A 224,970-nucleotide genomic window follows, 5' to 3' on the forward strand; every position below is an offset into this window, starting at 1 on the left:
ACATACATACATACATACATACATACGCTGAATGATCCGTGAGCAAGAGCATACGGTGTGCATACCTCTTTCGGCTGAGCCACTGGTTCGTTCGTGTGCTAGAATTTCGAACAGACATGACATTTCGTAGTGGATGCAAGTTGGCACATCCTCTGAACGCGTCGCTGCCTGTTTCGTACACAGGGTGCAAATTGCGCGTCAATCTGTCACGTTCCGTACACGCAAAGCCTACAGTTCTTCTATATAGTGTCGCCTTTGCCGCACACAACACCGTATACTTCTGATGTATTCCTAACTAAGCTGCACGGTAATATAATCGCGAAGACTGCCGAGCCGACACACGTCGCGGGAACTCGCGATCGCGACACTGAATTTCAGTGGGCTTCCAGTCATACCGACCCAGTTGGCAATGACCGAGTTGACGGATTTGCAAAACGTGCGTGCGAACACGGAGAAGCAAGCGCCATTTTGCTGTCTGGCAACGAGTTTAGTAACAGATTACGAAAAGTCTCAGAGGATTATCTGCAGCATGGTTCGGTGAAGGGTCCAAAAGATGAACTTCGTATGCAGGAGACCCTGCATGGCCTGAAATTCAGTGTATACGTGAAGGTACCGCGAAACGTGGAAACCTTGTTTCACTGCGCTTTCACCTTGGTGTGGCCTTACACAAAGCACTTTTTCTTTAAAACTCATCGTGCAAGATGGATGGATGGATGCTATGAGCGTTCCCTTTGAAACGGGGTGGTGGGTGGCGCCACCAAGCCCTTGTTATTATTTTGCCTAATGTCCTACCTATACCTAGGTGGTAAGCATCTAGAATACCTATACGTTTTACACGTGAAAGCGCGGTACAGCGGCGTTGCTTGCACTTCACGTTCGCAGTATCTTTCTTTCTTCCTCGCTCTCTCTTTTTCTTTCTTTCTCCTGCGCGTTTAATTCGCGGTCGTCCAGGCGCGCGTTCGTCCCCGATAAAACGTTTTCTGTGTTCCCGCAACTTTTACTCGATTGCTTTGCGCCCCCTTGACACTTCCCTATATTGCCTTTGACCCGCGTCTGCGATGGAGTGTCGATTCCACCGTAGACGTGTATTATTTAGCTTCGTCGCCGCGACAGCACGTTTTCGCTCCATTTGGTTCGTTCTGTTTTGGGGCCACGGGATACCAATCCAATAAACACCTCGCCTTTCTTTCTTTCTTTCTTCCTCTCTGTTGAGGCTGTCATCGGGGACCCCGCGCACAACGTTATATTTGTCAGCTGCGTATAATAGCCGTGTGCGGAAACCGACGAGGTGACAATGGCGCCACCCCTCTGAGCGCGATATCGATTACGCTGCCAGGGTCGCCTTTCACGCTGGAAGTTTTATGATACGGCCTATACTTGGGCGCTTTGCTCGGTCACGTGACCTTCCTGCATGCGTTTCGATCATTCGCTCTCGAAGAAATAAACCCTTTCGAATCTTCCCGAAACTTAAAATTTACACCCCAATATCACAGGCAGCTCGAGAGTATTGTGGACCTTTAAAACACGCAATGATTGACGACCTTAGCGGGCAAAATGTAAGAGTAGGTTTGAAAAGAAATGAGAGGAAGACTAAGGTAGGGTAAGAATAAAGAAGAAGATGCGGAAATGCATTTTAACTTGGAGCCCATGCTTGACTTGATCGTAATGACGCCTAGCGTTAACGTGTCTATAAGGCGCTTCCTTCGATGCGCTCACGATATGCGTCATTTAGATTATGTCAAAACTTCAAGTTAAGACGCATTTCTGAATACTAGTGTAGGCATCTAGAATCTGTACGAGTACCTAGCATAATTACTTAGTCACAGAAGTTCAGGATCATATATGAGAATGAAATCTACAGAAAAATAGCGAAAGATAAAAAAGTATCGCTTATGTATGCGATTCTGAGTAACTCGTATGCATCAAAGACAGCGAAGTTGTGTAAGTGTCGAGTTCTCACATCCTGCGGGAGTGTCAGGGGTCTGTTTCGCCACCGCACGAGATCTGTCCCAATTTTTGCAAACGCTGCACTATATATATCCGGTGTCCTTTCTACGCTATACCGCAGCTTAATTCCATCGTCCTTCGTTATATCCGACATACATTCGTATACATTTTGCGTCACATCTACCGACTCCGGCGTCTGGCTACGCGTTCTAACGGCCTAGTAGAGGGCTGCGTTGCTAGCTCTTCTTAGTGATGGCAGTATTCGGCAGCTGTCACCGCCGCCTGCGTTCTGCTGCTCGTTCTCGCCAAAGAGGTTTAAAAAAGAATACTTTTTTTTAAAAAAAACCTCCTTGGTTCTCGCAGACGTCCTGGTTGCCCTGGCTCCCATGCGAGCTGCGTTGTTGGCAAGGAAAACTTGTTTTGTCTTGCACAATTTATCGCAAAAAAGGGGGCAAACATGGCATGCATGTCAAGAGAATTTATTTCGACATAGGGGCGACAACACGGCGAGATAGTCGTTACAGAAGACTGGCTTGAACTCGCCAAAACGCCTCCTAAATGCATACTTAGTGCGTTATAACGTAAAATGATTCCAAACTCTTTTGATTCCAAACTCCTGACGTCAAATTTATGTAACCACCGACGCAAGCATCGGGCGGTGACCCGCAGCGTTGTTTGAACAACCAAATCAAACACTCTCCTCGTTTATATAGGAGGTCACCTTTGTTCGCTGTCAAAACCAATAACATTGTCTACACTCAGCGGTTTTTCTTATCTAACTGGCTGACAAGAGGCGAGGAGCACGCTCTAGTGGAGAGGGTTTTGATGGGGCCGAGCCAGCCACGGAGCCAGCACAGTAAAAATAGATAACCACGTGAAGAGGGTTTTGCCGGCTTCTCCGATTCGTCCGCTTCGCCTTACTTAGCTTGCGGTGGCTGGTCGAAAATCGCGGCGGCGTGCAACGGAAGGATACCGCTAAAACGGATCCTCAGCAAGGAAGAGTTGGCAGAGCGATGTCGTATGCGTGCCGAAAGGGCTCGATAACGTTTTGCTGCCACGCAAAAAGGTTTACCATGCGCAAATAAATACATGCTCACCGGCAGGTGCGAGTAGCGAGGGCCGGAGCGATCGGCGGGCAGCCATCTTCTATTCCTTTCGGAACGGGGCAGTCTGTAGCTATTCAGAAAATTTTTCAGTGTTGTTCGGCATATTAATGCATTTTTTTTCGCGTACATGTGACTTTGATGTGGTGAGTTTTCGCGGTTTTGTGAGGTCACGTGACAGACATGCGAAGTGGGCGTAGCCAGAAAACATTGGACCAATAGCAGAGGGCTAATGGTGAAAAGGCGAAAAGGCGCCAGGGGGTGGCGCACCAGGCATGTGTAATACCCCCCCCCCCCCCCCCCCCTGGAAAACAACTTAGGAGACGCTTAAGCTTCGCCTTTAAGAGTAGAACGCGATAGCATCCAAAGGTCCCCTTAACTGCTTTTCACGCTTCCTGGCAAATGCAGCTTAATTATGCAACCGTAATCTTTACCTGGTAACGCTTGCAGTTCTTTTTTGTTCTTTGCGCGGAGGTGAGTGTCATTTGGTGGTGGTGCAAGGAACCCAGCAGCGCGCGCAGCTCTGTGATTGGTAGAAATGCGGTGCGCGCCGTGCTGTAATTGGTCGAAAATTTTCGCTGACCGTAAACGCCGGATTTCGGCGTAACGGGGCCCTTAACGCTATTGCTTTAAAAATTCTGGCTACGCCACTGGTAGCATTAAAGGCAGTCAATCGATTTGAGTCGACTTTAATGCTCACTTTTACAATTGTTCGTCTTTAAACGTATTTCCGAAGGATAATTTCCGCGTCTGGCCTTCGTACGTCATTTGGTCCATACACTTCGTTATCGACCCGGGCAAGATGCTAACGTTCACGACGTCACATGTTAGTCTCGCATTCGTGGAGCTGTATACGTGCAGTTATAAATGCGTTAGCTTTAGGAGTGTCAAAGTGGGCAAAGTGTATGTGTGTGAAGTGTGGGAACCCGGTCACGTGGTAGAGAGGGGATGGGATAGATGAGAAGGGCGTATATATATATATATATATATATATATATATATATATATATATATATATATATATATATATATATATATATATTGTGAGACAAGGTTTAGGCAGTCAGACTCTCATTTATTCTCTCGAGCGAGAGCCCCATCACCAGGCCCCAAAGCAGTTATGATGAGAATGCACAGACGAGAATGTGAAGCGTATGAATAATGCTCACACTAATTTCCCCGCGCGCGCAAGCGACCAGCCAGGCCGCGACTTAGCCAGGAGGGAGGCGCCGAACGAATCGTTTAAGACGCGAAACGCAAACGATCTCCGAACCACGATAACGATGGTCGGAAGAAACCGCGACGGAAGTAACGTGATAGTTCACTGGAGATGTTTGTTCATTGTTAATGTAGCGGCCAAGGAAGCGTGATTCAAACTTCTCACACAAACCGGGTGTACGAATGGGCGTCCAAAAGAGCACTTCATCTCCAGGACGAAAGGAGAGGTCTCGACGAGAGATGTCGTAACGTTGTTTGCGGTCTAGTTGACTGACTTCTGTGTTGAAGCGAGCACGGCCACGACATTCGTCAAGTCGCGAGACGAACTGTTCTGGTATACTGGCCAAGGTGTTGGTTGAGGCAGTTAATTAAGAAAGCGGCGTCGATGGTGAATGTCGGCGAACGGCCGTAAACGGGGTAGAAAGGTGAGTACCCTGTAGTTCGTTGGATAGCAGTGTTGTGAGCAAACGTCACAAACGGTAAAAGTCCGTCCCAATTGGCGTGGCTTGGCCCGATATAGATTGATATCATATCTGTTAGCGTGCGATGAAATCGCTCTGTTAAGCCATTTGTTTGAGGGTGGTATGCGGATGTCGTCTTATGAACTGTGCCACAAGCTCTGAGTACTCCTTCGATCATTTGCGACATGAAAGTCTTGCCGCGATCACTCAACAGTACATGACGTACACCATGACGCAGCACAATGGCATCCAGAAAGAAGCCGGCAACGTATGAGGCCGAACTAGAGCGTAGAGGTGCGGTCTCTGCGTACCGTGTGAGGTGGTCGACAGCTGTCACGATCCATCGATGACCTGCTGGCGTTATAGGCAGAGGTCCGACCAGGTCGATTCCAACGATGGCAAAAGGTGTCTCGGCACATGGGATGGGCTGTAAAAGGCCAGCAGGAGGCGAAGTCGGTCGTTTCCGCCGTTGACACTGGACGCAAGAAGCAATTAACGTACTTGGCCACAAAGGTAGACGTGCCCGGCCAAAAGAAACGGCTCCTAATGCGGTGGTATGTTTTGTAGAAACCCAAGTGGCCAGAAGATGGGTCGTCGTGAAAGGCTTCAAGGATTTGTTTGCGCATCGAACGTGGAAGGACAGGTACCCAGCGGTGGCCGTCGGTGTTGTAAATGTAGCGGAGCAGTACATCGTTGTCGAGCTTAAATAGTCGCAGTTGTCGACGTAATCGGGCATTCGGTGCAGAAATAGTACCGCACAGGCGTTGGATGGGGCTGCTGCAGTAGGGATCAAAACGTCGACACGAGGCGAACTGAGTTCCGCGATTAGAAGAAGGCGTGTCAGTAACCGCTAGAGGTAATAACGTAAGTGGAGACTTAGTCGCATTATCAAGTGGCGAGCAGTGGAGAGACGTGTTCGAGGATAATAGTGGCAGGGGGCAGCGAGACAGAGAGTCGGCATCTTTATGCTTTTTCCCACACTTGTAGACAACGTCAAAATCGTACTCTTGTAATCGGACCACCCAGCGACCAAGGCGTCCAGACAAATTTTTCATTGACGACAACCAGCATAGGGCTGGCGTCCATAAAGATATGGTCGAAACTTTTGTATGGCCCAAACTACTGCGAGGCATTCCTGCTCTGTTATCGAGTAGTTCTTTTCGGCAGCCGTTAATGCGCGACTGGCATAAGCAACGACTCGCTCTTCGTGTAGTGGTATCACGCTGTAGAAGGACAGCACCGATCCCATGGCCACTAGCGTCGGTGTGCAAACAAGTTGGTGCATTCTCATCGAAGTGACACAGGACGGGGTCGGATGTCAAGGCTTGCTTGAGGGCTTGGAAAGAAAGTTCGCAGTCGTCTGTCCAAGTGAGAGCAGTGCCCGACGTCGGCGACTTGTGCAGCGGCGACGCCATATCAGCAAAATGACTGATGAAGAGGCGGAAGTAGGATGCCAGGCCCAAGAAGCTTCTTAATTGTTTTTGATTTTCGGGGCGAGGGAATCGAAGCACGGCAGCAACCTTGTCGGGATCTGATCGCACGCCATATGTACTGATAAGGTGGCCCAACACTTTGATGTTCTTTCGGACAAAATGGCATTTCTTTGTGTTGAGTTGGAGTCCAGCGTTGGAAATGCATGTGAAAACTTCGTCCAAACGCTCAAGGGGCTGACGAAAAGTTGTAGAAAAAATAACGATGTCATATAAATAACACAGACAGGTCTTCCACTTAAGGCCGCGTAAAACTGTATCGATCATGCGTTCAAATGTTGCAGGAGCATTACATAAACCGAAGGGCATGACGTTGAATTCGTAAAGTCCATCTGGCGTTGCAAAGGCTGTCTTGTCCTTGTCCGCTTCGTCCATGGGTATTTGCCAGTACCCGGATTGGAGGTCTAGACTTCAAAAATATTCAGCGCCCTGGAGGGAGTCAATGACATCGTCGATTCTTGGCATCGGATATACGTCTTTGCGCGTGATCTTTTAAGTGCTCGATAATCGACGCAAAATCGTACAGAGCCGTCTTTCTTGCGGACCAACACAACAGGAGACGACCAAGAACTGGACGATGGTCGAATGATGTCTCTTTTAAGCATGTCGTCAACGTCGTCCGCAATGATTTTCCGTTCTGCGGAAGACACGCGATACGGGCGGCGGCCTACAATAGAACTGCCTTCGGTTTCAATGCGATGCACTGCGACGTAAGTGCGCCCCAGAAGTTTGGAGTTAACGTCAAATAAGGCGCTGTGTTTTTGCAGTAGGGCCAAAAAGTCTTCTTTCTGCGCAGCAGTGAGATCGGGATTTATCGCTTCCTTTAAAGCAGTGGCAGCAGCATGATCATCAGTTGTGGTAGACAAAGGCGGTGATTCGGTGTGAAGGGGTACCAGCGAAAGAGGTTCGGTGTCAGTAAAGCAAGTCACAGTGGTGCCCTGGGAGAACACAACTGGCGAATAAGTGGTGTTATGAACAGCGACGAACGCTCTACCGTCCTGAAAACGCACCAGGCTAGGAGTAATGCTAAGCCCACCAGAAATGCAGCGACTGCTCAGTGCAAGGAACACATCACCATTAACAATAGTGTAGGAAGTCAGCGTTAAAATAAGCTCATTGCCCGCGGGAATGAAACAGTCGGCAGACGTCACGAAACGTAGGCTGTGAGCATCGACAGCGGACGAAGATTCGTACCGCCAGACTCCGCATCGGTGATTCCAGCTTTGTTGCCACGTTCGTTATTCTCCCCGAATGCTGCAAAGAACTCATCTTGGGGATGGATTTTGTGCGGGATTATGGAGCTATTATGAACAGCCCGGAGCGTTTGGTCACATTTTCAGCGAACCCAGATGTAGACTGCAACTATGATAGACAGCACGGGCGTTTGCGACTAGCCGAGGACGTGACGATGCCGCCGCGTACCTACTGCCTTGTTTCTGTTTCTACCGAGAGGCCTTACCACGGTGATGTGATAGCGGAACAAATCAACGTATTATTGCTCACACAAGGCGTTTCGATTGCACGGGGCATTCTGGCTTTAAATCGTGGGCATGCAGCAGTGCTCCTTACGAACTTTAGCAACGAACGCCGCCACGTCCCGAAAGGCACTGCAGTTGCGTTCTGTGATGACATAGTACAAGTAAAGGACTGCTTCGCTGTGCACGACCAAGGAACGAGTGACAAGACCTTTCCGGCCCCGACAACATTGTCCGTAGACGTTTGCTCGGCCCTGTTGCCCGCTGAGAGGCAGCGCCTACTGGAACTAATACAGCAGTTTGAGGATTGCTTTTCGTGTACGTCCAAGGTCAAGCAAACACCACTGACCAAACATCGGATAATTACGGACGATGCCACTAGACCGATTCGACAGAACCCCTACTGTGTGGCCCCGAAGGAACGCGAATAAATACAAAAGCACGTGAAGAAAATGCTCGAGGATGATGTTATACAGCCTTCGAAGAGTCCTTGGGCGTCCCCTGTGGTGTTGGTCAAGAAAAAAGACGGCAGCTTACGTTTCTGTATTGACTACCGCAAGTTAAGTCAGGTAACAAAGAAAGACGTCTATCCGTTACCACGCATCGACGATTCACTCGACAGGTTGCGCCACGCACGCTATTTTTCCTCCATGGACCTACGCAGCGGGTATTGGCAAATAGAAGTCGATGAGCGAGATCGGGAGAAAACTGCTTTCGTGACGGCCGACGGTCTCTACGAATTTAAGGTGCTACCTTTTGGTTTGTGTACAGCGCCAGCCACTTTTCAGCGTCTAATGGACACCGTACTTTCAGGTCTAAAGTGGCAAACGTGCTTAGTATACCTCGACGATGTGATCGTTTTTTCGGCTACATTTGAAGAGCATCTAATCCGGCTACAGGCTGTTCTCCAAGCCGTACGCTCTGCAGGCCTCACGTTAAAGCCTTAAAAAGTGTCATTTTGGCTTTAACGAACTCCAATTCCTGGGCCACGTCGTCAGTAGCGAAGGTGTCTGGCCTGACCCAGACAAAATAGACGCGGTTACAAAATTCCCCACACCATCTAACAGGAAGGCAGTGAGACGCTTCTTCGGCCTGTGCGCCTATTATCGCCGGTTTATTGCGGACTTTTCGCGTATTGCCTCACCGTTGACGCGACTAACCCGAGAAGATGTTCCCTTTGTTTGGGGCGAACGCGAGCAAATGGCATTTCACGAATTACGTCAGCGTCTACAAATGCCCCCAGTTCTGGCACACTTTGACCAGGACGCCTCGACAGCACTTCATACTGACGCGAGCAATGTAGGTCTGGGTGCCGTGCTGGTGCAATGGCAAGACGGCTCCGAGAAAGTGATAGCCTACGCCAGCAGAACTCTTTCGCGCTCAGAAGAAAACTATTCAACTATGGAGAAAGAATGCCTCGCCGTTGTGTGGGCTGTTATTAAATTTCGCCCTTATTTATACGGTCGCTAATTCACCGTCGTCAGTGACCACCATTCTCTGTGTTGGCTGACTAATTTAAAAGACCCCTGCGGTCGATTGGCGCGCTGGAGCCTCAGGCTTCAGGAGTTCAACATGTCCGTCGTATACAGGTCAGGGAAAAAGCATACCGACGCCGACTGCCTCTCTCGGTCACCTATACAGCCTTCTGTCACCGAGGATCCGGACACAGACGGTGCATTCTTGGGAGTCGTCGATACATTTACCATTTCCCAGCAGCAGCGCGACGACCCAGAACTGCTTCCGCTTATTGATTTCTTGGAAGGCCGGGACAAAGACGTGCCTCGCCTGTTTGGACGCAGTCTTGCGTCATTTTGTTTGAAGGACAATGTTCTCTATAAGAAGAACTTTTCTCCGACGGGCAGCACCTACTTACTGGTCGTGCCTGCTTCGCTTCGCAATGAAGTTCTCACAGCGTGTCATGATGAGGCCACCTCAGGTCATCTGGGCTCGACACGAACATTGTCCCGACTGCGGCGGAAGTATTATTGGCCGAAGCTCCCAGCCGATGTTAAACATCATGTGCGCACTTGTCCTGACTGCCAAAGACGCAAAGCACCACCCGACAAGCCAGCTGGTCTCCTACATCCTGTAGAGGTACCGGGAACGCCCTTTGCCAAAATTGGCATGGATTTTCTTGGACCATTTCCAACTTCAACTACAGGGAACAGGTGGATTATTGTCGCCACTGACTACCTCACCCGTTATGCGGAGACAAAAGCTACCCAGCGCGGAACAGCAGCTGAAGCAGCTCGATCTTTCGTCGAAAACGTCGTGCTATAGGCACGGTGCCCCAGCGGTTGTAATTACTGACAGAGGCCCCGCGTTCACGGCCGAACATTTAGAAGCGGTTCTCAAACTCAGCGGCACAGCCCACCGGAAAACGACAGCCTATCATCCCCAGACGTATGGACTAACGGAGCGTTTGAACAAGACACTCGCAGACATGCTTTGCATGTATGTCGACGTGGACCATAAGAACTGGGACGAGATTTTGCCTTATGTAACCTTCGCATATAACACCGCTCAACAGGAAACGACTCGCATGACACCATTCAGCTTGGTACACGGTCGCGAAGCCACGACAACTTTGGATGCAATGCTGCCCCATGAGTGCGACGATATCCATGCAGATGCTGAAGAATTTGGCCAACGTGCCGAAGAAGCCAGACAGCTTGCACGTGTACGCATCGACCACCAGCAAGACCAGGACGCAATGCGGTACAATCGTCAGCACAAATTCGTCGCCTACACACCCGGCGAGAGAGTGTGGGTTTGGATACCCATTCGGCGTAGGGGACTTTCTGAAAAACTACTAAGGCGATATTTTGGCCCATACATAGTTATCCGACGACTGAAAGACGTGAATTACGAGATCATGCCCGATGGTGAATCTTGTTCGCGGCGCCGCCAGCAACCCCCCGAAGTGGTGCATGTGGTGCGCATGAAGACGTACTTTTCCAAGTGACTCGCGTTTTAGTGTCTCGTACATGCATACAGTCAAGTTGCGCATCGGGACGATGCTTCCCTAGGGAGGGAGGCAAATACCACGTGTCTAGCGCGGCGATGACGACGACATAAGACACATCGGCACTTATGAAAAACATAGCAAGAAGAAGAAGAAGCAGTGACTAGCGCGCGGTATTTTTAAAACCGTCCGTTCTTGTTACTGCCTCTGCCGACAAGTGCGGTTCGTTTGTCCCTCGAGCTTTCGCCGTCGTGACACTGGTGGAGGTGCTGGGTATCGATCCCAGTACCTCTCGACAATATGAATAGTGCGCTGACGACAAGATATGAAAGCTGAAGCCGAGAACAGGAAGTCCCATCCCAAGATCATCGCGTATGTGCACGCAAGATAGCACCACAAACTGAATGTGGTGAAGGATGCCATCAATGAAAACACGCGCAGTGCAAACACCGGAGGGCTGAACAAGAACTTCATTAGCACAAGGAAGGGGAAGGCCATTATATGGTGTCTTCACATTTCGCAATCGAGAACACAAGTCAGTACTAATAATGGAAAGCGTTGCACCCGTGTCAACCAAGGCTTCAGTCCGTATACCTTCAACAAACACCAAAAGTACATTTGACGGGTGCGCCGGAGGAGTTTCACGTTGTCCACTGGATGCAGCTTTCCCTCCTGAAGCTGCACAATTTAGTTTTTGATCGGAGGACGAAGTAGCCGGTCGAAGAGGGGAGAAGGAGCGCCGCATCGGTGATGGAGAGCGACGACATGGGAAACGCAATGAACCGGCAGCGTTGAATTCCTGCGGTGATGGGGAAGGTCGTGGATAGTAATCGTAGTAAGAACGCATTCGTTGTGGTATAGGGTCAGAAAACTCATCCCTCTCAAACCCGTCATAGCCACGTCTTTCAACTTGCTGACGGCGTCGGCAAAACCTTGAAATGTGGCCACGGATGCCGCAATAGTAGCAAACAGGTCGAGGTGGGCTCCATGCGTTGTAAGACGGAAGAGCTGGTGGTCTTGTAGTGATAGGATTCAGAGACCCGTGCGGTGCAGATGCCTGCTGTGGTGGCTGCTGGGAGGGTGGCACTATAGAGGCAACCTGGGCGTAAGTGGGCGTAGGGATGGGGTGCGGGCTCGGGACTTGGGGACAGGTGGCTAGCTATCTCTTCCCTCACGATATGGCGGAGGCCGCCACCAGTAGGGGTCATATGGGCTTCAGGAGGGGTAGACGATGCATGGGCGTGCAGTTCCTCACGGATGATGGAGCGAATCAGGGCACGTAGCTCGCTGTCGGCGGACGCCTTGAAATCAGATGTGTCAGGGTGTAAGCGAAGCATATTAAGGTCATCGAGGCGCTGACACGTACTGATAATGTCTGCGACCGTAGTGGGGTTCAGCATTACAAGAGCATTGAATGCCAGAGTCCCAATACCCTTGAGCAGGTGGCATACACGGTCACAATCTGGCATCGAGGTGTTCACGCGGCGGCAGAGGGCAAGGACGTCCTCTATGTACAAATTGTACGATTCGCCCGAGTGCTGAACATGCTCAGCAAGCTTCTTCTTGGCGATATCTGAGCGGACAGAAGATTTCGCGAAAATCTGGCGTAGGTGGTGTTTAAACGTGCTCCAGTTGATGAAATCGAGCTCATGGTTATAAAACCAAGTTTTTGCGACGCCGGTGAGGTAGAAAGCGACGTGCCCAGGTTTTGCAGATTCGTTCCAGTGGTTAGTCACTCACGCGCTCGTATAGCTCCAACCAGGGATCAACGTCTTCACCGGGAAGTCCAGCAAACACCGGTGGATCCTTCTGAGGGGTGGTGACCGTCAAAGCAGGGGTTCCCGCCGGAGCAGGCAAGGTGAATGTCGCGGTAGTGGCCTGCTGGTCTTGAGACATGGTCGAGTGCAGATGGTGGGAGGCGGCGACCCGAGCGGAGCTCCAGGGATGTAGCGTAGGTGAAGCTGGAGAGAGACCGACAGCGAGAGGACGAAGGAACCGGACAGCACACTCCACCACTTGTGAGACAAGGTTTAGGCAGTCAGACTCTCATTTATTCTCTCGTGCGAGAGCCCCACCACCAGGCCCCAAAACGGTAATGATGAGAATGTACAGATGAGAATATGAAGCGTATGAATAATGCTCATCGCATATATATATATATATATATATATATATATATATATAGTGTGTGTGTGTGTGTGTGTGTGTGTGTGTGTGTGTGTGTGTGTGTGTGTGTGTGTGTGTGTGTGTGTGTGTGTGTGTGTGTGTGTGTGTGTGTGTGTGTGTGTGTGTGTGTGTGTGTGTGTGTGTGTGTGTGTGTGTGTGTGTGTGTGTGTGTGTGTGTGTGTGTGTGTGTGTGTGTGTGTGTGTGTGTGTGTGTGTCCACGTCCACTGCAGGACGAAGGCCTCTCCATGCGATCTACAATTACCCCTGTATTGCGCTAGCTGATTCCAACTTGCGCCTACAAATTTCCTAACTTCATCACCCCACCTAGTTTTCTGCCGTCCTTGCCCCATGTGACATGGGAGTGCCAATCACGACCCCAAAATTCAAGTTCACCCCGTTTAGCACAAAATTCCTTTAGGGAGCCTTGGGCAGCCATCCTCGCCCGGACTGACCTGGAGACTCAATTGAGCCTCCTCGACCAGGCACGGCGCGTGGCGGTGGCCTCTGGAGTCCTGGACTAAGGACCCACCCTCCGGCCCCCTTAACCCTATTTTTCCTAAATAAAGTTATTTCTCTCTCTCTCTCTCTCTCGACTGCACTTCCCTTCCCTTGGTATCCATTCTGTCCACCGGTTATCCATCCTACGCATTACATGGCCTGCCCAGCTCCATCTTTTTTTTCTCTTAACGGCAAATAAAACATCGGCTATCTCCGTTTGCTCTCTGATCCACGCTGCTTTTTTTCCTGTCTCTTAACGTTAGGCCTAACATTTTTCGTCCCATTGCTCTTAGTGCGGTCTTTAACTTGTCGGGCTAGTTTCTGCCCCATATGTTAGCACCGGTAGAATGCAATGATTGTACACTTTTCTTTTCAACGACAGTTGTAAACCGTATGCACTCCAACCCAATTTTATTCTTCTGTAAATTTCATTCTCATGATCAGGGTCCCCGGTGAGTAATTGACCTAGATAGACGTACTCCTTCACAGACTCTATAGAGGCTGGCTGGCGATCCAGAATTCGTGTTCCCTTGCCAGGCTATTGAGCATTATCTTTGTTTTCGGTATATTAATCTTCAACCCCACTCTTACACTTTCTTGGTTAAAGTCCTCAATCATTTGTTGTAATTCGTCCCCATTGGTGCTGAATAGGACAACGTAATCTGCAAACCGAAGGTTGCTGAGATATTCGCCGTTGATCCTCACTCCTAAGCCTTCCCAGTCTAAGAGCTTGAATATTCCTCTAAGCATGCAGTGAATAGCATCGGAGAGTCACTATATATATATATATATATATATATATATATATATATATATATATATATATATATATATATAGTGGTCTGCCCCGGACCACCGCGTCCGTTGTACTCCGCTCCTAGTCCTCGTAGTAGTAGTACTTGGTTGTTTATTTTAAATAGCTAGATAAATAAAGGAAAGGGGAGGGACGCGAAGAGGCAGGATGTGTGTCGACTGAGCTCCTGAATAACACTATTCAATGTGGTGTACGCGGTTTAAATCATATGGGTCCAGAACCTCAAAGAGGATGCGACGTAATTCTAATGCATTTCTCTCGCATTTGCCGCTAAATCTCCTCTGAATCGTTTTTTTTTTAAGTTACTTTGGTACACTCAGTAAAGGCTTTAAGTTTCAAGTTACGATGAACTTCACAAATTAAAGGCCACTCAACCTGACGTATTAGTTTCCCGTTCGCTTTGTCGTGCAAGGACTTATCGCGATTGCGAGCGGCTCCAATGAAAAACGCGCATAGGAATTACATGTACGCCGAATTCCTGAATGCAGAGGCAGTTTCGGATTGAGTCTCGGTCGTGGACAAAGAGCAACGTGATGGTGTGGAAAGAGAGAAGAAACATAGCGCACACGCGCCAACGGAAATAATATTTTTCAATCAAGCCGAGGTCACCTTTCCGCGGCCGTCATTACTTTCCAATCTATTTCTCCAAATTGATAAATTTGGTGCGAGATTTAACGTCCCGAATCAACCATGGGGCTATGAGCTGAGTATATTGGAGGGCTACGGATTAATTTCGGCCACCCTGGGGTTCCCTTTAACGTGCACCTGAATCTAAACACACTAGCGTGTTCGCCACCGCGACTGGTCATTTATCCAACTTCTAAGGCAAAAGACGAACGAACGAAAGGAATATGAGGAATGGAAGAAAGAAACACGTACGGCAGTCTATACGTATACGCTCACATCTACGAAACGCGAATCTTCCAGTTCCTGACTCGTCGTTAATGGCAACTGCTTCGAAACCCCGTCGTTTTACTCCCCAAAAAATGCGAATAAGAATGATACGCCCCCTTAATATTTTTTTTACCGCCATAAAAGAAATCTTTTAATTGGTATCGTACGTTATACTGATCTGCATCAGCCAGAAGGCCCGGTGCAATGCTGTCATCGGATCGTTTTTCACATCGGCTTCGTCCTTTTCGAAAAACAACAATAATAATAACGGCCACCTAAAGCCATGGTCTCACCTCAGACGACGAATATCACCTCTCCCGTCGTGATTAAAGCTACTAACGCAAATATGCATTGTTACGCGTACTATATATACAGGGTGTTTCATATTAGCTGCACCAAATTTTTAAAAATTACCTGTGGCAGATAGCACGATTCCAATCCTTGATCTAAACTACTCGATGAGGCGGCCATTACTTCCACGAGAAATCAAAATGCCTAATTGAATAATTAACATAATTATGCTAATTAACTTTTAATGAATTACATTACAGCACATATTTCAATCTGCGAGCTATAGCCGGTGAGTTCGCAAGGAACGAATTCTCAGGGACTGAACCAGTTTCGAGATATTAATTTTCAAAGTGTCCGACGAAATTCATGGGCGTTCCAGTTAACTTTTTGAGGAAAACGTTGTTTTATGCATAGAAGCACAAAAGTTACTGGAACACCAATGCATTTCGTCGGACACTTTGAAAATTAATATCTCGAAACTAGCGCAGCCGAGAAAATTCGTTTGAAGTGGATACACCTTGGAAAGTCACAAGCTATGGTTTGTAGATCAAAGTATGTGCCACAAAATAATTATTTAAAAAGTTAATTCGCGTAATTATGTTAAGTATTCAATTAGGCATTTGGATTTCTTGTGGAAGTAATGGCCGCCTCATCGAGTAGCTTAGATCATAGATTAGAATTGTGCTATCTGCCACAGGCAATTTTTAAAAATTAGGTGCAGCTAAAATAAAACATATATCAACCTGTATATATCGAGCAACCAGTATATTCACGCCCTTCGAGCGGACGGGCACCTGAAAGGCTGGTGCATTGTCACCGCACAACACACAAGACGCGTTATCAATCTTATTATACTGTATTGAACGGGGGGATGGTAAATGTCGATACCGCGATGCTTGCAAACAATGGAATGGATCGCCGTGCGTATGCAGAGGGTGGCGTCCGCACTTTGGTCACGAGAATCTGTGCCCCATTTTGGGGTAAGATTAATCGTACAATGCATTCGCACCGCCTGGTATGAAAGCGTACGTACGACGCTGAAACCAACGATAAGCATATATAACGATAAAGGGGGAAGAAATTTCATTCAACGTATTTATTTATGTGCTAATCGCCATAAATATGTTCTTCTCCAGCGGATAAGCTTGCATAATGACTATGATAAAAATTAAACATATTCACTCGCTGGCAAGAAACCCGCATGCGAATCGGAAAGCAAGTGTAATTATACGTTTATCAACCATATTATATATCAGGAACGTACGTACGTATCTCGATATAACTATTAAATTGGAGCTACATTAGAGAACATGAAGTCGCAGCTATATATTATTATTTGTACTTTTATTATACAGGAAGACGCAAGCCACTGCTACGTGCCCCTGACTATAACCAGAATGTACGAATATAGTTAACACCATAACAACGCTGCAAAAACCGTCCGCGCCAACCGTCATTTCCCAGCGCTTTGTGTAAAGATTGGTGAGGTGCCAATAAATATTCAATTGTATTTTAAGCATTCGTAACCTCGCGAGTAGCTGCAGTTAGACTCTCAGATCTGTTCTAATATGCTGAGTTCAATTCGCGCGTGCATTACAGAGGCAGTTGTATTCGTTAGCCCACATATATACTTCGTATTTTAATGCGACGAAAACACGCGTCGCCGCTGACAACCTAACCTAATAAAATTCAGCGTCGACGGGTTTTAAGTGCGTGAAAATGCGCGCAGCTATTATATTTTACAGATCGTAAATGCAAACGCAAGAGCTGTCGGATAATTGTAGGTTGGGCTTACCTGCACACCAGTCGAGTAATGCGTGCGGCCTACCCCGTCTGGTTTCCCGAAAGCGCCGTTCCGGTTTTCACTCGTGATTCGAAGGCAATGAGGACACTTTGCACACTCTAGGTGGACAACTTGTGACTGATCGTTTTTTTCGGCACTGGAAATGCGTTTTGGAAAACAAAGAACCGCGCACACACACCGCTACCAACATCCTCGGAAAGGAGTTTTGTGGTGAAGAGTACCCGAAGGCGACAACGAAAGGCAGACTGTGTCGCCATCTATGTTTCGGAAGCACGGCACTCAAATGTAAATAAAAAGATTAGTTGAAATCACGGTGGTTGAAATGTATGTGTTGATGCGCTTCGGAATTACCTTTGTATTATCGTTCGCGTGATCTTACGAATGTTTTTTGATACTATTGTGAAACGTACACAACGTATTTACTCAAAGAGCGCATGAATTATTATTTTATTTGTTGCTCTGTAAACCTATTTTATTTCATAATATTATGTCTATTTGGTTTGTTCTAGTCGCAGACATTAACGGCTGCGAGTGACCAAAAATTGTAGACGCTGCCGGCTGACAAAATATATATATTTTTTTTTCGTTCCCTGCAAGATTGTGTCGATGCTGGCGACGTACTACGACGGTTTGTCGAAGCTTCGTCGGCGTCTCTCGCAAGGGTTTCTGGGAATGTCAACAAGCCTGTGCGTGCGTGCGTGAGTCATTGCGTGAACACGTTATTTTGTCAGCGCCGCATTTTTGTCACTTTTTTCGCCTCGACGCTCCAGTGATCGACCTTGTTCCGTTGTGCTGTGACCGAACGAGCCATATGGAGGTGCCGCTGAGACCACGTTGACTGACGGCGCCCGGCGAGGCATCGTGACCGCGTCCGCGTCGACCCCTCTCAACGAAAAAAGAAAAGAGCGTAAGCGATCCATTAGCATCATACCGTCTATTTAAAAATGTCCGCTGCCGCAGCGTGCTGTGCACGCACGCTTTGTTGTCTCAAATGAGCGCGCTCGCTATGTCGTCACGTGCGCAGCAACGTCATTTGACGAAGCCGCGCAATCTTATCGAAAGGGATTGCTGGGCGGAGCATTCCTCGCGCGTGGTATCTTATCTGCGAGCGTCGCCGAGCTAGGCGCCAGGCTGCTTTGCACACTGCACGGCGCTTCGTCTAACGTGCTATGCCCGCAGCCGATAAAATTTCTCGGCCGCGAATGCGACCCATGGAACTAAGTTAAACTAACCATCATCTGGTCCGTTGTCACTTGTGTATTGTGAATTTCTTGAACCTGCGGCTTTTGCTAGAACATTTACACTTGCTCGAATGTTGGTCATTGCGTGTTAGTAGGGTGCATCACTGCCTCAATGGCTGTTCCGATCCAGTGTTCAAACATCCGGGCTAGCGGAACATGCTTGCAGAACGGACTCTGCACTCTTATGTACTACCTGCGAAGTCGAAAGCTTGAAATATGTTGCCCGAGGAAACGTGTTTTGTCGTACGCAGAAGTGAAATCTATGCTTTCGCGTGCCCGGTAGTAGGTTGGAGTTGGTCGTCGCATCGTGCGCTCGTTGAACTGGCTTCACCTTACATGGTGACACCGGGATCTCTGTGCCACAAAAAACATGACGTCTTTTGTTCGCAGCATCCGCCGTGCCAAATGTGCCAACCACACGGCGTCGGTAGTTCCCACGGTTTGCCGTTCCGCTACGGTTGCTACGTACGCTACGCACCTGTAGCGCGTAACCGTGAGACCCGGATGTCCGCATGATCTCGGCTACTCTTTTTTAGACGCTCGCCCCATAACTCACCGGCCGCCAACTCGGAGCGCGCGTAGTTAGCGTCGTTTGTTTGCCTGCTCGTTTCTTTTTGTTGTTTGAAATCGCTTACATCGGCCGCCGAGGTGTGCCTCGAGTGGCTTTGCACGTGGGCGTGTAGCCGGTGGTTTGCCGCGTGCTTTTTTGAGCGATGCGAGAGATTGCGGCGTGAAAAAGTGGCGGGGTGGAGCTCGCTTGTCGGCTGCGATTGGTGCGCAGCTGCACTGGCCGGCTTTCGTCTTGAGCGCGCACTCGAAACTAAATGTACGGGGCGTTTGCGGTCGGTCCCGTTTTTCGTTGAGTATTCTTTTCAGCGTCACGAAGTCGTTCTAATAATAGTCTGTGTAACCTACAATGTCGTATACATTCGCAAATTTTACCAGGAGCATTCTACAGGGTTACAAGAAAACGCTGTGCAAGCTAAGCGGATGTTACTTTTGCAGGTGCTTTATGCTTCTTTATGGGCATTACGCTCCCTGACCGTATTTCAACTAAAATTCACTAATAAACTTTATTAATTGCGAACTTTAGCACGCATGTTGTCTAATTATCGAACTGAAGCTAGTATATTCTTTAACATGTAGCAAGGAATGCCCAGGCAGTGCACTTTCAAGGAATGCTTACCTGAAAGACAGTGCAAGCACATTGGTCTTTGTTTTCCAACAGAGCTTTCCATGCACATTGGTGTACAAAACTGCATGTAATACTTAGGTCGCATATTTTGGGGGCATGTGATAGCCTAAGGATTCCCGTTGATTGTGGATTCCTTGAGCGCTCATTGGCTTCAATTCCACAATCGCTTGTCGTGAAGGTCCATGGCTAACAATGTAAATCATGATTTTTAGTCGATTTCATGTTTCATAAGTGCAAGGTGTTTGCAAATAATAGCTGCCAAAGAGCATTACCTGTCTTTAAAAGCATCATTTGTGTAGCTCACAAAGCGTGCTTAGTGTGATTGCTGTAACATTAAAAGAGCATGTTGCTGGGCTAGTTGGTTTGTACTTGCAGGCTGTAGCAAGCGCACAGCTTGTCGCAGGATGAAAGAAAACATACACAGGGCAACCGTTTGACCCATGTCCGTTTTCTTTTGCACTATCTCAAGCTGAGCGCTTCTTGGAACCTGCAATTAAGAGAGAGGAAGGCATCAGTACAGATAGGAAAACAAACACAGGTAGCTGATCCACTTGAGATTAACCACTTCAGGCTCAGTTAAGAAATGCACTAGAGAAAATTTTCATTTCCTTTAAATATGTAAAACGTGGCCTAAATCAAAACAAACACACACAAAAAAATGTGTATTCATCATAAGAACATCTTTAGTGGCACACACTACCTTGCGCTACACTACAATACTTGCGACTGCAGTGGCTCGATGTGCTGGAAAATAGGCTTTTTAATGTTTCTTTTCTACATTTTACATTGTGAAGGTATTATTTCACATGCTTAGAGCGGGCAGTGCTATACATTTTGTAACAAAAATCAGAGTAGTAGTATGTGCTGGCAATGAATGTGCAGGAAAATGTCGCACTTTCGGCAATGAATGTGCATACTGGACTCGCATCGGGTTTTCAGCCACTCTGTGTGAACTTAAGAGAATCCACAGGAATTTATCAGTGATTGGTGTCATCAAACTTCTGGAGTTTGTTGGCATTGGTCTTGAGTTGTGCATGCCTCAGCGATAAATGGATGGATGGATAATAAGAGCTTCCCAATTGAAACAGCGTTGTGGCAGATGCCACCAAGATGATCACTTTTACCTTTCTTCTGCACCTAGTTTTGGTCTTTAAGACTGAAACAAAGATTAGTTTTGGTCTTAAAGACCGAAACAAAGATTAACAAATCATTAATCCTGAAAGAAATTAATTGCCCTAAATTATATTCTTTATGTTCCCTACTTTTTTACCACCAGTCATTTTTTTTTTTTTTTTTTACTGTTCTCCACTGCAGATTAATGAAGTTTTCCTTTACTATCCGTAAAATCCCAGTGCCTAGCCCAAGGTTACTACATCCTCATTGACCTCTGGATGGATGCTGCAACACACTAACAAAACATATGGTTTCCACACTATTTCCACGCACTATGCGTGGTATTGTCATCATTAGCAAATTTTCTCCTATAACACCTTCATAGGTGTGATTGCTACTCCTGTGTGCCTTTCCTGTCTTCGTCGGTTCCGCGCTGTAGCCTCTACGATGTTCAACCAACAAGCCCACCTGGTTACTCGGCTACTCTAGTTTTTCGAAACTGCTCCAAAAGGCAAACATTGCCACATCCTGCTGCATTTTCGTTAATGTGCTTTAAAGCAGCACCAAAATTTGTTTTCTGCTACTTTCTAAAAGGATATCAATCTCTTGAGGTCGAGGTGCTTTGCTATCACAAGCGACATCATTCTTTCATCATCTGCTTCATCCAGCAGGAAGCAGAAACTGCGAATGCTGAGCACCTCATTATGCACGGTTTAAGGACCCAACAGCCTCAGTGACATTGAAAGTGGGCAGGCTTTGCTTGCCGGACAAAATCTCTGCTGCTCTGGACAAAATGTTATGCAAGGAGGTGAAAAAAATTGAAGAACATTTTGAGCGAAATAATTGAAGATATACGCAAGCACTGTCACACACAGAAAGGGCACGGGAAGTCCCCTGCTTCATGACAGGCCAGCAGGCCGAGAATTGTTCTAGTCACTCACTCCATGTTTATTATTTGCGTACGCATTTAGTGCATGATTGGTGGTTTTATCTTAGTGTTTTTCTTTTTAACAAGCTAGGCATTATTTGCACGCCTAGTCATTTTGAAATGAAGTAAGTTCCACACAGACTTGATTGTTGTGCAATGAAAAAGTGTATTCATACAGTGGTTTGTAAGCTCAAGTACAGCACTCATTTGCACTTAGCAACATATAAAACAATATATTGTGCAAGTTTTCAAATTTCTTTATTTAGGGCAATATCTGATGTGGGTTACCAATCGCCACTAACACCCATTTTTGGGCACAGCTATTTTTTTTTTTTTTTAATTGATGAGGGGCTTCCTCCTTTCGTTAGCTGTCGCGATTCTCTCGAAGCCAAATTTCTTTCATTCTTAAATATGCCTTTGGATGCTCCAAGGGCGTGTTTTTCTACTCCAAAACACACTTTTGGCTGCTCCAAAAGTTCCTCCAAAGTAACCTTGGCAAATTGCATCACTGTACCTTGTTCTCAGACATCCTGATCTGGCTCCAAACAGGAGTGGTGGAACTAACATGCCCCCCCTTCTGAGTAGCTCAGGCTTGTTACTTGCATTGTCAGACTAAATAGCTATGGCATCTTTTATCTTACTATTTTTTGCTTAGGAGTTGGTGTCGCGAATGTATTCGATCCAGCTGTTGCAAACCACAAAATAAATGCAGTGGGTGATGACTTTCACTTTTTTCCTTGTGGACAAGAGTTTTGTAAAAGACCTCAATGCCTAGTTTGTAAGCACTTCCCATGAACTGGTTCTAGAGGACTGTGACCTGCTGGAAGTCTGTTTCAGTGCCTGGCTTTAGGAACTCGCTCCATCTTTGCACATTTTTTTTTTTTCTTTGGCTTTCATGAAGCTTATCATAGAGAAATCAACCGCTGAAGCATTGCCATCACCAGCTAATTCTTGTCAGCAGTGCATCTGCAAAGGATACGAAAGCCATGAACATCAAACCCCACAAATTTGGACTTTGATGCACTTCCTACCCTGGGGGGGGGGGAGGAAGGAAATGGTAGGAGAAGAAAAGACGACAGGGCAGGAAAAAGCGCTGACCTCTCCTGACCTGTTGTCGTTCCTGTTCTGTCTCCTAGTATTTCCTAAGAGAAATGCATAAAGTGATAAAATTCCAACTAGCCAGCTGTCTGCCATAAGTTCCACAAATTTGATGTATTAGAACACTGCGTGCACCTAATGCATACTAATAGTACCGCTGGGACTGCTGTCCGAGCTGCCATTTACACAACTTTGTGCGTGAAAGTTCGGCAACTCAAGGTACGACGTTCGCAAGCATGTTACAGTTAAATATTACAGTAGGAAAGAGCTTAGGACATGCCCTTTAGTGGCATATAATATTTTTACTGTAATAAACATCGCACTGACACTAAATTAACAAGAATACAAGAAGCCACTTTTGCACTTTTCCATATAATGTGAAAAGTGGACATCTTGATTGAATGTTTACATGTGAAATTCGTGCTGCTGGCAAGAGGGTGCGAGCATTTCATTCAGAAAACATGCAAAAAATGTGCACCGTGCACCTCGGAGAAATTGAAATGGATGAAAATGCGGCTTGCACCTTCAATTTTTGTGTGCACAATTGCGTACGCGGCCAGTGAAGGGAATAGGAAGAATGAATAGAGTTTGACAAGTAATTTAATGTGTGGAGCAGATAATAGAACCTTTGCATAATTGTAAAGCTAGTTTTTGTGTGACACAGTTAGCCCGGCTAATGGCGGCAGGGTCATTTTTGCAAACAGCGTGTGCAAGCGAGGTTTGCTTGTGTTATGACATGGAAAATGCAGATGTGGTTCTCGTGCTGAAACCATGCGCACGAAACGAGACCCAGCATGGGCAGCTAGCACTTCATTTGAAAGGTGACCGGTGTTGCTATTATTAGCTGGGCAAACACACGGTGCAGGGAAGCGCAGTTGCAAATTGGGAAAAGAGTCTATTGGTGTTTTATCAAAGTAACAGTGTGTGCAAAGTCGGAAAACGGAGGTAAAAACGTTCGAGGAGGGTAGATGCTTGGGGGTGGTGTGATAAAATCAGGAAATTTGCAGGTATACGATAAAGTCAGTTGATGTGGGACAAGTGTAACTGTATATTACTGAGAGAAGCATTTGTCCTGCAGTGGACTGGAGTTAAGTAGGTTGGGGGCGAGATAGGCCAGGCACCGGGGCAGAATCACAATTTCACCATACAAGGCCTGAAACTAAGTCTTATGTGACTTAATTGAATAAAAACTGTGACTGTCATTTAAATAATTTTACTACATACTACAGGGAGTGCCAATGACAGCCTTTTGTATCACGGATTTTCAGAAGTGTCGAAGGATTCTGATAGCACATTGGATAAATTTTTTTTTAAATAGAATTGGCCACAGGTGCTGTTTTCTTGCACATCTAGTCAGGTAACATCAGGTAGCATTAATGTTGTGGCAAAATTGGTTATATGAATGCTGCTTTATTAGTACTAAGTGACACATTTTAAAAAGTAGCTAATAAGAAATTTGCCGGCACATTTTTTTCTCTCGGTCTTCTTTATTTGGTCATGACATGGAATACAGCACGAAGACCTTTGTCATTTGTTTTGGCTGTAAGCTGTTAATTCTGCATCGGGCTTTTTCGTGGTGTGGTTTTGTGTGCGTAAGGCTGTTCTGGACAATCGCATTGACGTGGGCTCATTGCAGGTAGCTGCTGTTCCGCCAGCACCAACAGCGGCGCGTCTCCTGCCAGTCGCCGTGTCCTCAATTCCCCGTGGTGGTGGTGCACGTGGAGGCACCCGGTGGTGATGGAGCATGGGGGGATGCCTCAGTCTTGACGATGAGGAGAGGAAGGCGCGCCTGCGCAGTGCCCAGATCGACCGGCAGATCGCCGAGCTTGCACGCCAGGAGTGCAATGTCATCAAGATCCTGCTGCTCGGTGGGTGCACTGTCCTCCTTCCTTCTTCTCTGCCTTTCCCCCTCGGTACCCACCATGGTGGCTTAGTCGCTGCGGCGTTGCACCGCTAAGTACGAGGTCGCGCGATCAAATCCCAGCCACAGCGGCCACATTTCTTTGGGGGCTAAATGCATAAAGCGCTTGTGTACCTGGCATTGTGTGCACATTATAAAACTTCAGTTAGTGAAAATTAACCCAGAGTCCCCTACTGCGCCATGCCTCATAATCAGATTGTGGTTTTGGCATGTAAAACACCGTATTTTTTTTTTTCCTGCACGATGTACTGATTGTTGTGTAAATGGCAGGGTGACATATACATGACGCGTCCATCTAATTGCACTGGCTCTCTCGTGCTCCCACTTCACGCAGGGGAGGCAGTGCATGCAACCACATGTGGGTGCTGCATTCCTTGCGTCTTTCATTCAGAATGAATTGGAAATGTATGTCATGTGCAGCATTGCCAAATAAAAACACAATTCAGCGTACACAGGAACAGGACGATATACAGTCGAACGCACTTATAACGACATCAGCTGTGACGATATATTGGGTACAACATGAGCAGCCGATGCACCATCAACTTTTGTATATGTGTTCTGTGGTAAAAGAAACCGCTTACTACAATGCCATCTCTGTGGAAAATTTGAACGCAAGTGACCCAAAATAATTGTGTTCACACAATATATATCCAGTGCACGCACATTTGTTACTTTGGTACTGCACACTAAACGTTCATAATGTGCACCTGTCAAAGAATGGAAGAGAAAGCCCACAAGATGGCAAGCATGGACTGCAAATGGTGAATTGTGACCAGACAGCTTGCATGGGACGATGAAGGATAGAGAAATCAGTGCCAAAAGGCTAAAGTGGTGTCACTGAGGGTAGTTTGTCTAATTTTCCCCCCTAAAAAATGTATAGTCACACTGGCTGGAAAACTTGTGCCACAATGTCTGGTGAGCGGCAGCATTTTTCCGGTGTGATGCGGTGCACGGTGCAACAAAGAGTTGATTGTACGTAGTTGCAGGTTAGGTTGCAGCTCATCGAGGGGTGTTCTCATAGTTTCTGCTCAGTGGGGATCCATCGTGAAAGCATTTATATGCGGAAAAGCCTAGCTTGCATCTCACTTTGTGCACTAAATCCCATTGACAGTGCATCTACAGACTCAGCTAGCCTTCTATGGTACCATATTAAGAGGACCTACTTGTTTTCATCCACTGATCTTTGCTTGAGATCACACTTATCACTTAGCCCTTGAAAGGTGGTTTTTTATTTATTTTATTGCAGGTTTAATAAGTTCAGAATGATGTGTTTCAAGAAAAGTTCTGCAAATGTTTTTTTTTTTTTTTTAAGTGACGTTTGAGTGACAAAAAAGATAGCATACCGTCGACACGGTTTATTCCTTAATGTAAGAATGTGCAGTAGTAAGTATTTAAGTATATATTAAAATTCCCGCAACTAGTTTGCATTTCCAAAATGACTGGAACAACGAGCATAATATGCAGCCATAGTAAAAGTCAGGTGCATATGTGAGCACACACATGTAATTTTGTCAGAAGAACCAGGCAAATGAGAAATATCCAGTAGTTGCATGTCGTATCACTAAATTGGATACAGTCAGTTCTCTCATGTCAGGAGAAAAGAAAGACATGCATGGCAGTATCATCTGTCTGTGAACACTTGCCTGTCAACAAAGGAATTGCAGGCCTATGAGAGAACCATCTAGGCAAGCATCTCGCAGAAATGACATGAAATTGGATAAAAATCAGTTTTTGCAGCAGCTTCCATAACCAGAAACTGTGTGTGCAGGTGTGAGCACACAGTAGTAAAAAAAAAGTGAAGCATGTAGCCACCATGCTGGTGGCCGCCAAAGTGGGAGATGATGAATGTTTCTCACGGGGGGTCCATGCAGCAAATGTGCATTAAATAATTTTTCGGGTGGTGCATTGGTTCCAAAAACCACATCTTTCAGATATGTAGTCCTCATGATGTTTTAGTATTTATTTATTTATCTATCTAATCTATCTATCCATCTATCTATCTATCTATCTATCTATCTATCTATCTATTTATCTATTTGTTTGTTTCTTAGTTTGCTTGTTTACAGACTATCTATCTATCTATCTATCTATCTATCTATTTGTTTGTTTCTTAGTTTGCTTGTTTACAGATACTGCAACCTCAATTGGGGGGGGGGGGGGGGGTTGTAGGGTGGATTTACATATGCTAGGTCTTTAAAGAGTGGCAAAGAAAAAAAAAAGATGTACGCCTTGCCATTTGCAGCTTGTTTTCAATGCCATACATATGGGCTGGTGACTCCGAAAGCGTTAATGATGGCCTAACCATTAAGTTCGTTATGATAACGGGAGTCTTGACGGTGACTGTTTCTGTGGCCAACCAGGTGCTGGGGAGAGCGGCAAGAGCACCATCGTGAAGCAGATGAAAATCATCCACAGCGAAGGCTTCTCTGATGAAGAGCTGCGCAGCTTCAGGGTGAGCGTCCAGGTCTCTCGGCGACAGACCACTGTTTACTTGCCCCCATTGGTGTCATAGTTGTGCGCTTGCTTGTGTAGTGTGATGCCCTCGTAGCAGGGGTTTGCAGTAAACAACAGAATGAAAAGTAATAATACAGTGGAACCCCAATTATACGACTTTCTCGTAATCCGGGCATCGTATATTCCGACTAACCAAAATTACGTCTATAATATACGACTTTGTGCAACAGAGTTGCTAGGAGCTTCACATTAGACTGTTTGTTACTACTCTGCAGGACTCGGAAACCAAAACTGCCAGAAAAGTACATATACACGAAAAAGATACTGTAGGGCAGGTGCCAATCACATTTTATTGGAGGGATTTAGCATACCGTGTACCACGATCCTCCCCACGAGCATGCTAAAAACATTTTTTTCTAACCTACACACTTTTAAAAAATTGGTCAGTTTCACATAGACTTTCTTTGAACCACACAGCAAGAGCATTCTTTTGAGTGAGCAACATCAGCTAGGAGGCCATGTACGGCACCACCTGCACCAATGAACTTTCGAATGTTGTCAATGCTAGGTAGCACATCCGCGAACATAGGCACAGGCATGGCAGCATCCGTGGCGTAAATCTCATGATGAAAAATGAAACACCCTCGATTGCAATGCACAGCCCTGATCTTCATACTTCAAGAAAATGCAAAATCCTTCATTGGCCTCTCATCATATCTTTATTGCAGGAGAGAAAGGAATCGTAATTTGTTTCCCTTGGAAACAAAAGGCAAAATTGTAAGCTCTGAGGTCACTGGAGATGTGATTTGGACACATCCAATGATGTCAAACTTCCAGCTCTTAGACTATGGCAAAGCACTGCCTTTGAGATTGGAAGGTGAGGTTCGAGGTTTGGGTGGGTGGGGGATTTGGGCATTCCCCATTGCATTCATAATCGATTCTGAAGAGCACATCATATTTCAGTAAATATTTCCAGAAAAGATTCTGGCTGTTAGAATCGAGTAAATACGGCGTGTAGATGAGCCAGACAGCTGCATTAGCCCGTTACTGTGATGTCACAGCAGGAATGGACTTCTTTCAGTATCGGCATTTCTCGGGAGTTATGTTTTGAAGATGCGTTTCTGTGGGTAGAACTTTTACTGAATACCCGGATTGTGACTGAGTACAGTGTGTGTTAGCAGCCACTCGATTACATTTTGTTAAATGGTGTCTGTGCCGTGCAGCCAACGGTGTTGGACAACCTGCTGGGCTCTATGAAGTACGTCCTGACTGGCATGGGCATCTTGCGCATCAACCTCGAGAATCCCAAGAACAAGGTGAGCACACAAGATGCTTTGATTCAAACATAGCCTCCTGCAATATTACAGTGCCTACTGAGTCACGCATATGCACGTACGGTCGAACCCACTTATAACAATATTGAAGTGCCAGGAAAATGCCATTATAGCTGGTGATTGTTGTAACTGGGCTATACAAAAAAAGCCAGAGGGGACAAACATTGAAATATTTTAATTAGGCAGAAGTACAGTCCAATCCACTTACAGCATTGCTGGTTTTAACAATACACGGAAGTAACAAGGAGCTCCTGCTGCGCTGTGAACTTTTGTGTGCATTTTATGGTAAAATGGTAAAATAAACTGCTTACTACAGTTAAACCTGGATATAACGAAATTGACAAATTCCCGAAAAACTTCGTTATAAAGAGGATTTCGTTATATGCAGGTTCGGCACGAAAATTCGAAAAAGAAACGCTTACCGTATTTACTTGATTCTAACGCGCCCTCAATTGTAACGCGCACCCGTTTTCCGTTTTTGTCGAAGCACTCATCCTTGGAATGTCACACCAGGTACCGGATGCGTGGACGCGTGTTGTTTCGCACAAGCGCGAGGCATCGGAAACAAAGAGCGAGCGTCACGATGGTGTCGTAGTGTCGTATAGTGTTACAGTAGAACCCCGCTGTTACGTTCCCGGGGGCTGCGTTTTCACGGCTATTACGTCGTTTTCGGCCGGTCCCGGCACAGCTCCCATAGAACCCAATGCATTGGTAACCCCGCTGTTGCTTCGCAACTGTGGGACTGTTCCCGCATCATACGTTGCGAAACTGCCACCCCGCGCCGGCTCGAGCGGCTATTTTGACTTTTCATATCGCTTGGCTTGGTGGCTTGACGATGGCATTGGCCGCCCAAAGTGCCGGGGGCGACAACTATGGCTTATTTTCGGTTTCCGCCAGCAAAAGTATGGCCCTTAAGATCCGTATTTGCTATATAAAGATGGTGTCTATGACGTGTTGTGGCCCTAAAATGGGTTTTAGCTCATAGATATTCCGTGTAAAGTCCAAGCGCGATAACGCAGTCTCCGCGCGCCGTACGCTGTATGTGCGAGTGAAAACGTGCGAGGGGAGCCGACGACCGCGTCTAAATCTCGCGCGTGCAAGAAAAGCAGGAAGGAAGCGCGCCTTCTTCCGTTGCGCTCGAGGCACCGGCAAGGGAGTGAGGGGGGAGGGGATACCGGGGCGGCGTTGTACTGTACTCTGGCATCAACTGCAAACTGCGTGGCGGCGCGCGGTCGCGCGGGCCGTATCTTGAAAGCGATCTGCGTTGGGGCAGAGTCTAGCAGTGTAGGTGCGTCGGCGGCTCGTAGCTTTGTGCGTGCTGTGTGTTCTCGGCGCTCAGTTTGCGTTGAAGCAATAGACAACAGCACGAAGGTCACTTCGCTCGCTTCTCCTGCGGCGCTTCCACACGCCTCCAGCGTTTGACAGCACGTGTCCACGCTCATCGAGTGTGATGTGTCGCAGCGTGTACCAGCGCGTCGGCAACATCAACTGGAAAAGGAGAGAGTGCCGGCTTGGCGGGCTAGGCCAGCTGTAGCAAGCGGCAGGATCAGGTTTGAATGAAGGGAGGGGGAAAGGTCACGCCCGCTGCGGCAAGATCGCCGGGTCAAGGGATGCAGGCCCACCTTGCACACGCACGCACACACTCGTGCGCTTGCTTCGCATTCCGTCACGGCAGAGAAGGTGCTTCCGGTTTCTGCTCGCGTAAAAATGACAAAATTTGGGGCGAAATCTCCAGGTTGTCGGAGGGGAAAATTCGTTATATCGAGGGGGTCTCCCGCTGCCACTTCGTTACGTAGAGGTCTCAAATGCATGTGCTACTATGGAGTAATGGCGGGGAATAGACAAACTTTGTTATATCCAGGAATTCGTTATATGGAGGTTCGTTATAAGCAGGTTTAACTGTACAATGTTCCCATGCTGCACTATTGGTTATGACAAATAAATGTGGCTACTAGGTGTCTGCACTGAAAAGTGAAGAAACACGAAAGACGGGGAAAGAAAAAAGAATGTAAGCCGCTTCGCCACAATGCTTTCGTGGCGCGTACCCCCGCATGGCACGCCTTCATCGCCCCTCTTCCGTCTCCCTTCCACTCCTTCATCATTCGGCAAGAAGGGCGTACGAGTCCTGCAATGCGATGCGACGAAGGCGTGCTGTCGCATCACATTGGCCAGAAATGGCATTTCTGGTCAGTGCGAAATGGCCAGACATTTGTTCCTGGCCATTTATATGGCCAACGGATAACGCGGCATGAGATCATTGTAGCAAGTGGTTTTTCACATAGAACACATGTTGACGATGCATCGGCTGCTCATTGTTATATCCGATATATTGTTAAATCTGGTAATGTTATGAGTGAGTTCGACTGTACTTGGCCAGATACCAGCATCATCATGAGCCCATTTCATGTCCACAGTAGGATGAAGGCCCTGTCTTGCGCCAGCTGTACCCCATCTTGTGCCTGCAAATGTCCTAAATTTCATTGCATCACCTACCTCTCGGCCATCCTTGACTGCGCTTCCCTTCCTGTATCTCCACTTGAAAATTAGTTACCTGCACTACGAACCCCATTTCTTCCTCTTGATGTCAACTTGAATATTGGCTACCCTCGTCTGCCCTCTAATCTTCATTTCTTTCTAACATTCCTTTAATGTTGTCAAGATGTTTTGAGACATGTTACTTTCTCTTGATGAATGTACGCCTTATGCGAGTGTTTATGTACTTTATTTCTCCTTATTGCACTGGTGATTGTCTGAGCCTAACCTTAAGCTGATTTATTTTGCTGCAGATGTATGCGCAGACGGTGCTGAGCTGTCAGTGCTGCTTTGACGAGAGCATGACCATGCTGCCATTTGTGGCGTCCGCCCTGAAGAACCTATGGAACGACAAGGGTGTCCGGTTGGCTGTCGCACGGGGCTTCGAGTACGAGCTCAACGACTCTGCGCTGTAGTGAGTGACTTCCTTGAAGACTTTAGGGTTCTGTGCACAGCTGACAGAACTGGCTCAGTTTCGGGCTGCAGATGGCCGCATTTTAAAAGGGGCAAAACGCAAAAAAACTTGTTTACTTCAATTCAGGTGCACGTCAAAGAACTACAGGCAATAAAAATTAATCTGCAGCTCTATGCTATAGTGTCTCTCAAAGCCCCAGCGTTACTTTAGAATGTTAAACCTCCATGAATCAATCAATCAACCCTAGTTTTGCATAGTGTCCAGGAAGAAAAGTCTGTTTGTTATGCTAGTAAATGTGCTGATAATGCTTCTCTGTGTGTGCACGCATGTGTTTATATTTGATAGCCTGAGATTTCACATTGCATTATATTCGGAACCATGCTCAGAATATTATGTGAGATTGTAATTGTAACATGCAAAACAACAAAAAGCTGCGGGAGTTTGCATCCTAATTTTAAGAATCGGGCAAAAAAACAAACTGTTTGTTGTCCTTTTCATTTCTCTTGAGTTCATGTTTTCTTACGCCTGCTTATCAAATCATGTTTGAGATGCTTTTGTGAGTCAAGGTGTGATGTGTGCGTTCCAAATAGCCTACGGATGGCAAGGTGACATAAGGCTGCTTTATTTTGACAAAGCTACAAGCAGAATAATATGGGGAAATGGATGACCTTGCCCGCCTCTTTTGCAGCCTGTTTGAGAACATGGACCGCATCTGCACGGAGAAGTACATGCCGACGCCACGGGACGTACTCAGGGCCCGAGTGCGCACCAACGGCATCATCGAGACCCACTTCAAGATCGACGACATTGTCTTCAGGTGGGGATCAGAGCATACCTCAGTGATTGGTTCCGCATGAGGTGGATTTGTCTCAGTAGCATGTACCGTATTTACTCGATTGTAACGCGAGTTTTTTTCCCAGATTTTTGCTACCTGAAGTCGATCCTCGCGTTACAATCGAATACCGAAATTCAAGTTGTCTAAAAAGTGCAATGATGCACCCAATTCTAATCAACAAGTGAAATGTGCGAGTGAAAGCGTGCGAGGGACGCGCTTTCATGGAGAGCGAATGCACAGCGGAGAGCAAACGCGACATCTCCATCGCGCGAAAGGCCGTGGGGGAATGGGGGGGAGGGAGTGGAGGCAAAATTTAACTGCGGCACCAAATGCGTATCTTGCAACTGGGCGTAAGGGGAACTGGCGACTCAATCTCCCACACGAAAGGAGGAAAGCAGGAAGGCAGCGCTGGAGAGAGGGGGTGCGGCTTCTACTCTGCGTACTTGTACTTTGCGTGGCTGCGGGATGTGGCGCGCTCCGTATCTTGAAAGCGATCTCCACACGGCTTTGACCTTTGTATGCGCTGTGCTTTTGCCGCTCAGTTTCTGTTGAAGCGATAGACCGCACGAACCTTCGCTCGCTGCTGTCACCATGCTTGCTCATGCCAGCGTTTTGACAGTCGTCGTCTGCAGTCATCGAGTGTGATCTATTCATGTTATGCTTGTGCACGCTGACACCATGCTTGTTAATTCAGTTAGTAAGCGAATGTGTCCAAGTTCATGCAGCTGATAAAACTACTATCTTTACTCCGTATAGCTCTCTACTAATTTACTATGGCAATTGATGCTTCGCCTTTCGGGCTAAACTGCGATTTCTTTCATGCATCCAGTGGTCTCGCGTTACTTTAGCGGTTTTCTTCTTCTTTTTTTTTTTTTTTTTTTGCTGGATGGAGGGAAAAGTCACCTCTTGCATTACACCCGTTGTCACGTTACAATCGAGTAAATACGGTATGTAGTGAGCAGCATGTTTGCTTCAACTTCGTTGATTTTATGTAAAGCTTCAGCTGATATCATCCCTGTGTGCCACTACCGAGTGTTTTGAATGCCTCTCGAAGGGGCTGTTCCAACGTTACCCTGATCTTGGCTTCTTGGCAACGAGCACCATAAGTAATTTTGATTGCAGAACACCTTTAAGTGCATCTGAACTGGATGGAAGAGCTGCAACATATCGCTAGTGTTAATTGCAGATCGGACTCAGTGATCTCTATCTTGTGCTTGGTATGCTTTCAGTAAGCTGACTTGCATGCAACCTTGTGGCCAGTGACTCACGAGCAAGAGTTCCTGCCCTTCAGAACAAAAGAAAACCTGAGCAGTCAAATAATGTGACCAAGAAGCAGTTTCGTTGGCAACATTTCGTTGCCCTGCATGTTGATTGCCTCCACTTGATTGCGCCTTGTCCACTTGCACTTCCTTTCGCTGTGTCATCCACTGCATTGAAGATTGCTCACTTTTTGAATGAAAAAACATCAAGATTCTCAGGAATAGAAGGCTAGTGCCTTCGAAATGTACACTGTGGTATATTAATAGAAGGAGCACTGAAGTGTCAAACATGTGCGAATTTTCCCCTCTAGCACGTGGACATTCGTCCAGCTTTGCAGCAGATTTCTTGTGGTTTGTGGTGCCGGCACCTGTCTAGACACCTGTGCACTGCACTCACATATTCACAGCTGGCACTTGCAACCAGAGCGGCAGCAAAGTGAGCACTGCATGTTCCCTTTGACTGTGGACTGCACTGAACTAGCACATCTTTCTTTAAAGGATGAGACTAACGGAATTCTAGTTTACTGGAACAGGGTGACAGGAGTAGTCCACATCTCTACAAATTTCACTCGACTGCTCGTCGAAACAGCACCTTTTATAGGTTCAATAAATAAATCCTTCAGTGTCTCTCGTATTAGGATACAAAAATGAGAATCAAATTTTCGAGCATCATATGTGCATCTTACACAAATGTTTTGGTGTGCGGGTGTTGCATGCAGGTCCTTTAAAGTAGGTCGGGCCCCATTAACATGTCTGGTCACCACCATGTCAGTTGAGACTGTGCTGTGCTTGTACTGTAGTGTTGCACTCTCTCTTTGGGTCCTGCAGGATGTTTGACGTGGGTGGCCAGCGGTCAGAACGGCGCAAGTGGATCCAGTGCTTTGACGACGTCAAGGCCGTCCTCTACGTTGTGGCTCTGAGCGGCTACGACATGACCCTCCAGGAGGACCCCTCTGTGGTAAGTGGGCGGTGCTGAGACTCTGTCAAGTTTCCTGCAGTGAGCACTTACTCATGCAGCACCGCCGCAGTAGCCCATTGGCTATGGCATTGCTCTTCTGAGCTCATGGTCGCGGGTTTGGTCCTGGCTGAAGCGGCTGCATGTTGAGGGGGGCAAAATGCGAAAACGCTCATATACTTAAAATAGGTGCACGTTAAAGAATCCTAGGTGGTCAAAATTAATCCGGAGTCCCCCACTACAGTGTGCCTTGTAATTGGAAGGGGGGGTTTTGGCACATCAAACCCCAGAATTTTTTTCTTACTCGGACAGCAATGGCTGAGCATCTGCTTTACAATGGCTTGATTTATCTGCTGCTTGCATCTCCGGTTTTATTTCTGATAGCGCTGCTACAATTCAGTGCGCAAACAAGCAGCTTTTGAGAAATTCTAGGCAAAATAGTTCAAGCCTAACTTCATGCATTCGAGTTGAGCAGAAAAAGAATGGAAAGAAAGCAGCAGCTACAGTAGAACCCTTCTGATGCATTTTCCTCGGAACCGCCAAAAATGAATATGTAATACCCGGGAAATGTGTTGCATGAATACGCCATTAAAATCATGTGAGCATGCTGTTAAATGTTAAAACAGACACTGCACTGCTCAGCCTCCAAAGAATTTATAGTTGCCGACTGACAGTGTGGTTCATTTTTTCTTGCGCTAAGTATTGTGGGGTCTCACATGTGCTCTTGGGACAAAGGAACAACAACGCAGTAGTGCAGACAATCAAAAGGGCATTTATTGCACCTTTCATACACTAATACATACCAGCCAAATTGCTACCAATAGAACATTCACACGGGCGCGCGACAAATCAAGGAAGTCCGACTCACCGCGACCCGATAGCGAGCGAATATGTTCGCCCCATGCTATGACACCATCGCCTAGTCGTTCACGTGTACAGTCACGCTAACGATGGCGCGCTCGAACGATCCGTGTTCGTCCATACCGGTGTCCTGCTCTAAGCCTCGCGCGACGGTCGCGCGAAGCGGGCCGGCGCACGCGCGAAGCGTTCGTGCGTGTTGGTCGCCGATCTCCAGCCAAAAAGAGAGCGCCTCCGACCTTTTTCTCCCAAGTGACCCCGGCGTTTCGGTGGCGTTAGCATCGCGACACTAGCGCCATCTCTCGCAACCACCGCCGGTAGCCACGCAGAGAAGCCGGACTACAGGAGACATGCGGGGAAAACAACATCAGGGAACGCGTGAGAGTCGCGGATCCCCACATCCCCCCAACCTTAAATCACTACACATACGCCGGCGAAACATGTCACAAGGCCTATCAACGCGCGCGTCGCGAACAAAAGTTAGTACATGCGACAGTGGCGCCGCCGAGTAAATGTCCACGCGTTATCCACAACGTGCGAGCCGACATTGACTCTGGGGTTCACCGCTGGCGTCCGTTGGTCACAGCACCACGTCTGCAGATTCGATGGCACGACTCCAGCCCAGGACTCCGGAAACGGCGACGCAGAAGTCGGCACGAGCAAGCGTCGCTCGCGCCCTGCTGACGAGAGCCGCAGTAGCCGTTGGTGACTGCCGGCTCTTTTCCCAGCCGCCGAGGGTTGCGAGCCGGACATTGGCGGCCGCCGAAGTCGCTGCGCCGAATTGACCACAGGCATCTCCAAAGCCTGGGGTAGCTCGATTGTAGTCCGGGGCAGCAGCACTGACGATGTGCAGGTGACAGCAAACCAGGGGTGACTCCGCTCACCCTGCGTACACTCAACGCACTCGACAAACACTAAAGTAGTGCAAGGGAGAGGAATTCGGCATACGCATCGCCCACGTGGTACGATGTTCAATTCGGCTAGCAAAATTTCGGACGGCATTTCAGATGCTAAGTTCACGTGAACAAAGCTTGCTTTCTTGAGTCGAACGAGTAATTTCAATTCGTGCGAGGCGAACTAATGAGGGAAGCCATGTGCGACATCTCAACACCACGGTCCACCAGGTTGTGTCCCTCAACGTGCGACAGGCGGCTTTGTTAAGCCTTAGGCCTAATGCGTCGCTACTTTGACAACCGGCATCCAAAAAAAAACAACAACACCCAAAATGGGCAGAAGAACAGGCAGCCGCGAGGAGACGTTAGCTCTGTGAGGTGGTCCTACTCCGCTCGGTGCACACAGCATCCGAGTTGACGGCGCCCACCGTCCCAGACGGTGTCGGAGCGCCCGGTGCCAGGCCGCAATACCAGTCAGCCCGTAGCGGCACCCGTGGCCCGCGGCCACCCGGCTCCCTGAGCCTCGACTTCCGAAGTCAAAGATATAGAAGAAGCTATTTACATAAGAAATTCGGACCACCCACGAGGCTGCCGTACTCACTCGCTTCAGGCTTGCCAATGCTCCGCGGGCGCTAGGCCTCGCTCTCCCAGGATGCAGACCACGTGGCTCTCGTACCGACGAGTGTACTTCAAAACACTCGCGAAAAGGCTTAGCATGTCGAAAAGTTCAAACACGCTACAGCAACCGTCGCCTCGCTCAAGAAAGCACACCGCCGCCACTAGCGATCAAAATCCACGCTAGGACTACGCTTCGGTTAAAACATTTCGAACCGAGCAAAGCTGTTAAAATTATCGTCCGATGCCCCAAGAGCCCCACGTTGGGCAGCCAGATGTGGGGTCTCACATGTGCTCTTGGGACAAAGGAACAACAACGCAGTAGTGCAGACAATCAAAAGGGCATTTATTGCACCTTTCATACACTAATACATACCAGCCAAATTGCTACCAATAGAACATTCACACGGGCGCGCGACAAATCAAGGAAGTCCGACTCACCGCGACCCGATAGCGAGCGAATATGTTCGCCCCATGCTATGACACCATCGCCTAGTCGTTCACGTGTACAGTCACGCTAACGATGGCGCGCTCGAACGATCCGTGTTCGTCCATACCGGTGTCCTGCTCTAAGCCTCGCGCGACGGTCGCGCGAAGCGGGCCGGCGCACGCGCGAAGCGTTCGTGCGTGTTGGTCGCCGATCTCCAGCCAAAGAGAGAGCGCCTCCGACCTTTTTCTCCCAAGTGACCCCGGCGTTTCGGTGGCGTTAGCATCGCGACACTAGCGCCATCTCTCGCAACCACCGCCGGTAGCCACGCAGAGAAGCCGGACTACAGGAGACATGCGGGGAAAACAACATCAGGGAACGCGTGAGAGTCGCGGATCCCCACAGTATAGTAGGACGCCACAGGGATGGAACAGACACTGAAATGAAGCGGACAGGAAGTGACACACGGGAGCGCAACCGTGTGTGACACACGTTGCGCTCCCGTGTGTCACTTCCTGTCCGCTTCATTTCAGTGTCTGTTCCATCCCTGTGGCATCCTACTATACTTAGCGCAAGAAAAAAATTAATGCACACCAACTAGCCCAATTCATACCTCTTCTAGACAGTGTGGTCTTGATGTCGAAGTAAGAAATATTGGATGCGGCAGAGAATGAGTGACTTACTCCAAAAGTGGCTAAGCGCATTGGCGTCTACGAGCGACGGCTTTCGTGGCACAATGCCAAGCAAGTTGTTTTATCAGAGTGTCAGGATCACCGATACGTCCTGTATCATGAAACTGATAGTAGTATCTTCGAAAGTAATCGTCTGAGAATACGGCCCAGGTTTGTCAAAGCGTTGCTGTGTACACATGTGCTTGCCTGTGACCCAGTCAGTCGGTATGTCGACCATTGTCATGCTGTCAGTACAGATAGATGAAAGTACAGTCAATGCAAGCAACAAATCCCCTGGCAACATAACCGAAGTCGACTGAGTTGCGATAATCGAATGATCGTGGGTTTCTTCCAGTAGTCATTGTCCAGCTCTTCCCTCACATAATCACCACCCTCATCCGTGCTGACATCGAGGGTGGAGCTGGCGCCACTTGAAACTGCTTGAAGAAGTCGCCCGAGATCGTGTGACTATTTAACGTGCAAATTAAAAACGCCGGACACGTGGAACGCACACAACAAACAGTAAATGCAGCTTCTGAACACTTAGTGGCTTGGCTCGTCTAGCAGTTTTGGTGCGTTCTGCGACTGCTAGATCGACTAAACTTTGCTAGTTTCGGTTTTAAGGAGGAGCCGGCGGCATCACTGACTTGTTCAGCAGGTGCATAATTTTTACTTGTGTTGCGAGTGCTTGGGATTGTGTCGATGATGTGGATGTCTCGCTGCTTGCTTTTCTTATGAGCCTGTAGCCGAGTGATAGTATGTGTTTCATGCGTGCCTTGTTACAGAACCGGCTGCACGAGAGCCTGAAGCTGTTCTCTTCCATCTGCAACAACATGTTCTTCACCGACACGTCCATGGTCAGTAACTTCCTTCCACTCTTGTGTCTGCTCTCGATAATGAAGTCGCGATAATGTTCATGATGATACCCCACATATCTAAAACTCGTGGATAAATATGTGTATATCACATATCTCTAACTGCTTTAGGAATGTGTACTATAGATAATGGACACCTTTTCTAAAGAGGACAGTGAAAAATCTTACAGTACGATTTCCATTCTCATGAAGAGAAAAGTCATAGGCACGTTCCCGATTATATTAAGCCGGTTTTCTGTGCCGGCTAGAAACAGCAGAGACGTCTCTAATGGCAAACTTAATTTGTTCATTTGTCGTAATGTACCTATATTGTTACGTTGTGGTGACAGTGCTCAGGCAGGGACACAGTGAGGCAAAGTTCAGCGATAAACTGTAATTGTTTGTTGCTACAACTGTAACAGTTTATTGCTTACGCACAAATGTGCTGAAAGGTTTTTGTGGGACTTTGTAGGTTTAAGGTTCTGGAACACCCTTCCAATTGAAATGAAACTTGTCATAAATTTCAAGTTTAGCCACAAACTTTTCCTGCCTACTCATCAAATCTCAGATAAACACTCTGCCAAAATCTTGTTTGGGTTGTATTTTCATTTCAATTTGCTCTCAATTACTTTTTATTTGCTGTATTTCTTTCTCTTTCCTTATGTCATCCTGCAGCTGATCTGTACAATCCTTCTTGTTCATTACAGCATTTTTCAAGTGCGATCCATAACACTTCATTTTATTTTATTTTTGTTATAATTTGTCCTCGTATAAATACTTACGAGCCACAGCAGTTCAGATGTTTTGAGGTCTTTTTACCGTTGTTTATTCTTGATGCCAGAGAGAATAACGAGCAGCTAATTGCTGATGGGAGTTTCAGCGTGTCAGCCGATGTATCTGAACACCAACATGAACTTCATTGCAGATCTTGTTTCTGAACAAGCTGGACCTGTTCCGAGAAAAGATCCTCTACTCGGACCGACATCTGCGCTATTACATGCCGGACTACAAAGGTAGGCAAACTCATGCTCTTGTTCAGTCTTTTTTTTTTTCTTCTTTTTTTGCGTTGAGTGTGGTGGACTCATCTTGCATGTTATGCTAGTAAATCAGATAGTTTCCATAAATACTGTATCTCCTTATGTACAAACCACACCCAAAATATACAGTTGAACCACGTTATAATGCACTCAAATTTGCAAAATAGTTTCTTATAGCTAAAATTCACTGTATAAAATTGCATGGGAAATCTCCCAGCACTAGCGCAAATCAGTCTGCAGCTAGCCTATAATTGATGAGACACTTACTTGTACAAAAGCAACCATTTACTGAGGCAAAAAAAAACATTAGCAGTGTTGCTCGTTCTTTTACATTGATGGCATGCCGTATAATGCCTTGCTCCCCACTGTCAAGGCATTCCATGTACTTCAGCTCAGTGCCTTCCATTGCGCTGCAATAGCACTGCGCCAAAGCCAAGGCATTCACCGCCGTGCCAGAAATTGGTGGCAGGGTGTTTTCGAGCTCTGCAGTTTCAGCCTCCACAACTTTGTTCGCAGGTTGCTAACACGTCACCTCGGTGTTAATTTCAAGATCTATCAGCCTGGCAACCACCTCCGACACGTCGTTGTCGCCAGTGAAGTCATCCGCCATCATCGTGTCAGAATTGCTCCACGTTTGAGCTCGTAGATTTCTTCACACTCGTCAGCAGCTCCATCTCCAGTAGGCTTTTCAAACCCTTCGGCACCAACGATGAGGCCAGTGTGTTGAAAGCAGTTGGCAACCGTTTCTTGCTTGACGCTCTCCCAAGCTTCAAGCTACTTTCTGCATTTGTATTGTGCATAACAGGTCCCTATTTAGCTTTTCATTCATTCAAAGGTAAATGAGCACCCTCCCAATTAGCCTTCGCTTGTAGAGCACCTTGAAGACACAAATGATACCTTGATCTAGTGGCTGGAGCTGGGACGTGGTACAGTGGAATCTCGTTGATACGATTCTGCATAATACGTTTTTCGGGATAATACATTTTTTTTCCGGTAATGCGATTAGGTTGGATAATACGCGGATAATACGATTTTCGGATGATACGCTTTATTTTCCGGTTCCCATGAAGATCTTAACAAGATTCCACTGTATTTGGCAGCAGAAGCTTGAACTCTATGTTACTCTACGGCACATCTGCGTAGTGTGCCGAGCAATTGTCGACGAGGAATCACATTTTTCAGCGCTAATCTGGAAGCTCTCCATCCCAATCCCTCAACCATTTCCCGAACAGTTCACATATCATCCACGATTTTCTGTTCCGAGCATAAGTGACTGGGAGGTAGTGGTATTTTTTCATGCAGTTCAATGTCTTGAACTTTCCAATCACAAATGGATGAAGCCTTGTTGTGCCATCCATGTTTGCGGCAAGCAGGACCGTGATCCGGGTTTTCTTTTGCCTGCCACCATGAATTTTCGGCCCACAGATGCCATCTGCCAGAAGAGGCCCGTTTTGTCTGCATAAAATGTCCCTCGGTTGGTGCTTGGCGAGAATCTAAGGCCACTCTTCTCGCAGCCACATATTCATTGCTTTGGTGTTGGCGTAGTCGCTTTCTCCCAAGACGGTTTTTCAAATAATGTAGTAGTGGATCTTGAAGCACTGTCACCACCCTGCACTGGCATTGAAATATTTTGCATCAAGAATGAATGTGAAGTCTTTCGCTTTGTGCTGGAGCATTGCTGGAGCATTGGCCCAAACACCAGAATATTACGAACCCCGACGTCGACAAACCACTTGTGCAAGAATTGTTCCACATCTTCGAATGTGGTGGGCCGAACACGCCGTGTGTTGGAAGGCTTGCCTCCATCCTTCTCCTCAACTGCCTCTAATGAAGTTGTACAGTACTCACGGATTGAAACGGGACAGGTAAATTGTTGGTAGATCACTCCTTATGTGCAGTTACTCGAGAGTACCATGTCATGTTGCTTCGAATCTGGTCACAAAAGGTGACGCGGACTGTGATCTAAGCGTACGAGTCGAGATTACGCCGATGTCACACGAACTACCGACAGTGGAAACAAAAGCATGCGCATTAGTAAGGCCTAAATTGTCTCGTTTCAATCCGTGAGCACTGTACATACTTGCAGCAAAAAAACTTTGTTAAATCGTGAATTTTGTTAATTCGAGGTTTCGAAGTTTGAGCAGTAAAAATAATTTCACAATTTCCCAGAATATTTGTGATGGATAGTATATTGTCAGTGAGCACTTTTAAACAAATCAAAAGAAGGTCTGGCTTTAGTGCTGTTATGAGTGCCACGCGTATGGTGTAAATCGCACCGAGAGCAATGCATCGGCACGGCTCATGGCATTCGAGATTTGCACGTGCTGCGTCGCATGGCAGCGTAAATCTGGGATGCCATGTCTGACTACGCTTAGTGCCCGTAGCTGTCATCAGATGGCACCCACAAACTAAAGACAAAAGTGTAAGAAGATACGGATATTCATCCTAAGAAAAACAATATGTCGAAGTTTTGCCAGAAAAGTGGAGCATTAATGGCGATAGCAGATACAACTACACGAAGTAAGTTTCGTAGTTTTATCGATGTCACATGCACTCAAGCAAACATGAACAGATCTCACTCGATGGCCGCAAACACTCGCTGTCACAACGCAAGCGAACGTCACGCCATGTCTCGGAAACTATGCGACCACTAACACTAGATGCAAGAGAACACAGTGCGTATCAAGGCACCAACCTATCTCTGCTCAGCCTTTGCACTTGCCACGGTGTACCTCCAAGATGCACCGTGTGGCCAGCATATGGGCGTGTGGACAGCCATGTGCACCCTCGGCCATGGTAGAGGAGACGCTCGCGCTGGTGGGAGAGGGCAAATAGGTGCGCATCTCCTGTACGTCAGTCCGTAGCGCATGCTTGATGATGTTACCACGCGTTCACTCCCTCCCCACCCACCTTGCACTGGAAGAATCGTCATCTTTCGGGTTTCTCAGAGCTGCCACGTGCCTCGTGGCCTCCGCAAGTTGTTTACCAATGCAACAAAGAGCGCAGCGAGTGTTTGCTGCGTACCGTGTCCGAGCGTGCTCGCTTTGACGCGTTTTTGCTGCTCAAACTTGTCATGCGGAAGGACGCTTGCAATGAAGTTTTGCCTCGGCTGACAGTTTTGTAGTTCTTTACTAGATTTACCTGCCGTACAGGCTCCAAGTACATGTTTGAAATGGCCGAAAACTTCTTTAGGTCGAAACCGTGTCATGGAGTTACTTCATTAAATCACGAAAAGAAATACACAGTTTTCAATGGAACTAAGGTCGGGAAATTAAAATAGTTTGTTACATTGCAAATTTCATGAAATCGAGATTCGTTATATCGAGGTTTGACTGTGTGTGCTCCAAACGTCATTACTTGTAGTCGTGCGGTAGTGTCAGTGTATCGGGAAAAAAGTGCTGCAGCAATAGACTGTGTACTTCTGACCTGTTGCTCTGTTCTGTCACCTCTTTCCTTCCTTGTGAATTGTGCACAAGATAGTTCTTTTTCAATGAAAGGACTGTGCACCTTCGTGGTGCACATATCCACTACGACATTAACATAGGGTGCCCTCCTGAAAGCTCCTATAGTGACCTCACAAGATGTCAGAACTTGCAGTAGAGCTCTTGCAGAACTTATTGTGGATGTCTCCCAGAACCCTTGCAGAAATCTTGTGGTTGCGAGGCTCATGCATTGAATTCAGTGGACACTGGTGCATCCAAGACAGTTTACTCAATCGAAGTTGCATTCCTGAATGCACTTCTGCACGCAGGTGCCGACTACGACGTGGACAGCGGTGCACTCTTCATCCAGCACAAGTTCCAGAGCCGCAACCGGGACCCTAACAAGGTGGTGTACCCTCACTTCACCACGGCCACTGACACCAGCAACGTCCAGGTGGTGTTCCAGGTTGCCATGGACACCGTCCTGAGAGGAAACCTGCGCACTGCCACCCTCCTTTAGGTTCCCGGCACAGTCACTCCACGGTCAGTTCGTGGTCGGCCTGGCAATGATCGGTGCTACTTGGCTTGCGAACAAAAGGCAGCATGTCAGAGATCTCGGGACAAGCACAGTTTCTCATATGCTTTGCGGAGTGTAGCAGGTGTCTGTACATGTGTACACTTGCTATGCAACTGTCCAGTCAGCATGCGGGCAACGAATGCACGCTGCAGTTAGTCGAGTTCATTGTGTTTTTCTTTGTACATTTGCCCATGATTTGGATCTGTGGACGCTGGAGACATCTGTGCCGCTTGTGGTCCCGTGTCGTGACCAGCTGTCAGACAGGTTCCGTGCTGACGACTAAAGAGAGGGTCTCCCGCTCTCGCTGGAGCCTTCGTGCTCTAATCTTGTATCGACACTGCTGCGTAGCAGGCAGAAGGAAATTGGGAGTTTTAATTGGTCTGTAAACATATTTCCCTTAGGTATCGATGACGTAAATGTGGGTGGCCATTATGGTGGTGCCATCTGGTGACGTGGAGTTTAACCAGAGAAGACACAGAGCTACTATTGGCATTGATTAAGTTTGTTCTACTTAGCTGATGTTAATTTTTGGGCTACCACGTAGTCATTAACGTACGGCTTTTCTTCATTTTTGTTCAACAAGAACACCCACGTAAACACGAAAACCTGTCTACTGTGTTGTGGTTACCCAAAGCGTCACAAGATGTCGCCACCAGTGTTCTTTCTGCAGTTCACGTCCCCTGTATCCCAGTGTTACATAAAGGTTGATGTGTTTACGGACAAACTAAAACTCTTTTACAGGCGGGAAAGTCGTTTGAAGATGTGTCCGCTATAGTAGGAGGACAGCTCCTTCTTGTTTAAAGGCAGTGCTTCTATTTGAAACTGCAAGTTACGGCAATCTGGTTACCTTGCTGCTCGGGGTAATGTAGATCCCTGTCGAGAATCTCCCCCTCACTCGTACTCTGTTCATCTCTGGTAATGATCACTTTTGCCACAGGGTTATTGACTCTGATGTGAGTTCGTCCTTATGTACACATGAGCTGTGGGAGAAAGAAAGAATCAGTGGATGGCTTCCTTGGGGAACAAGCTGCAGCTCGCGTGCAATATGCGTCCACTCCACCTTTTGGCGTGTTCATGTGTGAGCGGCATCTGTAATTGCCGCCTCTGCATTTCTTTCGATTGGTTTGGTAGTGGATCTTCAGCCCTCGGGTGTGGTCCTGGCTTTGCCTATCTGTAACTTATAATTTTTTTTCAACCATGTGGTGAAATTGTGCAATATTATGTTCAAACTGCTCGCCCCCGTGAAAATACGGCTGTAAGTTCCGGTGAAACTCAAACGTGGCTGTAGGTTCCAGTGAAACTGAAACGTAAATTCTTGTCAGTACATCAGTCGCATCCTGGGAACCTTGCTGCACGTCTCTTGGAAGCGTATCTTTAGCTCGTCACTCTGCAGTGCTTCGAAGTACAGCTACGTATTTATTTGGTTTGTCGAAATGGAGCATTCATTTGGCCAGTTTTGTTCAGGCAGTTGGCACCAACGGAAAGCGCTCTGATATTTTTTCGCCATTTTCTGAGCGCCTTTTCGGTCAAAGGAGCTGTGAGGTCTGGCTGGTGCATGGCCACGTGACAGTGTGGTCACCCCTCACTCAGAGGCAAGCTCCGAGGTGCAAAAGTTGTCCATCTCCGTTTTTCCGGTGTTCTTGTTCCTACGAAAACCTGACAAGTATTCAGCTCGGGCGCCCTGACTCCGGCTTAAAAGTCTGAGAACGACCAGCTGAGGATACCGTTGCCAAGTACAACCACTTCTTTATAGAGCGGCGAGGCTTGAGGGCTGCAGTCGAATCAAAAATGGAAAATTATGCATTGTTTATTTTTCGGAACAGTATATACAATATTTTGGTTGTGGTTCCTATGTAACGGACATGTCCATAAAGAGCAGCCTTTCGGCTACCTACCCTGCTCATGATTAGTATACCGGTTGGTGTGGTTGTTAGTGCAGCCGATGTAAAGCCCACGCGGGATGCAAAGTGCCTTCTAGGGACGAGAGGTCCTTATACAGACTCGGATATCGTAGAATATGGCTTCTGTTTACCAGTCGTGTTTGTTTTTACGCACTGAAGCAGTTGGCATGCTCGCTACCAAAATTTCCTTGTAGCCCTATTCCTGACTCGCCATTTGGTCACCAGTAACGACTTCATTCCGAAATAATTTGATGGTCACCTAAAGTAAGCGTCAGCATGACTACTGCATGATGAACGTGCTGGGATACCAACCGCAATGGTGGTGCCACGCACTCTAATTGCACCGGTGTTAGTCCATTTGTTGTTCCACTATGCCGATCTGACTGTAAATGGTGGGAAATAGTTTGAAGCGCAAATACACAGACACAAAAGAGCACACGAGACACAGACGGGCGCGCTCGTCTGTGTCTCGTGTGCTCTTTTGTGTCTGTGTATTTGCGCTTCAAACTATTTCCGATGTACAACCAACAGGCCCAAATCGCTACAATTCTGTAAATGGTGCTTGTATGAAAGCTCAACACATAGCTGCAAGCTTGCAAGCTAATCCAAAACTAATCACAAACTAATCCAAAACTTGCTGAGCTGTCAAGGATTTCACCAGTGTGCCTGGGTGTCAGTTGACTGTCACCACGTAGTGAAAGAATGGTGTTGTAGTCGCGTCATCATCTTTGGTTGTCGTCTCGGTTGTGAGCATGTTTCTCTCTTTTATCATTTCCGTGTCAGCTGTTTGGAGATGCCGTATTCATCGTCACAAGGTTCACAGGGTAGTGTGTGTCACACTAGCGAGGGATCTCTGGTGCACGACACGAACAAAGACCGGTGACGTGGCTGTTGAAACGCCAAGTGCGTCACTTCAATACACTTCCCCCTTTTTATACAGTTTTTTTTTTGTAGCATGGCTTTGCTTGAGCTCTCCTTCGAATAATCTCCATTCCAGAAATAAGCTGACAGGTCAAGCTGAACCAGAACAGTGCCTTTTATTTCTTTACGTACTATGTACTTTTTGCTGGTCAATGTGGTGGCTTTGTCTCAAGCTTTCTCGCAGCTTTTTGCAAGTCTCTTATTTTTTGGATGTTTTTGGGTGTTTATGTTTTCTGTACTTATCACAGTGTTCGACTCAGCACTGAGCTTGTCCGCATCCTCTGCTCAACAGTGTTTCATCAAAAACTGGCCAGTGCAAACCGTTGAAGTGTCCATGTTTTCTACTTGGCAAGGTTGCGCCATTTGTCATTTGCCAGGATGCCAATATATACCGGGTGTTCTTTTTTTAAACCATAGAGAATTTTATCAAATCGCCTGTGGCAGGTAGCACAATTATAATCCTTGAACTGGATTACTCAAAGAAGTGGACATTACTTCCACAAGAAATCGAAATTTGTAATCGACTAATTGGAAAAAATTTTACAAATTAAGTTTTTTTACTATAGTTACTTTATGGCACATAATTCAATTTACAAATTGGAGCCGGCATGTTTGCATGGCATATGGACTTGGAACGAATTACGATGATAGCACCGGTTTCGAGATCTGCATCATCAAACTTGCGGCAAAAATGCACCATTCTCCCTCTTACGTTTTCAACAAAACATTGTTTTATGCATTGAAGCATGAAAGTAAATAGATTGCCAGTATATTTCATCGCCTGCTCTGGGAATGAGTGTCTTGCTTGAAACCCATGCCATCCTCAGAATTCGTTCCAAGTGGATACGCCTTGCGAACTCACCGGCTACAGTTTCTAAGTTGCAATATGTGTCGTAAAGGTAACTTAAAGAAAAAAAAAAACTAAGTAGCGAATTTTTTTGTGATTAATTCATTGTGCATTTCAATTTCTCTTGTAAGTGATGTCCACCTCTTCAAGTATTCTAGCTCAGGGACCAGAGTTGTGCTATCTGCCAGAAGTGGTCCTGAAAAATTACGTATGGTCTGCAAAAAAACATCCCGTACATTGTTGTTACCTGCAGACTTGTTCAGAGTAAACCCTCAGTCACCATTTGATTCTTCGCTTTACTTTGCCACGTCTAGTTTCGTTCACGTTTATATTGTTATTGCATTTGTCATTCTCAAACCTGCTTGGAGTCTTCCAGAGCATCCGTCCATTAGCGCATTCTGTTTCCCCCTCACATTCTCTTAATTTATTGGTCATACATAGAATCACTTGTGTACAAAACAATGCCGTGATTTTTTTTTTTTTTTTGGCATGAAACATGGTCTTGCTGTATGGTTGTGAAGCACATATTTGCATATTTATTATCAATTTCTTCTTTCTTTTGTGCTTGGTGTTTGCTTTCAGTTTGGAAGCCCCAAAGCTTTTTTTTTTTGTTTCCTCCTCATTATTATACCTATGATTAGTCACTTCATTTTTTAGAGCTAAATTCAGCAGCTGGAGATTTCACTGAGCTGGGAATTTTTCGGTGCACCATGGCGAAGGTATATATGACACAAAAGGAAATGGCGCCAAAGATTGAAGACAAAAATCACTCGGAATCCACCTTCCAGAGCTGTTTCGTTTTGAGCTGATAACAGTGTGTTCGGTAACGGTGGTTAAGGCCTAGAATTATCCATTATTTTAAATCACATTTAATTTCCTCTCTTTAACCTCCTGTCAGCCCATCACCTTCGGGCTTCTAATTACGTGCAACTGCAGAAGCAAGTTGGCATGGCATTTCCTGTTTTTTTTTTTTTCCCGATGCTTTGGTTGGGGATGTTTCGCGCTTTTGTTTCCATAACTGTAATAATGTTAATTACTTGTACGGTTATGCTCCTAAAGGGACACCCAGAGGAAAATATTAAGCCGAGTTAGATCGATAGGTTATTGATCTAGAAGTCTATCGTCATTTTCCGAGTGCCAGTATATGACTTTGCTGCGTAGAAAATTGCCACCGACGGTCCCTCTGCTCTTCCTCAATTTGAATCGCCTGTGCCGTGTTGTGTCAGTCAGCCAGTGCCAATGTCTCATCTGAGGTACCAATAGTCTAGAATAGGTGGCGCCACTCCAGATTTTTATCTTTGTCATTTTCTTGCTTACATAGGCTTTGTCCTCACTAGGAACAATGGATTTGTTATTACAGAAGCCTAATCTTTCAACCTAGCCCAACTTTATATTTTCCTCTAGTGTCTCTTTAAGCTATTGCTTAAGTGCGTTTCTATTAGGAGATGGTTTTAATTGCTTGGTGGTCATTGCGAATGGACTTTCCTGTTTATACTCTTTTTTTTATTGTTGTTGTTGTCGTCACTGCCGTGTGTGCCTTAAGTATAGTTGAACTCTGTTGTGGGTGGTATCTTTGTTGATGTCATGGTAGTTCTTTGGACTTTGGGTGGGACTGCCAGGTGATCTCGAGGTTGTGTTATTGTGCACTGTCTCTTGTTGACGTCGAATTGGTGCACATTTGAGAAAGACGTGCGGGTGTCTGTTTTGGCTGCAACCTGTCTCTGGCAAGGCAAAAGCGCTGTTTGCAAGACACGCGTACAGTTGGCCACGCAAGTTCACGGGCGCAGGTTCCACGATAAATGCAAATCCCTGATCTGTGAAGGTGCAACACCTTTAATTCAATAGATCACTGTGTGGGTCGCAAAAGCTACTACAGATTGAAACTTTGAAGCTAAGACTGCATGCACAGGTTTCGTGGGAATTGAGCACTTTTCCAAATCCTGTGTCTCGTAAACTTTTGTGGCTGACTATACATAGTACTTTTTATGCTGATGGGCTTGCACATTTGACAAGTTTTTAATTAGACTTTCACTTTGAAATTGATTTTGGATTCAGAGTGTGAGTTTGCTAGATCTTGGCTTCTAACAATGCTCACTGCTGTCATGTGGCTAGGAGCTCTTTTGTTTCATCAGCCTTTTGATTATTGAAGACTTGTGTGTAGTACTTAGTGGTGCATCTATTGCATTCCAGTTGCATTTTTTTGTTGCGAGCATATCGCTGTTTGCTGCATGTAGTAGGTAAGGATGCCGAGACCATTAAAAGCATCCCAGAAGTGCTGGTTAATGTTGCTCTTTGCCTACAGAGGCAGCAGCAGTGGCAAAAAAGAAATGCGTTGATGCATGTTTTTCAATTACCCATGTGTTCTACCACTCCATGTAGCATCACGCCAGAATGAAACTCGCAGGACAAATGAAGAACACCTTTTACACCAGATTACTTGAAAGTGATATGTGTAAACTCGGGTGTAGTCGAGTGTTAAGTGCATTCTAGCCCAAACACTAAGCTTCTTTGAATTAATCCTTCGAGGTTCAAATATTTTTCACATAACAATGTGCCCTCTTAATCAATTTTTTAAATTGCAGCTTTCAGTATTGGGAAATGATTGAAAATTCAAAATATAGTAAAAATTTATTGGAAACAATATTTTGTATCAGAAATGTTTTACACACACCATCAGTATATTGGGACAAGCACTCTATACACCAAGAGATCAAGACAAATGTCTACAGCAAAATTTATGGCTAAAAATATATTAGAGATACATAAATCACTTGAGCAGTCACCGCTAAAGGAAGCACCACGCACGGCCATACCGATACCATGACTGCGCATAGGCCAATATATGGCAATGCGCAAGCTGGAACCTAAGGGGGAACCACAACCAAAGGCAAAGAAAAAGGAAACTTATCGGTATCTCCGTACTTCTGTCGCACAGGGCTAGTCTAAGCTACCGGAAACACAGTAGCAGCAGCCATAAAGGACAATAGCATTGCTTCCACGCACAGCTTGTAGGTAGCTGACAATGCGTGCATGACCATGTGAGCGCTCGCCCGGAAGTAAACAAGTCGAGCTGTGCATCCCAGTGAGTGGAAATGCAATTTCAAATGACTTTGGGCGACTCCATAGAGAGGGCAGCACCTCTCAACAACCAGTAGTCCCGAACACGTGCGAAATGTCAAACGAAAGATTGGTACGTGTATGGCAAAAACCCTCAAAGGGTTAATCACCCTTTCAAAGGTTAATCACCCCAGTGTCGCACACAGTGGCCAATGTGGAAAAGGAAATTCGTCTTCTAGTTAACTTTCTCACGTTTGTGTTTCATTCTGGCGTGACGGTACTTGGCATGCGAGGGAAGCTTTTGGAATATTTTTCACGGTGCTGAGCTTTGTGCCAGTGTGGCTCCATTGAGAATCTCAGCGGAATCGGACCGAGCTCCTTTCAAAAAGACGGGGACATCCTTTAGCCGCTAAGAAACAAATGTTTGCTATGCTAGGTATTCCGTGGGTCACTCGGTAATTGTCGGGCGCCTTTTTCTCGCGGATAAGTAAAAAGTCTCAAGCTCATACTTTCTTTAGTGTCATGAAGGAGCAGGCAATCGCCAAAGCCATCCATACCTGTACTATTACTCAAGAATTTATCAGATTCACTTTTCAACAGTATTCAGTTAGTATTACGAAACTCTGCAAGCACAGTATTGAATAGACCCTTTTTGTAATTGCGAAGCTAGATTTCCTGCGGTTTGCCCAACTGATGGCAGTGCAATCATTTTTTGCAACCAGCGTGTACAAGCAGAGTTTGCGTGTCTTGTGACGTGGAAAGTGCATAGGTGGCTCTTAATTATTATGAAAGCATGCGCAAGATACAAGCCTCGCGCATGTGCAGCTAGCATTTTGTCTTCATATGAATGATGACCAGTGCCTGCATTAGTTGGTCATATGTGCAGTGCAGAGAAGTGCCCTGACAAATCTGGAAAAGGGTCCAAGTCAACAAAAGCGCATGCAATGCTGGCCTCATGCCATAAGCAACTCAAGGTGCATTTCTGAACAGGTGAACTTCAGAAGTTGCAAGCAAAGCCTGCACAGGGATCACCAAGACCCGTCAAAGTGGTCTCAGTTGCTATGGTGTTCTGCCTGTAGCCACAAGATTGCAGGTGTGATTCCCAGCCATTGGTAGGTGCATTCCAAAGAGGTGGAATCCAAAAAATATCCGTGTACCATGATTTGGGTGCACATTAAAGAAACCCAAGTGGCCAAAATTAATCGGGAGCTTTCTGCTATGGCATCTTTCTTAGCCCCTGCTTTGCCTTGGTGTGTTGCGCCCCCGTGATTTGATTAATTTTGTTCTCTCTTTTGTCGTTAGTTATGGTAATGCTGGCACCAAGCTCAGCATCTTTATTAGTGAGTTTTAATCACAGTTACACTATTGGGCATCCAGGTCCGAAGACCTCATTTTGCGTGGTTGTGATGCAGCGTTTTTTTGCTGGGGTTGGTTTATGCGTGTGTAAATTGCTCACTGTTAGCAGACTACACTTGATGCCTGTACCAACAGGGTTTTTGCAGCCCTGTTTCATGTTTGTGCTGACGCGACGGTTGGCACGAGAGTGAAAAGAATGCATTTACGCAGCCTTCTTGGTTTGTACTCGAACAAGGTTTTTGGTGTTGTGAGACCATTGATGTCTGCATATGTGCAGACATGTGTGCGCTGGTATTTTTTTTTTTTTTCCTGTCGCCATTGCATGTAAGTATTTGATGATGAACCAGAAGCTGAAGCAGTGTTTTTCATGCTTAGCGGCTTGGGACCAATTTACACAGATGTATACATGCCTCAAGTGCCATTCTTTTTACAAGTGTCCGCATTCATTTTGTGCTGCCTGAAGATTGTTTTCCTTTTTTGCTTGTAAGGAGCTGGTGGAGCTTAAATATTGATCTCTTTTATGTGGATTTTGTGTCCGTGTGTCGTTCTTTTCTCGTTATCACGCACGTGTGTCACAATTCCTATCATTGCAATACAACAGACACTTAAGAGACCTGCCAAGCACGAGACCAGCACAAGAGACAATGAAGACGGGCATCTGTGCTTGGAATGCGCTAGTTCCCCTCTTGGTCTCTGTCTGCCACTCTTCTAAATATCGCATCAACATTGTGCAACATCCCAAGTCACCCTTATCGGTCACCATAGCTCATCAAAGCAGGGATAGCGATTATGTCCCTTTAGTCGCCAGTTCTGCCCATTGAAAATTCACTTTCACCAGATTTCTTGCATCTTAGAGCCGTGAAAAGCGTTCAGAACAGATTAAGAATGTCCACTTCTCTAGTGAGTCTTGTCAGGTTTACTGAATGTAGACTCCATGCGAGAACTCCTCTACAAGAACGTCAGATATAAGAACATCTATTATTTCATGTCTAGTGTACTGGAAACCACTTTTCCAGCCACATGAAAAAAAAAAAAATTCCAACCGAAAATATTGTGAGAAACAATGAAAGAATTGGACCCATGGCATGATGTCATTCCGACACCGTCTGCCTTCCAGCTCGTTTTCATATAACACTTTACACATATTATAACTTAAAGCGCAGGTCCGATCGGAAGTGTTTCAAGGTGTATGCGACATGTTTTAAGAAGTAATTGTTTTCATCAGTGGTTTCACTTTTGATGCAACATCTTGGCGAATGCAGTGCCTAAAGGGGATATGGACATTCTAGCCACACATGGGACACTGCCATCACATCCCCGATGTAATATGTGGGTAAAGTCTAAGCCACATGTAAAGGCGAGAGCCTTTTCGAAAGAACGAGCAGGCTTCGTCGTCAGGGGCGGACAAGCCTCGATAAAAAGAAACAATGCGTCAGCTCGTCTTCAGGGTTTCCTACTTTCTTCTTTTTTCTCATGCCCATGCACTGTATTTCGCATGCCACGCACACTCCTCCAAACCTTTTTCTTGTTGGCTTCTATGCGCCGCACAGTGTAGCAGACGACGCTACCACTATACTTGAAACGGGCGTTTCAACACCACATGGCAGGCTGCTTCAAGTGCCGAAAGTGTTGAACTGGACTTGCATGTACACGCACACACACACAGTGCCCCTCCGTTGAACACGGTGCTATGCGAGAGCACTGGCATATGTGAATGCAGGATAAAGAAAAAAACACTTAGTAGCACGAGCAGTGCGCTTCACGATGCATTGGCCACTGCATATCTGGTGGTATATCCTCATGTGCAAGTGAAATGAATACATCTCTCGGGTCATTGCATAGTGAGGTTGATGACTACCTGCCGAGTAACAAACAACATAACAACACCCACATGCCCATAGCATTAACCGGTAGAGGTAATCATTAAGTTTCCCAATAGCATATCTCTGCAGATCTACTGGGAAGTAATTGTGTTACTTTGATGATCAGCCATTAAGAATTCCTGCTTTTATTTTTTTATTTTTTTGCGTTTTACTGTTATGCATATTTAGCCCTGCACACCTTTTACGAAAGCACCTTGCAGTATTTTTGGAATAGTGGTCCAAATATAATGCAATCTTCTTTTTTTTCCTTTCTCTCCAATTTTTTGCTACAATATGTGGCAAGCTCCTCATGGCGACGGGACTGTGTGGGGAAGCAGACTTCTGAGGCTTTAAGGAGAAGAGAAAATAGGGTGTAGTACAGATGGCATGTGTCTGCCTGAAAACAAACGAAGTTCACTGGAATGAAAGAGCAAGGCTACAGAGTGCTCCAGCTACATTCGATCTAACCCCATCTCTCTTTAAGAAGCCTTGTCTAGATATTTTAACGGGACACTAAAAGGAAATAGTCACTTTAGACTGATAAAGTATTCTTTTGAAACTCCCAATTCCGTTTACTTCCCAATAAAAGACATGCATTAATGTGCACGCATTCCTACACACCTTGCAGCAATTCATTTGCTATTCTCTCGACTATGACCGAATGCATTTTAAAAATTTTCGCTGCAGAACGCTTCCTGGATGGTGTTTTACAACTTCCAGTGTATAACCAGAATTTCGGATGAGCCCTGTTGAGGGGCTGTTTAACAGCAGTAACTAACTAGTGTGTGACAACTTAACAATGACAGGGATAGCTAACATACCAAGATATAGTTACAAGGCACAGCACTGCCAGCCACAGTGCTCAACTGAAACTACGCTGAACCCGAAAAAAGGAAAACATTACTTTTGCACAGGTCAAAACTAAACCGGATTTTTTTTTCTTGCTGCGAAAAAAATAATAAAAATAACGGCTTCCATTCAGGTTGGCTACTTTCTCCGGAGCTTTTCATTCATGCATTGCCTGCAATTGTAGTTTAACCATGCTGCCTCATTTTTAAATGCAAATGAGCTTGCTGTGACAAGTGACAGCTCCATTAGTGCAGTTTTCAGTGCGTCGCAACTGGGAGGCAGGCCCGTCACCAATGTACAGTCATGAGTGTTTGAAGTTGGTCACCATGAAGTAAGTCATCTGCTGGTGGAAGACCAGTGGATAACTAACAGTGGATGAATATTGAAGTGAAGAAGTTTCTAGCTGTGCAGTCACTTTTTGTCACACTATTGGGTAAACTTATGTAGGTGTGATAAAAATGATGTATTGCTTCCGAGGTGTGCGTCCGTAATGTGTGTTCTTTTTCAGCTACTTGCAGCTTGAAGAACAACATGCATGCATTTCTTGTCTTTCCTTGCAACTCGGGAAAACTGCATAAATTTATCCAGTTTTCCGTAATTATTCTTAGGTAATGCAAACACAAACCAGTAGAAACCGGTTCGACTGTCATTTTTTCGCTCCGGAACTGGACCGTTTTTGCCAAACCAAAACGAAAAGCAGTACTGGTCTGACATTCGACTGGCAGCGGTGTTCCAGATCTGAAATGATGGACTAATACCTGCAGTGAATTGGTAGAAATGGTAGATGGATTTCAACAGTGTTGGCTCAAGTTACAGACCAAACAAACGCTGGTGTGACAGCATCCTTTATTTCCTCCCAACTAGTTACATTAACATGTTGCTTCCTTCAACTACATAATAGTTATATCACACGCGTGCACATGCACAAACATCATCTAGAGCATTTTTTTTTTTTTTCGCAACCGTGACACCATGAACAAAATTGCAAACCCTCGCGAAACCTCACGTGAAACAACCAAACGCACTCGTGTCACAAACACACTGCTGATGAAACAAACACGCAAACAAGGCTCATTTGACCGGAGAAATCAAATGTGACCTTTGATAACCAAGGCATCCTAAATGATTGCAGCCTGCTAGCCCACGAGACGCCGTGCACTCGCGAAAACAGCTACGCAATTGGAAATAAATGCGAGCCGCGGGATTACAGCTGCCGTGCATTTCATGAATAACTCGCACACGCTGAGCTTTTCTAAAAGCTCGAAGTTACGCTAAGTGCCGGAGTGCTAATCAAAAGGCGTCTAATGCTTTCCGAGTGGAACAGAATGTGTGGAACGGCCTCTGTGTGTTGTTCACAGAGCTCCGCACACCCACATTTTCAGTCTGGCTCAAAGACATGTTGCACGCAACGAAGCTTTTGGTTGAGGGGAATGCAGTGCTTCATCACGCTTATGCAGCAGATGGCAACACAGTGCGTAAGCATTAAAAACGCTTGAGCTAGTCACCGTGAACAAGGAGCCTTATTGCATTTCTGCTGGAACAAAAAAAAAGGTGAAGACTAAATCTTTGACAGACGGCACCTCTAAACCATCTTGGTGATGCAAAAAACTAATAATAATAATAATGTCCATGAGCCTAGCTTGTGTGAGAAATGTATGCAATGCACAAGTAGCCTGCCTCGCTGTAGCTCGTCGGTAAGATTCTGGAAGCTGCTTTGTGCTGCGGTGAACACATAGAACGACACCAGCCTGCTTGCAAATGTCCTCTACACTGTAAACAAGGCATATGCGATAAGGATGTCACAAGCATATATGTACAGGCACGCGAGAGACACTGTTAATATGTACAACATAGACCAGTGAATAGGTGTGTTTACATTGAGAATATGGTACACGACGCCTTCCCTTGGGTGTGTATAACGTCGGCTCAAACGGGCTCTGTCTCAGTTAAGGCCAACATGAAAGAAGTTTGCAGACAGGTGGAGCTGACGGGTGTGCGTTCCCGTATGGCTGCACTGTTTGCTCACTTCTGTCGGATTACGCCCCAACCCACAACTTTCGCGATTCCCATGTGCTGCTAAAATCCACTGCTCGTCTGCTTCGCAGTCGCCAATTTTGAGCAGTCGAGACTCACGCTCGGGCAGCTTTAGATGAACTCGCTTATTACGGTCGCTGCCAACTGTGAGACTTTCAGGACCATTAGCACCCTTAAAACCAGGCGGATGCATATACAAAAAGCAAAAAATTTTTAAAATCCATCTGTAGAATAATCTGTTGTACGCCGTGCCGTGTTCAGTTCCTCAGCAGACGTGGGCTTTTTGTTTTTACACCAGACGACCACATATCTGTCGGGGCACGTTACCCTGGGCAAGCTAGCAGATCTTTTTGTAGCCACCTTCAAGACCGCGACAGATTACGACTGCGAAAATTTGGCGCGTCGTCACCACTGTAAGCCAGTAGAATGTCAGCAGTCAGCGCAGCTGAAATGTCTGCACCTACTACATCGCCTGCATGGCATTTCGCTCAAGAACGCAGCTAGCGAGGGAAGCTTAATACACGCGTGAGGGGGCAATGACGGCTCTTCATAAAACTACAAATTTGACAACTCGGCATCAGTACTTTCCTTCGGTTTTGCTGCAGACGCTGGAACGAACGTCCACCATGCTGTCTCGGTTTAGAGTGTGCAGTGGTGACGGTCCTTAAACACTTTGATAATAGGTTTCATTTTGTATGGTAATATTCTGGGCATCAGAATCAGTGGGAAAGCAAGCAAAAAGGCGTAAATTGCTGATTACTGGCATCATTCTAAAGGAGCATCATCTATGGCAGTTACAGCGTTCAGGATACAAGTGCAAGGGAAACAGTGTGATGGTGGCAGTCTCCTTAAAAGACATTAACGAGCATCATTCAGTGAAATGAACTTGTGCTTTAAAAAATTGCTCATGAAATTAAAAATGTAAGTGCAAGTCCTAATTGCACACGTTAGTACAAGTCCTGAATCAAACCGGCAAAGTCTGCAATGACTACCACTTAGATCTGTCTATGTCTTCCTTTCTCAAGACCGCGATGCCTGCTGTAATACCTTTTGCAGCACTGGCCACTTTCGATCCTCCATCTCAAGTACTGAATTTCTCAAGTAAGATTAGAGCGCAGAGCGTAGCTGAGTACTGCAAACCGAAGTCAAGCGTACTTGAAAGAAACATGTAGCAATGTTCAGCCTGCGTTGGAGTTTGATTTGCATTAACTCTTGCGTACTTGAAAATTATTTGCGATAGGTGTAAAAATGTGTCTGAACAGATCAACATCTTGCAAGTTCATCTCCATGTTGTGCTATAAATGGGAGAGGGCAAAGTAAGCAACAGCAAGTGCGAGTTCAGCCAGTCTGCACAAGGTCCCGGATGTTCTGCAAGACATGGAGGGAAGCTTGTCAGAAGGTTGTGGTCCATTGCTCACTATAGAAAATCATGCCATAAATTTGGGTAGCTTTTACTGTAGACGAGACAGGAAATGTGTCAGCTAACAGGATAAAAACGAACATCTTTTAAAACATCAATGTAAGCCACATTTTCTAAAGATGCAAATATATTTCAATGCCATGGTGTTTCAACGGAACTTGTCTCAGACTACAAAAAAGCGAACGAAGATCCCTTGTCCACTTAAAACCTAGCCAAAACAGTGATAAACATGCAGATGCATTATGTTGGTTCATGAATGCAGCGTTGATATGGAGTCATGAAAGCTGGGCAGATTGCCAGTTAGCCACTTAGGAGCGGTAAAATGCATTCCTGATCCAACGTATACCCAAAGACAGCACACGACAGCCGACCAAACGTTTCCTTCCGAGGCACGGTTATTGCGGGTGTCTATTGTGTGTGTGTGCACGCCTCGCACAAAAATACATTTTCGTTATTGCAGTCTTTTTTTTTTTTCTTGCCGAGTGACGGAAGTAATCGCAAGTCGCGAAGAGAGAGAAAGCGGTGATATATGGGCATGGATTTCTTTGACGAGTGTTTAAGACACGGCAGGGTTTGTAACGACGACTAGAAGCATGGAGAAAGTGCACGCGGTTGTCCGTCGTTCCGATGCTGGCACCTTTTGACGTCGAGTCTAGTTGTGCGGGCGTGACTTTTGAATGACGGGACAGAAGCAAGGACAACATTTCGACAAGATTATAGGAGCAGTGTGGAATGTCGACGGCGTGTTCAGCACCGTCCGTTTTCTTCTGCAGCCGAGCGTAGCTCTCTGGGCAGAGACTAGATATGCCACGGTTATTTCCAGTTTGTCCATTGTGCACCCGTTATCGCGGCAACACTGCACGGACAAAAAGAATCTCATGGTTACACCGACAGTGGCTCTGCAGTGCAACAATTTGGCAGTAATAATTTACTGAGTGGACAGTTCATGGTGTTGGCCATTTTCAGTATCACAACTGAAATGCAAATGAACATCACTGGAACGCATCTTCAAGGGAGATGATCACAACGCATGCCATCAAAGACTTGCAACATGTCTTCCACAAGGCGTCATGCCAACACAACCTGTCAAAATAGTATGACAAAAATCCGAGAGAAAATATTGTAACTTGACTAGAGCATCCTAATTACACGTGCCATGTGGAGCCAATGACAAACACAAAAGTGTCTTTTGGCAGATGCTAGTGGCCAAGAAATGACTTGGGGGTCGGGGACAAAAGTTTCTGGACTGCGCATGATGCGAAAACACAAAGGATTCGCCGAATTCGACGTGCACCACCGGAAACCAAGTGACACACTAGCACTCTCGGGCAAAGAAATTTAATGGTCCCTTCTCTCTTGAAAGCTGCATCTATAGGCCATAGTGAACTTCAGTGTTTTCTCTGTGGGTGCGGTCCACAAACTTTTGCCCCTGGCTATACATATTGTCCTCTACAATCCAAAGCAGCACATAGTGCCAAATGAGATCATCCGGAAAATAATTTGGTGATTAAAACAACAGCTATCATTCAGTTTTGCCCACAATTTAGTTGCATCACTGTGCAGCCCTTGATGGACAGGGTGATAAGTAATAGTTGCGGCGACGTTATGGCTGGAGGCTGCAAGGCAGCGTCTCCAAGACTAGACGGTGAAGTGGGTTCATGCTTGTCAAGAATGGCAGAAGTTCTGCAATTGTAGAATCTGCCACAGCCGTACGTTCAAGTTCGTGGCACGCCAGAAATTTCTAGAGTACGAGCTTTCCCACAGCAGTGAACGCACTGCACTACAGTATGCGCGTCCTGCTCTGCTTTGTGCATCACGTACATATTGGAGCTTGAATTGTGCAATGGATGCGCATTTCTTACTTCATCTACAAGGTTGCGCTCTTGTTTTAAGATGCCACGATCATCATCACTGGTACCGCTCTTCACAATGTTTACAGAAGATTACAATATCATGGTTCTCATTAAGAAGAAAAAAAAAATTCCTGCCATTATTAGCAACAGATGTTCCTGATAACGGCAGTTCAGCTTCACACAGGTGCTCTGAGATCTTGTACACTCTTTAAAATTGTACATCTTTTTTGGTGTATTTCTGATCATGCATCAATGGTTTTTGTCAATCTGGTCTGCATTCCCTGAGCCAGCCACACTCCTGGGCAGGAATACTGTGAAACAGACTAGCATGGCTTCCCTGGGGGGAAATTACTAGGCAGGCAGCGTTGGAAAAAAATGCACACAATGTTGACACTGAGAGACAAAGTTGCACCTTAAAGGTTGGGGAACTTTTGAAAGTGTAGGAAATGGGTGTAATATGGGGTTTCGTTCTTCGGAGCCTGGAAATAGGGTTATTTCAATCAAGGTTGTGATTAGCCAGAAGTCAAACGCTTGCCAATCCATTGTAGCTCGAAAAACTAGAGTGGGGATGGTGAGGGTACTGACACCTAACGCGGCTTCACTGTCTGAGAACGCACGTGGTGTCTTCTACAACATTTGCTCTCACAGTTGTTTTCCGTACCACTTCTTACTGGTGTCGAGAGCGTTTTGAGCGTGCATTAAGCATTTATCAAGCCCATGCTCGCAATTTGGTTGCCTTCCGCTGTGCGTGAGATGTTTGTCAGTATTCTTGCCGTCCAACGTATATAGGCTGTCAACAGCATCAACACTGTATCAATTGTTGATGAGTTCCTGGATATACTTTTAAGAGAGTAGACTCTTCTTGCGGGGAAAAGTAACAGAGTGTCTACTCGACTAGGCTGCCGTGGGGACATGCACGCCATCTTCAACACAACCCAGAGTACACTTGAAATCTATACAGCCATTCACTGTGGCCTTGGAGAGAAACATGGCATTTGCACGTAAAGTACACAGGCAATCAGAAAAAGACCTGAAATTTTAGCTAGCCACAATTTCCACTAGCTGTACATTGCAATGATGAGTTTTCGAGCAAAAGTCAGCCTTTTAACAAAAACGTTGGAAGGATGCCAGGCTCATCTATCCTCTGAGGATATGTTCCATTGTTCTCAATGCATAAACCAGACGACCTGCGCACTTTTCGTCGCCTTATTTACCTTTTTTTTCTTTTTGCCACTGGGTATTCTGCACATGTGTTCAGTCCTGTTCTTGAAACGTGTTGGCAGAAGAGCGACAATGTCTGATGTGGATCCTCAAAAAAAATGCAAATGTCTTAAGTTTTAGTACACGAGCACTGCTGCAGCTATCTCATTCTCCAGCATTTATACCACAATATCCCGAGTCATCCCCAATCTCCGTATTGTGCCCACCTCCTCCCTTGTGTAGCAAAATATCAATTTGACAAAACACAAACGGGAGATCATCAGCTGCCATGGCAAAAGCCCTACAAATCACACAATGCGCACTCTCATGCAAGGAGCAATCTGTAAGTGACTGTAAGCAACATGTTTGTTGTTGTAACTGTGACTGTTGTGACTGTAAGCAACATGCCTGCCTTTCTGTGTTCTCAAAAGCATACTCTAGCCAGTGATGTGCGGCAAGCACGTTCCTCTCTCTGGCAAACACTTGCAAATGCGTTGCTCGCTGGTTGCTGTCAGCAATTCTTCAACCTTGTATTGTGAACGTGGAGAAATCACCCACCCCATTTTTCCCCGATAAGTTATGTCCACTGGCGAGGTGGACGGTGACTCGGAATATTATGGTAGTACCAGTGGCTGTAAGTCAAACACGTGATGTCCTGACTGCACAAGTTTTTTCCTCAAGTGCACTGATATTTCAGGTTAAGTACAAGCCGAGCAACTGAGCCACTGCTCATTGTGACCGTACAACTAAGTAGGGCTTGCCTAGAGTAATAAACCTAATTTAATTCTCTGCCCTTGCTTCTAGCTACAGGCAAGTCAGAGCAAATGCCATGCTTTCCTCTGGCCGAATACACCAACGGTAACCATACATCCATAGCAGAGTCTCCTACTGTGCACGGCTGTGAGGCCCCTTATGCAAGATCCTGACATGCAGTCAAATTAAAAGAAAGACAACTGTGGTGTCACCTGGTAACAACACAAGTCAACTAAGCGTTTTTTTTTTTTTTTTTTGTAAGCATCAAACTACCACAAACTATATTAGGCTTCGCTGTCCAGCCAACATTGCAAATATTTTGCTTCGACGCGTGTCATATAGAGCGGGCAGGACCTTCAATTCGCACAACCAGAAACCACTGCGACAGCAGCATTTAGGCTGTCGGCGAGTGCAAAACAAACAAACTGCTCAAAAGAACACCCAACACCTAGTTCCAGCCATGCCTTGTCTCTTTGGAGCTGTCCTCACACCAAGTACTTTCACACACTAGGAACAAACACCCTGGTCACACTCTGCATAGAACGGTTTGAGTAGGACTCCACGGTGCACCACTCGGCTCCAAATTTTTTTCCTTGACAGCGTATAAGTGGCGAAGATATGAAATGGGGGGGGGGCTCCCAGCTGTGCACGCAGTACGAGGCCCTGCGCATGGCTGACACACAGACAGAAGACACGTAGACCATCATTTTTCCCTCCCCTTGGCTGGAGACACTCATATGGGTTGAAGAGGGAAGAGGAGGACCCAAAAGAGAGGGAGCTAGAGGGATCACAGACGGGGGACGCGGGGCAGCCTAGTAGGCCGGTGCCTGGAAGTTTCCACCACCGATGCCTCCGGGGTCAGGCTTGGTGGAGAAGGGGGCCTCCTGGTAGGCATCGCCCATGTCCCCGGGGTAGCCGCCAGTGAAGGGTGTGCCCCCGCCTCCGCCCATGCCGCCCATGCCAGTGGGGTCGGCGTCGTAGCTCGGCATGAAGGGTGCGTCGGCGCCTTGTCGGTAGCGTTGGTAGGCGAGGAACACGCAGCCCGCCTGCGATGTAATGTTGGTTTGTGCCGGAGTGCTCTTCCCAAAGAACAAGCCCTGCTTTTGCCGGCTTGTACCCCTGTCAGACGGGCAAACTTAGCATCATGTTGAGGTGAGTGCTCTTCGCTATTAGTGACATTCGGAGAATGTAATGCTTAGATGCACTAGCTGTCGCCGGCGAGTGTGTTTCTCAAGCTCACTTCACTGTGTTGAAGTGTGAAGCCTCAATGGCGGTGTCTCAAAAATGAGTAAAATAATGCTCAATGCAAGGTTGGCACTACTTCTGAAACCATTTTGTTGCGAGTTTAAGTGATCAAAGTGTCCCTGCTTAGGGAAAATGCCATTCTTTATCTTCCAATGAAAGCCATCTTGTTTTAGGCACCAACGCGTCGCCATTCTTAGCACTTGGAAACATGCAGCATGCCATTTGGATGTTGGATGTGATGCCATCTTGTCTTCGCTCATGACAATTGGTCACGTTAAAGTTGTTTTGCAAATATTACTTAAAGTAACAAATACATAATTTGATGGCTTATTTACCGACTGACACTGCCATCAATTTCAAATGACACTTTCCTTTGCCATCTGGCAGCGTGCGGCCAAGTGCCACTTGCTGCAGCAAAGTGTAGTAAGTGCACAGCGAAAGGTGTAGCGGAATAGAACAAAAGACTGATAAAATAATTCTTCTTTCACTTAGACATTATCTATTGCATGAATTTATATTTTTCTGCATTTCTGTCTTATTTAATAACGAAGCGAAAAGGGTAAACCATCACCAGTGAACGGTGATAACTGCTCGAATTAGCTTTATTTCAACAACAAAATTACACAACACACACAAGAACTTGCACTTATCATCTTCTGCTCTAAAGCACAGCTTGCTTTGTTTCACAAGTATGCATCAAAAATGGCCTACATTAAATTAGCACTCTGCTAATAGTGCTGCAGTTGCTCTGGATATACAGTCGAACCCGGATATACCGAACCCACGTATAACGAATTATTGTGTATATAAAACAGCTGTAAAATCCCCTTAAAAATTCCTGCAAAAAATTTTTATTTTTATATCAAATGACCTATTATATCAAACTTTTTTGCAAATATTGTGCCGTGTGACAATTAAATGCCAGTGCGGGAACAATCTGACAAAGTGCTGTCTGACATGCTATAGTGTAGATGCATAATGGAAGGCATAGATGCAAGCAGCAGTGCTAACTAATGGGAACATCCCGTGGTATTGGGTGAAACCAAAGCATGCAAAACTTATACTTATATTACCAAATGTATTCCACTTAACTGCCAGCAAAAACACGACAGCAGCAAGATAATCATCAGAAACACATTTCTTGTATCTTTTCTTCATCAAAGAGTTGTACACAAATTTGTAATTGCATTTGTAATTTGTAATCTGTATACACAAATTTTGTAATTCATTCAATGCCAAAATAAAACCACTTCTGACAATGTAGCAATGTTTCTTGTACACTGAGGTTGATCGCTGCATCGCCAGGTGTCGTCACTGGCACTACTGGTCTGGCATCAGTCACATCATCCAGTATTTTGGTGCATGTCCATGATATAGCACGTCTTCGCTAAGTTTAAGCACTCTATTGATGTCTGTACGAAATAAGAGTTGCATGTAGAAAGTGTTGTTTGCCAGCAATCAATGTTAAACAGCTCGTAGAAGCTTCATTTTACTCCCTGCACGTATCGTCCTCTTCTCTATCAATGTTTCTGCAGCATACTTTTGCACCGCTCGTGCAGGAAGAACCGAATAACCGGCAAATGCGTCCCAGTCAGGTGATTACAACTGGAAACCACGTGCTGTGCTGATGAACAACAGACAACTCTTCTCTGCTTTGAAATGGCGCTACAAGTGCTCATCAGTTCTCTGTCAGAGCACGCACTCTGCAAAGTTCTCTGATTCTGCTCAGCTGTGTTGGGTTGAATTTTGGGCAGACAAGGAGTATATTAACCCTAAAAAAAAAGAATTTTCTTGCCGAGTTTCACTACTGATTACGAAGTTTCCAGCTAAATGTCTTCGGCCAACACTGAATGACAGACAGCAAGCGTCATTTGTTGGTTTAGAGAAGGAACACTGGACGAGGAAGAAGTAGTTTCACACGCGACTCACTGTCTCTTGAAAGCAAGGTCAGACGAGACAGGCCGATGCAAGATATCCAGCTGCAGTGCTGTCACACATGTGACGTAAGCCAAATGAAATGTACACCTATGGTTCACATATGGCGAGAGCCGTCTATACAAATTGAAAATGAAGCCTTGGGTGGCTTGGGGTGAAGCCTACTTCCAGTTTCCTGCCTGGGGGGTTTTCCTCCTATTGCTGAAAAGAAATTTCCGCAAAATATTTTCTTTCTCTTTTTGGTGATTATGCTTATTCTTGGCGTGTTTTGCACATTTAGATAGAAAATAAACATTTTTTTTTTCTGGCTATTTATGTGTTTCATTCTTAAAGCCACACGGCCCGCACTCACCCACGTGAACATGGAGAAAAAGCTGAAGGCGATGGCCGCCCGAATGTTGTTGAGGCCATAGCCGTCACTTGGCATGTCCGACTTGCGCCAGGCGTCGGACAGGTAGCAGAAGCACACGACCCACATGAATGCCCACAGGCCTGCACGAAACACGCCAGAGCGCATGTTCATTCCCTTGTGGCAAAGGAGCAGTGAATTGCTAGATGCCAGCGTGCAGCAGCCATTAGTGTGGTCTAGGTATGTATATATGTAACTATAACATGCAGTGCTGCATGTGTCCGCCGGTATACAGTAAACTCTCGTTATAACAAGATCACATTATTCAAAATTTTTCATGGTTTCAACTGCAGCGCTTGCGCTTTAGGCCTGATTAGTTATGACACATACTGTAAATCCCTCACAACAGGACGGGCACAGGTAAAGTGATAGGAGTTGCAAACAACAAAGTAAAGAGTGTTGTTTCAAAAGCTAGAACGACAGAATTAAATACAGCTTGAGTGAAAACTATTGAACTAAAGAACTTCAGTGAAACCTAGTATGTTACAGAATGTGGAATGGGAAATCCACATGAGACCAATCAGTGGTACCAGGTGGTGACGTTTTTCAAGTTTTCTTTTTATCAAGCATGGAGATGAGAAGAATGCTGTGGAGACCGCTTTGTTGCACGGCTGCAGCTTTTTTAGAGCCGACGATATATATGCGATGATAAACAAAAAGATGGCAACTACGCACAGGCGTTGGTGAAACTTATAACCAATGAAATTTTGCCACTATCAAGTGTGGCTTTATTTCAATATACATTTTACTAGCCTCAGAATTGTTGGAGCGCACCTCCTGCAATACTATGAAGCCTTTTCAGGCCTCTCCACTTTTAACTTAAAACTGCTTTTTTATTAGGATGAAGTTTCATGTTTTAACAAGAGTCTAGTGCGATTATTTTCTTCCGATACATCCACAGGTGCATAACATAAGGTATTTCCGTTTTGGCAAAAAATGTGTTCATAACATTAGGTTATTGTTCAATAAATGTGATGTTTCAACATTTTCTCAAAACCATCAGGGGTCACGCTAGAGTGCATTACAGAATGTGAAAGTGGTTGGCAGCCAGGGTCCATGACCTACGTAAGCAACTTGTTGTGACCACTGGTTACATGATCAGTACTGGTTACCACCAATTACGAGTGATCAAGTACTTGCCCAGTCTTTCGCTTTAGTCATCCATAAATTAATTATTGTGAACTGGCACAAGCCCATCAAGGTTTCGGCCTGTGCTGTGATTTCGGCACATGCGTCGTTTTGGTAGGTGCACTCGATCATCTATCGTACACATTCTTGTCATGACCAAATCACTGCAGGTCACCTGTGGTGCAGGTGGCAACAAAAAGTTGCGGCATGCCTGCCTCCATATTTATGGATAAAAATAACGGCATCTGCGATTCTGTAATGATGCCTACTTTGGATTTGAGTGCCCAACTCCAGGAGTGATTTGATGGTTAAACAGCATACACATGCAGACGTGGACATACCAGAGAATGCCATATCGGCGACGACGGCCCGGCGACGGATCTTGATGCTGGAGAAGCTCTCAAACATGGCCTCGATGGCAAGGAAGCCACAGGCGCCCAGGAAGGCCAGCACTCCGACGGCCACGCCGAAGTTGCAAGCGTTGGAGTCACTGTTGTACTGGCACCGCTCGTCCACCCAGCCACCGGAGGAGATGCACCCAAACACCACAATGGCAAATAGCTGCAGAGGAAGATAGTGCAGAGGCAAGGGAAAGCCATCAGTAACAAAACGCAGAACTGGCAGTCATATTGTAACTAATGTTCTGCACAGTTTGCTTTATTATAAATAAAACCTCGATACAACAAATTATCAGATATAACGAATACTGTATATAACAAATATGTATTTATAACGAATAAATTGGATATAACAAAGTTATTTTCATGCTGGATACGACTTTTTTATAACAATGCTCAACTGTACTGATTTCTGCTTTGTTCAAACAGGGGCAGATGTTCACAGAAAGACAGGGACTCGAAGGGATGGTGTCTCTGCCGAAATGTTGGCTCCAGCTTGAGGCATCCCCTGTTAGACTGCCGTTGATCACTACTGCTTTGAAGCATTAATGGATGACACTGGAATCTGACAAACTGCAGCAGAAGTGCTAATTAACGGACTGAGAAGATGACTAGTTTAACAGTAGTTTAGACTTGCAAGTTGTCCTGCACGTCTGCGTATATTTTGAGGCAACGAGTTGTCGCAACTGGAAGTAACATCTTACTGAGCAGCATCGCGTACAATCGAATTCAAAACAATTGCAATGCACGGCACCCATAACCAGATTTGTTGTGGAGTTGCAACATAGGGCCTCTGTAGAAATCGATTGCTCTAAAGCCCAACAGATTAAGAGAGCGCTGCTTAATACTCATGACCTCTGAAAAGCTTGCGAGCATGAGACGTGATCCGAAGGTCCTGCAAAAGGTCTCGCTGTCTCTGTATATGTCGCTGCATATGTAGATTTAGATGTACGTGAGCCCCAGGTGGCGAAAACTAATCCGGAGCTCCCCATTATGGCATCTTTCGTAGCTTAATTATGATTTGCTCTGGGGTGTTCAAACTTGATAATTGAACCGTGTAATGCCTAACATATAATTTATGCTATGCTGAGTTTGATACCACAAAATTCTTATTTAAGTATGCTAAACGTGATGCAAAGCTTGTGGTGTTTTTGATAAGCAGGAGCAAGGTCGCAACCAACACTATACAGTGCATGTAGACTGCTTATAACGTGAGTCGCCGGAGTCGCGAATATCTGCACTATAAGCAGTACCGCACTATAACCAAAACAGCGATCTTCAACCCCTGCATGTATGCAAAACATGTAGACCAAGCATGTAGACACATTTTGCACTATCGCGCGCACATCGCAACATAGCCAGTGCTCTTCAAGTTCGACAGCTTTGCACAGAGTCAAAACAAAACAACTTTTTGCCGCAACCGCTGTGGAAAAAACCGTGACCGCTATCGACGCGATTGTGAACGGCGACTTTGAGCACGGTGCTGAAGGCACGCGCCCGACACACACACCAAGTCTGGACGAATTAACTACCATTCGCTGCAACAACTGCAGTCGAAGCCGCGGTCGCTATCTATGCGATCATCGATGGCGACTACGCAGTTATGAAAGCCCGCGGCCAACACGATGTCATGCGCAGCGGTAAACGCAAGAATACAGGCTTTAAAGACACAAATAGGCTCGAAGCGTTCCGGCAATGCTGTCACTTCACGTACGATTTCAACTGATGGCTGTGGCGTTGCGGACTCCGCCGCTTCGTTTCGGTTGGACGCCAGCACCGTTCTTGCTCTTTTGCGTCGCACATTTGCGGCGCTCCTTGCTCACCGAGCTCCGAAAGTAGTCCGAATTAACCAATGTGCGGCCAAGTAAGTCCGAATTAACTAGAGTTTGATTGCATTGAATAATGCATACGCCGGCGGGAAGCACGCACCTTGTTGAGAAGCGTGCTCGCTGCCGCTCTTGTCGGCTTGATTTTCCCGCGGAAGCCGCATTATAACCGGTATTTCGTCTCACGCGGCCGCACTGTAAGCGGTATGCGTATACATGGAGTTCTATGGGAGGGTAAACGGGAGTCGGAAAAGGCCGCGTTGTAGCCAGTTCTGCACTATAAACGGTTACGTTATAAGTGGTCTATACTGTAATACCTTCGTTACATCCAATATATATATATGTCGTTATAAGCATATGTTAAACACTAAGCTTACGTCATTTTATCTGTGTCGGTTATATCGAGGTCCAACTGTAGCAGGTTTAGCAGACTATCTGTAATGGACTATACCCATGTCCTACACAGTCCTAGCAGAGAGCTAGTCAGGCCAACTTTCGAGGCTGTCTGCCTAATGTTGTGTACATCTTGTACATGTCATATGTCGCATATACTTGGCTTTTCACCCCCACACATCACAACAAAAATTTTTCATATATTTGACAGCAACCCCTTCCTAGATGTCTTGCACGAAAAATAATGCTGAAGGAAATGGTAGTATGCAGTGTTCTTGCCATTGCTTTTTCTGTTTCTTGTGCTCTCATAAATCTTTTGAATGCAGCTGAATTCCGGCTAGTATTTCAAAGAGTTAACGCATCACCACAGGAAATAACTAGGGAGCAGCACATCTTTGCTTGTGGTTCTTTCCCTGTCCTGTGTTGCACTGTTGGATCTGCTCTTTACCATAATGAAAGGTAATTTTTTCCTTGCTATGAAAACACCATCTACCGTGTACTGATTGAAATAGATTGCAGTTTAACTGCTGGAAGACTGCAAGCACTGGGACTGAAGAAATATAAACAAAACAGTCACATGATCTTGAACCAGAAGTTAGAAACATTCTGTACTTTGATCATGATCAAATGGGTGATGATGTAGGTATAACAGCGACGTCAAAAATTAATAGATTGAATAGGCGAGTGCTAATTACCACATCTTTAATGTTACCTCCATACATGCATACAAATATGCACTTAACTGCATGAACCGGGATACATTTACATTTCTTTCCTCTTAATTTTCTGTGCGTATGTGTGTGTAATACATACGTGCCACATTAATTATGTTGTGTATGTATATATGGAGTGCACTGACTATACAATTATTTCTCCTTTCCATTTTGGAGAAATAACCTTATGTTTTTATATATGTTCTGCTGACTGTAATACCCAGTCAAAAAAAACAAAACAAAAAAACAATTGACTCCGATTAGCTTTTCCAATAGGAATCAACTGGGACCAATCGGAACCAATTGGAAAATCCTTACTTCCAATCGGTTACGATTGAGTCAGAGGACTTGGAGTTGCCAATTGAAATGAACTAGACTCAGTTGGAACCGATTGGAAATTTCCTAGTTCCAACTGGGGGGGTTACGATTGAGTCAAAGTGAAACCAATTGAGTCTGATTGGACTTGCCAATTGGAATTAATCTACTGGACCCATTGGGAAATCCTTACCTCCAATTGGTTACGATTGAGTCAGGGATGCAACCAATTGAGTTTAATTAGACTTGCCAGTTTGAACCAGCTAGGCCCACCTTACATACCCAACTGAGTCTAATTGAACTACCAATAGGAATAAACCAGAACGTAACCAACTGGGAAATCATATTTACAGTGTATGAACCCATTCAAGGAAACCGGAATGAGTTATAGCTATATATGGCATGCAGTACTAAGGCTATAGCAAACCTGTTTCTGACAGCTGGAATCCTATTTAGGTTTGCTTTGTAGGGTTCGGTATATATATGTGTATTGATATTGCCCGTCAGTGCAATTAGTCATTCCAACCAATTCGTACCTATTGGCTATAATTGGTCACTCCAACAAAAACCAATTGGTCACGTTCCAGCTGGTCTAATTGGTAAAATTATGAAATAATTTACGATTGGAAATTTTCCCATTGGTACCAATTGGATATTTCCCAGTTGGAGTCAATTGCTTTTTTTTTTTTTTTTTTGACAGGGTAGACACTTCTAAGATGCATACTTAGATGTACGTGGGCATTTTCAGCAAGCTTAAAAGCTGCTGACTCATTTTATACATAATTGTTATAATTTTGTATATATATATATATATATAATATATATATATATATATATATATATCTGTGTGTGTGTGTGTGTGTGTGTGTGTGTGTGTGTGTGTGTGTGTGTGTGTGTGTGTGTGTGTGTGTGTGTTAAGTCATACATGTATATAGTGCACAACACACAACTGCATGTAGTGGTGCTGAAGTTTAATTCATTTCGCAATATTTTTGCGTAGAACTATATGTTCACTGCATGCATTAAAGGCTTTTTTTTTTTTTTGTACTTCTCAATGTAAGCGAATTTCCATGATATATCGATTCCAACAACTCTAGCAAACCTGAAATACAAACATATTTCAGTTAAATTATGGATATATTATTGCGATCTCAATGCTCAATGAACTGCAAATAAAGGGCGCCGTTTATAAACAGACGTTCCAACCCTTTCTCTTTTAAGGCCTTGGCATCTCCCATTCCCTACGAAAAAGCCGGCACAAATATCTGCCTTTCAAATACTTTTTATTTTTCTGTCCTTCGTATGCGCGCATATCGCTAAATTCGATTCGTACACTTTTCACGCGACAAATATATTAAGTTGCGTTTGGAAGCGTCCTTTAACTGTTCGTTCGCTCGTATGTCGTTCGTTAACGCAATGAACGCTGCGAACGCGCGCACCTGCATGAGCGATCGACGCCTGAAGACGAACATGCAACTCATGACGGCCGCTATGTGCATTAAAATCACCTCCATTCCCACGCCAATTTTACAGCCCCGCCTCGCGTTTTTTTTTTTTCGAAGTGCAGTCAATAATATTAACTGCACGAGCAGCTCGATATACGCGTACACATCGCGAGTCCCCTAGCTGCGCCTGCAGCCCACAGCACGCGTGCCAGGGTTGGGCTTCGCCGCGCGACGTTTCCCTTCTCCACGCGCGCGTCGGTTTTGGAAAGCGAAAGCGCGCGCTCGGTCATGGTCGAACGCGCGTCCCTGCATGCCGCCAACTTATCGGGCTGGAAAAAAACGCGCCGGATACGCGCACGACACGCAAAGGGCGCGCGAGAGTGTTTTTAGCAGCCGCGCGCAACATCGCCCGCCGGCCCGGCAGGACACAGTCCGCCATTCCCAGCAAATCGAGCAGGGAACGGCTGCGGCGAAAAATCAATAGCCTCCCCCGAGTACCTCACGCAGAGGCATGCACCGCGCGATCGCAGCACCTCGACTTAAAATAAAACAAGCTGCACGGGCTCTCGCCCGTGGTCAGAATGTTGCGAGATTAAGGAAACCGGGAGACTCACCCAGCATAATATCCTAAGCATGACTTGCGGTTTTAGCGCGAAACCGATGGGATCGAATCCTCCGCCGGCCTTGCCAGCGCCGTACGCTCCTCCGTTCATCTTGGGGTCGGGTCGTTCGGTCGCCGGCGCTATCGACGTCCACTTGACACACACACTTTTCCTGTACGGCTTCGGCGGGAGAAACCGGCGTGAATTCACTCGTCGACGACGACGGTGTATCTCATGCGACTGCGAGGGCTCGCGTTCGTCGGATTGGCCTATAGCGAAACTAGCGTCTTCGGCGCCAGCGCGCGCTGCGCTGAGGGGAAGTTCACTTGAAGGAGGCGAACGCCGCCGCTCATGCCAGCCGATCCATCGCTGGGAACTTCGTTCGTATCGCCGACGCCCCACGGTGGGGAGGAGCTGGGCGGTGGTTTAACCGGGCCGCTAGGAACCTCGTCTCCGCGAACACTGAATGAGGGCACGCCACAGATTCTTCTTTTGATCGGTTAACTTTATATATTTTTTTTGAATTTTTTTTTTTCCCCTGCGCGGAGAGGTTGGCATCACCGTGCGAATGGAGAGCAGTGGAGCAGTGGGACGCGCCGTCAGCGCCGCTTAATACTAATTACAGTTGATCATTCTATCTCGTGCCGTGCAGCCTAATCGAAAGCGTGAACATCGTTAGTTAATTTGCATTGCTTTCTGCTTTAATTAAAAAGCCGATAAGTGTTGTTTCTAGGTTTTGTTGCACCTGTCACTGCTCTAGGCGGTACCGAAACCGAAATCACTCAAACTTAATTGCACCGTATAAACTGCCAATTATTTGTAGCAGAACACCAAGCGCGTAATTACTGCTAAAACAAATACTTGCTGCGCTGCAAACTGGGCCAAAAATTTCGACTGATGGCGTGTACGAAACTGCCATAAATTGAGCTTCCGCTTTGAATTGTGTGCCGATCTCAGCCGTGTCGTCACTTCCGCTCATCAAGTTGTATTTCTCCATTATCGGACGGACGTATCTGTGCTGTTGGCTACAGGCGCCGAGTGCCCGTAGGCCCGCCGTTCAAGCACCGAGCGAAGGGAAAAAAAGCCTCCGCATTCGTATTCCACTTGCCCCGAAAGGAAGGTGCCGCAGGTCTTGTGCCTCGCCGCGTTCAGCCTCCGATTCCAAGATGGACGTCAAGGAAGACGACAACGTCTGCATCGTCTGCTGGCGTGAGATCCACGTTTACGCGATCGGCCTGTGCGACCACCCCGTCTGTCACGAGTGTTCCACTCGCATGCGTGTGCTCTGCCGCAAGAGCGAGTGTCCCATCTGTCGCCGTAACCTACCTAAGGTGAGAATGCGTTCCCTAATTTATCTCTCCTTTCTTCGGCTTTCTTCGGCAGCGGTAACGACTCTGGAGATAAATCACACAACGAGGCTGCTCAACTCCGCGGTCGTTTAGTCAAATGACCGCCGGCACGTCTTCCAAACCTGCGTGTAGTTGAAGCCACGATATGGCTTTTCTTGTCGTTTTTCTTTTTCTTTTAGCGTGCCTTCTCTGTGCACCGCGGCACCTTGCTTTGCAACCGTGACAAATCGGTAGGCATCGCTTCTGTCCATTTTGGCCTTAACCGGTGTGGCCAGGGAGATAGGGGTGAACGGTCCACGGAAACCTCTGCGCTGCTATGGTCGTGTCGTGTCGAGGAAGAAACCGAAAGAATGCGTGCCGACTCTACGCTGCACCCGTTCGAGAATTACAACGTTCAATTTTTAATTTTTTTTCGATCCGATCGCCGAAGGGCGACTCGTGACAGGTCCTGCCGGTAAAAATCGCAGCTTGCGGGTGGGTGGTCACACGTCGTGACAACGGGGCCGGCCCCGCAGTTTTGTTCAAACGAAACTGCCGAGGCGGCATGGTACGTTTCCTGCTGCTTCCGCTCGCGAAATCGCGTTCGAAAGATGCCTAGCTCGGCGACGGCTGTTATCGCCTCGTTCGATGTAAACGAAGGTCACGTCAAAAGAAAAAAGAACGCTCCAGCAAGCTCTCTTCCGCTGGTTAATAAAGTAATCCGCCGCGCCTACCCAGCGCTACTGTTTTGTGACGGGGAAAAAAAAAAAAAAAATGGCCGAGATAGACCCTTTGTTTTTGATAGTCTTGAGTGTTAAGCACGTCCGCTTCGGTGTGTGCGGTTTTACCGGTCGACTTCGAATGAATGAATGAACCTAGAGAAACAAACGAAGGAGAGTGTTGTATTTCGGCGCCACGTGAAATCACAAAATCCCGCGTAGCGAGCAGGCTGGCGCCCGTCTCGCAACTTTAACTGCCACTGTGCAGCCGATGTTGACTCGATCGTCATTCTTTCTCGAATGTTACTCGCACCTGCTTTTGCAGTGACCGTCGGCAACGGGATTATTATTCATCCGCCCGCCTGCCGCCCGTTCTGAAACAGCGCCTACATTGTGGCGAGCAGCCTCGACGACCCTGACCTTGATCTTGTTTCTTTATGAATTCATCTGAGCGTTCTCATTGCACAGAGACAATGCGGATATGAGGGACGCATGGCGCTTTTTGTGTTACGACGGGAATTTACCTCGGCTGCCGGATTTGAAGAAATTGCAGAACCCTTCAGCCTCCCTGTCACAAATTGTGGAATGGACTGTGCATAATGTATGGCGTAGCTACATTAGTGTGACAGACCAATAGGGACCATTGGCTGCAGTTAATAAACCTGGCAAAGAAAGAGAACTGGAGTTTTTCACTGCTCTGCAGCCAACCAGCAATTGACCGCTTAACTTGTCACCAAGGCAGCTGTGCAATTTAGCACCTTTTGTGAGCAACTTCACATGCACTTTTGTAGGTTTACATTTTCTTTAGGTTTAACTTTTTCACACAGCACTGTCATGTGTAATCTCCGTTATATTTTGTTGGGGTGCTTTCCGGTCACTTCCGAAGTGTGAAGATCTCGCTTAAGTTGGTTGTTCATCTTTCACTAAAACAGCAAAGAAATTGAACTTTCGAGCGGAACAGACGACTTGATGCCATGTTTCTTCCTTCTGTCCTATGGAATTAAGTCTAATACTATTGCAGTGTCGGAAAAATAGTGCACATGGAAAAGTGCTGCTTCTTTGAGCATGTACTTTGCTGATGTTTGCACGTAGTGGTTAAATTTTAGCACACAGTTTTTATGTAAGCTGCAAAGTGCGTGACATACATGACTACATGTAGCAGAATTTCGGCTTCCTTGTGATTATAGGCTCCGTCCAGTGAACAGAGGGCGCTACAACCGAATACGGATGGATGGATGGATGGATGGATGGATGAGGCTGAACCCTTTAAACCGGGCGGTGGCATACGCCACCTAGCCATGACTATTAACATATTTTGTACTTTGTGGTGGGTGAAATTTCACCCCTGCCTTGATTTTATCCACCAGTCAGATAACCTCTGTTTGGTTATTTCTACCCGCTTAAAGTCTATTTTGCCTTCACTGTCCCTAAACCCCAATGCTTTGAAAAAATCAGCCCCGTTGCCTTGCACTGTAGGGTTAAGCCCTTTACAGAAAAGTATGAGGTGTTCAGCCGTTTCCTCTTCTTCTCCACACGCACAGCACAACGTGTCTATACCTTGGTACTTGACTCGGTACATCTTAGCCCGCAATACTCACGTCCTGGCTTCAAACAACAAAGAGCTTCCCCTAGAATTATCGTAGATATTTTCTTTGGCAATTTCTTGCTTGAAAGTTCGGTATGTTCCCAGTGCTGATTTCGTCTGCATCCCTGTTTTCCACAGACCCCTCTCTGTTTCTGTAACCTTTTTCTTAACCGCTGTTTCCTGGTTTGCACCCCTCCTGCAGTCCAAATATTTGATTGACAGTTTTCTGGTCAGCTTCCTCCATTTTGTATCAACATTCCTCATGTACAAATAACTGAAAACTCTCCTTGCCCACCGCTTTTCTGCCATTTCTCTCAATCGCTCCTCAAATTCTATCTTGCTGCTGGCTTCCCTGCCCTTGAATGACGTCCATCCCATGTCACCCTGTACCCCCTGATTTGGTGTATTTCCGTGTGCTCCCAGAGCCAGTCTACCTACCCCTCGCTGCTTAACTTCCAACCTTGCTCGAACCTCTGATCTCATGCACAGGACCGCATTGCCGAAAGTCAAACTAGGGACCATCACCCCTTTCCAAATCCCTCTCACCACTTCGTACCTATTGTAATTCCACAGTGCCCTATTTTTCATCACAGCTGCATTTCTGCTACCTTTAGCCGTCACATATTTTTCATGTTCCGTTAGGTACTCAGCCCCATTGTTTATCCACACTCCAAGATATTTGTACTTATCCACCACCTCCAGCGTAACCTCCTGTATCCTATGCTCGCTGCCCTGATTATCATTAAAAGTCATGACTGCCGATTTTTCTTTATTAAACTTCAAACCTAAGCTATCTCCCTCTTTACCACAGATGTCCATTAATCTCTGCAAGCCTTCCTTGCTGTCAGCCATAAGTACAATGTCATCCGCATACATCAGTCCTGGTAATGACTGTTTAATCCATTCTCCTTGCTTGAAATAGGAAAGGTTGAAGCCAAGTCCGCTCCTCTCTCATTTTTTCTCTAATCCTTGTAAATACAGCATGAACAACAGAGGTGACAGAGGGCACCCCTGCCTAAGCCCCTGCTGTATCTCTATAGGCCCAGATACCTTGTTTTCCCATTTTATAAGCACCCTGTTACTTTTATAGATATCTTTTAAAAGATTTCTTACTCCATCTTCCACCTCTAGAGTGCCCAGTATGTCCCACAAATCCTTTTGGATTACACTGTCATAGGCTCCCTTGATATCCAGAAAGGCAAGCCATAGGGGCCTGTGTTCCTTTTCTGCTATTTCAATACACTGTGTCAATGAGAACAGATTATCTTCTAACCTTCTTTGTTTTCGGAACCCATTTTGTAGTTCCCCTAGCACCTCCTCGCTCTCCACCCATGCCTGCAGTCTGTCCTTTATAATCTGCATCACCACCCTGTAAACCACTGACGTCACTGTTATGGGACGGTAGTTGTTTATGTCGGCTTTGTCCCCCTTTTCCTTATATATCATGCTCATCCTGCTCAGTCTCCACCCGTCGGGGGCTTTACCTTGCATTATAATTTTGCTCACTGCCTCTCTTAATGCTTTTTTAGATTTTGGGCCCAATGTCATTATCAACATAATTGGGATGCCGTCAGGACCTGTCGACGTGCTACTAGGAACCCTCTTCTCTGCCCTTTCCCACTCGCTTTGTGCCAGTGGAGCCACTGCACTGACTAGTCCATCCTCACCAGATTGAGCACATGCTATGTTTCGTTCTTTAAATTTTTCTGTCATCATTGTTCTTATATGTTCCATTGCCTCATCTCCCTCTAGTCGAACTCGAACACCTTGAGCTGTAACTATAAGCCTCTGCTCTAGGCTAGTCTTATTACTCAAGGAGTTGAGATGTTTCCAAAATTTCTTCGCTGCTTTTCTATCCTTTTTTGTTTACTTCTGACAACCATTGGCTCCCCTTTCTTCTGATCTTCTCATTGATCAAATTGGATGCTTCCCTTCTACAGTTTAAAAAGTTATTCCATTTTCTGCCTACATCAGCTTCTGCTTCACCCCTCTGCTTTGAATATCTGTGTTCCCTGGATGCTTCCTGACGTTTCTCTATGGCCTTCTTAACCTCCTCATCCCACCAGCTCTTGGGTTTACGTCTTCTGTTCCCTTTTGTCCTGACTCGTACCTTAGTAAGCTCTAGCTCAAATAGTCCTGTTAAATTTGCATATGTCCATTCTGTTTTTGTATCCTCTGAAATTACTTCCTCAATTTGCTGGGTTGCTATTTCAAGCTGCTTTTCCGAGTAAAATATCCCACCTGGTTGTTCATCTTGCCTCCTACCTACTTTCATTTCCCTTCTAAAACTCACCTTAATACGTTTGTGATCACTACCTAGACTTCTGGAGCCATATTCATCTATGCTCATTACATTTAGCCTATCGTGCATCCTACGTGACATTAGTGCATAATCTATCGTCGACTGCAGGCTCCCTACCTCCCATGTTATGTGCCCTTCACACTTCTCAGTACTGTTGCATACAACGAAGTCATGCATTTCACACATATCCAGCATCATGTTGCCTGTTGAGTCTGTGTACCCGTCCATGTCTTCTATGTGTGCGTTCATATCTCCTAGTATAATAATCTCGCACCCTTCTCCTAGCTCATTAATGTCACTTGATATGCATTCCAGCATTTTTTTGTTTTCCTCTTTGGCATTTGCTCCTGTCCACAGGTATACAAAGCCAAGGAGTGTCTGCTCTTCTGCAACTTTCCCTTTTAGCCATAAATGCTCCTTGCATTCCTGTTTGACCCTTTGCCAGTTCATACTTTTATGAATGAGTGCACCAATTCCACCCCCTTTTCTGCTGCCCTCTGTTCTATTGCAATATTCCCATGCATAGTCAGGATTACAGGGAGGTTGCTCCATGTCCCTAAGATGTGTTTCCACAAACCCGTATACCATCAGCTCTTCTTGCCTTAGTTGCTCGTCTATCTCCTCCCACTTCAGCCTATTCCTGCCACCTTGCATGTTAATGTACCCTATGTCAGAATGACCTTGCCCCTGGTGCTTACGTCTATTTCTTCTACCGATTCTACGTTTCTTGAATCTTGGAGCCTCTCTGGGTCCGTCTTCGTCTACACTGGTGGTCTTAGGGCTCTGGGTCCCCCCAAAAAATGCCGTAGCTTGGCGCCCTATCCTACTACCTACGCTCCCGCCCGTGGCACCACTGTGGTGAATGCCATCCTGTGCAAAAGGGTGGGAGCCAGACTCGTACACTTCCCGGTTTACCTCCATTATGCCGTACCCAAGTGGGTACGGCATAAGCGCTGTACGGCAAAACGCCGCACAGCGCCAATGGTGGTAGGAATGTGAAACACGGAGACGGCTGACGGTATGCATGCAGCCGCAAGCAAGAGCGCACATGCAGTAACCGAATGACTTCTTCACGAGACGGTGAATGAGGCAAACACGCCACAAAGCACTGACGAGTGCGAGCAGTCTCACGGCGGGCGCTACTAGGTGAAGGCATTTGAAGTTTAGATGTTACACGCACCACCACTACCACCTAAATCAACGCAAACCGAGTTTACTTACTTCGCTGAAATTATCACAGAAAACCGCAATTTAACAGTTAATTACTGGACTACATGCATGCAAGCAAATCAACAAAGATTCGCATGCAGCCTACAAGAGCATTTGAGGCACAAATTCGCGCGTAAAATTTCGCGCTACGCAAGCTTGCTGTGAAAAACGTGCTCCATACACTTCCAACCGCGCTAAGCACACAAATACAGTTGCAGAACCTCAAGCAGCTAGACCTGGCTAGACCTTAAAGCATATAGTTACATTAACACTAGGAAAATGCTGTTTTCGCTATTACTTAACTCTTTGAACAGCAACAATCCATCTTTTCCGTCGTTCTTGCTCCCAGGGGCAGCCAGGAAATCTGTACAATTTCACGCCAGGCTGGCCTTCGTGGCTGTGGCAGTTTTTTACGCAGCAGTACCGGCACTTGTTCCTCTTCCTTTTCCGTACGATTTCAGTCGATGGATTAGAATTAGTCAAGCTGAAGGATGACATTGTCTCAACGCCAGAAAAGACCGAACAGCACCATCGACGCCGCGCCTACGAATACCCCCACGCACTTTGGCCTTCTCATTATTGTTGGTGGCGCTGCGACAGATGGCGCAGCAATCGCAGCAAACTTCACTGAGCGGAGCCTATGGTAAGCTTTTGATCGAAGGTTGAGTGGTTCAGTCGTCTCTGTGAATGGTCGTGGAATACCATTTATGAAAGGGTAGGATGTGTCTGGCATGAAAGGGCACGGCGTCATGAATATTTTCCAACAGAAAGTTTTTTGACTTCATCTTGTGCACACAAAGTCGGCAGTGATCACGTGTTGCCCCCCTTCACAACCCACCTCTACTTATTGTCATACCTTCTGTGCTTGAAGCTGTGCTGCTGTGCCAACATGGAGCAATTGCTGCATTGCTTCCCCTATCACTGCACTGAGCTCTGGTAATAGTATGGCTTCCTAAATTAGTTCACTTTGGCACACAGTCTTGGAAGCTATAGTAATCAGTGTTTCCTTTTTCTTTCCGCCACCAGGTGGCGTCACTGCCGTATCCATTGCAGATTTACGAGATTTGGAGCAGCCGCCTGTTATTGACAACTTTGTATGGGAAGGGTCCAACAGAATGACCGGGTCAAGGAAATGCGGAGGCGTAGGCGTACTAATTAGGCGAGGTCTGAAGTGGACGAAGGGTAAACGAGACATGTAAAGAGCATTTATGGATTAGTGGTACATGGCAAGGTAAAAAGACGTGGCTGGGAGTAGCTTACCTATGGACAGGTAGTGATAGCAGGGAAAAAATTAAGGAATTGGTCGATTGCATTAGAAGCGATATTAATGAGTTCAGTAACTCGGGCCAGGTGATATTAGTGGGAGATATGAACGCGCACATGGACGATTTAGACGGATATACTGATTACAACGGCTCTCTAGTGCTGAATTTGTGTGATGAACAGAACCTTATAGTAGTTAACAGGGAGAATAAGTGTCATGGACAGGTAACGTGGCAATGCGGAAACAGGCAGTCATGTATCAACTACGCCTTAGTCTCAGAAATGGTCTACGAACAACTGGAACAAATGATAATAGACGAAAATGGAAAAAATAGCCTGGGAAGCGATCATAGACGTTTAACATTAACGTTTGGGAGAGATACCAGCGCAGAACATGAACCAATAGCCTCAGAGTTTTTAAAAATGAATGACGAGCAAATAACAGAGATCGCAAACAACATAGAGAAGAAAATTGAGGCTTTTCCTACAGCAGTCTGGGAATATAAGGAACTGGTGGAGGTTATGCAGCATGAAATAAGGCGGACACGGCAATACAATTGTTGGATTGGAAAGAGGAAACCACGTAAGTGGTGGAACAAGGAAATTAAACAAGCTATAGAAGAGCGTAAAGAGGCATCTAGGGTTCATCGAGAAGCCAAAAAGTTGGGATTACAAGAAGAAGAGGTGCTCCTTAGATGGAATACATACAGAGAAAAGAAAGGGTTGCGAGTGAGCTCGTGCAAGAGAAAATTAAATGCGCAAGTGAACGTTGGGTGCATAACATTCACAAAAGAGACAAAGGCGCCCCAAAAAGATTCTGGAACCATATAAAAGCACTCGGAGCTCCAACTAGAAACTCGCAAACGGCTATAAGGGATGAAGACGGTAACATCTATGAAGGCGATGATGCGCTGCGGTACATCACAGACGTTATCAGGCATAACTTCGGTACGAGAGAAAGTGTAGTTCAGACAACAGATCCAGCAACAACAGAGAGGCTTGAGAGATCAAAATTCAGCATAGAAAGCTTCTATTGGAAAAAGGCAGCAGAAAATGTCCCTAACAACACGGCAGCAGGACCCGATGAAATCCCAATACAGCTAATCAAAAACCTCGGTCCAAAAAGCAAGGCACTGCTGACTAATGCCATAGAGCAAGTGATTAGAACAAAGAATATTCCCGTTGGATGGCGTGAAAGCAAGATGAATCTCATCTACAAAGGCAAAGGAGATAAGTATAAGACGAGCTCGTACAGGCCAGTTACAGTAACGTCGGTGATATATAGAATGGCAATGCAAGCCATAAAATTAGAACTGTCGAAGTGGGTGGAGGAAAACGGTGTATTGGGGGAACTACAGAATGGGTTCAGGCCAGGCAGACGCTTAGAAGACAATATGTTTGTACTAACTCAGTGCATAGAGATTTCAGTAGCTCAGAAAAGACCTTTATGGGTAGCATTTCTAGATATTAAAGGAGCTTATGACAACGTAGACAGGGAATTGTTGTGGGATATTCTTCAATACTGAAGGCATAGATGACGATTTCGTGGAGCTGCTGAGGGAGATATATCGAGACAACCAAGTACAAGTGGCATGGGAAGGCCGAAAAGGAAATGAAATGGTGGGAATTCACCAAGGATTGAAGCAAGGATGCCCTCTGTCACCATTGTTGTTCACGCTTTACGTCAAGGGCATAGAAAAACGACTGGAAAACAGCGAATTAGGTTTTGATTTATCCTACATGCGTAATGGACAAATGGTGCAACAGAAGGTCCCTGGATTGATGTACGCAGACGACATTGTGCTACTAGCGGACAATAAAAAAGATTTACAGATACTTGCGAATATCTGTGGGAACGCAGCGACAAATCTAGGCCTTAAGTTTAGCACAGAGAAATCAGGGATTATGATCTTTAATGAACACACGAGTAACTTCGTGGTGTCAATTCAACAGCAAGTAATACCCATAGTGAAGCAATATAAGTACCTCGGCGTACACATAAACGAAGGAAAGAATTACTCAAGCAACCACCAAGATAATCTGAAAATAAAGGGGAAGCGGAATGCAGCATTAATGAAACACAGAGCACTGTGGGGCCACAATAAGTATGAGGTGGTGCGTGGAATCTGGAAAGGAGTAATGGTGCCAGCGCTAACATTCGCAAATGCCATTATATGCTTAAAATCGGATATATTGGCGGGTTTAGAAGTTAACCAAAGATCAGTAGGCCGGTTGGCTTTGGGAGCACACGGTAATACGACAAATGAGGCAGTGCATGGAGACATGGGTTGGGCCTCTTTTGAAGTCAGAGAAGCACAAAGCAAAATTAGTTTTGAAGAAAGGCTCAGGAACATGGATGAAAATAAATGGGCGGCTAAAGTGCACAAGTATCTCTACATGAAAAGCGTGGACACAGAATGGAGGAAGAGGTCAAGGAAGTTGGCAACCAAGTACAGGATAATCGAAACTGTAAATAGACAACCAGGGGTCATCAGAAAGAAAGTGAGAGAAATAGAGACCGTGAATTGGATGCAAAGAATGGAAACGAAAAGGACAATGGAGATTTACAAGAATGAGAAGAAAGAAATTAGAAGGGAAAATCTGTACGATAACACAAAGGGCAGTGCCTTGCTATTTGAGGCTCGAGCCGGTTGCCTAAGGACGAAAACATATCGGAACAAATATTCGGAACTAGATGAGACATGTGTATGCTGCAGTAAAGATCCAGAGACCACTCAGCACATCCTAATGGAATGCGACGGGATCCACCCAGCGAGAACCGTAGGTAACGTGCAACTCCCAGAAGCGCTTGGGTTTAAAGTGGAAGGAAACATAAACAGATCAGCCGTAGAGATCAGCAAGAGACGATTAGAGTACTGGTGGGAAAAAAAGCAGGGAAAAGATGGATACGACCTGATCTCTTAAAATCATAGGCAGCGGTACAAGCTAAATTTTTGAAAAAGGTATACAAAAATGCGAGATAAAGAACATGTGTAGTATACCTGATTAAATCAAGCAGGCTAGGTGACTATTTGTCGCCACCCCGTTTCAAAGGGGATGCCAATAAATCATCATAATCATTGTGAGATTTCTGTTTGTGGCCCTGTCGCCAGTACTACTTTGCCGTGACATCTAAATAAATATGGGCAATAGTTACTGTGTATTGGTGTGTCGCAATATACATCATAAGTTCTGGGGACTGCAAGATCTCAAGAGAACGGGTGGGCAATCTTTTCAGTGAAATTGTATGGGTAAACTGGATTAAATATTAATATTCAGCTTGATGTTCATGAGTGCAATCTGGTGATGAGGCAGGATATGTTAAAAAAGAGTCACAGGGCCACCTTAACATATACCAGTTAATGAAGATTGGCTGGCTCATTATGAATTTCATTTGTCCTTGGTTCATTTATTCTAAGCCTCTAAGGCACTCACATTCAAGCTTACAATTTATACAAATTACGCAGTTATGCAGAGAAAATACCTAGTCCACTGCTCCTAAAAAGTTTCTGCATTGAGGAAATACCCAATAGGCCAAAAAGCAACTCTCTTAACTCGAAAGTTACACATTTGATGGTTTTTTGGAAATCAGCTACTTGCTTTTGAGTCACTGTAGGTTGAATGTTCTTTAAAATGCAGTCAGCTAGGTAAAGATCAGTTTGGCACTTTCTGAAGGAAAGCATTTCTGCACTCAATGTGCATTCAAATATGGAATTGAGTCATCCTCCTATGTTCTGTTCATTTAGTTAAAATCTCAATGCCACTAAGTTCAAATTTTGTTCTCTTGGAGTGTACATCACAGAGATGATACACAGATCATTACATTTGAAGATCCCAAGGTGATGAAACTGTCAGGGAGACGCCATCAAATGAAAGTCATTTATATAGTGTGCAAATTACTGGATAGTAGTGAACTTCAAGAAAGAATTGTTGGTACAGAGTAGCTGAGCAACATGCAAGAACCCACAGTCAAGGAGAATGCCATAGAAAGCTGTGAGAACAAAATACAAAGACCGCAGTCACCATACTCACTCACGAGCACGCTGACTTATTCTCATTCCAGGCTCATCACACAGGTGAGAAATAGAGGGCTAGTGGAAGTTAGCTGTTAGAAGCTGGATATCGGCGCCCGGTGTTTCTCATTTCTGCTGTCGTCCCTTGTCCAGAATGCGGTGTGATTCACCTATCTGAGTGAGGAAAGCTGTGAGGGGACATAAGTGTCAAAGGGAGCGAGATCTGGGGAGTTTGAGTGGATGTTAGTAAGGACAGAAGTGAGTCCTAATTAAACCGAGTTGGAAAGAAAGTCCGTGACGGCGCTTTTGAATGGATGTGAGTGCCAGTGAGTGGAACTGGACGCAAATTCATATGAGTGAGAGTGGGTGCTAGTAAGTGTGAATGGAAGTGGCGGTGTACGCAAGCGAGTGTGTGAGTATGAGTAGGAAACTGAGTGAGTACTGACAAGTGCGAGTCAGTACATGGCCTGCCAATATATTGGTGCGTGAGCGTTCACTTATTCTGTCGACCTATGATAAACGCACAGCAGTAGCATAGGCCTATAACATTCACAACCATGAACTTGCAACAAAAAAATCATTGTAATGAATAAAACAATATATTATAAAAACAAAACTAGTATACACCACTTAGTTACCAGTTTTAGTTTACATGAGTTACACCCCTAATTCGTTACTACTGCAGTATCTAGTATGCATCTGCTGTATGACATTAGAGTGCTGTACTAGCTCTTACCTGCTAAGTGCATGTTGCAGCTATTTATCTGATGGAGCACATTAGAACAATGAAAATTTCAGCAGGTTTAGCTGCTGTTCTATCTGTTCTTCTAATACTCTGCATAAACAAGAACGGTGCAATGTCTCTTAACTTGCCCCCTGCTTCACTCTGAAGAGGTTCGTGGTTGAAGCATGCTGTTACCTGCTTGGCCATCTTGAAGGGCTCCTCACCGGGTTCGGGGAACAGAGAAGTGTGGTGCATAGATTGTGCGGTGACAATCGTGCATGCAAAATCTTGCACACAAGAAGGTATCGCTTATGCGAGCTGGACTATCTGTATGTATATGTACTATCACACTCAGTACAAGTTACAACGCAAGAGTCCGTTTTTCAATTTTTTAATTTTATTTGCTGCCATACAGTGCCCATATGGCAGCGCCTACTCAAAAAAAAAAAAAAAAAAATTCTGAACACCATTCCAATTACTGGTAGCACCCTGTTTACAAAAAAAATGTCACCTGTTATATTTATTATAGAAAGAACTCACGGGTGTATGCTCGTACGCAACTTATATTGTGCGTGATAGTACAAATGCGAAATGAATTTTAAGTACTAAACAATTCTGGCAGACCCCATCTCACAATGAATGTTGACTTTAATGTGATTAGCATTGAAGTAATCTAGTGACACACTGTATTGCTACCGCTGAAATGCGTCACATATATGGGTTGTTAATAGGGTAAAACCCGAGTTTACCCAATTTTAACTCCTCGAGCAAATTTCAGGAGAAGCGGGTTGAACCAGACTTCCAAATCCAAATACTAACTTCTTCTCTTTTTTTATATATTTTTAAAATGACGAGCGGGGAGTTTGCGGTGCACACGCGCTAGCTACTCTGCCTCGGGGCAACGAAGTTAGATCCTGTTGGCTTAAGTGAACTGCAGTGACCTATACTAGTTTATTTCACAAGCTGTATGCAACACTGTGGACGCTACACAATTCTCAAATGTCCACCCAATGAGCACACTTAACTCAGTGTTAGTGACTCACCGTCACATTCTACGGCTGTGTAAAAAGTCGATGAGCACCTTTTCTTGAATAAAATGTTTCATTTCCTTGAAGTTGTCAATGATCTTTACTGTCATTACAGTATTTGCTATAAAACCTTGATGTCCCCCGATTACCAGCTTGAACAGATCCCTCATCTTAACATGTCAGCGTTAAGCAGCTCTTGATACCCTTCGATACGAAAAAAACAATGTGATGTATCACTTCATACATTTGTAAATTTACCCCGAAAAAACCCGAATTTTGGAATGGTTCCACAAAAAACCCAATTTCTCCTCGATTATCAGCTTGAAAAGTAGCACCTGATTTTTACTCCTCGAAGATGAAAAAATATAAAACCCTAAAATGGGAACACCCCTACCTGTGAAGCGTGTATGCAGCCAGACGGAGGCTTATTTTTTATCTTTGAGCTTCCGCCGCTGCTTGTGGCAATGGCCAGTTGTACACTTAGTACAGCTGCGCATAATCTCGTAAATTACTTGGCACAGCAGAGGAATTTAATTACGTGCAAGACTAATCACATAAACACCGACAGTCATCATCTTCCTCTTCGAGCTCCCACTGCTGCTTGTGGATGTAAGCATCAGCGTACCCGGTGTGCATCAAAGATGTTCATTGAAGAGTAGCATAGTGTTGCACGCTCAGTGACCCAAGTTGTTCCGACGGTTGGTTTAGAACCCACTTCCCTCAGTATGGCAGCCTGATGCCCTATCAATTAGACCATGGACTACCCAGTGACCCAAGTTGGTGGGAAAACGGTTAGGCACAGACATCCACCGTTCTCAGAGCAGCCACTCTCCCTGCCCTCAGAGGTGACGGGATCAAATCCCGGCCATGGCGGCTGTATTTCGACGGGGGCGACGTGCGAACACACCCGTGTACTTAGAGTTAGGTGCGCGTTAAAGAACCCCAGGTGGTCAAAATTGATCCGGAGCCCTCCACTACGGCATGCCTCATAATCAGAACTGGTTTTGGCACGTAAAACCCCAGAAAGAAGTTCTAGTGGAAGTACTGTTCAAGACAAAATTTTGATTTCTTCACAGATGATGGCTATTGTATGGGGAAACGTGTATATTTCACAATCTGCATAGAATTTCTTTCTTTATACCTTCGAAATTTTGTTCAATCCTTTTTTTTGGGGGGGGGGGGGGGGGGCAATTAAAGTTTTGTGTTGCCTCAAAAACTGGTTAATAAAACTTCTGTGCTTGAAAAGCACATTTATTCTGCTTTCTGTTCGTGTGTTGCATAAAATGTTGAGTGTAATAGTTCCTTCAGAAAAAAAGATATCTAGTGTAACCTACAAAAAGCAGGCATTATCCCCATGGTAGGGAGCAAGTTAAGAGCACTGTGACAGTGTGTGTGCTTTCATGACGAGGGTCAGTGAATGCATCCACGTGACCATCCCAGTCTTCTCATCGCCTCGCCACCCTTCTATGTGCAGGTGATCTTTGTGAAGGAGTGCCGTCCTTACGAAGAGCTGAACAAGCGACTGTACCAGGTGGACGTGCGGCCACAGATCTGCTTCGAGGATGAGTCGGTGCGGCAGGCCTACCGTGAGCTGCTCGACAACCGCTGCAAGTACTGCCCGCCAGTGCCGGGCAAGCCGGCGCCCACCTTCGGCAACTTTGGCATGCTGCGGAACCACGTGCGCAAAGAGCACAGCCGCACCTACTGCGACCTCTGCGTCGAGCACCTCAAGGTAGCTGGGCGCCACTGGGTCTTACTCTCCTGCCTGCTTCATCGTTTTTTTTATTAGTTTTTGCCTTTTGAGTCATTGTATTGAACATTGTTTACCTTTTTGAGTTTGTTGTAGTAGTGTGAAGTCTATTGAAGTACACCCTCGAGCAGAAGTGTAAGGACTGGGAATCTTGTTATAAATCCGGATATTCTTCTGCACTTATGAATGTAACTTGAAATTGAGGACTGCGCTCCGTACTTGGCATTGCTAACTTTCTAGTGCACTCGGCATTGAATTACAAGTAAATTCAGTTTTCTTTTTTCCATTCAGCCTGTGGTTCGTATACTTCTGCTCACTGTTGTACAGAAGGAATAGAGCTCTCGGGACCCAATAATATTGCTGAAGGGTTCGAACAAAACATTTCGTGAGGCATATGCATCAATAGGCAGCACGCGAACAGCGCAGCAATATTAACACTAATGATCAAAGTAGCACAAAAGCAGAATTAGCTGAGGAAAAATAGAATAAATACAAAATTCTGAGTAAACATAAGCGTGAACGCAAACCAAGAAACTGCAGCACTTTTGAATTAGTAGCTGCTAATAGCTAATGTTTGTAAGGCTTGTGGAACATACTACAGTCGGATGCCTCTACAACCGACACCTCTACAGCGATATGACCTGTATAAAGAAAGATTGACCATGTCCCAGCGAAATTCCTATCTTTTATATTTATGGTGAACGCCTTTACAACGAAGGCCACTCCTATGAGTTAGCATGTACAACGAAGTAACTGAGGCATCCCCGATTGGCTGATTTTTTGCTTTACAATGAATGCCTTGTAGCGATGCTGTCCTGCCCTCGGCAAAAATCACCAAGGTGCGCTCATCACTAGCGCTAACGGCAGGGCTAGCGAGGCACTTGATGAGAGGGTCGATATGAGTAGTAGTCCCGCTGCCGTGTGCTTCAGGAATCGCTGTACACGTATGCTACTTGTTGTAACAGTAATGGGTGCCACAGCTGACGAATACGTGACATTTGATGATGACATGATTATATAATTGTAACTGACAACGTTTTCAAAGTCATCAAGGGCAGAAAGGATGCAAATCTCAGTGAAGGCAACAGTGAGAAAAATGCTGCGAATGAACGAAGAATTTTTGACGGCGAGGGATGGGGGTCGTAGCGGCATTCCGCAATCTGAAGCTTTAATTTGCTTAGCTCCTGCGTTTCGCCGCGGAGTCACTTCGGTACAATAACTGTTATTGTTACTGTTATTGGTTAGCCACTCTTATTGCACCTGTGAACCTCTGTGCAATAACAGTGGCTGCAGTTGCGCATTCTGTCAGACAAAGTGTGCAAAAAAAATTGCGACCTATTTCGCTAAGTCTCTTGAATTCATGTAAAATCAGGTCTTTCTTTTGTTGAACATGTTTAGCCTGCTCTGTTGTGAGCGGTACACAGTGCAGTCTTTATAACGAAGGATTTTAGAGGTCCCAAGCACTTCGTTATAAAGGCGTTCGACTGTATAAGAATGATGCTAATTGGCACTATTGCTTAAATCTTCAAGTTATAATACAGAAAAATTTATAGGTTTGACTGCAGTAATTAGCAGGTATTTCAGGAAGGTGATACTGAGAGCACTTTTTTAAGGTCCCAATTTCCCTGCATTGTGACCTTCGGGATGGGAGTTGCAAGTGTAATTAAGGGTAAAATTGGAATGGCCCTGCAAGATACCTCCACAATAAAAGCAGCAGGAGACGGTAGAATCGCAGTCGATCTGATAAAAGGTGATGGGATATTGTACTTGAAAAGCTTACGACCCTTTGTAATCATCACATTGTGGCTTCAAATGCGCCATAGACTTGAAATGATGCCGACATAATATTACTTCACAAGAACGAAGACGTTAAAATGTCGTTATAGTTATTGGTTCATTAGCTTGCTTTCAGTTTGTGTAAGATATTCATCAAGGTAATTTCCAATAGACTCGGGGCAACACTTCAGTCGAACTTGCAGAACAGGCTAGCTTTAGGAAGGGATTTTGAAAAATGGACTGCATTTCATGTCATCAATTACGTAATGACAAATTCTGTGGAATATAACCAGCCCCTTTATATGACCTCTGTAGGTCATTAGAAAGCATTTGATTCAGTAGGTATACCAGCAGTCATGGAAGCTTTGTGTGGTCAAGGAGCAGAGGAATTGTAACTGGCTGTCATAGAAAATATCTAGAGAGATTCAACAGCTACCATATTCATTCACAAAAAGAGAGCAAGGAAGTATTGGTTAAGAGGTTTGTTAGGGAAAGAGACACTTCTTCGAATGTCAATGCATGCTTGCAAGAGGTACTTAATATTCGAGATTGGGAAGGATTAGATGTTAGGATCAATGGGGGAATATTTTGGCAACCTGGTGACGTCCTGTGTTGTGACACTGGAGATAACTTGCAACAGATGATAGAGGACCTTTGCTTACAAAGTCTGAGTGTAAGTGTGATAGTTGATATGCAGAAGACTGTTCAATAGCCTGGCAAGAGAATGGGAATTTGTGATTGGCAGACAGCCTGTTGAAGCTTTGCAGAAGAGCTGTCTAGGCCAAGTCATCACGGGGACCCAGATTACGAGACGGAAATCTCGAGAATAGTAAAAATGCGTTGATGCACGGCATGCACTCTCGAGTTGTTAGCAGCAGCTTACCTGTATCCTTGAAAACTGTACTTTGCAGTCAGTGCATTTTGCCAGTACAAGGAAACTGCAGGGCCTAACAATTGCACAATGGGTAATGGAACAGAAAGTGATAGGTGTTAATTACAGGTAGCAGGCAGTGTGAACCAGAAAGAAAGCACAGGTGTTGGTCTAGTTGAGTGTTTCATGGGGCTTTTCAGTCCCAAGGGGTCCCAAGGGTAGTGTAGACCGAGCGGCCTGCAGCTCGACCAGGTGGATCAGCAATGGGGCAGAGACAAAGCGACGCAGAACAGAAAACGAAAACATTTAATTATCTCGGTAAATAGTCGTCAGCTCAACAAGCCGCTCGTGAGCAAAAGGCAAAGGCTGTTCCACCGTCGAGACATGCTGCTTTTTATAGCTTCCCAGGAAGGTCTCTCCTGGATGAGGGAGCATATCGTCAGTCGAGGGACGCACTGTCGGTGCTTGGCCATCACGACTTGGCACATCGCCGTTAGCCCTTCACGCTAATGTCTTCCTGCAATGAACGTTGCTTGCTCTCCCAAGGTAGCACACGGTAGAGAAATGGAAAGAACGTTTCATACTGGCGCACAAATGCACGTGCCTACGTGCGCAGCCATGCTTGTTCGTGCTTGGCGCTAGAAACCAGGTTACTTACTTAGCGTTTTGAAGCGTCCGACTTGTTTATGTCGTCCAAGTGATAATTTGAAGCAGTTTTCGTTGTTTTTGTCTGCGTAACATGAATGTTAGTCCTGGAGGTGAGCCGTCACAAGAGGTAGAGATGAAGCTGGAGAGGTCATGTAGTGTGCAGAATAGAAAACCGGTAGTCTGTTGGACTAACACAATGGGTGCCGAGGAAAGAGAAATGCTGTCGAAGCATGGCAGCGGCAGGCCTGTGTATGGTGCGAATAGATTGAGAAATTTGCGTTTGAACTCTTTGCCCCCTCTTGTTTCGCAGATCTTTCCGGGTGAGCGGACAGCATACACGCGGAGGGACATGGCACGGCACCAGAGCCAGGGGGACCTGGATGACACGTCGCACAAGGGCCACCCACTGTGCAAGTTCTGCGACGTGCGCTACTTTGACAACGACGAGCTGTACCGGCACCTGCGCCGGGACCACTACTACTGCCACTTCTGCGGTGACGACTACCGGCTTCAATACTACCGGTGGGTGCCACTGCCCACCTGTCCACACATTCGTATCGATAAGCTGCGAAACGGGATTTCATGAGCAAAGAACCATACACATGATCTTCAAAAGACACAAAGATGTATACGCGTTGGTGAATAGATCGGCTTTGCTCCAGAACGCAGAGTCACCTGAAGATTGAACTTTACATGAATTGGATGGCTCAACTGTAAAACAAACCAGGAGACACTTGGTGTGATTCAGTGTCTGATACATGTGATGCATTTGAAACCTGTTATACTTTGATGAAGCCTGTTGTAAACTTGTTGCAGGTGTTATGTTGGATAGCATGCGGAATCGTACCATGATTCTTAGCTCAATCCTCGCTTTACATTCAGGGCATGGTTTCGAATATAACATGAAGTGCTTACAAAACTTGTTACATTCACACAAATATCATATTTTTCCATGTATAACCCACTACCACGTATAACCTGCACCCTCAATTGCAACAGCCCACAAAATAAAAAAAAAAAGCGAGGGCGTGCACTTTGTCCACTTCGCCCCAAATCAAACGTGCACCCACTTTCTGTTTATAAAGTAGAAAACTAACTTAGAAATTAAATTACAGCTCCTAAACAAAGTAGAAATGTAACGCGCACCTGATATTTTAGCAAGAAACATACGCGGTGCACAATGGCGGCTGGTTTCCTAAAGTCAGCTTCGCCATAACACAGTTGTGTTACGCAGTAAAGCATATGAACGCTGCGAAGGCTGTTTCGGTTTCATATCCAATTGCACCACTCTGGAAATATTTACCCAATTTTCTAGAAAAAGAAAGGTGCATGTTAGAATCGAGTATATACTACAGTAATTGGACACTGTGAGCTACGGTAATTGCTCAAAAATCTTCCGTTGGCTGAAAATAGGCGTTTTTGATAGGTGATGACGTGTGTTCAACACATTCACTGCCCCCTAAGCTTCGCCAAGAAAGGAGTCGCTATTCGGGTCATCATAGGGGTCAGGCGCATGCATGCTGACTTGCTAAGTTCGAATTATCCAGTGAAGGCCAATTACAAGATTGAAATTACGAAAGTTTGGGCCCACAGAAATGCATGGGCGTCGACCAGGACCTTTAGTCGGGATTAAATTAACCGGAGTCGAAGTAATGAAAGTCAGGGGCGGATCCAGGTTTTTTCTGAGGGGGGGGTCAGCTTCTGTCAATGATGATGATGATGATAGTAGCCTTCCTGATTTACCGAAATGCACTGTTTCTGCTCACGATAAACCCGCGTTTTATACGGCTAGAGCAACACCTCTAGCCCGCCGTGGTGGCTCAGTCAGCTCAGGTGTTGCGCTGCTGAGCACGAGATCCCGGGATCCAATCCCTGCCGCGGCGGCCGCATTTCGATTCGATGGAGGCGAAATGCAAAAACGCCCGTGTGCTTGCGTTGTAGTGCACGGTAAAGAACACCAGGTTGTCAAACTTAATCCGGAGCCTTCCACTACGGCGTGCCTCATAATCAGAACTGGTTTTGGCACGTAAAACCCTCGAAAGATGAAGAAGCCCTATAGCGAAGCCAGATATCGGTTTCTCCGAGCTTATAGGAAAATGACATTACCCAATACAGCCATGTGCTTGGCGGCTGTGCCTGATAATACAGGGTGTTCAAAACTAAGCTTGATGTTTTTCTTAAAATTAGGCACTGGGAGGCACGCGAAGACCACCTGTGCAAATAAGTTATGTGGCCAGGGGGGCACAAAGTGAGATGATAATTATCGCTGTGAGCAGCCGAATTAACTAAAGTTGAACAACTATTTTTTTTTCGACTGCAGTAAGTGGGTATGTTTGTATTGAAAACTTAGAGACAGTCGTGTTTCTACACAGTATCGGTCGGAATAATTATTCTAGCGTGTTCGTGCTCCGAGATATCCGACTCCAAATTTCAATTGTCTTACTGCGCAGAGTTCTCGACTCGACGCACGAGCGGTTTATGCTTTGTGTTGCTGTGGAAGGGAAGCATTTTTAAGATTTTTTAGGGCATTCACATCTTGATGGGTGAAGTGTTTTCATGAGATTTGTGCATGACAACACCAAACTTAAAGCGGCAGTATGTATGAAATATTCGTTAGCATAGCTAAAAAGGTTTCTGCTGTTGATGGTGTAGTTGTTGCTTTTGATTCCAATAAAACTTACAATACTTGGAAATCAGCAGTCACTTTATTTGCGTAGCCCAGGCAATGACCATGCCTGGTCATCTAGTCACCATTACGCACGCGCATTACACTCCGGCTTCTCCGCTCGCGCCATTATCTCGGCATGGCAGCTGCCGCCAGCTTTACAGGCTGCGCGGTCGCGTGTTACGACAGCGGTTACGGGTTCTTCGATTTTTTTTTTTCGCCAGCCGTGAGGCGAAGGGGGACAGTTATTATCTTTGCTAATGCCTCCGCCGCGTTGTCAGACTAAACGCCGCACTCAACAGCTGCGTCACATCATGGAGGAGCTTTGCGCCAATCCTCACTCTCTTGCATGCGTAATCATGCGAACGACAATTAAAATTTGGAGTTGGATATCTCGGAGCATAGACATTCTAGAAGAATTCTTCCAAGTGAAACTGTGTAGAAACACGACTGCCTCTAACTTTTGAATACAAACATACAAACTTACTGCAGTCAATGAATAGTTAATTATTCAATCTTAGGTAATTCGGCTGCTGACAGCGATAATTATCATCTCACTTTGTGTCCCCCTGGCCACATAACTTATTTGAGCAGGTGCTCTTTCCGTGCCTCCCAGTGCCTAATTTTAAGAAAACCATAAAGCTTAATTTTGAACACCCGGTATGTCTAGCCTGTATTGTTTCTTAAAATAAAATTTGGGATGATCTGTCGCAGGTTTGTTATGCATGCGTTAGCACGGGTCCGTCTTTGGAGTTCTGTTGGGACACCTTGATTTCCTTAAGAAGATTCTTTGTGTTCGGCTGAGACACCTTCGTTTGCTTTGGAGCTCCGACGCGGCAACCACTACGCTGGTTGTTTACGATATGCGGATCACCTCGTATGAAGAAGAGTCACGACGCCACCTGCAAGAACGATGTGGCCTAGTAGCCGAGAGCGCGAGCCAGCGTCTTCATGTTTTGTTTCCCACGCGACGTCATCCTTTTACACAAGGCGCGCATCTGCTCCCGTTTCTCTAACCACGCGACGCCATCCTAGGCCCGCGTGCTGGCGTTGGCCGCTGACATCACGCTCCCCCACTTCGCAGCCGCTCCGCTGCTCGAGGCTTCACCCCGCTCCGCGAGAACGGCCACTCAGGTAAACGGATCCGGCGGCTTTGAGCCTCCTATGCTTAATGTACGACAATAAAACTGCGAAGTTATAATGAAAAACTTGTAGCGTACGAACGGTACTGTGCTCGTACTGGATATTGTCAACGTGTAACTGTGATCACACAGCCCGCCGAGGTGGCCCAGTCAGCTAAGGCGTTGTGCTGCTGAGCACGAAATTGCGGGATCGAATCCCGGCCGCGGCGGCCGCATTTCGATGGAGGCGAAATGCAAAAACGCCCGTGTGCTTGCGTTGGAGTGCACGTTAAAGAACCCCAGGTGGTCAAAATTAATTCAGAGCCCTCCACTACGGCGGGCCTCATAATCAGAACTTGTTTTCGCACGTAAAACCACAGAAAGAAGAAGAAGAACCTGAGATCACACTGAGTGCTACAGTTAAAAAAAAGTTGCCTATGCGTAGTTCTTAGTTTAGCTGTTAGTTGCAATGTTATTATTTATATATGAACACCTCAGCGAGAGATCTCTTTCATTAAGGAGGTTGGTCGCGGAACCGATGACAGCCAATGAGGCAACCGATGACACCTCAATGGGGAACAGAGTTGATCAGGCGCGAAGGCGCTCGCGCGGACATCTGTGTGCTTGGCAAAAGGGACGTCCCCTCGTTCATTCGACGCCACCGAAGGGACGAGTAAGGCACGGCCGGCGCCAGGAGGTCCAAGGTGTTCATGAGAAAAAATAACTACGGCAACTTCGCCACACCACACCCCTACGGAATACAACTAAGCTTGTGAGCGAGCTAGCTTTACTTCTACATGGCTGATACCACTGGTCTCGCGAAAAATAATTTTGAAGAATGCTGGTGGCCGTATTTTTTTTTGCGACAGGGCCATCCACCATGTCAGCGAGGGGGCGATGCAGAAGTTTGAGGGGGGGGGTCAGGACATCCGGACATCCCCCCTGGATCCGCGCCTGATGAAAGTGTACTGTACTGAAATCAAATTAAGTTGAGGTTTTTGCATGACAGAACCACGATCTGATAATGAGGCACACACAATGTGGAGCACTCCAGAATTATTTTAGCCACTTTGGGTTCTTTAACATGCACCCAATCCACGGTGCACAAGCGTTTTTGCATTCTGCCCTCATTAGAACGTGGCCGCCATGGCTGGAATTGAACCCGCGACCTCAAACTCGGCAGTGCAACGTCATAATCACTGGGCTACCATGATAACTCTTAGATGGTCCCTGAAACACTTTTTGAACATAGTAAGAAACCATATCCAATCTGTAGATGAGGCTCTCTCTTGTGAACATGTGAGCCAAATATTATTCCACTGCATGCAGCAGGGAAATTGTGTCAACAGCAGCAAAAAATTGCTTGCTCTATCCTTTGCAATGTTGTCACCAGCTATACCGCAAGCAGCCAATGTAGGAGCTGGTGGTCGTGGTCTTGGAGTCCGACGTCAAACTGCGGGCCGCTCTCTAGACTACGCCACCGGTGCGTCTCGTAATGGGTTGCTGGCCTATGATACCGGCGCGTCACACGGAGGTTAAGTGGGCCCACGCCGTCGTCCGTGCAGAGTTGATGAAGAGGGTTGCTTCTTTCGTGAGGAGTACGAGGTCGGACATATCCAAGGGGTGCTGGCCCAGCCGTCTTCCTTCTCAGCCACGCTGAGGACGTTGTTGAAGGGAGGAACAGGTTCTCATCCAGCACGAAGAGTACTGGGTTTATTTACAATATTTACTTGAGAAGTACAGAACGTTACGTCTCAACAGTCTAGCATGACTAGATCGAAGCACACCAGTGAGCCGAAAAAGTCCGCTTAATTAAAAGCCCTCTGGCCCCCCCCTAGATCCCTAGGCCAGGAAAAGCTGCGGTCCCACCTTCCTCCAATCGGAGCGTCAAGTCACCGAAGGGTCTGCTTTGAGGGTGAGGGTGCACATAATCCCTCGGCGTTTTGTTCCCTGAACACATTCGGAGAAGTGCCCTTGGGCACACACTGCTCACTCCGCCACAGAAAGGAGGGGACGCTCATAGACAGGCAGCTTCGTGCTTGACTCGATCTGGCGCGTCTGGGTTCCCGGGATGGGTCAGCCATCGACAGGTTTGTCTGGAGAACGGCCTTGGTGGCTAGCAGTGGCTATGAGAAAGCGTCGTAGAAGCGGTCCTTTTCCAAGAGTTTCTTACTCCTATCGCCGTGGTCAGCATCCAGGTGACACCTAGTAACCACGTATTCCTTGAAACGTGTCTAGGCATGGTGTCACCGCTGAACTTTCCCGTGGGACGTTTTTCAGCTTCCCGAAGTGATTCATCACAGACAAGCAGGAGATACTAGAAGTTCGCTGCCCCTTCTGGTCGATCGTAACACCAACCAACCGGTATTGGTGCATTTCATGATCACGAGGAAATTCTCAGTAATACAGTAGAACCCCGCTGATACGTCTTTCACGGGACCGTAAAAAACAAAAACAGAAAAGAATGTAAGAGCCGGGAAACGCAAGAGCTAAGAAACAGGAAAAATTGAGTAATGAGAGTAGTGTTGAACTGTATACAATATTATTTTAATTCTTTAATTCCTACGTGTGAGAAAACGTCATAGTTTCGCCCGAAAGCCAAAGCATCGATTGCGATTGCAAATGAGTAGACAGCTATACAAAGTAAGGGTAGTAGTTTTATCGTCCGTATAAACTTTAAACATGCGTTTATTAACTATATTAACAAACATGGTGTCAGCGCGCACAGGCAAACATGAACACATCACACTCAATGAGCGCGAATACGCGCTGCCAAACGCTGGCGTGAGGAAGCGCCGCAGCAGCAGCAGCGAGCGAAGTGACCTTCGTGCTGCTGTCTATCGCTTCAACACAAACTGAACATCGAGAACACACAGTATGCACAAAGCTACGAGCCGCCAACGCACCTACACTGCCTAGACTCTGCCCTAATGCAGATCGCTTTCAAGATACGGCCCGCGTTCCGCCGCGCAGTGCGCAGTTGATGCCAGAGTACAACGCCGCCCGCTATTCCTCCCTCTCCCTCCACCCTCGCCGATGCTTCGAGCGCGACGGAAAATGCGTTTCCTCTTCCAAGAATCTCCCTCCGCTTCTTCCCGCTTTTCTTTCTTACGCGCGCGAGATTTGGCCGTGGTCGTTGGCTCCCCTCGCACGCTTTCATTCGCGCATACAGCATAAGGCACGCGGCGACGGCGTTAACGCCCTTGGACTTTATACGGAACATCTATGCGCCAAAACCAATTTTAGGGCCCCAAGACATCATAGACACCATCTTTAGATAGCAAATACTGATCTCAAAGGCCACGCTTTCTCTGGCAGAAATCGAAAATACGCCATAGGTGTCGCCCCCGGCACTTTGGGCGGCCAATCCCATTGTCAAGCCACCAGGCCAAGCGACATGAAAAGTCACAATGGTCGCTCGGGCCGGCGTGAGGTTGCAGTTCACAACGCATGATGCAGGAACAGTCCCACAGTTGCGACACAACAGCCGGGTTACCAATGCATTGGGTCCTATGGGAGCTATGCCGGGACCGGCCGAAAACGACGTAACAGCCGGGAAAACGCAGCACCCGGGAACGTAACAGCGGGGTTCTACTGTACTATTATTGCTAAGGTTTAGTCAAATAGATGAAAAATATATGTGCATGCAATCTCAAAAAGACTAAAATGTATTTTATCTTTGCACTTCTGGTCTACACGTGACAGTTGCACGTACCTGCGTCTGATGCGCATGGCCTCGGGAGATTGCACCGGCCTGCTGCGTTGTTTAGATATGTACTGCGGCCGCCGCGATGAGCCCTCTGGAGGCTGACGACCATGTGCTGTTATTTGTCTCTGTAGATGACGTAGCTCCAGGGGCGTGGCGACGCGAGTCAGCCTGAGCACCCATCTCGCGTCAAAAAATTGATGCGTAAACATAAACCGGAAGTAGCTTGGTAAAGCGAGAGAAAAAAGTAATGCGACTGCCTAGTTTATGGTCGGGGCTTTGCCACCTTGCCACTCCTCCCCCCCCCCCCCCCTTCCCCCGTGCAACTTCCAGTGCTCTAGTGGAGATGTGGAGTGGAGAAAAGAAAAGCTGTTGGAAGTTCAGTGCTCTGTTCTCTCTTCTGTCCCCTCTGGTGGCCTTGCGCTGTTAACCTGATTTGGCAGCATGTTTTACCAACAAGCTCAATCTTATACCCTTCTCAATTTCAGATTCGTGAAGCGACGTCTTTTAATAGTGAGGCCATTCCATGATTAGTTAGCACGGTGTTTCGGTGCCCCTTTAATGTGTCTCCTTTTGGGATACGTTGTGGGGATGCGCGACTCTCACGTGTCCCCTGATGTTGTTTTCCCCGCATGTCTCCTGTAGTCCGGCTTCTCTGCGTGGCTAAGCCCGGCGGTGGTTGCGGCGCGTTGCGAGAGATGGCGCTAGTGTCGCGATGCTAACGCCACCGATGGGCGAGGTCACTTGGGAGAAAAAGGTCGGAGGCGCTCTCTCTTTGGCTGGGGATCGGTGACCAACACGCACGAACGCTTCGCGCAACCGTCGCGCGAGGAGTGAGCGGGACACCAGTATGGACGAACACGGATCGTTCGAGCGCGCCACCGTTCGTGTGACCGTACACGTGAACGACTAGGCGATGGTGTCATAGCATGGGGCGAACGTATTCGCTCGCTATCGGGTCGCGGTGAGTCGGACTTCCTTGATTTGTCGCGCGCCCGTGTGAATGTTCTATTGGTCGTAATTCGGCTAGTATGTATTAGTGTATGAAAGGTGCAATAAATGCCCTTTTGATTCTCTGCACTACTGCGTTGTCGTTCCTTTGTCTCAAGAGCACATGTGTGAGAGCCCACAACGTCTAAGCAATCTTTTCCGCATGACTTTCAGCAACTACGAGTACCTGCGAGCGCACTTCCGGGAAGAGCACTTCCTGTGCGAGGAGGGTGACTGCCGCAACGAGACGTTCACAGCGGCCTTCCGCAGCGAGATCGACCTCAAGGCTCACCGCGCCCAGCAGCACAACCGGTTGCTCACCAAGGCCCAGGCCAAACAGGCGCGCACCCTTGACCTCGAGTTTGCCGTCACGCCGAGGGCGTCGGCCAACTCCCACTGTGAGTCCCGCTAGAACTTTGGTTATGTTGTATTTTCCCAACCTGGTGTAAGGGCCGCACTTTTTTGCCACAATTTTGACGAGGTAGTAAACCTATTAGGTGTCTCAGTGCTCATACTGTGATTGGAGAGTGTGCATGTGCATGTGTAAATTAAGGAACACGTGCTATGCCCCGTAATAGTGTGGCACCTTTCGTGCTATGCCCCGTAACAGTGTGGCACCTTTCGTGCTTTGTAGCTTCACCACATAACACCACTGTATTGCGGTGCAGCTGACTTTAAAGGCAAGCACTGTCTAGTGAATCTCAACGGCGTTTCAGTGTTTTTTTTTTCTACCTTTTATTTAATTCCACCTGACGGTTTCTTCGGTCCCGTCAGGATCGAATTAACAGAAGTCGACAGTATATGCCCCCCTTTCTTTTTTAAATAATTTTAGTTGAGTCAGTGCTTTTGTCATCTTTTTCTTGTCCGTATTTAACCTTGTTGCTGTTAGTATTACTTCCACGTTGAACACTTCATCAACCTAAGTGATTTGATGTTTCTCATTAGTGTCCCTTTAACACTACCTTCTTATGGCTTGGTGTGCAGCGTCCAGCGGGTACTACGACGACTCTGGGAGCCACGGGCGACGCCCACTGCGACAACCACGGTCAGGCAGGGGCCCACCGCCAGACACGAGCCGGTATGCTTTGGTCTCCTGGTGTGTTGGCGTGCATTTCCAACGAACTCCGCGACTCCGGTCAATGTACTACGGGGCGCTTTAACTTCGTGGAGCCAATGATTTCTGTAGGAATCCTTTCTGCAGGAAATATCCAACATCCCGAAAAGCAAATAACAAAACTATTCTCAGAAACGTGAGTGTTGGCAATGCTAAATTACGTCATTTGTCGACTTGTTGCTGGGAAAAAAATGTGACTGTCCCTGACATTTCACAAATGTTTATGCTTCACATCGTGCTGAGGTTAGGCCTCTGTGCTGTGTCCTGCTGCCTAATGCATAGCACCAGCCTCGGATGGCCACTAAAATGGTCTTCAAATAATCTGTAGCCATACTTCACTCTATTATGTTGGTGAATTGAGAACGCCTTAAGAACCACGTGCTGCTTACAACACCTCGGGTTCTTGCAGTTCATGAGAAAAACCTTTCAGTTCATTGCCAATAATCTAGCAGGAATTCTTTTTGGCTTTTTGTCCTTTAGATGCTCGTAATATAATCTTTTCACTTCATTAAAAGGAAGTTTGGACAAGAAAGGGTTTACATATGCTAGGATGTGCTATGCCAGTGGTTTCTCAAGATTCAATCTTATCGCAGACTCCATATTGATGTTCTCGCGGATCCCTGCAAGGATACAATTTTCATGATTTTTGCAAATTCCCAACACTGTGAATAATCATTCTTGTAATTTTGTACTGCATGTCACCTTCTGTTCAATGGCATCGTATGCTTTTCTATTTCATAAAACTTACTGCCTATCAGTTATTCTGCTCCGAATTAGGGAGAAAAAAAGAGGCTTTTGTGAATATTCGATACAGTAAAACTTCGTTAATTCAGATTTCACGGGACAGAAAAAAATGTCCGAATTAACCGAAAATCTAATTATTCAGGGTATCGAGCAAACAACAAATGGTTACTATGTCAGCACTTTTTTATTTACTGAATGAATTGGAAAAACCTGTTTCTATTTTGCCCAAGAGCGTACTAGTACGGAAGCTGCAATGCTTGTCATCTCGCAACTGATTATCGCTCGAAACAGTGAAGACCTCGTGACTTGATACGCAGTGCGGCCCGCGGCATGCGTCTTCATCTGAGACTCTTTTCACTTGCACGCACATCCCGATTATTTTTTTCGCCAACGAGTTGGTCGCCAACAGATTGTCCGTCCATCGTAATGTAGCCAGCGCTCTTCATCCTCAACAGTTTCGCCGTTTCAATGAGTCAAAACAAAACTATTATTTGCCGCAATCGCTGTGGACGAAACCACAGTCGCTATCGACTAGGGTTGCGCAAATAGTGGATGTTGAGTTCGAAGCGAATAGTGATTTTGGCCGAATATTTTCGAATCAAATGTGGAATAGTTGCTGTTCAAAAATCTTGGCCACAAAGTGACATGCAAGATAATTATTGGATACAAGCAATAATTAAGTGGACTAACTTGTGAGAATGAGACCACAATTAATTCAAGTATGACTTATTTATTGGAATATATTTGAGAATGTTGATGTCATTTACTCATCGCTTTCTCAGATTATTGTAGTTTATATTGTCACGTAGTAGTGATGGTAGAGAAAACACTCGCAAAACTGTGTATGACGAAACTGGTTGTTTATTGGGCGAACCTGTGCCCACAAAAGCAAGCTACACTCAAAGCACAACGATAGCGGCGAACACAGTCGGCGATCGTCGAAAATCTGATCAGCGGCAAAGCGCGTCGGCTTTTATACCTGAGTCATTGAAGGTTCCAGATTAATCCCTGATGCCCGCGTGTCTTCCAGAAAGTTCTAGACAATTCGCGTCTGTCATACAATCGGATAACATAAGCGTCGGTGAAAACAGGCAACGGAAAGAAGCATCGATAACGTTCTAGAAACTTCCGATACAGGCGCGTCCTGCGCCGAGCGATAACGTTTAACATTTGTTAGCCGGTGGAAAATGGCCACCCTTAGTGTCGGACGGCGGTGGTGGTGAGAAAAGAGTGCCGGCAACCAGGGCGCCAAGATTGGCAAAGATGACGCCGGCGTATACCTGCATTTCTGGAGCTCGTTGCTCGGCTTCTTTTGCCCGTTGTTGAACAGGGTTGACGAAATTACTACAAATAATATAGTCAACGTCCGATTTTTCGGACTCCCTAAAAGTCGCGAAAACGTCCGAAAAATCGGGCAGTTCGAAAACATAAATGCATGCCTTTTACTGCTCCCAAGGGCTCAGCTTGCCAGAGGCATGTCTGAAATAGCTTTAAAGACCTGCCAGTACACTTATTAGGCATATTGGTGCTCGTACTGAGATAGGAGATGGCGGGTGAATACATGCCTTGTCCCGTGACAATTGCCCCTTCCCACTCTTGGTATGCTTCACTGTGTAACATTGCTGTACTGAGGCAAAGCTGACTTTCAGGAACTGGCATTACACAACGCACTGTGCTTTCCGGACTTCGAAGCCATTGGTGAGGATCACAAAGCCGGAGTCGGCACCATTTTAGTTCGCCAACAGCGGCAAGCTGTTTCAATTAAAAACAAGGTACCGAACAGCAAGAAACTTGGTAGCGAATGTCAAAGTAGCTAGGCCTAGCGTTGCCGCGGTGGTGGCTACGGCTGCCAGTGGATCTGATTATTAGACAGTAAACAAACTCGCGACCATTTGCCAACACATCAAAAAGCACGAATATTATAACTTCTCTCGAAGCGAATATCGAATAGCGTAATATTCGAAACTACTATTCGAATATTCGCACAACACTACTATCGACACAATCATGTATGGTGACCATACAGTTCAAAAAGCATGCGACCGATGCACGCTGCGAGTCACAATTATACTGTTTGCCGCAACCACTGCGGACGAAACCATGGTCACTACTGATGTGGTCATGGATGGAGACTATGCAGTTATGAAAGTATGTGGCCAGTGCGGTGCTATGCACAGGGGTAAACGTAAGACAGATTACTAGAGGTCCCTTATGCTGCAACTGATACGACTTGAAGGCGAGAGCTTGAGCGCCACTAACTCAATGACAGGGCACCACTTTTTTGCTGAGTCATCATCACTCTGAAACCACAATTTCATAATTTTTGCAAGTCATCGTGTTTTTTTTTCTTCTTTTGCAAGTCCTTCCTATGATTCACCAAACTCAAACCATGACTCAGCACTTTTTTTACAAGTCACTCCCCCACTTCATAACCCCTTTATTCACTCTTAATTCACACTTGATTCAACCTATCACTGCTTGGTTCTCCTTCATTCACTCTTGATTCACCCTATCACTGCTTGGTTCACCATAATTCACTCTCATCTCGGTTTTACTTCCATCACACTTGGTTTGCTCTATTACTTCAAATTTCCCATTTTGATCACTCTTGATTCACCCTTTCACCACTTGATTCACCTTCATTATCTTAGCTCACTCTGTCTCATCATTACCTTTCGTTTGACTCCTCTCACCCAACACCTCTAATTCACTATCAATTCACTTTTAATTCACCTCTCTGTATACCCATTATCACTTCAGTTCACATGCTTAATCATTCTTCCGCCCTTAATTGCAGTTTTGTGCGCATTATCGGCTCTTATCCTAAGAGGACCATTTCGTGTCGACAACGCCGTTAAAGCGGCCTTGAAACGGAGAGCTCACCATGAGACATAAGGTTTTCGCCTTAATAAAGGCTATAAAGGCACAAATAGGCGCGACGCGTTTTTGCGTTTTTATTGTTCATGCACGATTTCCACTGATGACTATGGCGATGCGGACTCTGCCGCTCAGTTTTGGTTGGTTGCTAGCGCCGCTTTTGCTTTTTGTGGGGCTCATTACACGCCGAGCTCAGTGAGTTGTCTGAATTAGCCGGTGTGTGGCCAAATCTACCGAATTAGTGAGAGTTTGATTCCATGAAATTATGCATACGCCTGCCAGGATCAGAGGACGAGTCCGATTTATCCACTTTTCCAAATTAAAGCGGGTCGAATTAAAAAGGTGTTACTGTATTTTCGAATGCACTAGAACCTAACTGATTTGCTCTTGTTCGTTACGCTTTTCTAGCTCTTGCATGCTGAAATGCCTGTCCCATTTGGCTTCCCAGTTTATGTGACACTGACGGACTCACCATGAACTCCTCTGGCACTGTGTGTCACACGCAGCTTATTAGCTGTTCTGTGTGTGTCGTGTGCGCATTCGGTTCCATGCTGCTTCATGCCAAGTTTGTCCATTAAACCAGAAACGGCAACAGCGCACCACCAACACGGCATAGTTCGTTGTCTGTGTTCACCGCCTAATGTCTTTGCTCAAAACGGTGACTTCACTTGTTTTGAAGTTTGTTTCAATAGTCTCAACTTGGACGATTTTCAGTAGTGTTTGCGCTTCTATTCAACTTCAGGTAAAGATTTATGTGAGAGTAGCTTCTTGCCTCATCTGCAGTGCTTTGACAATTGTTATTGCATATTACATTTCCTCAAACCATGCTTTATTTTTCCATGGCCGTCTGAAAAAAGTAGCAAAGGGGTTCTACTGTATGTGATAGAATAATACGCTGTTCAATAGTCGCTTAACTTTTAATTTCAGTATTCGAAATTTTCTGAGGGTTCGAAACAAACGTAAATTTGAAAACATGTAAAAGTCAACAGTTTAGCTTGTGGTGAGCGAGTGGAATTCCTTCTGACATAAATCATAGCTTTGTTTGCAATCATAAATTTGTTTGCTGTCGTTGACAGATTTCTTTGTTTTTGTACCTTCTAAATTATTCAAACAGCCCCATATACTGCCACCTTCTCTGTTGAACCAACGTACAAAGGAACCTTGTTGATTTGAACTTCCAGAAAACTGGAAAAAAAATTTTTTTAATGGAGACTGAACGAAAGAGAGCCCCTTTAATTATCATGCTCTAAAACGTTCACGGTAGTGCGTGCAGTACAGTCGTCGGCCAATAATTCAAAATCGGTGGGGACCACTTTAAAGTCAGAATAAATGTCTGAAATATCAAATTAACCAGAAAATAAGTCTATTCCTCAGGCAGTCAGAAAAGATGGTCAGTGCATTGCTGCACGCATGCACATATGCTTGCATGCAACCTGTTCAACCTGTATTTTGACCATTGTCATAGAGGTCGCTACAGATAAACAGAGGTGTGGTCTCCATATGGCACCAAATCTCTATCCCCGGCATCTTGAAACAGAGGCTGACCATGCTCTCATAGCCGCATGATCGTGCATTTCTTTACAACAGTAATTATGTGGCAGTTCCCTAACTTAATTGCCGGTCTCAGCAACGAAGACATTAAAGGTGGAGTTGGGGGCCGTTTGAAGCTGCTTGATTGATAGCTTCCAATAAAAATTCATAATAACAGTCAAACAAGTTGCCCAAGACGGTGTTACAATTTAACACTAACAGGAGCAAACTTAGACTCTCAGAACTCGCGCAACAAACCGCAAGTGCAGTCCTTCGCAAGTTAGCGGCTTAGATTGGCTTGTGCTGCGGTTTGGATGGAGCCGGCTACGACTAGATGGGCTTGGCGACTAAGCAAACCATTATTTTCGGTTTCAAGGAGGCACCAGCAAAGTATCAAAATATTGCTTTTCTGCTCGACTACATCGACTCGTTGGCCGAACTGGAATGTGCATTCTCTTGATGGCCTTTTATTAGGCCAACCTCGGTTCTTTTCACCAGTGTTGATTGTCATTGCCTTCTTAGGCCTAGTCATGGACGTGCAGAAAAGCTACAACATACGTGATGTCCCGCTGACACACCACCACTGCAGTTTGGGCACTACTGTTACAAATAGAAATTTTGCTGTTCATTTTGCTCGCTAGCAACCAACTTTTTTTTGTGTGTGAAAGAAATGCAAATAGAATCCTTGAATAATGCTTTGCCATTATAGAAACCAATTTACTGATGCTCTTTTGAGTCCTTCTAAAGAATCTTCCCCTCTGTTACCTTTTTCTTCCTGCAGGGATGAACAGATGGCACGGAATCTGCTGGGTGCACAGTCGCGATCGCAGGGGTCGCAGAATCTGAACATGACGTGGGAATTGCAGCCGCCAGTCGATTATCGCTGTGAGAAGGAGTTCCCGCAGCTGGGCAGTGACGGAGCCGCAGCAGCATCGTCTGCTTCATCTGGGTACAAGACGGCCACCGACCCATTTCCAGTGGCAGCCTCGTCGTACCCGCCCAGGAAACCGGACAAGGTCAACGTCAACAGCGTCGACGAGTTCCCTTCGCTCAACCCGTCATCCTCTTCCGCAACGCAGCAGGGGCCAGCCGTGCCGCAAACAACAGGCATGGTGTCGCTGCGCAAAGCAACCAAGGCACAACCCAAAGGCCAGGCCAATGGAATACCGCCAGGTCGAGGGTCGGTCACAAAACAGCAGCAGCAGCGGAAGGATGCAAACAACAATGGCACCGGAGGGAAGTCTGTAACGAACTGGTTGGCACAGGCATCTGGAGACCGCGGCTTGGCGAAACCACAGCTGCCGACAGCTTCGGTGGTGGTGAAGGCACGACCCGCACCAGAGCCAGCCAAGGCGAACAAGCCGGCCTCCAAGGCCTCATCAAAAATGGCACTCGAGGAGGACTTCCCGACGCTGGCAACGCGCAACATCGCCCGGATTTCAATCTCGTCCTCACCGACGCCTCCACCTCAATCGGAGCCACCTTGGAACACGGGGAAGTTGGCGAAAGCAAAGAAAAAGAAAAAGGCGGAGGACACTAAGCAAACGGAGTCGTCGCAGACCCCACCAGCGGCTGAAATCAACAACAACAGCACCGACAGCACTGCCAAGGCGGCGGCGGTCGCACGCAAACAGTCTTCTGATACGAGTACTGAATCGACGACGCCATCCACCGCTGCTCCCACGAACAACCTGCTCCAGCTCATTTCAGCAGCGAGGAAAGGGACCACTATCCAGACACCTCCCTCGCCCACCCCCGAGCTGGCCTCTGACGGCGACACTTCAGACTCCGACGAACGCCCGCCAAGGCTGACGGTGTCAGATTTTCCCAGCCTCAACGGACGACCAACGGCGATCGCTGCACCTCCGCCGGGATTCGGCAAACCCAAGCCACCGCCCGGGTTCGCGCGACCCAGCGCTTGCGATGCACCGATGGGGACACTGTCCTCCCTCGTGACCGCAACGACGACTCCCGCGTCGCCTGCCGTGCCGCCGCAGTACATGCCACCAGCAGGCTTTCAGCAGCGGAATCTCAGTCTGATCCAGGACGTGCAGCGGATCCTGGACAAGCGTTCCGAGGACGGTCTCTTCACCAAGTTCAAGTCGCTGTCGGGCTCGTTTCGCCAGGGGGTGCTGACCGCCGACGAGTACTTTGCCCGCTGCATCGAGCTGTTTGGCTCCGAGAAGGAGTTCATTGCCGTCTTTCCCGAGCTGTTGTTCCTGCTGCCGGACATTCGGAAGCAGCAGGAGCTCATGGCCACGTTCAACGCACACAGGAGGGCGCAGGCGGCGACGTCCGGTGCACTGCCCAAAGGGTCACCCGTCCAACTGCTCGTGTGCGCAACCTGCCAGCAGGTGCTGTCTGCCGAGGACTTCCGGAGTCACCGCACCATGCACGACCCCTCGTGACTCGAACTTGCCGCGTACATCCAAGTGCCTTCTTCACTTCAGCATCTCGGCACGACTCGGTAATGCCAACAAATTGCTGGTGATGTCACCGGATTACCCGTGATGTCATTGGCGATTCCACCGGAGCTCGTCTTAGGGAGAGTGGCTGTCATTCCCAGCATTGCCATCGGCTGTTCAATCGGGCACACATTTGGGCTTCTGAATATCTGGTGTCGGGATGCCGAGTGAAGTTTCTCCGAATCAAAGCACCGACTATGAGTGCTTGGGACTGATGTGAACTGGTATTTCCCACAGTGAACTTGTTTTTATTATCAAATGCAGGTGGCTCGCTGCCTTGTTTGTACGGCCCCCCGCCCCCCTCCCCGCTGTTTCACTCATTACAAATGTAAAGGTCATTGACTTACCACATTGCTTTGCTCGATAGCGTTGCCATCTTTGGTCACTTCCATCATTTTTATGTCCAGTCTGGTGATGACCAGTCTTGTCTTGTTCTGAACTCACCGAATGCACGATGGAATGGTAAAGTACTCGGGTATAAAGTGCTGTGGAAATAGACTCAACCTTTCTATTTTTTTTTTTCCCACTTACATTGGCGCAAGACGAGAACGCCAATGTTGCTAGTCTGATGCGTAGTGTCAAAAGGTATTGATGCAATGGTTCCAGTCTGCCGAAAGACAAAGGAAGTGAGAGCACTGAACAGCTTGTTTGCGGGCCTTTTCTCTTTTTTTTTTCTTACTTATTGCAATTTCCCGCAATTGCTTTGGACTAAGTCATCTGTAGCCATCTTTCAAACCACTGTTCATCGTGTTCATTTGCGCTGTTCGTTGATTGTTACTTAACAAGTCCCGTTTCTCTTATTAAAGCTTTGTTTTTAGACACATTTTTTTCTTCTTTCCTCGTAACTGTGATCATGTGTGCCTTTCGCCATAATGCCGTATTATTTAATGTCTAAACAATTTTGTATCAGTAACAGCGCACACACATTCTCCTACGCATACTTTCCTTTGGAGTTTTGAAGAAGCAGTAGTAATGCTCATGATTTGAATCGGAAGACATTTCTAGTAGAATTTTGAGGAGGGGTGATTTTCATTATCATTAAGTTGAATCTTAGTTGTTTCCGCACCAGTTTATTTTGCCTAGCTTACCAGTCCTTGCAGATAGCACTTCATGGCTAATATAATTAATTGGCGGCTGCATTTTCACAGCATTCTGTTTCTGTTGTGCCTATTGGTTTTACTTAAATGTTGCTTCATGCTGTGGGTGCTTTTGTTCACATTCACAATTAAATTTTGCCTGTTCATTGGGTTCATGCATTGGCCATATTCTGTAAACATGAATGAAATTCATAATTTTTAAGCCAGCTATAACTGCTTTCCTTTTTTTTTTATCCTTGAACACAATGGCTAATTTGCCACCAGCTCAATGAAGACCAACATTGATGGTTATTTTTGCAAGTTCAGTGTTGCCATTTGCTTTTTATTTTTCTTAATGTATTTCTGCTGAAGTAATTTAGGCTTGCATTGTTGGGCAAAGATGTCGATTCTTGTGTGTTCTGCTTTCAGCTGTCTTTATCGTGCAGTTGTGATTGAACGAAATTTCCTTTTTGTATTAACGGATTTGAACTGTTGACCCCCCCCCCCCCCCCTTTTTTTTGTTTTGTTTATCTATGGCTTCCAGAAGGTATGCTTTGCATTTTGATGTGCCTAGGGAGACTGCTGATAAGTTTGTATCGTAATAGCTGTACTGCCCGCTTTCCAAATTCACTCATTTCAAAATTATTAAAGAGCTCCCATAAATAACTCTGCATCAGCAGGAGTGCGTTGATGCAGCATTTTGTTTTTATCCTTTGATAACTTCCTGACCACCTCGTTTGAACCAAGTTCCTTTGTCTTTCACGTCTGCGCAGTCTTGCAGTCTTGGTGGTCGCACTTTCGAGTCGAGAAGCAAGTGCTCTTGTCCTTCCCTAGAGAATCGTTCCACGCTAACCTTGACAAAGACCTTAAAAAATGCGTGCTCAAATTTTTTTATTCACTTTTTTTGCCCTGCCTTAGCTTTTCGGTGGGCTGTCCGACAGACCCTGTGAGGCTGGCAGGCAGCTCTGTTTTCACAGCTCTGCAAAATTGAGAAACATTCTTTTTTTGCTTTTCTGCGCGCTGTGCCGCTTGTTTTAATTCTGCTGGTGGCAGTGTGATTGATTGCCACATAACCTGTACTGTGCTTATGCTTCTTTGCTTGTACAGATGGTGAGAGAGATGCTCTTTCCAGGAGTAAATTATTTGTTTCGTTTGGAAGCGAGACGTCTCTGTCGTGCCTTTTCGTGCAGTACACATTACACAGCCTTTACGTAGGCAAATGTAGTTTTGGCGCCAGAGTATTCAGAACTGGTTTTAGCACGTAAAACCCCAGAAAGAAAGAAAAGATTCCCCGACTTAGTTAATAAGCTACCTTGGTACTTCAAGTTGGTAAAGAAGATGTTGAATTTGTAGCATTGCAAATGAAAGGGTGGGGTGCATTTGAACAGACCAGGTGCCACCTTTTTTTTAGTTTTTAGACTCTGCAAATATGCGAAGACGGGTTCGAGAGTATTTACCGAGCACCCCTGAGTTATGAGCAGCAGCTTGCCAATATCTTTGAAAAATGTTTGTAATTAATCTGTTTTCCACTGGCACTGAACTGTGGGTACAGCACAGATTTAATGTAAGATATTATTTGGTCTATGATGCAAAAAATAACTGCCTTTCCTAGGAGGCAGTTAAATGAGGCATCAGTGCACAACGATGTATTAGTCCTCTTTCTCATCTCGCTGAAGTTAACGAAGGTTGAAGCCAAGAACCAGGCATAAAGAAATGAAGGGGGGGGGGGGGAAATGGGCACAGCCTTCCGTTAGACAGCAGCATGGATCATAGGTCGAACATGGGTAGACACGTGTTTTACTTGAGAGTAAAGGAACACTAAATGAAAGTATCAAGCACGGTGGTATCAAGTCAAGCTAAATTGGGGGCAATAATGAATTCGTCGTCGTAGCGAGAACAGATCTTTAGTAAACGAGAAAATGACAAAAATGGAGTATCGGAGGGACGCCACCACTGACGTCGGCACTGGCTGATTCCGGAGGAGGTCACGTGGCGGTTACGTCGACTCGTCTATTTTGGCGTTGGTGGTTCCAATTGGTGGAGCAGCAGACGGACCTTCGGGGCCAATCTTCTACGCGACAAAGTGACATATTGGCACACATAAAATGATGATAGACTTCCAGACGAGTAATCTATCCATCTAGCTCGACTTGATGTTTTTCTGTAGTGCCCCTTTAAGAAGTGGTGTTGCAGGTTTATTGGTCGATTGATTGATTAGGCTTAGCGTCCCAAAGCTATGCATGGGCCACGAGAGATTTTTGTGCTAATGGGCTCTGGATTAATCCTGACCTCCTGGGGTTCTTTACTGCTGCACACTCGAAGCTCAATTAATATACAAGTGGTTTTGCGCACATTGCGTTGCAGCTGCTATGGCTGGGAATGGGACTTGCGGCCTTGTGCATGGTGGCATCACAATGCCATGGCCACCGAATCACCGCATCGAAAGAGAAGGAAAGGCACGGAAGGTTAATGACCCTTTACCTCCCACATTCATAAGAAATGTGCACAAAACTTACTTTTTTTTTCGTTCTTTAATTCTAGCGAATTATTGCACATTATATCCTGATTCGATAAAGATGTTAAGCGTGCGATTCATCTCCAGTATTCACTTGAAAGATGTTTGTGATAAACACCTGCTATGAAAAAGACTTCCTTCAGCACGTGTGAAAGGTTGGAGTGTAATTATCTGCGCAGATGGTAACGAAAGGAATCAAACGCATCCAGGAATATGTTCCAGTGCTGAAACTTAGGAGCTCCCGAGCCAGCACTTCCTCTCATCTAAATACGAGGGCAAACAAAAGAAATCATTTTTTTGCTCGACACCCACTGCACTGAATTTGATAAGGTTTGTTGCATTAAAGAAAGAAAAAAAAAGCCAGACTTTTGCAAGCAAACTTTTTATTTAGTTTGCTGATTTTTTATTAAATATTTCGGAAAATAGCAAAATAATAAAAGACGGAACTCTCAAGTTCCCAACTCCCAACTCGGCAATGAAAAATGATATCACACGTCTGTCAACTGCACCTAACTGATGTATTATACATCGCTTTGAAGTATTCCACTAATATGTGGGTAAGACTTTTGCAAAACCCTTGTAAACATTGTGAAAACTTTGTGTAAGCTGTCAATTCATAAATGAAACTCTTCTGATCTAGATGATCTAACCGATGCAGTCTCTAACGCTGCAATTTCTGTTTTTTTGTGCAGAGTTCCGAGTTTGTAAACTTCATGCTTCTGTTTATTTATTTTTAAGTTAACAATTCTTGGCAATTGTCTTAATATTGTTACGGGGAGAATATATATACGATGGATATAGTTACAGGGTAAGGCGCACAATGCTGCAGCAATCGTTCAGGGGAGCGCGTGCACACCAGAAAAAACCACCCAGTCGTCGTCGTCATCGTCCAAGCACCGACCACAGGATCGCCGCTCGTGACATTACCCGCCGGCGGCAGAAGCACCGTCCCGGTGCAATTAGGGCCCGGGCCGAGAGTGGTACGGTTTAAGACGCGAGACATGGACTATGTCACTCGCGATTGTTGCAGAGGCCGACGTAGGATTTAGCGGAGCGATTTCATAAGTCACATTAGTGACTTTGCGTACGACGCGTTAAGGGCCAGCATAACGGGAGAGGAGTTTTTCGCATAGGCCAACGCGACGTGACGGGAACCACAGCAAGACGAGCGATCCTGGAGGGAAGTTCACCTCCCGGTGTTGGCGGTCATAGAGACATTTTTGATTGACCTGTGAAGCCGACAAGCGATCGCGGGCAACCTGACGGGCGATGTCAGCACGGGCAAGAGCATCACGAGCATAGGCAGAGGATGTGTCTGCGTGAGCATGAAGTATGGTGTCCATAGGCAATGGTGGGTCGTAGCCAAACAGTAGATAAAAAGGTGAATAGCCAGCTGTGTCGTGACGAGAAGAGTTGTAGGCGAAGGTCACAAAAGGCAAGTTAATGTCCCAGTCTCGGTGGTCCTCAGACACGTACATAGCAAGCATATCTGTGAGAGTACGGTTGAGGCGTTCAGTAAGGCCGTTTGTCTGTGGATGGTACGCAGTGGTGAACTTGTGATTGGTCTTGCAAGAACGAAGAATGTCGTCGACTACTTTAGACAGGAAGCAGCGGCCACGGTTCGTGATTAACTGACGAGGAGCACCGTGGCGCAGGATGACGTCGTGAAGAAGGAAATCGGCTACATCAGTAGCACAGCTGGTGGGAAGTGCCCGTGTAACAGCGTACCGCGTTGCGTAGTCAGTAGCGACTGCAACCCATCTATTGCCAGTGGTCGACATGGGAAAAGGCCCTAGAAGATCGAGTCCCACCCGGAAAAATGGTTCATCAGGGATGTCGAGGGGCTGAAGGCTGCCAGCAGGCAGTAGGGCAGGAGTCTTGCGTCGCTGGCAGTGGTCACAAGCCGCAACGTACTGTCGCACAGAACGGTAGAGACCAGGCCAAAAGAAGCGCCTACGGATGCGATCATACGTGCGTGACACGCCTAGGTGTCTGGCCGTCGGTGCATCGTGAAGCTGGCGCAAAACAGTAGAGCGAAGATGCGCGGGAACAACAAGCAAGAGCTCAGCACCGTCAGGCCGGGCGTTGTAGCGGTGTAAGGTGTCATTGTGGAGCACAAACATCCGTAGGGAAGGGTCAGGGTGTGGTGAGTTGAGACCGTCTATAATAGGCCGCAAAGATGAGTCCCGGCGCTGTTCGTCAGCTATGTGGACGAAGTCTGTAATGGCCAGAACAAAGGTGTCAGGTTCATCTTCCAGTGTATCAGGGGGATCAACCGGGTATCGTGACAAGCAGTCAGCGTCTTGGTGAAGCCGTCCAGATTTGTAGAAAACAGAAAATGAGTACTCTTGCAAGCGGAGTGCCCAACGGCCAAGGCGACGAGTAGGATCCTTGAGCGAGGAGAGCCAGCAAAGCGCATGGTGGTCTGTAATAACTGAAAAGTGCCTGCCATACAGGTACGGACGGAATTTTGCGATGGCCCAGACGAGTGCTAAGCACTCGCGTTCTGTGATAGAGTAATTTTGCTCCGATGGCGACAGAAGGCGGCTTGCATAGGCGACCACGCGGTGGAGGCCGTGCTGCTGTTGTGCAAGGACGGCGCCTATACCGTGGCCACTGGCGTCGGTACGAACGTCCGTGCTGGCTGACGGGTCGAAATGTGCTAGAACAGGTGGGTTAGTTAGGATGGCAACGAGCGAAGAAAAGGCGTCCGCTTGGTCACGACCCCATGTGAAAACGACGTCCTTCTTGAGTAGGCCAGTTAGAGGGCGGGCCACTTCCGCGAAGTTCTGGACAAAAAGACGGAAGTATGAACACAGGCCAAGAAAACTGCGGACATCCTTGGCCGACCGTGGAGTAGGGAACTGACTAACCGCGCGGACTTTGTCAGGGTCTGGCTGCACGCCTGCAGCGTCAACAAGGTGGCCGAGTACGCAGATTTGACGGTGCCCAAAGCGACATTTCGACGAGTTAAGCTGAAGACGAGCACGGCGAAAAACATCAAGGACGGTGGACAGGCGAGTGAGATGGTTTTCAAACGTAGTCGAAAAAACGATAACATCGTCCAGGTAGCAAAGGCATATGGACCACTTGATGCCTCGAAGAAGAGAGTCCATCATGCGCTCGAAAGTAGCAGGGGCGTTACATAGGCCAAAAGGCATCACTTTAAATTGATAGAGGCCATCAGGAGTCACGAAGGCGGTCTTCTCGCGGTCTTGGTCGTCCACAGCGATTTGCCAGTATCCTGAGCGCAGGTCGATGGAAGAGAAATATCTGGCGCCGTGCAAGCAGTCCAGTGCGTCATCAATACGCGGGAGAGGATACACATCCTTCTTGGTAATCTGGTTGAGGTGGCGGTAGTCTACACAGAATCTCCAGCTATTGTCCTTCTTTTTCACGAGTACGACGGGAGAGGCCCAAGGACTGCATGAGGGTTCAATTATGCCTTTGCCCAGCATTTTCTCCACTTCCTGTTGGATGACAGCACGCTCCGGAGCTGACACACGGTAAGGCCGTCGGTGAATAGGACTCGCATCGCCGGTATGAATGCGATGGGTGACGACGGAAGTCTGGCCCAAAGGACGGTCGCCGAAGTCAAAGATATCCTGGTAGGAAACCAGCACGCGGCGAAGGGCAGCGGACTGTGCCGGAGCGAGGTCTCCTGATATCATGCGGGCGAAGTGGTCGCAGGACGAACCTGACTGCGATGACGGCGGTGAAAAATCCGGTGGAGGTTCTGTGGTCAGGGCAGAAACCGTGTGGCCGGCCAACGGGGTCAGATGAGCGAGTGATATGCCGCGAGGAAGAACTTGCGTCGAGTAGCCAAAATTGAGGATGGGAAAGGCGGTGCCGTTGTTTCTAACTGTCACCACCGTATAGGGTAGCGCGACGTTGCGTGTCATGGCGACCTCAGGAATAGGGCAGGCAACGTAGTCGCCGTCGGGTAGGGGCGGAAAGGCTGACAGCTGGACGTATATTGCGGCTTGCGGAGGCAGTCGAAGAAACTCGACGGAGCGTAGGCGGGGTGGGCCGGCATCGACGTTGTCAGGGCACGAAGGAAGTTCTAGCCGGAGAAGGCCCGCGGAGCAGTCGATAAGGGCAGCGTGTGTGGACAGAAAGTCGATTCCCAAGATGAGGTCATGGGGGCACTGTTCTAGAACAGCAAAAAGAAGAGATGTGTGGCGACCAGAAATAGTGATGCGTGCAGTGCACATTCCAAGTACGGCAGGTGTACTCCCGTCGGCTACTCGGACGGTAGGTGAAGTCGCGGGCGTCAGGACTTTCTGGAGGTGGCACCGGAGGCTCGAGCTCATTACAGAAATTTGTGCGCCGGTATCAACAAGAGCGGTAACTACCACACCATCAACCAGAACTTCAAGAAGGTTGCATCGGGTATAAGGGACAATCAGAGGATTTTCAGGCCGGGTCGTAAATGCAGCGTCACCTCCGGGGGCTGCACTGGGTAGTTTTCCGAGAGGCGGCCAAAGGGAGACCGAGAGCGGCGAGGTTGGGGCGAGCGGGACTGACGGCGCTGGGGCGATGGTGAGCGGCTGATCCGGTTTTCCCTAGGATGATGTTCAGCACTCGAGGCCTCAGGACGGAACGACGGGGCATATGGTGCATGGTCCAGGCGATTGTAAGTGTTTGGGCGATAGGACGTGGGCCAGCGGCTGCGGCAATGGCGGGCGATGTGTCCAATCCTAGAGCACGTGAAGCAGATGGGCCGGTCATCAGGTGTGCGCCAATCAGCTGGATTTCGATAACGTGGCCTGAAGGTCGTGTTCGGTCTTGCAGCAGCGACGACAGGGGCGACCGGGTTGGTAGCAGTATGACCGTTATCAAAGGTGGGTAAAATGCCCATATTCGCGACCTCTTGGCGAACCACGGCCTGAATTAGCGAAATCGGAGCCAGGTTGTTGCTTTGCATACCGTCATGAGGTGTAACGGGTGCCATTGCCTCGAGTTCTCGACGGACGATCCTGGTGACGTTTTCTGGAGCTTGCGCTTGCCGAAGCGTGGCTAAACCTTCGCAGGAGGACGTGGCAGCCGTATTAGGAAGTCGGTCGAAGCGGTGAGTGATACGTTGACTTTTGGCCAGCTCAAAACGACGACATTCAGCGATGACCGACTCCACCGTTGAGCAGTTCTTACACAGTAGCAGATTGAATGCGTCATCGGCTATGCCTTTCAGTACGTGGCCCACTTTGTCCAGTTCAGGCATGTCCTTGTCGACCTTGTTGCACAGAGACAACACGTCCTGAATATACGAGATGTACGGCTCCGTGGACGTCTGAGCACGAATTGCGAGCTCCTGCTTGGCCGCTAGTTGTCGTGCGATAGGTCTCCCAAATAGATCGCGTAATTTCTGCTTACAGACGTCCCAACTCGTCAGATCTGCCTCATGCGTCTCGAACCAGAGTAGCGCAGTGCCCCGCAAATAGAAGATGAGATTCGCCAGCATTATGGTCGGGTCCCACTTGTTAGTGCTGCTGACGCGCTCATACATTGCCAGCCATGCATCGACGTCCACGCCGCTGGTGCCGTTGAATGTCCCGAGATCACGAGGGTGCAAGAGAATGACCGGTGACGGGTCTTGCTCACACTGGGTCGCTTGGTCGGTCATTGTGGTGGCAGCAACGCGCCGTCCGCTGCGAAGATCCAGTTCCCGGTGTTGTAGTGAGCGTACCCCGCACGTCCACCAAAGATGTTACGGGGAGAATATATATACGATGGATATAGTTACAGGGTAAGGCGCACAACGCTGCAGCAATCGTTCAGGGGAGCGCGTGCACACCAGAAAAAACCACCCGTCGTCGTCGTCATCGTCCAAGCACCGACCACAGGATCGCTGCTCGTGACAATATATTCCACGCCCTAAACCTAAGTTCTGTTCTGCAGTCACTCGAAGTTACCATTTTCCCCCCAACTGCAACAAATTTAATTCATATTAATCGAGTGGTCACCTCATAAAAGTTTCCCTGCATTTTACATGTATTTGAATGGGCGGCATTGACATTGGCCCCAAGCTAAAGCTTCCTTTTAAATGCATGATGCAAACTGACTTGACGAGCGCAGCTCGTCTCCTGTGAGCAAAGCAGAATAAGCCATGGGGCGGACGAGTACAACTAGTTATTGGCGATACTGGTACAAACATCAAGGACGAGTACAGCTAGTGCTTGGTAGTTAAAGGGCTAGCCAGGGGTGCGATCGCGCAAACAGCTCGCTTTTCCGCTCCTTCGCTTGCCCTCTCTGGATTGATCAGAATTGCGATTGCGTCAGACGCCGTCAGAGACAGCGGGCCGGTACCGCAGAATTCCCACATTTGTGACGTAGCAGTCAAACCAAACGTGCGGAAAGCGAGCTGTTTGCGCGATCGCAGCCCATGTTGCACCTGGTTTGCTACCCCACACGAGGGGAGAGGGAACTGAGCTGGAAAGGGATAACAAGTGATGCACACGCAACAGTGTTCATCGTGCAATGAAAGGTGGCACACAGTGCCCAATCGTCTTCAAAAAGTGCAGCACTGCTTTCATGGCCCTTCGTGAGGATGACTGTCGAGTCAACGGTCCCAGCTTTGCCTACTTGCTCGTCACAGGGCATTAGAACATAGGACCCCAGCGGAATGTGCCAACTTACGACTTCACTCTCTCTTGACCCGTCTTAGTGCCACTGAAGCAAGTGGAGACAGGTAGGTCATATGCCTAGAATAGTCTGAATTGTGTTAAGAGTTTTGCAGAATGGTTTCCAAGGGAAGGGAACTGTGGTAAAGGATAATCATACTCAAAACATACATACGTATGTAATCATTATGCTGAGTGATGAATTTAGAAAATTTGCATGCTCGTGACAGGTTTGGTTGATGCAAGATGGGGGTGCAGTTTGGAATTCTCTGAGGGAGGGTTTTTGTCCTGCATTGGCTGATGATGCAGCGATGCCTAGCAAGAAAGGGCTTGTTTACTGTTCTGGGCACCAATAAGCAATTTTTTATGGGAAGGGTTCTTGAGAAATCATCAGCTTGAGAAGACTTACTTTGTTCGGAAGCATGGTCTGAAATAATGGAAAATGCCTCACCCCCATCCTACCCCAGTTTCGTGTACTGTCCCCCCAATTTTGTGTATTGTAGGCTTAAATTCAAATGTAAACAAGTAAAAAAAAAATGACTAAACTGTCTTGTTGCGTTTATAGAGTGGCTGCAATTGTAATCGTAGTCTAATTTAGTATTAACTCGATGAAGGTAGCTATATGAACTTGTTGGCATGGCATCTTCTTTGTTGCAGTGCAGCCTGAACGACCTAGTGCTTTGTGTTGCCCAAAGTGTTTTTCTGTATGGTCATTCTGCCTGTGCTAGAACAAAACAATATGAACATTTGGGACTACACCATGGTTGGAAACTGGCTATGGAGTGATCGCATATCATGCTCCCATATAGTTATGCGTTAACACTTGTTCTGATCACCTTTTTCTACTCCTTTCAATATATGCTCGAGGGTCTGAAACTCGCCTGACGCTCCCATTGTCACTGCTGCAATAGGCAGAACTGAAACAGCAGATGTCCTTGGAACACATTTCTTTAATAGCACCGTTCTGGCTGGACGTCACAACTTTGAGACGTACCAGCTGCGAGTTCCTCTGTCGGGACGGAACACATTAGCAACACTAAACCCAGTGCAAGATGGAGCTGTCTGGCCATAACTTAATAGAACGTTGTCATACACTACACGAGTGTACACGAGCAATACACTACACGAGTATAACTTGGTCACGCAACCTTCAAAGGTATACAGCCTTCAAAGCTCACCTCTGCAACGTATAAACTGCCTTATGGGAGAGGGAGAAACCACTTCTGAACAACTCTTAGTTAGAGTCGTCACCGTCACTAGCTGGACCGTGGAGTCCGGGTCCCGCATTTTGTGACATTCCACTGCATTTTGCATTCTTTATTCAGTGTCATGTGACATCTCGTGAGGCCGATGCTAATGATAACGGCAGCGCACGGCAGTGTGCAAGTTGTTTCCAAGCCAATGACAAAGAACTAAATGAATGGAAAATGAAATGGCATGCTAGATAACGCTGCCCTAGTTATCGAGGCCCATGAAAGTGTTTAATGTGGCCCACTAGCAGAGGCCGTAGTGAAGGATGCAGCTTTTGTGGCGAAGTCGGCCAGGTCTCCCAGGTGAAAGGAAGGGAAGCCGGGACGTTTGGGTTAAACAGTATGGAAAAGTGCTCTGGAATTATTCCCAGTTAAGTATGAAGTGCATTAAGAGCAATATATGTAGTACTTTCCAAATCAAAACACATTTCAGAATATAAAGGCACTTTATTTTATTGCCAGGATACTACATGTCAGAACAACCAGTCATAACATTAGTCGAAAATTTCACACAAAAAATATAGCCAGCACATCGAAATGTTCTTTGGGCCAACGACTTTTGAGCATTGGCCTTTCTGAGCAGACCCATGTTTAAAGGCTTTGTGCGGTAGTGTGTTTACATGAGCAAAGAAATGAGCATTGTGCTAACGGTGAGTCAGCTAAAAGTGAGCCCACCTTTGCCCGAAGAGTGGCGAAAACTTCTCCAGCTGACTTTGCAGTGGAGGTTCCACTGTTTTGGGAATGAGTTTAAGACCAGCCAGAAAATAAATTTTTCGATGTTTGTGTCCTTAAACATTTTTGCTGTGTGAAAAAAGATGGCAGTGTGGATTAGAGAGCAGACGGGTACAGCTGATGCTCCAGTTGAAATTAAGAATAAATAAAGTGTAGTGGATGCAAAGTGCAAAGCAGATAGCCGGTGGAAAGACAAGTACACTCGAGGATGGCGGAGGCTTAAGCGGTACGATAAGATAAGGACATTTGGAGGCACAGGATGGAGTCAATTGATCCTAGACAGAAGACAGTTGAAGATTGCTAGGAGAGAGCTTTGTCCTGAAATCGACACGAAATGATGATGATTACCACGGTTGTTTCCATGCCATGCAATGACACTGTCCGAGTCATTGGTCATTTGTGCCAGTCATGCAGCATTAAGCATGCAGCCTGCCAGTGAACCCTGTGTGTTTACTCTGTGTTCACCGGAAAGGCATTCATCCCTGGTTCAATGCTTGGACCAGGACAAAATTTTCTTCAACTGCAAAGCTTTCTTTCCGAGAAACCCGTATTTGACTTCCCTAGTGGCTTCGAGTTAACTTGGGTGGGTGACCATTTTTCTCTTCCTCCACCTGGCACACTTCCGCAGAACCGATTTCTCATCTTCTGCATGTGGTCACACGTCATGGCACGGTCACTCCGCAGTGGACGCATGTCAAGTTTTGATCTGTCGTGCAGTGGAGGCTCCAAAAAAAGAATGGCAGCGAACTTGGCGAGACGTATTGCCACATGAGACTTATTGTTGCGCATCTGCAATTTACGTGAGCACTGCACATGGCTGGTTGCTGTGAAAGGATATGAGAGCGGGCTAGACAGAGTTCCATCATAGCTTGTGATAAAGCACGACATGAGACGGGGGCTAAGCATCAATGAATGCGGACACCCGCGTTCGTCAATCTTTATTCCGTGTCTCAGGTCGCGCTATGCCACAGGCTGAGGACGTTACAGCGACACGATGACCAATGACCCGGACAGTGTCATTGCATGGCTTGGCAACAACAGTGTTAAATCATCGTCATTTCCTGTCTACTTCAGGACGAAGCTCTCTCCCAGCAGTCTCCAATTATCTTTTGTCTAGCATCAGTTGACTGCATCCTGTGCCTCTAAATGTCCTTATCTTATCATACCACTTAAGTCTCTGGCATCCTCAAGTGTATTTCTCTTTCCACTGGTTATCTGCTTTACACGTTACATCCACTACACTTTATTTGTTCATCTTAATTTCTCCTGGAATATCAGCTGTACCCTTCTGCTCCCTAATCCACACAGACATCTTTCTTTGTTTTGATTTTGGTGGATTTGCTGCAATGCGTAAGTTGTAAAATGAACAAAAGGACATCATATAAACGCACGCAGCCCTGTGTGATGCAGGTACTGCAGCAATGAGTTAGCGCATTTGTTGTCCGTAATACAACGGGTAAGGTCATCGAGAACATTCGGCTTTAGTTTGGCCTAATATTCAGACTATCAGGACACAGCCACAAAAGGTGACCAGTGTATGCCATAGACGCTGTATTTTTAAGGTTATGTCTACCATTTTCTGTTCCATTGCTCGTTGTACGGTCCTTCGCATCTTCTCAAATTTCCTCCGTTACCCTCAAAGTTCTGGCTCCAGGGGTAGGTGCTAGAAAAATACTCTGATTACGATTTCCTTTTCAAGGATGCCGATAGTCTGCCATTTATGATTAATTGAGAGCAACCACCACGTGCGCTCCAGCCCAACGTTTATTTGTCTGGAAACCTCCTTCAGGTGGCCAATATGTAAAGGGATGGCTATAAATGGAAACAATAAAACAAGTCACGACTGGTAGGTTAACTTGAAAAAAAATCTACTTGCTACTCTCTGGAGGAACAATATTACGGTCGAATCTGGATATATCGAACCCACATAAAACGAATAATTGTGTATAATGAACAGCAGTAAAAGATGACTTCAAAATTTTTTATAGAATTTTTATTTTATATATAGAATTGCCTATATATCGAGCTTTTTTTGATCACCTTCAGATTCGCTATATCCAGGTTCGACTGTATTAGCGGACAAAGTGAAGGCAAAGCTTATCATTGAGGCGGCGTCACACATCTCGCAGTACTCTGACACATTTGAGGCCTTAATTCTTGTGCAAGGAAAGTCCACAAAGGTTGTGTCAGTCTGAGTTTCCTTTCGTTTATTTTTTAACACAGCATAGTTATGCTTTTTATCAGCAAACAGTTAACCAGCCTCAAGCAGACACTGCCAAAATGTACAATGTCATGGAAAGTTGGTGTGAGAATTTCAAGGCTGTGTCACTGCCCTATCTTTCATTTTTGCTTCCCTTCTGAAAGTGTACACTTCCCTCACTATAAGGGTGACCTATTTGCAAGTCCTGAAGTGCTATACAGTCGAAAGTCATTATAAAACCTTGCTGCCATCTGACATGAAAATACATGCATTATATCATATATCTGCTTCATTACGTCCGTTTTCTATGTCAAGGTTCGACTAATAATCCAGCCATAACTTCATTGTTCTTTTATTATTACTGTTTGATTAGAATCGACCAACTCCAGAGTTGTTGAGTATTTTTGTGTGGCCACGCGCAAAGTTAAGGTACACAGATTTCGCTGCAAAACCACCAGTCTAATGCCATGCGACAGGACAAAACCATTCACTCCGGGATAAGGTTGGCTGGCAATATTAATTTAACTCGCACTCCCATTATATTGTGCAATGAGTTCTGTCTTATGGCCTAACAGATGTAAATGTCCGCTAGGCACAGTTGTGGGAGAAAGTTTATGACCAACAGTAAGGTTCCACTCGATTGTTTGATTTTACTGCAAGCACTGGTGAAAAAAAAAAAAAAAAACATCTTAACGGTAATAATTTAATGCAGACTTCTGCATTATGTAAGTCTGCATAAAGTAAAATCTATAATAATAATAGCGCTGTAGCACTGAATCTCGCAGCGAACAAGGCAGGAGGAAGAGAGTTGAGTGAACATGTGGCGAAGTCGAATTTATCAACAACTGCAAGGCTTTTCTTTTGAGGAACCCGTCTGGGTTTCCTTTGTAGCAAGTGCTACGATTGGGTGGATATCTCATTTTCCATTTAATAACTTGTCTTCACCTAGCGGGCATCCGCTGAACTATTATGTCAAACCCTGCAACGTCGTGAATATGGGGGTGAATGTAAGGTAGAAATTGTCATATACTTCAAAGCTGTGACATGCAAAACTCACACAGCACATTGCTGAACAGTACAACAATCACATCTATATGTCCTGTCAGGCTTTCCTTGCTCAAGCATGTATATAAAACACTCTTTTTTCTCTGTTTAATTAACACTTCCAAAGGAACTGGTTTCACCCATTGGTTAACAAGCACAATATATTTGAACTGAAAATGACCTACGTAAGGCAGGCATAAGATTTAAAGGGCATTGTACTCAATTCTGTTTCCTTCCTCTTATATATGAGCCAGCAGGCAAAACGCTCAAACATGCAAACCTGCTCTCAAATATATTATATAACTGACACCCTGAAGACAAGGACGGACTGTTTTACAAGTGGGACACTTTGTCCGAGCCATAAGGGGGGTCCCAAAGCACATGTTGAGCGAAAAGCTTGTTTTTAACTGGCAGCTGTAAGGCACTCTATTCAGAATGTTCTGCTGCAAGATTTCTTTGAAAAGGTGCACGCAACCACAGAGCTGCAGGTGTTCAAAGCAATTAAAATTTTTCTGTGTGCTCTCCCCTTGCATATGGCAAGTGTTTTCGCGCAAACGTACTCATAAACTACATTTTTGGAAGCATGCACAAGAGTCTCGTATAACAGGTTTGCAATTCCTTGTTGTATTTTATCACAGTGCACCAACCCATTTTTGAAGAAACTCTATGCACCAACTCTCCCAGCCATGATGGCTCTGTGTTGGTTCTGTAATGGCTTAGCATTTCTGCTAGCATTGTGAGCTGCCATAGAATTTCTTGCAGCTGATGATGAAGTACACCCAGTGCAAATGCATGGCAATCTTTATGTTGATGTGATGACTGAAGGGATCAGCACAGCTGTCGGGTAGAAAGCACTGGCTTTTGCTTTAATTAACAGGTTTCCTGTGATGTATCAAGTTAATAACAGACAATGTCTGACAAACGCACAAAACCGCTACTACATCACTATGATTCCAGAGGTGCAGATGGAGACAACGGCGTTTGTGGCGACAATTGGTGAAGCTGTGTTCAACCATTGCGTGCGAAACTTTTTTTCCTTTTCTCTGAAAGTTTGCTCAACATTCACATGTCCTACTTATCTGCTGGTATATAAGAGTGGCAGTAACATAAAAGTTCAATGAGATGTTGTGGCTTGTTTTTTCGGCAAGAGGAATCGTTCGATGCAAGGATGTTTCCAACATAAAACGTTTAGGCAAAAAATTACATTTTACAAAGTGTTGCTGCCACTGCTGTTGTTCCTGTGAACATAATTGGTATCACGGTAACCCACTTACAGCAATACGTACTGTTTATGCAATTTTAAGAATTTTGTACCGTGTAAGTAGGCAAAGTTGTGCGTACAACACGCTTTGTTCATTCAAATGTCCGGACCTGTTCAGGGGTCTTTGAAGAGGTTTGTTATTTCACACTTCAAAACGAGCTCTTACATCTAAGAAACTGCACCAGCTAGGTAAGAAACTGTTAATCCATGTGACTGCATCATTATAGTGAGAAAGTTTGCACACAATGCCTTCACACCAGTGACTTTGTTTTTTGACAATAGTAACAACCAGTTGCGTCTAGATGCACAACTCTTCACTAACTTCGAATTTACTCACATAGTTAGTAAACAGCTAGAAATAGCAAACATTAACATAAACAAGTTCAACGAGGTGTACACACCTCAGAATTAAAAACATTTTGTGGTTGTTTTACCAACAATCTCCCTCCAATGCAATGAATGCACTCAGCCGGGGCAATGCAATATGCATACACATCACATGAAAGACTTGCTGTGATAAGGCAATGCTGATCTAGCAATAACAAGGATACAGGAAATAAAAAAGAAAGGGTGGGGTGTAGTACTTGTAAACAATGATAAAAAGAATAGCAATACATTGGTGTAAAGTAAAAGCACAGAAAGCAGTAAAGGCTAGGCTTTGTATTTTTAACAGCAGCGTCGTTGTAGTTTACACATTTTCTTATCACTCTCTTAGTATTTATCAAACATCCTCAAGCGAGGTCATCGGTAAACAGACATCTTTGGCACACTTTAATGACTATCCTCCGTTTGACAGGAGGGAGCCAGTATTTGAGCATAGATATGTTTTGCCCACGAAACAAGAACAGAGTTCTCGCTCAAAAAAGAGTATATATTTGGGCTTGTGCAATAATATTGAGCATTTGCAGGTGGCTTACTCGAAAATAATGACCATTTGTGTGACGTGGAGTCCGAGAAGAGAAGGCAACCGGAAGGCACATTTTAGTAATGATTTGATCCCTTCATTTCTGTTCATTTGTTTGATCCTTTGCACCGAGTGGCCCGATCCATGCAAAAATGTTTCACAAAAGCAGGTGCAAGCCATTTACGAGAGGCAAAGAGGTGGGACCTGGAGAATAATTTTCAAAATCTGGTACGAGACACACTTTCAGCCCCGCTTTTTGTTCTAGCCCAAGAATCCATGATCTAAGGCTGCCCTGTATCGCTAAACTAGTTCATGGTGCCCATTCTTGTAGTGTTACTCATTGCATATATTACGTGCTGAGCAAACCTACATTTACAGTAAACAGCAAACTGCCAGTCACAGTCCAAATCAGCAAGGCGTCTTGCTCCGGTCAGCTGCGATAACATTATCAGGTGATAAGGGGAAATATATGCATTGCAGCCATCGCACAGAATGGGTTCCATTGTTCAATATTTCTAGCCATGTACTTACACGTGTTGTCACGACTGATCTCACTCAGTCAAAATTGTCCCTGATCATGCTAACCCATTCTTTTATAGCTGCAGCAGCTAGACAACCGCTGCTACTTAGTTTTGTTCGCTGTTACATCAAGCCAGCAAGTATCGGAGAACAATTGTTTCAGTGGATGTCGCCAACCCTGCATAATGTTCACGGCTAGGGTGACGTGGTGATTAACAATCTTCTATTTACGGCACACGCAAGAATGAAGCACACAAAAGTATAATATGGCACACAGCACTGACTCGCAGCTATAACATTTAGTGGCACTACACGATATAAATACCAGTAAAAAAAAAAAAGAAAAAAAATAAGGTTTGAAGGAAAACTGGTAACTCTTCATTTATTGTTCATGTCCTTTGTTTTTTTTTCCTTAACCCCTTAACTACCAATGACATATTAATGTGTCAGGACAAAGGTTGTACTACCTTGTCATTTTTACACATAAATAAATAATACATCCCAATGTCATTTGCTATATTTTTCAATTAGAGTACTAAAAGTGCTATAGGCATTCGTGGTATTGTATTTTTAGAAAACAATGTCAAAATAAATTCAAGTTTAAAAAAATCCACTCTTCTCATCAATTTTTTGAAATTTCTCATGGCAGTTAAAGGTTTAACTGCACTGGTAATTTATATCATGTGTAGCACCAGTAAACCTGTTAGTTGCAAATCAGTGCTGTGTTTATGTACCATAGACTTTGTGTTTTGTCCCTTGTGCTTGCTGTAGGTAGAATGTAATGTTCACAGGCATGTTAATATTCCTACTTTCTGAATGGCAATGGCTGTCATGCGTACATTTGACTGTCTTTGGGAACTTGAAAAGCAACTAATTTGTTCATGAGGCATTTTATAAAAGGTAAGAAAACATAGTCTATCTTGTATTGTCCAAGCTATCCAGCAGAACCGGAAGCGTCATCATATGCCTATCATATGCTTACAGCAGGTTATTTTGGGCTGTGTAAGAATGTGGTTTGACGTTCTTTTTTTGACGAGTTATGCTGCCAGCTTTTTGATCTGAAAGGGAAAGATTGTCATTCACATGAGCGTAGCATGAAAGTCTTTTCAACAAGAAAGCTCTGCAGTTGAAGAAAAAATTTTTCCTGGTCCCTGGGGTAGAGTGACCATCTCAAAATGGTATTGGTCTTGGGTTCGATCCACAGATAAGGACGAATACGTCTTCAACTGCGAAGCTTCCTCTCTGAGAAACCCACATAGGTTTCCTTTGTACCTTAGTGCTATCTCAGATGGATGCAAACTTCCCCCTTGAATTCATGTAACTTCCCACACTTTGCAGTCACCGCAGAACTGATTTGCGAGAGACAGCTAGGTGATCTACTACCCCGACGGCTTTTTGACGGTAACCGTCGAAACCTCTTCTGCAATGCCGCAGAGGTTTTTCCCAACGGCTATGTACAAGTAGCCGCCGTGACCGTATTGGGCGCCCCAAGAGTTGCGGACAATGTAGTGCGGCACCTCACCCCTCAGGTCGTACCCGACCACTTGCACCGCGTGGTTCCTCCCCGCATCGCAGTGGTACCGGATGATACCGCCCAAGTAATCCTGCCACGCCGTTGCGTCCACGGCTGTGGCTAGAGGTCCCACGTTGGCGATGAGGTCCAGCATCCGCTCCTCGTTGCCCACGAGCCTCTCGCAGGTGTAGTCGACGAGCTCGGCGGTGACGTCACTTGTGGTACGTCGGCATTTCCCGGTGGACGCGGTGAACGGGTACGCGCTCTCGGTGACCAGCTTGATGCGGTTTTCGCGGAGCCACTGCATCGCGGCGCACGTGTCGCCCCCGTTGCAGCCGTGGTTGGAGTTGTTGGAGCAGTCCACCATCTGCTGGACGCTGAACTCGACCAGCCGGCCCGTCGCGATGGCGTACATGCTCTCGACGTTCTCGACGGTGCTGATGGCCCAGCAAGCGCCGCAGTTGAGCTGGTTCTTGACGGCCGTCACGGCACTGCGGTTGCGCCAATCGAAGTGGTCCGGGTATTGACCCCGCACCGCGGTCTTCTTCGGGGTGATAGGCTGTAGAAGGAGCGGGCCTATGTCGTTGTCGTCGCCAAGCGTCAGATCGGGGAAGAGCTGCCGAACGATGTCGTCGAGGTCGGCCGGAGGCGAGGACAGGACGTCGCGGCGGAACTCGTCCGGCGTGAAGTCCGAGAATCGCGTCAGCCCGTAGCGCGCCGAGTCGTCCGTGGCGTTGCGGCTCCTGATGCGATCGAGGCTGTCGCGGAATGCGGCGAACCGCCGGTCGTACTCGGCGCTGCCGGGTTCGTAGCTCTTGTTGTATCGGACGACGTACTGGGCGAACGCGTCTTCGACGCTCGACGCCACGATCGGATGCCGAGAGTCGTCCGTCGGGATCGTGATCGAAACGGCCGCGGCGAATGACAGCAGCACGGCCGACAGCAGCGCGAGCGAGGTTCGACGCATCGTCGTTGCGGCGCCGCGTCGTCGTCGTCGCAGTGGGACCGCTGCTGATCGGTTGAGCGAAGTGTCCGGTACTCCCGGACGATTCGGGCTGCTATCTCGTTCGGAGACATCACATATCGAAGTTTCGCTTCCCCGCCCTTATCGCCTCACGCAGTACGCCTTTTATCGTCCGTTGGTCGCGCGGTCACTCGTGACAAAAGCCGCGCCAGCGGCGGGCGAACGGCCGTCCCCGACTGCGCCGACACGCACGCAAACGCGCGCGCGCGATTGCCAGCTGCTGCGGAAGTGGGCGGGTATGGTTGTGCAAGTGACGCCAAGCTGCGCTTCCGTCAACTGGCTCGTTTATTCGCATCGTTCGGAAAAGATAGCGTGTCCCTTTTGTTGGGATAACAGTTAGAGTGGTGTTGCGGCTCAGAAAACACGCTGCCGCGCAGTTTAATACGAGTTTATTCTGTACACAATCACACAATTATGAAACTCGCGCTCTAGAACGCTCTCGCGCTCGCGTCCTTCCCTTCCCCTATCACCCATGACGTTACATTGAAAACAAAAAAAAAAAGAAGAAGAAAAATGTAAGGTGGCTTTCTACTTTGACTTGCGACGTATCCTTGTAACCGTGTAGCTATTTTTACTTGCAAGAAATTATATTCGTAACTCTATGAGATGGAGTTCAGTAGGTCGTGACCGAAACTAGTTCACAATACCGAAACCACGACCTACTGGTTCAGTAGGTCGTGACCGAAACCACCCGAACAAAAGTAATGATTGTGTCAATCCGGCTACCACTTTCGCAAAGAGGTGCGAGATGTACGATTCAGGGGAGAGTGTGCGTCTGTAACCGTGGTGTTCGTTCGTGTGTGTGCGTGTTTACGTACAGCAGGTACTACAACGTCGCGTTATTTATTTTCTGAAGCCGCACGTGTGCGATGATGCGGAGAGTCGTTGCCCACGCGCATAAATGAACTGCTGTTGGGCTCGCGTGACAGCCTTGCTTGGGCACAGCGGCATCAACACGCTTTCGCGTCGATGTCCTCGCTTGCACGAGCTTGAGAATCGAAAGTGCTTCTGCTACGCTGCCGTACTTGGAAGGTCCCTGTTCGCGAACGCATTGCCAAGGTATCTCGCTATGGTATCTTGCACTTGTGCGACGTGTTCTGTATGTACTGTACGTGGCGGTTTCGCTTCAAATGAAAGTCCTGTGCTTGAGGTTGTGTCGTCGTCAACATACCCGACGGATTCAAGAGTGGCGGTGTACCTTTACTTTATTTAGTGCGCTGTTTTTAGCGGCAGCCTCGACCCGTAGCTCAGCTCAGCGCTCGGTGTCGCGTTTTTCCTACAGTCATTTGCGGTGACCATGTGTTCGTGGATCTAGTTGTTTCTGTATGAAGTGTGGGCTTAACAACTCGCGTGTCCCGTTAACATGAAATGAAGCGAAACTTATCTCGCTCATCTTGACACAGTACAACATACGGTGTGCCGTTACCTTTTTTTAACGTACGTACTGTTGTTTGTAACAGTGGCTTCCGTTGATCAGAAGTTTGGTGTAACGTTTTTCGTGCGTGATACTTCAACGTACATGATGTCGCAAGTGTTTTGCCTAGCAGATGCGCACTGCTATCAGGCTAGCTTGTTTGGGGAGCTATAAGGTGAGCCTGTAGCTGTTGCTCACACTCAAAAAAATGTTTCTGTTTCTGGAGTGACACTGATATATGTTTATATATATGAAGTGCGCGTATATATATGAGAGCAGCACTTATCTTCGTGTTGATTTTTCTTGATGAACAAAAATTAGATGACATAAAAGGCATTCAGACCTTGCATAATTTGCCAATGTACGGAGTTCTCAGACTTGTGCAAGCCCAAAGTTGTTACCCAAAATGCTTACGCATTATCGGAATGCAATATTTAATAGACACGATCCATACTTTTGGTTTTAGTCGTTGTTCACCATGTCCATATAAGACCAAATCATATGTAATTGAAAAGTAATAATAAAAGGAAACCCTGCTACACTCTAAGGTGTATCAGTGCAACGTGCTTAAAGAAACAGAAAACACAAAAATGTGCACTGCTATCAACAACACAAAGTAATACTAAAAAGTACCGCACAACCATTTTGCAGGTGTTTTTTCAAGCTTGGAACGAACTTTCATGTAGCATGGATTGAGCAACCGAAAGCTGGATGATCTTGCCACATTTAAAGATGGTCTACGATTTTCTCATTGACTCTTGCACTTAATATAATGTTTGAGCAGTTGGTTAATTAATAATTAATAATTATGTAATTAGGCAAAATAAAATAAACTGTCTGACTTGTTGCAAGTGACAAACAACATTAGGTTGGTTCTGACCAGCTATGCATCACTTGCATATTTTAAAATTTCGGCACAAGTTACGGGGAACACTTGGTATATACGTGCATGTGCCCCGTCACTCCATTGCCTCACTACACAATAATAACCGCGGCATAACAAAATTCATGCAAGGCCTAGAGCGGCATTCACGAAGTCATACTTGGCAGTGTGCAAGCTTGTAGATGCCTCACTGATGCAGAAAGAGGCGTTCTTGTCGATACTGTTGCATTTTGCCTCGCCATCATGACACTTATCTATTGTTAAAAAAATTCTTTAAAATGACTCCAAAGCTATCTGTGCTTGTTGCTCAATCATGCCTCTATCTGTCTGAGTGATGGCATCCACAAACTTGCACACTGCAGAGTAGGACTTCACGAATAGCACTCTGCGATGTGTGCTAGTTTTGTTATGTCGTAGTTAATATTGCTCTGCGAAGTGATGATGGGATTCGGAGCATGCACTCCAAGTAGTGCATACATCCGAGGGTAGGCTCCTCGTATTAAATAGTTGATGGTTACGCACGTCTCTGTCTGTTTTGTGTATAGGTCTGTTCCCAGATTTTAGTGCTGGTGTACCCCAGTTAGAATGCAAGACCAGGTAACTAAACGGTCAATGCTTCTAAAGGATCCTACCACAAACACATGATAAGTTTTGTAGTTTTAATGTTTTCACATGTTCTTCATCTAAAGGCACCTGCATCTTTTTGCTTCGTTGTAACACTTTACTTCGAAATGCTCATCCACATTTTATATACCATTGTACTGTGACTTTGCTGTGGTGTTTGTTGTCTTGTAGAAGTACCTATTTATTTCTAGGAACTCTGTGCTCGTTTTGTTGTAAAAAAATAACAGATGTCATGTAGACCAGATAACTTAGGCTTTGCAGAGTGTTTGAGCGCTTGCAGCATGCAAAGCATTATCAGTGTCTGAAGTGTCAAAAAGAAAAATAGAGCTACCCACCATTCTTAGCACAGCCTGCTGGTTATCGGCAGAGTGGGTTCCAGACTCAAAGCATTATCTGTGCTTGATAATAAGGCGCACTAGAGCCTTGACAGTTTGTTGTCGCAAGTGTGGAAGTATTCCTAACTTTTCCTACGGTGGCTCGATCCTGCACTATGATTACAAATAACGAAAAGCAAGAACAACAATGAAAAGAGATGTGATGCCATGTAGATCGATGCAAGATCTCGGCAAAGTGCGTTACACGCGTGGGAAGAGTGCATGTTGTTTAAGAGTGTCTGCCAGATAAGACATCTTTGTCTTGTATCTTCCTTACCTGCATGCATGCAGGCGCTGCAAGCGACCACTGCTTTGTTTAGGCGAGATGGCGGCCTCGTCTACTTCCTCAGCACTTGTCTCAACTTCAGCTAGCTGCAGGAAAAATCGGCTTGCCTACGAAAAGTCTCCGTATCTTCTGCAGCATGCCAATAACCCTGTTGACTGGTGAGCTACAACTCTTACACTAATGTGCCGGAATGACATCAAATGTGGACACGAATGCGTAGCATGCTGCTCTATCTTTGTGTTGTGGCTAGCATTTGGTTGCAGTAGTAATTGTTTGCCATTGGAATTACATTTCAAATAGTCATGACATTAAATTAATTAATTCATTCATTAATTCAATGCTGCGAACCTCGAGGGTCCAGGCAGGAGGGGCACAAAAGGATTGCAAGAACAAGACATATAAGAACAATAATAGGTAAAGTAATACATTAAGTGGATAGATCAAAACGAGGAGAGCTTCACACTACAAATTCAATGAGATTATCAATTCCAGCTAAAATACGCAACAAGAAGAACGATGTCGTGGAAGTAGACATAAAACAACTTAAACAACATAACTGAGAAGGGCTGAATTATGTGGCAAGGAACTCTAAGGAACTCCATCCAATACTGTTCTAGGGGAAAATTTGCGTTTGTGCACGCTATTATGGGCGTAACACTCAGTCTGTGTTTGACGGGACGGCCTAGTTGTGTCTCTATGAGATTGACCGGTTGAATGCTAAATTTTGAGAAGTAGAGTGAGTGAAAGAATTTTAGCCAGGCAGCTTTTCTTCGCTTCGACAGATGCTCAAGTTTTGCCAATGCCAGCATAGCGGTTGGAGGATCTGAACGGCAACACTTGGTTTAGTTACTTGCCTGGTTTTTAAGGGAAAAAATGTAAACTTGCCTTTGCTTATGGGGATACAAATCTGTTGCCGAGACGGCGCTAGCACAAGCTTGTGTCACCATCTGCTGGCAGCTGCAGAAACCAGACGTTCAGGCAGGGTTGCCGTCTGCTGCCCAGTCCTCTGGAACGCGCACAACCCTCCCTGGAACGGCTGCTTTCTGCATCTGCCTGCAGGTGGTGACACAAGTTTATGCTAGTGCCGTCTCAGCAACAGCTTTCTATCGCCATAAACAAAGGCAAATTTTTCAATGTTGCATCCACCAGCCGCTCCCCAGGGCCATCGGCACCATGGTTGGCCAGCTTTAATGAACTGTGGCCGTGGCGGCCTCCTCTCCTCAGCCATCTCCACAAATAACATGTGATATGCACAAAACAAGTACCAGCACTTCCCAGTACCCTGTGAATATTTATGTGAATTGCTGACATACAAAACATAAAAAATGCAGACAATACAAAAAAAGCAGTGTAACTGTCAAGGATATGGGATCCAGTATGAAACACCCTTTAGTTTTGATATATGGTGTCCCACAAAAATAATCGCCGTCAGTCTTGCTTGCAATTTTTTGTTTCTTGCTTTTCATGAAAGTAGCAAGGGCAGAGTGTTAATTAAATGAAGTGCACAAACATTGATGATGATTATTGTTATGGGCCACAGTAAGCTCAAAAGGGGCAAGCTTTGGAGTTGTTCCAACTCCATCACCGGAGGTAATGTCACCCCTGACGATAGTCACCCTTGATAACAGAATGCCATGAACTCTGAAACTGGATTAAGATGGTAAGATAATAATAAACCTTTGGAATTAGTCTAATCATAGCTACTTGTAACCAATTAGCCCAGTTACTTGCTTAACAGTCTCTGGAGAAGGCTAACTACTTTCAATTTCCCTTTAGTTTGGCAAAGAAAAACTTCATGAAAAAAGAAAGATATTACTTGGAAATGCACTGTCCTACTTTTAGGTACCCTTGGGGTGAGGATGCCTTCAAGAAGGCCAAAGAAGAGGATAAACTAATTTTCTTGTCTGGTAAGTTGAGTCTTGGTTGCTTTTCTTGTGTGGGTGTCGCCTTAACAAGGCATTGTTGCTAGATCAACACAAGCAGAAAACTGTTACTATAACAAAATTTACATTCCTCTTGTATTAAGAAGAACCTGCAAGAAGCATAAAATATATATTTTTTTCTATTAAGGGATGTTCTATCTAAAAAGAAAGACACACAAGATTCAAAATCAGTGGTATACCACCAGTGGTATAAGCCAGTGGTATGCAAACCAGTGGTATACGCAAAAGCAAATTACAAAAGGATATGAAGAGCTAAGCAGGAATTTTATGCAAGAGCAAACGAGAATGAACACCTATTGCTATATATTTTTTTCTGAAAACGCTGTTGGTATATAACTTGTTCCCACGTGATGTGACACAGATGACATGATGACAATTGTTTTATCGGCTGTGTATCATTTTCTGTAACTGCCTCAGGTGCCTGCGTTCTTCCTTCATACTTGTTGCAGAGTCTGCTTGTCACTTTATTCTTGAGCTACTGTTTGATGTACCTGTAACATCGAACTGGCGACTTTTGTAATCTTTGTATACTACTTGTTTGTGTACCTGTACCGCTTCTGCCTTGGATGCCAAAACGCTGCTGGTAGTAGTGAGATGGTAAATAAAATTATGTGTGCCCCTTATCACAAGACACCCCATGACATTTTGTGCCAAATCCTGAAAAAGAAAAAAAAAAGAAGGAAATAAAGAAAAGAAAAGGAAGGAGAAAGTTTGTTGCTGTTATATTAGCCCATACTGTAATAAGTATAGCTTCCTTCTTTATTTCAATTACAGCTTTGTGTAGGCTGTATGCAATGATCACCATACAAAGCAAAGGCAAGGAATCGGGGTGTGTTGGTTTTAACTAAATTGATCTTAGGTGGCTAGAGCAAACAGTTTGAAGGTCATGCTCGACGTTATTTAGCTGAGTGAATAAATTTTAATTAAAAATGCTTCTGTAAGAGCTCCAAGTACAATTATTGCACATTTGAAGGCTCCCCAAAAGCGATGCTGATGCGGAAAAAAAAGTGCCTATGGCGTCAGCTGCCTTTCTTCATGTTGCCATTGTCACCAGTGGCAGGGTCCCGCAAGCCGGTGCGTTGCTGCCAGCCTGCTTTCTTTTTTTCTTTTTAACCTTCAGCAGGTTACAATTTTAATGCCGGTATAGTGGCAAACACCTGCTCGAAAACTTGCTGTACGGTAGAAGGGGTGCACGACGGAATGATGGTGCAGATTTAGTGCACCGCTCGCATCAAGACAGTGAGCTGCCACTGAAGGAAGGACATAATGAAGGCGATTGATTCGCAAGGCACCGCCTCATGGAGCCATGCCATTGGTCACAGTGCCAGCATGACAAAATCCAAGCAATGTATTGACGACGTAGGCGCTCTTTTTCCACATCAGTTTCACTTTGAGGGAGCCCTCGAATGTGAAATATTTGCTTACGTAGTTCTTACAGGAGCTTGCGTAACGAAAATTTCTTCGCTCAGCTGGATAATGTCGAGGGCAGGCTTCAAACTACTCATTTGCTTTAGCTGCTTAAGATTAATTATTGAAAAAGTTCATGTGACTTCATTAATTAGGAACATGACTGCACAAATTACTGCTTAACTAAAGGCTGCCTTTATGGACACTTGAATGGTAACAATAACGTCATTGTAGTTTATATTGATCCACACAGCAAAACAAAGGCACAGAAAGAGAGAGACTGGACAGACTTCGTACGCTGCCATCATAAATTAGTTCCAACTCGCTCAATTTGCCATCCTTGTGTAATTTATATTGCTATAATTTTAAAAAATTTGGTGCAGTTAAAAAAGCGGGGCAACCTGGTAGTATGTACAGTCGACCACAAAAGTTTATGGACCAAGGGATTTCAGAAAAAGCTGAATATCTCCGCAGCCTCAAAACGCAGCCTGGTATTTCCATATCCAGCCTCTACTGGTGCTATATGTGAACAGCATTCTGATGTATGGTTTTACTGGCTACTTTTAAAGGCTGCTCGGATAATTAGCGTTTTCTGAGATCCCGTGGTCCATAAACTTTTGTGGTCGACTGTGCAACTATGGTTGGCAAAGATTGTCACATAAATTTCCTCTTGTGCTTAGCACTACATGGTATTTTTAGAGAAATGCATGATGATAAGTGTACGGAGGCATCCCATTTTGCTGTGCAACTATTTTCTGTGTATTGTGTGTTTCTACATATATATATGCTGCTTGCTTTTTGTATAGATTGTGAAATAATGTGGCAGATGTTGAGTACATATTTTTTATGCAAACTTGTGCCTTTGCTCCCCTGTATCTGTAGGGGGCGCAGACAAGCCATTGCATAGGCTCTTTGTCTGTGCTCCTCGACATACCTCTGGTGTTCAATAAATTTGATTTGATTTCAAGCGAAACTTGAATGTAAAAGTATAAAGGGGGAAACCTCTTACGAGCAGTAACTTGAGAGTGTGACTTCGCACCATTAGGTATCGAGTTGCATAAGATGGTGCAGGCTCTAAACTAAGGCTGACATTGTGTGAAGTGGCAATATTGCCATGGTAAAAAAAAATTGTTCCAATTAGCCCCAACTTACTCATGGTTTGCTTGGCCATGTTAACCATGGCTATAGCTGAATCAGTAGAGCATCACCGCTTGCATCGTGTGAAGCTTGTGAGTTAAGTGCTCGTCGGTGGCAACATATTTTTCATTCACCTTCGTTTCCCTTTCCTTTACTAATTCAAAGCCAATGAGGAGAGACACAAATTTGAGCTTCCCCTGCAATATTCAATACAGAGAGATTCAGTCAGAGCGTTTAACAAAAGACAGTCCATTTTGTTCACCTTTTCTGTGGCTTCAGGACCTGTTGGCTTTATATGGTAGCTATACTACTTTGTGATGTTGAGACCCGCTGGCCACGGCTCAGTGGCTGGGGCGTTCTTCTGCTGAGACCAAGGTCACAGATTTGAGTCCCGGTCCTGGTGGTTACATTTTGGTGGAGGTTGACTTGGTAGTAGTTGTATGTTAAAGAAAAGCCAGCTGGCCTAAATTAATCCGGAGTTCCCCACTTTGGCATGCCTCACAGCCACTGTGCTGCATTGGGACATTAAACCCCAGAATTTGATTTGATATATAATGACGACTTTATATGGTGAATATCGAGCGCCTCAGTTTCCCTGAGTCATTTTTTATGTGCGGGGCCTTTTCTTGGTGTTGTTTAATTTAATTCTTATTTTTTAGTGAAAAGGAGTACTAGTTTGATTTGTAGGTTGCTTCTAGTGCTTGCAAATATCCGTCAAACCAGCTATCCGGTTTAACCGGAGGGAAGTAAATCCAGTCTCAAAAACCGGTTATCCAGATTTCAAGAAACGGATACTCAGGATATCTGGTTTAAATAACTGTTTAGCTGGATATTGGAATATTCTGTCACGAGTATTCGGTGTTTAAAAAAGGAAAGGTAAGAAGGTCAACCAGAGCAGATATTGTTTTTGCACGAACGGTTGCAAAAATAACTACAAATATGAGAATACAAAAGAGAAAGAGAGGTAATTTCGGCACAAGTACAGAAGAACAAATATCCAGCTATCCAAATATCCGAATGTCCGGATACTATTAACTGAATAACCAACCGAATAACCGATCACTCTGGTTATCCGGCTTTCAAATTCGAATAACCGGTGAATTGAATAACCGGATAACCAGTTTTCCCGCAAAACTGGTTTGATGTTGCTGCACTAGTTGCCTCTGACATTGTCTGTCCCCATTAACCCTGTGTTGCCTGTGTGCATATGCAGTGGGCTACTCAACGTGCCACTGGTGCCATGTGATGGAGCGGGAGTCCTTTGAGAACGCCGAGATCGCCCTGCTCATGAACAGTCACTTCGTCAACGTCAAGGTGGACCGGGAGGAACGGCCGGACATTGACCGCGTCTACATGACCTACATCCAGGTGTGATGGCAGTGCTGGCACTTTTGATGGAGTGTAGCATACCACTTCCTGCGGTCATGTCGTAAACTATTTTGGCTGGCAGTAAGCGACAAGGCTGGTGGTAGGTGCAGTTGCAGTTGGCCAAGTTGCAGTTGACAAGGCCAGATTGATTGGGAGTTGAGTAAAAATGACTTGAAGTGCATGTGGTTGGCATTTTCAAGTCATGAATTACAACTTATTGATATTTTCAGGAAGTATAGTAGCACCCTGTTGGTAAATTACTCGGTACTGCATTTTCTGGTCATGTTTTGATGGTTCTGACCTATTGCCCATTGGCTCTCACCTGTCATGTTCCCAATTGACGTGTCGCTGTTCTGTCATCCTTCCCATCTCACAAGCAAAAAAAATAAGGGGATTCAAGAGGTTCGATTTTTTGTTAGTCATTACCATATGATATGACCCACAATGAAGGCATATGCAACATAGAGGAAGTCAATTGTCATGTTTAATTGAACTATAGAAATAATTATATAAAGGAAAATGAAAGTGGTGTCATGTCAACTAGTTATGTTGTATGATATCTATGTGTACTCGTCTTTCGTGCACTCGTCTGGCAAAACTGTATGGTTATATCTGTTCTCGAACAGTTCGAAGTACTACTTGTCTTTATATGTGCATCTGTATAAGTGTTTGTCTTCTTTGTGTTTCATTATTCACACACAGAACTTTGTGTTCTTGCTGACTGACTGTGTTTTGTGGTACATCTGAGACGCACTGCGTGACAAATTTAGTGATAGCATTTTTCCTAGCTGAGCGATAAAGAGTAGCCAGTGCCACCTGAAAGTGCCAACCTCTCTGATTACGTTATGTCAATAAAAAAAATATTAAAAAAATGTTGAGAACGGCAGAGAAGTAGGCGGTTAGGTGAAATTAGGAAACATGCAGGCATGTAGAATGGAGCTGGCTAGTATTGGACTCGAGTAACTGAGAATCACTGGATGAAGCCTTCATCCATCAGTGCACATAATTAGGCCAGTGATGAAGTTGATGATGATGATGACTGACATCACACCTGCATCATCTGATCAAACAGTGACACTTGGTCTCTATCAACCTGCTTAATACACCTCATAGCTATGAAATCCTGCAGTGTGGTGCTCTGCCTTCTAATCCGATTGCTGACCTTGTTAAACCCTGCGCTACAGAGAGGCAAAGGCACAGCTCATTTATTTTTTTCCTTTTCTTTGGCTACGTGGAATGTTCATTTCCTTCAGGGATTCCGTACAGCTACAGCTCTTGATGTCATTCTCGTGAGCTCTAAAAAAGTTAGTAATGACAATTATTACAAGTGCCACATTATAAAGGGGGCACGCAAGCGGAGAGCCTCTGTGTGCTCTGATGCAATTGCTAAAGAAGTTCCGAGTCTAGTTTAGTTAGTCTCATTAATAGTTAGTTGCCTTTGTAAACCCGTTATCATGAGACACGTGTCTTTCCCCACAGAGACAGGCTTTGTTTATGAAGTGACGAAAGCCTTTCATATCGGAAAAAGAACTGAAAGCTTGCATCAGTCATCATTTTCTAAGCTTCCAGGCAAAGAATTTGCATTCCTAGAAGGAACCTAATGACAGCAGTAGGCCTGGTGTTCTAACCTTCTTGTTTTGATGTTTGTTTTCTTCACATCTGATGGCATGCTATATCTTGTAGTATTTTCTTAGTTACCCACAGCAGTGGCTGAGTGGCCATGCCTATTTGCGGACGAGCAGGAGGTCACTGGTTTGACTCCCAACTGTGGGATCAAAAATGTGAAAACACTGTTCGTGTAGCGTGCTACGAACGCGTGTTACAGAACCCCAGGGGGGCTATACTGTAAGTGTCCACCTAGTGGGCATGTCAATTTCAGCTACTGCTGAAGTGCTGATTGGCTGGGCTAGGGTACCAGCAGTGCTGAAAGTCAGGGGGGAGCCGGTCCCCCCCCCCCTCTATTTTTTAAGGAGGGGCTCAACCCCTCCTCCCCTCGGCAGGTCAACTGTAGCACTGCAGCAGCCGTTCGACAATCGTTGGAAATGATTTTATTACCAGTAGTGCCTTATTCGGGGCAATTCAAATCGTCAAATTTTTCAAATAATGATTTGATAGCAAATAATTGGTTCATATATATATATATACATATGGGGGAGGAACTAACAATGCACACACAGAGACTTGACAGTCAAAAGCGAGCTTCATTGCAGAACATGTGCAAAAAAAAAAAAAAAAAGGAGTTTGACACACTTCATACACAAACGATGGAAAAGGGATATGGTTACATGGTGATTACTATCTCCAGCGGGGCACCTAGTACACATCAAGTATGCCTGTTGCTTCGAAGAAATGTTCGAGTGCATTGAATGCTTTTAGCTGTGTTGTTTTTGGTTATATTTGAGGTATGAATATTCCTTCCTCCTCTGTTTGCCGCAGGCCACGTCCGGAGGCGGCGGTTGGCCCATGAGTGTGTGGCTCACGCCCGACTTGAAGCCAGTCATCGGTGGCACATACTTTCCGCCCGACGACCGGTACTATGGCCAGCCTGGCTTCAAGACTCTGCTGAACAACATTGCTGAGCAGGTGCGGCAGAAGTCTGCAATTGTGCTACGCGGTTAGGAGGAAGTGGGCAAAACAAATAACGACGTTGAGCTCTGCAACACATTTGTTCAGTAAGGCTTCGACTGCGGCTAGTTGGTACGACAGCGTTCTGTTTACTGCGCTATGCTGTGCACGCAAATGACAAAATAATTCAAATGTGTTTATAAACGTGTGTTTATAACGCATATGCTTATAACATGTTTTTATGAACATGTGATAAATAAACAAACGGAGATGTGTGTCTGTCTCATTTATTTTCTCCATTGTGTGAACAGTATAGCGCAGTGAATAGAACGAACACATTTGTTGCATCGTGCTCATGCAACAAATTCAAATTTTGCAACCAAAAACATCAGCGTTGCGGGAATTTATGACATTGTTTGGCAGCCTATTGTGGTTACTTTAGAAATTTTGTGACTACCTTTTTTTAGCTCAGGACGTGGCAACCTGGCGCAGGTGTGTGACCGTAGAGCACACCACCCATGCAGCAATAACAGTACTAACAGCATGGTCTGCTAGGGTTTTCAGTAGATAAGCTGGTTTCTAGGGATCTTTGAGCATAGGTTTTTTTTTTCTTCTTTTCTTTTTAATTGCTACAGTTAAACTCTGGTGCTAGTTAGTGTTCATGGGAGCTGGCAAGCGTGGTTGTTTAGCCAGCATCGGAGTGATGGTTATAGCATGGATTTGCCTAAACATTGTCTTTCTGGCATTAAATGGCTTTTTGACTTTGGATATTGGTTGTATTCTACAAGATATTGTGTTATAAATGCAACAACGATTGTGCATGAGCATAGACTTATTGCCTTGCTGCGTATACAAAACTGATTGCTTGGAAATTTAGAAAGACGAAGGGTATTAAATAATGGACACAAAGACTTCAGAAATCTCTAGCACAAAGGTCGCACAAATCCACGTGTGTACTAACCATCATTCTTATGGTAGCTAAACGATTACGGCGCCACAGTTCCCTCTAGTATAATTTTTGTAGTAAACCCTGGTGACAGTCAAGGTGGGCCAGAGGAATGTGAGCAAGTGCAGGGCCAGGGTCATTGACCTTCGAGTCACGCTGCCTTCTCCCTGTCGTCATAGCTGAGCTTCCAGTCTGTTCTTACCCTTATCTGAGCACCACCAATTTCTTTTATTGCACAAGCTGGAGGTTTCCGTCACGCCATATCTTTGCTCACCACTTTACAAACTCGTCGTATGCTTCCCATATTCTGCAGTCATCATGCAAAGCAAGAGGAATGAACACATCGCCCTGTGCATTTTTACAGTGCCTGCCCATTGCGACGGCCACATTCCCAGACATTTTCTACTTGTTACTAGAGCACGGACAACTTTTAACGGGCACTGCCACTCTATGCCTGCTCTTTTGCTTTCACATAAAATGCGATGAAAGAAAGCTGACGTGGCCCTAACTGTGGGCTGTAAACTGTGGCCAACTACAGGGATTATGGTGCCTTTGAAGTCGCCCCCGATTGTTTCATTGGGTAAGCATAAAAAAACAAAAAAACTTAGATACACTAGGGAATGGTGGAGGTTATGGTGGAAACAGGGCCTGTATCGATAAAGCTTCTCTTATGTTCATTTCATCTACAGTTGGCCATAGATGTAACAATGATCTCGTTAGCACGCTGTTTGCACTCGTAAGTGGCAAACTCCCTAACACTGGCCAGTGAGGAAACTATTTTATGTAAGGGTAGTTTTGTAATTGTAGGCCCAAGTATCATATTGTCACATTGTCGTGACGGTAAAGAACCACAGTGGCACAATGCAAATCACGAAACTAACAGTTTATCGGGCGAGCCCAGCAAAACAAGTAACACTCGGCACTAGGATAGTGGCGAGCATACTCGTCGATTGTCGAAAATCTGACCTGCGGGTCATGCACGTTGGCTATTTATACATGATTCATCGAAGGTACCAGCGTAATCATTGGTGCTCGCAAGCCTTCCAGAATTCAAAACATTATTCACATCACGCATGTAGTCCGATTACACTAGATTCGGTAACATCATAGACAGCAGATAGAATCGGCGACAGCAGGCGAGAGTGTTCCGATACATGCAGGTGCGCCTTGCACCCAGCAACAGCAATAACATTTGTCAAAAGGTGATAAACGATCACTGCAAGAAGACAAACAAGTAGGTGTGACAATATCCAGTCTGATCCTTTAGTTCATGTTCAGTACTATAAAGAATTATATGACAATATAAACCACCGCAGTAACTCAGTGGCTACAATGTTATGCTGCCATGTGCTACCTTTATGCTCATGTTGTGCTGCCTGTCTTTACATGTTATGTCATGTTATGCTGCCTACCTTTATGCTCATATGTCTTTAGGTGCATGTTAAAGAACACCTGGTGGTCAAAATTAATCCGGAGCCCTCCACTAAGGTGTCCCTCATAACCCACTGTGCTTGCTTCGGGGCATTAAACCGTGCAGTTTAATTTGTTAAAAAAGAATTATATGGGCCTTGACTCCAATAAATAAGTTAATATTTTCATTATCGTGGGACAACATCCAAAGAGACGTAAGTGGCCATTCGATGTTTTAAGGGCTGAAGAGACCAGCCATTGATGTGGTATGGGCTGACGAGTGGTAGAGACCGCCCGAGTGCTAGCCTGGCGGTGTGACATACGTTTTATACTAGCAACGTCGTCTATGTCAGACGCTGCTTACTGCAGTGACTGTCAATGTTGAAATGTTGACCCACCGCTCCGTCGCACCTCGTGCAGTGGCGGCAGAACCGGATGAAGCTCATCGACCAGGGAACCCGCATCTTCCAGATCCTGCAGCAGACGTCCGACGTGCGCGTTTTTGGCGGGGAAGGCGTACCCAGCTCCCCTCGAGGCAGCGAAGGGAACCAGAGGTGCCCGTCTGCGCCCGACGTTGCCACCACCTGCTTCCGGCAGTTGGAGCGGTCGTACGACATCACCATGGGGGGCTTCGGGCGCGCCCCGAAGTTCCCCCAGTGCGTCAACCTGAGCTTCCTGTTGCGGTACCGTTCCGTGCTCCTCCAGGGGGAGCCCCCGTCGGAAGCGAAGCCAGCCGTGGACGGGGCGCTCGAGATGACTGTCCACACACTGATCATGATGGCACAGGGTGGGATCCACGACCACATTGGCAAGGCAAGCACACGCTTCGCTTGGGCATTAACTGTTTAAGGCCCGAGCTATGCTCGTCCTACCAATTTGTACCAATATCGCCAGGGAGGAGCTTGTCTCGTCCTTGCCGCTCCTTACGACGCGTTAATCATCGCGAACAAGCCAAGCGCGTTTGCTCATCCCATTGCCTACTAATGAGTTTGGGCACTTGTGCATGTTATTTTGTAGTGTACATTTGTTTCGCTGTCATGTGTTGAGAGAACAGAACGCACTCAAAACGCACTTTGTTTTTCAGTGCCCTCATTGAGTACGAGGAATGGAGCGTACATGCTTATTATATTTTTTATGAGCGTGCTATGTGCAAACGCTTGGGGAGTAAAATAATATTTTTGAGTTCTTTTTGTCAGTTTCTTTCGGGAATGTTTTTGGGAGTTAAAGGGTTGATGTGTTGTCGAGGCACCTTTAGAAGCACTATGACTAAGTTGTTTCGTTCCTATGGAAACTATAGAAACTAACCAATCCTAGAGAAACTTGTTCTACGAATTTGGGAACATTGCGTCGAGTTTCACAAATGTTAAACTCTGTTTGCGAAATCGTTTTCCTTGTCAGTTTCTGATCCTACGATATGAAGTCTTGTGATGGTGAAGGGATGCCAGAGGGGTACTAGCTTCGAGCATGTTTATTCGGACTAGTTACTGGGGCATTCAAAGTCAGCAACAGCAAGATCACTGAAAAAAAGTCGCTGTGACCTAAAAACAAAGTGTTGCTTGTCAGTCTCTCCTTATCCAGGTTTCATGCTGTTTGTTTGCTGCATCTAAAGGTAAACCATTGTTAATCACGAAGTGCGTATGCACCCCAGGAAAAGTGGGCTCATGGGGCCAACACAAAAAAGATTATCTGCTATCCTCCTTCCTCCCTCCTGTCATCATGTCCGCAGGATTTGTACTGATATTAAAGTTCGCAGGTTGGAGGTATGCATACGGCCCTGATGGCTGCGAAGCTGACTGTCGGAAAAGTGCGTTACGAGCTTTCTATTTGTGTCATGCAGGGTTTCCATCGCTATGCGACAGACGGCAAATGGCACGTGCCGCACTTTGAGAAGATGCTGTACGACCAGGCTCAACTGGCCCGTGCTTATAGCGAGGCCTACCAGGTGACTCACGACCGCCGGTTAGCGGACGTGGCACGCGACATTCTCTGCTACGTCGAACGGGACCTCAGCCACCCGGTGGGTCGTGCGGCACTTGGGCTTTTGGTGAAACAGTCGAGGCACGGTCGAGATTGATTTGGAGTTGAGAAGGAGGCTCTTGCTAACATTTACTAACATTTTTGAAAAAGAATGTTGGTAATGAAAAACCAAACACTACCTAAATATTCTCACTGCAACAAACATACGTCTTGAAGCACATCATTCCTTTTTTTTGATAAAGCGTGTATAGCTTTCTAGAAGTGTTCGGTTACTCGCGTTCATTGACAATTATCGTCGATGGCTTTTGCACAGCATTTTCCGAAGGCAGATGCACCGTGTATTGTCGCACCTTCTATCTTTCCCCCGTCCTTTTGGCGCTACCTATTGTCCCAGCACAATTGTGTAATGGGGTGTAATTTCCCTGTACGACAAGAAAGGAATGGGAACGTAGATTTGTGTGCTTGCAGAGTGGTGGCTTCTACAGCGCGGAGGACGCCGACTCGTACCCCACTCTAGTGGAGAAGGAGAAGAAGGAGGGCGCCTTCTGCGTCTGGGAGGAGAAAGAAGTGCGTCGTCTGCTCACAGAGCCGCTTCCCAGTTGTGCGGAGAAGACCGTCGCCGACATCGTGTGCCGTTACTACGACATCCGGAAGAACGGCAATGTCGACCCCATGCAGGTAATCAACCATTTCCAGTTACGAGCATTTTACCCGCTTTGCAATCGCTTTGGTCGGGAACAATTTTGCATGTTTCGGACACCGCGCATAGAGAGCACTCGTCAACAGATGCATAGTGAGTGGCTTATTTCAGCATTTTTTTTTTTTGTGAGGCTCTCGCGCAGTATACAGTCTCCGGCCAGCATCATGTTGTCGGCGATCACCGCAGGAACCATTTTCTACAGGGCCCTTGTCTTCACTTTCTTCTTCGGTGCTCTCACCCGAGGAAGCTTGATGGCCGTGCCGGAATATATTCCTCCTTGGCACTAAGATCCTCTTCAGAATCACTAAACCCTCACGAGTTCTTATCATAAAATGCATGCAGAGAAAATTACCATCCCCCGATGCTTCACAACACAAAAAATGCAGGCAAATTTCTTTGTATGTTTCTTAAAGTGTTGCCCACATATGCAGATGCTGCGAAATGTAATTATGAGTGGTTGCAAAAGCTTTTTGAGAAGTGCTGCAACAAACACAAAGAAGAAACCAGGAGAAAAGAACAGCTATATTTTAGTGTTTCAGGAGGGGCTTGACATGCAACCGCACAGGGCTAAGCAAGGACTCGGAGTGGGGTATAGTTGGTATTTCGTAATGACAAAGTCAGGGACACAGGGCACAGCAGGACAGACAGAGGCAGTTCGAAGGCAGCGCTCTTCTGCCTGTCCTACTGTCCCTTGTCTTGATATTGTGCTCCCAATCTAGTCCCTAGCGAGTGAAGGTTTGATGGTGCCAGTGGGTTCCGGGTGTGTTCCAGATAAGGAGGACGAAAACAGTGCTGTATGAACCAGTTTGCTGGAGCTTGCATCTGGCGCGCATATAATGTTTACCTTATATATTAAGGATGGTATACTTCACAAAAATAAATAAATAGGTTGGAGAGCTACAGCTTTAACTGTTCCACCCCTTCCAATAGAGTGCATTGCCTAGTTGTTAGTAAGGAATGAGCGCTGAAAGCTCTTAGGTGTGTTGTCAAAAGAGTGAATGTGCCACAATACCTTTCAAAATACCTTTTGGGCGCAGTGATCCTGTTTGAAAACTCTGCTTTCTGGTGCTGGGGAGGGAGGGGGGGGGGGGTATTCACGTGGCATTTTTCATATTTTGTGAGTTTGCTTTTCCAGCTGAACAAATAAAGCACGATAACTGTATGTTGCTGAAGACATCACTGTTTACTATTGCTGTGTACAGTGCTTAATTGACGTCTTGTCAATTGGCACAGTAATTAGCGAGTTAAATCATTATTTTTAATTACCTAATTGAGCATTATCAACAACAAATTTACTGGTGGCTTCTCAACTCAACTCTGAGCCATATGTACTTAGTTTTGTTTGTTTAAAATGATTACTGTATTTTCCGGTGTATAAGTCACGTTTTTTTTTTTTTTTTCTTTTTATGAATTTATCGCCGGTGCGTCTTAGAATGGTGCGACTTATATAATTTTTTTTCAGGCTAACTGTCATCAGAATCGGATTGCATGCTATGGCCATGCAAAGCGCGCTGGGTTGACCTCCTCTGGCAGTTGCTACGGGTTGTGTGCGCGCTATGGAGGTACCGAGTTCTTGTAATCGAGTTGCCGAGCGCCGTGTGAGAAGGACGAAACAGCAATGCAAGCGGCGGGCGGCAGGCCAACCGTGAGTCGACCAACCCTGAAGTCGTCACATCTGCAGATCGCTTTCAAGATAAGGCGTGCAATGCTGCGCTAACTACGCAGTTGCTACCAGAGTACGAGCCACCCCCGTCCCTCCTGCGCTGCATTCTCGCTTTCCTTTGTTGTGTGCGATTCAGCTCACTGTCACACGCTTTCACTCGCACATACAGCATACGGCACACGGGGACGATGTTATCACCCGTGGACTTTATACGGAACATTGCGGCGACCATGATGACAGAAATGCGCCTAGAGTGTTCATATCATTGGTATCGCAATTATATGGCACCCATGCGCTTGTGCGTGACCCGCGTTCACGAAGGGAGACGTCAGTGTAATTTTTTTTTTTAATCACTTACCAAATGAACAGGTGCGTCTTATACACCGGTGCAACTTGTATACATTTTTTTTTTTCAGAAAAACTGTCGTTTTGAGGGGGGTGTGACTTATACAAAGGTGCAACTTATAGACCTGAAAATATGGTAATATTTTTTTAGATCTTATTCTATTTTAGCTGGGACACCCTGTACGTCTGGCGAGATACCGAGAACAGCAGAGTCTATAAAATATGCACCAGGAAATTGAAATTTGATTCAGTGCATAGACTGTTCCTTCCTAGCTGCCGTTCACGATGTGTGGCCCAGTGTGGTGTTGGCATGTGAGGTGTACTGCAAGTTCCGCTGTGCGCTTCATCACTGATCAAGTTACCAACGCGGGTACAGCTAATAAAAGTCATTCTCGCATCCTCTTCACTCTGTTTCTTATGAATTGCATGCAGGATATGCGCAAGCCTTATGTCAAAAACAAGCTCGCCAAATCATGTGACGATGCCCCACCATTCTGTTGCTGCGCCCAGACACACGTTTTGCGATTCTTGTCCAGGAATGCGCCGAGTGTGTTCACCGAGAAATTTTCTGCTTTGTCAACGGTGCCATCAACCATTCTCTAGCATTTTCATGTAATGGGGAAGAAAGATGCAGAAAAATAGATTAGAAAAGAAAAAGTCTGTACTTAGGCTGACATTGTGCAATGGTCTGTTTTTTGCATTTTTTTGCTTCATATCACGGCGTTGATGCTTCATGGTGATTGATTAGAATTAATGCTGTTGACCTGCAGTCTATCATTAAATATTTTAGAGCCTTAGCCACAGCACTTTTTCTTAGGGATCTAACCAAAAATGCGGATTCGGCAAAACCCGACAAAAGTTCTTCTGACTGACTGGGCGCTTCTATATTATTTTCTGGAAGACAAGTTTTTGTTCTCTCAAAGTTAAGATTGATTTCATTGTCCTTGGCACTCAAGCTTCCAAATAGAATTTTTTTCATCCGTATTAAACACAGTCACCAGACGTGCCCGGCCGAACTTATCGGAACACACCTGTCCGTCTTCATTTTCTCTTTGCCGCAGAAATAACAAATGTAGAGCTTGGAAAGAATACTGAATGAGCCTAAACTAATTTAGCGTTTCTTTCTGGTCACCCGTTGACTCTTGTTCTTGATGGAACGCTTCTTGCCGTAACCACAGGATCCTCATGACGAGCTCAAGAGGAAGAACGTGCTCATTGTGCACGAGTCCAAGGAGTCGTTGGCCATGTGCTATGGCCTCGAGGTGGGCGTGCTGGACGCCATGCTGGAGCGGGCCAGGGAGACCCTGTTCAAGGCGCGCCTGCAAAGGCCCAAGCCACACTTGGACGACAAGTTCCTCACCTCGTGGAATGGCGAGTGCCACCGTGTTCTCATCACTTGCATTGTGTTCCTTTGGCGGGCGGGTGTTCACACCATGGGCCGAATTCAGTTCAATTCAATTCAGTTTATTCAACATAATTACACGTGTTAGGGGGCACTGTGTTTATGATGAATGGTTCAAAGAAGTCTGCCCCTGGTGGTGCGCTGCAGGGTGCAGCATTGATGTGTGTGCAAGTTTATAACCTGCGATAAACTGCATAGAAAAGCGCATGGTACTATTCTTGTCATCCGGCGAGAGAGTCCCGTCGTATTTTTCAGTTTGTTATCGAACGTACTAAGTTACACGGGTCAAGATAACGAAGTTCCTTCGATACATGGCACACGCATAACACACAAAGCCTCAACGCATCCCTCGCTTCAACTGTTCTGCGTGGGACAAGTCTCAAGTCTCGGTCGTCTTGTGGCGCGTCACTTGAGACGACTCTGTAGGTGTCGCTGTTGCTCCAACTCCGTGGTGTGGCGCATCTCTTCGGGGAACCTTTCTTTTCCTTTTGTAAGTCGTTTTTTTGTTGGCCTGCCGATGTCAACAATATGGTATTACTGTCGTTAGGGAAATGCTCACATGCGTGACACATGGGACAATCGAATTGTGACAGAGGGGCCTGCGAACTGCATATCCTGTGATCATGTGTCACATATCCCCGCTGCTCTCAACTTGCCGTAGTCGGCCGATTTGTGATATCATTCGAAATTGAGCCAGACTTGGGATCTTCTGTTAGAGAGTTTTAGATTAGGGGATGCATCCAAGCCTTGGGGGACGCAAACTGCTGGGCGTACGAATAAACCCAAAGTGAGCACAAAAGATCATGAAGGACCCACAATGGAGTTTGCGTCGCCCAACGCTTGGGTGCCGCTTGTGTCCCTTAATCTAAAGCTCTATTAAAGACCTCATGATCTTGGCTCTGTGCTGGAATAAAATATACAAATATTCGTCCTGAAAAAAAATAGCATTTTTGCCAGAAAGGCAGATGGCAATAGTAAAGAGACAACTACATGAAGTAAGGTTCGTAGTTTTATCGATGTCACTCACGCTCGGACAAACATGAACAGATCTCACTTGATGACCATGAACACTCGCTGTCGCAATGCGAGCAAACGCTTCGCACCGTGTTTCAGAAACTTGAGATTACTCGACCGCCTACACAAGATGCGTGGGAACACAGTGCACATCAAGGCACCGGCCATCTCTGCTTTGCCTTTGCACTTGCCGTAGATTATTTCTACCACTATGCACTAGGCCCGCGTATGGACAGCCAGGCGCAGCCACGGCAAGGATAGATGAAGAGGCATGTGCTCTAGGGGGAGAGGGTGCGAAGTTCGTTAAATCGAGGTTCGTTATATCAAGTTGTGTCTATATTCGGTATCATCACACCCCTACTACATACCCCATGTGTCGCCTTGGCACATCCATTCTTAGGGATTGGCTAAGAATGGGCACGTACCAGTATCACATACTCAGGGCCGAGGTTGTCTGTTTAGGCACATACCCAGCACCACAAAACCAGTGACCCAAGTTGTCTACTAGGCCAGACTTTCACCAGTATGCTGAAAGAAGTTAGATACATACTGAAAACTTGGTGAAGTTAAATAAAGCTAATTGCATTAAAGGTAACCTGCACCAGCTTCAGACATGTTTAGTAATATTATCATCAAAGGTACATTGCTTTGGTTATTGACGGCGACTGTTTTTCACTGGATTGCCACTGGGGTTGTTTTGTCACATTTTGGACATTGAACGATGTCACCTGGCGAAGCGTTAGCTAGATTTCGTTTTGCTGGAATTGGGAACGTAGGGCAATTTGGGTGCTCATTTGTGACAAGCGGCCTGTTTGACTCTTCTGCCTTTTGCTCGCAGGGCTTATGATATCCGGCTTTGCCACTGCGGCCCGGACACTGAACCAGTCGGTCTACCTGGACCGGGCCCTCAAGTGTGTGGAGTTCATCAAGAAGCATCTCTACAACCCTAAAGAGAAGACTTTGATCCGGAGTGCCTACCGAGGAGCTGACAACTCAGTTGTGCAAGTGTGAGTCATGCGCACATTTCAGCTTGCCTCATGGTCACACAGTCTTTCATTGATACAGTTGACTCCCGTTTATTCGACGTTGGTTAATTCGACTTTCTGCTTGTCGGGGTACTGAAGGGATATTTTTGACTATTTATTTTTGTTTTTTTTTTGCTTTAGATGAAGGTCATATACCTCTAAACCCTAGAAAAAAAGATAGTGACAAGCCTCAGAGGGTTGTTAGTAGTTTAACATGCAATAGCTTTTGTACAGCCAGTTACGGTTTCATTTTTCAGGAGGATACTCTGTCGTGACGCCACTGTGATACATTGTCATGTCGTGGACCCACTTTCTGTGCACCCACATTAAAGCTCCTAAACAAATCTAATGCGCACCCGATTCTTTAGCAGTAAACATGGTCAATAGTCCAATAGTGTTGCACAATGGCAGCCAGTTTCCTAAAGCCAGATTTGCCGCGACACATTTGTCTTACGCAGTAAAGCATATGAACGCTGCAAAGGCGGTTTTGGTATCGTGTAAAATTGCACTGCGCAGGCACTTTCCGGCCCAGTTTTCCAGAAAAAGAAATTTTAAAGCCACGGGGTAGAATTGGGTAAATACCATTAACGGACACTGTGAGCTATGGTTATTGCTAGAGTATCTTATTAGGGCAAGCCAAAAATAGGCTTTTTCAATAAGAGATGATGTTTGTTAAATGGATTCACTGTCGCCGAAGCTCTGCCAATACAGATGCTGCCACTAAAGGGGTCACCATAGTGGTGCAGGTGCATGCGTACTGACTGTTCAAGTTCGAATTATCTGGAAAAGGCCAATTTTAGGATCGAAATAATGGAAGTTTGGGCCCATAGAACTGCATGGGCACTGGCCGGGACCTTCGGCCAGGATAGAATTAACCGTATTCAAAACAGCGGAATTCTACTTGTATCGCGAAGTGTGCTTATACACAATTTCAATTTGCCGCCACAAAGGAATACCGAGGCGATAAATGAAAATTCCCACAAACAACGATGGTCAAATGGCTGAATTGCATGTGCCTACCTGCCAACGCAACCATAAAATCGCACCGTGCGACAGAGAGCAGCCAACGAAGTGTAGCAGTGTAGCATCAGGACCTTCTTGTTGTCATGTTCAGTATAAAGTCCAAGTACAATAAGATCCTATTGCGCTCCACGTGCCTTATGCTGTGGGAGTGAGGGAAAGGGTGTAAGGGCGAGCCAAGATAGATAATGGCTTGATGCATGCCGTTTTCCCACGTGAGCAAGGGGAAAGGAGGGGGAGGGGGGGGTGCAGGTGAGCATGCGTCTCATCTAGCCCAGCTGTGGCTGTACATGGCTGAGCGTGTACACGGGCCTGCCAGCCCTATCTCGGAGGTAATCTGCGGTGGGTGCAAAGAGAGGGCGAGCCGAGATCGCCATTGCTTCTTGTGCTGTGTCTTCCCACGCATTTAGTGCTAGAGGTCGCGTAATATCATGTTTTGGAGATGCGTGGAAGCAAGAGGCAGACGAAGCATTTGCACCTCTTGGCCTGCGATCATCGTCCCACTGTAGGCGACACTATCAGCTGCGGGGGTGAAGTGGACGCGAAAGCGTCACAGGCTTTTGCGTCGTACTGCCGATGTGAAGATATCGTCGACACAGCAGGAAACCGTATCTTTGGTTTTGACTCTCAAGTTCAACAAAATGAAATTTTTTTTGATATTGTAATTCTATTTTTCCAATTGCCTGATAACCGAAAATTTTACGGCCCCTTCTGTGTAAGAAAAATTCATCAGCGAGTGTACTTATTTGCATAAAATGTCAAGTTTCAACGCAACAAAATTTCGATATAAAGAAGTAAAGTGCCGATTTTACCAACAACATTCTATCGAGGTTTAACTGTGTGAAATATTCATGATAATATAAACGGTAAGCTCTGGCACTCGCTTCCACCCACAATCTAAGTGTGAATGCATCCATTTTGTTTGGATTTCATTCGGCACTGTGTAACGTCGAACCCTTGCTTGAGTTGCGCGCTGCTTGCTATTTGTAGACGATGCAAGCATTTGAGACGAATGCGTTTCTGCTCTAGATGAGTCATGTAGAAACTAAGTATAGGCAACCAAAATTGTAAGTTTTTTTTCTTGCATCAAGGTTTCACTGTTGTTCGCTGTGCATGCCTGACTAGGCTGCTGATAGCGAGGAGATATTTCCCATTGACTGCATTTAAATAAACATTGTAGAGCTTGGTATATGCAAGTGCGCTTGGCTCTGTAAAGGACCAGAATCAAGTTTCAGGTCAGTCCAGGTTTAGCTTGAGATGTTGTTGCAAAGTTATTTCTTGGGGAGGAATAAGTAAAAAGAATAATGGGTAACGAAAACTTGTGCTGGCTTACCAGTACCGAAGAGGAGGAACATAGCTTCGTGAACATAGCGTCGTGAAATTTGATCGCGTCAAATTTCACGACGTCATTAATACAGCTCGACATATATATATATTTTTTCTTTATAGTTCCTTTAAGTTGAAGTGCTACGGTTCTAACCAGCGAGCTTTTCCTCCGTAGGTCACATCCCATCCAAGGAGTGCTGGAGGACTATGCCTTCATGATCCAGGCACTGCTGGACGTGTACGAAGCCTCCTTCGATGTGTCCTGCCTGATGTGGGCCGAGGAGCTGCAGGACACGCAGAACATCCTCTTTTGGGACAGCCAGGACATGGGATACTTTCTCAGCAATGGCGAGGATCCCACAGTTGTGCTGCGTCTTAAAGACGGTGTGTAATGGCTGCCGGAGGGTGTTTGTGTGCGGGAGTCGTAATTAACCCATTTTAAGTCCACTTCAGCACAAAGGCCTCAGCAGCATATCTCCAGTCTTGGCATCAATCAAACCTAGCCTTAGCCAGCAGTGTTAAAATTCTTATCAACTCGGCTAATCCTGTCGCACTGTGCTGTGTTTCCCCTCCCTCAGTGCCCATTGCTCCAATAGACCACCAGTTATCTTCTCTACGCACAACATTGTTGTTCATCAGGATGGCATTGGTGATAAGTGTGCTCATGCACCAGTTGCAAATAGGTTTATCTATTCAGAAATGGAAGCTACATACAGAGGGCGCTAGTGATCAACATCTAGCGAACATGACCTGCCCAACTCCTCTGTTTTCTTCAATCTCGACTAGAATTGTAGATCAAGTGGGGGATCTTAACTGAAATTGGAAATCACATGGGGGTGGACAATATTCTAGCTAAGACTCTAGCTCACTGAAGTTTGGGCATCAAAGTTACCACTCTTTCTCAGGGAAACAACCATCTGCCGGATACCTGAAAGTGAGTGCAAGCATAAAATGCTGCCGATTACATGGTAGACATCACGAGAACTGTACAGTGTGATCCACTGTTGAAGGGCGCACCTAATTAGTATTCAGACGAACACAACTTGAATGATTGAATTTCGCAAGCAGAAAGTGCGTGATGTGACGTCGTTAGGTGGACCTCTAACGATGGAACATTATCGCTGAGGCTCTCGTCTCAAACCTGAGCTGTAAACAGTTGCGAAATGCTAATTCGGTGTTCCCTTTAACAATTGACCATACCGTATGCAAATTCCGTCTGCAGAGGAGACATTAATGGAGCTCAAAAATCTCACATGGGGTTAGCTAACGACCTGGGAGCCCTTATGAAACGTGTGCATCAGCATTGGCTCAGTGCAGGGAGAAGAAGGGGACAGTGAAGTAGAAGGGGCACGCATGGTTCGCTCAATATAAGCTTTGAAAGGTTTAGTGTGTAGCAGGCTGATGTACGAATTTGTCGTTGTTTAGCTATAGGGCTTTCCAGAGCTTTTACCCATTCGGAAGAACAGCAGACTGGACAATTTGGTACTTGCCCAGTCTTAAAGAAGCACACAAGGAATTAGATGTGAAGAGTAAGAAGGCAGGCCATGTGCCAAATGTAAGTTTATTGGAAAATAACATGAATATATGCTGCGAACATTTTCATCTTGTAATGTGCCAGGTACAACTCGCAGCCATGGAAGGACAAACCGGACAAGGACAACAGAGCTCGATTAGCATGGCAGTCTCTAAATAGGATTGTGCATCATCGTCCTTGTTCAATGTGTGCTTCCATCGGTTTTAATTGTTAACTCGGCACATTGTCAGCCAATGAACACTCACTGTATTTATTGCGAATGGTGCAGGAAAGATATAAAGAAAATGGATTTCTCGTGAGACGTTACGCTTACAGCGAATGAAAGGTTAAAAACGAAATCAAGAACAAATCTAACCTTAAAATCTACTGTGGAAGAAACTTCAGAATAACTAAGACAGAAAATAATTTGCGACAAAGAAAAATATTACAGAATGATCCTGCCTTCGTTTATTAAAATGTCTCCTGAGAAATTATGGCGCCAAATCACACCTAAATCTTCTTCCACCAGTAGGTTCATGATAGACAGCAAATGTGTAAGTGATGAGACTGTCGTTTGTTCTGTTTTTAACAAATTCTTCCAGTCGGTATTTACCAAAGATAATGGTTGCCTTCCCAACTTTTCTATATCACTTCCTGTTATATGTGGGTTTGTTATTTCTGAGAGCGGTGTTTTTTAATTTGCTCTTGAACGTTGATACTAAAAAGTCACCAGGACCATACAATATGCCAAACGTGTTTTTGAAGCGTTATGCTGAATGGTGTGCTAAGTACCTGGATGTCATATTCACCAGATCTTTACGCTATGGTTCCCTACCGAATGACTGGAAGACGGCCGAAATCAAAACTCTGCATAAATTCGGGAAAAAAGCACACATAGAGAATTACCGACCAGTCTCCGTTACATCTACGTCATGCAAAATTTTAGAGCATATAATTCATAAACATATATTAGGTTTCTTGGAAGAGCACAAGGCACTTACAGATGTCCAACATAAATTCAGACGTAATTTTTCTACATGTACTTAATTAGTTGAGACTGTGCGTGATCTCGCACAGGCGATTAATGAAGGGAAGCAAACGGACATTGAATTCATGGATTTTCGCAAAGTATTTGACAAAGTGTCACATAACAAATTAATTCATAAATTAGGGTATTATATAAAAAATGACCAGATACTTACTTGGATCAGAGCCTACCTTACTAACAGACACCAATTTGTCACCTTAAACAATACTTCTAACAATGCGGAGGTTGCGTCTGGCGTCCCCCAGGGATCTGTTTTGGGACCACTCTTATTTCTATTAATTATTGATGACATTGTCACAGAACTTTCAGTTTCTGGGAAACTTTATGCAGATGACTGTATTTTGTATGAAAAGATATCTTCTGCTGATGATTAGGTGCGTCTAAATAATGACCTGGAAAAGGTCATTGCTTGGTACGAACAATGGCAAATCTATTAATTTTGAAAAAACTTTTTTTATGAGAATTACACATAAGAAAAAAACCTCTTCAATTTGCATATAGTGTTGACAACATATCTCTATTAGAGGCAACAGAGTACAAATATTTTGGCCTGTGGATAACCAATGAGCTTTCCTGGAAGAAGCACCAGATACTGTTATTGCAAATTCTTTGCGTAAACTGTTTTTGTTGAGGTGCTCACTGAAATCATCTACATCTAGTGTTCGTTTATTGGCATACAATTTCTTCATTCGTCCGTTGTTTAAATACGCCGTAATTATTTGGGACCCATTCACTTTAACCAATATTAAAAAACTGAAACGTATACAGCATGAGGTAGTTAGGTTTGTTTTCAATTCATACAGCCGTGCGTCTGTTGGTGAGCTCATAAGACGGAGTGGATTACCCCCAGTGACTGTGCGCAACTGTATCTGTCGATTAAAGTTCCTCTTTCAACTTGTAAACGGCCATTACAATGTTACCACTTTCAAGTTCTTTACTTACTGATCAGGTTATAACATGAGACGAACGCATGCTTTATCAATAACCCCCTTGAACGCACGGAATAACTGTTTTAAATATTCTTTTTTTCCTAGGGCAATAACAAACTGGAATAATCTTTATACTGAGACTGTTACCAAGAAGTGGTTAACAGTATTTGGAAAATGCTTGCAAATGTTATGAATTTGTGTGCGTCATTTGCTTCTATGTTTTTATGTATTCTTCACCAATCTTTAAAGAATGCCTGCATATCTGATGAGTTTTGTATGTGTTTACATGCTTGCATATTTATATGTATACCCACCCTGCTATGATCTGATTTCAGATTGCAGTATCTATAAATAAATAAATAACTAAATAACAGGAAAATTATAAGGTTGTCTTGGAACATGGGAAGCATAACGATGCGATAACAGTGTCGAAAAATAATCAGGAATTTAAAATAAATATTCAGGCCACTGGAAACTGACTTACACATCTGTTCGCATGTTCAGCTCAGTAGTAAAATACGCCTCGATTTCACGCTTGCACTAATCTTGGTGCCTCGGGATTGTGGTGGTGCTGCTTCAACATATACTCTGTGTTTGTAGCTGTGTGATAAAGCGGTCAATCGGTATTTGGGCAAGCATGTTAGGTTGTGCAAGTGTGTTCCACAATGACAGTGCGACTTGGTGGCGCGTTCTCTGCATGCAGACCAGGACGGGGCTGAGCCGAGCTCCAACTCGGTGTCCCTGAACAACCTGGTGCGACTGTCGGTGCTGCTGCAGCGCGACGACCTCCGCGAGTATGCCGTGAAACTGGCCTCCGCGTACGGCCAGCGCATGATCATGGTGCCCCTCGCGCTACCCGAAATGGTGTGCGGGCTCATGCGGTTGCAGGCTGGGCCTCAGGAGGTGAGTCTGCTCGGGCAAAGCCATGCGGCGGCCAAAAGTATGGCGCTATTGTTTTGCAGCGATTGGTTTGTACCGAGCGTTGTCTAATTGCGAGAGCCAGGTACACTACGTATGTGTACTACAGTTGAACCTTATTCTGACAAAGTCCGGTCCAACGGGAAAATACCTCCGTTATACCTGATATAAGCGGATATTCATTATGCGCTGATGTCAACGAGAAACATATTATATTTACTTCATTGTGACCGATGACTTGTTATATTCGTGCTTGTTGAATTGAGGTTTAACTGTGCAGAAAAAGTTTCAAGAACCAATGGTGCTGCAAAAAAAAATTTTTTTTCAACGCAGCTTGGTACAACCTACGTGTACACGCTCAATTCCACTTTGTGGAGCTGCGCTATAAGAAATTTTAATGCCTCGATGATGTCATGGTCTCCAAACTTTTGCTCGCGACTGTACATGGCATCTTTCTGCACTGCAGAAATATGCAGTGCAGAAGATTTTTAACTGGAACAGCAATGTGATTCGCAGTGCATTTTATGTCTGTAGTTCTCAAAACTGGTACAGGGTTTCTTGTGCATGGTTGTGCCTTGCTTGCTGGCTGATTTGAATTCTGCAATAGGCGATGTCCACATCGCAACCTCCTACAACTGCTCCCTCAGTGCAATGGACACCAATCTCAAAGGCTATACTTTTGCAGGGTGCAGGCACTGTAAGTGATTGCAGATGGCAGAAACCTGTCATGGTTGCCCTGTTTTGAACATTACTTATTGCAAACGTAGCTCCTGTAATTATAATTAAATGGCATACTAATGAGTATTCATTAAGGATTGTATCAGCAGTTATTGCTCAAATTTTGATACTGCTGTCCAAATTCACACCCCTGCGACGGCTTTCTAGGGATAACAGAACCTGATCTCAAAGGCCATGCATATGCTGGTTGCATATGCCAAAAGTGATTTGGGAGGCGGAAACAGGTCATAGATGCCATGTTTTAAACACCACCCATTTGTCATGGACAGTAAGAATTCTGATCTCGTCTTGAATCCCACATTTTTAATGATCAGACACAGTTTTTATTTTATTTATTTAACATGCCTTACAGGCCAATTTGGGACACCGAGTAAGCGAAGTTCCAATACCGTATTAGGGGTATGAGAAGCAATATGAAACATGTAAATAGTGTACAGTAGAAAGGGAATATCATTGTACAATAACTTAGTAAATGGTAATAGTATGTGTTGTCAAAAAAAGAATGCACACAGTAAAATGAGAGCAAGTGTTATCATTAGACACCTCAAATGGTTAGAAGTTTAGGGCACACGCAGGGGCTCCAGAAGTATATCTGATGTGTGGGGGCGACGTCTGGGGGCTCACGTCGCATCCTGTAGTTCACCTCTCTCTCTCTCTCTCTCTATATATATATATATATATACATATATATATAATGTCACAGTGGCGTAGTCGAAAACCTCCTCCTTACAGAATTTGTCGAGGGATCAAATACATGAATAATAACTGCATTGTCATTGCCACTGCCATTGTGCATTAGATGATGCAAACGAATTCTTGAACGCTACGCACTGTCAAGACAAGTAAAATATGTATTAATATATTCATATGACCCAAAAATTGTGGCAGAAATAACTGATATCAATGTGTACATGTTTTTTGCCTATTTAATAAGTAAATAAAATATCACGCAAACATTAGAACTATATCAGTTCGAAACCAGCAAAGCAGTGCATGCAGCTGATATTTAAAAGGCCACGAAATCTAAGTTGAGGACAAATATTTTGATGAATCTTTGTCATTCAAGAACCTCGTTTACATTTTTGTGCATATGCAACGGCCAGGGAAGAACCTCAATGACGTTGTCCTTCGTTCCAATGTATTGCGCAGGATCAGCTGTTACCGGTCGTCTATTTGTGAGTAATTGCACCGAAATTATAGTCGCAATAGAGAGTATATATAAAAAGCAGGATTCCTGCAAAATACACATTAGAAAAGCGAAGATACAATGGAATATACAAATGCGAAGATACTGCTTGATAAAGGGCAAGAAAGTGTAGCTGGAAACAAAGTTCACTGCTTGTATACACAAAGCCTCGCAACAAGATATTTAGATATACGTATAAATCTACAATAAATCTATGTATCTAAGCAAATGTCACTGTATATAATGTGTCAAACAAGGCAAATAAACATGTTGCGCAATCACAGATAGTAAATTTTACGCATAGAAAGACAAACGATCCAGGCAATAAGAAAACTGGGATCGCAGAAATTTTGATATGTACTTGGGCCATGCTGCGGTCGCGACAGCACCATACGGGTAGAATAATAGAGAAGATTCATAAATGAATACGAAAATGTGTATTTTAACTGCCTGCACAGCGGCAACAATTATTCTGCACCCAAAATTAAAGAAGGATATTGCTTCGGTCTAAAAAAAGAAGTGAAATCAGGTAGCTAAAAAGGAAAGAAAAGGACAAACGAAAGCCACAGATGATGCGGCAAGATGAACTACCCAATATCCGAGGGGTGTGTGTGTTGGTAAGCACCGCGCTGGGCCAGGCTTTCAATGAGCAAGGTCGGTCAAAATTGTTTATTGATGTCCTCGTAATTTTCGTATTTGCATGATAAGTTTGATTTCTTGTCGTTTCGCGCTGTGAATGGTTTCAGTATGGAATACCAACATGCCCAACGTACCGTCCTTTTGAAGCATAATTTTGATCATGATGCTAACTGTTACAATCAATGGCAAAAATTTCTGTGGGTTTAAAAGCTAATGCACAGTCATTCGTTCTCATAATTACCCGTTTATGGACCTGAAGGAACAGAGCTTTTTACTTGCATTGATTATTGCTACTTCGCTATCTAAAGGACAAACTTCACTCGGCGGGAAGTTTAGCGAAGCGGTCAGTGACTTCGGACACGTTGATGTCGACATCTCTGTGGGCGTATAGAAGCGCCAGCCCAACCATGCGTTCCTCAGACATTGTAGAGAGCAGGTAATTTTTTAGTAATGTCGTGTTTGAAAGTACTATCTCTGCACTCAATGTCGTCACTGGACGGGTGACTAGAATCTGCAGCAGTTTGTACACGTTTGGATAGAACCTGCAGTCACAATGAGAGAGGGCATCTGTTCCTGTGCTGGGGTGCTGGCTTGCTGCTTTGTTCGCCCACTTTGTCCACCATAGTTGCAGTTCTCCCAAAGCAGCCCTCGCATCCATGTCCTGCGCAAGACGGCCAGGAGATTTTCTGCTCCTTTCTCTCGAACATCTTGCTATGGTGGTATTGCGGATGGTACTATTACAGAAAAGTCCTTTGAGATTGTCCTCTGCTTTTCAAACCATTGGTGCTACTGTGGCTAATACGTGGTCCATGAATGGAATGAACACAGTTCTACGGAAATATTTCTCAGCATTTTCTGATGCAACGCCCTCACGATCCTGCTGTCGGACACCGGTTCATCTGCTGGTGATTTCCACATCCAGTTTTATTGCCGATTCCTGTACTTGTGCAAAGATTTTTGAGAATGACGCAGTCGAATTCTTGCGGTCATTTTTGATCACCTGCTGTACCACATCTATGTCGTCAATGGCGATGCTCATGTCGATGTTCCTGGTCTGCAGTTTCTTTGACAGAGGCAGTCACCGCTAACTGCATGCTCCGCCACATGCAGGCTTACAAGGAATGCTGGTGACAAAAGTGCCAACACTAGACTATTTGTCTGAACTGGACTATCACCACTGCTGTTTAATTTTATCTCCTCTAGTGCTGCGATCACCGGTTTCAAACGGACTCACAAATGAAAAAACTGCATCATGCTTTTCCACCCAGCGTGTTTTACATAATCCCAAAAGTCGCTCCCTTGTGGACTCGGGACAGATCAAACTTATCACTTCTCGTAAAACGTGTGAGCGGTTAAGAGATTTGCGGAAAAAGTTTGGCGTTGTCTTCAGCATTCCAAAACAGTTTCGGATATCTCTGATGGAGCACGCTGCACAGAGAATTAGGTTGAGGGAGTGGCTGGCGCAATATATGTATATAGTGCGGCTGGATATTTCTCGCGTATGGCAGCTTGCACGCCATTCATTTTACCAGCCATAGAGCAGGCACCATCATAACCTTGGCCACTAAGATGATGCATGTTAATTCCAAGGTCTAACAGAAATTTTGTAATCGGTGTCGGCGAGGGCCCTGCCACTTTGGTCCTGAATTGGCACAAAACCTAAAAACACTTTGTCGATGTCGTTGGCATCCTTGTTTAGGTACCTTGCACAAACGGTACGCTGTTCAATTCCAGCAATATCCGTCATTTCATCAGCAAGTACAGAGAAGCAGCCTGCAGCATTTACTCTTGCAACTGGCTTCCTTTGATAATTCCACCACAAATTTCTGTAATTTGGTTTTGTACATCTGGGCTTAAATATTGTTGCAGGAAGAAAGCAGGCCCACGAGTGTAGAAGAATGTATATTTACAAGCGAAAAAATATGGCGTTCAGGCAACGGCCAGAGTCTTCGTCTTCCTCTCGTTCACGTCACCTTCTTGTTTCCCTTCACCGTAACATCACCTTCCCGGTGGGGTTAGCTCCGTCCCGGTGCAGGTTATGGAGCGTCGCTTAATGGGGGGACATAGGGCTTGAGCCTGGCGACGTGAACAACATCGCTGGTGACGTTGGGAGGCACTGAAGGCTGACCGACTGGGGCGATCTCGTATGTCACGTCGGACAGTTGTCTTAAGATCTGGTATGGACCAGAATAACGGGAAAGTAGTTTTTCCGACAAGCCGACGCGACGTGAAGGCGTCCAGAGAAGGACAAGGGAACCAGGTGAAAAATGGTGGTCTCGGTGCCGAAGGTCGTAGCGTCGTTTTTGAGAAGCTTGCGAGACTGTGAGGTGATGACGGGCGACCTCTCAGGCCTGGGCGGCTAAGGCAATAGCATCGCGAGCGTAACCAGTGCTGGATGATTGTACTGCGGAAGGTAGCAACGTGTCAAAGGGCAAGGTGGGGTCGCGGCCATACAAAAGGTAAAATGGGGAGAATCCGGCAGTATCGTGACGGGACGAGTTGTATGCGAAAGTGATGTACGGTAAAGCGACGTCCCAGTCACGGTGATCGTCGGAAACGTACAGGGCCAGCATTTCAGTTAGTGTGCGGTTGAGTCGTTCGGTGAGGCTGTTCGTTTGAGGGTGGTATGCGGTAACGAGCTGGTGTTCTGTAGAACAGGAGCGGAGCAGATCATCGACGACCTTCGAGAGAAAGTAGCGGCCGTGATCCGTAACTGGCGAGGGGCGCCGTGGTGCAGGATGACGTCGTTATAGTAGGAAGTCGGCGACATCTGTAGCGCAGCTGGTTGGCATCGCTCGTGTAATGGCATATCTCGTGGCATAATCTGTTGCTACAGCAATCCATTTGTTTCCTTTCATAGAAATAGGAAAGGGGCCAAGGAGGTCGAGGCCCACACAGAAAAAGGGCTCTGTAGGGATAGCAATTGGTTGAAGCAAACCAGCAGGAGGCATAGCAGGCGTCTTGCGGCGCTGACACAGGTCGCAAGAAGTGACATAACGGCGCACAGAGCGATAAATGCCGGGCCAGAAGAAGCGGCGCCGCAGGCGGTCGTAAGTACGAGTGATGCCCAGATGTCCAGTAGTAGGAGCGTCGTGAAGTTGCTGGAGCACGGCCAGTCGAAGGTGCTTTGGAATGACTAGGAGGAGCTCCGGGCCATCAGGACGAACACTACGACGGTATAAAGTTCCATCGCGCAATGTGAACATTCGCAGAGACGGGTCATTAGGCGAGGAGCTTAGGCGTTCCATAAGTGTTCGAAGAACAGGATCTTGGCGTTGCTCGTCGCCAATATGGAGAAAGCCGGAGAGGGACAGAATACGGATGTCCGAGTCTGCATCGGTATCGTCCAGTTGATCCATGGGATTGCGGGACAGGCAGTCAGCGTCTTTATGCAGGCGCCCTGACTTATACATAATAGAAAATGTATATTCTTGTAGACGCAATGCCCAACGTGCAAGTCGTCCAGTTGGGTCCTTCAAAGAGGAGAGCCAGCAGAGGGCGTGATGATCGGTTACGACGCAGAAGCTCTGACCGAAAAGGCACAGCCGAAATTTCGCGACCGCCCATACGAGCGCGAGGCATTCCCTCTCAGTGATGGAGTAATTTCGCTCGGGCTTGGAAAGAAGGCGGCTGGCGTAAGCGATGACACGGTCGTGGCCCTGTTGACGTTGAGCGAGGACAGCGCCGATGCCATAACCACTCGCGTCAGTTCGTACTTCAGTAGGCGCAGAAGGGTCAAAGTGTGTGAGAATCGGGGAGGTGGTAAGCCGCTCGATCAGGGTAGAGAAGGCTTGCTCCTGCAGTGGTCCCCAAGAGAAAGAGGCATCTTTCTTAAGAAGGTCAGTGAGAGGGCGAGCGATGTCGGGAAATTGCTTCACAAATCGCCGGAAATAAGAGCATAAGCCCAGAAAACTACGGACATCGTTTGTTGAACAAGGTACAGGAAAATGGCGCATGGCATGGACTTTCTGTGGATCAGGTTGGATTCCGGCGGCGTTTACGAGATGGCCGAGCATGGTAATTTCACGGCGACCAAAATGGCACTTGGAGGAGTTTAGCTGAAGGCCAGCCCTGCGAAACACGGAGAGTATGGTTGTGAGGCGCCTCAGGTGGCTCTCAAAGTTCGACGAAAACACAATCACATCGTCGAGGTAACAGAGGCATGTAGACCACTTCAAGCCGCGCAGCAGAGAGTCCATCATGCGCTCGAATGTAGCTGGCGCATTGCATAATCCAAAGGGCATGACTTTAAATTGGTACAGACCGTCCGGTGTGACGAAGGCGGTTTTCTCACGGTCCATCTCGTCGACGTTAATCTGCCAATAGCCAGAGCGGAGGTCAATTGATGAAAAGTATTGGGATCCGTGAAGGCAGTCAAGAGCGTCATCAATGCGAGGCAGGGGGTAAACGTCCTTCTTTGTTATCTTGTTGAGGTGACGGAAGTCAACGCAGAAGCGCCACGAGTTGTATTTTTTCTTTACTAAGACAACCGGTGATGCCCACGGGCTACTGGAAGGTTCAATGATGTCCTTGTCCATCATCTTGTCGACCTCTTTCTGAATTATGGCCCTTTCTGTTGCGGAGACACGATATGGCCGCCTATGAATGGGGCTGGCGTCACCGGTGTTGATGCGATGCGTGACAACAGATGTCTGACCAAGTGGACGGTCATCCAAATCAAAGATATCCCGATAAGATGACAGGAGGTGACGAAGAGCTGTTGTGTGCTCGGAAGGAAGGTCAGGGGCAATCATCTTACAAACATCGTCCTCAAGCGTCGAGCACGAAGGAATTGGTGACAAAGGTGCGTTGGTACTCGGGAAGGATTCGGAGGCCAAAGAAGAAATCTCAAATTCTTCCAAAAGAGTGATAAGTGCGACGGCAATACCGTGTGGCAGCACATGTCTCGAAAATCCAAAATTGAGGATGGGCACCCGAGCGCAGTTTTCAAGGATCCGGATTAAGGTGCTCGGTAGGGCAATATTTCGTGACAAAACCACGTCAGTAAGCGGGGACACGACGTACTCGCCATCAGGTACGGGAGGACAGGGCGTCAGGAGGACATTGGTAGCTGCCTGTGGAGACAGCCTTGCGAACTCAGCAGAACATAAGCGGGGTGAAGCACAAGTTGTGTCTGCGTCGGCAGGAAGCGGCAGATCCAGCTGTACAACACCTGCGGAGCAGTCAATTTGGGCAGAGTGTTTCGAAAGGAAGTCGAGGCCGAGAATTAGGTCGTGTGGACAGTGCTCAAGGATGATAAATAAAACAACGCTATAATGGCCCGCAATGGTCACACGTGCTGTGCACATTCCAAGAACAGGTGAAGTACTCCCATCGGCGACTCGCACAGTGCACGGTACGGCGGGCGTCAGAACCTTTTTGAGCCTTTGGCGGAGAGCAGCGCTCATAACTGAAAGCTGCGCTCCTGTGTCAACGAGAGATGTAACAGGAACACCATCAACTTCAATGTCCAGTAGGTTTCCACGTGTAGGCAGGGTCAACAGAGGATTTGTGGGCCGGGTCGGAGTTGCAGCTTCACCTCCGGGAGCTGCACTGCCTAGTTTCCCGAAGGGAAGCGACCGGTTGCAGATGGGGACGAAGAGCGGTGAACGAGAGGCGAACGGGACCGACGGCCTTGCGGAGACAGGGAGCGGCTGGATCTTGGTGGAGCACTGTCGGCGTTGATGTTCCTAGGCGGCGTGTAGGGCGAGAAAGTGCGATTGTCTTGGACTTGGCGGTAGTGACTCGGAGACGACCACCGAGGAGACGACGACCAGCGGTCACGGCAATGACGGGCGATGTGTCCAATCCCGGAACAATTAAAACAGATGGGTCTGTCATCCGCTGTGCGCCAGTCAGCGGGGTTGCGGCGGAGTGGCGGAAAGCTTTGTGTCTGGGAGCGAGCGGCCAGAGAAATCTGGTAGGATGTTCGTATGGCAGACCGAGCAGAGAGATGGAATGCCCAAACTCGCTATTTCCTCCCGAATGACCACTTGTATAAGCGAGATAGCGGGCACACTTTCCCGACAGTCGGAACGAATTGCAGCCGGAGCCATGGCCTCAAGCTCACTGCGAACGATACGCGTTATATCTTCTGATCCTGTCGGCTGAATGAACCGCGGCGAGTCTTCGCACGAAGATGTCGCGGCGGTATTGGGCAGTCTGTCGAAATGTTGAGGGACGCGGCGGCCTTTCGCTTGTTCGAAGCGCCGGCACTCCTTTATTATTGCATCCACAGTGGCACAATCCTTACACATCAGGAGATTGAAGGCGTCGTCTGCAATACCTTTTAGTATGTGACCAATCTTGTCCGCCTCGGTCATGGTATTATCAGCCTTGCGGCAGAGAGCCAGCACATCCTGTATGTACACGACATAGGATTCTGTGGACGTCTGAGCGCGGCATGCAAGTTCTTTTTTTGCTGCCAACTGACGACCGACAGGTCTGCCAAACAGGTCTCGCATTTTTTCTTTGCAGACATCCCAGCTTGTTAGGTCAGCTTCATGCGTATCGTACCTTTGCTTCGCAGTTCCTTTCAGATAAAACATGAGGTTTGCTAGCATCATTGTTGGATCCCACCTGTTGTTGTCGCACACTCGTTCGTACATCGCAAGCCAGTCCTCGACGTCGGCATTGTCCGTGCCACAAAATGTCCCCAGGTCCCGCAGATGAGTGAGGATGACCGTTGGCGTGGACTGCTGAGGCGTTGCCGGTTGTGTCGGTTGATCTGCCATTGTGGCGGCAGGTAGATGACGTCCACTGCGAAGTTCCGCGATTGTACCCAGCACCTCCACCAAAATGTTGCAGGAAGAAAGCAGGCCCACGAGTGTAGAAGAATGTATATTTACAAGCGAGGAAATATGGCGTTCAGGCAACGGCCAGAGTCTTCGTCTTCCTCTCGTTCGCGTCACCTTCTTCTTTCCCTTCACCGTAACAATATGAGGCATTACTTGCGGCAACTTTCCAAATGGTTGGTTGTTCAGATCTGTATCTCCGCAATCAGCTCGCATGTGAAGAAGCGCTCTGACAATACCAGTATTTTCTGCGGGGACTTTGCTTAAATCCATAGGACCACTGTCCCTATGGCCACAGAGAGCCATACCTTGTCGCCCGCAAAAAAGAACTGTCGCATTAATACGCTGTTCACTTTCTTCTGTTTTCTCTTATTTTACTTTGGCTGCCCTGGTCCAACTGATCGATCACATTGGACGCGCTTCCTGAAAATGTTTGTAGAAAATTATCAGTTGACAGTCGCAGCAATATTTAGTATTTTCGTGTGTGTGCAAGATTTAGAGCACGTGCTTCCATTTCTGGAACGGCTTGGACACGAGGGCTCCAGTGCACGCATGTTGGCCCAAGTTTATAAGAACATCAAACCCATAAAGTTCCGGAATTGAAAATCTAAAGCACGCCTTTGGAAACGTCCGTGCACCTTTCGCGTCAAAAAAGTTTATGAGAACGTTATACCCATAAAGTTTCATAATTGAAATCCATGCCGCCGCGAGATGCCCCTAAGCGCCCGCTCGCCAACTAAACGCCCTCGAAACTTTGTGCTCGGATGGAGCTCCTTGCGCTATGACTCCAGGTGCATGGGTGATGCCACGAAATCAAGCCTGCTCGAGTTCGCAATGTTCGCACCAAAAGGTGTTTTAGAGCGTGAACGAACATTGTAGACAAAATCCATAATGATTCCCGGCGCCAGTGGTTGTTTTGGTCGGCAGTGCATGACAGCACGAAAAAAATTCGGGGGGGGGGGGGGGGGAGGGGAAGGCCTGAAGCCCGGTTATTAGTATTAGCAGAAAAGGAAGCAGCATGGTAGCTTACAGCGTCATTGAAGCTGATAACACTTGCTCCACGGAGCCTTGCTTTGATGAAGGGAAGCAGGTGGCCAGAGTGCGTTTTATTGCGGGGTTCACGATGAACTTCCAGTAACGGATGTGATGTTCGGCGCCAACGAGAATAATATGTTTTCTTGACAGGCCTGGTGCTGCCATCTAGGTGTGGTGAAGCGAAGTACTGCTTCCTGACATTAACGAGCGCCAACAGGCAGCGCTTCGGTAGTCACAGCGCAGCGGAGGCTGCCATGCGGTTTTGGGGGTGTTGGCACTTTCCGCACATGGTTTGTCTTTTGCGTCGGGTTAGGCTGTGGCACCTCGTCGCCTATGGAGAGCAGCTGCAACATGCGACAGCCTCACTGATGGTGGGAGGGGAGAAGAGACGGGGGGCGGTCGGAACAGCTTTGAGTGTGGGGGCATGCCCCCACTGGTTTAGAACCTGTGGGGGCGACTGCCCCCACTGTCGCCCCCCCCTCGGTTCCGGAGCCCCTGGGCACACGGAAGCAACTCAGCAGTATAAAATTACAACAGAACTCATCTTGCAGTGACTGTCGATGGTAATGCGATCAGCATTCGAGCAATGTATCGACACACCGTATTTCCGAACTCACGCTTTCTTTAACATCTGTAGCGGTCATTCTACAACTTCCCTTGCTTCGGCTGTATGTAGCGGAAGAAATGGAGCTGGGCAGGCCATGTAATGCGTAGGATGGATAACCGGTGGACCATTAGGGTTACAGAATGGATACCAAGAGAAGGGAAGTGCAGTGGAGGTCGGCAGAAAACCAGACGGGATGAGGAAGTTAGGAAATTTGCAGGCGCAAGTTGGAATACGCTATCACAAGACAGGGGTAATTGGAGATCACAGGGAGAGGCCTTCGTCTTGCGGTGGACATAAAATATAGGCTGATGATGATGATGATGATGTCAGATTTACTTAGCAATTATGTGTAGTCAGTACTTGAGCTTTTTTGACTGAGGTGACGTACTGCTGTTACCGATAACTGGCTTTTTGTTTGCTAGGTGGTGATTGCAGGACCCCGGGACGATCCTGGCACAAAGGAATTGCTGTCCTGCCTGCGGCAACACTTCTTGCCCTTCGTCACCATCATTCTGGCCGACCAGGATCCAAACAACCCACTGCGCAAGCGGCTGAAGAACTTCGACAGCTACACCTGCGTCGACGGCAAGCCCGCTGCGTATGTCTGCCAGGACTTCAAGTGTTCCAAGCCAGTCACGACCGCAGCCGAGCTCGAGGCACTTTTAACTGCCAAGGAGATATAGTGCCCCGAGGATGTGGCATTGCAGTGTTTTGGGCATGTTCTTATAGGGGACACAGCAGAACAGTAGCACAGACTTGTGTAGGTCGAGAAACAGTGCTTACGTGTATAGTTTGTTCCATGTTTTTTGACTTCACCTGCTAGTGCTTTTGTTTTTGATGCATCCTAAGATGTTGGTTGTTGAAGCGGTTGTTATGTCGTCATAGCACGTTTTGGTGGCCCAGCTTTTTTGGGCACTTGTTGCAGTGTTGCGCACAGAAGTGTCGTTGGCACTGGGAATTGAAGAATAAAGGTTCAGCTTTGTTTCCCACTTGTTCTCTTATTCAGTGTTGTCAGCCACTGCTTGAATGACTTCTGGTGTTCTTATACGAAAAGTTTACAGTCGAACCTTGTTATAACAAATTTGCATCCAACACGGACATATCTTCGTTACAAGTTTCGTTGCATGCTGAATCGTGGAGAATTTTTTTGAATTTTGAATTTGCTTTGTTATATGATCAAGGTTTGGTTTGCTTACACCATGTTGAATTTTGTAGCCCATGGTGAATCTAGTGTGCCTTGTCGTCTGTACACCGAACGGTAAAGCAGACGTTTTGAATCTGCTATAGCATCATGTGTGTGTTATGCAGCAGGATCACTTTTTCCAGGTGTGCAAGTGTATGCTTGTAAATTGCAAAGCATGGTACCATTCTGGAGTGAGACTGAATTTATAATGTGAAAAACAGTGCAAGAAACGCAGACATGAATAGAGAACGACGAACAGAGCACCAGTGCTTACTGTTTTCTCATTTTCGTCCATGTTTTTTTCACATTATGTAATTGCATAACTAGTCCCTCTCTCAGTTATGATGGAGTCCTGAAGCCTGATGACTGCATTGATGTTTATGAAACTGTCATTACTTCAACTCTACTTTTACTGCAGAAGGCACTCATAATTTTCTGTCTTTAAACTTGATACCCGAAACTTTAAGCCCTGTTCTTGCTGTTACAAAAATAGTGACCATGCTTTCTGGAACTGAAATTGTATGTGCAGCTAGCTCTTCCCACGCATGAATTGTTTTTGACTGAAACGGTTGCTAGTGTCACTAGGGTTCTACAGTAGTATTGACATTGTAATTTAGGCCAAGAGTTGACAAGAGTGCTGGAGAATCTTATGCATATGCACTGTTGAGACAATGGCCTAACGCTAATTTTGTACTGCAGTTAGTCACGTCGCATTTTGCCACTAGTGTCCCGATTTCCTGGCTGAAGTGTTTGCAGTGCTTTTATGTTCTTGAGTTATGATATGTGCATACCGGTGACTATATAACTTCCACAATGTCAACAACTAGTGTTGTTTGCAATATGTTATAAACGAGTTATCAGTGCAAGGGTCTGTAGATTGCCGGTGCTATGCACTGCCGTGTATCTGCGAGTCAGAAATGTGAAGTGCCATATATTACGTCAAATGGTTGAAGCGATGGTTTGTTGGAATGGGTACAGGCCACAAATGTTGCAAGCGCACACACCTTCTCGTAAACGGATGTGACAGTCATTTAATCGTGCAATAAAGCTCTGAACCTTTTTAAGCGAAGCTTTATTGGCTCACAAGTTTCGGCGGTGGTGGTGGTGGTGTCACGCTGAAAAGTGGGCCGATCTTGGTGATAGTGCAGAAAGGGTCCAAGCTCAATGGCACATACCCCTGCGAGCTCGGGGACCTGTAACGCGCCCTTGAACTACCCTTGTCACATGTGGGACCCAAAGAGACAAAATCACCAGCCCTTCCCTAGCTGTCGAGAAAATGGGGGTAAGCGAAGCTTGTCATCCGGTTCTAGCGTGAGGGCTTCCGAAGGCCATGCGAAAACGCCCGTGTGCTTGCGTTGTAGAGCACGTTAAAGAATGCCAGGTGGTCAAAATTCATCCGGAGCCCTCCACTACGGTGTGCCTCGTAATCATAACTGGTTTTGGCATGTAAAACCTCAGAAAGAAGAAGACAAAACGTCAGCGAAGAGCTGCGACCCCGAGTTGCGGGAGCGCGATGTTGAGGCCAAACGTCAGCGAAGAGCCGCCGACCCCGAGTTTAAGGTAAACGAAGCGGAACACCTGCGACAGTGTTGTTTTGCTACAAGCTTCGCTTACACCCATTTTCTCGACAGGGGAAGAGCTCTGAATTTCAAGCAAAGCTTGTATTGCCTCACAAGTGTTGGCAGTGGTGGTGGTGTCACTGCCAGAACCCTATCGAAAAACTAACGTCTCGTTCACTTCGTATATGCCAAAATCGGCATGGAAGGGTACACATGACTGATAGGTCATATGACATCAATAACATCAGATGCTCGTCAGTTACGTCACGATTAACGATAATAAAATGACGTTTGGCAGGTATCAGCCAGGGATATGTGGGTATGAGCCAGGGACAAGAATGAAAGAAAGGAAGGAAGACAGAAAGATATACAGAAAAAATCACCAGCCCTTCCCCTGTTGAGAAAATGGGGGTAAGCCAAGCTTGTCGTGTGTGTATCTGACCTTCGTCAGGGTAACATATAGTTAACAACATGTCACGGTAATAAAGCACAAACGTTTAATAAATGTATACATCGAGGGAAGGAAATGTTGCACGAAAGGGAAACAAAAGTAGAATGAAAGGGAAGGGAAAGTACTAGTAGGTCAGATAGATACACGACCATTTTCTCGACAGGGGAAGGGCTGGTTATTTTTTTCTCTGCAATGCAGTCTGTGCTCGTATACTTTGAAATGGATAACTGGGACGCTTTCGCAAACATGGCACTCAAGGCAGCTAGTTAAGTATTGCGCGCGTCTGCTTTACGGCGAGAAACGCCTCCAGAAGCGCGAAGGTTAACTTCACTGCACTGCAAGTATATTTAGCTAAGTCCACCTACAACAAATCTGCACACTGAGTTATCATGGTAAGTATGATGGAAGCATCAAACCAAACATTGCTGTCGCGTGCAGGCAATATGTCGTCGGTGTCGCAAGGGCTCCGAATCTGTGGAACTTGTCATATCGAGGCAGTAGCGCACCCAGGATCTCTGCCAGGGGGGGGTGATAGTTTGCCTTAAGCCCGTTTCACATGGTGCGATTTTGTCTGTGAACTCGCAGCTGCGGGGAATAGGCCGCCGGACCCTTCGTGCATGCGATTTTTCGATGTTTGGTGTGCTGAACTTCTCTGCGAAAACGCAGATGCACTGGTAGCCACTGTAGCGGTGAAAACAGACGACCAATAGGAGGCGGTTTCATCGCCAGTCAGAATGCTTAACGAGTATGCAAAAAACGCAGCTGCCGTAGATCCATGTGAAACGTGATTGCGAATTTTGCATCTCCAGAAATCGTAGCTGTGAAAAACGACACTGCAAAATCGCACCATGTGAATTAAACGGGCTTTAGTTTGCCGATGCTATCTAAACGGCACTTATTTCAATTTCTTCACGGAAATTGTCAAAAAATGCGCTTTTTGCGAGTGTGCAGACGATTGCGTGTGTTAGTTGCAGTACTCAAAGGCGTAAGGAAAGAAAAGTGGTTAAACAAATAGGGGGGTAACTCGGCCTCGGGGGGGGGGGGGGCGTTACAACCCCCCCCCCCCCCCGGTCGGTGCACCACTGATTCGAGGATACTGATCTACGACGCATTCGTATACGTGTATTGAACAAACTCCATCGCGGGACCAAAATATTGTAGGAAAGTTAAGCAACCTTGGGCCGTATTCTGAAACGTTCGCCTTGGCGAAATTTCTTTTTTCGCTTTCAGGCGTGCGCTGATTGGCTGTTTTAGCAAAATTGGATGAGCTGATTCGGTGGTTGAGCCCGACGTCATTCAATCTTGTTCAACCAGCCAATCAGCGCGCACACTGATTTCGCCTCGGCGGAACGTTTCAGAATACGGCCCAAGGAACCATTCACACTAGCGATTAGACGATATCCCGCGACCGATTTCGAGTGGCGACCAGAAAGGTACTCAAGACTAGTACACTCTATCAAGACGAACGATGTTCACACTGACAAATGCGACCGATGAGTCGCTAAACCGAAACTTCTCGCAATATGCCGTTCACATCTGCTTGCAATAAGCGTCAGCGTGAACGGACAACCTCCTTTAGAAAGGCGTTGGTACGGACGTCACAGAACACCGATACCGGACGTCCTGTTCCTTCGGATCTGATTGGTTCAGCTGTTCTGCGACTGCCGTCGCGCGACTCAAATCGAGCAGCGAGCGACTAGCCCGAAACGGTCGCCTTTCGAGAAAAGCGACCATTTGCGACTACTTGTGATCGTGCTTGCGACTGGTCGCTTTACCTCGCCTAGTTGCAAGTGTGAATGGGCCCTAGGCGGCTTGCATCGAAGGAATCGCGTCGCTAGTTTTGCCGCGCGCAAAGCCGGGAACGCATTTTGTCAAAAATCTTACGCGTTCAAAAGCGTTGTTTGGAAACAACGCTGCGTGCAAGGACCATTAGACAAGTTTTATCGAACGTAATAAGACAAACTCCGCTCTCAGAAATGTCGAAGCTGAAAGGACGCAGAAACCTGCCAGCATTTCCTGCAAGGTGAAGATAATTTAACGGTCGCACAGTCCTTTGAGCAATGATGGATCCCAGTTTATAACGGCTTTTAGAAAGGCGGTCAGCATCTCCCCAGTGGCGCAATTGGTTAGCGCACGGTACTTATAAGACAGTACTTGTGAGTTATGCCGGGGTTGTGAGTTCGAGCCTCACCTGGGGAATGTTTTTTTTTTTCATCAATTCAAAAGCATTCTTTTATTTTCTAAATTCAGAAACAGCACCTTCTACCTCACATATTGCCAGATTGGTTCTAACTTTTTGCCAGAAAATTCAAATCGTCTCGCTGTAACACAATCCGCGCATTTCATCATTGTATGATCGTTTCCATTGGTAAAGCTGCGCGGAAACGCTCTTCTATTACTTAATTTCCACGATTAGGAGTCGTTCTCACTTCACTGTGTCCAGTCTTGGTTAATTCTCAGAAAACAACGCTCCGCAATTTCAAACCTGCGCAGACAATTAAATAAAGCAAATATTAAGAAGCTCTGGACGCGTAAGAAATGTGCGCGCTCCGAAAGATTTACGCGTGACTTGCGTTATTACGACTATCACACGGTATACATGATGCGAATGTAACCATTACGATGGCACAAAAGCATGTACGTATGAGTAGCGATTCCAGTTTCCGCGCATGCATTCAATCGCGGTCAACGCGTTTGCGGTAGATGGCTATTGTATAGCGGAAGACACGGTACTCTCTTTGAGTGACGTCACGCTTCCCAGCAGGCTCTGCGCACTCACACGCTCGCGTTGTCCACAGCCTAAGCCTATCCAATCTGATCCGAGCCAAAGAGCGCAATCCGAACGAAAGTTGGCCATCATGGCGGAAATCATAGCCCAATCCGTATCTGAAGACTACTCAAGCCACCAGGCGCTGGTCGCACACGACGGCGAAGTTGAGGTGCCGACGGTCTACGAGATACGTTTCGCCGACGACCCGACCGAAAGCACACTACAGAGGAAATGTAAGTAGCGAGCCCTCCGGTCCGAGCCCGTCCTCGACCGTTTGGCGCCATTTGCAAGGGCTCGCCTTCCTCCCATTTTTAGCTACGTGCAACCGACAGGGCAACTTTCGGGGGGAAAAAAAAGTCGCTTTGCATGTGGCTTGCGAGCTTTGCGAGCGTCTCGCCTTGCTTAGGTAGCGGCTTAGACGGCTGCGGATCCGAGCGCACGAAATTTGATTCTTGCGTTCGAAACCGAACGTGCTCGACAACTCGTGACGTCGCTGTGTGCGTCTGTCTCTCTCTTCAGGGTCGCCCGCCGTCACCGAACAGTTCATCCTACTTCGGCACGAGAAGCGACGCTTCTTCAATGGCAAACGAAACACCACCAAGGCGTTGTACCAGTAGGTCGCTGTTGTGATTCTTTTTACCCCCTCTTGTTCGTTCGTCCCCTTTTCGCAGCGCGTGACATTGGTGCGCTGGCCTGTTTGCGCCTTTCGATGAACCGCGGTGCTTGTTCCGCAGGCAAATCCTGGATGAAATCGGCCTCGGAGGCGTCGTGTCGGCCGACCAGGCGCGCAAGAAGTGGAACAACCTCATGGCCAAGTACCGGGTTGAAAAGGCGGAGATTGTAAGTAGGGCGCCTTGCGTCGTCCTTTCAGAAACTAACCTTCTTCGCTTTCGCGTACAGACGCTGAAATTTCTTTGCGTCTGAATGGGCGTCGGTTCTTGATTCATCGTCACGTTTAAGGATGCTTTTTCGGGGATGCCCCTATAAAAGTAACATCCCCGAAAGTGATCACCCCATTACACGATTTTTCTTAAGAGTGTTCATAAGTGAAACGCATGGAGTCAACAATAATTTGTTTTGTGGCCACTGGAACTGGCCTGCCAGCGAAATAGCACGTGTCTTTGCAGAATAAAAGTTCGTAATTCATGTAAACATTTGAAAAGGTATTCCTTGTGGCTTCAAGTAAAAAAAAAAAATTCTTATGCATTTGTGTTGTACTCTCGTGGTGTGGTAAAGAGAGAAAGGATGCATAGAAAGGCTTGGAGATTAACCAGAGATAGTTCCGGTTGGCTTCCCTGCACGGGCTGGAGGTGAACAAAGGTGATTACGTGGTCCCTGTAGTCGCGTGTAGGCTATCCTGAGTTTGTGCACAGTTCATAAGGAAGATATGCTCCTGCAACCAACATTGGCTTTCTTTTAAATTCAAGTGTACTTGTTCAGCAATCCTTTGGGACTTCACAAGCTGTCAAAAGAACCTGATGCACCTGCATGTCTATTTGATCTTTCCTCACAATGCAGGCAATGTGACGTCCCACAACAATGATTGTCATCTGCCTTGTTAGCGCTTCCTTTCTTTAAAACTATGTGCATTCTGCTGACCTTTCAAAAACGCTGTCATGTTGACATGCGTACGCCGTTTGTGACCTGAAAGTATAGGGCACACAGCGTTAAAGGAAAGGCTGTAAAGATTGATTATGATTAATTTTTTGGAGACATGATACGTGCTAAAAACAGCAAATGCAGACTGATTATTTAGATGCAAGAATACTTTGGGGTGTGCATCTTTCTTTGTCTGTATTTGCTTTCTGTGCTGTTTACCTTCACGAACCATTCTTGCTTCTTTAATGGTTGAGAGCCACAGGGGAACCATATGCATCTTCTGGTCTGCATAAAGAAAAATTAAACTAACTGGACTTGCCATTCATGCAAAATGAATAGAAGTGGTCTGGTGTGCTGGGCTTTCTGTATGCAAAATGTTCAAGTAATAATCAGACAGTCAGCTTATATAAATACCAAACTACATTTAAGGGCTGCGGGGATGTTCACATTTTGCTGCCGATTCCATGCTCAGTGAACTTTTCGCTATGGGTGTACAAAGTTTGTGTCAACATTATTTCGACCCATAGTGTCTGCTTCCTGTTGTCTAGAGTCATTATATGCTGACATTCTCTCTGGCATTTCATTATGGGCGGTGCGGGGTGGAACAGACGAAAGAAAACAAGCCAAAGAGAAATTGCTGAACCATGTTTCGTAGCCCCTCCGACACTGTGTGCACAATTGTGTGTTCCCAGCATGTACTATCAGCGTCAAATGAAACTTGAACAGCGGAGCGCGTGGCCCAAGCATAAGTGAAGGTATAGTGCGCGCCGTCCAGTCATCACCATTTGACAGGCGCGCACATCCGGTTCGGCCACACTGCGCTCGTTTGTTCGAAAGTCAAAGGGCCAAATGCATTCAGCATGCCCACGCCGGGCGCCGCGCGGCTGCCAGCGATACCGAGGTGTGCAAGTTTGCCGATCGAAAGAATGAATGTAGCGCAGAAGCCGGCAAACCACATGCTCGAATCTAATGCTGATGGTGCAATTTGTACCGCCGTTCGCGTTCCATTTGATGCCGATAGCACTTATGCTTTCGGCGAACTGTGCGAAAATACTCGCCGTAAACTGCAGTATTTTAGCTTCTGTTTTCTTTTTTTTTTTTTTTCCTTTGAAATATAGGAACCAGAACAAAAGTGAAGATATCTCACTATAGGGGTGGGAGCTGCCAGTGCGGTCAAACTGGATGTGCGCGCCTGTCAATGGCGATGAATGGACGGCACGCACTATACCTTCACTTATGCTTGCGCCACGCGCTCCGCTGTTCAAGTTTCATTTGACGCTGATAGTACATCAAAAGCACTGATGAAAATAATGACATTTGAAATGTGTCGCATACATTTTGAAACATTTCCGATTGAATCTGTGCTGCAACTTTCAATAATATATGTAAGTGTTTCTGTAAACAAGTTGGAAGTTAGAAGCTTGGGTGCTTGCTCTCAGTTTCAGCATGTCATCATGTAGCTAGTTTGCCTCTTTCATTCTCTTTTTCATTATGTTTTGCATCAGGCATATTTTTGAAGTGGCTGGATAGGCTGCATTCCAAGTATGCTAGACAAGAAATATCTAATGTTCTCATGTCTGATGTTCCTGTAGAGAGTTCTCGCTTGCAGTCCGCATTTCGTAAGCACGACAAAAATTTGCTGAGGAATTGTAAGTTGAATTTCGCAATCTGTTCTGGAGCTGTTCATGTTTCATAATTCTGACGATGCAAGTAATGTGGTGAAACAAATTTTATTGGCAGACAGACCTAATTCGCATTTGAAGAGGATATGGCAAGAACTTTTACCAGTTCAAAAGCTGTCCATCACAGTACATCACTCCACCTGTTTGTAAATGCAAGGTAGCGCTTGCCCCGTCACCTTTTTCAATCTCTCCTGAGGTTTGTGCCATCAGTAATGCACATCTACCGATGTAACCTGTTTGATTAAAGTAGTTTGTGGCCAGTTACACCCAGAGGATATTAAGGTAGCATTGTCTTGTGGTGTAAAGTTGTAGAGAACGGAGTCTGTGACCCACACATGTGTAGCGGTGGTGCAGATGATTACGTGTGTGCAGCATTGCCGTGCCTTCTCTTGGAGGTGAGATAACTTTGGCGCACTGGAGGGCAACTAGGTGGTCCGCAGTCTCTGGCTTGTTGCATTTCGGCTTGTGCTTCTCGACACACTGTAGTTAAGCGTGTGCAGCACGAGCCTCGAAGTGAAGGGTGCTGCCTTATCTGTTGTTGCGTAGTGGTTCTGTAGCGATGGCGCACTTAAAGTCGTGGTAAATCTCGAGTCTAGTAACGTGTGTGAAACCGTGTGTTGGCAGGAAAAGAAAGAGCGCGAGGGAGACCCTGTGCCCGAAGGCCTCATCTGGCCCTACTACAAGCTCATGGACACAGTCATGAAGGACATCGACGGCACCTTGTCTGTGCTGATGCCCTCGCCACAGCCACGCGTCCAGTTCCTCCAGCAGCGATACTCCATCCCCAGCATCCAGAGCACGGCAGACGGCGAGACCCTTGTCGAAACAGGTGCGATTCGGTCACGCATTCAAACCTCGCAGGGGCGGTGGTCTTGAGGAGGTTTTGCTGTTGTGGGATAGTTGGCGCACGAAGATGCCCCTGTAGCTAAGCTTAGGTGCACTGGAAAAGACCTCGGCTTGCTGAAGTTCGTTTGCAGCTCCATCAACCGCTGCGTCTCTCATAGTGAGGGCGCTGGGAGCAGAGGTAGAGCAGATGTCAATAGGAAGATTTAGGAATAGCATGCCCAAAGCCCTGCACTCTGCTTGCATTATTTTGTGCTCCTTTTGCATTCTTTTGCACGCTCTGCAGTTTGTGTCCCCTTACTTTGGGTGCAAAAAATGTAAAACTTCCTAATGAGTGACAGTGGCATCGAGGCATGTCAGACTAAAATTTCAGATGTCATGCTGGAAAGTTGTGTGATTTTATATGATCCCGCTATCATGCGATGCATCAAGTATAAGCTAGAGTGGTCGTTGTATCAACGCATGCCTGCAGGCGCATTGGATTTCACTCTCATTAATCTCCCATCTGGCCACATGTTGCTACGCATGCACCTGCTCACCACCAAAAAAAACAAAACAATAGAAGCTTAAGATTTACAGGCTGATCTTTCAGCCAGCTGTCAGTAACTCTTTCAGCAAAAGTACTTCAATCTCTTATCGGCTCTTGCGTGTGTTAGTGTTCCGTATGACATGCCATATCAGGAATACCTTGATACTAATGTTGGTGGTTAGTATATGTTCTTCCTTTGCCTGTATCTGTCTCATATGCTTGTTTGATTTTGAAGAAAAATCTCTCGTATCGCTTTTGGGACGTTAAACTTCATTAGTCAAGCAATCGCAGCAATTAGCTACATGAAGTCACCGCTAAATGAACTGCAGAGTACTGCGATTGAGGGGCCATGGCAATTCAAGTTTTCATCATGTAGCAGCGAGAAGAATGGACAGGACGTTCACAAGAGTCGGCATACCAGAGAGATCGACTTATCACAAAACATATCACTTTAAAAAGCACCCACAGGTGTGTTTGCAAGTCAGCTGTCCTATTTCTCTAACCAAGGATGAGTGTGTAAACCTACCTGAATCATATGTAACCACATGTATCTGATGTGTCGGTACTTTTGTAAGTTTTGTTTCTTTTCTGTCCGTTTTTGTTCTAGCGCAGACAAAGGTCAAAGTTATTGGTGACTTCGAGAGTGGTTGGCCTCACTAAGGCGGCTTTTTAAAAATGTTTCTTGCCATTGCATTTTGTGCTCCTAGCTGTAGTCAGCAGCTGTATGCAAGTCAAAACGTTGCAAGCAGTATTATACTCAAATCTGCTACACCTATTATTATCTGCTGTTACCAATAACGTATCTGCCATTCTCAAAAAAGAGCATTTTGTGTACCCTTCAGCGCTATCTCTAGGTAAATGGAACTCCTGATAAACAAAACTTATTTCTCTGGTCCCTTAAGCTTCTGTTTAAAGAAGTTCCACTGTAATTTATTGGCTTAAAGGGTAGTATTTTTTGCATCTTAAGGTTGGCAGGGCTGTTAATATGACTCCTGCTGTCGTGATAAGTTAATGGCTTCTAGGAGGCTACTTCAGCGCCGCTGTCGTTTTGCTTCTACAGAGGTCTATGAACCCGTGGAAGGAGGCGTGGCCCGAGCGCTGCAGTCGATGCCCACCCCACTCGCCTCCCACCTCAACTCGGCTGCGCGGCGGCGCATCCGCCGAGAGCTGACTTTCGAGGAGCGCCTCCTCAAGGCAGTCGAGGCAGGAAACGATACATTGGAGAAAGTGAGCCGCACAGTTGAGACTCAGGTGAGAAAATGCCCACCTTGTGTTGGACACTGTCGAGGAGTTTTGAATTAAAACAGGAGAGCTGGCACCCAAATCGGGGTGTCTACCAACCGGGAAAACCTGGAAATTTTGGGAAATTTGCATATGCCGACATACTCACTCATGAGCACAATGATGCATGCTTTCCCCACACTAATTTCTCAGGTGTGAGATGAAGCGTGTAGTGAGTGACAAAGGGTGTGAGTGAACGTGAGTGTGAAGGGGGTTGAGCACCGATGAGTGTATGCGAGTGTGAACAGGAGTGAGTGCCAGTCAAGGTGAGTACGAACGGAAGTCAGTGACGGTGATTTTGGATGGACGTGTGTATCAAAGTGAGCCATTGTCGGCGAGCGTGAATGCACAGTTGCGGACGAAAGTAATTGGGACACTGCAGCTGTGGTCAGACTGCGTCCCAGTGACCTCTGGCAGCCTGAAGGGGACGCAAGAAATTGGATTACTTTGGTGCACAAGCCAGTGGTCATAGAAGTCCAATTCAAATGGCTTCTAGCACTGTGAATTACAGCGAACACTGGGACAAGGACAAAGACCACCGCTGTGTCATGGAACTAGCCTGGTCTCAAACCATGGGAGCGGTCACAGCTCCCATGTTCCTATTGCTTTTATCCACACCTGTATGTGAGTATGTATGAGTGGATGTGAGTATGAGCGGGAGTGGGTGGGTGCCAGTAAGTGTGATTGGAAGTGATTAATGCAAGTGAGTGTGTGCAAGTAGGAATGTGAGCGAGTACGTAGCCTGTACAGATATTGGTGAGTGAATGGGTGTGGGTGTTGAGTGAGTGTTGGCTCATATTTCAGCACACGTTAGTCCATCTGCTTGTTGACTGAGTCCAGTTTTGCAACCTTTTCTTTTGCCCAGGGAAACGCCCTCTTGTCCGTTCTGCAGCGGCTGGCAGATGAAATTTGCAAGACGACGTAGTGCCCGCTTGGCCTGCTTTTGCGATCACCACCCTGTGCCACCGGCCAGCCGTCGAGGACAGCTGGTCTTTTCATTTTTGTCAAGGGGCATTAAACAGTGTTTGTTGTTTAGAGAAGTGCACCAGTCATTCTGCCTCCTTTCTATGCACACTTTTGAGAAAGATTTTGACTTGTTTGAGCATTAAAAGTGAAGTATTTGGTTGGCGTTTGCTTGAATTTGGGCTTCTTACACCCTTGTGGCTGCCTTGGCACACTTTGGGCATTGCTGGACCTGTGTCCTGTAGTTGTGAATGCAGATGGCCTTTACAGTCGCTTGTGTTTTTTGTGAGAGCATGTACTACCATCAACATACTAAATTGAAAAGCAAACAGGAAAAGAACTGACCTGAACATGGCTGAAGTGTAATTACAGTGGAACCTCGTTGATACGATTCTGAATAATACGTTTCTTTTTCTTTTCCCGATAATACGATTTGGTTGGATGATACGACTTTCGATATGCTTTGTTTTATGGTTCCCGTGAAGATTGTATTAACGAGATTCCCCAGTAGTACATGGGAATGTGACATGCAAGCACTCTACTGAATTTCTAATGGTACATTTGGCGGGCCCATATCGTGCTCCTATTCAGATTCGGAGAGATTACGTGCGTTGGATTTATGAAGTCAGAACTGCAGTAACAAGCTATCTTTGGCATTAATAATTTCTGTAACAATCCAGTCCACGTGTCGCTGTGATGTACTACTTATAGCTCTATTCATTCATCCATGCGTTTCTGGTAAAACATTGCTAACGACAGCTCGTCAACGGTACTTCCCATTTTCGAGCAATGCCATGGAGGGGCTGGTTTTGTTCCTGGTACAGTACAAGCTGGAGCAAGTTTATTCTGGAAGTAAAACACGTTAGCAACTGTGGTCTTTAAGAATAGTTTGGCCATATGTGATTAGGATTTGGGATAATTTGTGTGGCACGAAAGAGGGCTTAAGGTATCAAAATCGATGAATTCTGGGGTGTTGCACGCCAAAACCATGATATGGTTATGCGGCACGCTGTATTGGGAGACTCCAGATTAATTTAGTCTACCTAGGGTTCTTTACGCACAGCCATTGCACGGTACACAGGCATTTTAGCAATTCACTCCCATTGAAATGCAGCTGGGATTCGATCCCGTGCCCTCGGGCTTAGCAGTGAAACGCTGTAGCAACTATGCTACCACGGCAGGTAATCGAGGTACATTGCATTTTTTGTTTCTGGCTGTGAAAGTCTGATACGCTTTACAATAGAGGTCGCGCTAGAATAGAGTAAATACTGGATGTTTTGAGGCGTAAATCGTGCAACTGTTACAAACGCAGGCGAACTTGAAAGTGTAAAGATGCCTTCTAGTCGTTTTGATAATTCTAGATTTGTTCGCATTTGAACTTGCACTGATAGTACAGAGGGCAACACGCATCTCTAGAACGCGCGAACCATTGCAGGAGTGCGCTGGCGAATCTGGTGACATGTGGCACAAAATCGGCTGTATGCGAGTTTGCATGACTACATTTACAGTTTCCATTGATTTCTCTCGACCTGGTGGTCGGCCTAAGCTTTCGTTGCCGCTTTGGCCCACGCGAGTGTGTTCTAAACAAGTGTGTTGACCTCTGTACAAGTAGTTAAACCACAGGACACCTATACTTCAATTTAACCAACTGCATAAAACAAAAACAACTGAAACTTCACTTTAATTAGGCATGTGCAGAACATAGGAATGGAATTATAAGCATTTATTAACCCTTTTGTTACAATTTCAGGAACTTTCAGGCTCTTATATAGATGATTCTTAATGAGAATTTGATGAAGCTTGTTGCATTTAAAAATGCTTAAGTCTACCAGCTGTAGGAAGCAGATTTTTTTATTAAGACCATCAGTTTTATTGTGGAAAAGTTCCTAGCAGTGCAAAATTTCCAAGAAACCTGGATAGTACATGAAGTTTACAGATCTATAAATTAGCAATTGACCCTTTTCGCGGCGCGCTGCCATGTTTGATCACGTGGTGACGGGTCCATTGCTTGCCTCAACTGCCTCCGTTGCCTCCTTGTTTACAATGGAAGTGTATAACGCCGGCGCGGCTTAGAAAACCTCTGTTTTCGGAGATGTCGCAGACGGTGACTAGGTGGACGACACTAAGCTTTGATCACAGCTTCAGAGAACATGCAAAAGCGCTTTCGGAGCTGATTAAGCTATGTCCAAATGGAGCAAGATGCTGCTTGTTCTAAAAGCGGGGCTAAATATGTATTCCAAGCTATCCGAGCTTTCCGATTATGAATTCAGTCAGGATTAGTGTGTTTTGCTCTTTGTTCTTTATTCGGCAAATATTTTGAAGCAGTGGCTTGTCAGTTTCTTACTCAGTGAAGTTCCTCGGTGTGGCCACTATCTGATTATTTTCTGCCTAATTGCTCGCGGGTGTGTTCAGTTCCGAATCCGATAGATTTGTTCTTGCTGCGCACAAGGCTTGAAACGTAGCCGTTTTGTACATTGTAATACCTTGTAGCAAATATATATTTCAGCTAGTAACTCGCTTACTCTTGTGGACCGTCACGAAACATTCAGCTTCGACCATTCGTGCGCCATAGGTGTAGTCCGTCATTTACTGTGCGTATACAGTGCGCACATATTCAAGTGAGCGCCCATTCACTTATTCTTAATACGTCGGCGATAGAGTGGGCGTAAATTTTCCTGCCTTTGGGACAGATGTGTATAGATAACGTGCGCGAAACTTACTATGACAGGAAGCGGCGCTGTTCCCTTTGTCATTGTTTAACGAGTGGTACTCACTCTTGCCGCAATTCTGGGGATGAAGCTCTTTCTTTGAAGGTTAGCGATACAAGGCTGGCGGATGAGCAAATTTCTGTATCCTCAAGGAAAGCCGTACACCATGAAGTGCCGGTAACACGTAAGTTCGGACAGTTGCAGCAGCGGTCGGCGAACTTGGCCACACAGATTCATTCTATTCCTTAACATGCTAGTCACTATTTTTGCAGCCAACTATTGCACACGTCTTCAATCCACATGATTCAATCTAGCATGATTGGAGCACAGTGTGTTAGCGAAAACTCAGTTGCATTTCCGACAGCTGATCACACAGAAGCAAGGTAGAAGCGGTAATGGTTTCGTATTCGTGCGCGGTCGCTGAGGAGAGGTATGGCGCGCCGCCGTGAGCGTCATCTCGTTTCTCTAAAACAAACTGCTCCGCGAAAAGGGTCAATAAAAACAATATTGCAATTCTGACCTGGCAATTACGAACTCAGACCTGCCCATTCTGATTAAACCAGCGTATGAAGGAGTAGTCATAACGCACGTATGCCGCCTCGGAAACGGCCGCTGCGTGAAGATAGTTTTCAAGGGCGACTCTATCCCTTCGCACGTCAAGGTCGGTCACTTCCGACATGTCGTTCAGCCGTTTGTCCCTAAGCCGCTTCAATGCCACAAGTGCATCAGGATTGGACATGTCAAGGGCGCCTGTGCAAAATATACAGTGTGCCCTCGGTGTGCGGAGTCGCACACTGCAGACGTCTGCCGCACAACAAATATTAGATGTGGCAACTGTAACGGTTCTCATGAAGCCACATCTAAAGACTGCCCACGGATCAAAAAAGAATTTGCTATCCTGAAACAGATGGTTAGGGACAGCTCATCTCACAGTGAAGCTTCTGAAAAGATCCGGCGTCGACGTCGTCATTGACGGAAACGTACAACGCAAGGTGCAGTTCATGCACAGAGTGTGCCAACGAGATCAGCTTCAAGTACAAGCAGACCCGAGATCACAAGGAGGCCTCCAACGGACAATCCTTCCCTTGCAAAAGACTGGCCAGCGCTCCCGAGCGCCCAGCCTTCCAAGAAGCCTACACCTTTGATGCCTCCATCGAAGCAACCTTCAGTTGATGTTCTGCCAACAGTAGACCACCAAATCATTTCGATGTTGCGGTCCGTAATTGATGTCATCAGAGTAATGCTGACCAGCATGGGAACTCCATCCGCTCGAAGGGGACTACAAGTGCTGGACTCGCTGAGCCCAGTCCTAGCAACCCTCGAGTGAATATGGCTGACAACCACCAGTCATTTCGCAAGGAGGTCAGAGAGGCATCGATTATTCAGTGGAACACCAGAGGTCTAAGATCTCGCATTGCTGATTTTCGCCAGTTTGCACATGTTAACTGATTTCCAATAATCGTTATGTGCGAACCAAATTTAACACACCCTATCAGACTATCCGGCTATGAGTCAATTACGTCCTCAAATAACAACGGAAATAGCAAGATAGTCGTCTTTATTGGCCGTGAGCTTACGTCATCCAGCCTGTGCAACCTCATGACGACAATCAGTATGTCTGCTTAACCGTCAAAAATAGAAAGCTCACCTTTACACTTGTAGGCGCGTACCTATCTCCATCGAGCCCGTTTGACACCAAAAGACTAGAAGACATAATTAAAGCATCTCCTGGTCCTTGGATTATCACCAGGGACTTTAACGCCCATTACACCATTTGGGGAAGCTCAAAAGTCAACGCAACCGGACGAAGACTCGCTTCCTTTTTCTACAATCATGACCTCTTGCTGCTTAATGATGCTAGTCCTACTTTTCTACGGGGCACAGTGTACAGCAGTAGCTGCCTGGACTTGACCTTTGTATCACGCCGCTTTGCCACGCACGTTGAGTGGTTTTTGGACATTGAGACACATGGCAGCGATCACATCCCCACTTGCCTCAGGATCGACGGCATGTCTAATACCTGTGTCACACGGGCATATTTGGAAGGCCTTCCAGTCAACGGCCTTCGAAACGCCACAACTCTATCGACTCAAAGGAGTTGTCGCGCTGCTACACGGCAGATTTGAAAGGCCGTTGAGTGGTTCAGGCGTTTCTCGCAAAATTGTGTGGCGCTGCGGAACTTTATTTTCGTTTTCATGTCACCAAAAGTTAAACAACATTAAAACCACTTAAAAGCACTATAATTTCTTTTATGTTTGTTTATACGGCGGAATGGCGGCGATATGACGGCAGCCGGCAGCACATTGAGCAGAGGGAGAGTGTACTACACAACATGAAGAAAGGAATGAACACAAGCATAGAATAAAGGACACAAGCACGTCGCTGTTGTCGAGAGTATGTACAGTTTGCACATGTCAAGTGGTAAAAATACTTTATTGAATAATTAATAACACTCATGTATAGTGTTTTTAGAGCATTTTGGTTCGATTTGTTCTTTCTAACCATGAGTACGAGCCCACTGTGAACGAGAGGGCATGTTCGCGCTGTTTCCGCTTCCGTAGCTCAAAGGCCATCGAGATTTCGATAGAGTTGTGGAGTGCTCCGTTGACTCGATAGACTATTGACTCGACGGCCATCGAAACCGCTCGTGTAGCAGTTCGAACTTGACCTTTGAGTCAACTGACTATCGGTTGGAAGGCCTTCGAAACGCCCGTGTGACACGGGTATAACACTCACCTGCCTAACACACTACGAAGAATTGATTGGACTGTGTTTAAAAACCACCTGTAGGACGCTTGTCAGAAAGGTCTCTTATCTGGACTGCAGGAAGCTATTAAAGAAGCGGCGCAGACCGCAATGTGCACGCTCATGTGCTCATCGAAGTACTCACAAGTCGACCTGGAGTTGGAGCGACTTCGTGCTATTCGTCGTCGCGCCGAACGAAGATACCGACGCACGAAGTCCATTCACGATCTAAGGACAGCCCGGCACACTCAAAAGAAAATACAACGCCACATAGATAAATGGAATCCGAGCGATGGACAAAGTATTGTGAGTCCCTTGACCCCCACGAGCTATCTCAAATATGGAGAACTGCGAGAGGCCTACGTTCTGTTCCGGAACAAAGCTTTCCATTCAAGGCACTAGCACTTTTCCAACGCCGACAAGACCTCGACGTAGCGGAAGATTTCTGTGCCATGATTACAGGCCAGTCAGCGGGATCAAGTTCCCTTACCTTTGACTACGTTCCGGACACACGGGACTCACGCATGCATAGATCTGCCGTTCACCACTCAAGAGCTCGATGGGGCACTTGCCCTTTGTAATCAGTCGTCGTCACCTGGACCAGATGGTATTTCTTACCGTACCTTGTGCCACCTCGGTGAACTAGCGCGAAGTGCCCTGCTGAACATCTTCAATGAGTCCAGGGAGAATGGAAACGTTCCTCAAGAATGGAAGACCAGTTGCCTGGTACCACTCCTCAAACCTGGCAAGTCTCCTCTAGAGATTACTTCCTACCGCCCAATCGCGCTGGCTAGTTGCATTGGGAACGTGATGGAACGAATGATCCTCGCCAGACTTGAATGGTACCTGGAACGCTATGAAGTTTATCCAGACGCAATGGCTGGCTTTTGATGTCACCGCTGTTCCATTGACGTCATCGATTTGGTTACTTACGTTCAACGTCAAAAGATGTGTAAGCGATTATCTGTCGCCATGTTCCTCGACATCAAAGGAGCATATGACAATGTTCTTCATGAGGCTATATTAGAGGCTCTGGAAATGGCTGGCCTCGGTGGTTGGCTTTATCGTTGGACACGCAGTTATTTACATATGCGGTCTCTTTTTGTGAATACTGAAGATGGCCCAACTTCTCAACACTATACACACCGTGGAGTACCACAGGGTGGTGTGTTGAGCCCGACACTCTTCAACCTTGTGCTCATTGCTCTCGCAGAATACCTACCAAATACGGTGAAGTTGTCAATATATGCGGATGACATATGCGTCTGGGCATCTGGCGTGACGAGTCCTCAAGTACGTGCAAGGCTCCAAAAATCTGCGGCGTTGATAACGAGATACCTTAGTGAACAAGGCCTCAAGATTTCCCCAGAAAATGTGCATTGGTCGCATTTAGCCGGAAACGAATGACACCATATCCATCGATGGACAAAATATCTCTTACGTCAGAACGCACAGGTTCTTAGGGGTAATCATCGACCGTGACCTCTGTTGGAGTCCCCATGTCACCTACCTAAAGAAGCGCCTGACAGCCATCTCATCTCTTCAAGTTTCTTGGAGGAAAATCCTGGGGTACTTCAGTGCACGCGATGATGCAACTCTACAGGACGCTGTTTCTCGGGTATCTGAGGTACAGCTTGGCAGTGCTCACCAATACCTGTAGAACTAACATCCGCACAATCGAAAGTGCTCAGGCACAGGCACTTAGGGTCTGTCTAGGGTTGCCACGATGTACATCAACATCAGAAACCATTGCAATTGCACATGACTACCCAGCCAAGATTCACATTATTATGGAAGCGCTCAGAGCACACGTCAGGCACCTTGCTCGTGCCCCTTCTCACTATCTAGCCTCACTGCCAGAAGACCGACCGCGTGCCTCTTTTTGTCAGACGATACTGCCTTATCGTATATACCTTCCATCAGGTTACACAGCTGCAACGAGAGTTTTGTTTCCTCCTTGGTGCTTGGCTCAGCCACAAGTTCGACTGACAGTGCCTGGAATTCGAACAAAAGCCGAACTCTCATCACCAGCTCTCAAGCAACTTTCGCTGATCATGCTGTAAAAAAATACAGTGATCATACCCATCTATACACTGATGGTTGAACCACCATGGACGGTTCTGCAGGATCAGTGTTTTTTCCTGCGAAAGTCTCCACCTTGAAGTTCAAGACATCACACGAGACGACATCGACAATCGCGGAGCTTGCTGCTCTTCGTAGCGCACTTCGCATAATTCGTGAGGAACCACCTAACAAATGGAGTGTTTTCAGTGACTCCAAGGCAGCTCTACATTGCTTGCTTTCCGCCTTACGCCGTGGACCCTACGAACAACTAGTCCTCGAAATCCGAGAGATCCTTCATCGCCTCGTCGAGCAAGGACACGACGTCACCTTTCAGTGGCTCCCTAGCCACTGTGGCGTAATGGGCAACGAATATGCTGATGAAGCTGCCAGATCTGCTCATGAAGACGGCGCACAGGAACCAATCCCGCTGTCAAGAACAGATGCAGCAGCGAAACTTCGAGTGCTTGCAAACGATGCCACACAATCGTTGTGGAACACACCTAGTTTGCAACACACACGTCTGCATCGACTGGACCCCTGTCTTCGACTTCGACCTCCACGTGGACTATCCCGACCCGAAGCAACGGTACTTTGCCGATTGTGGCTTGGTGTCGCATTTACAAAGTCGTTTACTTTCCGCATCGGATGGGAGGATAGTGCTGCGTGTGACCACTGCGGCGACGAGGAAACAATCGAGCACGTACTTTGTCACTGTCCCCAATACAGCGCACATAGGCAGTCACTCGCGACCGCCCTGGCACCGTCTCGACGACCGGCCGCTTTCGGAGCAGACAGTCCTGGAACACCGGCCTATACAGTCGTCCCACAACAAGTCAGTCAAGGGCACTCTTGAAGTTTTTGCGATCGAGTGGACTTTCTGACAGACTATAGTTTTCACAGACGTTTCCAACCTCCTCCTATTTTTTTTCTTTAATTTTTGTTTGTGACTGCTTTTTCTCTTCCCTATCCTTTCCACCTTTCATTTCCCCTTCCCCCAGTGCAGGGTAGCAAACCAGAATCTTTTTGGGTTAACCTCCCTGCCTTTCCCACCGCGTTTCTCTCTCTCTGCAAACTGTATCTATTGAGGCATCTAAAGCAAACATTATTGATGTATTACACACCACTCCGAAATATATGAATAATTAGTGAGTTGGACTTTTGCAAACCCCTTAAACATTGTAAGTTGTAACCTCGCATATCACATTGGTCTGCTTTAGAAACTCTATAAACAGTTGCAGTATATAGAACTGTGATATATCTGCTTTTATGCAGAGTTATGAACTTGTAAACTTCACGTTTAATTTCTTGTTAAAACACAAGTTTTGGCTATTGTTGTAGAACAATTGAAGCCCAATATCAAAATTTTTCTTCCTACAGTCGGTAGAATTAATTTCTCTCTTCAGTGCAACACATTCCCTTCAAATAAGTTGTCTAATGTGAGCATTTCTGCATTTCACATGTAACTGAATAGGGAGACCAAAGCTGGAATGAGTAAGGGTGACAAAAACTCATTGAGCTACACATGTAAAGAGCCGTTTCTTATTTTAAATCTGGAGCATTCATCACCATTCTTACGGGCCGATCTCGGCGATCGTGTAGCTTAAGATTATGTGCCACAGGGGCGACTAGTTACGTACACTGGGTATATTTCATTAGTACAAATATTTTGTCTCAGTTATTACAAATACTTGAACTCGTTATAACGAAGTAAATGTAATCCTCGTAGATCCATGTATCTAAACCCTCATTTTAACGAAGTGAAATTGTTCTGCCAAAGGATATAACGAACTAAATTACAAGAAACTTTATTTCAATATCAATAATCAACCAATCAGTTACAGAGTACAGTGTACTGTACATTGATCATACATGTCAGATAAGGAGCAGGGTTAGCAAAAAGGCAATTTAATGCCTGACAAAGTGCTGTAACCTGTCCCAGTCAATAAAGTGCACAAGGATCAGTGATGTATACATGTTAAAAAATTAGAAACGAACAAGCAGCCACAGTTACACAATTTGTGATGACAGTACATAAAACATCGTTTCGAGGCCTGTTTGCAAGACTCAGTTGATAACAATAGTGTATTATAACATTTTTTTTTTATAGAGACAAAGCAAGGAATATGTGTAAATATCCAGACTTGTTGAATACAGGACCATGCTATTACTATTCACTAAATGAAAATGTGACAGATTCACGTCAATTTAATCTCCGTCAAATTAATCTCCGAAACCAAACAATATTTGACCGTTGCGCGCCGAGTACATCGCTTTCCGCGGGGTTCGGCCCTCGTTCGCCGCTGCAGTCAAAACTCCCGCGTCGAATACGCCGTCGAGCAACACTGGTCTTTCTCTCTACAACTGCGCACATGCCGCAGCTCACTGTCGCTATCGCACTTCTCCACTAACCTCCTGGATTTGGCTGGATGCGCGAGCCGCGCCACGCGCATCCAGGCAAATCCGCAGTGTATTCACTTCGGCGCGCAGGTACGGCGTTCTAGTACACTGTAGCGCAGGCAGGCGCAGCTGCGCATGGTCTCCTATATCTTGTCTGAATCTTGGGAGGTCACGTGCAAGCCTGCGTGAGTCGTGCCATGCTGCGCGGCGACGTGCCGCTGTGCGTAGGATGAGTGCATTAACTTCTTTCTCTACAGCGCGCCGTGCAAGCAGCTGCAGCTGGGCCTAGCTTCAAAGACCTCCCCGGCGCAATCTCGTGGGTCAAGCCCAGGTGGTTGCATTCGCTTCTCCCTGTGGTGTGCCGCGCGGTCTGGCAGCTGGGCGTGACCTCCGAGGTCGCATTGGCATCGGTGCAATCTCGGAGGGTGCGGCTGAAGTTCACTTGCCTCCTCGATCCCACAGTCCGAGCGCTGTGTTGTGGGCCATGTGCTGCTCGATCGCGACGAGCCTAGTGGGAAGCCGAGGCGAAGGACCACCACAATGGAACAGAAGGCAGCTCTGGAAAGGCTGTTGCATCAGGTGCTAGGTCGCGTGTTGCACAGGCCGAAGATTCTTTGGTTGTTTAATTCAAATTTCATCGCATGCGTGGCCGTGTAGCAGTTCTGCAGGCCGCAGAGCCGCCGTCTTATTCCCATGCTTACATTTGTGCATCCCATTGGCCATATATTGCAATAAATGTCAATAATAGACATAACGAAGTAACGAATACAACGAATTCCAGCTCCCCTTCAACTTCATTATAACGAGGTGCGAAGCATAACTGCGAGTTGGCCTAGTTGGAACAGATTCATTTTCTTAAAATTTTTGTGCAAACAAACAGGGACGAAGAAAAAGGAGAACACAAGGATGAGCAGTCCTTGTGCAGTCCTTGTGTTCTCCTTTTTCTTCGTCCCTGTTTGTTTGCGCAAAAAAAAAAAAAATTAAGAAAATGAACGAGGTTCGACTGTATAAACACTACAGCCTCCACTACAACGTCTACAACATAACCGTTTACTACACAACAGCTACTCTATTCGTACATCCGTTGTGTGTAAGTCACGAATGCTTCGCATTACTAGACGTCAACTACAGTTGAGTCTGTGGAATTTTTGCCATCCTCACTTCCCAGAATAGCAGACAGCAGTACCGCTCCTCAGTGAACCTCTTTGATGTCAACTTGGGTTCCCCGATATGTGCTCTTCATAATAATCATCATAACATGTAGAACATATCAGTGCTAATTGCGCACTCATCACAAGATAGATTGTTAATCGCATTAATGTTGCCAATCATCTGTAAAGGATGGATGCTCCACAGAATTATTTCTTTTTGACACTTTGACTTTCCTTACCCTACTCTACCCTACACCAACTTACTCTCCTCCTCTCCCATTGAAAAAGGGTGAGCTAGTCATACCCAAAAACGCTGCCAAAGAAAACAGTTGCTGCCTCGACGGAGACAAGTCTCCTTGACAAAGCATTGGCTTCAAAGACATTCCTCAATGCACCACTGTTATTCAAAGAACGAACCAGACATGCATGGTGCCCAATGTGTCCAGTTTCTACTTTATTTATCCTCGTCCAAAATGCACTACGTTTACTGCTCTGACGAACCATCATCAAGCACGAATAATAGCAACAATACTTATATGAGAAGCACACGCTCGTCTATCATTGGGTCAGTCCGTGTGCATTGCATAACTCTTCTTGTGAAACTTTCAACTCCTACAATCCTCGCAGGAGCTGCAAAAGGCGGCAGGTGAAAGAGTGACTAGTACACTGACTCTGTACAAATTGTGATCTTTTAATTCGTCACACGGTGAATTCGGCGGCGACTAGGTAATCCTGATGCATGACTGCTTCTTCGGTTTCCCCTTCCTCCTCTCGTGGCTCCTCGGTGCCGTCCACCTCGGCAGGTTGTTGCACCCCCATAGTGCCCTCTTCCATGCTCACCTCCTGCATTCAAGTACACCGACGCTTTGCTTGGTACAAGAGCCAAGTACAAGTGATAGACGGCATGAACAGCAAATATGAGGTGAAGAAGTGTAGTGAATTTCACTGTGATCCAATTACATAGGGAGATTAGCATGCAAGTTAGATGTTTTACATCCCCTCATTCCGGGAGTTGTTGTGCTTTCTTGGGGTTGTGTCAATCCACACACTAAAAGAAAATATTAAGTGGAGTTAGATTGCAAGATTAGGTTTCTGTCATACCAAATTTGCAGCAAGAACAGAGCTTTTGTATGCAAGAAAATGACCTCTCCTGTGACGTCAGCACTGGCTGATTCATAGAGAAAGGTCATGTGGAGATTACGTCAACTTGTCCAATCTGGCGTGGCGGTTCGAATTGAGGAGCAGCAGCGGTACCCTTGGGGGCAATTTACTACACAATGAAGTGATAGCATTGACACACAGAACCGATGATAGACTTCTTGACTAATAATTTATTGATCTAGCTCGACTTAACATTTTCCTTTAGTGTCCCTTTAAAACACTGTTTTCTAGCACAAAGATTATTTAAGAACAGCTTAGAACAGGACAGAGAGCACATCTCCGATCTGTTTGGCATGCTTTCTCCTCTGAAGCCGTTGGTGTGTTCTGCAGCAGTACTATTCTCAAGCCATCGCTTTCGGGAATGCAACTGCTTTCATGAGATTTCACGTGACTCGGCACCGGATGTGTCAGTGTATACGTCTGATAGCTCCCTAGAACTGTGAAAAGTTGATGAGCTAGACACAACACCAGAATTGGCGTTGGCCGGCCGTATACGTCGACGTGTCCGATGTTGAGTCGGGTGAAATCGCGTGAAAGTGTCTGCATCTCCGAAACTGATCGCTCGATAATACGATCGCTCCCCTGTTCTTAGTCATTTCTGTTTAATTTTTCACTACAAGACCATGCACCTCTCCTGAACAAAGCGAAGCCGAATCGACCTACAGCTCGACGCAAAGGGACACTGAACATGGCAAATCAGTTCTGCGGAAGTCCCCGACGTGGAGGAAAGTTTACGAAAGAGAAAATAGATCATCCACCCAAGTGTAACACATAGGGTTTGAGGGCTTTCGTACTGTAAAACCAAACGTTTTTGTGCTATAGTCGGGTGAATGACAATACACAGAAGTTCCCATATTCTACGGAACTGATCTCCGATATTCTTTGCAAACCAAGCAATGCCTTCGCTGTGCTAGGGCGCACTGCAAGAAGGTCAGCACAGAGGCCCTCACAAGCAGTTTCCAAGACTCGTACGAAAACCCGCATTATGCAAGAACGTTTCCAGCAAGCCAAACAGCTCCACACCATTATTGTCTCATCAGGGTTTTCAGGGAAGGACACATCTTCCGGCCCGCAGTAGTCATGCTCCAGCTGCACCTGGCATGAGGCATTTTCAGCCAGTAGGGCCTGTGGAAAACAAAGAGCAAAAAACGTGTTTAGCTACTGCATACTGCTACATACAACTTCAAGCATGAATTTAAACCGTGTGAACCTTTCCCTGGCGCACACCATAAAGGGCCATTGGAGAGAAAAATAATTTTAGCTGTGTTAGTACATCACACTTCTACAACACCAAAAAATTTAGTGCCCTTCCACTCTGTGAAGAAGAACGACCAGCAAAGCTGTTATATGTTATTCAACAATCACAAAATTATATATATGTATGGCTATATATATATGCAATTAAAGCATCAAGACAAAGACACCCTAATCCACCTTAATTCTCCTTAACTGCCCTTAATCTACCTTAATCCACTCTAGTCCTCCTTCATCCACCTTAGTCAACCCTAATCCTCCTTAATCGACCTTTTAATCCACCCTAGCCCTCCTTAGCCGACCTTAATCAACCCTAATCCCCCTTAATCAGATTTAATGCTCCTTCATCCCCCTTAATTGGTGGATTGGTGGGTAGATTGTGATGTAATGGTTGTCCATCACTGGTTTTGACACTTATGTTAAGGAACCTACATACATAGGCTACTGTGGATTCAATTTTGTCAATTCAAGTGTCAACGCATGCACTATTAGTCAGAACCTGGCCATATATAGCTTCGCTCTAAAAGTTAGGCACACTCAACTGCAGTTGACATCTACGTAATGTGAAGCATTCATATTTTGGCAGCGAATGGTTCTCATGAATCATACAACTCTTCTGCAGTGAACGGTCAATGCTTTTGAGACATGTTGCGAACGGATGCAGAGTGCAGTGGCATGGTATTTGTTGTTGTGACACCCAGTGACCCAAGTTGGCATTAAAGAGGTTCACTGAAGAGCAGCACATACGCAGTGGCATCTACTCATGCAAAACAACCACATTTTTAGACTGCATTATCTTCAAGATTGGCCCACAAGGACGGCCAGATGCCCATTACAGAAAACTAGCTTAAACATTTCAAGAATGCTTCCCATTAAATGTTCGTCTCATTGCAAGATGAGGCTAGGTATGCCAGAAAAGATGCAAAAGCGAAAGACGGGTGGTGACACTGCCTTGAAGTTCTCATGCCAACTCGCCGTGACATGGAATTGACGGTGTCTGCTCGGGCCTAGACTAATTTTTATCCGCAAAGATGGGCTACATTGCACTAAACCAGAGCCCGTGATGAAACTTGGCAAGTCTCCAGAACTTTTACTGCGCTACAATGACCCAAATACTATGGGAGAACACTTCCGTGATGCTACACTGATGTACCGGCTTTGGGGTCTTAGTGCAAAATTTACGACATGGAACTTTCACCATCATTTGCTCTTCTAATAATCCACATATCACCGCAAAATCAGCTGAAATAGTTTCGAAAGAATATTTCATTGCTCTAATTTGATTTAGTGTTTCTCTTCAGTGCACTGATTCCATGTTTAAGGGAGGACGCGGGTTCTAGAATGGTAAAAAAAACGTCCGAAAAATAGATTTTTGGAAAAACGCATTTTAGGAATGTTTGAGCCTTCAAGAACCTGCCCTCAAATTATTAACCCCTATTTCGATCGGTAAATAGGAAAAAGTCGGCTTTCGAAATGCCACGGGAGCCACGAAACGACCTGCGGCAGGCAAAATTTGTTCAAACTTCCCGCGGGCGCAGCCGCCATCTTGGGTTTGTTTTGTAGCTGTTTTCTTTGTGAGCATTTTGCACCAGCTCAAAATGGTGCCACTCAAGCTGAACGACCGCTCTCGCCGCTTTTCTGAAGGGTGGTTCCGGGCCTCTGATTGGGCGGAGAGCGCGCGCGCGCATGGCGAGCCCCCTCGTATTGCGCCTCCCATTGGCTGGCGCGGCCACCGAGGCAGCCATTTTGCTTTTTATTTTTGCTTTGCGTGTGCCGCCGTATCAGTCCTCGGTTGCTCCCAGTTTCTCGTGGTCGTTTGCTACGCTTGCGTTCACACGGCTCACGCACCATCTTTTCGTCTTGCGCTCTTCCAAAGATGACGCGTTAATCACACGGAAAGAAATCATAGCGTACATGGAATACACAGCTGAAGATTGTGGACTAAGGCGCACTGCCCGAACGGCCAGAACTACCGCGTCAGAAGCAGCACATCTAACGTTGCCGTTGATCTACTGGGCATAGCTGCGGTCCATCTGATGTCATCGGATCATCAGCCAGCACGTCCAGTGGCACCCAAAACTGCGTTGATATGGCATACTATTCAGCGCAAGACCGCATTGATATGGCGTACTATTCAGCGCGCTGCCCGAACGGTCGGAACGGCCGGAACCACCTGTTGCATCTGAAGCGGCACGTTAACGTCGCCATTGATTCTACTGGGCATAGCTGCGGCCCATCTGATGTCATCGGATCGTCAGCCAGTGCGTCCAGCGGGATCCAAGACCACGCTGATACGGCATACTATTCAGTGGGCGAGTCGGCTGAGCGCGCGAGAAGTGTGGCGATCTTGAAGGAGTGTCTGGAATCACAGTGCGCAACGGAGCGGAAATTCAAGCTGCTAGTCGCAACAGCTTCGGAGGTCGCAAAATGAGCATCTAGACAGTAATGATCTCAAGGCTAGGCTTTCAAAACGGCACAAGCCAGCAAAGGACCCTGCATATGCAGCCCTGGCATGATGTAGAGCAAAGTGGTGTTGAATGACAATAATCAATTTAGGTCATTCAATAAATATTACATGCATGCGTGCTTTTGACTTGAACATTGTGTACGTTTATTTGTCTATGAAAAGGCTACTTTATTATACAATTTTTGTATTCACTAAGCTTGCAGGCCACTGGAACGGGCACATGAAGTGGTAAATGTAGTTTTTCATGCTGGTTTAGGGGCAGTACATGGCTTTATAACAAGCTTTTCCAAGTTTTCTGGCAGGGTACAGTCATATATTTGGTACAGTCATTCTCGTGAAGAATAGAGCTACAAAATGATGTCATTAATATTGCTGTAGCTGGATTCTAGAAAAAGTTGCAGCTGTCTAAACTTCAAATGCGTTTTTCTTAGTTTGATGTTTTTACACACCGCACTGAGTCTTACTGGGATTTTTTCTATGATGTTGTGGAGTGACAATAACAAGTTTGGTATCAGTGTATTCGTATTCTATCGGGTGATATCTAGCGTGTGATGCTATTTCTGTCACTCTAGCATCATTTTATAAATTCCAATCAAAAGTAATAATGAGTGAAAATAAGAAAAATATATTCACAGTCAATGTTGGTCTGCTTTCTTACCTTTAGAATGCTTTGAAACAAATAAAAATACTAGCATCACCCCCTAGAGCAAGTCTTTGGCATTAAAGTCATGCTCTTACTTTTTGTCTTTGACAAGGAGAAATTGCCAAAAAGACCTGTAAGAAGTACTCATGAAATTTATTTCCAGGCTTTAATACCTTCTGAACTAGAGTAGCTATCAAAAAACTAATTATAGATTTGAAATCAGCATGAAAATTTGGTCTAAACAGCGAAGTTTAGTTAAGATAGAACCAAAACTAAAGAAAACGTTTTTAGAACCCACGTCCCCCCTTAAATGGCTCACTAATAGTATGCCCACTGTCTTGATCTCACTTCCGTACGCCACACTGCAGTGTAGTGACACATGATCAATGAATTGCTAGATCAATTGACAGGCTCTGCACACAAGTATACAGCCTATGGCAAAACAACAAAGACCAACTGCCCACTACCGACAATGGCCTTTACCTTACTGCGATAAGCCACATAGGAGGCATGGTGACAGGGGGGGAGGAGGGGGGGGGGAGGGTGGAGTCCAGCCTTTGGCAATTTGCAAAGGCTGGAATGTTCCCCCACCCCAATGTCAGAAAGTCAGAGAACCCCTGCTCTGACATGCAATTGAATGCTAATTTGGGCTGGTTGGTACATGAAGAAGTTTAATCGAGTAACAGTGCGAGAGAGCGAACAGACAGAAGGAAACGGACGAAGCGCTGTTTCCTTCTGTCTGTTGTGTCTCTTGTGCTATTACTCGATTTATCTGCTCTCAAACATTTCCATAAATAAAAAAAAAATTAAAAGGCACGCAAGAGAGCAGGGAAGGCCCACCTGTGCTAGGTTTGTGCGTGCGAAGAGGCCACCTTGGTCGTCCAGTTCCTCATCCCCTGGCACGCACCAGGAGAAGTCGCCCGCTGGCTCCATGGCCAGTGTTGGCTCGTCTGGCAGGTCGTACCAGATGTCGCCTTCGTCCACGCACAGATTGTGGATCATGGCACAGATGGCCACCACCTGGGGTTGGAGGACGACCAATGACAGAGAGACTTACATAGTAATTTTGACAGCCTAAAGTCGTTTACTGAGCAAAGCAGTTTAACAGTGTGATGACCACCTCATGATGACAACACTTATGATAATGTGACGACAACTGCAACGATGATGAAGACAGTAGTGCGACGATGAGGGCGGCACAGCGACGCCGTTTTTGAAAACTGCCGACTCGGTAGCTTTTGCCAGTATCTAGCCTGGTGATCGGAACGATTTGAAGTGCATTACACTACAGCAATACACTGTATTGCTGTAGCTATAAGGCGAGCTATAAAGCGAGCTTTTTCACCCAGAATCCTTAGCCTCAAAGTCACCCCCCCACCTTATACGCAAGTTTTGCCTTTAGGTGTGGCTTCATGGCGTTGTGAATTTCTTACAGTGTGGCTTTACGGCAGCGCGTGCCGGTATGCCGTGAAGCCACACCTAAAGGCAAAATTTGCAGATAACTCGCACTCTGCATGGTGAAGCGCCATTCCCCCCCCCCCCATTTTATGGTCGCCATATGGCGTTCTGAGTGTGTTTGTAATTCAGCATTTCAGGCAATCCCTACCGAGTCTGAATAATTCGTTGGATACTCTATTGCCTTACAATAGTGTGCATACTTAAATTTTTTTTTCTTGGGTCCCCGAACTGCATCCTCACCTTACAATCGTGACCGCCTTATAATAGAATAAATATGGTATATGGATTTGCCTAAACTTCGACCTTCTTGCTATAAAAAGCATTGCGACTTTCCAAGTCAATAATCTGCAATGAAATTATGCATTATAAATGAATATAAATAAACATATAAAATTCAGACACAGGGCTCCCAGCACAGAAGTCCGATATAGAAACCATTACGCCAAGGATGCATGTGTCGACAAGTGGCATAAAACACCCTTAAAGGGGTCCTGAACCACCCCTCGGGCTTAGTGAAAAAAACACAGTCGGCAGATAGCATACGCTGCTATGAACATCCCAGCCAAATTTTGCAATCGAGTGCAGGTTACGTGGAGCGTGAAGTCACCTTATCCTTGAACACTCTTTTTTTCAAATGAGCCCTTCTCCTCGCCTAATTGTGTGCCACGATGACGTTCAGTAGGCATAGTGTTGTGAGCACCGCTGTAGCCTTCAAAGTGCAAGGCAATTGAAGAAGGACCGAGAGCACCACGAAGAGGATAAAAGGCAACCTTTGATTATCTATAGCTCCACTTCTGGTGAACGCAATGAAATACTTTTTGCTGCAAGTATTTCTGAAATACTAGTGTATTTTAATGTCAAATGCATTTCTCGACTGCGATAAAAAATGGTTCGGACCCCTTTACGAATTTCCCACGAGCAAGCCAGTGTGTTGAGACACTACGCACGTTTTGATTTGGTAACTCGACAGGATGGAACCGCTGCAATCAGCAGCGATTATGTGTGCTTGCAGAGTCCTACTGCCTTCTGCATTTCAAAAAAGTACAGATTGCTTTGAAATTTAGGCCAATGAAAGGCAGGTAGAACATAATAAACAAAGCCACAGGAGCATCTGAATCCACAAGCACGAATACCAGACAAATCCATGTACTAACAATCATTCCCATGGTGGTAGAAATGATTGCACCGCCAGAGTTATCCCTCTAGTAATTATTTTAGGAAACTCTATGGCATGCACCTTCAACCTGTCATGCCCACGCTCATGCACTACGGGTTTCTGCGTACCTTTGCTGTGCGCTGTCTGACTGTCTGCAGGCGCCTCTCGAACACGAGCCTCCACCGGCCCGTTATTTGGGTGAGTGCATCGTGCAGCACCGTCAAAGCTCGGTTGCAGATGGCGTTGAAGCTGGCTTCAGCTTCGTCTTGGAGGGGCTTGCGGAAGGGCGACAACACCGTCAAGGGTTCCATCAGGCACGGGTAGCCTTCTCCCCCAATCAGAAAGTATCCCTGAATAGTGCATAAGAGAAACCGAGATTGCTTTGGAACTCTACATAATTTGGTACAGTTAAACCTAGATATAATGAAGTTGTACCTGCAGCGAAAAACTTAATTAAATTGCGAATTTCATTACTTCGAGGTTTTAAAGTTTCCGCATTAAAGACAACTTCACAAATTCCCCGAGTATTCCTCGTGGATAGCATCTTATAAGTAAGCACTTATAAACAAATTGAAAGAAGGTTAGGTCATAATAGCCCGGCTATGAGTACCAGCGCGTGCGGTGCAGATCGCGCCCAGAGGAATGCATCGACGTGGCTCACGGCGTCCGAGATTTGCACGTGTTGCGTCGCACGGTGCCACAAATCTTGGACACCATAGCTGACCACGCTTAGTGCCTGGAGCAAGCACCCACAAATTAAAAAACAAAAGTGTGAAAAGATACAGATATCGGTTCTGAGCCCCCCCTCCCACCTCCCAAAGACAGTCAGTTTCACCAGAAAGGCGGAGAATTAATCGTGACAACGAAGAGACAACTACACGAAGTAAGATTCGTTGTTTTATCGGTGCCACATGCGCCCAGGCATACATTAACAGATCTCACTCGATAACCACGAACTCGAAGTCACAGCGTGAGCGAGCGCTTAGCACTGTGTCTTGGAAACTTGAGATTATGCGACCGCCAACACTAGATGCGCTAACAACAAAATGAGCGTGAAGGCCCCAACCACTTCGGCACCGGCCTTCGTACTTGCAGCAGAGAGATTACCTCCAAGATATGGCACTTGGCTCGTGCATGAATGCGGCAAGGAGGCGAAGGCAGATAGGCACGCCTTCCTACCCCCCCCCCCTCCCCCAGCGCGTCACGGGATTGTGGGTTCTGTAGCTATCCACGGCAGCCGCGTTCTGATGGGCACAGAATGCAAATAAATGCTCGTGCAGTTATATTTAGTGCAAATTAAAATTTTTTAAAAATAAACACGTTACCATTCGTTCACTTTTGCACAAGGAATCGTCAGCTCTCGTGTTTCTGTAAGTTGTTTGTTTACCCACTCGACAAATGGCGCCGCGGTGTTTCCTGCCTACTGCGAAACGGCGTGTGCGCTTTGACAGCGATTTTTCTGCTCGAACTTTTCATGCAGAAGGACGCTTGAAATAGCTTTTGCCTTGGCCGACATAGTCTTTTGCTAGATTTACTGCCATACACACAGGCTCTAAGTACATGCTTGAAATGGCTGAAAACTTTGTTAAATCGAAACCGTGTCATAAAGTTACTTTGTTAATACACGGTTTTCTATGCAACTAAGATCGGGAAATGAAAATAGTTTGTTACATCGTGAACTTCGTTAAATTGAGGTTCGTTAAAGGGATACGGACACAAAAGTTGGCGGGTGGTTTTTTGCGTCGGAACAAAAGTTGAACTGTTGAAAATGATGAATACAACAAGCTGTTTTGAAAAAAAGAACGAGAAACATCTTTTTTTTTTTGATTTTCTGTTGCACCTTGCCTCCAAGTGGCCACCGGCAGAAGCTGAAATTTAGCGTCACAACACTCAACCGCGCGCGTGGCCAAGGTCGGCCACAGCCGTCGCAGTGTTTCAGGGGGTGTCAGTCCCTTGCAGCGTTTGTTTAACCCCTTTCGGCGATCTTTGCACATGGTCCGCCTGAAACATTATCCCCGTCAGTGCTCCACGCAGGTGGTGCGTCTTACACGCGCCTTCCCGTGGTCGTCGCTCGGTATTGACGCGTTCGTCGCGGCGGAAGGAAATGCCCAGACATTGCTGAACAGCATTGTCGGTTGTGACAAGCCGTTGCACACATTTCCCAGAGACGAGAAGGTGCGTAAACTTTGGATACCTGCCTGTCAGCCATCACGCCCAGCCTGGAGACCTCTAAAAAATGAATTCATTTGCGCGGACCACTTCGTCGACGATGATTATGTGACCAGCCCGGCTGTGCTGAAAAGCCTCGGCATGCCGCTCAAAAGGCAATGCAGCCCGACGCTGTGCCATCGGTCTTCTCACGAAAACGCAAGACAGAAATGATCAGCGGCGCATTTGAAAAGAGGAGGCGAAAAGATGTCGGTAATGTTTTTGTTCACTTGCAGCCTTCTTGACCAGTGTGAGGGCGAGTCTGGGGCGAGATGCCCGAGGCTGGGCACGAAGGCAGTAATGTCTTTAAAAATGTTGGCAAAGCATAGGAAAACAATACAAGGCTGGCGAGCGCGAGTGCGACTCACATGATCAGTCCTACATGGCAGCAGGGCAGACACACACAGCTCTGCTTCTCCACAGGCTAAAAGCGGGGAAAACTGGTGAGAACGCCAGACAGGTGCTGCCATCTGTCGGGCGGCTGGTGAAATGGCCGTGAGTCTCGGAGGTACTGATACCTCACAGCAGTTGCTCACACCGACGGCACAAGCTACTATTCGGTCATCCACGCAGTGCTAAAGTACCCCGCAGCTGCCTCGCCTGCGAGGAAATGACAAATAATTCTTGCACAAGTGTCTGGTGCAGAGCAAAATCTTTGCGCTACGGTTCGCGAAAACCTGACCGGCACTTCCACGGCCGCCTGCACTTTTTCGTTGCTTGACGCGGAAGGCTCGTAACCGTAAGCGGTAGTATTTCTTGCCATGTTGGAATGGTCCTCGTCTTCAGACGTGTACTCATCGCTGGTACAGGCACCAGAACTCGAATCCATGCTCGTGATGGCAGCGTGGGCGCGCTACGAATGACCGTGGCCGGCCGGCTGGCTATCCGACGAGGGTGTCGTGATGTCACGCCTTCCAACACCCGCGGATCGGGAGGCCAGGCGCGCACTCACAATAACGCCAAAAATAAAGCCATCGGCTCAAAAATGAGCTAAGTGACTACTTCTTTTCGCTGTAATCACACACTGAGGATTCATTTTCAGCATTTTCGTAAAATTTTCAGATTTTGCGTCCGTATCCCTTTAATCGAGGTCTGACTGCATATTTAACTTCATCTAAATTCTTGTCCATAGAACACCATGTATTTAGAACCTCAATATAGCAGAGTGTTTACACACAATTTTAACATAATGAAATTTCACCACTGCTGCGAAGGCATACCGAGACAATAAATGGAAACTTTCGTGGATGCAGATGGTCAAATAGTTGAATTACAAGTGGCTGCTTATGGACGCACCTCTAAAATCACACGTCGTGCAACCGAGAACGACCGCTGAAGCGGAGCAGCATCATATTCCGTGTAAAGTATAAGTGCGATAAGATGCTATCGTGCCTCGTGTGCTATATGTTTTGGTTGCGAGTGAAACCATGCGAGGGTGAGTTGAGAAGGGCGGTGGTATGATGAGTTTTCAAGGCCAGTTGAGTGTTTTCCTGCGTGAGCAAGGGGAAAGGGGGGGGGGGCAGGCTGACATGCATCTCCGTTTCTAGTGTGGCCGTGGCTGTGCATGGCTGTCAGCGCGGCTCCAGTTATTGTGGATCGCATAATGCGACTAGCATTGAGTGTTCTCAGCTGTGCTCTGCGCCGCTTCATACATAGCAGGCAACGCTATGAAGGCTAGAGCTATTTCTCTCACGTTTCGTATTCGCGACCAAAAGATAGTACATCACGTATGATGTAATTATCACACGGAAGGTGTCAGAGATCTCAACCTATTCATCACCAAACTAGTGGAGTGGCATGTTTACGCAACCTAAGGCCACAGCGCAGCACTCGCACTCGCAACCAAGACATAGTGCATTGCATGCTGGAAACACTAAGGAGCATAAATATTCGATTTTACGTAACCTTACGCCCACAAGTTGTAGTTGTAATATACAAAGTAGTTATTCCATGGAAAGTGTGGCAGGTCAAAATCAACGGCACTGCGAATTCCGCGGAGTGAGAATGCTATGATTGCACAGCTTCCGCAGTGTTATTTAAGTGTGAAACGGAGTATATCTGGCTTTAAAGGGCCCCTAAACCACCTTCGATATTTTTTAAAGATTTCAAGTAAACACGTGCATTGAGTTCAGAATGCCGTCACAATCAACGATGCCAAACGCTGCAGTGCTATGCGCCGCGGGCGGACTGCAAAATAAAAAAACAATGTCGTGCTTCTCTCCGAGCCTTTCCGGTATCCCCAGCGGTCGTCGTGATGTCACTAGGGTGCATCTGGTGATGTCAACGGGGGCGACGATGTCGATTGGTCGAGCAAGAACCTGCGACTTCCGGTTAGTCTGCTAGCAGGTACGCGCGCTCCTTGCTCTTCCTCGTCATGTTGCTCGCTTGTGCGCATTTGTGAATCTGTAAATACACCCCGCAACGCAAGTGCCAAATTGGTTGCGTTCCAACAGTCGTGCTTAGCAGTCTGATTAGATGCGCGAACAGAGTGCGACAGTGTTGGCCTTTCTAGACGTGCGCACAACACAGGGCCCATAGCGGCACGCTTCGCATGAGCGAAGGCCAGCACGGCAGCAACAGCAGGTAGGCGAGAAGCGCTGAGTCACGGCTAAAGCCCGTCGACATTACCGGCACGGTAACTCGCCGCATGCCGTTTGCCATTCGCAGGCCACCGTTCGGCAGCGGATTTCCTTGCCGCAGAGAGGACGAGACTGGGACCCATTTGTGCGGCAGCCTCGCCGCCGCTGAACGCTCGACGGCGCCTATATAATCTCTAGGCCGTTTTCGGGTTCACTTCAAAGCTAAAGCGGACGGCACTTAGTAATAAATTACCGACGCTCACAAGCCACAATATTTTCTTACCGTTGTTATCGCTCTTCGCAATAATTGTACACAAAGAAGAAAAATACGCTGATATTAGCGGCGCCGTCCGCTGCGATGCGAGCGCAGCCGAGCCGGTCATCTCCCGTCGGTAGCCATACACTGCAGCTGAGCTCAACAAGTATCGGAGCTCTCGTTCATGTTAAACGTCTGACAGTGGATATTGTTTTTCATAAAATGCACAGTTTATGAATTGGTTTATCTAGCAGAAATTATTTTGCTTGGAACAGAAGCTGCAGCCGATGTTTTCGTCGCCGGTGGCGAAGGTGCGCAGCTTCGCGGTTGTCGATTGGTCCGTCGATCGTGCTGCGGGCGGTGCGCCGGCCGAACTGCCATATACTTTGGACACCTCTCCCGCGGCAGACGTTCTACGGCACTGCAGGCCGGTTCACCGTCGATATATTTGCTGCTAGCATGGGGGTGCCTTAACCGGAAGTGGAAAGTGTTTTGAGAAACGCCTTGGCGATGACGTATGTCACGTGACATTTAGAGGAGCATTCGGTGAGGAGGAGAGACCAGCCGACGAGGAGAGTAGCGAAGGAAAGAGCTAAAAGAGCGAGGGCCGTGTTTCCATCATCAAATGCCGTGCACCTCCGCTATTACGGCAACATTTCGAAAAATTCTCGCGGCTACGTGTTTGTTTGTAGACTCGTGCACAACTGCAACACCACAACTAAATTTCGACCTCTGGGTGGTTTAGGGGCCCTTTAAATGACTTGTGTGATATTGTTGTACGTTCACGTAGCAAACAGCACAGATGTTGAGAACAGTGCATCTGTCCTGTTCGAATCACTTGTGCCATCACCTACACAGTTCGCCAGTTCAGCATAAGGTGGCTTTTGGGATCGTGTTGAGCAGCACATATGCACCGGATGTGCACTGCTGCCTGCACGTATCAGCTATTCACCTGTGGTGGGTAGCTGGCTTTCTCATAAAGTGGACTGGCCCGGAAGACGTCGACCGGCTCCATGTTTGCAGGGTATCCCACGGAGAAGTCAAGGAAGTGGCCACGGGAGTCACACAGGGCCTGCAACAAGGGGCCAATCAGAGAGCAATGGATGGTGCTACCTCTGAATCAGCTCGCGGATAACCGTGGCAGAAGAGCATTCTGGGCGCGCTGAAATTGTAGGGTTCTAGCACAGCATTACCACTTTGCTGTTACTATTACCGATACTGGCTCCTACGCCAGTGTATGCGTGGAGTTTACTTAGCTCTGGTATATGGCGGCGAGGCGTGAGAGTGCGTCAATTTCCACTCACCAGAAGGCACCACAGCATTGTTCAACGCTAAATGATGTGGCGCCAACTGTTAGGCGGAAGTAAACATAGTTTCCTGCCTTGGTGCCATCTCTATAGGTTGAAACAAACATGTGATCTCAATATTAATGACAAAACATCACTTATACTTTGTCCTCAGCGTGAGATAAGACTAAGCAATGGCTGGTTTTACCACATACTTTTTTGCCGTCACAAGGGAGATAAAGTAATCAAGTAATCCAGGTGTGTTAGGACCGAAGCGAGAAGCCTGGGCACTGCCATGGTGTTACACAACCACGATAACTGTTGGGAGCCATCCTGGTGAATTGTGCATGCGCAGTTGCGGCAGCCTGTAATGGTAAGATGGTAGTGCTATGCTTACGCACTCCATTGTTGCACAGTTTAATCTCTTCATTACGAATTCTGGTTCAACAATGTCTTCGTTATTCCCCGTCTGTGTTGCATAGAGCTTCATGCATCAAAATTACCGCCAGAACGAAGTCCAGGATGGGCACATTTTCGCCTCAGTGATATTTTCGTGGAGCAAGGCTAAACATGGTCACCTCCTAATGAGAAAAATATGCATATACTTCAGAGCAACTCTTGCGACTTGTGATGCTAAGGAAACAACGATGACAAAATAAAACATCAAAAACCAAGTTAATCCCCAAAAGCTTAACAAATTATTTTTGATACGGTGAGCTTGATACCTACAAATTATGATTTAGGTGTGGAAAACTTAATGCAAAGCCCATACAATAAAAGCTTGTTAATGCAGATTTCACGGGACCAAAAAAAAATGTCCGAATTAACCGAATGTCGAATTATCGAGGGTATCAAGAAAACAATAAACAAATGCTTACTACGTCAACACGCTCTTATTTGCAGTATGAATCAGCAAATTATGTTTTTATTTTGCATAAACGCAATGCGGAAGCTGCAATTCTCGTCATCTCACGACTGATTAGAGCTTGCAGCGGCGAAGGTCTCGTGACTTCTTTCACATCGCGGCCACGGCGCGCGTCTTCGTCTGAGACGTGCTTTTCACTAGCGCGCGCGCATCCCGTTTATTTTTTCACCAATGTCGCCGGGTCGCTGCCCATCGGGATGTAGACGGTGCTCTTTATTCTCGAAAGCTTTGCACTGAGTAAAAACGAAACTATTGTTTGCCGCAACCGCGGCCGTTGTCAACGCGATCATGCACGGCGACCTTGCGGTTCTGAAGGCGCGCGGCCGACGCACGCAGAGTCAAACCGAAACTACTGTTTGCTGCAACTGCGGACGAAACCGTGGTCGATATCGACGCGATCATGCATGGCGACTACCGAGTTATGAAGGCATGCGGCCGACGTGTGTACCGAGTCAAAACGAAACTACTGTTTGCCGCAACCGCTACGGACGTAATCGCAGCCGCTATCGAGACGATCATGGATGGTGACTACGCAGTCACAGTGCTGCCAACCAAATTTTGGGAAATATCCTATGTCACAGTCAAAATTACCCTACTTTACCCTACACAACTTTTTTTATTACCCTAAATTTAACCCTACGCCAAAAATATCACAGTATAATAATAATTAATTACAGACATATACTTCACAGTATGACGCGATAGAAGTGCGGTGGTGCTAAAGTCGGTAGCGACTGTCTTGGAGTGTGGATAAACAATGGGCCTGAGTACCTAACGGAACATGAAAAATATACAACGGCTAAAGTTAGCAGGAATGCAGCTGTGATAAAAAATATGGCCCTGTGGAATTACAATAGGTACAAAGTGGTGAGAGGGATTTGTAAAGGGATGATGGTCCCTGGTTTGACTTTAAGCAATGCGGTCCTGTGCATGAGATCAGAGGTTTGAGCAAGGTTGGAAGTTAAGCAGCGAGGGGTAGGTAGGCTTGCTTTGGGAGCACACGGAAATACACCAAATCAAGGGGGTACATTCCATCAATGACGGTTACATTCCAAATCAATGACGTCCATTCCATGTCACCCTGTGGGTGACATGGAATGGACGTCATTCGAGGGCAGGGAAGCTAGCAGCAAGATAGAATTTGAAGAGCGATTGAGAGAAATGGTGGAAAAGCAGTGCGCAAGGAGAGTTTTCAGTTATTTGTACATGAGGAATGTTGACACAAAATGGAGGAAGCGGACCAGAAAATTGTCAATCAAATATTTGGACTACAGGAGGGGTGCAAACCAAGAAGCAGCGGTTAAGAAAAAGGTTAAAGAAACAGGAAGGGGTCTGTGGAAAACAAGGATGCAGATGAAATCAGCACTGGGAATATACAGAACTTTTAAGCCAGAAATTGCGAAACAAAATATCTATTATAATTCTAGGGGAAGCTCTTGGTTGTTTGAAGCCAGGACGGGAGTATTGCGGACTAAGATGTACCGAGTCAAGTACCAAGGTATAGACACGTTGTGCTGTGCGTGTGGAGAAGAAGAGGAACGGCTGAACACCTCATACTTTTCTGTAAAGGCCTTAACCCTACAGTGCAAAGTAACGGGGCTGATTTTTTCAAAGCATTGGTGTTTAGGGACAGTGGAGGCAAAATGGACTTTAAGCGGGTAGAAATAACCAAACGGAGGTTATCTGATTGGTGGCTAAAATCAAGGCAAGGGTGAAAGTTCACCCTACACACAGTACAAAATATGTTAATAGTCAAGGCTAGGTGGCGTGTGCCACCGCCCGATTTAAAGTGTTCAGCCTCATTCATCTATCCATCCATACTGTCATCGAAATATTTAGCAAAAAAAAGCGCATATCAAAAGCGAGCGTACTGCGCCTTAGCGCTCATCGTCTCCCAGAAGTGGAAGGGAGAGAGAGAGATTAAAGTCTTTATTGAGCAAAATACTGTGGTGTGGCTTGCTAGTCAGGTGTGCGCTGTTGTGTTGCATATAGGAAGTGGCCATAACAAAAATTAAAGGTAGCAAATCAAGGTAAGCAAAGCCGGCCATACCACAGGATCGGCCCACGGCGCCGTGCAGTCGCAGAGAGCTCCGATTCTGACGGCTCCTAAACTGTGCATAGGAAGGTGGGCGAGGTGGTTTGATTTCATGATGTAAAATTATTATGTCGAAACTGGTTTAGTCCTGAGAATTCATTCCAAGTGAATACGCCTTGCGAACTCGGCGGCTATAATTCGTAGAGTGAAAGATGTGCCATAAAATAATTAATTAAAAGGTTAATTAGTGTAATTATGGTAATTCTTCAATTAGGCGTTTTGATTTCTCGTGGAAGTAATGGCCGCCTCATCGAGTAGTTTAGATCAAGGATTATAACTGTGCTATCTGCCACAGGCAATCTTTAAAAATTTGGTTCAGCTAAAATGAAAAGCCCTGTATATTTGCATGCTAAATGACATCATAAAACCATATTGTACAAATCGAGGTAAGTGCATGCGCACCACCAGAAAAATAGTAGCACAGGCAATGGGCCGGATTACTGATGGTCCCGTGGGAGAAACAAACATTTCGGCCTTTTATTGCTTATATACTGCAGCTGATTAAACCTCGAGAAGGTGAGGCTGACAGATACGGTACAATCTGTAAGTAAAAAAAGATTTTTTTTTTTCTTACAGGCCGGGCCTGGTCATGCACACGCGGGCCCTAGCTAAGCTTAGTAATGAACGCCCGGGACCGGGCTGGGCCCGGGCTCAGTAACACGGGCCCGGGTCGGGCCCTGGCTTGGAACCACGGGCCCGGGCCGGGTCCGGGCTGGTCTCGGTCATGTACGCCTGGGCTGGGCTCGGGCCTTGTAAAGCAGGCCCGGGCCGCGCTCGGGCCGAAAAATCAGGCCCGTGCAGTGCTCTACTCTGCATTGCTCTCTCATATCAACAAAATACCCAGCGTCACTTCGGCTGAGCACTACATTAAAAATACTTGAAGATACTTTTTGCGCTAGCGCTCCTTGCTTTTAAAGCCATGGCTGACCGTAGGCCTATGCAATGCAAGAGCGGCTGACGCAGAGGAGAACGATGGAGAGTCTAGTGTTGCTAGTTGCGGAAGGCGGCATTCGCTGGCTAGCTTAAGGAGACTAGGACTACTAGGGCACCCAACAACCCCGTCAGCGTAAGAAGTGGTTCTGCGTTTAACGAAATCACGCATGTATAGGGTTTCCATACTACTTCCTTAATTTTGTGCGATGAACCTCTAACTGGATTAGATTGGGTTGGATTTTTTTTTTGCCAATGTGGCCTGACAAAGCGTTAGATGTGGGAACAGGACACAACAGCAATTTCAGGGAAATTTTCCCGTCAACCGTACAACCGGAAGGAATGGTTTAAATCCGGGAGTCTCTCGGGTAATCCGGGAGACTTGGCAGGTATGCACTGATGTAGAGGTATGTTTTTACGTTTCTGTCCTGCCATATCATGGACATACCTATACTATTTCCTTTTGGATGCGCGCAGTAATGTGAAGTTGGTGAGCTTTGAGGTAGTTTTTCAATCTGTTGTATATTTCTAGAAGCACATTTACTCTCTGGGCTTGATCAGTGCGGGTTTTTGTTAGCACACTGCGGAACGTGCCCCCTTCATGGGTGTGCTTGCGCCGTGCGATGAGCGTGCGTCCGCAGATGTGAAGACCGGGTGGCTCTCTCGGACTTTGTACGCCACTACAGCAGCAATTCTTCACTCAGATATTCGTGCTGTAGTGCAAGGCCACCACTCTTGTGCATTCCTGCAGGGGTGGGACTGCCCAAAGTCATTTCTGGAGCAATTTTTGGAGCAATTTTGGAGCAATTTTTGGAGCAAGTAAAATTGCGTTCTCGAACAGTTTGGAGCAGAGTAAATTTCATGTTGGAGCAACTTGGAGCAGGCCAATCTGAATTTCTGTGGAATAATGGAATATGGCAGCACACTTCGAAACCATGACGAAATAGAGAAAAAACCAACAAGAAGCTCATAGGAGAAGCGCACTTTCAGAATATGGAAAAGTGGTCGAGCGGCGGCACGGCGCATGCAGTTGTAATATATGAAGTAGTTATCTCGTACGAAGCACTGCAGATCAAAAACAACTGCAATGAAGTCGTGAACATTGTGGTGCATAAACATAAAACATTTCATGAGATTACACGTTGCATAGGACGAAATCAAACACAATTGTAAGCACCACCGATAGTTGTAGAGCATTTAATCAACCACTTCACTTAAGGTTCGCTACGCATACATTTCAGCATAGTATGTTTTTTTTTAGTTCGCATTTCTCGCATGCCATTTGCATTGCTTTTGCTTCGCAGTTGTGGAATGTTTTGCTCACCTGCACAAGAACAGAGGTCTCGCCCAAAGCTGTCGTGATGCAGCAAGTGTCGATCACTCCCGCGGCAGCGCCGAAGCTTTCGCTGGAGCATAGCTCTGAGAAACCCTCGGCCACGGCGCGCAACTTTGCCTCGGTCTGGGGTGGCTGGATCAGCATGCTGAGCTGGCTGGCAAAGTTGTTCACGTAGCGGTACACCACGCCGTGAATAGTCGAGCGCGGTATGCCAAAAGTGTCTGCGTGGAACCAGGAACGCCTCGTTTGATGCATGCGCGACCGCTGAACCGATGGCGACAGTTCGAGATTCATAACGCCAAATACAAAAGATTAATAAAATTTACTTGAAAAGTTAATGAGGAACTTTCACCTAGGCGACTCCTACCTAAATAAACAGAAATGAGGAAGTCACTTTGCTTGGCACCCACTGACTCGACCAATTTTGATGAAGATTTCTACACTAAAATAAAACTTAAGAAAGCTAGATCTACGACTGCTAGGAGAAATACATTTAAGTCACCAATTCCTTGTTTATAGATACTGCCAAAAACCGAAAGATTAATAATTAAGCATTGAGTCCATAAATTCGTAACTCTGCTACAAAAGATCACATAACAGCTCCTCAAACTGCATGGATTGGGTCATTTTAAGCGGACAAAATCGATTTGTTTCACACTCTGAATTATAGCAACTTCTGAACATCACATTTTCAAAAATCACATTAACACCACAGCAATTTCACATAAGCTGTATACGAATACATAATACAGTCAAACCTCGTTGTGATGAAACTGGATGAAACGAAGTAATGGATATAATGAAGTGAAATTTCCCTTGAAACCCCTATAGAGATCCATAGTGCAGTACATATATATCCAAATAATGCATATAGCGAAGTAATTCAGGATCACCCTTCAACTTCGTTATAATGATGTCTTACTATATTTGTCTGCCTTTTATAATCAAACAGAAAATATTTGAAGCCACTGTTTAGCCTTCTGCGAGCACCCTTAAGAATTTTACGCCCTTTAAAGAGTAAACACAATGACAATTGTCACTGATCCTGTGTGTATTTCTATTTCTTAAAGGGTCCCTAAAACAGTTTGGACAAATTTTGTAGACCCGTAGGGTGCAGCTACAGTAAAACATTCGCGTCACAATTTAAGTGAAGCGTCTCATATTAAGAGAGCTACGGACAATTACAAGTTACCCTCCTCCCCTAGCCATGCATTTACTCCTCAACTCGTTCGCCGAGTGGTCGGGGCTAAGCTCCGCCTTCGCTGGCTCTACGTCATGTTGTGACGTGTTGTCGTCTACTTCCGGTAGTCTTGGAGCCAGCGCGCGAAGGCTCTCCAACCTCTCCGCTAGCCGCGCAGCCGTCGATCCCCAGCGAGAGCGATCAAGCAGCGTGCGTTGCGAGCGTTCTGTCACAGCGCCGAGCGTGTCCAGTATTCCGGTAACCACAGACGAGCTGGGTGTTTTGACGAACAGGCCGAGGCGTGACTTCAAGATCCTGAACGATGTGGCTAAAGGAGCGTCTGTCCCATAGCGAGTCGAGAGGGCAACTGCCCCTCCATACCGCTGTGATGAAGGAGCTTCGTAGGCGTACGTGAGCGGCCTGATCGGCATGCACGGTCCAGCCATCTGGTGGCAGAGAGCTTAACCAGCCAAATACAGAGCTAATATTCCTGTAACCAACGTGTAAGACATTTTAAACATAAAAAGACAACATGTTCAAAATTACCCTCCTGCCAAAAATTTGAGCCAGCAGCAAAATAGAAAAAACTTGGTTACTGCTATATTAGCTGTGTGTTTGGTTGAGCTTTGTGCCGCCAGGTGGTTGCACCATGCAAGCAGTTCATGTTTTCGCCTCCGTTCATCCCGTAAAACGTGGCAAAACGGCCAGTAGTACACTTGCGCTTTCGTTTACCTGAATACCGGACACGCTAAACTCTATTGTGGCAATCCTTTGACGTGAAGTGACAGCCGGAAATGCGTAGACGCTGGCGCCGTTTGGATACCGACAGTCCGACGCGCTGCAGCCACTCTGCTCGTCTGCTGCCTTGCAGCGGGGCACGTTGTCGTAGCTTGACATGTCGCCGATCGCTACGTTTGCAGCCCACAACGCAACAAGGGCGAACCACGGTGTTCGCGAAAAGAAAGAACAAGACCAACACTGACCGCGCAGCTCTCGTCAACACGGAGCACGTTTTAACACACGCAGGCGACACTTGTGGGCCGAAAGTGCTTTTTGTGTAGTGACACATGTCCTTGTGCATTCTCTTTCTGTTACTTTCTTTTTATAGAAACAAATTAACTAACATCTAAACTATTACGAACAACATTTGTTCACCATAATGTTGGAAAAATTATCAATGACGCGCCCTGTGCAGATAATCGGATAACCCAGTGACGGTGTGCCTAGTGACGCGTTATGGTCAAATCCTGTCATTTGGTCACAAAACTCAGCAGATTGGCGTGCTGCGATCGGTAGCGATGTACCTCTTTAAAACCGTATAATAAATTACACGCTTTACGTGGAGCACTTAGATGCGTCAATTATGATCAGAAAGACCTTCTCTAACGACTCAGTACGTTTGTACAAGATCGTCAAAATCGTTTCAGGGTCCCTTTAAAGTTGTGGGACGCATCGTTGGGCACATAGTGCTCTTGGCGGAAAAGTACAGAGTGTGTCATATTGGAAAACTATTGCGTAACTTTTCAGGTGCCGGGTGTCCTTCCGAAGTGCAACAAAGTGAATTTTTGTTTAAGTAACACATCAACAGGCTTTAAATCAAAATACTATTCATTGGTGATATGAAATTGACCATTTAAGAGAGTTTCTAGATCTGGAAATGAATGATATTAATTGGGATACTTATTATTCCTCAGGCAAAATAGCCTATACATCATTGGAGACACCTCGTAACTAATATCGAAGTCTTCTGAATCAGAGCTCAGAGGTTCCTGTATTTTTACATCGTTCAAGGTTCTTGAATTCTTGGACCAGGAGTGTGTGTTGGCAGCCAGAAGGGTACACTCAGGTACTGAACTTAAAGTAGTATTGAGATGATATTTTCAACTCCTCAATTTTGGCATTATGTAAAGGTCCGGGACCTCTAAAGCCTAGAGAAAATACTCGCAAGTCTCAGAGTACCCTAAATAAATGTAATATAATAGCTTGTCTACAGCCAGTTCCGGTTTCCATTCTATTGCGTCGTGACATTGTGAAGCAAAAGGTGGTTGCAACGTGGGAGCACGACATTGCAAGGTTTTGACCCTTTATCGGTCATCTGCTATGCTGCTACATTCACCCTCATGAGCAGATATAGGAGGCGACCAAGCAGGATGCAGCAAGTGCCAAAACCTTGTAATATCCTGCTCCCATGGGACCACCTTCCGCCGTAGAAACACCGTAGAAACTAAAATGGCTGTAGAAAAGCTATTATATGAAACTACTTAGGGCGTTCTGAGACTTGTCAGTGTTTTTTCTGGAGTTGATAGGTACCAGACCTTCATTTAACCCAAAATAAATAAACAAAAGGAACAGTCGAAAGTATCATATCGGTACTCATTTAGGTGGGGGTCTAAACGCTAAGAATAATACTGGAAAGCATCAGAGAGCCATAAATTATTTATTACATATAATACTTATTAAAAAAAAATGTTTAGGTTTTGGCACTCTGGTAGTGGGTGTGTCACGATGTCATGACATGGCTCACTCTGTGCCTGCGATCACTGCAGCTGCTACATGCAAGCACAGCTAGAAGATAATGCGTGCAGCACTTTGGCTGTATTTTATGCGCGATGTCATCATACGTAGTTCTGTTGCTTCACGACGTCGGCAAATTTCGCTTTGTCGTGACACTACAATAACGACGACGACACCAGGGTCGCATTTCGAGATGAGCTTCAGCCATCATATTAAAGTGTAAGTATTCCTTTTACCGTTCAAGTCCCAAAATTTGTGGTGGAAACCACAAAAAATCTTCCAGAAATTTTTTGTTACTTCTCAGAGAGTTTGCACAAACGTGCTAATTAAACAAATTGAAAATCCACTGCTAATGTAAGATTGTTTTTCAAGCGGCAACCGGCGCTCTTTATTCTTTAAGCACAAGCGGTGCCTAGCGAAGAAGCCGACGAGATTAGATGATGATGAACATGTACAGACGAGGAAGATGAAGTGCATTAAGTGCTTGTAATATGTTATATTTCTTGTACACAATGAAGACAATGAATAACAAATTGTGTTTCTCGCACATTACGTAAATGTCTTGGATAATGTTCTCTAAATGCATAACAGCAAAACAAACACAAAATACAAAGCAATATGCACGAATGGACAAACTAGGCAGTAGGCGCTGAGATGAGCAGATGTGCAACTCTTTCGAGGCGATTGAAGAAATGGAAATTGCAGTGCGGACGAGTCTGACGTGTCAAACCCGTTTAGATTGCAAATTCGTAGGGCAAGTCCCGCTCAGGTTATGGGGGATTAAGCAAAGGCAGCGACTGACTGGCAATGGCGCGGTAGGACGTCCCCACGGCGAGCCAGTGAAGGAAGATGAGCAGCTCGAGCTCGCGCGCCCAGCCCGACACCCTGGGCCGCGTGAAGATGGACGAAATGCGCCGGAAGGTGCCGCGGCTGATCCGGAAGTAACGCTCGAAGGCCAGCGTCTCGTTGTGAAGGTAGTCGAGCAGCAGGGTGCGCACGGCGGGACAGCAGTTGACGGGAACACGAGGAAGCGTGGTCGGTCTCTCCTGCGCGACACAAATGCGTCCGGATTAGTGAGGGTGCAGTTGCAAAACTCGCCACGTTTGCGTAAAGCATGTTCTGCTGTCAACGAGATTGTGGCAAAAGTAACCCGGAAATTAGAAACAGTTCTGACGAACGGGTTTCTGGCACGCGCTGAAGCCTTTTCGGTGACTCAATGCGCGCACACGTAATAGTAATGCATTATCTGTTGGCGTCCTTTTCTGGAGGTCAGGTGGCTGTTTCACAAATGCCACGCTTCCCAAAGTGCACCAAACCATCCCAGGCTCAATTAACGCTGTAACTTCATTAAAATGCTGTACTGGGTGAATTCGAATTAGAAATCCATGTTAGCTAACCACTGGAGAAATTCGCACGAGGTCAAAAGCTGCGCTCTTCTGTGTGTGTGTGTGTTTAGTTTTTTTTTCCGTATGAATGTAAATTTTTGTGCAGGTTAGCTAATAAAACTGTTAAGGCGGGATAGTTGGTTAAACAAGTATTATTTATAACAAGCGCTACACGGCAGGACCACGAATAGAAGTACTGGACAAACGCTAGACTGCAACTGTCTTCGCGTAGTCCGACGGTTGTATAATTAATTTATCGCCCTTTCTGTATCTGTAGCGCAGGTAATTATGCTCCTTGGGAAGTATTTTCGGACGGTCACTTTCCGAAATATCACGTTCAGTGCGCGCTGATTGGCTGGCTGAGCAAAACCGCTCGTGTCATGCAACGCGCCGTGCACTACGTCACGCGAAAGTGATCGTCCGACAATACGTCCCATTGACTGCTTTCTGTACGCTCTGCATTCAGTTTCAAATCGATGCGCACACAACCACAGTTTCCGCCGTACAACGTCGCAGCTAACTGGACGGCTTCCAGCGGATCAGATGAGAAATGGCCGTTCACGACAACGTAAACCGTTACGCGTAGGAGATTGAGAAAGTTTGTCACCCTTTTCTTTTGCCGAATCGCAGCCAGAATGTGGAGCAACTTCCGCTGCCGCTGCACCGCCTGCAGGAGAGTGTTCACATTGCTCAGGTAGTCGTTCACCACGATGCTAAGCACGGCGACGACGGCTTTGAGTTTTCGCGGTTCAATCGCGGCAGTCGGCATCGTCGTCGCTTAACGTCTTGTGGTCGGCCGAGCGACGTACGCGCGTTGTCGTCCGTCAGCAACGGTCGCACAGTGCTTCGCCGTGTCAGATGCAGTCGATAATCTTGACGGGACGCTGGCGGCACCACATAACCGCGAAAACGCTCGAGGCACACACGCGAACGTAAACGGCAACTGTTTCGCGAAGGCCGCCATGTAAACAATGCCGATGTCAATGGCGATGGCGGTAACTTTGGTAATGATAACGATTATTTATGGCAGCGTGATTTGTTTTCGATGCCCTTAAGAAATTCCTTTATTTTTCATTCTCTTCGCGATTTGCTTGGACGAAACTGGCACGGCTACAAGGACGGGAACAATGGGCCGCTTTCCTTGGTGTAGGGACTGGCGTCGCTGGACAGCCTGTGAAAGACATTTTCCCCGGGTGGGAGGGGGAGATTCCACTGCTGTAATACACTTAGGTAAACACCAAGGTGTCATCTGCAAAGCATATAGTACATGTAGCTTAGAACGTATTTTAATTTAATTTTGAAGTTCATGCAAGCATAGAGTCATAGAGTTAATATAACTGACTCCAGAGGCAAAGCTGGGCCGAAAAAAGGGGGACCGCTAGCATGGAGGTACTTGAGGACGTGGGTACTAAGGGAAGCAAACACTAAAAGGTGTTGGTAGAAGTCATAGTCATGAGTATGACTAAGGGTTTCGCCCTAAGGTCTCTTAGGTGTAGCTAAAGGGACTCCTGAGGACTCATGACATGAATGTCGTGACATGCGTTTCATGTAGGTAATCAAAGAGCCGCCTACGTCTTGGTGCTCTCATGGTGGTTTCGTTAACTTGGTAGGCTCCCCGCACACTGCTTCGCATAACATCGATTCCTACAGGGCGTGGGATCTGCCGACTTTTTAGACATCAAGTAGTTGCTTCCGTGTTTCGTGAGTTTGGATTCCCTTAATTTTCAACGTGCATCTGCAGTGCATCGCCAACTGCTTCGCTTGCGATGGCACCACCTAAGACAACTGCTTCGCTAAAAGGCGCAGAAAGGCAACGACGTCGCCGGGCGAATCTCGCTTTGCTCCGGCGAGAGACACGCCAACGTGACGTAGAATGCCTTCGCGGCGCGCGGTGCGAAATCTGTCGTTGGCATTCCTGTAGCTGAGCGCGTCGCAGCTCGGCTGGCTGCCGGACTTCGGAGCCGGACCAGAATGCTCGCACCTTCGCCGAAGCCACTCGCCAGCAGGACGGCGCTCGCCAACAGGATGCCTCGCGTGAAGCAAACCTGCAACACGGTATTACCTCTTCCTCTTCACAACCACAATCTCTCTCTCTCTCTCTCAACATGGACAAGTGCATACGTTGGACGTTTCGCATGAGGCAGTGCAGTCATCAGCGCGCGCACCGACAGAGACCGGGCGTTTCATAGACGGTGACGCGTTAACAAAGGAGCTTGCGTCGAGGCAGCAACAACCCCCGCCATCTGTGGATACGGTATAATTACCGTTAAGATCACTACCTAATCCTGATCTTGACAAGAGGGCCGCCACGCAGAGCCCGCTAATTGATGAAAGGAACCATCGTCGCCCAAAAGAGTGGGAACAGCTTTGAGCTCAGTTTCCCAGGTGCCCAAGCAAATTGAAGAATGCGGGGGCGGGGGTGTGACAATGGAGGCGGGCCCGGTAGAACGTGTCAACATGCGAGGGATGTTGCGATCGATTCAACGATTGTGATTGGCCGAGCTACTGTCATCAGATTCCCCAGTCCAGTCTCCTAGCTAGGAAAGACGACGCGATTAAAAGCGGATACCTGTGGGGCAGTGAGGGTGTCTGACGTATCCTGATGCGAACTCAGACGTTTAATATGCTCCTGATGGGGTGGGCTTCCCTACCAGGGGCCAGTGTAAATAATGCAAATTAAACCCTTTTCCCTTCCTTCCTACTATCGGACCACTCATGAATGGGCTTGGTGGATTCTTGACCCAAACGCCACGTCGAGCCGCAACAAACTGGACGGCAGCGGTGAAACGAAGAAGGTAGTTCTCATGATCTGGGATCGAAGGACCTTGGAACCTTCGCAAGCTCGAGGTAAACTGTGGACGGAAGAGCAACTTCTGTGGATCCGGGATCAGCAGAGCTCCTTTTCGTGGCTCAGGGAGGCATAGCCGTCGCAGTAACGGCGTGGAGTCTTCGACGACTCGAAGGAACTGGAAGGAAGAGCAGCAGAAGGCGACAGTCCTCACGATCTGGCATCGGCGGACCTGGAAACGTGTCTCCGGGAGACACGGCCTTCGCAAGCTCGAGGTTGAATGAGTGCTTGAGCGACTACGTTTTGCCGGGCGATACGGAGAGGGCTCTATCGGGCAATTAGCTGTGATTGGTCGCCACTGGGTGTGCGATCAATACAGGGGAAGTTGTAGTCAGCTCTCGAAGGGCATGGATATCGCAGTGTTAAAGAAAGAGGAGCTGTTGCTCTTAGCAGCAGAGCTCGGTATGGATATTAGGCATAAGCTGAGGAAGCCCGAAATTCGTTCGGTGATTGACGAAGTGGGTTTCGGGGAAGACCAGCTCACGACTGCCTGGGAAAATATATGTCGCGAGAGGAAAGAAAGGGAGGCAGAGAAGGAGTGGCAGGAACAGAGAGAACAATGACAGGCAGAAATTGAGCGCGAGAAAAAAAAACTATAACAAATGAGACTAGCGCGCAGAGCGGATGCGGCGTCGCCACAAACGGAAAGCGTGAAAATGACGAGTTTGATTCAGCCGTATAAAACAGGCGATGACATCGTTCTCTACCTGATTAATTTTGGACGGATTTTTGAGATGCGATCATTTCACCAAGACGCATGGCCAGAGTGGTTGCTTGCGTTGTTGCCGAGAGAAGCCTCGCAAGTCGTTGCCTGACTGAGCGCCACCGAGGCAAGCGCGTATTGTTCAGTGAAGTCGAATTTGCTCGCCAAATACAGGCTCTCCGGAGAGGAATTTCGGAGGAGATTTCGAGAGGAAAGAAAGAAGCCTAATGAAAGCTTTATGGAGTTTGCGTGTCGCCTGAAGGATATTAAGATAAGCTTCATAGGCTCACAAGTTTCGGCGGTGGTGGTGGTGGTGTCACGCTGAAAAGTGGGCCGATCCTGGTGATAGTGCAGAGAGGAGCCAAGCTCAATGGCACATACCCCTGTGGGCTCGGGGATCTGTAACGCGCCGTTCAACTACCCTTGTCACACGTTGGACCCAAAGAGAGAAAGTAACCAGCACTTCCCCTGTCGAGAAAATGGGGGTAAGCGAAGCTTGTCGTCCGATTCTAGCGTGAGGGCCTCCGATCGAAGCCCAGGCGAAACGTCAGCGAAGAGCCGCGGGCCTCCAGTTGCGGGAGCGCGATGTTGAGGCCAAACGTCAGCGTAGAGCCGCCGACCTTGAATGTAGGGCAAATGAGGGGGAACGCATGCGACAGCGTCGTCTTGCCACAAGCTTCGCTCCCCATTTTCTCGACCGGGGAAGGGCCCTGAATTCTTTTTTTTTTTTTTTTTTGCAGAGTGGGTGAAAGAAGCAGGGGCGGATAACGTCAGTAAACTGGCAGATTTAATCTGCTTAGCGCGGTTTGACGAGAGCCTGACAGATAAGATGCGCCTTTCGTTTAAGGACAGGCAGGAAGGTGTGTCTGTAAAGAGTGCAGCACAGCTGGCCGGTCGGTGCATAAACACCCGTCTAAAAGAACATCAACATTATTTCGGAAAAGAAAATCATTCGCACCTGTCTAACCACTACAAGCTATGTCATTGTGATCCGGTATTTTGCGACACTGATATTTTGTTTTCATATAAAAACAAACTAACACGTGAGATAACAGAAGTGTTTCATATTAAAAGGTGTGCTGAAAAATGCATCAGTCAACCATCGGTTGCAATCACTGACAAAGAATTTGCATTCTTGAATATTGCTTGAAACTTTGTAATCTGTTTATGTAAAAAATGTTGACTGGTTTTGCACATGCTCAGCGCTGACACCTGGTGCATTTATGTTCTATCTCTTTCCAAAAAATAAACAGTTGACTAAGCGCTCGTGTGTCCACATTCACTGTGTCCTTGTCTATTGTGCGCGCTACAAATTTCACCATGAACACTTACACACTCGTTCAACTATCAGTTCTGCTGCAGTTCAAGTAGAATTACAATAAAGGCATGCGCTGTGAATGAAACGTTTATAACCTTTGCCTGTGCTGTGCAATTCTCGAACATTCTCGCGGATTAATTCAGTTAAGAAGTTCTGGTTTGAGAAACTATGGCGGTTGAATGGTATGCCATCTACTTTGAACGTGCAGCATAGGTATACTTATAGCCTACCTTTACATAAATAAATACTGAACATCACGGCGACGACAAGGGTGAAATTCCGCCTGGAATCGATGTAATTACTATATCAATAAAACAGACTAATTTTTCACAGAAAGGCCTGCTATTTTGCGCTGGGGAAGAGCGACGGTAAAAACATTCACCGACGATCACGATACTCCCTAATGCGAAATTTGAGCGCAACTCTATACGTGTTTTCATTTCGCGATGTATTGGCTGGCGCGGACAATTTGCCTCGTGCGGCACGTTGCAAACTGAGCGAAGTGTTGCGCGACTGCCTCACTAATTTGGAGATCGCGAGAGGCAGCGCGTGGGTGACGCACGGGCGCGATTCACAACAGCCGCTAAAGACAGACCTCCCATACGACGCGCGCTACTCTGGCGCCATCTCGTAGCCGTCGTCTCAGCACTGCGATTTTGTTTTCACGCTTTCGCCATGCCCTCCTCTCCGCCTTCCTTTCCGTGGCTTTCATCCCCCGCTGCGCTCCGCGTTCGCTCTTTCATCCTTTGCTGTGCCATCACCCTCTCAAAAATCTTAAGGCCTCTTCACACCCTTCTTTCCCCGCGTGTTACGCCACGCCAAGCGTCCGGCTGCACGGTTTCTGTCGGCGTGCTTGCCCGGGCAAGTTCGTGCTCGATCGCGAACTCTTGCAGTAGGCGTCAAGCTGCTGCTATTTGTTTCATTTATTTTCATTTTCCGCACGAGTTTTCTAGTGCTCCGTGCGTCCGTGTGCGCGTTCGTTTTGTGGTTTGGAAGTGTTAGTGTTCAATGCGAAGTTCAACCCGAATTCTGTTGCTAAATTCCTGTCGCAACGCAACGACTGCAACTTCGTGCAACATGGGTCGGTGTTGTGGAGATATGACTATGGCCCAAAAGGGCGCATTGATTCGTTTCCTAGAGATGACACGCAGAAGGAGGCGTGACTGCGAGCAATTCCACGGAAGAATTTCACACCCACAGTGCATTCGAAGGTAAAGCATTGTAATTTTGAGTTTATAGGGCAGGCGAGCTTCGTTAGTTGTTAGCTGCTGCGGTTGTTAAGAGCTGTAATTGTCGAAAGGGAATCCTCCCATCGTAGGTAATCAGAACACTTCAACAACTAATGTATACTTATCGGTGAGGAAGCATGTATTCCTCTGGATGCTCATCGGGCAGTGTGATGCACTCGTAACAAAACCGAACCGTTTCCGTGAACACCCAGAAGAATATCGTTCTCACAATATAGTTAAAATAACTTCAAAATTGCTCTTATTGGCATAAATTGCGCCTGGTTTGGTCTCCGTGTTTTTTTTCTGTGTGACGTCATGTGTATAGCACAGTTCAATGATTATAAAGAGGCTGCTATTTACAGGCTATATCTACGGGTAGCGTTTTAACGAGTAGTGTGCTTATAGTAACGACACCTTTCTGTAATTTTCGCATGCAGGTATGCGAGCTGCACTTCCATGAAGAAGACTTCATCACTACGTTGCCATATCAACATGAACAGACAGGAAGAACAATATATAAAGTGAATCGGGATAGACGCCAGTTAAACCCAATGTTGTACCTTCGT

General features: G+C 46.2%; 7 protein-coding genes and 1 non-coding gene across 9 annotated transcripts; 5 read left to right on the forward strand and 3 right to left on the reverse strand.

Annotated features, from left to right (window-relative positions):
* Positions 1-17,783: 17,783 nt before the first annotated feature.
* On the forward strand, positions 17,784-46,187 carry LOC119453591 (guanine nucleotide-binding protein G(o) subunit alpha). The gene is made up of 10 exons (XM_037715641.2): positions 17,784-18,034; positions 24,339-24,570; positions 26,987-27,078; positions 28,304-28,396; positions 31,201-31,361; positions 32,050-32,178; positions 34,284-34,413; positions 38,660-38,731; positions 39,654-39,741; positions 43,517-46,187. Exons 2-10 carry the CDS (start codon positions 24,447-24,449, stop codon positions 43,705-43,707), a joined length of 1,080 nt encoding a protein of 359 aa, XP_037571569.1. The 5' UTR covers positions 17,784-18,034; positions 24,339-24,446; the 3' UTR covers positions 43,708-46,187.
* A 9,199-nt stretch (positions 46,188-55,386) lies between these two features.
* Positions 55,387-72,967, reverse strand: LOC119453592 (synaptogyrin). Its single transcript, XM_037715642.2, has 4 exons — positions 72,239-72,967; positions 66,876-67,095; positions 65,350-65,489; positions 55,387-62,863 (listed from the first exon to the last, which is right to left on the reverse strand). The coding sequence occupies exons 1-4, from the start codon at positions 72,335-72,337 to the stop codon at positions 62,630-62,632; spliced, it is 693 nt and encodes a 230-aa protein (XP_037571570.1). The 5' UTR covers positions 72,338-72,967; the 3' UTR covers positions 55,387-62,629.
* A 228-nt stretch (positions 72,968-73,195) lies between these two features.
* On the forward strand, positions 73,196-110,888 carry LOC119453588 (E3 ubiquitin-protein ligase ZNF598). The gene is made up of 6 exons (XM_037715639.2): positions 73,196-73,557; positions 87,872-88,129; positions 91,753-91,964; positions 100,099-100,322; positions 100,909-101,002; positions 106,971-110,888. The coding sequence occupies exons 1-6, from the start codon at positions 73,393-73,395 to the stop codon at positions 108,595-108,597; spliced, it is 2,580 nt and encodes an 859-aa protein (XP_037571567.1). The 5' UTR covers positions 73,196-73,392; the 3' UTR covers positions 108,598-110,888.
* Positions 110,889-120,552: 9,664 nt separating this feature from the next.
* Positions 120,553-129,536, reverse strand: LOC119453589 (cathepsin O). The gene has a single exon (XM_049668278.1). The coding sequence runs from the start codon at positions 129,253-129,255 to the stop codon at positions 128,155-128,157; it is 1,101 nt and encodes a 366-aa protein (XP_049524235.1). The 5' UTR covers positions 129,256-129,536; the 3' UTR covers positions 120,553-128,154.
* A 522-nt stretch (positions 129,537-130,058) lies between these two features.
* Positions 130,059-170,535, forward strand: LOC119453593 (spermatogenesis-associated protein 20-like). 2 transcript variants are annotated; one of them, XM_037715644.2, is made up of 13 exons: positions 130,059-130,371; positions 132,899-133,051; positions 134,736-134,800; positions 138,594-138,748; positions 141,185-141,331; positions 144,090-144,482; positions 145,507-145,686; positions 146,115-146,324; positions 149,533-149,725; positions 151,609-151,777; positions 154,317-154,525; positions 158,335-158,534; positions 169,971-170,535. In XM_037715644.2, exons 1-13 carry the CDS (start codon positions 130,214-130,216, stop codon positions 170,229-170,231), a joined length of 2,493 nt encoding a protein of 830 aa, XP_037571572.1. In that variant the 5' UTR covers positions 130,059-130,213; the 3' UTR covers positions 170,232-170,535. The 2 variants fall into 2 exon arrangements, with proteins under 2 accessions (XP_037571572.1, XP_037571574.1); XM_037715646.2 differs by having other exon boundaries at positions 130,074-130,135.
* Positions 170,536-174,848: 4,313 nt separating this feature from the next.
* On the forward strand, positions 174,849-174,940 carry Trnai-uau (transfer RNA isoleucine (anticodon UAU)). The gene is given in 2 exon segments: positions 174,849-174,886; positions 174,905-174,940. It is a non-coding gene; the product is annotated as a tRNA-Ile (tRNA).
* A 588-nt stretch (positions 174,941-175,528) lies between these two features.
* On the forward strand, positions 175,529-182,557 carry LOC119453594 (uncharacterized). The gene is made up of 6 exons (XM_037715647.2): positions 175,529-175,744; positions 176,031-176,124; positions 176,246-176,351; positions 179,417-179,621; positions 181,225-181,415; positions 182,311-182,557. Exons 1-6 carry the CDS (start codon positions 175,600-175,602, stop codon positions 182,368-182,370), a joined length of 801 nt encoding a protein of 266 aa, XP_037571575.1. The 5' UTR covers positions 175,529-175,599; the 3' UTR covers positions 182,371-182,557.
* Positions 182,558-194,144: 11,587 nt separating this feature from the next.
* LOC119453595 (uncharacterized) lies at positions 194,145-219,285 on the reverse strand. The gene is made up of 8 exons (XM_037715648.2): positions 218,914-219,285; positions 217,724-217,967; positions 213,216-213,448; positions 207,608-207,727; positions 201,741-201,962; positions 199,839-200,018; positions 195,658-195,759; positions 194,145-194,316 (listed from the first exon to the last, which is right to left on the reverse strand). The coding sequence occupies exons 1-8, from the start codon at positions 219,073-219,075 to the stop codon at positions 194,173-194,175; spliced, it is 1,407 nt and encodes a 468-aa protein (XP_037571576.1). The 5' UTR covers positions 219,076-219,285; the 3' UTR covers positions 194,145-194,172.
* Between the last annotated feature and the right edge of the window lie 5,685 nt (positions 219,286-224,970).

Source organism: Dermacentor silvarum, chromosome 5 (assembly GCF_013339745.2).
Source record: "Dermacentor silvarum isolate Dsil-2018 chromosome 5, BIME_Dsil_1.4, whole genome shotgun sequence".
Classification (NCBI taxonomy): Eukaryota; Metazoa; Arthropoda; class Arachnida; order Ixodida; family Ixodidae; genus Dermacentor; species Dermacentor silvarum.

Coding starts and splice junctions, on each gene's coding strand:
- LOC119453591 (XM_037715641.2), top strand. CDS start 24,447: ATGGGGGGATGCCTCAGTCTTGACGATGAGGAGAGGAAGGCGCGCCTG. Junction 24,571..26,986: donor CATCAAGATCCTGCTGCTCG/GTGGGTGCACTG, acceptor GTGGCCAACCAG/GTGCTGGGGAGAGCGGCAAG. Junction 38,732..39,653: donor TCTTCACCGACACGTCCATG/GTCAGTAACTTC, acceptor ACTTCATTGCAG/ATCTTGTTTCTGAACAAGCT.
- LOC119453592 (XM_037715642.2), bottom strand. CDS start 72,337: ATGAACGGAGGAGCGTACGGCGCTGGCAAGGCCGGCGGAGGATTCGAT. Junction 67,096..72,238: donor TGCTTAGGATATTATGCTGG/GTGAGTCTCCCG, acceptor CTTCCTCTGCAG/CTATTTGCCATTGTGGTGTT. Junction 65,490..66,875: donor CGCCGATATGGCATTCTCTG/GTATGTCCACGT, acceptor TGTTTCGTGCAG/GCCTGTGGGCATTCATGTGG.
- LOC119453588 (XM_037715639.2), top strand. CDS start 73,393: ATGGACGTCAAGGAAGACGACAACGTCTGCATCGTCTGCTGGCGTGAG. Junction 73,558..87,871: donor GTCGCCGTAACCTACCTAAG/GTGAGAATGCGT, acceptor TTCTATGTGCAG/GTGATCTTTGTGAAGGAGTG. Junction 101,003..106,970: donor CCACCGCCAGACACGAGCCG/GTATGCTTTGGT, acceptor TTCTTCCTGCAG/GGATGAACAGATGGCACGGA.
- LOC119453589 (XM_049668278.1), bottom strand. CDS start 129,255: ATGCGTCGAACCTCGCTCGCGCTGCTGTCGGCCGTGCTGCTGTCATTC.
- LOC119453593 (XM_037715644.2), top strand. CDS start 130,214: ATGAACTGCTGTTGGGCTCGCGTGACAGCCTTGCTTGGGCACAGCGGC. Junction 149,726..151,608: donor GTTCCTCACCTCGTGGAATG/GCGAGTGCCACC, acceptor TTTTGCTCGCAG/GGCTTATGATATCCGGCTTT. Junction 151,778..154,316: donor GACAACTCAGTTGTGCAAGT/GTGAGTCATGCG, acceptor TTTCCTCCGTAG/GTCACATCCCATCCAAGGAG.
- LOC119453594 (XM_037715647.2), top strand. CDS start 175,600: ATGGCGGAAATCATAGCCCAATCCGTATCTGAAGACTACTCAAGCCAC. Junction 176,125..176,245: donor ACCACCAAGGCGTTGTACCA/GTAGGTCGCTGT, acceptor CTTGTTCCGCAG/GCAAATCCTGGATGAAATCG. Junction 176,352..179,416: donor GGGTTGAAAAGGCGGAGATT/GTAAGTAGGGCG, acceptor GTGTGTTGGCAG/GAAAAGAAAGAGCGCGAGGG.
- LOC119453595 (XM_037715648.2), bottom strand. CDS start 219,075: ATGCCGACTGCCGCGATTGAACCGCGAAAACTCAAAGCCGTCGTCGCC. Junction 213,449..217,723: donor GTCCTACCGCGCCATTGCCA/GTCAGTCGCTGC, acceptor GGTTCCACGCAG/ACACTTTTGGCATACCGCGC. Junction 195,760..199,838: donor CACGCACAAACCTAGCACAG/GTGGGCCTTCCC, acceptor TGTTTTCCACAG/GCCCTACTGGCTGAAAATGC.